General features: G+C 44.4%; 3 protein-coding genes and 2 long non-coding RNA genes across 12 annotated transcripts in view; 2 read left to right on the forward strand and 3 right to left on the reverse strand.

Annotated features, from left to right (window-relative positions):
* The window catches only part of H6PD (hexose-6-phosphate dehydrogenase/glucose 1-dehydrogenase), a 14,488-nt gene extending 10,099 nt beyond the window's left edge, over window positions 1–4,389 (forward strand). For all 5 annotated transcript variants that reach the window (XM_077250061.1, XM_077250062.1, XM_077250065.1 and 2 more), the window contains one exon: window positions 1,631–4,389. In XM_077250061.1, coding sequence (XP_077106176.1) covers window positions 1,631–2,985 — 1,355 coding nt within the window. In that variant the 3' untranslated portion in view covers window positions 2,986–4,389. The remainder of the gene's footprint in view (window positions 1–1,630) is intronic.
* A 711-nt stretch (window positions 4,390–5,100) lies between these two features.
* LOC143764470 (uncharacterized) lies at window positions 5,101–5,644 on the reverse strand. The gene is made up of 2 exons (XR_013213205.1): window positions 5,536–5,644; window positions 5,101–5,355 (listed from the first exon to the last, which is right to left on the reverse strand). It is a non-coding gene; the product is annotated as an uncharacterized LOC143764470 (long non-coding RNA).
* A 28,290-nt stretch (window positions 5,645–33,934) lies between these two features.
* On the reverse strand, window positions 33,935–38,924 carry LOC143764468 (uncharacterized). Its single transcript, XR_013213204.1, has 3 exons — window positions 38,741–38,924; window positions 34,492–34,558; window positions 33,935–34,095 (listed from the first exon to the last, which is right to left on the reverse strand). It is a non-coding gene; the product is annotated as an uncharacterized LOC143764468 (long non-coding RNA).
* A 232-nt stretch (window positions 38,925–39,156) lies between these two features.
* Window positions 39,157–53,526, forward strand: SPSB1 (splA/ryanodine receptor domain and SOCS box containing 1). Of its 3 annotated transcripts, none has more exons than XM_077250059.1 (3): window positions 39,157–39,302; window positions 44,818–45,613; window positions 51,231–53,526. In XM_077250059.1, the coding sequence occupies exons 2-3, from the start codon at window positions 44,920–44,922 to the stop codon at window positions 51,356–51,358; spliced, it is 822 nt and encodes a 273-aa protein (XP_077106174.1). In that variant the 5' UTR covers window positions 39,157–39,302; window positions 44,818–44,919; the 3' UTR covers window positions 51,359–53,526. The 3 variants fall into 3 exon arrangements, with proteins under 3 accessions (XP_077106174.1, XP_077106173.1, XP_077106175.1); XM_077250058.1 differs by having other exon boundaries at window positions 39,196–39,461; XM_077250060.1 differs by having other exon boundaries at window positions 39,196–39,352.
* A 54,890-nt stretch (window positions 53,527–108,416) lies between these two features.
* Window positions 108,417–235,081, reverse strand: LOC143768831 (tumor necrosis factor receptor superfamily member 14-like). Of its 2 annotated transcripts, none has more exons than XM_077257462.1 (8): window positions 234,928–235,081; window positions 210,860–210,941; window positions 183,802–183,930; window positions 183,375–183,521; window positions 121,963–122,053; window positions 118,618–118,778; window positions 108,755–108,804; window positions 108,417–108,639 (listed from the first exon to the last, which is right to left on the reverse strand). In XM_077257462.1, the coding sequence occupies exons 1-7, from the start codon at window positions 234,958–234,960 to the stop codon at window positions 108,767–108,769; spliced, it is 681 nt and encodes a 226-aa protein (XP_077113577.1). In that variant the 5' UTR covers window positions 234,961–235,081; the 3' UTR covers window positions 108,417–108,639; window positions 108,755–108,766. The 2 variants fall into 2 exon arrangements, with proteins under 2 accessions (XP_077113577.1, XP_077113576.1); XM_077257461.1 differs by lacking the exon at window positions 234,928–235,081 and adding an exon at window positions 225,280–225,472.
* Between the last annotated feature and the right edge of the window lie 42,424 nt (window positions 235,082–277,505).

The raw sequence follows: 277,505 nt of genomic DNA on the forward strand, positions 1-277,505 counted from the left end.
TCAAGAACAAAAAATGTGTTAGTAATGTTTACTTATTTTAACCAAGCATAGGGGGAAAATTATGGAATCACTCAATTCTAAGGAAAAAATGATGGAATCATGAAAAACAAACAACAAAACACTCCACAACATCCCTAGTATTTTGTTGCACCACCTCTGGCTTTTATAACAGCTTGCAGTCTCTGAAACATGGACTTAATGAGTGTCACACAGAACTCTTCATCAATCTGGCTCCAACTTTCTCTGATTGCTGTTGCCAGATCAGCTTTGCAGGTTGGAGCCTTGTCATGGACCATTTTCTTCAACTTCCACCAAAGATTTTCAATTGGATTAAGATCCGGACTATTTGCAGGCCATGACATAGACCTTACGTGTCTTTTTTCAAGGAATATTTTCATAATGCATCCTGCCATAGAGCAAAAACTATCATCTTGAAAAATGATTTCATCATCCCCAAACATCCTTTCAATTTATGGGATAAGAATAGTGTCCAAAATATCAACATAAACTTGTGCATTTATTCAAGATGTAATGACAGCCATCTCCCCCAGTGTCTTTACTTGACATGCAGCCCCGTATCATCAATGACTGTGGCAATTTGCATGTTCTCTTCAGGCAGTCATCTTTATAAATCTCATTGGAACGGCACCAAACAAAAGTTCCAGCATCATCATCTTGCCCAATGCAGATTCGCGATTCATCACTGAATATGACTTTCATCCAGTCATCCACAGTCCACGATTGCTTTCCCTTAGCCCATTGTAACCTTGTTTTTTTCTGTTTAGGTGTTAATGATGGCTTTCGTTTAGCTTCTGTATGTAAATCCCAATTCCATTAGGCGGTTTCTTACAGTTCGGTCACAGGCGTTGACTCCAGTTTCCACCCATTCGTTCCTCATTTGTTTTTTTGTGCATTTCCTGTTTTGGAGACATATTGCTTTAAGTTTCTGGTCTTGACACTTTGATGTCTTCCTTGGTCTACCAGTATGTTTGCCTTTAACAACATTCCCATGTTGTTTGTATTTGGTCCAGATTTTAGACACAGCTGACTGTGAACAACCAACGTCTTTTGCAACATTGTGGGATAATTTACCCTCTTTTAAGAGTTTGATAATCCTCTCCTTCGTTTCAATTGACATCTCTCGTGTTGGAGCCATGATTCATGTCAGTCCACTTGGTGCAACAGCTCTCCCAAGGTGTGATCACTCCTTTTTAGATGCAGACTAACAAGCAGATCTAATTTGATGCAGGTGTTATTTTTGGGATGAAAATTTACAGGGTGATTCCATAATTTTTTCCTCAGAATTGAGTGATTCCATACTTTTTCCCCTATGCTTGGTTAAAAAAGTAACCATTACTGACTACCACATTTTTTGTTCTTGATTTCTTTTAGTGTTTCTTAAAGCCAGAAAGTTGCCATTTGAAATGACTTTAGTTTTGTGCCATGTCTGTGATCTGCTTTTTTTCTACAAAATTAAACAACTGAATGAACATCCTCCAAGGCCGGTGATTCCATAATTTTTGCCAGGGGTTGTAGCCTACAACAGACTTGTCTTGAGGGCGGACAGGTTTTTTTCTCACAGTCCTCGTGCGTCACATTTGTGTTTTGACTCTTCATTTCCATTTTGAAGGTGTCCTTATTTATATTGACAATGCTCGATGGGAAGGAGTGCCGTTTCTCCTGGTATCTGGCAAGGACTTGGATGAGAGGACATCTTACGTCAGAGTGGTCTTTAAAGATAATTCTTTTTGTGTCCAAAAAGAATCAACGGAAGAAACTGTAGAAAGTTCATGTCAACCCAAACAGATAATCTTCCATATTGGAAATGGGGCTCTCAATTTTCCAGCTGTTCTAGTCTCACGGGGTCTCTTCAAGCCAAATCTTCCCCTAAGCCAATGGAAGGAAGCATCGGAACTCCCAAACATCTCATTTTTTGGCCAGCTTATTTCCGATTATTATGTGTATTGTCCAACTCAAGAAAAAGATGCTTATACCGTGCTGATATCCAATATCTACCGTGGAAGAAAGGGCTCCTTCGTCACCACTAAGAACCTGCTAGCCTCCTGGAAGTTCTGGACTCGACTTCTGGAAACTGTGGACAACGAGACACCTAGGATCTACCCAGGAGGAGCCGAAACTGGGACTTTACTTGACTTTCTAATAGAACAGAGGGGTCTACGTTTTGTTATCAATGAGGATGTAAAGGTTATGGGTATGGACCAAAACACAAATGCATTTGCTTCTGCCCAGTCCATCTTCCTAGGAAACGCCATGGTGTCTAATTGGGCAGAGCCACTCATACAGAAATTGGCACAAGACATCCAAACAGCCGCTGAAAAGGCCGTCAAGAGCAAAGGAGCTTTCCACTTGGCCCTTTCTGGAGGTTCCAGTCCTGTTGCTTTGTTTCAAAGGTTGTCTAAGCACCATTACGGCTTCCCCTGGAAAAATACTCACTTGTGGATGGTTGATGAGAGGTGCGTGCCCTTCACGGACATAGACTCTAATTTTGGAAATCTTGAGAGGCATCTCCTACAGCACGTGAGGGTCCCCTATGTGAATATACACCCTATGCCAGTTCAGAGGAACCAGAGACTTTGTGCCGAGGAGGACAAGACCACCGAGGAGTATGCACAAGAAATATCTGCTCTCGTCAGCAATTCCAGCTTCGACCTGGTACTTTTGGGCTTGGGTAATGACGGACACACAGCCTCTATCTTCCCTCGCTCTGATGATGGCATCACAGGTGATAAACTTGTGGTGTTCTCAGAAAGTCCACTAAAGCCTACAAACCGGATGAGCCTTAGCCTCCCACTCATTAATAAAGCCAAGAAAGTAGCCGTCCTTGTACTGGGTAAAGGGAAGCATGATATTATAACCCTGATCAGCAGAGCAGAGAGGAAACCCAAGAAATGGCCAATATTTGGCGTAAATCCAGCTTTTGGCCAGTTAGTTTGGTATATTGATTATGATGCTATGTTTAGATGAAATACCTTGATGATCTGATCACCAAGTGCCTTATACATGGTCTCGGTCACAAGTCAGGGGGCTTCCCTTCTGGTACTTGATGAATCCACACCTGCCTTTTAATTCCCCATTCACACGAGTGAGCATTGAAGCTTTTACAGGCTTCTTTAATATACTTTTACATGACAGACGTATCCCTGGAATTAATGTGATTTTTTTTTTCCCCCTACCTTTAGTGGAGTTATGTAGCTTTTGAAAAATATAACATAGCACTGCTTTAGAATATCACCTCTATGAGAAAATGGCCCCTTTATCTGGATCACAAATCCATTGGGAAATATTCAGTTCCACCATATGTTCTGCATACGTTCCATCTTCTTTGAGAAGACCTATGTGACTTCTTATAAATGTCATTTTCGTTGGCCATCTCCAAGAGGTTTTATTACATGCCATTCCGTCCATCTCTAATATTTATGCCACGTGCTGATATGTTTAGTGTTTTGAAGATGAGATGTTTTTGCACGGTTTAACCCCCTTCCTGCTACCCACCATAAATATTGGGCACACAGGTAAGGAGCAGGCTCAGGAGCTGAGCCCGCACCGTACACGGCAGGTACCAGCTGTATTAGGCCACCCGTTTCTAAAAGCTCCGATTGCTACTGTTTGGCCACTGAAATATTACAGCATTTAAGTAGCATCATCCGGTGTGGGCAAGTGTTCTGTTTCCCATTCTTTTCCCCCCCTGACGTAATCACAGATTGCCTCCTTCACCTTTTCTTTGTACTCCTATGAAGCCATTTTTTTTTATACAAGCAGGTGCAAGTCCCATAGGCCACATTCACACATTCAGTATTTGGTCCGATTTTTGCTTAAAAAAATTGTAAAATACTGGAGTGGAGCAATCAGAGGAAAAGTATAATAGAAACACGTGAATCGCTTAAATTCTGACCAAATACTGTACTTGTGAACGTGGCCTTAGGGAGACAAAAAAAAAAGAGAATAATGAAAGATAAAAAACCTTAAAAAGTTGAAAATATCCCTCCACGCTATTTTTGAAACGCAAAAATAAGGCAATTAAAAAATTAAACATACTTGGTATCCCCACCGAAGTATCAAATTAATTAACCCGTATGGTAAAAAAAATTAAAATTGCAGCGCTAGATTTGCATTTTTGTTTTCTTGAAGCTGCACCTTTCCTAAAAATGCAATAAAAAAAAGCGATGAACATATCTTAAGTACTCTAAAATGGTAACACTCGCAGATCTCCATAAACGGAAAAATAAAAAAGTTACGACTCTGAAAAGTGGTCAAACAATTGTAGATTTTTCAAAAGAGATCATTAAATAGGGGAGAATGTATAAGAGGTTTCATATTGGGAATTTATTAAAAAGTTTGATGCAGAAGTAGAATTTCCTGTAATTTATTGATGTATGTTCACTTTTTATGTTTGGAAGTTTTTTCTCGAGCACAAAAATATCCGAACATTTTGTCTTCACCTGCAGAATTGATGAGCAAAAAAACCCCCAAAATTAAGTAATTGGTCCCCCAAAAAATGCGACCCAATTCTAAACTGAAAAAACGTAATTAATTATATGTCATTGTGGCTGTATTCAAGTATATGGGGATATGTTCTCCAAGGATGTCTCAAGATCTGCAAGAAAAACCCAAGGGGGGTGATTCAGGTAAGAGACTGCAAAGACCCTAATCTAGCAACTAAAAATGGAGATAAAGAGCATCTGCAGTGAAGAAACAAACCTTGTGCTGCAGTAGTATGCATTTTTATTACACTGGGGCCAGAGAAACAATAGTTACTACTTTGGGAAAAGCTGCAGATTATTTTCTTCTTTGCATTCTTTTCCAGCGACTGATGTGACCTATGCAGCCGACCTCCCACTAATGAAAATTTGCTACAGATCTGTGATAAAACAGATTTATCTTACATTTTACTGTTCTTTGCCACTAAATGGCCCGCACATGTGTTTCTATGAATGTTAATTTGAAATGGACCACTGAATGTTTCTGAATGACTACTGACTATCTCTGATATTATGTAAACTGCCAATGGTACAATTAACTTAAAGGGAATGCGTCATTAGATAATAATCTAGTATTCAAATCAAGTTTTTATGTTAAGTATTTCTTTTTTTATTCTATTTAATATTCTATCTAAAATATAGAAAAATAATTGTCAGTTTTCACAATGGCCACTAAGTCTAATATTTAGATTTATACTTCCTGTTTGGTAAAGAATACTTTTCAGCTGTCTCATTATTATCACAGACTGGATTATAATGAGTCAACACTCCTACATACAGTACATAATGCAGGATCCATAATTGACAATAGGAAACATCACAGCTCACCTCCTCCTCCTGTACAATGACTGATAACCTCTATAAAGAGTAGATAACACAATATCCACCATTCACAATAGGTGATGTCACAGCTCACCTCCTCCTCCTGTACAATGACCGATAACTCCTCTATATACAATAGATAACACAGGATCCACCATTCACAGTGGGGGATGTCACAGCTCACCTCCTCCTCCTGTACAAAGACTGATAACACCTCTATATACAGTAGATAACACAGGATCCACCATTCACAATAGGTGATGTCACAGCTCACCTCCTCCTCCTCCTGTACAATGGCTGATAACACAGGATCCACCATTCACAATAGGTTATATCACCTCCTCCTCCTGTACAACATGCTCAGATTGGAAGTTCAGCAGCTGGTATACAAAAAGACAGAACCTGAGCTGCTCTACTGCTGCTAATGTCCATGTACCCGACAGGAAGTAGGAGTCATAATATTAGACCCAGTGCCAAGTGTGCAAATTGCAAGATTTTTTTTTTAATTATTTTAACTGTGATATGAAAAAAACATTGTGAAAATAAAAAATACATTTGAATATTTAAACTGTTTAAAGTATAGTTGTTGTTTTTTTTTGTTTTTACAATTTCACATTTTGTTGCTGTCAGGAAGGAATTCTAACAAAAAGCTTGATTTGGCAATGATGCATAAATAAGCCACGACTTCATAGTTTTTCCATCACAAACGTTTACTGAATTGTATTTGGCTTTGTGGGTTTTTTTTATTATTAAATAAGTAAAAATGTTTTACAGGAAAAAAATGTGACACACCATTTCTAATGTTTGTGTATTTTTCAAAAATAAATTGGATTTTTTTTCCTCAGCTTAAACTTGTGAATTGAATCTGTATTTTTTAAGAATGTAATTATATAACTGTTGTTTTTCAGGTTTGTGACCGCACTTTGGGTGGGGATAAACCTTCCCAGAGCCTGCGCTGCTGTGACGCTAAAATCTGATGCCTGTGATCCTCTTTGGGGGACATTTATTTTTCTACTTAAATGCATTTATTTGGGGCTAAAAATAATTTTTGCAATTGGGCTTTATTAACATATTTTAACCTTTTGGGGGATATTATAGCCTCTTTGTTTCCTCGCACCTTGAATGGATCTGTGCAAGGGCTCACAACAAAGACAGACAAGAGTTACAAACTCTCCCATCAAACAATCATAGTCTCACTGGTGGATTCTCGGATAACTCATTCTGCAGCCAGCAATAGACAATGTAATACAGAGGCTATAAGAGAAAATGGTGGAAACCTTTATTTATTTATTTTTTAGCCTCAAATGCTTGCATTTAAATAAGACCAAAAAAAAAATTGTCCCAAAAGGCAGATATCCCATTTAATCCCTTAAGCAAGGCTTCTTAAAGGGTTGCACTTTGCTGTTTGCATAACTCGTCAGTCACCTTTAAGGAAGTTGCGGAAACAGCATAGCGTAGTCCATTATGCCATTTTCATAATATTAGTCTTTTACATTACTATCTTAGCCATTTCATACTTTAATATCCCTTTAAGATGAATGTTGACATGGCAATACCAGATGATTAAAGGGTTTGTCTGGCCTTAGGCTTCAATTCTGCTGCCTTTGAAGAATCATCACAGCGTGCTGTGTTAGGATTCTGATTTCTGCAGTCACATAGAGTGATTACATACTTGTAGTTTAAGACCAGACAACCCCTTTATATCCCCCTTATGGAAACCATTTTCAATTAAATTACATTTAAAGCAATGGTTACAGTTTAAGTAATTTCATAAATCAATAGCGCACATGAATATATGAAGCTTTATAACCTCTCTTATCAGAGAACTCTCCTTTCTCCTCCTGAATTGATCTTTCATGCTCAGTTCATGAGTAAAATCTGTATTCACTGAATACAGATTTCCCCATTATTGAGATGGGATCTTGTGAGCACCAACTGTCATCACCTCCGGAGAGTGGAGGGGCGGAGCTAGCGGAATGCTCAGACTTCCCTCCGCCATTCTTCTGAAAGAATCGGAATGCTGTAGCTCCGCCCATATTCAGTTGAGAAGAACCTGAGCTGCAGTTCTCTGTTAAGGCCGCTAAGCAGTGTATGGAGCTGAAAACAGCTGATCATTGGGGGAGTCAGGGAGCGGACCACCAATGTTCTGATATCCATGACCTATCTTAAGGACAGGCTATCAATATATTTTTGGTCAACAAATGCAAAACTCCTACACATACCTCCCTACCTAATCTACATGTGGCTTTATAGGAATACAGTAATAAGTTGAATTAATCTAAAATGGAAGCCTTGTCATTTAAAGGGTTTTCCCAACTTCATAAATGGTTAAAATTGAAAAAGAGCTTGTAATTTATCTCTTATCAGGAGGCCGGAGAGCCTATTTGTGTTGAGACAAAGTCTTTAATTAAAAATTCCCTCTGACGAGTTAGAAATACATAAATCAAATTTCTCACACCAGTGGAAGACTTTACCCTTAATGGGAATCTGTCAGTAGGATCAACCTTCCTAAGCGGTCTATGTGGCTATGTAGGTCATAGGAAGCTGAATAAAATGATACCTTGATGTCTTATTCCAAAGAAATCCACATTTTTCTAAATATGTAAATGAGCTGTTAAGATCTCTGGGCCGGACATAGATCTCCCCGAGAATCTACATCCAGAGATTACTTTATAAGAAAAATGTCGTCACCAGTGACACGGAGAGCGGACTGTCAGTCATTACATGTCATACAACATTAATCCTCCCTAAACTTCTGTACCTCTCTTTGGATCTTACCATTCCCAATTATGGGAGACCCCAGAGCCCTACAGGCATCTCATATGCATTTTATATTGGTCAACAAATGGCACAAAATCCCAAAATTAGCCCTATTGGCAAAGTAGAATCACTGGGGGGTTCATTTAATACTATTGGAGCTACTCAGTCCTTTCTGCATGTGCCAAATGGACAGATATAGAAAAGGTCTTGTTGACTCCTGTAACTTTGCCCGTTGGTTTGAATTCTTCTGGGTCTTATGTCCTTCATTAGGGATGTCTGGAGGAGAGGTCCCAAAAAGTGACCACTCTCCTCACCAAATTCTCCATTTTTCTCCTTCCTCTACCATTCCTCCTCCTCTGACATTCTCACGTTGACAATGTATAAGATCTGCCATCAAGAAAACCTATTTAAATAATGAAAAAATGATTGCTCCCAGAGCAAGACCCCCCAAATGAATGGCAGAATTGCTATTTTTCTTTTTATTGCTACATTCAAATTACAATAACCATTTTTTTTAACATAGGAAAAAAGATTAAGTGCAGAAAAAATCCACCAATATATACCCAATATATTACATTTTATATTTCCTATTGACGCTCCTAAGAGGTTTTATATAGTTAGAAATACATAACTGCTTCCTAATATGTGGACTGTGAATATCCCAGCTCTATGAACAATTCATCTTAGATTATCACTTACACTTGCTAACCACAAGGTGGTGCCGCTATTCCAGGTTGCAATGTATTCATGTGATTCTTTGTAACACTTTTTCAGTAATATTTTACAAGTATACACTTGGTTCAGTAGTTATTTTTCCATTAAAAATACTCCGTGTCCTATCTGGGTTAATTGAAACATTTTTTGATTAAAAAAAAAAGGATTCCTTTATCAGGCAGAACTAAGAATACAGTAGCTGTAGGCGAGAACTAGAGGTCAGGTCCCGAACCTGGGGTGGTCCAAATGCCCCTCTGCCATGCACAGTCAAACCAGTAATGTAAATGGCACGAGAGATAGAGGTCCCTGTTGAGGTGGTTTGATATTTTTATTTTTTTTTGTATGTGTCATGTTGCTGCAGTGCAGTATAGCGCAACCTCCGCCAGGGGGAGCTTGAGAGGGAAGTGAGACTGCACACACAGAGCAGTAGTACAGACGCCACCAAGTGGCGAGAGAGTGGTCAAACAAGCCGAGTCAAAAAAACAGTCAGAAGCAGAAGTACCAAAAGTAGCAGCAGTATACGTGGTCAGGAACAAGCCAGGAGGTTCAGCAACAGTCAGAAGCGGATAAGACAAAGACAGAAGGCAGAAGAGAGTCCGAATATGAGCCAAGTCCAGGAACCAGAGAATCAAACCAACAAACAGGGAAACACTGGCAAAAGGGCAGACAGAGGGAGTCAACAGACGCGGGGCAAGTCAGGGATCACAGCAGGACAAATCAAGAGCTACCAGAGTCAGGTTCACATGCCGAAGGCAGAACTATAGCTGACACCGCCAGCAGGATGCATCGGAGCTAAATAGCAAACCGGAACCCAGAATGAGGCAGAGCAAAGTTAACCCTTGACATGATCCGCCCAAAACTTTTTTTTTTTTGTATTTGTGCTTTTATTTGTATGAAATTTGTGCAACGTTCATCAAATTTTGTGCACCATTTTGATAAAATTGGCATAACTCCACCAGCTGAAAAAATAATTACTTGGAAAAGTGACTTAAATAAAACCTTTGGTAAAGACCATAAAAATTAAAAATTAACGCTAAATAAAAAAGGACCATATGGCGGATTTAAAAAGAAAAAAAAAACAGGATTACTCACGGGTGGTAGAGAGAATAAAATAAGGGCAAAAATTGGACACTTTTGACCTGGTAGTGGGGCTTCTTTAAAAAAAATTTAACAGATGAAACAAAGCATATGTGCGAAAAAAAAAGCCTAAAAGAATAAGAAGTGCTGAGGACACTACATGGGACATAGTGCAGTGATTGAGACATGTTTGGATTTAGGCTGCTTTTCTTGGTGGGGTTTAGTTAGCTCCGTATATAATATTTCATCAGAAGGATTACAAATTCAGTTTGACTAATCTGATTTTAGATGATGAAATAAACATGTAGTTATAATGTGCAGTGATGGATGCAAAATCTACAGATTTCCCTGCAAATAATGGAACAGTAGACCTAGCGTAGCAAAATCGGCTGCCAGTTCCCAAATCCTCTGCTGGCTGAGAAGTGACAGTAAGACAAAGTTGTCTATATACAAATGAGCGCAGCGTAATAACATCGGCGCAGGCTGGAAACGTTCCCGTGATGGCATTAAAGGAACCACTGCTGCTTCCACCACACTGCGGCTCTAGGCTGAGGTTTAGCAGGTGTTGTAGCAGAGCTACCATTATTGTCCTGCAAGGATTTGGCTAAACCTTGTGAAATTCCAAATGTTTTATTGAGGTGTGACCGATGAGCAGAAACAGGGTGGAGGCATGATCTATTAATACTGGGAACCTCTGCTTTGGAAACACCTAAATGACGTAATAGAATGGTGTAACTATCGATTCCCTAGGATAATGTGATTATCAAAACAATGGAGACATCCAATAATCGCTGCAAGGTTGTGGGAAAGTGAAGACACATTTACATAACTACCGAAATTCTTTCTGATATTATTTTTAATGCTGTTTTCATGCATATTATTTGTGCAGTGTAAAAGAAAAATCGCAGATTGCTGGAAACCATCAGCAAGCTGTTTGTATCTATCCTTACCAAGCCATTTCAATGCAAAATAGTAACTGCTTGTGGATCTGATTAACTTACGGTAGTAATCTTTTAAAATCTTACCAAATGCAAATATTAGATATATAGTTATTTGGTTACAAATATTAATATTTCTTGATTGATCCAAGCTGTTAATAGGATGAATAGAGAACCATAATAATAACTAATGATCCTGTGTCTCATGCTGAGTAGGAACTATAATGTTTATGTAACAGTTTGTTACACATATCTATATATATAATTGTCTAAGGGTCACTTCCGTCTTTCTGTCTGTCCATCTGTCTTTCTGTCTGTCTGACTGTCACGTATATTCATTGGTCGCGGCCTCTGTCTGTCATGGAAATCCAAGTCGCTGATTGGTCACGGCAAAACGGCCACGACCAATCAGCGACGGGCACAGTCCGGCAGCAATGTGGCCGCTCCTTCCTCCCCGCAGTCAGTGCCCGCTCCATAATCCCCTCCAGTCAGCGCTCACACAGGGTTAATGGCAGCGGTAACGGGCCGCGGGTTACGCACTCCGTTACCGCTGCTATTAACCCTGTGTGACCAACTTTTTACTATTGATGCTGCCTATGCGGCATCAATAGTTAAAAGATCTAATGTTAAAAATAATAAAAAAAAATAAAAAATCGTTATATACTCACCGTCCGTCGGCCCCTTGGATCCAGAACCGGCCTTTCCCGCTCCTCGCGACGCTCCGGTGACCGCTCCATGCATTGCGGTCTCACGAGATGATAACGTAGCGGTCTCGCGAGACCGCTACGTCATCATCTCGCGAGACCGCAATGCACTCTTGGGACCGGAGTGCGCGAGGAGCGTCGGTAACCGCTTCGCCTGGATCCGGGGCCAACGGAAGGTGAGTATATAACTATTTTTTATTTTAATTCTTTTTTTTAACAGGGATATAATGCCCACATTGCTATATACTGCGTGGGCTGTGCAATATACTACGTGGGCTCTGCAATATACTACGTGGGCTGTGCGATATAATACGTGGGTTGTGCAATATACTACGTGGGCTGGGCAATATAATACGTGGGCTGTGCAATATAATACGTGGGCTGTGCAATATAATACGTGGGCTGTGCAATGTACTACATGGGCTGTGCAATGTACTGCGTGGGCTTTGCAATGTACTGCGTGGGCTGTGCTATATACTACGTGGGTTGTGCAATGTACTACGTGGGCTGTGCTATATACTACGTGGGTTGTGCAATGTACTGCGTGGGCTGTGCAATGTACTACGTGGGCTGTGCAATGTACTACATGGGCTGTGCAATATACTGCGTGGGCTGTGCAATATACTGCGTGGGCTATGCTATATACTACGTGGGCTATGCTATATACTACGTGGGCTGTGCAATATACTACATGGGCTGTTATACACTACGTGGGCTGTGTTATACACTACGTGGGCTGTGTTATACACTACGTGGGCTGTGTTATACGCTACGTGGGCTGTGTTATACGCTACGTGGGCTGTGTTATACGCTACGTGGGCTGTGTTATACGCTACGTGGGCTGTGTTATACGCTACGTGGGCTGTGTTATACGCTACGTGGGCTGTTATATGCTAGGTGGGCTGTTATATACTACGTGGCTGTGCTATATACTATGTGACTGTGCTATTTACTATGTGGGCTGTTATGCATGTTATACATGGCCGGCCGCGAACAATCAGCGACAGGCGCAGTCCGATTACTGTGTATTCAATGTATTATTCTAAAATCTTCATAAATAAACTACATACATATTCTAGAATACCCGAGGCGTTAGAATCGGGTTAACATCTAGTCATAATATAAACACACACATTCATCAGTGTATTACACACTGCAGGTTACACATACTGCATGTTACACATGCACACCTCAGTATATAACACACACACATTCGTCAGTATATTACACACACACATCAATGTATAATGCACACCCTTTCATCAGTATATTACACACTCGTCACGCAACAGACACTGCAGGTTACACACACTACATGTTACACATGCACACAGTATATAACACATGCACACATCAGTATATTATACACACACAGTCAATGTATAATGCACACCCTTTCATCAGTATATTACACACACGTCACGCTACAAACATGCTGCAGGTTACACACACACACAATACACGTGTACACATCAGTATATAACACACACATTCATCAGTATATTACACGGACACCATGCTACAGACACACTGCATGGTACACACACACGGCTTGTTACACATACAGATATCACTATATAAAACTGATTTAAATAGTATATAAAACTAAAGCAGCATAAAGTTTGTTGTCCATTTTAAACCTTACAACTCCAAAACGAAAACAGCTTTTCTCCTGTACAAGTGAATAATATAATCAGTCCTTTCTTCAGGCACAATGAAACCACGTAAATGTAGCAGCCTCACCAATGTCAGTATTCCAGGAAGTATCAGCCCAAAAAGTATTAAATGCATTCATAACTGAAACACTACTGTTCAGCTCCAGCACAACTCCACTCTGCTTGGCTAAACCAGCTGCTGTTATTAGTCTTGTACACCCAGAGCTAGATTAAGGGAGCGACCTTTCCCACCCAGGCTCTTTGGTTGCTCCTAAATCCAGGACCCAAAATCCAATCAAGTTAAAACCCTCTCAGTAACCTAGTGTTACTGGTACAGATTTTACATTACTGAAGCCAACCACCCTGGTTGCACATATCTGCGATCTAGGACGTTACCTCCTGCTTTCTTCTGTGTAGTGCTCTCACAATCTTTTGCAATCAGTTGACTTCATAGGAAAATGTAATTTCACTATATACTGCAAGGTATAGGTTGGTATTGCAGTTTATAGAACAAGCAACAAAACAATCTCATGTTCAAGTCCCAGAGAGGAACTAATAAATAAAGTAAAAATGAAGAAACAAATGTTTTAAAATTAAAAAATATATATCAAAGTTAAAATATAAAGAAATTAAATAAACAGATTCAGTATTGTGTCTGTAAAAGTCGACTCTATCAAAATAGAAAAATATTTAAATGTGATGTTAAATGCCTCGAGAAAAAAAATCTAAATTGCCTTTTTAAGGTATCTGCATCTCCCCCCAAGAAGGAAGATCAAAGTTTTGTATATACCCCAATATAGTATCAATTAAAAAGCCCACTCAATGTGCAAAAACAAGGTCTGAAAAAGGTCCATCAATGGAAAAATTAAAAAGAAAAAATTACATGTCTCAAAAAACGGTGATTAAAAATGTATTTTTACAAAGTTTTGAGTTTTTAAACACTAAAATATAAAAATAAAACCTTTATAAATTTGGTATTACCATATTCAGAACGACATGGAGAATCATAGAGCTAGTTACCTTTTTGCTATGACATGAATGCTGTAAAAACAAAATACTAAAAAAAAATGATCAAATTGCATTTTTATCCCACACTTGGAAGGTAAATACTCGTCCTGTCCCCAAAAGCCTTCATATGGCTATGTCAGCAGACCATTTTTAACAATTTATGGCTCTTGGACTAAGGAAGGGGGCAAGCTCAACAAAAAAAAAGCTAAAATGAAAAATCCCCGGGAGGGGTCACATAGTGGACATCGATGGCATCACCAAAGTGAAGGCAATTTACATAGACGATGAAAGTAACAACTTAATTTATTATAATCAATGTTTAGACCGTTTATATGATTGTAATAAAAATTAAAAAATTAGCAGCAACATTGCAAAGGTGCCTAACAGTCTCCCACGTTCCTCACAGCTTTCTACATGTACCGTAAATACTGAATCAAATTATTGCTAATATTTACAGCATGTTCTAATGTTATCCCGGTCGTAAAATAAAACTCATCCCCAATGGCTACAATGCATTTACCAGCAAGTTGTATTTTAGGGATTTTCCTTCTTCATGGGAAGGAGTTATGCAAATGCTGGTAATACTGAGTCACCCGCCATATGTTTTGACCTGTATATAGCCAGAAAAATAAAAATGATATAATTTAAGAGTAGATATAGGATCAAAATGATCCCCAATGTATAATACTAAAATATTCTATTTTAAATACAAAGAAAAATTTAAATGTTTTTAGAAATTACTAATTTTGTTACTTTTGTTTATTTAAGAAATTAAACGAATACATTTTTTTAATGGCATCAATTTCGAGCCATGGTGTGTCTTGATGGATGAATGCTCTGTAGGAAGATCGATCTTGTGAAAACCTAAATAGGTCCACCAGAGTCTTCTCCGCCATTATCTTGATAGTGTCAATCCATTGGGTTGCTGGTTTTCCTCTTTGCCTCGTTCCTTCTATTTTCTGACCATGATGTCCTTCTCCAGTGATCACTCTCTTTGATGTGTCCAAAGTAGACAAGTCACAGCTTGGTGATCCTTACTTCGAGTGACATGTTTGTCTTGATTAATTCCAAAATTGCATTGTTTGGTCTTCTTGTCATCCATGGTATTGGTAACCTTCTTCTCCAGCACATTTCTAAGGCACCGATTATTCTTCTGTCTTGTTTCTTTATCGTCCAGGTTTTGCATCTGTATGTTACCATAGAAAAGACCAAACTATGTACGAGCCGTGCCTTCACAATCAGTGAAAAGTTCCTAGAATTGTTGACCTTGTCCAGTGACTTCATTGTTGATTTGCCTATATAGATATTCTCCTATTGACTTCCGGTGTCATTGCGGTATCTTGAGTCATCATCGATCCGAGTAGGCTGAAGTCCTTTACAACTTCTAGTTCATAACCACCACAAAAAGAGATGATACTGAGGTCGAAAAGTATAATAAATATAAACAATTTTATTATTAAAATCTTCAGACACAGGTGAAAGAAGTGAGATGTAGAACCACAAGTTGTAAAAATGCTATACAGAAAAGGGGGCACGTACCCAGAACATCCAATACTAGACATACACAGGCTATAGTCTGTAACATGTGTGTCACAAAGTGGACAAATTAAATCTAAGATCTAGAGAGACATAGTGAAATTATGTAAACAACCGTAACTTAATGAGTGGCAAAATCCACCATCATCGCTCCTATGGCTCAATACGCCCTGGAGTATCTAATAGATAAAACGGCATAACACCAAAATTATTTACCCGTCAAAAAGTGCAGTCTAGATGTCCAGGGGATGCGCCTCCGCCCCAACGCACGTTTCGGAAAACCAACTTCGTCACGGAAAAAGTGTTTATATTTTGATACTTTTCAACCTCAGTATCATCTCTATTTGTGGTTGTTATAAACATACTGATGATAGGTCAGGTAGTCCTATGTGCATATGGGTACTTGATATTAAATTGTTAGTGTGTACCATGCAGAAACATCATATAAGTTGCTATTTAAGTTGTAAAGCGCTGCGGAATATGTTGGCGCTATATAAATAAAAATGATTATTATTATTTAACTTCTAGTTCATCGCGGTCCATCTCCAATGTGTTCCGCCCATACCTGACAATAGTCAATATATTTGTTTCTTTGCGTTGAGTAGCAGTTCGAGATTCCCATCTTGACACAGTAATAAGTCCTTCATTCCATCTACGCTTGTTGATATCAATCTTGTATCGTCTGCGTATTTAGGATTGTTAATTATTCATCCATCAATTTTGATTCCTTCTTTTTCGGCAAGTTCAGCCTCCCTAGAAATAGCTTCTGTATATAAAATGAAGAGAAATGGTGACTGGTTGCACCCTTGTTTGATGCCTCGCTCTACTTTGCACCATGCCGTGTCGGCATGTTCCGTTCGGTCTGTTGCTTCTTGGTCGATGTAAAGACTCATTATGAGGCTGATCAGATGGTTCGGCACACAAATATCCTTCATGATATTCCAAAGTTTCTGGTGACCAACACAATCGAAGGCTATGCTGTAGTCAATAAAGGAAAATTAGATCTCCTTGTTGTATTATGAGGCCTTTTCCATTATCCACCTAATGTTAGCAATTAACTAGTAATAAGAGAATTGATTAGAATTTACAGGTGTATTATAATGTTTTGCCCTTTTTAGGGTAGTGGCAAGTTCATTGAAATGGAATGTACAAGTTTAATAAATTTGGTGCCAATCTTGCTAATGGGAGAAATTCTTACCATTTGTCAATACTCAGGATTTTTTTTTTTTGCATTTTCCTGGAATAAGCAGTCTTGAATGCAGGGGTTAAACTCTGGCTGATCTGCTCTATTTTGAATAAAGATCTACTAAATGGTTGGAGGGGAGAGGCTCCTACTTCAGCCAGTTACTAATAGGCATAGTGAGGAAGAGGAGAGGCCGGCAGAGCTGACATGAGACACAGAGATTTCTTTATACTTAAATTTTTTTTGTAGTACGAGACAAAAAATGAACAAATTAAAGATGAAAAGGTGGGATTTTTTTTGCATTTTTGATGTTTAATGTTTCCAAAGCAAATACAGATCACTCATGTATTCATTATAAAAAAAAAAAAGTGACCGGACGTGACTCCACAATGTTTCTGTGTCTATGATGCATAATATATGAGTATATTTCTGCACACAGCGCACATTTTCTCCATAACCAGAAACATCATTTTCAGAGTAAAAATACATGTTTGCTTTCCTGAGTACTGTGGTCTCCAAACTACCTCTGGTTTACTGCTTTGAAGTCAGGATTAAAATGGAAATCCATAGTGAGTTTGACATTGTAGAAGATAAATTTAGATATAAAGGGAGGGGGACAGCATGATTTTATACATATATGGAAGTAGTGGGGTGGCTGTATTGGCACTTATTAAAAGAAATAAGCTACCATTGTTTCATAAATGTAGTGTGTCAGACTTGAGAAATCTATATATGCAAATCAGGCTGGTAATGCAAAATGGGCGTGTGCACTTTTTCCAAGTGTATTAAAACTCCCCCAGTGCACTTACGGGCTGATTTGCATATAAGAAATTAGATAGAATGTAACAAGAATCTAGACTAAAAACAATGAGTAAATACCCTGCAATAAGTAAATAAATAGTATAGTACATATAAATAACATAAAGTACGTAGTTAACACTATTTTGGTTAAAAGAAAAGGGTAAAGGTCATCCCACCGCGACAAGGCTTACTCTAGTGTTGAGGGAGCATGCTCGGGTGGCAACCGACTATCTTCGGCGTGCTCAAAAATATGTTCGAGTCTCCGCAGCTGTATGTTTCGCAGCTGTTTGTCAGCTACAGTGCATGCGGGGATTGCCTGTTTGGTAGACATGCAGCCGCGGGGACTCAAACATAGTATTTATGCAGATACTCGGTTTGCACCCGAGCATGCTCAGATAACACCTTATCCTAGCACGTTCACTCATCACTGGTGTACTTCAATCAGGATAGTCCTTAACTCTACATACATAAGATGCACAGCCCTAAAGTGGGGGGCACGCCCCTGTTTGTACAAGGGAATAAAGCAAAACCAAAAAAGTGAGCTGGTAGGACTAATAGATGAGAGTCCTGAATTGGGGATCTCCCTCTATTAACGCTATATATACAGTATGATATATATATATATATATATATATATATATATATATATATATATATATATATATATATATATATATACGCACGCTGTGTTCAAATTATTATGCACAAAGAGTTTAGGAGTGATAAGGTTAGAATTTTTTTCAACTCATTGATGGTGATGTGTGTCGGGGCTCTTTATATCACCGAAAGCAATTGCAGATACCTGTGCACATTAGTTTGGCAGGTGTGTCCAAATAAAGGCAAGACTACTTAAGAAGGCTGTTCCACATTATTAAGCAGCCTACATTTTTTGCCAAAATGGGAAAGAAAAAGGATGTGTCAGCTGCTGAGAAGCAACAAATTGTGGAGTATTTAGGTCAAGGCATGACTACAATCAACATTGCTAAGACACTTCATCGTGATCATCGCACAATCAAGAAGTATGTAGCTGATTCCCAGCACACACGTGTGCGTGCTGATAAGGAAAAATTGAGGACTCTTTCCAACAGGCAATTGCGTAAGGTTAAAAGAGCAGCTGCAAAAATGCCTTGTCATAGCAGTAGACAAGTTTTTGAAGCTGCTGGTGCCTCCAACATCCCCAGAACAACAAGATGCAGGGTCCTTCAGAGGTGCGTAAGCCATCCTGTCGACCACCTCTATCCACTGCACACAAGCAGAAACGGCTCCAGTGGGCCAAACGATACATGAAGACTGACTTCCAAACTGTTTTGTTCACCGATGAGTGCCGTGCAACGCTCGATGGTCCAGATGGATGGAGTGGAGGATGGCTGGTTGATGGACACCCCATGAAAACACAGCTAAGGCGCCAACAAGGAGGAGGTGGAGTAATGTTTTGGGCTGGAATCATGGGGAGAGAGATTGTCGGCCCCTTTATGATCCCTGAAGCGGTAAAGATGAACTCCATAATCTATGTGGAGTTTCTAAAACAACACTTCCTGCCATGGTTCAAGAGGAAGAACCGTGGTTTCCACAGCAAGATCATTTTCATGCATAATAATGCACCGTCTCATGCTGCAAAAAACACATCTGCATCTCTGGCTGCTATGGGCATAAAAGAGGACAAACTTATGGTGTGGCCACCATCTTCCCCTGACCTCAACCCCATTGAGAACCTCTGGAGCATCATCAAAAGCAGTGTCTATGATGGCGGGAGGCAGTTCACATCTAAGCAACAGCTCTGGGAGGGTATTCTGTCCACATGCAAAACAACTGAAGCAGAAACCATCCAAAAACTGACAAATTCAATGGACGAGAGAGTTCAGAAGCTTATTTTGAACAAGAGGTCCTATGTGAAAATGTAACATCACCTAGAATAAAGTTTTCACTTGAAAACTGTTTGATTTCATTTTGTAATAAGCTGATAATGCTTATAACTTCACAATTGACCATTTTTTTGTTCAAAATAAAAAAAAAAAAGGTTAAACTCTGCTGTGCATAATAATTTGGAACATGCATTTTGAGTGTTGTTTTTTTTAAAAAGGATACTGTTTTCATAGGCAGTTTGTTCCAAAACATTGCAATTACACTAGAATAGTAGATGACTGGAAAATAACAGTGACTGCAATTCAGATAGGTAATTTAGAGAAAATAGGAGGAAATATTATTTGCATAATAATTTGGAACACAGTGTATATTATAGGCTGCTGATACCATTTGCCATATTTTATGTGTGCAATTTTGTTTATGTTTGCGTTCAAGGATTGAATTACTAAGCAAATTCATCCAAATTTGACAGGAGTGATAACGCTGCACTCAGCATTATTCTTGCCATTAAAATGACTGACACCAGAATGAAATACCAAAAGTTCCCCACTTTAGGTTACTAAAACCCTTCATGCACTGGTAGTATTTATCACGTGACAGCCTGTATATAGCAGTATTAGTTAAATGTATAGTATGTGCACATTGTCTCTTCAGAGGGGAAGAGGACTAGAACTCTAGTGCCACCTATTGGAAGTAGCAATCCTAACAGTCAATGTCGACCCTTTAACGAGCCTTGTCACATGACCAAGGATAAAAGCCAAACCAGAATCTCAATTTGCAGAAACTGTTTTGGGGTACTGCCCCTCGTCAGTGCATAGTCCTCTTCCTCTCTGAAGAGACAATTTGCATATTTCCCAGAGGAGCATTGCGGCTTTAAGTCTCCTCACCTCGACATGCTTATGTCACTCTCCGCAAGGAGAAACGATACTTCTTGGATCCTAGTATGTGCACATTTATGGTTCCAAAACTGAACATTAACCATATTTATATTGGTAGACATCTGGCGCTCAGAATGAATTTCTCTAGTGACCCCAGTGTACCCCAACCTGACACTGTAATAGAAATAGTGAAAAAAACACTGTCTTGTTATAATAGTACCTGCTAAGAAGAGGGATATGAGCATAGGGGTCTGTGCAACTTGAGTAATGATCATGGATGGGTATGGCAGAAAAGTGTCAGAACGCACAGAACATCGCAGCTTAGTCCAATCAGAGTGGCCATGATGATGATCTACATATAATATATTATATATGTGTGTATATATATATATATATATATATATATATATATATATATATATATATATATATATATATATATATATATATATATATATATATATATAGTTAGCACAGCAGCCTTGCAGTGCTGGGGTCCTGGGTTCTAATCCCACCTTGGACAACATCTGCAAAGAGTTTGTATGTTCTCTCCGTGTTTGCGTGGGTTTCCTCCGGGTACTCCGGTTTCCTCCCACATTCCAAAGACATACTAGTAGGGAATTTAGATTGTGAGCCCCATCGGGGACAGCGATGATAATGTGTGCAAACTGTAAAGCGCTGCGTAATATGTTAGCGCTATATAAAAATAAAGATTATTATTAGATTATATATATATATATATATATATATATATATATATATATATATATATATATATATATATATATATATATATATATATATATACACACTCACTGGCCACTTTATTAGGTACACCTGTCCAACTTCTTGTTAACACTTAATTTCTAATCAGCCAATCACATGGCGGCAACTCAGTGCATTTAGGCATGTAGACATGGTCAAGACAATCTCCTGCAGTTCAAACCGAGCATCAGTATGGGGAAGAAAGGTGATTTGAGTGCCTTTGAACGTGGCATGGTTGTTGGTGCCAGAAGGGCTGGTCTGAGTATTTCAGAAACTGCTGATCTACTGGGATTTTCACGCACAACCATCTCTAGGGTTTACAGAGAATGGTCCGAAAAAGAAAAAAAATCCAGTGAGCGGCAGTTCTGTGGGCGGAAATGCCTTGTTGATGCCAGAGGTCAGAGGAGAATGGGCAGACTGGTTCGAGCTGATAGAAAGGCAACAGTGACTCAAATCGCCACCCGTTACAACCAAGGTAGGCCTAAGAGCATCTCTGAACGCACAGTGCGTCGAACTTTGAGGCAGATGGGCTACAGCAGCAGAAGACCACACCGGGTACCACTCCTTTCAGCTAAGAACAGGAAACTGAGGCTACAATTTGTACAAGCTCATCGAAATTGGACAGTAGAAGATTGGAAAAACGTTGCTTGGTCTGATGAGTCTCGATTTCTGCTGCGACATTCGGATGGTAGGGTCAGAATTTGGCGTAAACAACATGAAAGCATGGATCCATCCTGCCTTGTATGGAGCATCTTTGGGATGTGCAGCCGACAAATCTGCGGCAACTGTGTGATGCCATCATGTCAATATGGACCAAAATCTCTGAGGAATGCTTCCAGCACCTTGTTGAATCTATGCCACGAAGAATTGAGGCAGTTCTGAAGGCAAAAGGGGGTCCAACCCGTTACTAGCATGGTGTACCTAATAAAGTGGCCGGTGAGTGTATATATATATTATGATATAAAAAGTCTACACACCCCTGATAAAATGCCAGGTGATCATGTAGTAAACGAAATCATACCAAAAAGAATAATTTCAGAACTTTTTCCATTGATCATTTGAGGGGTGTGCAGGAATACGATCTATGGATGCTCCATCCATCTCACAACTTTCTGGATTTAAAGGATATGCTGCTGATTTCTTACTGCCAAATGCCACTAGACGTCAAAGGTTTTGGAAATTTCACATCTCTATGGGTCAAAGCTTTATTTTGTGGCACTTGGGGGAGTCTATACAATGATCAACAAGCGATAGTAAGATTTCATCTGATGAGTTGTTTGTTTATTTTGTATTTTACGTTGAATATTGTGTATACCGGCTTCATGTTTAGATATATAAGTATAAGTATAAGCCAATATAAGTAGGTCATGACATTGTTAGATTTCTTTTTTTCCTCTGGTCAAGGGTCTGAACTTAGGGGTCCAGTTAGGTCTTAGGTCTGAATTTATTTGGGGGTCTGCTCAGTCTATAGAGTTTTGTCGCATGTTAGAATGATTCATTTTGGATAGTTATGTCATAAAACTGGGTGACACTATGAAGAAGAACTACAAGTAATAATGCTGATTGGGACCATTCCACCATACTTGGTCAGATAAGACGTGAATGTGGCTTCAGGAAAATAGAAAGAATTGCCGATTTATATAAATTATAAACCAGATGTGTCCATGGAAATGCAGATCTGCGTGTAATGTGGTTAATGGCTAAGTCTGTGTTTAGACTGAGCAAGTGACTCATCAGGATACATTTGTATCGGTGACACTACTGAACGATTCCGCAGCCTCACCGAATGGAAGAGTAGTGTGGTCCACGGCTGGTGCCCGACATGACTTATGGCAAGAAGTGATGTGTGCGGAGATTCTCATGGAGCGATCAATGACTCTAACCTGGTAAACACTTAAACTACTTTTTTTTTTGGGTGGGTATTGGGAGGCGCTAGTGTGAGGAAGGTATTGGCTGCAAAATAGAACAACAACACAAAGCTGTCGCCATAAATACTCGTAACTATAAGAATGTAAATAAAATTTGCGCTACAGATACAGAATAGAAATAGTGTATTAGAAAGTGCACAACATTATGCAAACGATGATTTTTTTTTACATTTTTTTTAATTAGATATAACTGAAGGACCCCTTTACTTTAATAACTATAATTATCAGTCTTCTTTAAAGAATATAAGACTATGGACACCTTTTGGGGATTGTTTTTTTTTTTTTACTTTTCAATTCAAATTTTTCTTAAAGGGGTTGTCAAGCTCTGGGGCAGACTGGTGAATCATGACACGTGTCACGGCTCCCTGGTATTCATGGTGCGGCGGGCGGTCACACGATCACTTGTACGTGATTTACATACTTGCTGTCATGTTCCAACTAAACTCGTTCCAACTTAATAAAAGTGAGTAAGAGAAAAAAACTGGACATTTTTACCTGCTGACAGGTCATGTTTAACTGAAAGTCCTCCAGTGAGCTTGTAATACCTGGGAGCTTGGATCTGTTTTATCTGTACTTTCCGGAATTTTTATATACTGGATTATGACAACAAAGGCAGCACTCTGTTGCACCATAGCATACAAATATGAAATATGGAAATATGAAAATTGAATTGCATCACTGCATTAGAAATATGAAAAATTGAGAAAGCTTAGCGCGTAAATTGGCCAATTCATGTGTACCTGGAAGCCAGGTTAAGGCGTTTCTCATTTCCAGGACCTAGCAATGCCTTTTTCTCTCTTATAATAGTCTTCATCTGTATGGGAACATGAATCCTCTGTTAGACTAAAATCTATCTCTCTGTGGAGGGGTAGTGGTCCTGCTGTGATTAAAAACACCTGTGGCTAAAAGGCGGAGTGCTCAGTCAGAAGGCAAATGAATACAAATTTTTTAAAAAATGACCGTCACATCCAAACATAGACTAAGTGTCAACAGGTGCTGAACCTAGAGTCACTAACTCATATACATACAAAAAAAAAAGGACTTTATTCTAAGAGAGGAAAGGTTACTCCTTAACGTGGCTTCCAGGTACACATAAATTGGCCAATTTTTGCACCAAGCTTTCTCAAATTTTCATATTTCTAATGCAGTGATGCAATTTAATTTTCATATTTGTATGCTATGGCGCTACAGAGTGCTGCCTTTTTTGTTTGTATGCATATGAGTTGGTGACTCTAGAATCAGCACCTGTTCACACTTAGTCTATGTTTGGATGTGATGGTCAGTTTTTGGAAATTTGGATTATGACAACAGGCCACACCAGAGTTGAGCTGAACTTTGATGTCATAAATCCACTTAGAGAAGCTCAGAAACAGGCAGATCAGATAAGACTTACAAACACTCTTTTAGAACAGCTCACTGACAGTTCTCAGTTAACCCATTCTGCAGCCTGCAATGTAAGGGAAGTATACAGCCTGAAAAGAAATCAAATGGTGAAAATTTCTTGATGAAACCAAATAGAAAAAAATATTTTTAGCCTTAACTATATGCATATGATGGGAATCTGTCTGCTGCCCTATCCCCCCTAAACTGCCACCATGGCTCTATTCCCCGTTATTTCTGCATTCTAACCATCTCTTTTTTATGTCTTTGAGATCTGTATGTATTCACACTATGCAAATATCTCATTTCTAGTCCGGCATTGATTACTGTGGACTAGTCCTACCTCCCATCTTGTATGCAAACGCTTCTGAGCATCGTTTACATAGTTTGCAAAAGCAATATCACTGTCTGCTGCTTGCAAATCTGTGCATGCAAAGTGCGCTGATGAAGAATACACCCGGCTTCATTGCTCATTACGATAGCGCATGCGCAGTGTTCTACCTCTAGGTTATGTAAGTGGTTGTGGATCCATAGTCCAGGGAGAGCCTGGAGGGGCGAAACTAAGCAAATACCTGGTTTTTCACTAGAGCTCCTGATGGTGTGGACAGATTTGAGCCCAGGTGGACCCCAAGTGCTACTCCAGGACAGACCCAGGAGCTGCGGCAGCTGACCCTCAAAGGGGCAGGGATGCAAGACCGGACAGAAACTGGATAGCAGGAATGGTACAGCTGGCAGACAGAACAGGTTCCGGATCAGGAACGGACAGGAATACTTCAGAAACACAGGACGCCTTCAGGGTACGGGATCACAGGTGCAGGTCAGACTGGACTAATGAGGGTAACGGTATAGGTGCTGACAAGATGGATCATGCTCAGGATTTGGTAGAGGGAGGATGGACTAAGGAACAGCGTGCAACGGGGCAGACAGGTACCAGTTCAGACAGGGCAGGCAGGATCAGATGCAGGCAGGACGAACAGTCTAAGGTTTGGACTGGGCAGGGAAGGACTGACAGGGTCAAGTTCAAACAGGGCAAGCAGGTCGGACTGGGTCAGATTCAGACAGCACAGATAAGGGACCTTACAATTTGGTAGCAGAAAATACTGAAGTTGGTAAAGTTATTGGCTGGGGATGTTTTTAGAAGCGCATGCTGGCCCTAAGAGGCAGGAAGTGTGCCTGCCCTGTGCACAACCCCAGGAGACCTGCGTGCCATGCACAGGCCCTGAGAGAACGCCAATGCTGAGGGAACAAGCAGGGGCGCTGGCGCTGTTCTAACACGCGAGATCTGCAAGCAGCCGACAATGATGTCACTCTTGGAAATTATGTAAATGGCGCATAGATGACCATGCTTACAAGATGTGCGGCACAGACAGGACATGTTTGGGGGAGTCAATGCCCCATTGGACTGGTACTGAGACATTCGCATAGTGAGGGCACAGAATAAAACTTGATTTTGAAAGTCTATAAAGATCCCAGAGATAGAAGAAAGGGGATACACAAATTAAGTGCCATCAAGGGGGCAGAGGCTGCGGTCACTGCCACCTCTCTGAAAAGAAGCATATTCGGTCACGTTGGTTTCAGGGGCTGGGCTAGTCCCTGCACACTGCTATGTGCACAATGACAGTGCGCTCTCTGTTGCTGCCTCAGATCAGCAGTAATGAGCCAGCATCAGAGTGCGTTGTCAGAATAGCCATCGTGCAGAGACAAGTGATGTCACTTCCGGGGGTGACTCTGGTCTCAGCACACCGGGTATTCTAATATCATGCTCTTTTACTGGCTCGTTAATGCTGATCTGAGCCGACAACAGAAAGTGCGCTGTTATTGTGCACATCACACGGATATTAGTTTAGGCCCTGAAATAAATGTCACTGATGACACATAGTTTCAGGGAGGGTGTAGGGGCTCTGGTATTGACCCCTGATGATGCTGTTTTAGTATCCCGGCATGCACTGGGATTCTCAAATGAAGCCTCATCAGAAAAATAATAGGAAGAAAAGAAAAGTAGTGTATTTAGGGAAGACAGGGAATCTTTAAAGTATATTAGAAAATAGATTAGATTATGACAATAAATAGATAGGGATTTAGGATGAAAATTACTTTGCACTTCGGACCACCCCTATAAGCTAAAAAAAATTGATTTAGAATAACTACTCTTTTGAAATAACATGAACGGTTTTCTCAGTATTGTGCCTCACCGTAAGAGCTTGACCTCAGTATTAAAATTTTTTTTTTTTTTTAAAATGGTGATGGTTTCTGCTATATGTCATGACCATGGGATGTGTTTTCTGTAACACTTCACATAACCAGCCATATAGGTGAGTTCACAGATGTCTTATACGTCAAGCTCATACTTCAGCGGTAAATGTGAGTCTGCTCGATTCATCCGGATGACTGTTCTTACCCATGAAATATAAGCCGAGTGTTACCCTCCCGATATTCCCCATGAGACTCTCAGCGTCGCAGTTATGGAACAGTAATGTCTCCATATCAACCCACAGGACAACAAGGAAGAAGTGGCCCCGAAACCTCCAGCGGACGACTGCGTGTATTCTGTATCTTAGTTACATCAAGAGAAGTGGAGAGGAATCTGCTAATCATCGGGGTCTGGCCTATGTCAAAAAATCTTACACTATGTGGAAAATTAATAATCTCGATTCCTGCTGCAGAGTGAAGACGTCACTTTCTCCCATTTATTGTGATAAATGTGATTTTGGAGAAAAAAAGCAAAAAATTGTACAAACTGCAGAAATAACATTTTCTGTTTTATACATTTAGGCGCCACTGCACATACATAGACACTGCACTCGGATTGTATAGGAGATGGCAAAATAAGCTAAGAAACCCCCCAATAATTTGGGAATTAGATTTATTTACAATGATAAATATTGTGATTACTTATCATATGAATTGTTACGGATGTGTCAATACCAATTATGTATGTATTTAATACCCAAATGACGACCATATAAACATAGTGGGGGAACTTGCAAAAAACACGATAGTGCACAGAAGACAAAAGAAGTACAAAACGTAAGTAAAATTTAAAAAATATTTATTAAATGTAAATTTAAAAAATAAAAATAAAAAAAAAGATATACAGAGAATTAATTGTGAGGGTATAGAACAAGGCAGAGTGAACCCTGGGCAACCAAGATCATAGATAAAACATGTGTAACAGGTAAGTACAACTGCACAAATGTAAAAATAATGATGGCAACATGTTAGCTGTATCTCAATGTAGATGCCAAGTGGCCTAAATAATTGATACACATGTATGACATGACAATAATGATTTTCCATTTTATTTCTCTCTTCTCTGATGTGATCTGAGGAGATCTCTGATGTGCCGCCGGCATCTTCTTCCGGGAGAAAATGGCAAGCGCATGCGCAGTGCGCCCGCCGAGATCTGCCCGCCGGCAACAATAGATTTTTCCTATTGTTTCATTTTGATCACTGTGATAGACCCTATCACAGTAATCAAAATAAAAAATAGTAAATAAAACCCCCCTTTATCACCCCCTTAGTTATGAAAAAATGATAAAATAAATATATTTATTTCCATTAGGGTTAGAGTTGGGCTAAAATGAGTTGGGCTAAAGTTAGGGTTAGAGCTAGGGTTGGGATTAGGGGTGTGTTAGGGTTGGAGTTAGAATTTGGGGGGCTTCCACTGTTTAGGTACATCAGGGGGTCTCCAAACGTGACATGGCGCCACCATTGATTCCAGCAAAATTTTCGTTCAAAAAGTCAAACGGTGCTCCCTCCCTTCTGAGCCCTGCCATGCACCCAAACAGTGGTTTACTCCCACATATGTGGTATCAGCGTACTCAGGAGAAATTGCACAACCAATTTTATGGTCCATTTTCTCCTGGTACCCTTGTGAAAATAAAAAAAAATGGTTCCAAAGTAAATTTTTTGTGAAAAAAAGTAAAATGTTCATTTTTTCCTTCCACATTGCTTTAGTTCTCGTGAAGCACCTGAAGCGTTAATAAGTTTCTTAAATGTGGTTTTGCGCACCTTGAGGGGTGCAGTTTTTAGGACGGTGTCACTTTTGGGTATTTTCTGTTATATAGACCCCTCAAAGTCGCTTCAAATGTGAGGTGGACCCTAAAAAAAGAATGATTTTGTACATTTTGTTGGAAAAATGAGAAATCGCTGGTCAACTCTTAACCCTTATAACTTCCTAACAAAAAAAAAAAAAATGGTGTTTCTAAAATTGTGCTGGTGTAAAGTAGACATGTGGGAAATGTTATTTATTAAGTATTTTATGTGACATTTCTCTCTGATTTAAGGGCATAAAAATTAAAAGTTTAAAAATTGCAAAATGTTTAACATTTTTTGCCATACTTCCATTTTTTTTTTTATAAATAAACGCAAGTCATATCGAAAAATTTTTACCACTATCATGAAGTACAATATGTCAAATCTCAGAATCAGCGGGATCCGTTGAAACGTTCCAGAGTTATAACCACATAAAGTGACAGAGGTCAGAATTGTAAAAATTGGCTCAGTCACTAAGGGGTTAAATAGAGCCTTTGCACAATTTAAAACATTAATAAGTCCATGCAGTTTCCGACAGCCACCTTACAGTGAGTATATCATATTTTACACATTCTATTAGCGAACACTCCCTTTTTAAGAGGAAAAATGAAACATTTTTTTTATAACATTACACTTTTTTAATTTTACAAACACTTTTTTTGTATTTAATTTTGTGCTGCTTGCATAACAGATCGCACATACAATACTCATTAATATATCTGTATCACAATGTATTACGGTATATCTGCCAATATAAAACAAACAGGAAACCTAATAAGCTGTGAAACCGCTTAGATACCGTGGCCAGCTTTGGCAACTGCATCGAAAGGTGTAAACGCCCAGGATCAGAGTTTTTCCTGATCCTGGCCATTAGAACAGGGTGTTAGCTGCAAGATATATACTGCACATTCCCATATGCGGAGGACGAACTGTCGAAAAGCCATGGAGCGCTGCTATGGGGTTCCTATTCTTTCACTCCAGACTAATCACAGTGAGAAAAAAAAATAGTATTTCTATGAACACATCCCAGCTTCACAACATTCCATAGGAGCTAAAAACGGACCCAGGACCACCGTACTAGCATTTAGTCCCTGCGATTACTTTTGTTTAACAACTTTTAATTCCATGCCTAAATCCCAACGCAAAGATAATCCGTCGTCCTGTCATCTAAACACTTTCCACAGAGTTTGTGCCCACTCCCGCTCAGAAAGTACCTGGCCGTGCCGCTACAGAGGGATTTTTTACTGTAATGGTAAATGTTTTAATATATTGTTTTTACAATTCCTTCCCCTAAGCTTTGAAATTCCAGAGGATAATGAAGTCAGACATTTCTCTTTAAATATCGACTTGTCTGGTTGTTAGCGCTGTTATTACCTCTCTTGGCAAGAGTCCTGGAAAAAAGTGATCTGTCTAGTAATATGAAGAATATATTTTTTAATAAACAGTCTAAAACGTTTGTCTTGGATCTGGGATCTGCCTGCAAATATTTTCATCACATCCTAAGAGAAATATAATAGGATCCATGCTATGAAATATTATTCAGGTTCTCCTGTAAAACTCACAGTCCAATGTACATGTATATCAGGGTGATGGCGCAGAACCGAAAGATGACCCCATTCCGTCAGCACCTATATCACTGTGTGGAACACATCTCCGATGAATAGGTAATACATGGTAGATCACAAGTGGTCCGACCCATGTGACCCCCATTGGTCCCAAAGTCTCCTGGGTGAATGTAGCATGTGTGACCACCAAGCCATTAACTGTCTATGACTCCCATACTTGCTCCCATACTCCCATACATGCTCAGTAAAGCTTGATTCACGAAGTGGATTTTGGGACCTCTGTTCTCAGAATGAGCTGGCGTCTTAACATCCAAACCCCCAGAATCCATACACCTATCATGAATATTATCGATAGGCAAGAAACGTTGTTTAAGGGACAATCCTTTTCAGGCTAGATTTACACATTGCGGATTTTATACCTGGATTTTCTGTAAGTAAAATCTGCAACATTTTATAGTACTTACATTTTTAGATGAGTTTAAAGGGTCAGGATTTTAAAGTGTCCGGAGTGGGAGGTCATGTGACCGCAAATAAGCATTTGCTTACTTCTGGCCACATTCCAACTAGACTTGCCCGGCCTCACTCAATTCACTTGCATTGAGGAAGGCCACACACGTCTAGTTGGCACGTGACCTCATGTATGCAAATTGCAAAAACGCTGTGTTTTTCACAGCAGCAACTGGAAAAAATACATGAACATGCACTAAGACCACGCGCAAATAGTTTTATTGCTGGGTTTTTGGAGTGGAAATTCAAAGTTTTTGAGATTTGAAGGACATTTTTGGAGAGTTTATGCTCCAAAAACTTCTTGAAGAACTCTGTGTGCACATAGCCTGAAAGGTTCCCATGTTATCAAGTAGGGATTTATGCCAATTGAAGTGATTTTGTACCTTGATATGGATCAATATCTATCTTGAATCCAGGAGATCCAGCTGTCTTAGGACCCCAAAATGTTCATCGTGTAGCATCTTTGCACATTCATCAAATAGGTAATGAAATAAGGTCAATGTCCTTAACCTAGAGAAGAATGCAACAATGACACAACTATTGGCAGGACACCCAGGTATGACACAGACTGGCAGATTAGTGTCATGCTATTTTGGGTGAATATTGGTAAAGCTTGTTCTAGCATCTGTGAAATCTGTGCCAGAGTGACATCTTCACGTTGCAGCCTTGCAAGTTACTTTTAACCTCTCGCCATACCTAGTAAAGCATAAATACATATTTCTTATCTGAGAAATATATTTTTCTTCACTTATGAGCCACTTCTTCTTCGTCGTCATCTTCATTATCTACTTACTTACTGATACCCATCTTGGTCAAAACAATAAGGATGGCCATCTCACTGAAGAATTCGAATACAGCTGCCTATGGAGAGGGGAAGAACAGAGTAAAAGAGAAAGATGTAGACACACACAGATCGTACTGCTGCTTTCAAATAAGCGTATATCTCCTCCTGAAAGCTGGATTCACAGCTACACTGGTCAGTACTGGAGCAACTAGTATTAAACAGGTGGGCACCACATGAGATAATGAAAGGAGTGCTCATGGCATAATGTTAAAAATATAACTTCAATAATAATGTATAATCTCATCCTTGCTGCTGATTCTTTTTAACATGTGATATGTTTTTCGGGTTGGAGACACAGACTTCCTTCCTGCTTTGCCTTTAATGACTGAGAGTTGACAAAGAAATGATTTGGCTTGTAAGAGGAAGTAATGGGTTAAAGCTTAGTCCCCCGCAAAGACCAACGTAGGGCGCAATATACCGCACCTTATTTGTGTGTATAGCATTGCTGTCCTGTCTGTATGCAATAGAGCTTACACTAACTTCAGTATCTACTAATGATAATGAAATGTCTCTGCTCATTCTGTCCTAATCTACACAGTGAATGTAAATATAATAAAAAAAGCAAAATAACACTTTTTACTAGTGAAACCTTGACATATTTTTCACAAACAACTGTAAATACGCTTTCCTGAGAAAGAAAACTGGCAGAAAAATGTTTTTCACTTAGTTTATTGACTTTCCCATAGAATGTGATTATTAAATTGTATGCCGGTGCTAAGCAAACACAGTTGCATATGACATAAAGAGGTTTAGTAAAGTGATGGACTGCGGTGGAGAACATAGACATTGGCCAGTTCCTGTCTCATATCAGGGAAACACCCTGACTCCTGGCTGGAATTTGTACATATTTTGTAATGTGTTCCTCAATATTTTTTTTGTAATGCGATTGCAACTTCAGCATTAACAAAACATATTGCGAAATGGTAATGAACTAGAATAAAGGGGAATATGGATATAAACAGCAGCCTGATCTGAGTAGGTTTATTTTAAAAAATACATTTATATACACACAATATATGGACAAAAGTATTATTTAATTGAATCCCATTGTCCCCATTGTCTAACATCTGGCCCCTCGCCCCTAGTATATAACATCGGGCCCCTGGTGTATAACATTCTGCCAATCACCCCTTTTGTATAACATCTGGCCCCTCGCCCCCGATGTACAACATCCAGCCCCTTGTCCCCGGTGTATAACATCCAGCCAATCACCCCCATTGTATAACATCCGGCCCCTCGGCCCCAGTGTACAACATCCAGCCCCTCGCCCCGGAGTATAACATCCGGACCCTCGCCCCTAGTATGTAACATCTGGCCCCTCGCCCCTGGTGTATAACATCCGGCCAATTACCCCCTTTGTATAACATCCAGCCCCTCGCCCCCAGTGTATAACATCCGGACCCTTGCACCTAATATATAACATCTGGCACCTCGCCCCTGGTGTATAACATCCGGCCAATCACCCCCTTTGTATAACATCCGGCCCCTCGCCCCCGGTGTACAACATCCGGCCAATCACCCCCTTTATATAACATTCTGCCCCTCGCCTCCGGTCTATAACACCTGGCCCCTCACCTACCAACAGGAGCGTAACAATTGCAGTTGCAGAAGTCGCATTCGGGCCCATGCGCGATGGAAGCACAATGACACCATTGCATACTTCAGTGGGATGAGTGTCCTTGGAGCATTGGACGGAGTGATGTAAATCTGCCACCACTGGCCTCTGGAGGAGACGTGTTCTGCCCAGTGACGGATCACACTTCTCGATCAGGCCTCTGAGGTTGAGTCTGGGTTTGGTAATTCCAGGAGAACATTACCCCGATTGCATTGCACCAGCTGGAAAGTTTCCAGCTTTGTGAAGAAGACCCTTTCCTGTTCCCCGTGACTGTGCCCAGTGCACAAGCTCCATACAGACACGGTTGGGGTGAATTTGGTAGAAGAACATGACCGGTCACACAGAGTCCCGACCTCAGCCCCATCCAACACCTTTGGGATGAACTAGTAGGGCGATTATCAGCTCGGCCTCTCCCCGACCTCAGGGTCTGACCTCACAAATGTACTTCTGATTGAAGGGGCAAAAATTCCAACAGACATCTCGAAAATCTACAAAGCTTTCCCAGAAGAGTGGAAGATAATTTTACTTCCTTGTGAACACCTTAGTCTAAGCTGTGAACACATTTTTCTTGCACAGAACTTCAGTCTGGGAGTCTCGAAAGTTGATTTATATCCCTCAGGCGGATTTTTTTTTTGCCCTATTTCTGGCACTTTCATACACATCTATAAATACACGCTGGAGCTTAGTGAACCTGAAATACATTAATTTTACTTACTCCTTTGGCAGAAGAACATAGAAGTTGAAAACAAGTGAAAATCTCGTATAATAGCTTATTAAATTGTAGCTGGAATAAGTGAGGAACTGATTAATGGCGGAGATGAGGAGGACGATCCCGCACTCTCTAAATCCCTCCAGTATTGTGATTGTTGGACAGAACGCACAGTGTAGACAGTCAGAGTTAATCCATATATATTTCTCATTCATCGATTATATACTAGAAAGTCCATAACTTATTAGTCTTCTTGGGTCCATTCGTCTCATTTCTGGCTACTTGTGTGCACCAACAAATTCAGCAGTGCTAGAACATACACAACAAAAGGATATTGTGAACAATAAAAATTCAATATTTAATTATTACATTAAAATAATGACAGACATACAATGAAAAAGTGTCATTAGTGCATGCTGATGAGCCCAAAAGATAATGAGTGGCACCATCTAGTGGCAGGCAGGAATACTATAAATCCATACAAATTGTGAATAATACAAATTATAATTACAGACATGGGGTAATTATGCAATTATTGTCAACAAAAAATATATTATGCCAGTCATAGGTTAGCTATAACATATATTAGACAATAATGGTGAATCTCGGAATCTGTACTAAGCACCAAATGTATTGCTAAAATATATCATACGTTCCTAGCATTGCCCTGCAATAATGTAGAGTTAACATAAAAAGGAGACCTACCAAAATCCAGGTGATGGTGCCACTTCCCCTACGCGCGTTTCGGCGGCGTGCCTTTGTTGGAGGAGTGCTGCACAGAGATGACACATTTGACACCCGGCACTCATTGGGTCTAAGAAGGTAAATTCTAATGTCCAATTTCATGCGGATGTCAATAAAATTATTAACTTGTTTTCTGAGTTTGGGAGAAAACGTCACAGAAAGAACATAAAAACATCATTGAGCTCTTGCCATTGGTCATGTTGGCCGTAAAGCATCGATGCCAACCACTGAGCCAAAATGCTGCCTATGGCATAAATGGGGCAGAAGCAAAGAGACCCTTTAAAATCAGATCACAACTTAAAGTATCATTCCAATGTTTGTTTTTTTCATTCCCCGTCCATTAGTTATCAGTAATGTAATTACAGTGCATTCAATACTTACCGATTGCTGTCTTCTGCCGTTTCTAGCGCTGCACCGCTCCGCTCCTCGACCATGTATCCACAGCTCTTCTTGCCGGCTCACACACGAACTGTGAGACAGCCATATAAATCGGACCGCAATGCGCGGACTGGCCGGTGGCTCTCCCGACCCAAGCATGACCGCTGCAAAACAATATATGAATCTGTCATGCTCGGGTCAAGAGAGCTGCCGGCCAGTCCATGTATTGCATTCCGATTTCCGTCCGATTTATACAGCCGTCTGACAGCTCCCTTCTTGTGGAGGTCTATGAGAGTCGCGTTCTAAGACTCATAGATTTACACTAAGAAACTGACCTCCGGTCCACACAGAGCTGGCTGGTAAACATGATGCAGTAGAGGCCTAGCACACCGTTGGAAACGCAAAAGTAAGCAACGGGTAAGTAAGGTATTTTAATGCATACACTGAACGTACATTACTAATAACTAAGGGAGGGGGAAATAAAAAAAATCTCTTATACCATAACTTTCAATTGCTCCGATTCTTTATTGGTTATATTGCTCCAAAATTAATTCTGTTTTTTTCAAGTATGACAGCCTTGGTAGAGTTGGGATATGCAGCAGGTCTGAGCTTCACAGCTGCTCTCTCTTCTAAATTATTTACGGGGGGAAGAAGGGTGGATAAGACCCTGATCTGGGGTCTAGGGCAATAGTCCACAGTCGGCCAGGCAGGATTCCATTGCCTCCTACTTGCAGGCATCTCCGGCTCCTTTTCCAGTCCGGTAGCCACCGAGCACTGACCTAGCCGCCGGACCAGGGTCCTTCAAGTCAATTCACTCATTTCTATCAGTGACTATTCATTCCAGAATGATCTTGCTGACACAGACTCCGCACAGCCCTCTTGTGGTTTGCTCATTAGTGCTTCATTACTTTGGGGAAAGAGACATGAAGTCATGGAATTCAAGAGGGTGGATCATGATGAGAGAAAATGGAGTGTTAAAGGAAATATTAGATTATAGTCACGCCTGGAGAGTTATTCCGTTGGGGATTTCACTTACAGCAACTTGATTTCATTGGGCACCATACAATTCTTCATTTTCCCTGTGGTGGCACTTCGGAGGATTTAAAGGGTTTGTCTGGGGATTTTACTTAGAAAAATGGCTAAAACTGAGTACACACCTTGTGTATTTGCTGCAGATTTTACCCACAGACTATGACACTATGATCAAACTCTGATCAGTGTCAGCATAGTGTGATCCAATTCACTCAGATAAGAAGATGGAGATTTATTTTTCCCATCTTCTCCATTGTTTTAGTCTGTGGAAATTGGACTGCACTCATATGTCATCCGAGTGCAGTCCGATGTTTCCCACGCACTCATTGACTTTCATGGCTGAGTCTGATCTGAGTATCAGAACAAACTTGGACATCCAGTGATTTTTGTTTTCCTTGGACCAACACTGTCTAAGGAAAATATCAGACAAGTGCACGGCCCCATAGAATAACATTGGTCCAATGCGATCCAATATTTGCTTGCATCACACTTGGACCAAAAATACGGTTGTCTGCATCTGTGCTGAATCCAACCAGTGGTCAGGCTGGCATTTGTGGCATGCGACCATGACTGAGACCACCGGAGCTGCTTGGACTGAACAGGTGAGTAATATCTAATTATTTTAGCACATTTTCTCGCCATAGCCGATTTTTTTTTTTTAAATACACTTGTTGGTGGCTATCCCCACGCATGATGGAAAGTTGCTACATCTTGTGATCATCTTAGGCTGGGTTCACATTACGTTATATGCATGCCTCGATGTTACCCCTTCCTGACTTACGGTGCTAGTGGTGTGTCGTTCATGAACGATCCAATCAGGGCCGGACTGGCCATCGGGCAATTCTGGCGAATGCCAGAAGGGCCTGTCTGGTCATGGGCTGCCTTGTCTGCTATGTTGTTAACAGAATCGGTGTTCTCAAGACACTCATACTGTTAAGAGGTGTGACAAAGCACAAACTGCCAGCAGGTCATAGGGAACATCTACTATATAATTGTCTAAGGGTCACTTCCGTCTGTCTTTCTGTCTGTCCCGGAAATCCCACGTCGCTGATTGGTCACGGCCACCAGGCCGTGACCAATCAGCGACGGGCACTGTCCGGCCAAAAATTAGTCCCTCCCTACTCCCCAGCCGTCAGTGCCCGCTCCATACTCCCCTCCAGTCAGCGCTCACACAGTGTTAATGGCAGCGTTAACGGACTGCATTATGCCGCGGTGTAACGCACTCTGTTACCGCTGCTATTAACCCTCTGTGACCAACTTTTTACTATTTATGCTGCCTATGCAGCATCAATAGTAAAAAGATCTAATGTTAAAAATAATAAAAAAAAAAAAAAGTTATATACTCACCGTCCATCGGCCCCCGGATCCAGAACAAGCCTTCGCCGCTCCTCGCGACGCTCCGGTGAGCGCTCCATGCATTGCAATCTCGTGAGATGATGATGTAGCTGTCTCGCGAGACCGCTACGTCATCATCTCGCGAGACCGCAATGCACTCTTGGGACCGGAGCGTTGCGAGGAGCATCGGTAAACGCCTCGCCTGGATCCGGGGGGACGACGGAGGGTGAGTATATCACTATTTTTTTTTTCTTTTTTTAACAGGGATATGATGCCCACATAATTATCTACTATGTGGGCTCTGCTATATACTAAGTCGGCTGTGCAATATACTGCGTGGGCTGTGCAATATACTGCGTGGCTGTGCTATATACTACGTGGGCTGTGCAAAATACTGCGTGGCTGTGCTATATACTGCGTGGCTGTGCTATATACTACATGGGCTGTGCAATATACTACGTGGGCTGTGCAATATACCACGTGACCTGTGCAATATACTACATGGCTGTGCTATATACTACGTGGGCTGTGCAATAAACTACGTCGGCTGTGCAATATACTACGTGGCTGTGTTATATACTGCGTGGCTGTGCTATATACTACGTGGGCTGTGCAATATACTACGTGGCCTGTGCAATATACTACGTGGCTGTGCAATATACTATGTGGGCTGTGCAATATACTACGTGGGCTGTGCAATACACTACGTGGCTGTGCTATATACTACGTGGGCTGTGCAATAAACTACGTCGGCTGTGCAATATACTATGTGGCTGTGCTATATACTGCGTGGCTGTGCTATATACTACGTGGGCTGTGCAATATACTATGCAGCCTGTGCAATATACTACGTGGCTGTGCAATATACTACGTGGGCTGTGCTATATACTACGTGGGCTGTGTTATATATTACGTGGGCTGTGTTATATACTACGTGGCTGTGCAATATACTACGTGGGCTGTTATACACTATGTGGGCTGTGTTATATACTGCGTGCGTGGGCTTTTATATACTACGTGGCTGTTATATGCTATGTGGCCTGTTATACACTCCGTGGGCTGTGCTATATACTACGTGGGCTGTGCAATATACTCCGTGGCTGTGCTATATACTACGTGGGCTGTTATATACTACATGGCCGGCCGTGAACAATCAGAGACAGGCGCAGTCCGGCCACGAATTGGCGCGGGATTTGAACCACGCTTCGCTAATTGGTCGCGGTTGGCCGAATCCTGTGTATTCAATGTATTATTCTAAAATCTTCATAAATAAACTACATACATATTCTAGAATACCCGATGCATTAGAATCGGGCTACCATCTAGTTAGAAATATTGGTCTTGTAGTAAATCTTGCTTTTCTAAATCCAGGGTAATAATATATCCCATCTGATGCTTGGGGACGGGGATAAATGGGCCCCTGTGATTTCAAATGCCAGGACGGAATATCAGCCCCAGTCCGTACCTGGATCCGATCCAAAGAGCCGGCTCCCTGCTGGGATTGAAAAGAGTCGGCTCTGCTGTGTGAGGGAGCCGAGTGTTTTTTCAGACATAGGACGTATAATTACGCGGCCCTGTATCACGTGGTGTGTGGCCCGGCGCTGTGACCGCTGCGCACCTGGCGGCTGTGCTGCACAGACCGCTCCTGCCTCTCACGCAGCTATCCCCGCCAAATCGGTTTGTGCTAAATTAAATTTATCAAAGATTATGCACAAACAAGACATAAAAAAAATGATTTTGGGGAGAGGAGGAGGATCTAAGCCCGGCTCAGGAGCTGCCGGGACACAAAGGGTTAGTCCACAGCTGCTCCAGCGCCAACACGTGTTCAATAACAGATGGGCGTGACGTGTGGGCGTGGTTAGCACGTTCTGGGCGGAGCCCGCACTCGTTATTAGCGCACGGGAAGCGACGTGTTGGGCAGCCTGCTGGTGTGGGGCGGAGTCTTCAGAGGAGGGCGTGGCTACTGTGGCGGTTGTTCTCGCGAGTGTGTCCGGGCTTCACTCCGCCTCCTCACTCGGCGCCTCAGGGTGAGAGGAGCTCCCGGTGCGGGGAGACGCGGCTGCAGTAGCGGCACAGGGTGAGGGAAGGAGCGAGCCCGCCGGCCTGGTCTCCGCCGCGGCTGTGTGTGGGGTGCAGCGAGGGGCCGCAGCCCCGCAGGGTTCGTGCGCTTTCTCAGGGAGCGCCCGGTGAGTGTGACGAGCATCGGCGTGAGGGTCCAGGTGGTGCCGGGGGGCGGCGGGGCCTGGTCTATGGCGTGACTTGCAGATATCCTACCAAAAGCAGGGTCTGTGCCCTGCAGGATGGATGGTGGTGGGAGAGTGGGGGGGCAGCCTGTGCCCTGCCGGATGGTGAGAGAGTGGGGGGCAGCCTGTGCCCTGCCGGATGGTGGGAGAGTGGGGGGCAGCCTGTGCCCTGCCGGATGGTGAGAGAGTGGGGGGCAGCCTGTGCCCTGCCGGATGGTGGGAGAGTGGGGGGCAGCCTGTGCCCTGCCGGATGGTGGGAGAGTGGGGGGCAGCCTGTGCCCTGCCGGATGGTGGGAGAGTGGGGGGCAGCCTGTGCCCTGCCGGATGGTGGGAGAGTGGGGGGCAGCCTGTGCCCTGCCGGATGGTGGGAGAGTGGGGGGCAGCCTGTGCCCTGCCGGATGGTGGGAGAGTGGGGGGCAGCCTGTGCCCTGCCGGATGGTGGGAGAGTGGGGGGCAGCCTGTGCCCTGCCGGATGGTGGGAGAGTGGGGGGCAGCCTGTGCCCTGCCGGGAGAGTGGGGGGCAGCCTGTGCCCTGCCGGGAGAGTGGGGGGCAGCCTGTGCCCTGCCGGGAGAGTGGGGGGCAGCCTGTGCCCTGCCGGGAGAGTGGGGGGCAGCCTGTGCCCTGCCGGGAGAGTGGGGGGCAGCCTGTGCCCTGCCGGGAGAGTGGGGGGCAGCCTGTGCCCTGCCGGGAGAGTGGGGGGCAGCCTGTGCCCTGCCGGGAGAGTGGGGGGCAGCCTGTGCCCTGCCGGGAGAGTGGGGGGCAGCCTGTGCCCTGCCGGGAGAGTGGGGGGCAGCCTGTGCCCTGCCGGGAGAGTGGGGGGCAGCCTGTGCCCTGCCGGGAGAGTGGGGGGCAGCCTGTGCCCTGCCGGGAGAGTGGGGGGCAGCCTGTGCCCTGCCGGGAGAGTGGGGGGCAGCCTGTGCCCTGCCGGGAGAGTGGGGGGCAGCCTGTGCCCTGCCGGGAGAGTGGGGGGCAGCCTGTGCCCTGCCGGGAGAGTGGGGGGCAGCCTGTGCCCTGCCGGGAGAGTGGGGGGCAGCCTGTGCCCTGCCGGGAGAGTGGGGGGCAGCGGCAGAACAAGGGACCACCCGCCTTCCTATTCTTGCAGCAAGGACCAGTCATGCCTGGGGGGGTTGCGGGGCATCTGGGATTAACTGCAGCTCAGTGAGAAACAACTTAAAAGGTTATTCCCATTTAGAAGTCATTCACCCTATGATCAGTTGGGGGCTGACTTCTGGGAGTCCCACCTTTCCTGAGGAAAGTGTTGTCCGTCTGCTGTAGAGGTGACAGTGGGGCCTGACTATTTTCCTACACAACTGTGTGGCCAGGAGTGCTGCTTAATTTTCCTGCTTCCTCAATTCCCCCCCCCCCCCCGCCTCCTCAGCCTGGTCACTACTGAGCATGTACATAAAGTGCAGCACAGATTCATCTCTGCTGAGATCCTTAGATCAGACACTTGTAGGACATTTCATAACTTTCCCAAATTCTTACAATTCTTACTACTGTACCCAATTTATTATATATGGTCTGTGCCAACACCACCAAAATAGACAGATTCTGACTCCACAGCCCTGGTTAAACCCTTTTGAACACTGGTCTGTAGTTTATTCTGCAGGCTCTCTTGTATTGTGGTAAATGGTACTAGGATATATCATTGACTAACCCATGCTGACAACACTGGTGCAACGGTCTTAAAGGACCTCTATATATCCAAAAGACGTGCCTTTCTTTCAGATGGAGGTCCTGGAGTAAATGGAGGTATCCTTATGGGGTTTGCACCCTTCAGACACTTATGGCCAATGCTGCTGACAATGTATAATTATATCTAATGGAAACTTGGATGTCTTAAATAAAGCCCCATAAACTGCTCATAAGACTAGACCACTTACATGTGCCCCAGAAAGGAATATGATGCTATTTGCACCCCTCTATAGAATCGGCCATTGCACTACATTGTCACTTACTATTGTCTGTGCTCCTTTTAAAGAGACTTTCCATGGAAACCTTCCTCTCATGAGCATTGCTTCTAATGCAGGTTGCAGGGACTATTCCACCGTCCATCTTTCTGGTGTATCCTGATTATAGAGATGTCTGTATACCATGAAACTTGGTAATGACCGGTTGGACTCAGTGATGCACGTTAGTGGTGACTTCTCGATGGTTTGTTCTGCAGTCACGTCTGTTGCTGCATGTCTTTTCCCTTTGTCCTTCCTGACGTAGGAGAAATGTGCATTTGTCCTTTCAAAATCTAAAATCTGCTTATTACTGTGGTCCCAGGAAATAGAGAAGTGAGGCGACTGCAAACCCCTTCAGAGGCAAAAAGGGTAAAAGGTTTTACACTTTATTTGCAAAGCTGGCATATTTGGAGGGATTGTCTGATCACCTAGGGTGTAGTGGGTGCCTTCAATGTAGAGGGATGACCAAGTGAATGAAACTGTGTTGTGGACAATCACAAGTGACTTTCTGGACTTCACACCGTGTCATTGCCTTAAAGGGGAAATCTATGCCTTTGCTTATTTTTCCTATGGGGCTTAGAACTTACAGGTAGTCTGTACAGGCACTGATCTGTGCTGGGTGAGAGCGATCACTAAAGTTACATCAGAGCTGTTGCTGGGGCATCACTGCTGATGGACAGCCGCCTCCCCGCAGTGCCAGCAACTGCAGGATAACTGCACAACCCCAATGTTTATATATTGTAGCATGAAAATTATGTAAATACCCAAGTTCTGGTACCACCTTCATTTGGGCAGGTGGTTAATGATTGCTGCAATCCTTTGCTATTTTACATGCCCATGTAATGCACAACTTCCCCTTGTGATGTTGGCTGATCGTTGGGGGTTTTCAGTAGCTAAGCCTGTGGCATCCAGCAGGTCAGTGGGTGACTTCTTTGATGGTTACACCAACTTTAGAAATTTTTATTTTCGCCATGAGTATGGGCTCATGTTAAAGCACCATGAGATAGATATAGAATATATATAGATAAAAAGCATATATAGATTAAAAGCACAACTCCTGTGCTACAAAAAAAAAAAAAATTATATATATATATATATATATATATATATATATAATCTCTTCTCCTACTATTGGATCCACTTGAGTCAGTCTGTGACCTGCTGAATGGCTCCAGTATTCACTGAGCGAACCAGAGGTCACAACTCAATACGAGTCTTGAGTGCCTCATTCTGGCTCTCATAGACTTGTATTGAGAGCTTTTTCTTGCCTGACAAATGTGATCACAAGATGGCGCAGCGGGATGGTAGTTGCAGCTAAAGAAGGTGAAGATGTTGAGTTTAAGACTGGGGGAAGGGACTTTAGGTTAGAAGCACCATTCCAGCGCTTTAAAACGCTATAGTAGTGCTTAGGCTATGTGTACACATTGCAGATTTGATGCATTTTATTTTTGTCGTGGTTTTTTTTTTTTTTCCCTGCATGGATTTGTGACAACCTAATGCCAGCAAAGTGAATGAGAAACATGGTGTCATGCACAGGTTGAGTATTTTTGGCTTGCTGATTTGGCACAGAAAATCTGCAGCATGTCAGTTCTCTGCATTTTTGCAGCTGTTTTTTAACAAGATGTAGAAATTTTACTCAACATGTGCACATAACCTTAAGTATTTGGTGCATAAGTTTCTGAATCTCTTGGCAGGAGGAACAGTTTAAAATATACACTTTTCTGTTGTTGCAGATTGTTTCCCCATTCTCTAGTATGGTGAAATGTACTGGAAGAATTGAGATGATGCGGATCTGCAAGTCACAGCTAAGTAAAGTGACCGTGAGACTTCAGGATTCTCATTCACCTTGCTGGCATCAGGAAACCCTTTCATGTTTGCAACAAACCGCAGAAAAAATGCAACAAATCAGTGTGGACCAAACTAATCCAGTGTTTGGTCTCCTTTTTCTTTTTTCTAACTAAAAACTGAGCTTTTCACTAACTTCCATAAGCCTGAGAAATGTGACATCACTAGGATGGGCATGTTAGTTAAAATGTGTACACTAAAAATGTCTGAATAAAGGCTTAATAGTTTAACATATAAAAGTTTATTTTGGGGGTTAGAGACTAGCGTTTCATATGCCAGCCTTGATCAGAAGCCCACTGGAATATGTTCTCATAACTGGAGATGGAATCATGTTTCTGGGATACTACAATGTTTCTTATTTAATTATTTATACAATGTTAAGTAAATATCCTTTTGCTTGCCATAAGTGAATGTGTCTACCTCTGCTTGCAATGTATCAGATCCTCACGTTTCCACTCGGTCACAAAGGAAATTTTTTTGTCCAAATCTTTAATGGGTGAGTAGGTCCATAGTTCTGTAAGGTCCTGGACACTATCGGAGTGCTGCGTCTTCTCACTGTCCAGCTTATTCTATAGGTTTCCTTTCGGAGGTATTACAGACAGGAAGTCTGCTGCGTAAATCAAATCTCATACAAGTTTATATATGGTTTTACATTTCCGGAGACGCTTGTGCTTCCACCTGTTTTCTTTGACCGAACCTTGACTACTTGTGGTTCAGCTTTCTGCTGTTGTCAGTGGTGGGAACTGAAACTCATTTCCCCTTAAATTGAGTCACAATTTTCAAGGAAGTCTGTGATGGTTGTAGCTGTCTGGGTATGGGGTGACTGCAGGATACCCTACTGAACTAGAAAGAAGCATTCCCAGTGTAAGACCTGAGCTGTCAGAACATCGCGTGGCCGCCTTCTGTGACGCTCCGTGTAATCCTGACCTTAATGAACAAATATTTAGGTCCTTGTGCAATGAGATGTATGTCGTCTGTTCTGGGATGTTGTAATACTATGGAGAGAATTAGTGAACTTTTTCTCTACTGCTGAGCACTTCTGTGCCAAGCGGACAGTCCATGACTGGCTATACAATTATGAGCCTTGCCTGACTTGACCAGCATTAAGGGGGTAGTCCAGGTGTGAAATGTCATTCCAGATCTGGAACATGCCTTCAATGGCTCATAGCCATAACCAGTCCAGTCCATGCATTGTAACTGATTTGCACTGATGTCTGGATAAGCCCTTATACATACATATTAACAGGGTGTGTCTTCCTCTTATCTGGAGTTTGTTGTTAGACTTCTATGAGTACGTGAGACTCCATCATGCACATTAGATGCATAGCCAGTGCTACTAAAATCTACATGAGCTGATTTTTCTTGTTAAAGCGGTTTCCACTTTTAGCTTTTTTTTCATGGGCTACTTGCATGTCCAAAATCACATATTTGCTCAAATAATTTCACAAGTCTTGTTTCCCTTCTGATTGTGGTCATTTATTAACTCTTCTCTCCTCTCCATCAGACCTTGCCCTTCCAGGGACTTCTACTGGCCGGTGGACGTCAGGAGGCTGGACAACTGAATGTGATTGCCTCTGGATCTATAAAATTGAACCCGCGGTGGAATATGGGTCAGAAGGTCACAGGAGGCATAAAGACGGTGGACATGAGGGACCCTGCATACAGACCCCTGAAGCAGGATCTCCAGGGTCTGGACTACAGCAAGCCTGCCCGTCTAGACCTCTTGTTGGATATGCCCTCGGTTTCCCATGAAGTACAGCTCCAGCACTCCTGGAATAATAACGATCGATCACTCAATGTTTTTGTCAAAGAGGACGACAAACTTGTTTTTCACCGGCATCCGGTGGCACAGAGCACTGATGCCATTCGTGGCAAGACTGGTTACACACGAGGCCTACACGTGTGGGAGATAACGTGGGTCATGAGGCAGCGAGGGACTCATGCTGTCGTTGGAGTGGCAACTGCGGATGCCCCTCTCCATTCTGTGGGTTACACCACACTCATAGGATGCAACGGGAAATCCTGGGGTTGGGACTTGGGTAGGAACAAACTGTATCACGACGGTAAGAATCAGCCGAGTAGAACATATCCTGCTTTCCTGGAGCCAGATGAAACGTTCATTGTGCCAGATTCTTTCCTGGTGGTACTAGATATGGACGATGGTACTCTGAGCTTCATCGTGGACGGACAGTACATGGGCACAGCCTTCAGAGGATTAAAGGGAAAGAAACTGTACCCTGTCGTCAGTGCGGTATGGGGCCACTGTGAAATCAGGATGAAATATATAAATGGACTTGACCGTAAGTAACGTTACTAATTCCAGCATCCGAGCTCGACCACGTAGACTGTTACCATTACACTGTCTCCGAAATGTAAACTCCTGTCTCCATGTAGTGTTTGCTCTGGATAATCTCTTGTAATTTGGCTCCAGCGAGGAAAGGTTACCTGTCCTTATTCTGCTGGATTCCCAGCCTGCATTCATATTTAATTTTACTGTACTAAAGCAAGGAAGTGTGCGATACATGAAGTGTGAATCTCATAATGGCTTGTGAAATCTATGAAAAAACACATGAGATGCTTGGCACAAGATTTGGCCAAAAATTGTGAGCCCATCCACCAAACGTCAAGGTAATCTCAGATCGGATGGGTACCTGACCTCTCTGCCTAGTGTGAATACTTACCTATGGCTAATAACATGGTAAAGCCTGCATTTATAGGAAGGTCAGAACCAACTGTGTTTGGATGTAATTAATTATAGCCATTATGCTATTCACACTTCATGTATCGCACATTTCCTTGCTTTAGTACGGTAAAATTGAGTGCAGCCATTGATCTATTTACTATGTCTTTTTTTGGTTATGCACCAGTTCAGACTAGATTGCTGTTCAGTCAGTTTTCTTATATTTAATATGTATTTAGTCAGTGAACTGTAGATGATCATTACTGGTGTACAAAAAAAAAAAAAAAAGCTTGCTGGGTATTTACCAGATATGTCAATGGTAGTGGTAACCACCTCAAACCCGGTGTCCTCCCAGGAAAAATAACACTTATACGCACGACTGGTGTCAGCGCTGGCTTCATTCTCCTTCTGTGACATCCCAAGGATTGAAGGATTGAGGGCATCAGCTCGACTTGTCCAGAGTGAGGCCAGAACTGATGGGTATCTGTCATGAGAGCTGGTGCTGGCACACTCCCATCGGAGGGGCGTATTGGTGATATTTACTGTGAGGAAACCTAAGGGGTTGTCTGAGGGCACAACTCATTTAAATTTCCACTAGTTCTATAGATTTTATTTTCCTTGGGAGACTACAGCCTCTAGAAGATGCGGCCACCGCCTTTCAAGGGCTTATCTACAGCATTCTATAATGCTGTAGATGAGCCCCAGATCCGACCTGCAAGTGAAGAAAAATAAGTTTCAGGGTATGTGCACACGTCAGGATTTCTTGCAGAAAATTCCCGGTTTTCTTCAGGAAATTTCTGCAAGAAATCTGCTTTTTTTTGTTTTTTTTTTTCCTTTTTTTTTTTCAGCATTTTGCAAGCGTAATTAGCTTGCAGAATGCTAAAGTTTTCCAAGCGATCTGTAGCATCGCTTGGAAAACTGACTGACAGGTTGGTCACACTTGTCGAACATACTGTTGGACAAGTGTGACCAACTTTTTACTATAGATGCTGCTTATGCAGCATCAATAGTAAAAAGATATCATGTTAAAAATTAATTTTTGGACCAATTATAAGGTGCCCAGTCCGTGGAGGAGAGTCCTCTCCTCCACCCTGGGTAACAACCGCACATAATCTGCTTACTTCCCGCATGGTGTGCACAGCCCCATGTGGAAAGTAAGCAGATCAATGCATTCCTAGGTGTGCGGAATCCCCGCAATTCCGCAAATTTAATGAACATGTTGCTTTTTTTTCGCGGAAAAAAATGCAACATTTGCACAAAAAATGCGGAATACCCTGAAAATAATGGGAGGCATATGTTAGCGTTTTTGTCGTGTTTTTATAGCAAAAAAACGCTAAAAATACTGAACGTGTGCACATGGCCTTACTATACTCACCCGAGGTGTGGTCCGGTCCAATGGGTGTCGCAGGTCCGGGTCCAGCACCTCCCATCTTTTTGTGATTCAGGCGCTGAGCCTCTGACCTTTCCCAGCGCCTGCGCACTGCAGCAGGAGGGTGGCATCGCAAGAAGATGGGAGGCGCCGACCTGCGACACCCATCGGACCGGCATTATAGAATGCTGTAGATAAGCCCTGAAAGGTGGTGGCCACATCTTTAGAGAAAGCTGAATGGGGGCACCACGGTATATGGGATACCACCAAGACCTAGAAAGAAATAAGCTTACTGACAAAGGAAAAAGACTAGGCCCTATGAGAGGGGATCACCATAATGCAGATGAGGCAGAAATGTACGAACACAACTTTATTGAGTGACACATAGAAAGACACAACATAATTAAAAACAATTAAAAAACATACTATTGCACAGTAGCCCCTAATAAGGCAAAAACCCACAAATGACTCCACAATGTAAATAAATGATTAAGTACTCAATCACTAGCCGAAACAGCCCAGATGGAATGTTACTGGACCCTATTCAAGGCACTCCCCTGGACAAAATTCAGTCAGACAAGGCCTGAATAACTAATGAGAGATTAGGCACCATGAAAAACAATATATAACACCAGACTGCCTGTGGAGAAGACCCCAGCCTGTATGGCTCAGAACGATAGTTCAAAATAAACGGTGGCCACATCTTATAATGCCCAAAACAGCTGACAGGTTTGTTTTGAGGGTATGTGCGCACGTTGCGGATTTGCTGCGGATCCCTAGCGTTTTTTGCGGTGAAGAAACGCTGCAGATCCGCAATTGATTTACAGTACAATGTAAATCAATGAGGAAAAAAAATGCTGTGCAGATTAAAAGTAGCATGTCACTACTTTTCTGTGGATCTGCAGCGTTTTTGTACCCATTCCATTATAGAAATCCGCAGGGGTAAAAAACCCAAGAAATCTGCACCAAAAATGCACAATTTGCACAAAAAGCGACAAATCCGCAGCTGCGTTTTCTGCCAGGAGATGCAGAATCCGCACCAGAAATTCCTAAGCCTAATCCGCAACGTGTGCACACACCCTAAAGGCCCCGTCACACTTAGCGACGCTGCAGCGATACAGACAACTATGCCGATCGCTGCAGCGTCGCTGGGGAGCTGTCACACAGACGGCTCTCCAGCGACCAACGATGCCGAGGTCCCCGGGTAACCAGGGTAAACATCGGGTTGCTAAGCGCAGGGCTGCATGTAAAATAACAAACGGTACATACTCACCTTCGCGTCCCCCGGCGTCTTCCTGCACTGACTGGGCGCCGGCCCTAACAGCAGAGCGGTGACGTCACCGCTGTGCTGTGGTTTCACTTTACGGCCGGCAGTCAGTCAGTGCGGGAAGCAGACGGCAAGGGATCTGACGGACACCGGAATGTGAGTATGTAGTGTGTTTGTTTTTTTACATTTACGATGGTAACCAGGGTAAACATCGGGTTACTAAGCGCGGCCCTGCGCTTAGTAACCCGATGTTTACCCTGGTTACCAGTGAAGACATCGCTGAATCCGTGTCACACACACCGATTCAGCGATGTCAGCGGGACCTCAACGACCAAAAAAAGGTCCAGGCCATTCCGACACGACCAGCGATCTCACAGCAGGGGCCTGGTCGCTGGTACGTGTCACACATAGCGAGATCGCTACTGAGGTCGCTGTTGCGTCACAAAACTTGTGACTCAGCAGCGATCTCGCTAGCGATCTCGCTAAGTGTGACGGGGCCTTAAGGGGTTGTCAAGTACTGGGCAATCCTTTTCATTCCAGTTGTAAGCTTGTTTGCCTCTATAGAGGGGAAATTCAAGCAAAGTGTGAGGCCTGGTAGACCCTCCTGGGCACAGTGCAATCTGTAGCCAGAAAAATCTATTCGTAACTTCTAAGAACTGAGCAGTTTCACAATGGAAATTTCAATACATGATTGAAAGATATTTAAAGGTGTCTGTCAGGTATTTAGGGCATATGCCGAGGATCAGTCAGGCCCCAGAGCCTCATCCGTGTGCAGAATTAGGTCGCATTCAGTGAGTGACTGGCTGCAAGGGAGGGGGCCTCTTGTATGCACAGAAAACACTATTTTACTGTAGAACTGGGTATCTGTGCGAATTCCTCACCTATCTGACATCTATATCATAGTACGCCTTTAGGCTATATCCGCAGGCTATGTGGGGAAAATGTATTCTGCCCTGCAAATTACAATATTGGGGCAGAGTAACCAACTTATCTTCTATGATGGCAATAACCATCACTATAGTGGTGACTGACATAGTTTAGACTGCCCCTGCCATGGTGCAAACAGTAAGTGGCCGCCTGGCACTGCTGGATTGCATAAACCTGCTGCAACCTCATCTAACCCCAGGATAGATGATATTTTGCTGATCAGTGGGGGTCTGACCACTTGGAACCACAGGCTAGTTAAAGGAAGGGTGCACATGTAGGCGGAGCTGAACGAAGACGTGCAACAGTGGGCGGGGCTACATGGAGGAAGTCCGCATCCCTCTGCAGCCAGGATAAACGGTAGTGTGAAACTAGCCTAACTGCGGATTCCTATTATGGAGCCAGGTGTAAACCGCTGTGGAATCCGCTCAAAGAATTGACATTCTGTGGAATAAACAACACTATGTTTCTCTTCCCTCCCCCCCCCCCCCCCCCCCCCCACACACAGCATGTGCACTGCAGATTTTGTTTTCCATAGGTTTACATGCTACTGTAAACTCATGGAAATCTGCTGCGAATCCGCAGCGGATCCGCAGCAAAATCCGCAACGTGTGCACGTACCCTCACTCCATTAATTCTCTATGGGGCTGCAGGTGGGGAAAGCCAAACATGCTGCTCCAAATCCCATAGATGAATGGACTGTCAGTTAAGCATGCACATATGGATAAAAGTTCCCCATTCTGCCCATTTGGTGCATCCCATCGATCAGATCCCACCAAACTGTTTTGACTGGAGGCCCCTTTAACTAAGCAATTGTACACCCCTGACCCAATTCTAATAGCCAAGATAAGAAACCCCCCCCCCCCCCCCCCTTATTGGTAACTGCAGCTCTAAAGTTGTATCCATCACTTTGTTTTATGCTATGGACTTTACCCTCTATAACACACAGGATGAAATGTGCAGCACTGAAGGCTACAGTGACTAATAAAATTGCAAATAATCCATTTAAAAAAAAATATATATATTTTTTTGCAGCTTGATATGTCATACGGTTTCCCATTCTGTTTTTTATGCATGTACACTTAAATCTGGTGCAATTCTAGCCTCCTAATGCTATCCTGTTGGTCTTAGGCCTGGCATGCTGAGCATGGCTGCCTCCTGCACTGAGGGTGGTGGGAGAGTGACAGAAGTGTTACTGGAGGTTCTAGGCATTTTAAGAAACCAGAGCCCGTTCCACTGAGGCAAGTGCACATCAGCAAATATTGTGTGTGTCCTTTCCTAATGAACAGGACACATGTAAGACACCTGCCGATAGTGCACAGATCTGTGCTGTCGTAATTTGATTGGCACTAATCAGAACAACCCAAAGTCTGGAGCTTGTGCATGGTTCATGTATTACATGATGGCTTCTCGTGCTGGCTGCTTACCATGGCTAGTACTGTCTGGACACCACGTGCCCGGCAACCTTCGTCTGTGAGCACTTTAAGGGGTAATCTCTGATCATACAGTCTTCATATCCTCTTGTGATACATCTATAGTAGATGGAGATCCAACATAAGTGTGTGATGGTAAAATACAGCCATGGCCTGACTGTAAACCGTATGTCGCCTCTGTGTAGAGGAAGGTGTGATGTTTGGTTACTGCCCGGCACTGACCCTTTCTTGCTTCTCTTTACAGCTGAGCCCCTTCCTCTGATGGACCTGTGTCGACGAGCCGTCCGCCTTGCACTGGGAAAAGAGAGACTAAATGAAATCCCGACTCTTCCATTGCCGGCGTCCCTTAAAGGCTACCTACTGTACCACTGAGCCCCCCGGCTGCTCACGGACTAGTCACCCAGTGCTATGCATCCCCAGACTCCACTCTCGTCCTTAATGCTTGTTGGTAGGAGGCTGGCTGTACAGTTTCCTCACGTGCATGCTCCCGGCTACAGAATACCTCCAAGCTTTATCTATCTGGGATCTTGCAACAATTTGGGGTTTTGTATGAAAGACATCTGAATGTTGCGTGTGACGTAGAGAAGTGCTTCATGTGTAATGAGTCGTGACCAATTGTGTTTTTTTTGTTTTTTTTAAATTAACTTAATGGTCTTTTGTACAAGGTGACTTCTTTTTTTTTTTTTCTCCCTCTGCCCCATGATGGGCTCTTATGATGTATGTCCTATGCATTTTAAATGTCTTGTCTTCTTACCGTTACCGTGCCTCAGAACACTACTCGGAGTATAACCTCACAGCTCCCAGGATCACTTATTCATTTACATGGCTTGTGTTGTCTGTAGCTTCAGAAATCCCCCTGTAATTTTTTTAATGAGACGTCAAAATAGCGAGACCTGTGTATTTGATGAAGACTTATAGGCCGATGCTCTACAGATTTATATCAGCACGCACCACAATAGTAATGGTGGAGATGGCAGTGCGGCACCAGTTATGTAGTCTGGACTATTAACTTGCTGCCTGATTAATGCCAATTATTTAAAAAAGTTGATCTTTTTGCCACTGGGTACTTATGTGCAATATAAAGCTGAAGCCTTAACATTTATTGCATTACACTAAGGTAAAGAGACTGTCCAGTGACAAATCTGCATTTTATACCCCCCACCAAAAAAAACACCACTCAACCCACAGGACTGATGCATCACGCATCAGACGGCAATTGATTACTTTTTTTTCTTTTTCGCATCACATTAAATTTTTTTTTTTTTTTTAATACCAGTCTCTTGCAATAGACCAAATGCTTAAGGATCATTCAGATGTCTGTGCACATCAGAGGTCTAAGGGTATGTTTCCACGGTACGTAAACGCTGCTTGTTTGACGCTGCAGCGTCAAACAAGCAGCGTCCAGATGTTCCTGCATAGTGGAGGGGATTTTATGAAATCCCGTCTCCACTATGCGTGGAAACCCGCACGCGGCGGCCCTGCGACTCCGGACATGCTGCGCGTCTTTTCAGAACACAGCATGTCCGTACACCTTGCGGGGACGCAGCGTCCCCGCAAGGCATATCACAGGGCCCTATGGCGAGGGGTGCGATGATCCCGGATGTGTACTGTACACATCCGGCACCATCGCGTCCCAGAAAGGGGGTGGGGCTTAGCGCCGAGCGGCTTCGCCGCTGTGGCGTTCCCGCCGGCAAGCCGTACCGTGGAGCCATACCCTTAGGCACGCACTGCCATGTCTCTCCCCACCCGAGCACGGCAGCTTCATGGCTTTTCTGTGAACTGTTCTCCTGTGCCATTCCATTCGGAAGTTGGAAAGAAAATAAATGATGCTATCTGCTACACCTCTGCTTTAGTTTCCCACCACGTGCCATGTAGATGAGTGAAGGCAATATATGCACAGGTACAATGGTAACGTTTTTATGTCTTTGTGTGTAAGGTATGTGAATTGTGATGAGTGCATCGGTCACACCGGGGAGGCAGCACGTTGTGCCGGATGGTCTATGCCTAATAATATTACGGCCATATCCTACGTGCGTAGAACACTGCCATGGCTGCCTCCCTGAGGGTGACGGGTGCACTATATACACTGCTGCTGTAGGGTACTAAGATTGGAGTTTTAAATAAAATAAACTAAACATGCACAACCATGCCAAGACGGTTAGGGTGACTCCTGTGCTAATGTCACCATGCTTGTGAGCAGTTTTGCTGGATCTGGACACTTGCTGCATTGCACAATTATTATTTTTTTTTTTTTTTTTTTTTTCCCCCGTGCAAGTAGTCTTCCATCTCCAAAGTGGCTTAGAGTCCCCTACTGTCTACAAATTGCCTGTACAGTTTTAATCTCTTTATAATTCTGTAGATAATTATGTAATAAAGAAATAGTTTAAGTATAAGATGCATTGTGCTCATTCACTTCATGAATGCCTGATGGGTGTTGTAGTGCCTTTCTGCAAAATTCACAACATTTGGTTCTTGTTCTGAGAATACGATGCACTTCTTGGGTTGTAGGAGCATTAAATCGTACCAATCGTCATGCGTGTAAATGTCTCCGGGTCATGCATCAGATGGGTGGCCTCTTCCAGTGTCAGACTGTGATGTCAAATGCCTCTGGTCTCCTGGCATCTTCATGGACATGGTGGTCTGCACACAGAGGGTGACTTGCAGGTGTATGCCGCCGGCCTAACTCTGAGGGGCTGTGCATAGTGTAAGATCAGTGCAATCGTCTCTGGAAAAAAAAAATTAAAATTTTTCGCTAGTAGCCATTCTCAGACACTATCTCTGCTTCCATTGAAGTGAATGGGAGCTGGACAACACTGACCTCCATACACTGATCTAGGAGGAGGGTACCAGGCATCAGATCCCTAAGTATAGGGGGTCATCAATATTGTGATCACCTACCATACAGAAAAATGGCAGCAGTATTTTCAGGGTCCCAGTAAGAAGCGCTATATGCTCAGATCCATACTTGCTTCCTTCCAGCGTGAGCTTGACATTGTCTCTAACTTCTAATTGATTCCAAAAATGGATCCGTGGCAGACGGACTATATCAAGGTAAAGAGGAAGTGTGTTTCTAGTTTTAGCACCCTTTAACCATATGTGGACTGTCTGGTACATTGCTCCCCCTTCCTCCTTTTAAAGAATGTGAACCAGGCTATAAACTGCACTGAGGCCGCCTGTTCTCTGTGGGAGACTCGCAAATAAGAGCTGGCGGAGGCCAGACACCCAAACATGGTTCAGTTCCAGCTGTAGCAAATACTTAAAATAAATGAGGTAGGAGCTTACTGTGTTTATATGCAGAGCCCTAGCAACGCTAAAATAAAGTTTCTGGGATGGGATACAGCTTTTGTAATGGCTGCGTGCATCATGTTCTCCGCTGCGGATTAGCACCGGCATCCTGCACAAGTGCTGATCCTGGGCAGAGGACCAGGCTGGGATGGCATCTGGTATAAATGGAGACTGCAGCCCGGCGGAGCGCACAGTGCTGTATACTGTCCTAAGCATCGGTACTGAATCTGGAGGGAAAAAATACAGCCTCAAACTTGTGGAACAGATCTAATCCAAATTGCCCTGACCCACATCCTGCTCACACTTAGGGTGTGTGTCCACGGTCAGTAAACGCTGCTTGTTTGACACTGCGCAGAGCTGCAGCGTCAAACACGCAGCGTCCAGATGTTCCAGCATAGTGGAGGGGATTTTTTGAAATCCCGTGTCCACTATGCGTGGAAACCCGCACGCGGCGGGCCTGCGACTCCGACATGCGCGTCTTTTCAGATCGCAGCATGTCCGTACACCTTGCGGGGACGCAGCGTCCCCGCAAGACATAACACAGGGCCCTATGGGAGGGGGGCAATCATCCCGGATGTGTACAGTTAACACATCCGGCATCATTGCGTCCCAGAAGGGGGCGGGGCTTGGCGCCGAGCAGCTTTGCCGCTCCAGCGATACCGCCGGCCATCCTGAACGTGGACACGCAGCCTTATTGTAAAACTTTTTGTACCCTGAAAGCCATCAATAACCTCCATATATGTAAAAGGGTCCTCTCCTATGGCACGTCCGTCCATAGGATATGCAATAGCCTCTGATAGATGCGTGGACACTTCACACTAAACCCCAAAAATTGGCTGGAAAAAATTGTTTGCACCTTTCCTAAATTACGGGTAAACATTGTTTCAAGCATTGGATGCTCGTTCAAACTCACCTGTGACAAGTAACAGGTGTGGGCAATGTGAAAAATCACACCTGAAAGCAGATAAAAAGGGGAGACATTGACTGAATCTTTGCATTGTGTGCTGCACTAAGCATGGAGAACGGGAAAAGGAGAAGAGAACTGTCAGAGGACTTGTGAACCAAATTTGTTGTAACCTTGAGATTGTTGATATTGTTCAAGTCCATCTCCAGAGAACTTGATGTTCATTTGTGTGCGACATAGGAAGCTAACAACCCGGGGCATTGTAACTAACCCAAATGGACTTTAGTATCTGAGAGTTTACCCCACAGTGGGGGAAGTCATTCTATATCCCTTACATGTAGCCAATGCTGGACTAGGCAGCAAAGCGATGATTTCATTATGCTACGACAGTTTTGCAGCAGAGCCTCATTTTACAACCCTTACAAGTTCAATCTCCCCTAGGAAGCTATTAAATGGCTGTTATTTAGGACGGGCCCAGAGGAGACTGATATCTGACCCATGCATAGTCCTAGTTCTCCTTCCATGTAGAGCTACAGCTGTCTGTAAGGGAAAGGATTGCCAAACTGGACAAATTGTACAGTCTAAACATCTGGCATGTTGTGTTCAACAGGAAGAAAAACATCCTTTTTTGAAATCCTCCCCCCTTGTATTTCTCAGTTGCAGGGCTTATCTATTTTGCAAGAATTCTTCATTTAGACATCTTGGCCACAAGTCTTCAGGACGTCGTCGTGGCCTGACCCTCGCTGCGTGCCAGCGTTAAAGCTGAAATGCCTGTTGGGATAAGTGTAGAATTTCTTGGATTAATCTCCGATGTGTGACTCCACCGAGAGTCCGGCTCATCAAACGCTGGAGCGAGGAGTGAGCCAGTTGTTCCAGTCTATATATCTGCCAAAGAGTTAGAACATTTAATACCGCGCTATGGTCCTGCTCACAACACGCTGCGCCGAGCAGATCTGTGCGCCGCTTATTCCCCAACAGTTGGCTTTTGTAACCGGTGACCTTCTTTGCACCCAACCTGTAATGGTGAAACATGAACGCTTTTTTTTTTTTCCCACCATTCACCCTGCGCAGAGGATTTCAGCTTCTCATATTGTGGGTGGTTTCTGGCTTCTCTGAGAGCTTAGTGTACGTTACACATGTTAATGCTTAGACTAATGTGCGGAGACTTTTAGGCTGTGCTTAGTTACAATTGTGAAATCCCTTAAATGGCCCCCCTTACCTATACGTATAGGAAGCTGACTTTTTTTTTTCTTTGCGTAAACTACATATAAATTATATCGCACCAACACATAGGCCAGTAATGGGCTGAAAGGGGTTGTCACGGCAGACATTTGTGGCTGCCGTCAGGTGCCGATATTTTTGGTAAATTTTTTTTTTTATATATATATATATATATATATTTTTTTTTAAATCTCTTAATTTTTTTACATCCAAAATAAAAAGAGACTAATATTGTTTCCCCAATATCAAACACAGGATGTATGTGTAACATCTATTTTTGTACATCCATTGACATCTAGAGGCAAGTATCCTCAAAAAAAACGGGTAAGACTTGCTCCTGCGCTTTTATTTTTTTTTTTAATGGATATACCTCGAGATCAATATAATGTATGGGCATGTTCACATATCTGCCTTTTTTTTTCTGGAATAAGTGCAAAAAAATGTACATTTTAAGTCAATGGGCTTTAGGGGGGAAAAATTAAGTGCACATGGACCCAAAAAAATGGCTATTAAGCCATTTAAGGCTATGTTCACACTTAGCAATTTTTCTGCATTTTTTTTTGTGTGTGCAGCCAAAACTTACTGCCTTCATAACGACCGTTTTGTGGCTTTTTGGCATTTTTTTTTTTTTATTGCAGCTTTATCTCCAGTACATTCTTAATGGTTACCGTAGTTTTTATTCTGCAAAAAAGGGTTTTTTACCCCACTTTCTCATTGCTTTCCAAGGGTGAAAAAAAAATGCTGTAAGTATTGACGTGCTGCAGGTTTAAAAAAAAAAAAAAGTGCTGCTCTCAAATTGTCTGGAAAATAAAAATCTCTGAAATCTCACAGCTTTTACTGGAATTGTAAAAAAAAAACCTCAGCTTATAATTTGCATTAAAAAAAAAAAAAGCTACATGAGCTCAAAATTGATCTTTACTTCTTAGGGTAAGTTCACACTAGCAAAATCTGAAAGAAACCAGGAAAAAATTTATTTATTTTTTTTGTGACGGTTTTAGCATGCTAGAGTTATGTAGTGCACGCTGACAAAGTTTAGTATAAAAAAAAAAGTCCTATTCCAAAAAATGAGGTTTTGCACAAAAAAGCGCTGCAAAAAAACACCTGCGCTTTTGGTGCGTTTTTTTTTTTTTTTTCACCAACCATTCAAGTTAATGGGTTAAAAACCGCTGAAAGAAGTGACATGCTCTACTGTGCAAAAAAATATGCAGTTCACAAATAATGGCGCAGCACAGAACTGGGAGACGAGGGTTGATCATGGGGTGCCGATTATTACAGATGGTTTTATTCTGTCTCCAAGTAATTTTTCCCTGTCCAAACACATTGAATAAAGTTGTGTCTGACTGTGGCCGCGTCCATTATACTGGGAAATCCTCTTCTTTCCTGGGAGGAGGCTCCGCACTGTGTGATCCTATTTCCACGCCATCTTTCCGTGTAATATTTGGCGCCGGCCTCGGGAGCACAGAGCGCACTATTTCTAGTATTGTTAGCTGCACCGTACATTATCCCATGGAAATGATTAGGAAAAATGGCCGGGAGCCTGCAAGCAGTTACGTGTGATCAAAGCCGAGGTCTGGGACATGATTGTTTATCTGCATAGCAATCCACACAAATGCCGGGCGCAGGGTTGTACGCGGGCCACCTATGGAGACGCAGATTCTGTACGCAGCACTCATCATCCTGGTATATGTAGTATATCGGAGCTCCTTAAAGGGGTTTTCCTGTCCCCAGGCCCAGTTAGTTAAGAAAAAAAAAAACATGCTTACTCACTCTGCACAGGTCCAGAGCTATTTGGCTGTTATTGGCTGCAGTGTTGATGTCCTGTCAAAAGCGCTGCAGCCAATCGCTGAGCTCAGCGGTTCTGTGCTGTCATCTCGGCTGGAGGCGCTGAGCTCAATGATTGGTTGCAGTGCTGTCGGTGTGACACTAGCACTGCAGACAGTAACACCAGGAGCAGTGGAAACTTAGCACTGGACCCTGGAAGGGTGAGTAAAGCTTGTTGTTTTGTTTTTTTCAACTGCTGTGTGTTTTTCATCCTTTTTTTTTTTTGTGTGTGTGTGTGCTTTTGAACAAGTTTGGTGTTAGAAAAAAATGTCTGCTTTTTGTTGATATGTGCCCCGCCGCCCTGGTGTAGCTTCTGCTCTCTCATGTAATGATTGGTTTTGTTTCGCCGCCCGAGCAGGTGGCGTCTGCCTATTTTCCACCATATATTTCGGCCTAGAGAGTCGCTGACCAATGTTCTTCAGTTTGACAATTGTTCAGAAGAATCCCCCTCCCCCACCACGGTTATTACTTTATCTTCACATCTCTAGGTCACAGCCCTCCAGACCCCGCTACACACAGAAATGGGAATTATATGAGCCACTGTAAAGCCGTCATACACATTAGAATGATTGTTCAGCTGAACGCTATCTCTCACAACGTCCCCCATTCACAGGAATGCTGGGCTCAGCCGAGCTCTGCAGTGTCCTCTAGAGTGGGTGATATCACAGCTCACCTCCTCCTCCTGTACTATGACTAATAACATCTCTATATACAGTAGATAACACATGATCCACCATTCACAATAGGTGATGTCACAGCTCACCTCCTCCTGTACAATGACTGATAACACCTCTATATACAGTATATAACACAGGATCCACCATTCACAATAGGTGATATCACAGCTCACCTCCTCCTCCTGTACAATGACTGATAACACCTCTATATACAGTAGATAACACAAGATCCACCATTCACAATAGGTGATATCACAGCTCACCTCCTCCTCCTGTACAATGACTGATAACACCTTTATATACAGTGGATAATACAGGATCCACCATTCACAATACGTGACGTCACAGCTCACCTCCTGTACAATGACAGATAACACCTCTATATACAGTGGATAACATAGTATCCACCATTCACAATAGGTGATGTCACAGCTCCCCTCCTGTACAATGACTGATAACACCTCTATATACAGTAGATAAAACAGGATCCACCATTTACAATAGGTGATATCACAGCTCACCTCCTCCTCCTGTACAATGACTGATAACACCTCTATATACAGTAGATAACACAAGATCCACCATTCACAATAGGTGATATCACAGCTCACCTCCTCCTCCTGTGCAATGACTGATAACACCTCTATATACAGTAGATAACACATGATCCACCATTCACAATAGGTGATGTCACAGCTCACCTCCTCCTCCTGTACAATGACTGATAACACAGGATCCACCATTCACAATTGGTGATGTCACAGCTAACCTCCTCCTCCTCTGCAATGACTGATAACACCTCTATATACAGTAGATAACACAGGATCCACCATTCACAATAGGTGATGTCACAGCTCACCTCCTCCTCCTGTATAATGACTGATAGCACCTCTATATACAGAGTAGATAACACAGGATCCACCATTCACAATAGGTGATGTCGCAGCTCACCTCCTCCTCCTCCTGTACAATGACTGGTAACACCTCTATATACAGAGTAGATAACACAGGATCCACCATTCACAATAGGTGATGTCACAGCTCACCTCTCCCTCCTGTACAATGACTGATAACACCTCTATATACAGTAGATAACACAGGATCCACCATTCACAATAGGTGATGTCACAGCTCACCTCCCCCTCCTGTACAATGACTGATAACACCTCTATATACAGTAGATAACACAGGATCCACCATACACAATAGGTGATATCACAGCTCACCTCCTCCTCCTCCTGTACAATGACTGGTAACACCTCTATATACAGAGTAGATAACACAGGATCCACCATTCACAATAGGTGATGTCACAGCTCACCTCCCCCTCCTGTACAATGACTGATAACACCTCTATATACAGTAGATAACACAGGATCCACCATTCACAATAGGTGATGTCACAGCTCACCTCCTCCTCCCTTCACCATGCCCTGGGCCCAGATTAGAGCATGCCCAGCATACACTTCTATACAAATAGGGTCTCAAACACTTGCTGCTAATCTCCACGTGAAGAATAAATTTAACCTAAAAACTTGATATAAATAGGTGATTTTCTGATGACAGATTCCCTTTAAGAGACACTAATACCCATTTTCTCCTGACTCGATGACATATTCCTGTTCTCCCCTGGGGCAGGCGCCGCTCGTCACGCTGATACACGTGGTCCTCGGCTAAATATAAGTGGTGGTTAGCGCGACCTGCGAGCCACGAGGAATGTTTTACAGGAAGATAGTAATTTGGAAGGCGCAGATTGCCCGTCTGGCAGAGGCAGACATGTGAGGGTTATTCATCCGGCGGCCATGACGCCGCTGATTGGAGGCAGCGCTGGCTTTCTGCACAGCACAGGTCTGATACGGCTTCCACCGCGGCTCACACACACGAGTCCCGTCTTCTTTTCTCCCTTTTTGGCTCTGAGCTAAAATAAATGTTTTGTGGTTTTGTCCCGACTGCCTGAGTGAATTTGCTGTAAAAATTTTTGTGTTTCAACATAAATTGCCAGAAATGAGATGAGTGAATCACACATGTCCCGGCTTTGTGGGGCAGTCAGCGAGGTCTGCGGCTGTCAGCGAGGTCTGCGGCTGCGCTCCTTCATCAGTGACCGACATGATGGTCTCCGTATTACCGCACGTCCTCATACACAGATGGAGAACATTTGGCACATTTCCTAGCTCGTCAGAACGGTTTGCGGTCTGTAAAGCGCGTTGTCGAACACCTGGCGCCTCCATCGTTCAGCTCCGCTGCACTGAGAGAACAGCACAGCGCCACACTGAGTAGTGGCCAATCTCGGGTACTGCGGCTCCGCTCTCAGTCACTTCAATAGGAGCTGATCTGCAGCTCTTGGCAGCGGACACTACACAGTATACAGGGCTCTGCTGTTTCGGCTCCGTACATTGTGCCCAAAGCTTCAGGGAGAGCGACTCATTTCGATAAGTGACGTCCTAATGGGCCATTTTTACTTTATTCCCAGTTGTTTATATAGCACCATCCTGTTCCATAGCGCTGTACAGGGATTGCCATGACTCCCATAGCGCTCACAAAACTAATGTCCTTAGATGTCTCATTTCCGCGTATGAGTCCATGGTTTTCACAGATGGCGCTCACACCAGTGATATTCTACTATGGGGCCATTCAGATGTCGGCGGAGACACGATCGATTTGCATCTGAGGGTCAGAAATTCAAATCACGGGGTCTCTGAAAAAAATCGGCCGCGCTCAGATGGCATCAGAGTGGGGTCAGAATAGAGAAGGTGGAGAAAGTTTTTTTTTTTTACTTTTTTACAGAATCTGACCGCTTTTCTGGTACCTGGGAAAATCGGACGCATGAATGAGCCCTAGTTTCATAGGATCCCAATCAACCCATCAGTATAAGGGCGACATACAAATTCCAAAAAACATTGATTTTACATGGGAAATAAGGCTATATGTAAACACAGAGAAACCGCTCCCAAAACGTCCAAAATTTTTCATTTTTATTTTACTTCCACCGCAAATCATATATTCCGTCCTCTGTATTTTATCACCTGTGATACTCCACATTTCAGTGCACTTTTAGGCGGTTGTTTTAGCAACACATTCACTATACTTGTACTTTTATGCATACTTGAGATCTTAACTTTTCAAGAACTTTTTTCCCCTCTGCGGGGGGGGGGGGGGGGGGGGTGTTTCTCCGCTACATAACTTCAAAAGTGGTTTAAACCCTAATGGCTTTGTAAGTAACCCCGAAGAAGTATGTGTGTCACACACTGTGCACGCCGCCACGCTTGGCCGTCCTTGCGGTATTTATTTTATTCTAACCCTCTTGTGCCGTAGACACAATGGGCGAACTGTGACTCCGACATTTCCATTAAGATGCGCTGAAACAACGTGTTTAATGAATCAAATTTAAAGACTCGCAGAAAAGTATTTTTTTTTCTCCAAAATTCCAATGTGAAAAAACAACAAAAAAATCAACTATTTTCTTCTTCCCACTTTCCCTCATCCTCCAAGTGATATTTAAAAAAATAAATAAATTAAAAAAATGGAAGATTTTGTGTGCGCTGGAAACATGTCCATGGTCGTTTGATGTGTCCTCCATAGAGATCTAGTGATAATTTACATTGTACATTTAATTGTTCCCGCAAAAGTCATTTCCAGACCACTTCACAGAGTTTACTGCTGCGATAAACCCTGGTCCAGACAAAGGCAGAAAAAAAAATCCCCATAAATCTTTATAATTTGACAGTATTTTCCTCCCTCTTCCCCTCCAACCAGATACAGCATATAACCACCAGCCATTTATTCTGCCCCTTGGTCTTACAGGGAACACATTTATCTCCAAAGGGATCCGTCACCAGACAACTGTCTGTAAATTCTAGTAAAGATAAGCTGGGGGGAAAATCTGCCCAAAGAGGGGCGCCAAGGTTGGTTATTGGGCCCCTTGGAAGATTGGCTGCACAAGGAGGTAGACACAGGTACCCTGTCCCATTAAATATTCTGTTGGGGTACAGTCTCTGCATCAGGGATCCGCCCGCTCATGGTAACAACCACACAATGGTTCAACTTTTCCTTCTCAGGACACAAAGCGCTGGAGTTCCTCTCTCCAGCCCTACTGAACACTGACTGCCTCTGGAGACCAGCAATAGACCATACCCTGGGGTGGAGATAAGGTGGACAACCTCCCACCCCTTCAACAAAATAGCTATTTAACCTCTCCCAACACTTAATATGCTGGAGGAATACAGACGTATTCCTGGCGTAAGTCACTGACGCCATTAGCCTCAGCGAAACATATCTCCCCTCCAGCACCTTGCCGGTGACTTTGTAACATACCACCCCCTCTGCCCAAAGCCTGGGGGTTTGGCACCTTCAGTCGCTAAACAGGGTAGTCTGGACAGGGCATCTGCATTACCATGTAAATTTCTGGGCCTGTGCTCCACATGAAAACTAAAGTCCTGGAGAGCTAGAAGCCACCTAGTCATCCGGGCATTCTTCCTTCTTTTCCCTCATCCATCTCAGGGGCACATGATCTGAACTTCCTGCCTAGCAGGTAGCACCTCAGAGTGTCAGTTGCCCGTTTGATGGCCAGGCACTCTTTCTCTACTATGGCACAGTTCCATCTGCTGTTGCTGTTGTTGGATCTGCTACCTCAGTTTATTTGTCTCCTGCTGTACCTGCTTCTGCTCCCCTGGAGCGGAGATAAGGTGGGCAACCTGGCTCCCACCCACTCCATGGTTGTCCACAAAAACTCCTAGTTTTGTTCCCAGTCATTTAACCATCCAAAATTAGCTGGTCCGTGAAAAAAACCTGACTGCACATGGATGTTATCTACTGTAGGTTTCCATTTTTTTAACTGTTAGAAAACAAATCCTTATTTTACTCACCCTCCTCAGTTCCACGTCGGCAGCGCTGCAGCCAATCAGTAAGCCCGTCTGCTACTCAGAGCCGCTGATCTCATGGATTGGCTGCAACGTTGTTGACGTGACGTCAGCCCTGCAGACAATACCAGACACCCGGAGTAGTGGCTTACACTCAGTTTTGGACCCAGGGAGGGCGAGTTAGGCAAAGTTTGTGCTCGGAAATAGGAGTTTTCTGAAGCCGTATATCCTTCTGATGGGCAGGAATTTTTTTTCATATGAAAAAAAAACTGATGCCACGCTGAGGGTAAAAATGGACACATGGACCAAAAATGAATAAAAAGCTCAGATCCAGCAAACTGATGAAAACTGGTCCATGTGAATGAGGCTTTAAGGTCATGGAGCTGAGAAGAATGCACTATACACAATTGCCGGAATGGTCGCAAAGACCCTTGTATATCGGCCGATCGTAAGACAATCTTGGCGTGGCTGTCATCTTCTGGCAATTAAGCAAAACGCTTATTTGTCTTCCGTTCAGATAGTTCATCACCTAAACACCATCATCTGCCAACAATATGCAAACTGCCCGAGGACCAAATGATCGCATTAAAGGGAATCCGTCAGCAGGATTTCACCCCCCAAACTATTGATATGTGCATGTAGCTCTTTCAAAAACAAGTCCAGCAATATCTTCACATGGCCAGGACGTTCCTCCAGTACTGAGAAATCAGATTTTGAGTTTATATGCAAATGAGGCTAAAGACCTAGGGTAGATCTGAAGCCTCTGTCACTCCAGCTCTATTCCCCGCCCAGTCCTGACTCCTCCTGCTTGACTGATGCTCATTTGTCTGAAGTCACACAGCGTGGAGGCTGTCAGTCAAGCAGGAGGACGATTCCTGACAATTGGGACGGATTACACATTATTGGTGCCCCCTATATATTAGTCTGCTCTTCACTTTTTGAACTCCTGCAGAGTAAGGTAATTTCGTCACCACCACCCCATTAAAATGATATTTTTAGGCTTTTGTACATCTCATGTTTTCTGTTTCCGATGGTAATGTTCTATCATTTTGTTCTGTAGCAGAATTTTGTCTCGTTCCGCTCCTTGTGAGGTCAGCCATCTAATGCGGAACACGTGCCTAATTACATCTTTAAGGATGTGTCTGCAGCCATGTTTCTTCTCATTGCTCCAACACTAGAAAGAAGCAATTTTGTCAATAATATTTCTTCTGAATTGTCCGTCTCTTTTGTGCCTCTGACTCCTTTGCAGACCCGGCGTCTCCATAATCCAATCTTTAGCAGTCTAATCCTGCAGTCATTCTCTCTCCCACGGAGAAAAGGTAAGGGAGTTTGATGACACGGCGTACATAGAAATCATGGGGGCCTCATAGCATAGTCCTATATGCCCCCCTAAAATAAATAATATTCATCGGGTTCTCAAAAGTGCATATCTCACAACTTTTCAGGCTTTACCAAGTAATTTTGCCCCTATTGAAGCCCCTTAGTGTTCTCTCGCACTAAAATGCCCCCTTTATGCCTACATAAAGTAGGATTCCAACAAATGTTCCACCCAAACACAGTAAGATACCCCCACTGTGAATTATTTTACAGTACCCTCCATACATACAGTATGATGACACTACAGTACCCCCTCACAAAGTTTGATACTCCCACAGTGACCCCAAGAGAGTATTATGTCCCCATAGTCCCCCACACACAGTATGATGGTCCCGACACAGCCCTCCACATAATATCTTGGCCCCCACTGAGCCCTCCATACAGTATGATAGTCCTCCACACAGTATGATAGTCCTCAATACGGCAAAGTGGCCCTCCATACAGTATAGTGGCCCCACAACCCTCCACACTATTTAATGGCCCATACACATTATAATGACCCCCACTAGCCCTCCACAGAGTATATAGGCCCCCCACTTAGCCCTCCAAATAACATAATGGCCCCCACAGAGTACTCAATTAAAAGAAAAATATTCACCTCTCTAAATTCCCCCGCTGCTCAGGTCTCTGCAGCATATGGTCTGAAACTCCGTACTGCTCGGCACAGCGGGCGTGACGCAATGACATCTTGCGCTGCAACATCTGATACACAGGAAGAATGATGGTGGAGGGAGCTGACGGCTCCCTGTTCCATCATTGCTTTCAACTGTATGCTGAATGCGGATGCAGCTTAAAGTGTGATACCGGGCCAGGAGACCCCCGACTCACGGGTTCAGGGCCGACGTCAGCACCCAGCGCACCCGGGCAAATGCCAGGACCCTGAGCAGGTGGAGGGCCCACTCGCCGTCGGGGACACTGGCACACTATGGGGGCCCGATGTCTGTGCCGGCGCTCGCTTGCTCTGGACCCCGGGACTTGCGATAGTTACCTCTCCCCGTTCCACCGCTGCGGCGTCTTCCGTGACATTCAGGTCAGAGTGCGTGATGACGTCAGTACTGTGCGCCCTCTTCCTGAACAGTCACAGTGCAGAGAGCCAGAAGACGCCGACGCTGAGGAGTCCAGAGCAGAGCAGTGGCCAGCGAGGAGAGGTGAGCATTTCATTTTTTATTTTTTTTTTAATCTTGTAGATCAATATATGGGGAGCATCATATGGGTCCCATTATATATGAAGCATTATATGGGGCCCATCATACACTGGAGCATCACATGTGGGGCCCATTATACACTGAAGCATTACATGGGGCCCATCATATACTGAATCATCATATGGGGCCCATTATATGAAGCATCATATGGGGCCCATCATACACTGGAGCATCCTATATGGGGCCCATTATATATGGAGCATTATATGAGCCCATTATATATAGAGCATCTTATGGGGCCCATTATATATGGAGCACTATATGGGACCTATTCTGCATGGAGCAATATATGGGGCTCATTATTCTGTATAGAGAACTATACTGTCTGGTTTCTGAGCTATTGTAGAATTTACAATAGATATCACTCATGTAATGTATGAAGTAAGTGAATTTGGCATTGTACTACATATACCTATATTTCTCTGCTGTATCTGTGAATCATGAATCGTGGTATGTGTTAAAAGGGCCCACAGACTCTTTCACCTGGGGCCCATGAAAACCTGGAGCCGGCCCTGGAGGGGTTCCATAGCGGTCGCATGGTCTGCTGCTATTGGCGGTCCGCCACCGTCAGAGGTTTGTCTGGAGCTATGAAGACATATAGATCTCCATTGGAACTTTAGACACAAAAACTTTTCCAAAATTACTTCTTCTTTTTTTAAGCCTTTAAATTGTAAGATCTGAACCTAGGAACAAATGATGCCTCCAAATCATCCCAAAATGTATGTTACCCTCTGCCCAGGGGGGAGGGAAAGTAACAATAAGGGGGGCCCAGGTAGCACATATAGGTTGCCCCACAGTGTGCGTTATCCATTTTTCCAGCTCCAGATCTCTACAGGGAGGAGAATTGCTGCTGGGTGCAGGAGGACGTCATGACTGCACCACTTGGCACAGTTGGCGGCACAGTTGGCAGCGCAGGGTATTACGAAGTACAGGAGGAAAGCACACGATTTACAGAAAACAGAAGTGGTTTCTTTACGCTGTAACCTCAAGTGGCTTGCCTGGCGAATGACTTCATAGGGAGCTGCATGCTCCAGTCTAGACACCCTTCCTCCTCAGCACTGCAGGCTCCTCTGTGATCAGCAGGGAAGACTCATAGGCAGAGATCATGAGGTCAGTCTGGGTGTTTTCTCCCATCTGCACAACCTGCACAGACGGATACAGCTGCATCCTCCTCCATATGACTCTGCAGTCACACTTTGCACCAAGGCATTTCTCAACCATTACCACAGCGAGCTGCGAATATTGTCCTCCGCAGTCTGGCAGCGGGATCATTCCAGCGGCCTGACTCCAACATTACCTTCATATCAGATTTGTTTTTCTGTTCCTGAGCTTTTGATTTGTTCCACAGGTTTATGCATACTCAGACTTCATGTAAAACCGCAAACAGGCAGCGACGTCGTCTGATGGCAGGAGTCCATTCACAAGAAACGCTTAACTCTTTACTGGCCAACGCAGACCTCGACGTGTCCATCGAGAAGTTGGGGCCTTGTGTTAGCGGAGAATTACACGAATCTGCTCTTTTATGGACAACCTTAGGGCTTGTTCACATGGGACGTTTTAGCAGCAGAATTTCAAATCAGGTTATCTACCGGTGCAGCAATTATCTGCTAAATTTTCATTGCAGTTTTTATCCTTTGCAGAGAGTTCCATCTCTAGACAATTGTGCAGCAAACTTTGCCATATCGGAACGTGATCTTAGAACAGGGCCGGACTGGCCATCTGGCAATTCTGGCAAATGTCAGAAGGGCCTGTCTGGTCATGGGCCGCATTTTCTGCTACGTTCTTAGCAGATTCGGTGTTCTCAGGATACCCATACTGTTAAGAGTTATGAAGGAGCACAAAGTCGCTGACTCCGTCACTTACCCCAGAAGGCCACCGGTATCATTAGAAATATTGGTCTTGTAGGAAACCTTCCTTTCCTCCATCCAGGGTAATATTAGTGATATATCGAATGGTGCTTGGGGATGGGATAACCCCAGTGATCAGGGTGGGTGGGATCTGGGTTCAAGCTCATCTTGTGATCACTTAGTCTTCAGTCTTGGGGTCAACGAGTCTGTCAATAGGGAAAGTCAGCCAAAGTTCATGAAGCCGAAAATCAATGTCAACTCCTTCATGGTAGAGGAGGCTGATGTGCTGAACAAAATGCAATCTATATATATAAGAGGCATCGTGATTACTCGCTAATCCCGCCCCCTGCACAGTAGCTCCGCCCCCACACATCACCACACATAATCCTGCCCCCCACATTACCTCACACAATCCCACCCCCACCACATTACCACACACAATCCCGCCCCCACCACATTACCACACACAATCCCGCCCCCACCACATTACCACACACAATCCCGCCCCCTACATTACCACACACAATCCCTCCCCCCACCACTTTACCACACACAATCCCGCCCCCCTACATTACCACACACAATCCCGCCCCCACCACATTACCACACACAATCCCGCCCCCCTACATTACCACACACAATCCCACCCCCCACCACATTACCACACACAATCCCGCCCCCCCACCACATTACCACACACAATCCCGCCCCCCCACCACATTACCACACACAATCCCGTCCCCCTACATTACCACACACAATCCCGCCCCCCACCACATTACCACACACAATCCCGCCCTCCCAACACATTACCACACATAATCCCGCCCCCACCTCATTACCACACATAATCCCGCTCCCCCACCACATTACCACATAATCCCGCCCCCACCACATCACCACACATAATCCCGCCCCCCCACCACATTACCACAGATAATCCAGCCCCCTGCACAGTAGCTCTGCCCCCACCACATCACCACACATAATCCCGCCCCCCCACCACATTGCCACACAAAATCCCCACCACCACATCACCACACACAATCCCGCCCCCCACCACATTACCACACATAATCCCGCCCCCCACCACATTACCACATATAATCCCGCCCCCCACCACATCACCACACATAATCCCGCCCCCCACCACATTACCACACATAATCCAGCCCCCTGCACAGTAGCTCCGCCCCACCACACATAATCCCGCCCCCCACCACATTACCACACAAAATCCCCCCACCACATCACCACACACAATCCCGCCCCCCACCACATTACCACACATAATCCCGCCCCCCACCACATTACCACACATAATCCCGCCCCCCACCACATTACCACACAAAATCCCCCCACCACATCACCACACACAATCCCGCCCCCCACCACATTACCACACATAATCCCGCCCCCCACCACATTACCACACATAATCCAGCCCCCTGCACAGTAGCTCCGCCCCACCACACATAATCCCGCCCCCCACCACATTACCACACAAAATCCCCCCACCACATCACCACACACAATCCCGCCCCCCACCACATTACCACACATAATCCCGCCCCCCACCACATTACCACACATAATCCCGCCCCCCACCACATTACCACACAAAATCCCCCCACCACATCACCACACACAATCCCGCCCCCCACCACATTACCACACATAGACCCGCCCCCCACCACATTACCACACATAATCCAGCCCCCTGCACAGTAGCTCCGCCCCACCACACATAATCCCGCCCCCCACCACATTACCACACATAATCCAGCCCCCTGCACAGTAGCTCCGCCCCACCACACATAATCCCGCCCCCCACCACATTACCACACAAAATCCCCCCACCACATCACCACACACAATCCCGCCCCCCACCACATTACCACACATAATCCCGCCCCCCACCACATTACCACACAAAATCCCCCCACCACATCACCACACACAATCCCGCCCCCCACCACATCACCACACATAATCCCGCCCCCCACCACATTACCACACATAATCCCGCCCCCCACCACATTACCACACATAATCCCTCCCCCCACCACATTACCACACAATCCCGCCCCCACTACATTACCACACATAATCCCGCCCCCCCCACCACATTACCACACATAATCCTGCCCCCCACCACATTACCACCCATATTCCCGCCCCCCAACACATTATCACACATAATCCCGCCCACCACCACATTACCACACATAATCCCACCCCCCCGCCACATTACCACACATAATCCCACCCCCCCACCACATTACCACACACAATCCCCCCACCACATTACCACACACAATCCCCCCACCACATTACCACACACAATCCCCCCCACCACATTACCACACATAATCCCGCCCCACACATTACCACACGAGGCTCTGTCCCCACACATTACCACACATATCCAGTTTGCTTTTGATTTTACACTGTGAATAAAATGTATTAGTATTATTCTGATTTTTAATTATTATTATTGTTATTAACTTAATTTTAAGTTAATTTACCACCTGCGTAAGCGCTATTGAATGTTGTCATTATTTACTTTAGTTTAATCACTAGCAGCGTTAGATAGCAATGAGCATGCCGAACGTTAGCTGGCTGGAAACAGCTAGTTCATTTATAAAACCGGACACACTGACCGAACACTGATGAAACTCGTATCCAAAAATGCTGATGACACCGTAATAGTATATGGACTGATCGATCGGACAATCAAGTGTTCAATGTGCGGCAAAAACAACCTGGCAAAATTATTCTCCAGATCACTACAATTAGGGTATGTTTCCACGGTCAGGAAACGCTGCTTGTTTGACGCTGCGCAGCGCTGCAGCGTCAAACAAGCAGCGTCCAGATGTTCCTGCATAGTGGAGGGGATTTTATGAAATCCCGTCTCCACTATGCGTGGAAACCCGCACGCGGCGGCCCTGCGACTCCGGACATGCTGCGCGTCTTTTCAGATCGCAGCATGCCCGTACACCTTGCGGGGACGCAGCGTCCCCGCAAGGCATATCACAGGGCGCTATGGGAGAGAGCGATCATCCCGGATGTGAAGAGTTAACACATCCGGCATGATCGCGTCCCATTAAGGGGGCGGGGCTTAGCGCCGAGCGGCTTCGCCGCTGCGGCGATACCGGCCCCCATCCGTACCGTGGAGACATACCCTTAAGGTGATGCCAAACTTATATAATACTTTTTAATATTTTTTAGTGATTCAAAAAGTTAAGAAATTTGTAAATATATATGTATATATTTTTTTATATTGTTACCATTTTCTGATAAATAATGTTTTACTTGCATGGTGAGGATTTTTTAAATAAAGCCCCCCAAAAACCCATGGCAGAATTATAGGGGTTTTTTTTCACAATTTCACCGCTCTTTGGAATTTCTGCTTCCATATTTTGATAATGTGGTAAAACGAGTTATTTCATTTGAAACTACCAGCAGTCATATAGGTGTGTTGGCAAAAAAAATTAAAAAAAATTATGGCTCATGGAAAAAGAGAATGAAGAAGTGCAAAAAATGACTCTCAGGTGTATTTTAGAAATTGTAATCAGTGACTGCAAGTGGGACCTGCTCTAGTTTTTCCTGACCTTCCCATAGGTGCTGCGAGTCATGAAGATGACTTAGGCTACGTTCACATTAGCGGCGGGCGCCGCAGCGGCGCCGCATGCGTCATGCGCCCCTATATTTAACATGGGGGCGCATGGACATGCGTCGCACTTGCGTTTTGCGCCGCATGCGTCGCTGCGGCGCCCGCGTCCGGGCGCAGAGGACGCAGCAAGTTGCATTTTTGCTGCGTCCAAAATCAATTAAAAAAAGGACGCATGCGGCGCAAAACGCAGCGTTGTGCATGCGTTTTGCTGCGTTTTTGTTTGCGTTGTGCGCTGCGGCGCCGACGCTGCGGCGCACAACGCAAATGTGAACGTAGCCTTACCCAAAGGTTAGCACTCGGGCAGCATGATGGCGCAGTGGTTAGCACTGCTGGTGTTCTGGGTTCAACTCTGACTGAGGACAATGAGATTCCTCCTCTCAGGTGTATTTTAGAAATTGTAGTCAGTGATTGCAATGGGACCTGCTCTAGTTTTTTTCTGACCTTCCCAAAGGTGCTGAGAGTCCTATTGATGATCTGGCCAGAAATAAACTCTCAGGCAGCTCAGTGGTTACCTCCATTGCCATTCTACACTTGGATCTCAGTCAGTGAGATTACTCCTCTCAGACACATCTTAGAGAATGGAATCAGAGATGAAACCTACTCTTCCTATTCATGACCTGTCGGTGGGCACTGATGGGCATATTGATGACCTAGCCATCCGGTAATGCTATGGTGGCTCAGTGGTTAGCTTGATTATCTTTCAACTCTTGCGTCCTTAGTTCAATTCTGACTGAGGTGGGAGTAATTCTACCTCTCAATTGTACTTTAGAAATTACAAATGGACCTCCTCTAGTTTTTCCTGATCTTCCCATTGGTGCTGCGAGTCATATCAGTGATTTTGCCAAAGGTTATCTTCTGAGCAGCACGGTGGCTCAGTGGAAATCACCAGTGCTTTGCAGCATGGGAGTCCAAGGTTCAGATCCCACCAGGATGATATCTGAAAGGAGTTTGCATGTGCTCAGGTGGGCTGCCACCCATGCTCCAAAGATATACAGGTGGGGGCCAGTGATGGATGATATATATATATATATATATATATATCTCTCAAGCACAGTATCTGTAGAAGGATGCAAAAATTCTTCAGTATTACAGAAAACAAGTAACAGAGGCTGGCCTCCAGCATCAGAGGCTAATGGGAGGAGATCTACAGGGGGATAAGGCCTCGCTCACGCTGGCGTATAATATGGCCGAGTGTTGTGTGATGTTTTATCGGACAGCACTCGGCACAATGTAATACTATGGGGCAGCGCAGATCTGTGATTTTTTTCTACAGACCAAAATTGGCCTGTGGAAAAATAATCTGCAGTATGCTGCGAGTAGCTGTGGAATTCGGATCACACCCACCCACTGAAATCTTTGGATGCCTGGGAAACTTCTGACTGCACTCAACCGTCATCTGAGTGCAGTCTGACATCCACGGCCTCAGACAATGGAGAAGATGGAGAAATTAAGTTCTCTGTCTTCTCAATGTGCTCATATTCTTTCATCCAAGAGTCTCAGATCACACTAAGATGACACTCAGATGAGAGTTTGAGCCGTCAGTAGCATAATTGAGCCGATTCTTTTGCATGAGAGAATCGTCACTTGTGTGACCCGAGTCTTACAATTTTTTCCTCTGGACAATCCTTTGCCGGGTACATACAACTTCCAAAGAGAACAAAAAGTGTAAAGAATGAACTCGCCGACATCACATGTAATATAACGTCACCTCACATGTGGGACGCGCTTCACACTGCAGCCCAGTGTAAGGCTACTTTCACACTAGCGTCGGGTTACCGACGCTAGCGTTCTCTGCGCCGCACAACGGGGGCAGCGGATGCATTTTTCCAGCGCATCCGCTGCCCAATTGTGAGGTGCGGGGAAGTGCGGGGAGGTGGGGGCGGAGTTCCGGCTGCGCATGCGCGGTCGAAAAAAGCGGACTGTCGGCGGCGAAAAACATTACATGTAGCTTTTTTTGTGCCGACGGTCCGCCACAACACGGCGCAACCGTCGCACGACGGTTGCGACGTGTGTCAATCCATCGCAATACGTCGCTTAATGTTAGTCTATGGGGAAAAAACGCATCCTGCAAGCACTTTTGCAGGATGCGTTTTTTCAGCCAAACGCCGCATTGCGACGGATTGCAAAAAACGCAAGTGTGAAAGTAGCCTTACATACATGAAAACTTTTTTGGAGAAAAAGCAGGTATGTCCATTTCTACAACCCCTGGCAAAAATTATGGAAGCAGCGGCCTTGGAGGATGTTCATTCAGTTGTTTAATTTTGCAGAAACAAAGCAGATCACAGACATGGCACAAAACTAAAGTCATTACAAATGGCAACTTTCTGGCTTTAAGAAACACTAAAAGAAATCAAGAACAAAAAATGTGGTAGTCAGTAATGGTTACTTTTTTTAACCAAGCATAGGGGAGATATTATGGATTCACTCACTTCTGAGGAAAAAAATATGGAATAATAAAAAACATACAAAAAAACACTCCAACATATCACTAGTATTTTGTTGCACCACCTCTGGCTTTTATAACAGCTTGCCCTCTGAGGCATGGACTTAATGAGTGTCAGACAGTACTCTTCATCATTCTGGCTCCAACCTTCTCTGATTGCTGTTGCCAGATCAGCTTTGCTGGTTGGAGCCTTGTCATGGACCATTTACTTCAACTTCCACCAAAGATTTTCAATTGGATTGAGATCCGGACTATTTGCAGGCCATGACATTGACCTTACGTGTCTTTTTTCAAGGAATGTTTGCACAGATTTTGCTCTATGGCAGGATGCATTATCATCTTGAAAGATGATTTCATCATCCCCAAACATCCTTTCAATTGATGGGATAAGAAAAGTGTCCAAAATATCAACATAAACTTGTGCATTTATTAAAGATGTAATGACAGCCATCTCCCCAGTGTCTCTACCTGACCTGCAGTCCCATATCATCAATGACTGTGGAAATTTGCATGTTCTCTTCAGGCAGTCATCTTTATAAATCTGATTGGAAAGGCACCAAACAAAAGTTCCAGCATCATCACCTTGCCCAATGCAGATTCGCGATTCATCACTGAATATGACTTTCATCCAGTCATCCACAGTCCACGATTGCTTTTCCTTAGCCCGATGTAACCTTGTTTTTTCCTGTTTAGGTGTTAATGATGGCTTTTGTTTAGCTTTTCTGTATGTAAATTCCATTTCGTTTAGGCTGTTTCTTACAGTTCGGTCACAGACGTTGACTCCAGTTTCCACCCATTCGTTCATTTGTTTTGTTGTGCATTTCCTGATTCGGAGACATATTGCTTTAAGTTTCCAGTCTTGACGCTTTGATGTCTTCCTTGATCTACCAGTATGTTTGCCTTTAACAAACTTCCCATGTTGTTTGTATTTGGCCCAGATTTTAGACACAGCTGACTGTGAAGAACCAACATCTTCTGCAACATTGCATGATAATTTACCCTCTTTTAAGAGTTTGATAATCTTCTCCTTTGTTTCAATTGACATCTCTCGTGTTGGAGCCATGATTCATGTCGGTCCACTTGGTGCAACAGCTCTCCAAGGTGTGATCACTCCTTGTTAGATGCAGACTAACGAGCAGATCTAATTTGATGCAGGCGTTATTTTTGGGTATGAAAATTGACACGGTGATTCCATAATTTTTTCCTCAGAATTGAGTAATTTTTCCCCTATGCTTGGTTAAAAAAAAGTAACCATTACTGACTACCACATTTTTTGTTCTTGATTTCTTTTAGTGTTTCTTAAAGCCAGAAAGTTGCCATTTGAAATGACTTTAGTTTTGTGCCATGTCTGTGATCTGCTTTTTTTCTACAAAATTAAAAAACTGAATGAACATCCTCCAAGGCCGGTGATTCCATAATTTTTGCCAGGGGTTGTACAAACGATATGCTTTATTTCAGATCCATAAAAAACAGTTCTGTCGGCTCATACAGACATTTCTGATGCTGCTCTGGGATTGCTGGCCGCTCTTAAGGTACCTTCACACTAAGCGACGCTGCAGCGATATCGACAACAATGCCGATCGCTGCAGCGTCGCTGTGTGGTCGCTGGAGAGCTGTCACACAGACAGCTCTCCAGCGACCAACGATGCCGGTCCCTGGGTAACCAGGGTAAACATCGGGTTACTAAGCGCAGGGCCGCACTTAGTAACCCGATGTTTACCCTGGTTACCAGTGTAAAAGTTTAAAAAAAACAAACAGTACATACTTACATTCCGGTGTCCGTAACGTCCCCCGGCGTCCGCTTCCTGCACTGACTGTGAGTGCCAGCCGTAAGGCACAGCGGTGACGTCACCGCTGTGCTCTGCTTTTACTTTACGGCCGGCACTCACAGTCAGTGCGGGAAGCAGACGCCAGGGGGACGTGTGACAGACACCGGAATGTGAGTATGTACTGTTTGTTTTTTTTTACATTTACAATGGTAACCAGGGTAAACATCGGGTTACTAAGCGCAGCCCTGCGCTTAGTAACCCGATATTTACCCTGGTTACCATTGTAAAACATTGCTGGCATCGTTGCTTTTGGTGTCAAACACGACGATACACGCCGATCTGACGACCAAATAAAGTTCTGAACTTTCAGCAACGACCAGCGATATCACAGCAGGATCCAGATCGCTGCTGCGTGTCAAACACAACGATATCGCTATCCAGGACGCTGCAACGTCACGGATCGCTGTCGTTATCGTTGCAAAGTCGTGTAGTGTGAAGGTACCTTTAGTCATAGAGATCTCTGTGATTCAGAGTGGTCAGATATGTCTGGATGAGCCGACAGAACTGTTTTTTATGGATCTGAAATAAAAGATATTGTTTTAATGAGTGGACGCACCTGCTTTTTTCTCCAAAAAAGCTCTCATGCATACCTCCCCACCCTCTCATTGTATAGAGGCAGTCCTCACTAATGCCCGGTCACATATGTGCCTCAGAGAAACCCACAATCATGGTGACAAAGTACCGTATCTCAGACTGGAAGGGAAAGGTGCCATATATTAGGGTGGGGGACTGCAAATGATATATTGAGGGTGGGAGAGAGCAAATAATGATGAATTGAGGGTGGGGGAGAGCAAATAATGATGAATTGAGGGTGGGAGAGCAAATAATGAAATGGGGGTGGAGGAGAGTAAATGATGTACTGAAGGTGAGCGACAGAAAATGATGCTGTATTGGGGGTGGGAGCAAGCCAATGATTATGAGTTGTAACTGGGGGGTGGAGAACAGCAGATGATGACTTGAGGGCGGGGTAGCATAAATGATGCTGTATTGAAAGTGTGGGAGAGCAAATGATGAATTGAGGGGGTCCTGTTACTGTGCAGGTCGCCACTATGTCACTTTTTTCTTTATCTGATGTAGTGTAGAAGTTGGGGAAAAAGTGGGGAATGTGCTCTGGAAGCGGTGCTCTAGATAAATATGTGTTATTTTTTGCAGAGACGATTCTTGGCTGGAAGAAGTGATGACGTTGTGCGCTGGATGAAGAAAAGCGAAAATGAAGGACTTCAACTAGAGACGTCACTGGTGAGTCAGTGTGTTACTTGTATACTGACACTATATGCTACGTACAGAGCTCCTCTGTATAATGTCACTAGTGATCACTGAATTACTTATACAGTTATACTATACACCGTGTACTATCTACAGAGCTCCTGTGTATAATGTCACTATTGATCACTGTATTATGTGTACACATACACTATATACAGAGCTCCTGTGTATAATGTGACTATTGATCACTGTATTACGTGTACACGGACACTATACACTATATACAGAACTACTGTGTTAATGTCACTATGATCACAGTATTACTTGTACATTGACACTATACACTGTATACTATGTACAGAGCTCGTGTGTATAATGGCAGTTATGGTGATTAGTACTGTGTTGTTGTTTTTTTTTATTATTAGTATTGTAGTATTGTGTCACTATATGGTGGTGAAACATGGTCCGGCCATGGTGTGGCGGTATTTGTTCCTTGTACATGGTTACATGGTATTATTTGGTCACTATGTGGTGGTAATATGTGGTCTGGTCATGGTGTGGCAGTATTTGTCCCTTTTATGTGGTATTGTTGGTTATTTTAAAAAATGTATGTGACACATTTCTTTAAAGAAAAATGAATAAAATATACCTAAAATAAGTGTTGGATAGTTTAAGAAATGTTTAACAGTTTAGAGTAAAGTAGGGCTCGGCCAAAAGAGTCTACCTTGCCGTAGTAGCGGCTTAATAATTATTTTGGCTAAAACAAAAGCTGCTGGCTATGTATGTGATCTGGGCACTATACAGCTCTTGCAAAAATTAAGAGACCACCACATCAAAACCCTGTCATGGGCAGCCCAATCTCTAGACCTGACCCCCATTGAAAACCTCTGGAATGTACTCAAGAGGATGATGGATAGTCACAAGCCATCAAACAAAGAACTGCTTACATTTTTTGCCCCAGAAGCAGTGTGAAAGACTGGTGGAAAGCATGCCAAGACGCATGAAAGTTGTGATTAAAAATCATGGTTATTCCACAAAATATTGATTTCTGAACTCTTCCTGAGATAAAACATTAGTGTTGACATTATTATTATACATTTTTATAGCGCCATTTATTCCATGGCACTCTATATGTGAAAAGGGGCAAATATAGACAAATACAATAAACATGAGCAAAAAACAAGGCACTAACAGGTACAGAAGGAGGGAGGACCCTGCCCACGAGGGCTCACAGTCTGCAGGGGATGGGTGAGGATACACTAGGAGAGAGTAGAGCTGCTTGTGCGGCGGTTCAGTAGGTTGAGGATCACTGCAGGCTGTAGGCTTGTCAGAAGAGGTGGGTCTTCAGGTTCTTTTTGAAGGTTTCCATGATAGGAGAGAGTCTGATGTGTTGGGGTAGAGAGTTCCAGAGTATGGGGGAAGCATGGGAGTCTTGTATGTGGTTGTAGGAAGAAGAGATAAGAGGGGAGTAGAGAAGGAGATCTTGTAAGGATCGAAGGTTGCGTATTGGTAAGTACAGGGAGACGAGGTCACAGATGTATGGAGGAGACAGGTTGTGTTTGGCTTTGTATGTCATAGTAAGGGCTTTGAACTGGAGTCTCTGGATGATCGGAAGCCAATGAAGGGCTTGGCGTAGGGGAGAGGCTGGGGAATAGCGGGGAACAGGTGGATTAGTCGGGCAGCAGAGTGTAGGACGGATTGGAGGGGTGCGAGAGTGCTAGAGGGGAGGCCAGAGAGTAGGAGGTTGCAGTAGTCGAGGCGGGAGATGATAAGGGCATGGACTAGTGTTTTTGTGGTTTCGTGGTCAAGGAATGTGCGGATCCGGGAAATATTTTTGAGCTTGAGACTGAAGGAGGAGGCAAGGGTTGGGATATGTGGATTGAAAGAGAGGGCAGAGTCGAGGATCACCCCAAGGCATCGAGCATGTGGGACTGGGGAAAGTGAGCAGCCATTGACATTGATGGATAGGTCTGGTGGAGGGGTAGAGTGAGATGGGGGAAAGATGATGAATTTTGTTTTGTCCATGTTCAGTTTTAGAAAGCGAGCAGAAAAGAAGGCCGAGATTGCAGATAGACAGTGTGGGATTTTGGTAAGGAGGTGAGGTCAGGTCCGGATAGGTAGATCTGCGTGTCATCGGTGTAGAGATGGTACTGCATACCGTGGGATTCTATGAGCAGTCCCAGGCCGAAGGTGTAGATGGAGAAGAGCAGGGGTCCTAGAACAGAGCCTTGAGGAACACCGACAAGGGGCGAGGTGAGGAGGTGGTGTGGGAGAGGGAGACACTGAATGTCCGGTCTGTTAGATATGATGAGATCCAGGATAGGGCCAAGTCTGTGATACCAAGGGATGAAAGGGTCTGTAATAATAGGGAGTGGTCCACAGTGTCGAAGGCAGAAGACAGGTCCAGGAGAAGGAGGACAGAGTAGTGTCGCTTGCTCTTGGTGGTTAGTAGGTTATTGGTCACTTTAGTTAGGGTAGTTTCAGTTGAGTGATGGGGTCGGAAGCCAGATTGTAACCGGTCAAAGAGGGAGCAGGAGGAGAGGTGGGAGTACAGTTCAAGATGGACGTGCTGTTCCAGTAGTTTTGAGGCATAAGGGAGAAGAGATAGCTGAACACAGAGGATGTGTGTGATATTGGCATGTTTGAAGGATGAGGGGAAGACAAGTTGTGAGTGAGAGGTTGAAGAGGTGCGTTAGGGTTGGGATGAAGACTGTGGCATCCCACTGACAAAATAATTGTGCAACTTTTTCAAATCTTAATAAATGCATGTACGAGACCTATAAATATAGGAAAGTCATTATCTAATCCTGTCATCCACCAAGCATGCGCTTCCCAAACAGCGCCACATGTATATACAGGCTGTGTGTGGTACTGCAGCTCACCTTTACTCAATTAATTCAGATATAACCCTAGGACCTATTTTTCTTTGCAGAAAAGCAGCCATGTTTTTCTTATCTCGCCCATCACCTTTAATCACCTACCTGACACTACGCAGAACGCAGCGCCACATACTGTATCAGCGCAATGTTCAGTATCTAGAACCCGCCGCCGGCGCGAGGTGTTCGCCTTGAAGCTACGGGCCAAGTCTCTGAAGTGTGGAATAATCTATGTCATGCATACATCTGGCTGGGGCTGGATCGCCTTGGCATGTGCGAAGTATAAATTAGGCAGGACATAACATAGGCATGAGAAAGCAGAGAACAGCAGCCAGGCAGGCCACGAGTCTCCTGTATCCAGGCAGTTGCTAAAACAAGTGCACGCACAACAGACGGAGGCTCGCTCCAGCTCTAGACGCACCAAGGCAATATCATAAATAATCTGTTATTGGGAGTGCGGCTGCCAAGATCCTCGTCTCCAGAACAGACTAGGAACGTTTTCAGGCAGGTTCGCCTTCCTGCTCGGAGAATTCCCTTTATGCACTGGGATTTCTTTTAACAAGTTCCACTGCTGCCCAGTGATTGTTATTACCATTGATCTACATAACGTCATCATGTTTGGATGGTCCGACATTTACTTCTATGGAAAAAAAAACCTCAAAACCCTTCCCCTATGATGTAAAGGTTATGTTCATCTAGTGAAAAATGTTTAAATTGCCTCCTAAATGCAAAGTTATGCAACTTTCTAAAAAGTTTTCATTAAAGGCAATCTGTCATAAGGTTTTTGCAATTCCTGTATGATGTAGGTACAGAGACCCTGATTCCAGTGATGTGTCACTTACTGAGCTGCTTTGTGTAGTTTTGATAAAATCACTATTTTCTCTGAAGATTTAGCAGTTTTCTGAATATTGAACTGTATATAACCCCGCCCACACCACTGATTGACTGCTTTCTTTGTAAACTGTGCATAAGCAAAAAAGCAGCCAATCAGTGTTGGGGGCGTGGTTAGACAACATGGCAGCAGGTTTACTAGTACTCTAGTGAATGTCTCCTACTGATAAAATAGTTATTTTATCAAAACTACAGCTAGCAGCCCAGTAAGTGACACATCACTGGAATCAGGGTCTTTGTACCTACATCATGCTGGTCTTAGATTAGGTAGCAAAAACCTGGTGACAGATTCCCTTTAAGAATTTTCTACCATCTTACTGTTGCAAAGTGTCCGTACGTCCTACTCAGTTCTAACAGCTCACACTGTTCCCATCTTCCTCCTCTCCGTGTTAGTCCAGGTTCAGACACCCAAATTTCACTGTCTGTACATGGACTACTATGTCCAGACTGACCTCAACGTACAGCCTCACTGGTATATGAGGTTATAAGTTTGGATCAGGAAACCCTTGGTCAGTCCCAGCATTACAGTCCATATACAGACTGAATTACATCAATCTGAACCTGAGCTTAGAGCTGGATGTGAATAGCTGAAGAAAGCATATAAAGTCTCAGAGAGGGCAGAGAAAACAAATTGTATCATTCTGTTCGCACAAAGCTCCTTCTGATATACAGTATATAAGAATAAGGCTATGTGCACACGTCCGGAATTGTCACGGAAATTTCCGTGGCAATTCCGCAACTGTGCCGTGGGTAAAACGCATGCGGAATTGGCATGCGTTTTCCCGCTAAACACTAGCGCTTTACAAGCATATTAGCCTGCAGAATGCTAGTGTTTTCCAAGCAATCTGTAGCATCGCTTGGAAAACTGATTGACAGGTTGGTCACACTTGTCAAGCATAGTGTTTGACAAGTGTGACCAACTTTTTACTATTGACACAGACACAGACCGCTCTCCAGCGACCAACGATGCCGAGGTCCCTGGGTAACCAGGGTAAACATCGGGTTGCTAAGCGCAGGGCCGCGCTTAGTAACCCGATGTTTACCCTGGTTACCAGTGTAAAATGTAAAAAAACAAACACTACATACTCACCTTCGCGTCCCCTGCCGTCCGCTTCCTGCACTGACTGAGTGCCGGCCCTAAGAGCAGAGCGGTGACGTCACCGCTGTGCTGTGCTTTCACTTTACGGCCAGCGCTCAGTCAGTGCAGGAAGCGGACGCCGGGGGACGCGAAGGTGAGTATGTACTGTTTGTTTTTTTACATTTTACACTGGTAACCAGGGTAAACATCGGGTTACTAAGTGCGGCCCTGCGCTTAGTAACCCGATATTTACCCTGGTTACCAGTGTAAAACATCGCTGGTATCGTTGCTTTTGCTGTCAAACACAACGATACACGCCGGTCTGACGACCAAATAAAGTTCTGAACTTTAATCAACGACCAGCGATATCACAGCAGGATCCTGATCGCTGCTGCGTGTCAAACACAACGATATCGCTATCCAGGACGCTGCAACGTCACGGATCGCTAGCGATATCGTTTAGTGTGAAGGTACCTTTAGGCCATGTTCCCACCATGAGTTTTCGGTGAGTTTTTTACGCTGCATGTTTAAAAGAAAAAAAATGCAAGTAACTTATTTTATTTAATGGCTGCAGAAATGTTGCAACGGCAAAGACTCTTTTTTTTTCTGCAGCTTCTTTCCCGCCAAGATATAGGGTTTTGCTACAGAAAAAAAAAAACGCCTAGTGTGAACTTACCCTTAAAACTAATGGAGCGCAGCTATGGAGCACAAACTGCTACCGCTAACGTGTAAGCTTTCAGAACGCACATATGTTTTTTCTGTATCTTGGACTGATGATTTGGGGTGAGAAGCCGGAATATCTCCATGAATACGCCGCTGTCCTATTCTTCGGATGGGACTTCTCTTTTATTCCCCATTCCGCAGTTTTTCACGTTTTCTTTCCGCTTATTATGTTTGTAATAAAACACTTTCTTTCGCCTGGGAAAATCTGCGCTCTATTCATCCGGATGGTTTTCTGGATCCGGCAGATTTATGGCGTATTGACGGGAAGGTATTCGGGTATTGAATGAGCTGATGACCGGTCGTGAAACCATAAGCCTGGAAGATTCCGCGGCCATTGTGCACTGCACAGACCGGCCATGGCCACCGGACGGGAACCCATCTGAGCCTGGGGGATAAAGGGACTAATTGTCTTTTGTCATTTTTACAAGGAGTATTTAATGGAGGCGAAGGTATCAGCTGTGAGGGAAATTCCACAGATACTTCTCCAGTTATGTGATATTACCCCAGAGAATTCCCAGACAAAGTCCATCTGACAGCTCCTCTGTGGTTAATGCTCCTCCACACAAGGCGCATGGAGTGGGATCTATGGAGTGCTTAGTGGGGAAGGAATTCCTGGCATCTCCCAGAGATATTGAATGCTCACCTAACAGCCGGGCTTATCAGACGTCTCCACAATGCACGGCACAGTTCTCCTGATAGACGGTGATAGCAATCTGGCGCACAGGGGCCTGGAAGGGATCCACGGGGCCATGATACACTGGATAGGGGTGTAATCCACAGCTCTAACCAGGCTACAGCAAATACCACATTAGCCACGCAATTCCACACTATATGGCTTTACGGTCGCATCCACACTATGCATCCAGCTAATTGGGATAATGCAGAATATCCGCCCCTGTAGTAAAGGATTTCGTGCTTATATAACACCATTGTACTTCTATCTTGTCCTCCCTTATACACTGTAAAATGTATACATACATGGAGTCTAATATTACCACGGTGTGCAGCGAGCTCCTCAGCTCCCCCTTGTGGTGGCTGCCGCTAGCCACAATTTTAGTCTGGCTGTCCACTACTGGTGAACCACAGCTCAATGGGGTTGTCCCATGTTTTGATAAAAATTTGCAACTCTATGTGACTATAGGGTCCAAAATTGATTAAGATTTAGCTGATTGTTAGAGGACAGCTCTTTTCAAATAAAAAAAATAATAGCCTACCATTATAAAGACATACTGTACATCACAATGTTAACGGTGTGGAAAGAGGGACACCTCCTATCAGCAGTTATAGACAGTGTATAAAGGGAACCTATGTCCTTAACTTCTTACATACAATATAAAGACTAAAAAATGTGCCCCCTCCACATCACCTACAGGAGCTTCTCTGACCTCCCATTCTGCGTCCATGGATATTAACCCCTTAATGACCGCCAATACGTCTTTTAACTGACCTGAGATATAAGAGAATAGCCTCCCCATACAGGTGACAATCCAGCATCTGTCGGTTGTGCACTATAGCTGACAACTTGCTGTATCAGCCATGACCAGTGTTTGCACCATCCAAATCTGTTTAACCCCTTAGATGCTGCTGTCAGTAGTGACCACATCATTATAAATGGTTAACAGAGTGTGGGGGCTTCCTCTTTATGCAAATTGGTGCCCTCAGATCATGATTCTGTGGTCCTGATGATTGCCTTGGCACTTCACAACCAAATAGTGGCCTTAGAGTCAGACAGCTGTAGTAATCTGTTCAGAAGTTAGAGGCATTTAGGTGGTAAAAATAGACATTTTCATTTCTGTCATGCCACTCTGCATTAATTCCTGTAAAGCACCTGAATGGTTAACAAACTAACTGACTGCCGTTTTCAATATGTCAGGGGTGCTGTTTTTAAAATGGTATCACTTTTGGGATTTTTCTAATGTATAGGACCTCTAAAGTCACTTCAAACATGGATAAGTCCTTAAAAAAAGAAATTGTGTAAATTTCCTTGAAAATATGAAAAATTGATGCTACATTTTTAAACCTCGTAAAATGCTAACAAAATAAAATAACATTTTACAAATGGTGCTGATGTAAAACCGACATGTGGGAAATGTTATTTATTAATGGTTCGCTGTGGTGTGACCATCTGGATTAAAGAGATAGTCATTCAAATTTAGAAAAGTGCAAATTTTTTAACATTTTACTAAAATTTTTGATACTTTTTATAAATAAACACAAAACATATTGACCTAGATTTACCATTATCATAAAATATAATGTGTCATGAAAAAACAGTCTCAAAATCACTAGGATTTGTTGAAGCGTTGCAGAGTTATTACCACATAAAGTGACAGTGGTCAGATTTCAAAAATTTGGCTCCGTCACTAAGTTAATATGGAGTCAGCCCCTTTGTAGAAATAACAGCTTCCACTCTTCTGGGAAGGATTTTTACAAGATTTTGGAGAAGTCTGAACACATCTTCTCCAGAGCCTAGTGGTGGCAGATTTACACCACTCCATCCGACGCTCAGCATTGTGCTTGGTGATGTAAGGCTGCAAGCAAATGCTCGGGCATGAAACTCTCAGTGTTTGTGCTGATGTTAATAACAGAGGAGGTCTGAACGCTGCAGTTATGAAGTCAGCAGAGTGTTGGTGACTTTTCTGCTCTCTCCTCCTCAGCACTCAGCCCCCCGCTCTGTAAAGTTATAGGGTCTTCACTTCAAAGTTGAGTTGCTGCGCTTCCTTCCAGTTCTCAATAATATCAACGTCCCACCTTTCAATTCAATATAAAGGGTCCTATGCAACTTACCCTCTCCCTCTCCCCAATAAATTTTAAGTCCCTGATAATGTTATTATAAATTATAAGATGGGGGATGGCTAAGCACCCACCTCCACCACCTTATTCATTTTACATCCATATATAAAGTCCTCCTCCCCCTCCACATAAGTCTATTACAAGTCCCTCTTACTCCCATTCCAATTCTCCACCTCTCCTCATTGTCTTGTCCCCTATCCCATCTTAGTTTTCCACACCACATCATCATTGTTCTCCACCACACCTCAGTGTCCTTTCCATCATCCCCATCATTGTTCTCCCCCACAAAACGTCAGTGTTCTCTCCACCACCCCATCATTGTTCTCCTTCACCACACCTCAGTATTCTCTCCACCAGCCTCAACATTGTTCTCTCTGACCACCTCCATTATCGTTCTCCCCAACACACCTCAATGTCCTCTGCCCACTCATCATTGCTCTCCCCCACCACCCAATCTTTGTTCTTCCCTACCACATCTCAGTGTCCTCTCCCCACCCTCATTATTGTTCTCCCCGACCAAACCTCAGTGTCTTCTCTCCCACTATCCCCATCATTGTTCTCCCCACTACACCTGTGTCCTCTCCCTCACCCCAATCATTGTTCTCTCCCACCTCACCTCAGTGTCCTCTCTACCACCCCATTATTGTTCTCCCCCACCACTCCACAGATTGCTCTCTGCATTAGCCGCGCTGTAAGGACCCCCCTCCACCTCCGGCCCAGTGCAGCTGCACCAGCATGTCCACTCTGGTTCATAGTCATCCATGTAGTATAATGCACTCCATAGTCATCCATGTACTGTGATGCACAGTCCATTGTCATCAATGTAATATATTGCACAGCCCATAGTCCCCATGTAGTATAATGGACAGCCTATAATCATACTCATCCATATAGTATAATGCACAGCCCTATCATCCATGCAGTGTAATGCACAAACCATTGTCATACACTACTGTTCAAAAGTTTAGGGTCACTTAGAAATTTCCTTATTTTTGAAAGAAAAGCACAGTTTTTTCCAATGAAGCTAACATTAAATGATTCAGAAATACACTCTATACATTGTTAATGTGGTAAATGACTATTCTAGCTGAAGACGTCTGGTTTGGAATGCAATATCTTCATAGGTGTATAGAGGCCCATTTCCAACAACCATCACTCCAGTGTTCTTATGGCACTTTGTGTTCGCTAACTGTGTAAGAAGGCTAATGGATGGTTAGAATACCCTTGAAAACCCTTGTGCAAGTATGTTAGCACAGCTGAAAACAGTTTGGCTGATTAGAGAACCTATAAACCTGACCTTCCTTTGAGCTAGTTGAGAATCTGGAGCGTTACATTTGTTGGTTCCATTAAACTCTCAAAATGGCCAGAAAAAAAGAACTTTCATGTGAAACTCGACAGTCTATTCTTGTTCTTAGAAATGAAGGCTATTCCATGCGAGAAATTGCCAAGAAACTGAAGATTTCCTATAACTGTGTGTACTACTCCCTTCAGAGGAGAGCACAAACAGGCTTTAACCAGAGTAGAAAGAGAAGTGGGAGGCCCCGCTGCACAACTAAGCAACAAGACAAGTACATTAGTCTGTAGTTTGAGAAATCGACGCCTCACAGGTCCTCAACTGGCAGCTTCAATAAATAGTACACGCAAAACGCCAGTGTCAACGTCTACAGTGAAGAGGCGACTCTGGGATGCTGGCCTTCAGGACAGAGTGGCAAAGAAAAAGCCATATCCGAGACTGGCTAATAAAATGAAAAGGTTAATATGGGCAAAATAACACAGACATTGGACAGAGGAAGATTGGAAAAAAGTGTTATGGACAAACGAATCCAAGTTTGAGGTGTTTGGATCACACAGAAGAACATTTATGAGGCACAGAATAACTGAAAAGATGCTGGAAGAGTGTCTGACGCCACCTGTCAAGCATGGTGGAGGTAATGTGATGGTATGGGGTTGCTTTGGTGCTGGTTAAGTGGGAGATTTGTACAAGGTAAAAGGGATATTGAATAAGGAAGGCTATCACTCCATTTTGCAACGCCATGCCATACCCTGTGGACAGCGCTTGTTTGGAGCCAATTTCATCCTACAACAGGACAATGACCCAAAGTACACCTCCAAATTATGCAAGAACTATTTAGGGAAGAAGCAGGCAGCTGGTATCTATCTGTAATGGAGTGGCCAGCGCAGGCACCAGATCTCAACCCCATTGAGGTGTTGTGGGAGCAGCTTGACCGTATAGGTACACAAAAAGTGCCCATCAAGCCAAACCAACTTGTGGGAGGGGGGATCTGGAAGCATGGGGTGAAATTTCTCCAGATTACCTCAGCAAATTAACTGCTAGAATGCCAAAGGTCTGCAATGCTGGAATTGCTGTAAAGGGAGCATTCTGAGATGAAAGCAAAGTTTGAAGGAGAAAATTATTTGAAATAAAAATCTTTTTTTCGAACCTTGTCAATGTCTGGACTAGATTTTCAATTCATTTGGCAACTCATTTGATTAATAAAAGTATGAGTTTTCATGGAGAACACAAAATTGGGTGACCCTAAACTTTTGAATGGTATTGTGCTGTAATGTAATTCACAGCCTATAGTCATCCATGTAGTATAAAACACAGCTCATAGTCAATCATATAGTATACCAGTTGAAGAGCCTGACATTGCCTGGGCATAGTAACTGTGGTTAGTCATAAAAAATTATAATGATTATCCTCTATCCCATAGTCCCATGTCCATATACCCATCATACATATCCTCCATCCCATAGTCCCATGCCCATATACACATCATACATATCCTCCATCCCATAGTCCCGTGCCCATATACCCATCATACATATCCTCCATCCCATAGTCCCGTGCCCATATACCCATCACACATACTCTATCCCATAGTCCCATGCCCATATACCCATCATACATACCCTCCATCCCATAGTCCCATGCCCATATACCTATTTTGACATCATCTTCACCATGGCAACCATTCTGACATCATCATTGCCATGGCAACTTATGACATCACCGTCACCATTGCAACCTATTATGACATCACGGCATCCATTATGACATCATCTTCGCCATGGCAACCTTTATGCTATCAGTGTCACCATGGCAACCATTATGACATCATCGTCGATACATACACACATATTTTTATATATACAGTATATATAGATGCACAGCCCATAGTCATCCATGTAGTATAATACACAGCCCATAGTCATCCATGTAGTATAATGCACAGCCCACAGTCATACAAGAAGTATAATGCACAGATCATAGTCTTACATGTAGTATAATGCAATAATAATTTTCCTATTAGCCATGCTACAAGGACCCCCCTCCACCTCCGGGCCCGATGTAGCAGCACCAGCTGCAGCAGTATGTCCACCCTGGTGCATAGTCATAGTCATCCATGTAGTGTAACGCACAGCCCATAGTCATCCATGTAGTATAATACATAGCCCATAGTCTTCCATGTAGTATAATGCACAGCCCATAGTCATCCATGTAGTAGAATTATTACACAAATTAATTTATGGACATCTATGGTTTGATTTCTTTGCCTGTGAATTGGATGAGTTGTTACTACCACCTGTGAGAGTTTTATGTCAATAGCACCTTTAGAAATGGTTCACAGTTTTTTTTATTTTCTTAACAAAGAGTATATGTTATCTGGCATTTTTAATTCACAAATAAGATAAATGGCAACCAATGGGGGGTATATAGTATATATGTACCAGCAGTGTGCTGTTATGCTGAGGAGAAGAGCCTATGATGCAGATCTGTGTATGGTAATCCCTGGCCTGGTAATGAGGATTTATTTGGGAGTTATAATTACAGCAGCAGAGATATTTTGGAACTAGATAGACTCAACAATTTTTTGGGCAATTTTTAATAAGTGTTGCATTTACAAATTTCACCATGCAGGTGTCTTTTACTAGTTTAGTTAAAATGTTTAAGTGCAAAGTGCGAGCGCTCACTATAGTCATAATGAGGATGAACCTGTACAATTATGTTCAGTCGCTCTTGACAATACGGCTTCAGTCTTTATACTCACTGCAGCGCTGCCCCCTAGTGACCACGTAAGAAGAATACACTCAACCTTGTAAATTGAAAAAATGATGTTAAATGAGCAAGAGCTGACACATGAGATAATGCGAGTACATGTCCTTGTGTTACACGGACAGACAGTAAAGCGCTGGAATACAGAACTGATCCATTGTATTAAAATGAAGCCGGCACATCCATAAGTAAACTAAACCGTGATTCTTCTTTATTAATTCCTTCATTACAAAGTTGCTTTTGTTGCTTCATCATAAATGCTTCTTACGCTTTCCAGCAATAACCCTACCCATAGTCGTACAGATGAAACCCCTCCTCAATTGCGACTCGCACCATGTGGTGTACTGTATTGAATGTACTTTTGTGCCATGTAAAATATATATCAGCTGCACCACCAGAAAATTGTAAAAAAATGTATTGCAGAGCACCCCTTTGCGGTCGGGGTTACACTTGCATGTGATGCGAGAAACTCGCACGAATCTCTCGCATCAATACCCGGCACTGCCACCGGGACCCGGGACCGCAGCCGTGCGGCTGCATAAAAATACATGCAGCTGAACGCTCCGGTCCTGAGCGGAGCGGCAGTGCTGGGTATTGATGCGAGAGACTCGCGCGTTTCTCATGTTGCACGCAAGTGTGACCCCGGCCTAATATTAACAACAAGAATGTATTGTACTTTGAAGCGGTAAAACATTTAGTAACCCTAATTTACTATTCTCTACAACTTTATCCCTGACCATTCTGATGATGTTCCTGATCTGTTCCTTTATCCCTGACCTGTCTGATGTGCTCCTGACTTGTTCATTTATCCCTGACCTGTCTGATGTGTTTCTTGGTTTTCAAGATGCTGTTTGATCCCTAATGTTTTCAAACAAATCTCTCAGGCCTTCACTGAACAACTGCAGTTATACCAAGAATACATTACTCACAGGTGGACTCAATTTACTAACTAGTAATTGATCAATTTTATTTAGGGGTGTCAGACACAAATGCAGCTCACAATTTCCAGATTTCAATTTTTAAAATAATTGTGGAAAAGTTCATTGGGTATGAATAGTTTTTCAAGGCACTGTAAAATGGTTAAATCAGCAGTGGTCACAGCTAGCTCCGGTTGCTGCAGCTGCCAGCTGTATAACACAGCTGACACCAGCTCTAAATGTGGTGGGCTCCATATATCAGTTCCCAAACGCTGACATATTTATTATTTCCCTAATGTGACAAAAAGGAATTAAAAAACAAAGAAATGTAAACAAATATTCTAATTAAAATAATTTTTCTTGACTAAAAGTGGCCAAAGGTATTAAAAAAATTATATATTCATTGGTACAGTTGAACATCTTGTGAAAGAATAATTCCCGTTAAACATTACCTTATACATACAACTAAAACACAAAGTGATTCCAACGGAAAGACGCATGGCTCTCGGGTCATCATGCAGTGAACACCTACTTTAAGTTGCCCCTTACACAGAAATGTGCGACACTGGCTATTGAACCCGTTCTACGCCCGGGTGGCGAGCATTTATATTGGTATATGGTCTCCATTCTGATATGTGCTGCTCCCATCCTGCGCCCTCACCGTTTTGTGCGCCTCCATCTTGTCATGTTCTACTCTCTTCCTGTGCCCTCATCCTGTCATGTGCTGCTCCCATTCTGCGCTCTCATTCTGTAATGTGCTGCTCCCATCCTGCACCCCCATCCCGTCAGGTGCTGCTCCCATCCTGCACCCCCATCTTGTCCTGTGCTCCCATCCTGCACCCCAATCCTGTCATGTGTTCCCATCCTGCGTTCTCATCCTGTCATGTTCCCATCCTGTCATATCCTGCGCCCCAATCCTGTCATGTGCTGCTCCGATCCTGCGCTCCCATTCTGTCATGTGCTGCACCCATCCTGCGCCCCATCCTGTCATGTGCTGCTCCGATCCTGTGCCCCCATCCTGTCATGTGCTGCTCCCATACTGTGCCCCCATTCTGTCATGTGCTGCTCCGATCCTGTGCCCCCATCCTGTCATGTGCTGCTCCCATACTGTGCCCCCATTCTGTCATGTGCCCCATATGCTGCTCCATAAAGATTGATGGCCCTATAAGATGCTCCATAGCATAATATGCCCCGTATGCTGCTCCATAAGGCCGGGGTCACACTTGAGTGTGCAATGCGAGAAACTCACGCGAGTCTCTTGCATCAATACTCGACACTGCCGCCGGCACTCGGGACCAGAGCGTGCGGCTGCATGTATGTCTATGCAGTTGAACGCTCCAGTACCGAGTGCCGGCGGCAGTGTCGAGTATTGATGCAAGAGACTCCTGCAAGTTTCTCGCATTGCACATGCTAGTGTGACCCCGGCCTAAAGGTTGATGGCCCCATAAGGTGCTCCATAGCATAATATGCCCCTTATGCTGCTGCTGCGATTAAAAAGAAAAAATGACACTTACCTTTTGTCGCTGGGCGCCGAGTGCCGGGGGCCAGTGCAGGCGGGGACACTGGCGGTGTCAGGTGCCGGAGTCGCCGCTGGCTCAGGCCCCCAGCACTTGTGATATTCACCTGTCCCCGTTCCACCGCCGGGCGCCGCTGTGTCTTCCGGCTCTCTGCTGTGACGTTCAGGTAGACGACATGCACCAACCACGTCATCGGCGCGCGCCCTCTGACCTGAACGTCACAACCAGAGGACACGGAAGATGTTGCCCGGCGGTGCAACGGGGACAGGTGAATATCGCATACTCACCCCCTCCTGGCACGTCCCTGCTTCTCCGACAGAGATCGCGGTATACGTTCAGTGCTTACACATATTGCGATCTCCTGGGATGCGTCACTCTGTGGGGCCGAGACTGCACAGGCGCTTGCGCAGTCTATAAAGACTTTGGACAGAGTGATGCTCCCAGGGTTATATTATAGATATTACTGACTGTTTTTCATGATCTCCGCTTGCAATATTAAACAGCCATTAAATATTTACTGACCCGATCGGCTGTTTTATAGTCTGTTTACCCAGCTAAACCACGCTTGAAGCAATCGTCTGATCTGTAATAGTTTACTGCCCATAGGCCAGAGCGAGTCCTGTTTACACAAGATACTGTGCTGCTGAGAACAATGCTCTGTTGGGCAGCACCATGATAGCCTTTGTGAGCGGTGGATTGAGGTCAATGATTCACCTGTAGCTGGAGGTCTGGCCTGTAGCCCAATGTGGTGCAAAGGTCTTCTGATGGCTTGTGTAGACACTTAGGGTACTGTCACACAGTGGCACTTTTGTCGCTACGACGGTACGATCCGTGACGTTCCAGCGATATCCATACGATATCGCTGTGTCTGACACGCAGCAGCGATCAGGGACCCTGCTGAGAATCGTACGTCGTAGCAGATCGTTTAGAACTTTCTTTCGTCGCTGGATCTCCCGCCGTCATCGTTGGATCGGTGTGTGTGACACCGATCCAACGATGCGTTCGCTTGTAACCAGGGTAAACATCGGGTTACTAAGCGCAGGGCCACGTTTAGTAACCCGATGTTTACCCTGGTTACCATCGTAAAAGTAAAAAAAAACAAACAGTACATACTCACATTCCGGTGTCCGTCAGGTCCCTTGCAGTCTGCTTCCCGCTCTGACTGACTGCTGGCTGGAAAGTAAGAGCAGAGCACAGCGGTGACGTCACCGCTGTGCTGTGCTTTCACTTTATGGCATGCACTCAGTCAGAGCGGGAAGCAGACTGCAAGGGACCTGACGGACACCGGAATGTGAGTATGTACTGTTTTTTTTTTTTTACTTTTACGATGGTAACCAGGGTAAACATCGGGTTACTAAGCGCGGCCCGGCGCTTAGTAACCCGATGTTTACCCTGGTTACCCGGGGCCTTCGGCATCGTTGGTCGCTGGAGAGCGGTCTGTGTGACAGCTCTCCAGCGACCACACAACGACTTACCAACGATCACGGCCAGGTCGTATCGCTGGTCGTGATCGTTGGAAAGTTGCAGAGTGTGACAGTACCCTTACTGATGCCTTATTCTACGTGACATCCAATTTCACTTTCAGCACAGAAAACATCAGTTGTGGAACCAGTGGTCCATCCATTTCTCCAAAGTGTCCGAGGAGCCATTTTTTGGCACAAGGACAAACCACGTGTTGCTCCTCGTGTTCCTGTGAGCAGCCTGTGTGACCTAAACATGCTACCATGGCCTTCAGGGTCTCTAGACTTGTCTCCCATTGAGCACATCTGGGACGTCATTGGTCGGCAACTACAAAGGGAGCTGCCCGCTCTGACTGACTGCTGGCTGGAAAGTAAGAGCAGAGCACAGCGGTGACGTCACCGCTGTGCTGTGCTTTCACTTTATGGCATGCACTCAGTCAGAGCGGGAAGCAGACTGCAAGGGACCTGACGGACACCGGAATGTGAGTATGTACTGTTTTTTTTTTTTTACTTTTACGATGGTAACCAGGGTAAACATCGGGTTACTAAGCGCGGCCCGGCGCTTAGTAACCCGATGTTTACCCTGGTTACCCGGGGCCTTCGGCATCGTTGGTCGCTGGAGAGCGGTCTGTGTGACAGCTCTCCAGCGACCACACAACGACTTACCAACGATCACGGCCAGGTCGTATCGCTGGTCGTGATCGTTGGAAAGTTGCAGAGTGTGACAGTACCCTTACTGATGCCTTATTCTACGTGACATCCAATTTCACTTTCAGCACAGAAAACATCAGTTGTGGAACCAGTGGTCCATCCATTTCTCCAAAGTGTCCGAGGAGCCATTTTTTGGCACAAGGACAAACCACGTGTTGCTCCTCGTGTTCCTGTGAGCAGCCTGTGTGACCTAAACATGCTACCATGGCCTTCAGGGTCTCTGGACTTGTCTCCCATTGAGCACATCTGGGACGTCATTGGTCGGCAACTACAAAGGGAGCTGCCAGCAGCGGATCTTGATGATTTATTGCCCAAGTGCACTCAGACAACCAATAATAACATTTCCATTTGGTGATTTCAAGAATTCCACAATATTTCCTTCTTGGTGTGGCAATTTCAATGTTGAGGAACTTATTTCCTTCTAGATGCTTAAAAATCAGCCCTGATTTTGTGATGATCACACTGGGGCATGGCTCGTTACGGGAAGGTGATCCGCTTACTGGACTTTCTGTGTAATTAGCTGTGTACCTTTGTGACTAAGAACGATCGAATATTTCACTTTACCGGAACCAATTGTGTAAAAAAAAACCCAAAACAAATCATTATCAATCTGCAGATTAATAGCGCTCTAAAGCTGTGCAGACATCAACCAGAGACTATGGCCAGCAGTGGATGCTGAAAAGCTTACTCTAAAAATCCATGATGGCTGCATAATCCTATTGGAAAATTCTCCCCTTCCCTGTGCTCAACATCTCATCACAGCTCCGGGGTTCTCTTCTCTCTCGTACCTTACGACCGGCCACAATCTTAGCAGTCATTATTGCCGTACCCCTATTTATCCTTCCTACGGAGTGTCCCCATCTGCCTGTAGCCAGAGACCCCCGCAGGACACGATCACCACAGGAATAGGACAGATTTACAGCCTTTATAAACACACAACCTAGAATCCTATTTCATGATTACAGGCGCAGAGATCATGCAGTCAACGGATACACAATACATTACAAAACAGCAGAAATTTTATTTAGATGATACATAAAAGAAATAAAAATTTAATAACTGTCTAAACAGTTTGATATCAATAAACATATTTTTACAAAACCATAAAAATGAACGATGCCATTTACCTGCTGTTCAATGGGATTTACATATTATGGCGCCACCTGGTGTTCAGCATTATATAGCAATGTGCACCTAGTGAGCGTAGCACTTGTGGTCACACATGCTCAGTCACTCTCTCCACAGCCAGGTCTCTGCATAGTCATCCTCTTGTTTATTGCAGAGTGACAATATATATTGTTTTCTGCCCCATTCGTTAGGGAATGAACATGGAGTATAAGGCCATGTTCACACTTTAACCAAAAGCACAACAAACCTCAGCATAATTTAGCAAAATGATATTAACGAAAAATATATAAATAAATCACAGCCAAATCTGCAAGGTAGGACAAAACTAAGAAGACTGGTCGCTGATAGACATAAGAAAAAGATGGGCCACAAGGACCCGAAAAAACGACCACAAAAGTCCGTATATCAAAATGTGTAAACCTTTGTTGTTCATAATACTAAAATATTAACCATATGGACACAAGACAGAGCAGATGAAGTGGGATACCACATAGTGTATACGCCTCACCGATGCGTGATCTACCACAGGCGCACAGAGCCAGGGAAAGAAAACACCCGCACTAATACAAGGAATAATATACCATGAAGGTGTTATAATTTAGCCCAATTAAATGTTAAATAGTATATGGACAGTATCAATATAAATGCCATTTATTTATCAGGAGAACAAAAAGCATAGTGCATAGGTACAGTTACCCCAAAGTCCTGCATATAGTATGGCAATAAAGCTACATGCCCCTCAAAACAAATAGGCTTTCAAATGGGTCTTACCTCAAAATAACAGTCAGGTGTTAACTTCCCCCGGGTCCGTGCGCATCGGTGAGGCGTATACACTATGTGGTATCCCACTTCATCTGCTCTGTCTTGTGTCCATATGGTTAATATTTTAGTATTATGAACAATAAAGGTTTACACATTTTGATATACAGACTTTTGTGGTCGTTTTTTCGGGTCCTTGTGGCCCATCTTTTTCTCATGTTCACACTTTGCGGTGTGCTCTGCGGGTTCTCCCGCAGCGGATTTGATAAATCTGCAGGGCAAAACCGCTGCGGTTATCCCTGCAGATTTATCGCGGTTAGTTTTGCGGTTTCCGCTGCGGGTTTACTCCTATACTATTGACGCTGCATATGCAGCAATATGCAGCATCAATAGTAATGTTAAAAATAATAAAAAATGGTTTATACTCACCCTCTGACGTCCCGATCTCCTCGGCGCTGCACCCGGCGGTCCGGTTCCAAAGATGATGTGTGAGAAGGACCTTCGTGACGTCACGGTCATGTCACCGCAGGCCCTGCTCGCACACCAACCCTGATACCGGACGGCCGCGTGCAGCGCTGAGAGGTGAGTATATCATTATTTTTTATTTTAATTCTTTTTTTTTTACACAAATATGGTTCCCAGGGCCTGGAGGAGAGTCTCCTCTCCTCCACCCCGGGTACCATCTGCACATTATCCGCTTACTTCCCGCATCGTGGGCACAGCCCCATGCGGGAAGTAAGCGGTTCAATGCATTCCTATGGGTGCAGAATCGCAGCGATTCTGCACAAAGAAGTGACATGCTGCGGAATGTAAACCGCTGCGTTTCTGCGCGGTTTTTCCCGCAGCATGTGCACAGCGGTTTGCGGTTTCCATAGGGTTTACATGTAAATGTAAACGCTATGGAAACTGCTGCAGACCCGCAGCATCAAAATTGCGGCGGATACGCGGTAAAACCCGCAAAGTGTGAACATGGCCTAACTGAGCAGACACATTTTGTACTTCTCATAAGGCAATTAGCATATTTAATTTCCAAGAGGAGCCTGCATATAGCCTATAAGTCTCCTCACTCTGACATGCCAGGTTTTGCTTGTCATTCTCCACAAGGAGAAACGTTACCCCTTACACCCAAGTCCAGAGTCTCTCACCTAGCCAAATGAGATCTCATTCTTTGCTCTGATGAGAGGCAAAACCCCCAAAACACTGTCTGCAAATTGAAATTCTGATTTGGCTTTTATCCTAAGTCATATGGCAAGACTCATTAAAGGGTCGATAGTGACAGTTAGGATCACTGCTTCCAACAGGCGGCGCTATAGAGTTCTAGTCCTGTTCCTCTCTGAAGAGACAATTTGCTTGTGTCCTTCATTAGAAAGGAACTGAAGGGGAAGAAGCCTCTGTCCAGGACCTAGACCACAAAGAACAAAAAGACAGCGCCACAATGGATGGTGAAAAAATAGGAGCTTACATTTATTCTGCCTCCTGTAGCGACGTCTCGGTCAACAGACCTTTATCATGCAAGGTGCGGTTTTGACTTTCTTTTGTTTTGACTCTGTCCAGGACCTGTCCCAGCAGTACAGATTAGTAACAGTACACATGGAAACAAAATATATGAAAAAATGTTTTTAATGCTGGAACGATTGTACATACAATTATTAAGATAAATCCTAAAAGTACGTGTAGTACTGATATGTTCTTGAAATTCTTTTTACGCTATATAATAGGCACTCACAATACACTGACAATTCCTGTTTTTCAGCTTCTGCCGTGTTCACCTTATCAGAGGCAGAATTACAATAAAAGGCAACATCTCTTTTTATAAAGATAGTCAGATCACACTGCTAACAATAGAAGATGATCACAGGTCACAGAGCATGCCCATAGGTCACAGAGCATGATCACAGATCACAGAGCATAATCACAGGTCACAGAGCATGATCACAGGTCACAGAGCATAATCACAGGTCACAGAGCATAATCACAGGTCACAGAGCATGATCACAGGTCACAGAGCATAATCACAGGTCACAGAGCATAATCACAGGTCACAGAGCATAATCACAGGTCACAGAGCATGATCACAGGTCACAGAGCATGATCACAGGTCACAGAGCATAATCACAGGTCACAGAGCATGCCCATAGGTCACAGAGCATGATCACAGATCACAGAGCATAATCACAGGTCACAGAGCATGATCACAGGTCACAGAGCATAATCACAGGTCACAGAGCATAATCACAGGTCACAGAGCATAATCACAGGTCACAGAGCATGATCACAGGTCACAGAGCATAATCACAGGTCACAGAGCATAATCACAGGTCACAGAGCATAATCACAGGTCACAGAGCATGATCACAGGTCACAGAGCATGATCACAGGTCACAGAGCATGATCACAGGTCACAGAGCATGATCACAGGTCACAGAGCATGATCACAGGTCACAGAGCATGATCACAGGTCACAGAGCATGATCACAGGTCACAGAGCATGATCACAGGTCACAGAGCATGCGCCCTGGTCATGTGATCAGTCTCAGGAGCACAACCAATCTACACAGCAGAGCTCCTGCAGTAAGTGCTGGGATCAGTATCATCACCGATCCCTGCAGTTTAACTTCTCATATGCTGCTGATAATTGTGACCGAGGCTCCGGAGGAGTTTGACAGAGGCAGAGCACTCCCTCTGTCAGCATGTGGGCACCTGTGCAGTGCGATTGCGGGGTACGGACAGGTTACTATTCAGCTGTAGCCCTGACAATGGCGTACAGATCTGATACACACTACAGCCCAACAGACACTGCCAGAGGTGGCTCTGTGATTAAACACACACCAGCCGGAAGCGCGTCACTAATCCCGCCCATAAGCACTGCTGTCACGTGATTGGGTGGCGTCGATGGGCTGTCAAGCCAGCCGGGGGTCTGCAGACGACCTCCGTGATCTCCTGTGAACGTCAGCATTCATATGGGATCGTAAATTCTGCTATACATCTGTACAGCACAGAAGATCGGACGATCACAGCTTCAAGTCTCCTGAGAGGACTATTAAACATAGAAAAAAAGTGAAAAAACGAAGTTTTTAAAAAATTTAAAAAAAAAAAAAAAAGTTCAGATCACCTCTTTTTCCCATTGAAAATAAGACAATTAAAAAAAAATATTACACATTTGGTATAGAAAAAAAAAACGTAATTGGTAAAACATTCTTTATTAGAAAATATCTAAAAAACAAAAAGGGAGAAAAAAAAGGCAAAAAAAAAAATTCCCGGCACAAAAGACCAAAAAATAAATGTGGATCATTATTTATATAACACATGCGGATTCACTTGCATTCAATAGACGGCAGCGCGAACATGCGCTAGGTCATTTTCTGGGACAGTCGAAGGATGAGCGCTAGAGCCAATTTTTTATTACTTATATATATAGGGCGCCTACCCCCGCAGCCAGGGTGGTACCTCTAGGATTATGAGGCCACACCACTTCCACATTACTGACTAGCAGCCCTTTGCACTCTTTCACTTTTTCCACCCTCGTAGGGTCATTTTTATATATTTTTTCAATGAAAGATATTTTTTATAAGGGTTATTCACGGTGAACTTTTTAACCCCTCAGTGACAGAGCCAATTTGGTACTTATTGACAGGGACAATTTTTACAATTCTGACCAGTGTCACTTGATGAGGTTAGAACTCTGGAACGCTTTAACTCTGGATCCCGCTGATACTGAGAATGTTTTTTCGTGACATATTGTACTTCATCTTAGTGGTAACATTTCTTCAATATTAGTTGCATTTATTTATGAAAAAAACGGAAATATGGCGAAAATTTTTAAAATTTAGCAATTTTCAAACTTTAAATTTTTATGCCTTTAAATCAGAGATATGTCACAAAAAATAGTTAATAAGTAACATTTCCCACAAGTCTACTTTACATCAGCACAATTTTGGAATCAAATTTTTTTTTGGTTAGGGAGTTATAAGGGTTAAAAGTTGACCAGCGATTTCTCATTTTTACAACAAAATTTACAAAACCATTTTTTTAGGGACCATCTCACAATTAAACTCACTTTGAGGGGCCTATATGGCTGAAAATACCCAAAAGTGACACCATTCTAAAAACTGCACCCCTCAAAGGTGCTCAAAACCACATTCAAGAAGTTTATTAACCCTTTACGTGCTTCATAGGAACTTAAACAATGTAGAAGGAAAAAATGAACATTTAACTTTTTTTTTTTTTTTTTACAAACATTTTAATTCAGAACCAATTTTTTTTATTTTCACAAGTGTAAAAAGAGAAAATGAACCACAACATTTGTTGTGCAATTTCTCCTGAATACGCCGATACCCCATATGTGGGGGTAGACCACTGTTTGGGCGCACCGCAGAGCTTGGAAGAGAAGGAGTTCCATTTGACTTTTTCCAATGCAGAATTGGCTGGAATTGTGATCGGACGCCATGTTGTGTTTGGAGAGCCCCTGATGTGCCTAAACAGTGGAAACCCTCCACAGGTCACACCATTTTGGAAACTAGACCCATTAAGGAACTTGTCTAGATGTGTGGTGAGCACTTTAAACCCCCAAGTGCTTCACAGAAGTTTATAACGTAGAGCCATGAAAATAAAAAATCATTTTTTTTTTCACAAAAATGATCTTTTCCACCCCCAAATTTTTACTTTCACAAGGGTAACAGAATAAATTGCATAATAAATTTTGGGTTCCAATTTCTACTGAGTACGCTGATATCCCATATGTGGGGGAACACCACTGATTGGGCGCAAGGCAGAGCTTGGAAGGGAAGGAGCGCCATTTTGGAATGCAGACCTTGATGGAGTAGTCTGCGGGCGTCATGTTGCGTTTGCAGAGCCCCTAATGTACCTAAACAGTGAAAAAATCCCCCCAAGTGACCCCCCATATTGGAAACTAGACTCCCCCAAGGAACTTATCTAGATATGTGGTGAGCACTTTGAACACCCAAGTGCTTCACAGAAGTTTATAATGCAGAGTCGTGAAAATAAAAAAAAAATTTTTCCACAAAAATGATTTTTTTAGCCAGAAATTTTTTATTTTCACAAGAGTAACAGGAGAAATTGGACCCCAAAAGTTGTTGTACAATTTGTCCGGAGTACGCTGATACCCCATATGTGGGGGTGAACCACTGTTTGAGCGCACGGCAGAGCTCAGAAGGGAGGGAGCACCATTTGACTTTTTGAACGCAAAATTGTCTGGAATAAATGGTGGAGCCATATTGCGTTTGGAGACCCCTGATGTACCTAAACAGTGGAAACCTCCCAATTCTAACTGAAACCCTGACCCCAACATACCCCTAACCCTAATCCCAACCCCATCCATAATCCTAATCACAACCCTAACCCCAACACACCCCTAACCCTAATCCCAACCCTAACCATAACCCTAACCACACTCCTAACCCTAATCCCAACCATACCCCTAACCCCAACACACCCCTAACCCTAATCCCAACCCTAACAATAACACTAATCCCAACACACTCCTAACCTTAATCCCAACCCTAACCACAAACCTAACCCTAATCCCAATACACCCCTAACCCTAATCCCAACCCTAACTTTAACCCTAATCCCAACCCTAACCCTAATCCCAAACCTAACCCTAATCCCAACCCTAACCCTAATCCAAACCAAACCCTAATCCCAACACTAACCCTAATCCCAACTCTAACCCTAACTTTAGCCCCAATCCTAGCCCTAACCCTAACTTTAGCCCCAACCCTAACCCTAACTTTAGCCCTAACCCTAACTTTAGCCCAACTGTAACCCTAACTGGAAAATGGAAATAAATACATTTTCTTTATTTTATTATTTATCCCTAACTAAGGGGGTGATAAAGGGGGGGTTTATTTACTATTTTTTTTTATTTTGATCACGGTCATAGGTTCTATCACAGTGACCCAAATAAACCAATTGGAGAAATCTTCCTCTTGTTCCTGGGTGCCGGCCGGCAGATCTCGGCGGGTCCACTGTGCCGCCATTTTCTTACCAGAGGAAGACATCAGCGGCTGTGAGGGGAAGCAGGAGGACCCAGGGACATCGGCAGACACTGGTAAGTGTCAGGGGGGGATCGGGGACCCTATTTCTCTGTCCTCTGATGTGCGATCACATCAGAGGACAGAGACATTGGATGGCACATTGGACTTTTTTTTTGCGTTCGCCGGTATACGGTTAATACCGGCGATTGCATTACAGGGGTCGGTAAAAACCGACCCAGATCATGTTCTTTGGGGCCTCGGCTACCCCCGGCAGCCGAGAACCCAAGATCTGCCGGGTGCCGGCTGGCAGGCAGGCGCAGCGCGCCCGCCATTTTCTTCCCAGAAGAAGATGGCGGCGCTCATGGGTGGAGGCACGAGGGCCAAGGAGCACCGGGAGGTACCGGGGGATCGGGAGACCCCATTTCTCTGTCCTCTTTTACCGCTTTTTTTTGCGGTCGCCGGTAAATGGTTAATACCGGCGATCGCAAAAATGGGGTCGGTAAAAACCTACCCAAATCATGTTCTCTGGGGTCTCGGGTACCCCCGGCACCTGAGACCCCAGAGAAAATCGGACTCTGGGGGGCGCTATACACTTTTTCCACAGCGCTGTGGTTTAAGTACCCTTAACTACTGCCGTTAAAAAGGCGTATCGGGGGTCGTTAAGGGGTTAATACCCTTTTCCTACATTGTTAACTTACATCAGAAACTGAAGAAAATGTAGGGACAGACAAAGTCCTCCACAGTAAATTCTCATAAAAAATAATATTATTGAAATACATAATTTTAATTAAAAACCATTAAAAATTGGAGATGCAACTTAACCACAAAGATGATGAGAAAAAAACGCAAACACTGTACATGATAATGATATGGTACATTAAGTGCAACGATACAAATTATGCAGGATATCAAGTAATAATCTGACAGATAGTTTAAGGAGAGATAGAAAAATTTGACAATATAAGTGGAGTAAAGGTGAGTACAATACCATCAATACTAGTCATAGAAATAATATGGCCGTTTCAAAAGTATGGTGTGAAGATTCGGTAAAGTGCATAGTGCGGACAAATTTCAATAAAGTATATAAAGAAGGATAAATCAATCCGGTATCTAATTACATGTCAAATCTGTCCGTTTTTCATCTGAAGGTTGAGAATGTAAAGAGAAAATTCTTATTTTAATTTTGAAACAGTGTAATAGGATCAGTGAGGTCCAAAGGCTTCAAAAGGAAAAACAGAACATAATGTGCACATCATGACCTGAAATGGTTAAATAGACCGCAGTAGCAGCAACTAGAAGTATCAAAGATAATCAAGATACAACCTGTCTAAAGTCACGTACCAGTGTACCCCTTAACGCGCGTTTCGATATTCAATCTTCCTCAGAAGGGGTGCATGACATGAAGGCTTTGGACCTCACGATCCTTGATGTAGTTATACTTATATTGCTGTATTGTACTTGTTTGATATTTATGTTATGGATGTCATTTCATACTCTGACCACTAGAGGTCGATATTGTTCTGTTACATTTCCATCTATCTTTTGGCTTTTTTCCCCCTCACCATATTCATGAATTGCCACTGTGCATTTTATTATTAGAATTTCTTTTATTTATTTAATGAGGTTGTGGATTATTTACTGTAAATAATTACATATTTATTCTTTGGCTTTGCGTGTTGGGGATTTTTCTAGCCTTTTTTCTCCCTTTTTATTGTTTTTAATATGTGTCTAATAAAGATAGTTATATTTTACAACTTTTTTCCCCATTTTTCAGTGCACTATATGGTAAAATCAATTGTCATTCAAAAGTACAAGTCATCCTGGAAAATACATCACCTATTGTGAACGGTGGATTCTGTGTTACCTACTGTATATAGAGGTGTTATCAGTCATTGTACAGGAGGAGGAGGTGAGCTGTGACATCACCTATTGTGAATGGTGGATCCTGTGTTATCTACTGTATATAGAGGTGTTATCAGTCATTGTACAGGAGGAGGTGAGCTGTGACATCACCTATTGTGAATGGTGGATCCGGTGTTATCTACTGTATATAGATGTGTTATCAGTCATTGTACAGGAGGAGAAGGTGAGCTGTGACATCACCTATTGTGAATGGTGGATCCGGTGTTATCTACTGTATATAGAGGTGTTATAAGTCATTGTACAGGAGGAGGAGGTGAGCTGTGACATCACCTATTGTGAATGGTGGATCCTGTGTTATCTACTGTATATAGAGGTGTTATCAGTCATTGTACAGGAGGAGGAGGTGAGCTGTGATATCACCTATTGTGAATGGATCCTGTTATTTACTGTATATAGAGGTGTTATAAGTCATTGTACAGGAGGAGGAGGTGAGCTGTGACATCACCTATTGTGAATGGTGGATCCTGTGTTATCTACTGTATATAGAGGTGTTATCAGTCATTGTACAGGAGGAGGAGGTGAGCTGTGACATCACCTATTGTGAATGGTGGATCCTGTGTTATCTACTGTATATAGAGGTGTTATCAGTCATTGTACAGGAGGAGGTTCACCTATTGTGAACAGTGGATCCCGTTATTTACTGTATAAGGAGGTTTTAACCAGTTATTGTAATCTTATTTATTTCTACATTTATTATCTCCTGCTGTCTTAACTTATTTGATTGATTGTTAACGATTCAAATTAGTGACAGATCTAAAAACAACTACATTTCTCTCATACCCCAAGATCAGACAAGAGAGCAGGTGGAGGAGTAGGTCTGCTCCTGTCAACCAAATTTACCTTTCAAGTTATCCCCCAAGTACCCTCACTTGTCTTCCCTTCCCTTCTTTTGAGGTCCACACTGTCAGATTCTACATCCCCTTCTCCATAAGAGTGGCGGTTGTGTATCATCCTCCAGGCCCATCCCATCAATTCCTTGATCACTTTGCCACCTGGCATCCATATTTTCTTTCCTGTGACATCCCCACCCTCATCATGGGAGACTTTAATATCCCCATGGGTTTTCCCCTCTCACCATCTGACACTCACCTTTTATCTTTAACCCTCCTCATTCAGCCTTTCACAGCTTACTAACTCTCCTACACATGAAGACAGAAATTCCCTTGACCTGGTCTTCTCCCTGCTCTGCTCAGTGTATGATTTTACCAACTCCCCTCTCCCGCTCTCTGTCTACAACCTTCTTTCATTCTCTGTCAAGAACTGTCATCCCACTCAAGACACTCCTATTTCCACACTTATAGAAATATATGTGCCATTAACACCCAGAAACGTATGAAGAATTTGCAGTTATCATTGGCCCTAATCTCCTCCCTCTCATGTCCTGACTCTGCACCGAAATATTATAATCAAACACTGCAAAGTGCCCTGGATGAAGCTGCCTCTCCTACACATAGAGCAACTCTGCACAGATGGCGACAACCATGGCACACGCTGCAAACACGTTTCCTGCAGCGATGCTCCAGGTGCGCCGAACATCTGTGGAGAAAATTCAATCTGCCCGAAGATTTCATCCATTATAAGTTTATGCTTAAAACAACTCTGCCCGTCACCTCTCCAAACAAACATACTTTAATACTCTTACCACCTCGCTATCCAACAATCCTAAACGTCTCTTTGACATTTCATCCATTATAGGTTTATGCTTAAAACAACTCTGCCCGTCACCTCTCCAAACAAACTTACTTTAATACCCTCATCACCTCACTGTCCAACAATCCTAAACATCTCTTTGACACTTTTCATTCCCTCCTCAATCCAAAAGTGCAGACCCCGACCACGGATCTCAACCCTGACGTTCTGGCTAATTATTTCAAAGAAAAAATTGACCATATCTGACAGGAAATTTTCTGCTAATACATGCACTGTCCTGCCTCCCTCACTACATCTAGCTCACTCTCGGTCTTTGAAACAGTCATGACAAACTGCATCTTCTCACCTTACTACTTGCACCAGTGACCCTATTCCCTCACAAAAAAAACAAAAAACACAACACTTCCCACCTTGCTTTAATTTCTTTGACTGCAATATCAGAACATAGATTTAGCCAGTGGTGAAATCCAAGAGGTATTAGGTATTTACGTACTGGATTAAGATATAACCTTTAATTAAATATACTAAAAACTCATTCAGAGTATTATACCAAAACGATACAACACAAAAGTGCAAGGTGCAAAGAACAGACAACACTAAAAGAACTTATAGGGTGCACATAACCCTACAGGGTAATCCTTGCATGGGATCCCTTTAGATAGAGATAAACAGCTCCTTAATTGTATTACCACACAACCCACAACCTTCGTTTTTGATATGTGGTGTGTGTATCAATTCACTGCGGAAAAAATCTTTTTGACAGTCCCAAAATGATGGTCATGCCTGGTCAGCGCATCCTCCATATAACTCCAATGGTAATAGACACCCACAACATCAACTCTCAATAACATACAGATTTTATATACAGAGCATCATATCGTAATAGTGGGTGTGACCATATACTAGGACCTTATTAACATCCATTAGGTCTAGATATTTGCCACACATAAGACCTTCTAATTAAACTATATGTCCACAAGGACTAATATATAGCAGAATTTCAGAGGTCAACAGTATCAGAAATGTCTGTCCCCAGGTGTTACCCCTTATTAATGCAGACACTCATAGTAATAGTGCACCTTTAAGATAAACCTTTTCCACCTACTCTTTGAGCTGTAAGGGGATTGACACAGCATACATGATTGGCATATTCCACAATTTGAAAAGATCTCACCTGCCTGGATACTGTCACAAACACGACCTTAGATCCAAACACCGCGGTGAACTCATTATCCCTCACTCCCGACGCGTTTCGCTATGCTTAATCAGGGGATGCTTTGGGCCAATGTGATCATGCCATCTACAGGACGCTGTTGTTGCGTGTGGATAATGTAGTGCCATCCGGCCTTATATTCGCGCCCTGCAAACAAACCTTAGCAGACTTCCGGTTTCCAGTACCAGTCTCCAGTACCTTGAATGCATACCATTGCGGTAATGGAAGAAACTGTCTGACATAAGAGCTGCCGGGAGGTAGTGCCGTCATACAGTCTCCAGGACACGACTCAAACAAGAAGAGAGAAAAAAAACAGTGGAGCCAAAAGTAAATCAATAGGGGTGGTGTAGGGCTAAGTTCATACTGGGCGTTTTTGCAGTGTTTTTTTCATTTTTTTTAATACAGATTTTAAGCCGCATTTTACAGTACCAGCAAAGTCTATGAGATTTCAGAAATCTCATGCACACAGCTTGTTTTTTTTTGTCATCAGTATTTTGTGTTTTGCATTGTTTTTGCACAATGGAGCATGTCGCTTCTTTCAACGGTTGTCCCCCATTAAAAAGAATGGGAGGTGAAAAAACGCAGGTATCAGGTCTTGTTGCGTTTTTTTTGTACCAAAACTTGATTCTATGAAATAGGACTTGATCAGCATGCACAAGAGACAAATGTGGCATGCCAAAAATACCGCAAAAAAACTTGCATAAAAAACACAGGAAAAAAACACAAGGAAAACATTCTTTTTTCTGCAGGTTCTTTCCTGCCTAAAGATCAGGTTTTAAAAAAAATGCTGAAAAAACATCTAGTGTGAACTTCCCCTTAAATCTCCAAGAAGTTTATAAAAAATTAATGCTAGAATATAATTGGTTACTATTGGCAGGATGACTTTTACTTTCCATCAGTTATCATAACTCTCTAGCTTTGGTTTATAAGGAAGTGTTTTGGTTTCATGCTCTGTGACACATGCTCTGTGGTCATGCTCTGTGACACATACTCTGTGGTCATGCACTGTGACACATGCAGACTCCGCTGTGCGTGGAGGGGTTGGAGGACTCGAGCCATCTCCTTTGGTAAATGGTGTGATCCTGCCTCCAGCTTTATGAGGAGTTACCTCCCATTGAAATCCTGCTCTCAAATAATGAGATGACATCTGACAACGTCCTCTGTGTACAGAGCACAAGCTGAAAAGTAATGGAAGTGTCCGCCTAAGGCCGGAGACACACTGGTGCGAGATACGGCCGAGTCTCGCTGGTTAAAAGCAAGCTGTGGCACCTGCACTCCGGAGTGGAGCGTGCAGCTGCATAGCAATACATGGAGCTGCACGCTCCGCTCCGGAGTGCCGGTGCCACAGCTTGCTTTTAACCAGCGAGACTCGGCCGTATCTCGCACGAGTGTGTCTCCGGCCTAAGGCTTAAAGTCATTTCACACTGGTGTTTAGAAGTTTCACGGATTGGACTTTGTGCATCTTCTTGTCGAGGATCTCTACAGCCGCCGTTGTCCTGCACGTCTGGTGTGGTAAGCCCTAAATAAATGTATAGGGCGTAGTTGTGTTATGTACAGTACAGACAGAATAGAGATCAAATAGATGAAAGATTGTTGGGACCACCAATAGCGCATCTATAATGGAAAGAAAGTCATAATTCAGGGTTATCACAGAATGACTGTACAAACAAAGCACAGGTGCTTGGTGCCCCTTTGATGGTGGAGCAGTCCAACTCCTGGAGTTACTTACACATCCTCCAGATCAAAAACGGCACTTCTTCAAAATGACTTCTATATGTCCTAAGGGGGAGAAAAAGTAGGTATTGTACTTATGTCAGAGAAAAATAGAACCCCCCTGGACAAGTGTTATTAGTGGTCATACGTGAAAGGCTATGGACATCTGTTATGGTTCTCAATGGCAAGAGAACATAGCCCAGCATACATAGGAACTAGCTCTTGGAAGGATGGAAACTTAAACTGACCATGAACTAAACCTGCCGCACAACTAACAGTAGCCGGGTAGCGTAGCCTGCGTTTTATCCCTAGACGCCCAGCGCCGGCCGGAGGACTAACTAATCCTGGCAGAGGAAAATATAGTCCTGGCTCACCTCTAGAGAAATTTCCCCGAAAGGCAGACAGAGGCCCCCACATATATTGGCGGTGATTTAAGATGAAAATGACAAACGTAGTATGAAAATAGGTTTAGCAAAATCGAGGTCCGCTTACTAGATAGCAGGAAGACAGAAAGGGTACTTTCATGGTCAGCTGAAAACCCTATCAATACACCATCCTGAAATTACTTTAAGACTCTAGTATTAACTCATAACATCAGAGTGGCAATTTCAGATCACAAGAGCTTTCCAGACACAGAAACGAAACTGCAGCTGTGAACTGGAACAAAATGCAAAAAACAAACAAGGACAAAAGTCCGACTTAGCTGGAAGTTGTCTGGTAGCAGGAACATGCACAGAAAGGCTTCTGATTACAATGTTGACCGGCATGGAAGTGACAGAGGAGCAAGGTTAAATAGCGACTCCCACATCCTGATGGGAACAGGTGAACAGAGAGGATGATGCACACAAGTTCAATTCCACCAGTGGCCACCGGGGGAGCCCAAAATCCAATTTCACAACAGTACCCCCCCCTCAAGGAGGGGGCACCGAACCCTCACCAGAACCACCAGGGCGATCAGGATGAGCCCTATGAAAGGCACGGACCAGATCGGAGGCATGAACATCAGAGGCAGTCACCCAAGAATTATCCTCCTGACCGTATCCCTTCCATTTGACCAGATACTGGAGTTTCCGTCTGGAAACACGGGAGTCCAAGATTTTTTCCACAACGTACTCCAACTCGCCCTCAACCAACACCGGAGCAGGAGGCTCAACGGAAGGCACAACCGGTACCTCATACCTGCGCAACAATGACCGATGAAAAACATTATGAATAGAAAAAGATGCAGGGAGGTCCAAACGGAAGGACACAGGGTTAAGAATCTCCAATATCTTGTACGGGCCGATGAACCGAGGCTTAAACTTAGGAGAAGAAACCCTCATAGGGACAAAACGAGAAGACAACCACACCAAGTCCCCGACACAAAGCCGAGGACCAACCCGACGCCGGCGGTTGGCAAAAAGCTGAGTCTTCTCCTGGGACAACTTCAAATTGTCCACCACCTGCCCCCAAATCTGATGCAACCTCTCCACCACAGCATCCACTCCAGGACAATCCGAAGATTCCACCTGACCAGAAGAAAATCGAGGATGAAACCCCGAATTACAGAAAAAGGGAGACACCAAGGTGGCAGAGCTGGCCCGATTATTGAGGGCAAACTCCGCTAAAGGCAAAAAAGCAACCCAATCATCCTGATCTGCAGACACAAAACACCTCAAATATGTCTCCAAAGTCTGATTCGTCCGCTCGGTCTGGCCATTAGTCTGAGGATGGAAAGCAGACGAGAAAGACAAATCTATGCCCATCCTAGCACAGAATGCCCGCCAAAATCTAGACACGAATTGGGTTCCTCTGTCAGAAACGATATTCTCCGGAATACCATGCAAACGAACCACATTTTGAAAAAACAGAGGAACCAACTCGGAAGAAGAAGGCAACTTAGGCAGGGGAACCAAATGGACCATCTTAGAGAAACGGTCACACACCACCCAGATGACAGACTTCTTCTGAGAAACAGGAAGATCCGAAATAAAATCCATCGAGATGTGCGTCCAAGGCCTCTTCGGGATAGGCAAGGGCAACAACAATCCACTAGCCCGAGAACAACAAGGCTTGGCCCGAGCACAAACGTCACAAGACTGCACAAAGCCTCGTACATCTCGTGACAGGGAAGGCCACCAGAAGGACCTTGCCACCAAATCCCTGGTACCAAAGATTCCAGGATGACCTGCCAACGCAGAAGAATGAACCTCAGAAATGACTTTACTGGTCCAATCATCAGGAACAAACAGTCTACCAGGTGGGCAACGATCAGGTCTATCCGCCTGAAAATCCTGCAAGGCCCGCCGCAGGTCTGGAGAAACGGCAGACAATATCACTCCATCCTTAAGGATACCTGTAGGTTCAGAATTACCAGGGGAGTCAGGCTCAAAACTCCTAGAAAGGGCATCCGCCTTAACATTCTTAGAACCCGGTAGGTATGACACCACAAAATTAAACCGAGAGAAAAACAACGACCAGCGCGCCTGTCTAGGATTCAGGCGTCTGGCGGACTCAAGATAAATTAAATTTTTGTGGTCGGTCAATACCACCACCTGATGTCTAGCCCCCTCAAGCCAATGACGCCACTCCTCAAAAGCCCACTTCATGGCCAAAAGCTCTCGATTCCCAATATCATAATTCCGCTCGGCGGGCGAAAATTTACGAGAAAAAAAAGCACAAGGTTTCATCACGGAGCAGTCGGAACTTCTTTGCGACAAAACCGCCCCAGCTCCGATTTCAGAAGCGTCGACCTCAACCTGAAAAGGAAGAGCAACATCAGGCTGACGCAACACAGGGGCGGAAGAAAAGCGGCGCTTAAGCTCCCGAAAGGCCTCCACAGCAGCAGGGGACCAATCAGCAACATCAGCACCCTTCTTAGTCAAATCAGTCAATGGTTTAACAACATCAGAAAAACCAGCAATAAATCGACGATAAAAGTTAGCAAAGCCCAAAAATTTCTGAAGACTCTTAAGAGAAGAGGGTTGCGTCCAATCACAAATAGCCCGAACCTTGACAGGATCCATCTCGATGGAAGAGGGGGAAAAAATGTATCCCAAGAAGGAAATCTTTTGAACCCCAAAAACGCACTTAGAACCCTTCACACACAAGGAATTAGACCGCAAAACCTGAAAAACCCTCCTGACCTGCTGGACATGAGAGTCCCAGTCATCCGAAAAAATCAGAATATCATCCAGATACACGATCATAAATTTATCCAAATAATCACGGAAAATGTCATGCATAAAGGACTGAAAGACTGAAGGGGCATTTGAAAGGCCAAAAGGCATCACCAAATACTCAAAGTGGCCCTCGGGCGTATTAAATGCGGTTTTCCACTCATCCCCCTGCTTAATTCGCACCAAATTATACGCCCCACGGAGATCTATCTTAGAGAACCACTTGGCCCCCTTTATGCGAGCAAACAAATCAGTCAGCAGTGGCAACGGATATTGATATTTAACCGTGATTTTATTCAAAAGCCGATAATCAATACACGGCCTCAAAGAGCCATCTTTCTTAGACACAAAGAAAAAACCGGCTCCTAAGGGAGATGACGAAGGACGAATATGTCCCTTTTCCAAGGACTCCTTTATATATTCTCGCATAGCAGCATGTTCAGGCACAGACAGATTAAATAAACGACCCTTAGGGTATTTACTACCCGGAATCAAATCTATGGCACAATCGCACTCCCGGTGCGGAGGTAATGAACCAAGCTTAGGTTCTTCAAAAACGTCACGATAGTCAGACAAGAATTCAGGAATCTCAGAGGGAATAGATGACGAAATGGAAACCAAAGGTACGTCCCCATGCATCCCCTTACATCCCCAGCTTAACACAGACATAGCGTTCCAGTCGAGGACTGGGTTATGAGATTGCAGCCATGGCAATCCAAGCACCAACACATCATGTAGATTATACAGCACAAGAAAGCGAATAATCTCCTGATGATCCGGATTAATTCGCATAGTTACTTGTGTCCAGTATTGTGGTTTATTACTAGCCAATGGGGTGGAGTCAATCCCCTTCAGAGGTATAGGAGTTTCAAGAGGCTCTAAATCATACCCACAGCGTTTGGCAAAGGACCAATCCATAAGACTCAAAGCGGCGCCAGAGTCGACATAGGCATCCGCGGTAATAGATGATAAAGAACAAATCAGGGTCACAGATAGAATAAACTTAGACTGAAAAGTGCCAATTGAAACTGACTTATCAAGCTTCTTAGTACGCTTAGAGCATGCTGATATAACATGAGTTGAATCACCACAATAAAAGCACAACCCATTTTTTCGTCTAAAATTCTGCCGTTCGCTTCTGGACAGAATTCTATCACATTGCATATTCTCTGGCGTCTTCTCAGTAGACACCGCCAAATGGTGCACAGGTTTGCGCTCCCGCAGACGTCTATCGATCTGGATAGCCATTGTCATGGACTCATTCAGACCCGCAGGCACAGGGAACCCCACCATAACATCCTTAACGGCATCAGAGAGACCCTCTCTGAAATTCGCCGCCAGGGCGCACTCATTCCACTGAGTAAGCACAGACCATTTACGGAATTTTTGGCAGTATATTTCAACTTCATCTTGCCCCTGAGATAGGGACATCAAGGCTTTTTCCGCCTGAAGCTCTAAATGAGGTTCCTCATAAAGCAACCCCAAGGCCAGAAAAAACGCATCCACATTGAGCAACGCAGGATCCCCTGGAGCCAATGCAAAAGCCCAATCTTGAGGGTCGCCCCGGAGCAAGGAAATCACAATCCTGACCTGCTGAGCAGGATCTCCAGCAGAGCGAGATTTCAGGGACAAAAACAACTTGCAATTATTTTTGAAATTTTGAAAGCAAGATCTATTCCCCGAGAAAAATTCAGGCAAAGGAATTCTAGGTTCAGATATAGGAACATGAACAACAAAATCTTGTAAATTTTGAACTTTCGTGGTGAGATTATTCAAACCTGCAGCTAAACTCTGAATATCCATTTTAAACAGGTGAACACAGAGCCATTCCAGGATTAGAAGGAGAGAGAGAGGGGAAGGCTGCAATATAGGCAGACTTGCAAGTGATTCAATTGAAAGCACACTCAGAACTGAAGGAAAAAAAAAAAAAAAAAATGTTTCAGCAGACTTCTTTTTTCTCTCCTTTCTCTGCCAATTAATTTAACCCTTTGTGGGCCGGTCAAACTGTTATGGTTCTCAATGGCAAGAGAACATAGCCCAGCATACATAGGAACTAGCTCTTGGAAGGATGGAAACTTAAACTGACCATGAACTAAACCTGCCGCACAACTAACAGTAGCCGGGTAGCGTAGCCTGCGTTTTATCCCTAGACGCCCAGCGCCGGCCGGAGGACTAACTAATCCTGGCAGAGGAAAATATAGTCCTGGCTCACCTCTAGAGAAATTTCCCCGAAAGGCAGACAGAGGCCCCCACATATATTGGCGGTGATTTAAGATGAAAATGACAAACGTAGTATGAAAATAGGTTTAGCAAAATCGAGGTCCGCTTACTAGATAGCAGGAAGACAGAAAGGGTACTTTCATGGTCAGCTGAAAACCCTATCAATACACCATCCTGAAATTACTTTAAGACTCTAGTATTAACTCATAACATCAGAGTGGCAATTTCAGATCACAAGAGCTTTCCAGACACAGAAACGAAACTGCAGCTGTGAACTGGAACAAAATGCAAAAAACAAACAAGGACAAAAGTCCGACTTAGCTGGAAGTTGTCTGGTAGCAGGAACATGCACAGAAAGGCTTCTGATTACAATGTTGACCGGCATGGAAGTGACAGAGGAGCAAGGTTAAATAGCGACTCCCACATCCTGATGGGAACAGGTGAACAGAGAGGATGATGCACACAAGTTCAATTCCACCAGTGGCCACCGGGGGAGCCCAAAATCCAATTTCACAACAGACATCTATGCGTATTTTATTTTAAAGTATGTACAATTCTCAAAAAAAAAAGGGAACACTTAAACAACGCAATGTAACTCCAAGTAAATCACACTTCTGTGAGATCAACCTGTCCAGTTATGAAGCAATACCGATTGTGAATTAATTTCTCCTGCTGTTGTGCAAATGGAACAGACAAAAGATAGGAAATTAGCAAGACAACCCCTATAAAGGAGTGGTTCTGCAGGGGGTGACCACAGACCATTTCTCTGTTCTCATCCTTTTTGGCTGTTTTGGTCTCTTTTGCATTTTGTCATTGCTTTCATCCCTAGAGGTACAGTAGTATGAGGCAGTGTCTACAGTACAACCCACAGAAGTTGCTCAGGTAGTGCAGCTCATCCAGGATGGCACATCAATGTGAGCTGTGGCAAGAAGGGTAGCTGTATCTGTCAGCACAGTGTACAGAGCATGGAGCAGATACCAGGAGACAGACCAGTACACCAGGAGACATGGAGGGGGTTATAGGAGGGCAACACCGTGTTTACAGACCCACATAGTACAGGGCGATTGGCATTTGCCAGAGAACACAGAGATTGGCAGATTTGACACTGGTGCCCGGTGCTCTTTACGGATGAGAGCAGGTTCACACTTAGCACATGAATCAAGAGGGAAAGAGTCTGGAGAAGCTGTGGAGAACGTTCTGCTGCCTGCAACATCCTCCAGAATGACCGGTTTGACAGTAGGTCAGTAATAGTGTGTGGAGGCATTTCTTTGGAGGGTCGCACAGCCCTCCATGTGCTCGCCAGAGGAACCCTTCACTTCCATTAGGTACTGGGATAAGATCCTCAGACCCCTTGTGAGACCATATGCAGGTGCACTGGGCCCTGGGTTCCTTCTGGCATGGAGTGCTAGACCTCATGTGGCTGGAGTGTGTCAGCAGTTCCTGTATGATGAAGGCATTGATGCTGTGGACTGGCCTGCCCGTTCCCCAGACCTGAATCTAATCGAGCACATCTGGGACATCATGTCTCATTCCATCCATCAACGCCATGTTGCACCACAGACTGTCCAGGAGTTGACTGATGCTTTATCTAGGTCTGGGAGCAGATCCCTCAGAAGGACATCCCCCACCTCATCAGGAGCATGCCCAGGCGTTGTAGGGAGGTTATTTAGGCACATGGAGGCCACACACATTACTGAGAATCTTTTCTTTGACTTGAGGCATTTCCACTGGATTGGATCAGCCTTCAATTTGATTTTCCACTTTGATTTTGATCATCATTCCAACTCCAGACCTCCATGGGATATTAATTTTGATTTACATTGATAATTTTTATGTCTTTTTGTTCTCAACGCTTTCCACTATGTAATGAATAAAAATTTGCAACTGGAATATTTCAGTGAAATCTAGGATGTGGGATTTTAGTGTTCCCTTTATTTTTTGAGCAGGGTATTATCTAATTGTCTTTCATTAAAATGTTTTAAACAGCTTGCATACAAAACAATACATTGCAAGCTTAATGATGCAGTTCAGCCTCAATCCTGAAAGCCAGGCTTCCTAACGGATTACTCTTCAGACTGCGCTGCCTTCTACTAAATGCATTACTAGTAATCTTAATATTTATTTTGGAAAATCAAACCAGGATTGAGTTTACATTTTTAGTCAGGTGAATTCAGTAGGAGCTGGAAACTACATGAAGAGGCAGGATGACTTTTGGGTTTGAACCTGAATTTGGCAGGCAGCTTGCAATATATTGATCTATATGCAAGCTGCAGAAGAAAAAAAAAAACATTCTAATTACATGAAAATTTTTTGGGGGGGTTTTAATACTTTCAAGAAGTAACTGCTAAATGGTCTAAAATGTCCCTTAACCTATGCACAATGATGAAATGTTTTCCCCATGTTGGGTAGAATAACTTTTCATATTGAAATCTGTTTAAAAGAAAAAAAAAAATTACTTGTGATTTTGATTTTCCCTATCGTGGCCCTTTCTGTAATTACAATATACTAGTGATTTTGTTCGCTTAAATTCTTGATCTAGGTTGTGTAAATGGATACAAAATTACCATGTAAGGCAGGTACGGACTGGGGTTGAAATTCAGTCCTGGCATTTGAAATCACACAGGCCCATGTTGTCCCCGTCCCCATGAACCAGATGGGATATATCACTGGATGGAGGAAAGGAAGATTTACTACAAGACCAATATGTCTAATGATACCCGTGGCCTGCTGGGGTAAGTGACGGAGTCAGCGACTTTGTGCTCCATCACAACTCTTAACAGTATGGGTGTCTTGAGAACACAGATTCTGTTAACAACGTAGCAGAGCAGACAAGGCGGTCCATGACTAGACAGGCCCTTCTGGCATTTGCCAGAATTGCCAGATGGCCAGTCCGGCCCTGATGTAAGGTATATACAGTGCTCAGCATAAATGAGTACACCCCCTTTGAAAAATAAGTTTTTAATCAAAATCTCACTGCCAAAATTTTGGTAAGATTGCGTTTCATAGAACATTTTTTAACCCATAACATAAAAGTCAGGCTAAAAATATAACTTTCATTATGAAATCTTCAGTTTTACTCAAATTAGTAAATGCGAAAATAAGTACATCCCACATCAAAAACTCCTATGTCGAGTATTTTGTATGATCTCCACGATTTTTAAGTACAGCATGAAGTGTACTAGGTATGGAATGAACAAGTTGGCGATATCTTGCAACATGTATCTTTTTCCATTTTACAAGAATGAGCACTTTTTTTTTTTTAGAGCCTGGATGCTGGATGGAGACTGATGACAACTTGTCTCTTCAGATTTCCCCATGAGTGATCACTTTCACCCTGTTCTTCTTTAGAAAAGCAACAGTGGCCTTAGTGTTTTGGATCATTATTATGGTGGAGAAGTGCAAGACTACGAAAGGCACACAGTGATGGTAGCATATTCTCTTTCAATATAGAGCAATTCATCTATGAATTCATTAAATCTTCAATGACATGTCAACCAGCAGCACTGATGTGCCCCACATAAGGACACTGCCACCATGTTTCACTGTAGGAGCCATTAATCTTTCTTTGTACTTTTCACCTTTGAGACACCATACAGTTTTGAAGCCATCAGTTCCAAAAAACATTTTTTATCTTGGTCTCATCACTCCAGAGTACAGAGTCCCAGTAGTTTTCATGTTTATCAGCATGTGCCCTGACACACTGTAGGCGGCTTTTTTCTGCATGGGCTTTAGGAGAGGCTTCTTTTGTAGACGACAGCCATTACTCTGCAGTGTACACTGTGTTGGGTCACGGAAAACACTAACCCTGGTTTGGCTTTCTACTTCTTTAGATAACTGCAGTGAACTTGCATGGCGATTTTCCCCAACTCTTCTCTTCAGAAGACACTCCTGTTTAAGTGATAACTTCTGTGGTCACCTGGACGTCTCTATGAGATGGCTGCAGTTCCATCTTTGAAAATAATTTTGCAACACTTTTGCTACAGTATTCTTAAAAGTAAGTAAATAGAAAATATTTACACAAAGGTGAAGGCTAAGATTTTTTTGTGTGACATTTCTCTTCCATGTGGTGCCATTACTGACTGCATGAAATGCTGTTAGGTAACACCTTTTTATAGTTAACTGTCTGCTGGACACCTGAGTGATGAATAATTAGACGTGTGGCGGAATTCTTCTTGATTATAATTTTGTCTAATCTTTAGCTTTGCTCCTAAGATTTTCATAGGGGTGCACTCATTTATGCTAAGCACTCCATATATAGAATGAGGCTGGGTTAGTGCTAGTGAAAAATTCCCATTTAATCTGTACATAGTCACACGCAGACAAAAACTGTTACAGAATATTAAGAAAAATAGGTTCTGAAGTGCGATCTTCCTAATCCCCGATCTCAGGCACTGCAGGTTGTTGCAGATTTCAGATGCAGAATCCACATTGTAAACCCACGAGAAATGCATCACTTGTGAACCTGGCCCTGATGTGCCGCTGACAGTGAGACTTGACTTACCTTGTTTACCAATACAAAAACATGTGACTACATATGTTATCGCTGCAAGCAGTGGGACTGCAAATGCTGGCAAAACTGCAATGTGTTGTCTCCTTTCTTTACATATGGAATCAGCTGTGGAATTTCCTTCTTTATATAGACTCTGACCCAATTCCACGCACCTGCAGAAAACACAAAATGTACAGGATTCTTGTATTATGGTGAACTCGGTCTATACTGCTTTTCATTTACAATTCAAGAACATGCACAAAATAGATCTAGGAAAAAGCAGGCGAGCCGCTCATATAGGGCGAGTCCCAGAACGGTGCACAAACAGGAAAGTTTTCACATGGGAATAAGAACAACACTGTATGTAATAAGGAAAAGCCTGAGAAGGCGGAGATGATGGTGCAGAAGTCTGCCAGGAGAATACCAGGCACCTACCACTCAGTAATCTGTCTGCTGGGTGCAGGAGGGGTACTGTTATATAGAAGGCCATGCCCATATAGTATCTGATGGATTTTTGCCAAAAGCTATCGGGAGGGCAATGACGATCCTAGTAATAAGGGTTATGGGCCCCGTACATAAAAACAGTCAACATTATCCATAGCAACAAATGACGGCTGCCATAAAACCCTTCAGAAGAAGTGTGAAGTCAACCAAAGGATGGGCAGCCATAGCAATAAAGGAGATAAATAGGTAGGAAATAGCTAGAAAAGCAATCACTTAAAGGGGTTGGTTGCTCTGTATTTAGTTTATTAAATAGGATATGATTTTATTGCTCTGAGTAATACATCCTTCCTCACAGACTGAATCTACTGCTGAGAAGAGAAGCATGAGACCAGGTCTGTCCACCTAGACCCTTCAAATTATGCCCATTTTGAATGCAGGTCCACAGGTCACGAACATCCAGTATTGACCGTCGGCCTTGTCCCTTATGCACATGGATTACGCCAGATGTTGGAATCTTGTGATGATATTAATCGTGTAGATTTTGGGATATTCAAAGTCTTTGCTCTTTTACGTTTTTAGGAACATTTTCCTGTAATTGTTCCGCAATTTGTAGATGTAGTTATTCAGACTGTTGAACCTCTGACCATCTTTGCTTCTGAGAGACTCTGCCTCTCTTTGCGTTTCCAAATGTGCCTGTGAGCGGCGCGATCGCTGTCCACTCATCCCCATCATGTGACCCCAGGCACCGCACGTCACAGCCCAGCATCACGCAGGCTTGCTGCACTTTGTTAATGTAAGCGGATAGCGCAAGTGCCGCTTACAGGCACATTTGTAGACACAAAATATTTGAACAAAGCCTTATTTACAAGGTTTAAATTGATCTGTCCACTACACACTGTAGTGGACAACCTCATTAAAAGTATTAGCTGAAACTGGTGCGGGAGTCAGGAGTGCATATACCAATCTCCGGCGCCATTTGTTTGAAGACACTGACTGCGAATCTGCATATAGGGTTTTCAATAAGATGGCACCAGATATCGCGGTATGCACATGTGCTGAATCTGGCGCCATTTTATTGAAGTATTGTACTGCAATGTCAACATAGCAGTGCACATGTGCAGGTCATAGGGATAATGGGGACGGATGGTGCATGCGCACTGCTATGTTGATATTGCACTAGAAGTCTTCAATAAAATGGCGCCGGAGTCAACGCGTGCGCATCCTGCGCCATTTTATTGAAGACACGATATATGCAAATTCATATGCACGTTGTCTTCAATAAAATGGCGCTATAGTGTCATATGCGCACTCATTGACTCTGGCGCCACACTGCGCAAGTGCCTTTGGACAGAAGGACACATCCACCGTGATATGTAAGATGTGTAGGGGGGCTCCCTAACAGATGCTACTGGAGGAAAAATGGTCGGGCATATTAATTTTAATAACCAATCCTTTTGTTCCCAGGTGGGACATAAGTAATAACCGGATGTGTTTTGTAACACTTTCAGGGCCTTTTACACAAATTGATTATCTGCCACTGTAAGCAATGATATCACAAGACACACCAGCAACAATAACAAGACACACCAGCAACAATCACAAGACACACCAGCAACAATCACAAGACAAACCAGCAACAGTCACAAGACAAACCAGCAACAGTCACAAGACAAACCAGCAACAGTCACAAGACAAACCAGCAACAATCATAAGACAAACCAGCAACAGTCACAAGACAAACCAGCAACAGTCACAAGACAAACCAGCAACAATCATAAGACAAACCAGCAACAGTCACAAGACAAACCAGCAACAATACTAAAACAAACCAGCAACAGTCACAAGACAAACCAGCAACAATACTAAAACAAACCAGCAACAGTCACAAGACAAACGAGCAACAATCATAAAACAAACCAGCAACAATCATAAAACAAACCAGCAACAATCACAAGACAAACCAGCAACAACCATAAGACAAACCAGCAACAGTCACAAGACAAACCAGCAACAATCACAAGACAAACCAGCAACAGTCACAAGACAAACCAGCAACAATCATAAAACAAACCAGCAACAATCACAAGACAAACCAGCAACAATCATAAGACAAACCAGCAACAGTCACAAGACAAACCAGCAACAATCATAAAACAAACCAGCAACAATCACAAGACAAACCAGCAACAATCATAAAACAAACCAGCAACAATCACAAGACAAACCAGCATCAATCGTAAGACAAACTAGCAACAGTCACAAGACAAACCAGCAACAGTCACAAGACAAACCAGCAACAGTCACAAGACAAACCAGCAACAGTCACAAGACAAACCAGCAACAGTCACAAGACAAACCAGCAACAGTCACAAGACAAACCAGCAACAATCATAAAACAAACCAGCAACAATCACAAGACAAACCAGCAACAGTCACAAGACAAACCAGCAACAATCATAAAACAAACCAGCAACAATCACAAGACAAACCAGCATCAATCGTAAGAAAAACTAGCAACAGTCACAAGACAAACCAGCGACACTCATAAGACAAACCTGTACAATGCTCATTCACTGGGGAATATAATTTTTTTAAAACATGTGTGAGTCATCATTACCAGTAGCCATCACCTGGAGTAATTAGGGGATTGGCTGTAGATAACATGTACTGTATATGGGGGATAATTAGTAATTATTCTCCCCCCCCTATTATTGCTCTATTTAAACAGGCCCGTAACTAAGCACCAAATGACCTTACTACAGTAGATTAGAGGTCATTACATTGGCAGACAAATGGCAGAGACAACTGATATTGTGACGCTTACAATCCTATAGTCGCCCGGCCACACGTTATTGTCTGGCCCATTATTATTTTATACTGAAAAAATAAACACTACAAACAACAACAACATACTTGATCCATGGAGAACATTGAGCTGCGTTGTTTGTATCGCTGTAATGACCCTCCGGACATTCGTCACACTCTGTATCTGCTACCGGATCCCCTATTTAACAAAAAGAAAACATTGCGTCATTAAGGATTTTACCTCCTGATCATGTTTTTACTGTAAATCTTCAAAATGTGGTGCGAATTCTCTGCAGTCTGTCTCACCGGTCTGTACAGGAGTAACGATTTCAGTCACATCATTATGTGAAGAGTTTCAACTCTCTAATATAATCTTAGATTTGAGCAATTAACAGACTTCAAAATAAAATGGTCAAAACGAAGTTTTCTTTTTTCTCTTTGCCATTAAAGGGGAAATGTAATTTGCAACTTTTTGACGTATTACAAGAGAAAACTTTTCAATAAAACAAAACACTTTGCTGTCATTATTCTATTAGAATGAGCACATCTATGGCGGTTTTACATTTGTAATCGGAGATTCTCTCCTGTAAAGTGCAGCCATATTACGTCTGATATATAAAGCAAACCTCAGTTTTAATTTTTCCCACCACCTGAATTGTACCAACTATTTTCACGACCTAATCGGAGATGAGCAAAAAGAATGAAACTAGCTGGTTAACCAGGCACAGTCATGTTACGGCTGACATGGAGAATTGAACTGGAGTCCGGTCATGCGGATTTTTGCTGATATCTAAAAGTGTTACAAAGTTATCTAAAGATCGGGAAGAGGAAAGTGTGCAGAATAATGATGTGCCGTGTTTAAAATTGTATTCCTATCTTTAAAGGGAATCTGTCATCAGTTTTTTTTTGCTATGTAATCTGATAGATTTTAGGGTCCGAGAGCCTGATTCCAGTGATGTATCCAGTGTTGGACTGGGGTGCCAAGGGCCCACCGCTAACCAACTCCAGGGCCCCACTTTTCAGCTACATGCAAATGTGACATTATCCTCGATCAGAAATTTATATAGCAATGAACTGTGTAGATTGTGCCAAGTACTGCTCGTATAAGAGGGTGGTTTCCCACTCCTGCACAGCGGCCCACCACAAGATTCTCCTGTTCTCCTGTGGACCAGTCCCAAGCCTGCTGCCCTGTGTTATTTATTGCATGGTAGCAGAGTGGGGGTTCCCAGTTTCTGGTTCCCTCGAGGAGTCGGGTGTGGAATCTACAGTATTTTAATACATGCGAAATACAATAGGAGGGGGGAGTTTAGGTTTTTAACTGGTAAAATGTTATATGGGAGTACATTTACATTTCACTACCCGACATATTTATAGCCAGGACTCATTTTGCACTTATAGGCACGTATGAATCAGCTCTTTCTGTGAACGAGTAATACACTGGTGGAAACATTTGAGCAATTCTTATGGAAAATGCAAATTCATTGAGGGGCACTGCCCTGTTCCACAACACATGCATTATAAGCCAACATATCTTCCTACAAGTGCTATTCACTGACCCCAAAGATTGTAATATATCAGTAATATTAGTAACAGAAACATGGAACTCATTTTCTTTATATTCTGAATTAATTCTATTCCAGCAGCGATACCATATACAGTGGGGCAAAAAAGTATTTAGTCAGTCAGCAATAGTGCAAGTTCCACCACTTAAAAAGATGAGAGGCGTCTGTAATTTACATCATAGGTAGACCTCAACTATGGGAGACAAACTGAGAAAAAAAAATCCAGAAAATCACATTGTCTGTTTTTTTATCATTTTATTTGCATATTATGGTGGAAAATAAGTATTTGGTCAGAAACAAACAATCAAGATTTCTGGCTCTCACAGACTTGTAACTTCTTCTTTAAGAGTCTCCTCTTTCCTCCACTCATTACCTGTAGTAATGACACCTGTTTAAACTTGTTATCAGTATAAAAAGACACCTGTGCACACCCTCAAACAGTCTGTCTCCAAACTCCACTTTGGTGCAGACCAAAGAGCTGACAAAGGACACCAGAAACAAAATTGTAGCCCTGCACCAGGCTGGGAAGACTGAATCTGCAATAGCCAACCAGCTTGGAGTGAAGAAATCAACAGTGGGAGCAATAATTAGAAAATGGAAGACATTCAAGACCACTGATAATCTCCCTCGATCTGGGGCTCCACGCAAAATCCCTCCCCGTGGGGTCAGAATGATCACAAGAACGGTGAGCAAAAATCCCAGAACCACGCGGGGGGACCTAGTGAATGAACTGCAGAGAGCTGGGACCAATGTAACAAGGCCTACCATAAGTAACACACTACGCCACCATGGACTCAGATCCTGCAGTGCCAGACGTGTCCCACTGCTTAAGCCAGTACATGTCCGGGCCCGTCTGAAGTTTGCTAGAGAGCATTTGGATGACCCAGAGGAGTTTTGGGAGAATGTCCTATGGTCTGATGAAACCAAACTGGAACTGTTTGGTAGAAACACAACTTGTCGTGTTTGGAGGAAAAAGAATACTGAGTTGCATCCATCAAACACCATACCTACTGTAAAGCATGGTGGTGCAAACATCATGCTTTGGGGCTGTTTCTCTGCAAAGGGGCCAGGACGACTGATCCGGTTACATGAAAGAATGAATGGGGCCATGTATCGTGAGATTTTGAGTGCAAACCTCCTTCCATCAGCAAGGGCATTGAAGATGAAACGTGGCTGGGTCTTTCAACATGACAATGATCCAAAGCACACCGCCAGGGCAACGAAGGAGTGGCTTCGTAAGAAGCACTTCAAGGTCCTGGAGTGGCCTATCCAGTCTCCAGATCTCAACCCTATAGAAAACCTTTGGAGGGAGTTGAAAGTCCGTGTTGCCAAGCGAAAAGCCAAAAACATCACTGCTCTAGAGGAGATCTGCATGGAGGAATGGGCCAACATACCAACAACAGTGTGTGGCAACCTTGTGAAGACTTACATACTTACTTACTTACGTTTGACCTCTGTCATTGCCAACAAAGGATATATTACAAAGTATTGAGATGAAATTTTGTTTCTGACCAAATACTTATTTTCCACCATAATATGCAAATAAAATGATAAAAAAAAACAGACAATGTGATTTTCTGGATTTTTTTTTCTCAGTTTGTCTCCCATAGTTGAGGTCTACCTATGATGTAAATTACAGACGCCTCTCATCTTTTTAAGTGGTGGAACTTGCACTATTGCTGACTGACTAAATACTTTTTTGCCCCACTGTATAGTGCCTTGCGAAAGTATTCGGCTCCCTGGAACTTTTCAACCTTTTCCCACATATCATGCTTCAAACATAAAGATACCAAATGTAAATTTTTGGTGAAGATTCAACAACAAGTGGAACACAATTGTGAAGTTGAACAAAATTTATTGGTTATTTTACAATTTTGTGGAAATTCAAAAACTGAAAAGTGGGGTGTACAATATTATTCGGCCCTTTTAACTTAATACTTTGTTGGGCCACCTTCTGCTGCGATTACAGCTGCAAGTCGCTTGGGGTATGTCTCTATCAGTTTTGTACATCGGGAGACTGAAATTCTTGCCCATTCATCCTTGGCAAACAGCTCGAGCTCAGTGAGGTTTGATGGAGATCGTTTGTGAACAGCAGTTTTCAGCTCTTTCCACAGATTCTCGATTGGATTGAGGTCTGGACTTTGACTTGGCCATTCTAACACCTGGATACGTTTATTTGTGAACCATTGCATTGTAGATTTTGCTTTATGTTTGGGATCATTGTCTTGTTGTAAGACAAATCTCTGTCCCAGTCTCCGGTCTTTTGCAGACTCCAAAAGGTTTTCTTCAAGAATGGTCCTGTATTTGGCTCTATCCATCTTCCCATCAATTTTAACCATCTTCCCTGTCCCTGCTGAAGAAAAGCGCAGGCCCAAACCATGATGCTGACACCACCATGTTTGACAGTGGGGATGGTGTGTTCAGGGTAATGAGCGGTGTTGCCTTTACGCCAAACATATAGTTTGGCATCGTTATCAAAACGTTTGATTTTGGTTTCATCTGACCAGAGCACCTTCTTCCACATGTTTGGTGTGTCTGCCAGGTGGCTTTAAACAACACTTTTTATGGATATTTTTGAGAAATGGCTTTCTTCTTGCCACTCTTCCATAAAGGCCAGATTTGTGCAGTGTACGACTGATTGTTGTCCTATGGACAGACTGTCCCACCTCAGCTGTAGATCTCTGCAGTTCACCCAGAGTGATCATGGGCCTCTTGGCTGCATCTCTGATCAGTCTTCTCCTTGTTTGAGATGAAAGTTTAGAGGGATGGCCGGGTCTTGGTAGATTTGCAGTGGTATGATACTCCTTCCATTTCAATATGATCGCTTGCACAGTGCTCCTTGGGATCTTTAAAGTTTTGGAAATCATTTTGTATCCAAATCCGGCTTTACACTTCTCCACAACAGTATAACGGACCTGCCTGTTGTGTTCCTTGGTCTTCATGATGCTCTCTGTGCTTCAAACAGAACCCTGAGACTCAGTGGCGTAACTACAAAGTGAGGGGCCCCGATGCAAACTTTCAAATGGGGCCCCCCCGCGCCAAAATATTTCCCACCGAAATTCACATTTTCCCTATTCATTTAACACACTATAGTTTTGTTGCTTTGTTGTATAGTCTTAGCTAATACTGCCCTGTAATCGCTGAGAAAAATGATTTTATAACTAACATGTCCCTATACTAATTATGATGATGTCTTTGGAAGTGCAGACTCTGGTCGTTCATGTCCTTCCTCGCTCTAATTCCAAGTGTACTCCCGGCGTTTGAAATCTGTGTGCTATTTCTTCCTGGTATGACGCTGCAGTGCGTAATTTCCGGACCTGTGCAGTGTGGGGGTGTATTGGGTGTACTGGTCGGCTCCGGAGCATACACACTGTACATTCTGACGCTGGCGAGTACACCCAATACTCCCCCACAGTGCACATGCTGGGCTCTGCCCACAGCCGTGTACCATTCTTCCAGACTCGGAAATTTACAGCCCGTACACACGCGGCTTCGCTCCGTGAACCCCGTACACACACGGCTCTGCTCTGTGCACCTTGTACACACGCGGCTCCGCTCCTTACACCCGCGGATCTGCTCCGTACACCTCATACACACGCGGATCCGCTCCGTACACCTCACACACACAGCTCCGCTCCATACACCCGCGGCTCCGCTCCGTACACACGCGGCTCCGCTTCGTACACTCCATACACACACTGCTCCGCTCCGTCCACCCCGTACACATGCGGCTCCACACACCTCGTACACAAGCGGCTCCGCTCCATACACCTCGTAAACACGCAGCACCACTCCATACACCCCATACATACACGACTCCGCTCACCTCTTTCACACTCGGCTCAGCTTTGTACACCTCGTACACATTGCTCCACTACACACATACACGGCTCCGCTCTGTACACCTTGTACACACATGGCTCTGCTACATCCACACTGTAAACCCCTCCTGATCCCACACAAACTTCCCCTCATTCAGCACCATGACAATCAGCACAGCAGAGTCCTGCATACAATTGAGACATCAGTAGGTTAAGTGTTTTTGAATATCCATATTGAATCAGGAGCCCCATATAATCCTGCATAAAGATAAATAATGGCCCCATAAGATGCTCCGTAGACACATTTGCCCAATATAGTGCTGCAGAAACGTTGATTATGGCCCCATAAGATGCTCCATACAGGCACTTGCCCCATATAATGCTGCACAGATGTTATGGCCCCATAAGATGCTCCATACAGGCACTTGCCCCATATAATGCTGCACAGATATTATGGCCCCATAAGATGCTCCATACAGACACTTGCCCCATATAATGCTGCACAAATGTTATGGCCCCATAGATGCTCCATACAGGCACTTGCCCCATATAGTGCTGCACAAACGTTATGGCCCCATAGATGCTCCATACAGGCACTTGCCCCATATAATGCTGCACAAACGTTATAGCCCCATAGATGCTCCATACAGGCACTTGCCCCATATAATGCTGCACAAACGTTATGGCCCCATAGATGCTCCATACAGGCACTTGCCCCATATAATGCTGCACAAACGTTATGGCCCCATAGATGCTCCATACAGGCACTTGCCCCATATAATGCTGCACAAACGTTATGGCCCCATAGATGCTCCATACAGGCACTTGCCCCATATAATGCTGCCCAAATGTTATGGCCCCATATAATGCTGCACAAACATTATGGCCCCACAGATGCTCCATACAGACACTTGCCCCATATAATGCTGCACAAATGTTATGGCCCCATACAGGCACTTGCCCCATATAATGCTGCACAAATGTTATGGCCCCATAGATGCTCCATACAGGCACTTGCCCCATATAATGCTGCACAAACGTTATGGCCCCATAGATGCTCCATACAGGCACTTGCCCCATATAATGCTGCACAGATGTTATGGCCCCATAAGATGCTCCATACAGACACTTGCCCCATATAATGCTGCACAAATGTTATGGCCCCATAGATGCTCCATACAGGCACTTGCCCCATATAATGCTGCACAAACGTTATGGCCCCATAGATGCTTCATACAGGCACTTGCCCCATATAATGCTGCACAAACGTTATAGCCCCATAGATGCTCCATACAGGCACTTGCCCCATATAATGCTGCACAAACGTTATGGCCCCATAGATGCTCCATACAGGCACTTGCCCCATATAATGCTGCACAAACGTTATGGCCCCATAGATGCTCCATACAGGCACTTGCCCCATATAATGCTGCACAAACGTTATGGCCCCATAGATGCTCCATACAGGCACTTGCCCCATATAATGCTGCCCAAATGTTATGGCCCCATATAATGCTGCACAAACATTATGGCCCCATAAGATGCGCCATACAGACACTTGCCCCATTATAGTGCTGCACAAACATTATGGCCCCACAGATGCTCCATACAGACACTTGCCCCATATAATGCTGCACAAATGTTATGGCCCCATACAGGCACTTGCCCCATATAATGCTGCACAAATGTTATGGCCCCATAGATGCTCCATACAGGCACTTGCCCCATATAATGCTGCACAAACGTTATGGCCCCATAGATGCTCCATACAGGCACTTGCCCCATATAATGCTGCACAAATGTTATGGCCCCATAGATGCTCCATGCAGGCACTTTCCCCATATAATGCTGCACAAACGTTATGGCCCCATAGATGCTCCATACAGGCACTTGCCCCATATAATGCTGCACAAATGTTATGGCCCCATAGATGCTCCATACAGGCACTTGCCCCATATAATGCTGCACAAACGTTATGGCCCCATAGATGCTCCATACAGGCACTTGCCCCATATAATGCTGCACAAACGTTATGGCCCCATAGATGCTCCATACAGGCACTTGCCCCATATAGTGCTGCACAAACATTATGGCCCCATAGATGCTCCATACAGACACTTGCCCCATTATAGTGCTGCACAAATGTTATGGCCCCATAGATGCTCCATGCAGGCACTTTCCCCATATAATGCTGCACAAACGTTATGGCCCCATAGATGCTCCATACAGGCACTTGCCCCATATAATGCTGCACAAATATTATGGCCCCATAGATGCTCCATACAGACACTTGCCCCATATAATGCTGCACAAACATTATGGCCCCACAAGATTCTCCATACAGACACTTGCCCCATTATAGTGCTGCACAAACATTATGGCCCCATAGATGCTCCATACAGACACTTGCCCCATATAGTGCTGCACAAATGTCATGGCCCCATAAGATGCTCTATACAGATATTTGCCCTATTTGCTGTTGCTGCGAAAAAAAAAAAAAAAATCACATACTCACCGCTCTGTCGCTCAGACCCCCGGCACTTTCAATATTCACCGCTCCTCGTTCCAGCCGCCGATCCATCTTCCGCACTGACGCTCAGGCAGAGGCGCGCACTAACTACGTCACTGCGCCCTCTGACCTCAGCATCACTGCAGAAGACGGAGCGGCGGTTGGAACGAGGACAGGTGAATATCGCGCAGCGCTGCGCTCCCCGTTATACTCACCTACTCCTGGTGCGGTGCAGTCCCTGCTTTCCCGGCGCTGCTGCTTCCTGTACTGAGTGGTCACCGTTACCGCTCATTACAGTAATGAATATGCGGTTCCACCCCTATGGGAGGTGGAGCCGCATATTCATTACTGTAATGAGCGGTACCATGTGACCGCTCAGTACAGGAAGAAGATGGAGCACTGGGCAGCCAGGGACCTGCAGGGACCGCGCCAGGAGTATGTGAGTATAACTAGACAGTTTCCGCTCCCTGGCCCTGCCCCCCCTGGATACGCCACTGGGCAGGCCCCCAAACACTCCGGGCCCGGTCGCAGCTGCGACCCCTGCGACCGCGGTTGTTACGCCCCTGCTGAGACTATCACAGAGCAGGTGCATTTATACGGAGACTTGATTACACACAGGTGGATTATATTTATCATCATTAGGCATTTAGGACAACATTGGATCATTCAGAGATCCACATTGAACTTCTGGAGTGAGTTTGCTGCACTGAGAGTAAAGGGGCCGAATAATATTGCACGCCCCACTTTTCAGTTTTTGAATTTCCACAAAAATGTAAAATAACCAATAAATTCCGTTCCACCTCACAATTGTGTTCCACTTGTTGATGATTCTTCACCAAAAATTTACATTTGGTATCTCTATGTTTGAAGCATGATATGTGGGAAAAGGTTGAAAAGTTCCAGGGGGCCGCCGAATACTTTCGCAAGGCACTGTATCTACCATCTACATACCATGTGCTTCAGATCAATGTGATAAGATAAAAATTGCATCTGCTAAGTGGATTTGGCTTATCTTTCTTATACCCCATGATTTCATCCGGAGCTTCACTTATTATTTTGAGCTGGGGACGACACAAACGTTGTAATGAGAAATCTCCAATTTTAGTGTTATTCCTTGGACTGCAATATTCACTGGTTTAAAAGAAATTCAAAACTTTCAAAATATAAAGTTTGTGTGCACTGTCGGGTAACACAAGGAATTACAGAGCCCTGACTTAGTCTGGGGCTCCACTGATACTTTTTTTTTTAGTGGGATTTTACAATTTTAACTTCCAAATGATTACTGAAGTCCAGAGGACTGCAATCAGATCCATGCAATTCAGTGAACTCGTCTGCAACTACGTGCAGCCCCAAGTAATGCTCTGATACAGTGCAAAGAGCCGTATAAAAAGTACATACAAGACAGAGTCAGCAAGATTGCATACCTCCAGCGTCAGACTGGAGCACCTTGGGCCCACCAGAAAAAAATCATTCTTGGGGCCCACTATGTAGCTACATAGAAATAAATACAAGACCACCAATTGTGTGGTAAAACACGCTAATATCAGGTTATAATATGAGGTAGTACACATCTTAATTATGTAGCAGGGGTTGGGGTAGCTCCCCCTCATAGAATATAAAGTAGCCCCCTCATAGGGTACAATGTATCCCCCTCATAGTATATAGAGTAGCCCCCCTCATAGTATATAGTGCAGCCCTCATATAGAATATAATGCAGCCCCCTCATAGCAAATAATGCAGTCCCCCATAGAATATAATGCAACCAGCCTCAGGGTACAGTGCAACCCCCTCATAAGGTATAATGCAGCCCCACAAAGAATATAATATAGCCCCCTCATAGGGTATAATGCAGCCCCCCACAGAATATAATGTAGCCCCCTCATAGGGTATAATGCAGCCCCCCACATAATAGAATGTAGCCCCCCCAGAGTATAATGCAGCCCCCTCATAAGGTATAATGCAGCCCCTTCATGGAATATAATGCAGCCCCCCCAAAATATAATGTAGCCCCCTCATAGGGTATCATGCTGCAACCTCCCCTAATAGGGTGTCATGCTGCCCCCCTCATATGGTATCATGCTGCCCCCCCCATAGGGTATCATGCTGCCCACCTGTGATGAGGAAGCAGCCGCCATCTTGAAAACGGGCATAATAACCGAGATTGGCCTAACTCCATTTTTTCCCCTATCAATCCACCTGGTCACACATCTGTAGGGACGAGCGCTCCCCCCACCTTTTCTCATGAATAAAGTTCCTTTTAGTATGGTAATGGGCTAAGCTCAGTTTAGCAGGCAGAAGGTACTTCAAAGCTCAATGAGGAAGCCACACCAGCAGGGGGCTTGGAAGTGCTTGGGGGCTCAATTAGGGCACGCATGTCAAGTGGCCACAGGATACACGGCCATTGTGGCCTCCCAGTCGAACCATCTCCAACATGGAATCATGAATTATGGACGCATCGTCCGAGGTACAGGCTCATAAAAAATATCCCCCTCGCCTTCAAGAAATTGCGCATCTGACAGTGCAACTCCCGGGTCCGTGTGAGTTCTGAAACCTGAGATATGGAGATCAGCCTCCCACAGCGACAGAATGGGTCCGGGTTTGGTCCCTGGGCGACCGGCAGAACAAACCTCGTGCGCTGGTACTGCCCGTGTGCTGATCCGATTACCCTGAGAGAAGTTATCCCATTTATTAGATATTGGGTATAAATCTTGCAGGGATGCTGAGGGGTGGAGATTGCTAGCCCACCCAGTTGCAAGGGGGTGTAATAATTATAGGGGATAACTCAGGAGACTCTTTGCGTGGAACAAGACAACTACAGGACACAGTTTTATAAGTGGTAAAGTCTATATTATAACACGGTGATTCAACAGGTGCAGAGAGAAACTCAAGTCCACAACACTTGGTGCAAATAATAAACGCAGCTTAGCAGTCTTCAGAGAAAAATGCAATCAAGCAGAAAGTCTATGAAGCACAGTTATTCTTGAGGATACTTGACACGAATAAATCCTTGTCTTAGTCCAGACACAGATTGATATGCTTATAGGCAGTTCAAATCATATCTTAGCTCAACCAGGGAGGCCTGGTTAATAGTCTCAGGTTTTTGCAGAGCAGCAACAGCTTACATGTCCAGCAAATGCAGATGGAAATAAACACGAGCAACAGATGAAGGAGGATTACTGGAAACTTGTGTATGCAGCAAGAACTCAGAGCAGAGTAGCAGGATCACCACACAGGTTCACAGGAGCAGGTGTATAGCCAGGGAGTAATCAGAGGTCAGGAGCAGGATGCAAGGCAGAATACTCTAGCACAGACTGAAGGCTGGGGTGGAGTTTTATAGCAGGAAGACACAGTGCACATGAGACCAAAGACGCCATCTTGGAAGAGGGCAGTAATGCACAAAAGGTAAAAAATGTCTTGACAGGGGGGAAGGACACGGAAGGTTTAAGAGCTGAGGACACTTGGAGAGTGACACACACAGAAGATGACTAACTGAGGAACTACGAAAGAGGGCAGGCCAGTCAGAGGGGGGCAAGCACACGCTTTCTGGGGGCTGCCCGGCAACTAAGCTGTCTACCTGTGGAGCGCAGAACCCCCCGGCTTCCACAAGCAACCTTCAACCTGGTAAATTGACCTCCAGCTTTACACCTTTAAGCCTTGTATTATTATTGTTATATTTTACTCTGACTAACTCTTGATGTACTTTGACTGTATATTTCTTGTAATTACCTAGTGTGCCCTTAAGGCAATTAAATCATAAATTAATTTTGGGCTGATCCTTTCACTCTGATTGCGAATCTTAGAATACCCAGTGTGGGTAACAGGGCAGTCTCACCGGCGGTCATTTGCTCTAGGTGCAGTTCCTTCACTGACCTGAGAGACAAAGGGGGCCCCGGAGCGCTGTGTCTGTGTAGTGACGTCACGGATTGGTGACGTGGGAGGAACCGGGTGTCCTTCACATTGGTGGCAGCGTGTGGGATCAGAGTAATAGTGTGCGTGGGACCCCTACTACTAGACACTAAAGACTACCAGCGGTAACTTTCACTGCTGGGGTCTTAAGGTCAGCCCAGCACTAGACGGTCACAGTGTAGATATAATAAGTTGTGTGCAAGGTCAGGGTTACAGCTGTGTCAGTAACCAGAGGTTCCAAAGATGGCGGATGGCACCAGGAGTGCAGTGAGGGCACAGGCCAGTGCTATGGTCTATGAAGAGGTAGTGGTGGATGGTACTGTTCAAGGCGAGGGGGAGCTCAGCCAGGACTCCTTAAGGAGCCAGCCGCCCGTCCTTAGTCCGGCAAGGGACTACCCACCACCTACCCGCCCCAGCCTGTCCACATCAGAGGCCCTTGTTGCAGCGGCACGTCTCGAGGCAGGTAATGAAGACGCCTATATGAGACTCATGGCAGCTGCAGAGAAAGCAGCGGAGGCTGAGCGTGCAGAACGCCGTGAAGCGGCAGAGCAAGAGCATGCAGAACGCCGTCAAGCAGAGGAGCGAGAGCGGGCAGAATGCCATGAGGCAGCGGAGCGGGCAGAGAAAGCTGCAGAGCGGGCAGCGGAGCAAGCAACGGCAGAGAGCTGCGGAGCGCCAGCACCGACTGGAGATGGCTCAACACGGGCTCCCGCTAGACGCCCCAGCACCACCAGAGTCCAGGGCTTCCAAAGTCTGGGCCGAGGACTTCCCTCTGCTTGAGAAGGATGGAGACCTAGATTCCTTCCTGCTGGCCTTTGAAAGGACCTGCCTTCAACACCATCTGGCCCCGGATCAGTGGGCAAGATACCTGACCCCCCGTTTGAGGGGTAAGTCCCTGGAAGTTTTGGGGGACTTACCTGCCGGGGCGGAGCAGGACTACAGCAGCATCAAGCGGGCTCTGATCCAGCACTACAACCTCACCCCGGAGTCCTACCGCAGGAAGTTCCGGAGCCTGCAGCGGGGCCCAAAGGACACCTGGACCGACCACATGCGGGCGCTGCTGAGAGCTGCAGAGCACTGGACCTCGGGTCTAGCGCTCACCACCCGCCAGGAGGTCCAGGAACTGTTCGTCACGGAGCAGTTCTTGTGGAACTGCCCAGAGGACCTCCAGCAGTTCCTCCATGACAGGAAACCGAAGGGGGCTTCTGCTACAGCCGCCCTGGCAGACGAATATGCCAACAGGGCGCCTGAGCCGAAGAAGCCTGCCAGCGGCACCTGGAGAGGGGGTAAGCCCAATCCTGCCCCTGTTTCCCCAGGCCCCAGAGTGCAAGGGGTGTACCCCCCTGCTGCCCTCTCCAGGCCAGGCACAGAACCCAGACGTCATCACTGCAACCAGCTGGGACACTTCAAGGCTCTATGTCCCCAGCGTCTTAAGGCCCCATCCCTGTCCCCGAAACCGTCCACTGTTTTATCTGTGGGAGGGGGTGGTGGGAGGTCCCTGGACAATTACCAACCCATCACTATCGGCTGCTCAGCGGTCATGGGACTGCGGGACACAGGCGCTGAACGAACCCTGGTACGTCCTGAGGTGGTGTCCCCCTCAAGACTTGGTGCCAGGGAAAACCCTTTCCGTCTCCGCGGAATTGGAGGCATGGTACTTCAAAGCTCAATGAGGAAGCCACACCAGCAGGGGGCTTGGAAGTGCTTGGGGGCTCAAATAGAGCACGCATGTTAAGTGGCCACAGGATACACGTCCATTGTGGCCTCCCAGTCGAACCGTCTCCAACATGGAATCATGAGTTATGGACACATCGTCCGAGATACAGGCTCATAAAAAATATCCCCCTCGCTTTCAAGAAATTGCGCATCTGACAGTGCAACTCCCGGGTCTGTGGGAGTTCTGAAACCTGAGATATGGAGATCAGCCTCCCACAGCAATCGAATGGGTCCGGGTTTGGTCCCTGGGCAACCGGCAAAACAAACCTCGTGCGCTGGTACCGCCCGTGTGCTGATCCGATTACCCTGAGAGAAGTTATCCCATTTATTAGATATTGGGTATAAATCTTGCAGGGATGCTGAGGGGTGGAGATTGCTAGCCCACCCAGTTGCAGGGGGGAGGGACACGGAAGGTTTAAGAGCTGAGGACTAGTGTTGAGCGATACCGTCCGATACTTGAAAGTATCGGTATCGGATAGTATCGGCCGATACCCGAAAAGTATCGGATATCGCCGATACCGATACCCATACAAGTCAATGGGACACCAAGTATCGGAAGGTATCCTGATGGTTCCCAGGGTCTGAAGGAGAGGAAACTCTCCTTCAGGCCCTGGGATCCATATTAATGTGTAAAATAAAGAATAAAAATAAAAAATATTGATATACTCACCTCTCCGACGGAGCCTGGACGTTACCGATGTAACCGGCAGCCTCCGTTCCTAAAAATGAGCGCTTGAAAGACCTTAGATGACGTCGCGGCTTGTGATTGGTCGCGTGAGCGGTCACATGACCGCCACGCGACCAATCACAAGCCGCGACGTCATCTAAGGTCTTTCAAGCGCTCATTTTTTAGGAAAGGAGGCTGCCGGTTACATCGGTAACGTCCAGGCTCCGTCGGAGAGGTGAGTATATCAATATTTTTTATTTTTATTCTTTATTTTACACATTAATATCGATCCCGATACCGATTCCCGATATCAAAAAAGTATCGGAACTCGGTATCGGAATTCCGATACCGCAAATATCCGCCGATACTTGCGGTATCGGAATGCTCAACACTACTGAGGACACTTGGAGAGTGACACACACAGAAGATGACTAACTGAGGAACTACAAAAGAGGGAAGGCCAGTCAGAGGGGGGCAAGCACACACTTTCTGGGGGCTGCCCGGCAACTAAGCTGTCTACCTGTGGAGCGCAGAGCCCCCCGGCTTCCACAAGCAACCTTCAACCTGGTAAATTGACCTCCAGCTTTATACCTTTAAGCCTTGTATTATTATTGTTATATTTTACTCTGACTAACTCTTGATATATTTTGACTGTATATTTCTTGTAATTACCTAGTGTGCCCTTAAGGCAATTAAATCATAAATTAATTTTGGGCTGATCCTTTTACTCTGATTGCGAATCTTAGAATACCCAGTGTGGGTAACAGGGCAGTCTCACCGGCGGTCATTTGCTCTAGGTGCAGTTCCCTCACTGACCTGAGAGACAAAGGGGGCGCCGGAGAGCTGTGTCTGTGTAGTGACGTCATAGATTGGTGACGTGGGAGGAACGGGGTGTCCTTCACACCACCCTCATAGGGTATCATGCTGCCCCCATAGGGTATTATGCTGCCCCCCTCATAAGGTATCATGCAGCTCCCCCATAGGATATCATGCAGCTCACCCTCCTATAGGGTATCATGCAGCTCACCACACATAGGGTATCATGCAGCTCATCCCCCCATAGGGCATCATGCAGCTCACCCTCCCCATAGGGTATCAGTCAGCTCACTCCCCCATGGGGTATCAGGCAGCTCAATCCCCCCATAGGGCATCATGCAGCTCACCCTCCCCATAGGGTATCAGGCAGCTCAATCCCCCCATAGGGCATCATGCAGCTCACCCTCCCCATAGGGTATCAGTCAGCTCACTCCCCCATGGGGTATCAGGCAGCTCAATCCCCCCATAGGGTATCCGTCAGATCACTCCCCCATAGGGTATCAGTCAGCTCACCCTCCCCATAGGGTATCAGGCAGCTCACTCCCTCCATAGGGTATCATGCAGCTCACTCCCCCATAGGGCATAATGCAGCTCACCCTTCGGTCATAGGGCATCATGCAGCTCCCCCCTGACCCCCTCCTCCCCCCCATACAACCAGGACTCACTGATATAAAAAAAAAACAAAAAAAAACAAACCACAATACTCACCCCTCCTCCTCGCTCCCACGGCAGCAGCTCTGCTCCGATGTCAGGAGCTGTGCTGCCGTCGGCCTCACACACAGGAGGTACGCGATGAAGTGACGTCATTGTGCACTCGCTGTATGTCAGCGACGAGGGGAATCATGGGAGAGGGAGCATCAGCTGACGCTCTCTCTCCCCATTAACGAGTGCTGGGGGCGGCGGTGCTGCTGGGACCCCTGGCTTACGGCCCCATAGCAGCCGTGTGAGCTGGGGGCCCTGGTCTGCAGGCTCTGATTGCAGCATCTGCGGCTAAACACTGCCCGCTACTAAAGTGAAATTAATTCACTCCTCTCCACGCCCTTGGGGAAGCGTGAATATTCATTTCACTTTAGCAGCGGGAACATGCTTAGGCTTCGGCTTTCTATTACCCGCTGCTGCTCATATGGCACCGAGGGCCCCATAGCAGCTGCGTAGTGTGCCTTTATTAGTGACACCCCACTGGCTGGGGGCCCCTGGAGCAGCGGGGGCCCTAGGTAGCTGCTGGCACTGTAGGCCAGCAGGTGTCAGGGCCTGGGCCCACCGGAGAATCCTCCGGTTCTCCGGTAGCCCAGTCCGACCCTGGATGTATCATTTGCTGGTCTGCTTGTTGTAATTTTAATACAATCACAGTTTGATCTGCTGCAGGTTAGTGACGAGCGAGCATGCTACGCAGTTATCTGATCGCGCTCGAATTCAGATACAGTAGCTGGTGTTCGAGTCAAATATTCGTGTACCTACAGCCGTTAAACATGCGGAGACTTTATCCAAACCCAAGCTCACTTGGATAACTCTATGGCCGGGGTCACACTACCGTAGAATACGGATGAGTGCTATGCGAGAAAACATCACATAGCACTCGGACCAGTGTTTATCTATGGGGCAGCTCACATCACCTTTATTTTCTCGGGCGTATTCAGCATGCGTGTAAAATCGCAGCATGCTGCGATTGTCACCGAGACTCGCCAATGCAAGCCTATGGGTGCAAGAAAAAAAAAAAAAAAATCGCACAGCACTCGGACCATGCGAGTGCTGTCTGAATTTTACGCACCAATGTCCTTTGAAAAGCAGGCAATTCATATGCGGCATACAATAAAATCACACTGACAGGTTAGAAAAGATAAAATAGGTATATACACATAGAATACATACAGTGGGTACAGAAAGTATTCAGACCCCTTTAAATTTTTCACTCGTTGTTTCATTGCACCCTTTTGGTAAATTCAAAAAAGTTCATTTTTTCTCATTAATGTACACTCTGCACCCCATCTTGACAGAAAAAAAAACAAATGTAGAAAGTTTTGCAATTTATTTTTTTTTAAAGAAAAACTGAAATATCCCATGGTCATAAGTATTCAGACCTTTTGCTCAGTATTGAGTAGAAACACCTTTTGAGCTAGCACAGCATTGAGTCTTCTTTGGAATGATGTTTTTCACACCTGGATTTGGGGATCCTCTGCCATTCTTCCTTTTAGATCCTCTCCAGTTCTGTCAGGTTGGATGGTGAACGTTGGTGGACACCCATTTTCAGGTCTCTCCAGAGATGCTCCATTGGGTTTGGGTTCATCCAGGATATCTCTGTACTTGGCCGCATTCATGTTTCCTTCAATGACAACCAGTCGTTCTGTCCCTGCAGCTGAAAAACACCCCCGTATCATGATGCTGCCACCACGTTTCACTGTTGGGATTGTAATGGGCAGTGCCTGGTTTTCTCCACACATACCGTTTAGAATTATCATCAAAAAGGTCTATCTTCATCTCATCAGACCAGAGAATCTTATTTCTCATAGTCTGGGAGTCCTTCATGTGTTTTTTTTTTTTTAGCACACTCTATGCGAGCTTTCATATGTCTTGCACTGAGAAGAGGCTTCCCGTCGGGCCACTGCCATAAAGGCCCAACTGGTGGGGGGCTGCAGCGATAGTTGACTTTGTGGAACTTTCTCCCATCTCCCTACTGCATCTCTGGAGTTCAGCCACAGTGATCTTGGGGTTCTTCTTTACCTCTGTCACCAAGGCTCTTCTCCCATGATTGCTCAGTTTGGCTGGACAGCCAGGTCTAGGAAGACTTCTGGTGGTCCCAAACGTCTTCTATTTAAGGATTATGGCGGCCACTGTGCTCTTAGGAACCTTGAGTACTGCAGAAATTATGTTGTAACCTTGGCCACAATTCTGTCACTGAGCTCCTTGGCCACTTCCTTTGACCTCATGATTCTCATTTGGTCTGACATGCACTGTGAGCTGTGAGGTCTTATATAGACAGGTGTGCGCCTTTCCTAATCAAGTCCTATCAGTTTAATTAAACACAGCAGGACTCCAATGAAGGAGTAGAACCATCTCAAGGAGGATCACAAGGAAATGGTCAGCACATGACTTAAATATGAGTGTCTGAGCAAAGGGTCTGAATACTTATTACCATGTGATATTTCAGTTTTTATTTTTTTTTAATAAATCAACTTTATTGAAAGAACAATAGAGAAATACTCGGTTTTTCTTTTTTAATAAATTTGAAAAAATTTCTACATTTCTGTTTTTTTTCCGTCAAGATGGGGTGCAGAGTGTACATTAATGAGGAAAAAAATGAAGTTTTTTGAACTTACGAAATGGATGCAATGAAATAAAGAGTGAAAAATTTAAAGGGGTCTGAATACTTTCCGTACCCACTGTAGATATATGGATGTCAGTGAAACACACATATATACATGCATTTATATTACATAGACAGAAGAAAAGCTGGTAATTCATCTGCTGTGTTCTATAAAATCACTGCAGGAGCCGACAGGATTCAAGAGATGGATTACATACAGTAAATACATATAGAATAGGTAGATATATAGAGGTCAGTGACAAATACAATAAGTACAGTGCGTGTGCAAATTCCTGTATGTATGTATTAAAATATTATTATTCAGAAAAAAATGGCGTGGACTACCGTGCAATTTTCGTAACCAGCAGAGGAAAAGCCAGCGACTGGGGGCAGATGTATATAGCCTGGGAAGGGGGTAATACCCATGGAACTTCCCAGGCTATTAATATCAGCTCACGGCTGCATAATTAGCCTTTACTGGCTATTAAAATGGAGGACCCTAAAAAAAATATGACGTAGGGTCCCCCATAGTTGTTAACCAACAAAGGCTATGCAGACAGCTGCAGGCTGATATTAATAGCCTAGAAAGGGGCTATGGATACTGGCTCCCCTAGGCTAAAAACATCAGCTCTCAGCCATCCTAGAAAAGGCGCATTTCTAAGATACGCCAATTCTGGCACTTAACCTCATTCTTCCCACTTGCCCTGTAGTGGTGGCAAGTGTGGTGATAGTTGGGGGGGGTTTGAGGTCACCTTTGTATTGTCAGGTGACATCAAGCCCAGAGGTTAGTAATGGAGAGGTGTCAATAAGACGCCCTCATTACTAACCCCATAGTAACAATGTTAGAAAACACCCAGAAAAAGTCCTTTCATTGAAAGTAATAAATAATAAAGTAATAAAAAATAAAGACACAGACTCCTTTAATATTCTTAATTAAACCATACTTACGACCTCGCCTACTCCCCCGATGCCCTCGTCATCTGCAAAAGAGGTAAAAAAAACCCCCAAGCAACAGTATTACTCACCTTTCCGCAGAGATGCTTTTAATCCATTTGCCCCATGATGGGTCCAGCACTGCTACATCTAGATGGCAGGCTACATGATGCGATCATGCAGGCTGTCATCCAGCAGACACACTGAGTACTGTGTGCTCAATGTCTCCCTGTGAACTGCTATTCCCGGTCTGAGGGCACCGTGAGCGTAAGAAACTTCTCCTGCTTGCGGTGCAGTCTGTCAGGTCCCAGGAGTTCACAGCCAGTGAACTCACTTCACATACAGTACAGACCAAAAGTTTGGACACACCTTTTCATTTAACCCCTTAGTGACAGAGCCAATTTGGTACTTAATGACCGAGCCAATTTTTACAATTCTGGCCACTGTCACTTTATGAGGTTATAACTCTGGAACGCTTTAACAGATCCTGCTGATTGTGAGATTGTTTTTTCGTGACATATTGTACTTTATGATAGTGGTAACATTTCTTTGATATTACTTGCGATTATTTATGAAAAAAATGGAAATATGGCGAAAATTTTTAAAATTTAGCAATTTTCAAACTTTGTATTTTTATTCCCTTAAAATCAGAGAGATATGTCACAAAAATAGTTAATAAATAACATTTCCCACATGTCTACTTTACATCAGCACAATTTTGTTAACAAAATTTTTTTTTGTTAGGGAGTTATAAGGGTTAAAAGTTGACCAGCAATTTCTCATTTTTACAACACCATTTTTTTTTAGGGACCACAGCACATTTCAAGTAATTTTGAGGGGTCTATATGATAGAAAATACCCAAGTGTGACACCATTCTAAAAACTGCACCCCTCAAGGTGCTCAAAACCATATTCGAGAAGTTTATTAACCCTTTACGTGCTTCACAGGAACTGAAACAATGTGTAAGGAAAAAATGAACATTTAACTTTTTTTTGCAAACATTTTACTTCAGAACCATTTTTTTTCTATTTTCACAAGTGTAAAAACAGAAATGTAACAATAAATTTTGTTGTGCAATTTCTCCTGAATACGCCAATATGTGGGGGTAAACCACTGTTTGGGCGCACCGCAGAGCTTGGAAGAGAAGGAGCGCCGTTTGACTTTTTTAATGCAGAATTGGCAGGAATGGAGATCGGACGCCATGTCGCATTTAGAGAGCCCCTGATGAGCCTAAACAGTGGAAACGCTCCACAAGTGACACCATTTTGGAAACTAGATCCCTTAAGGAACTTATCTAGATGTGTGGTGAGCACTTTAAACCCCCAGGTGCTTGACAGAAGTTTATAAAGTAGAGCCGTGAAAATAAAAAAATCCCATTTTTTTCTACAAAAATTATGTTTTCACCGCCAAATTTTTACTTTCACAAGGGTAACAGGAGAAATTGGACACTAAAATTTATTGTGCAATTTATCCTGAGTAGGCTGATACCCTATATGTGGGGGTAAACCACTGTTTGGGAGCATGGCAGAGCTCGGAAGGAAAGGAGCGCCGTTTTGGAATGCAGACTTTGATAGAATGGTCTGCGGGCGTTATGTTGCGTTTGCAGAGCCCCTGATGTACCTAAACAGTAGAAACCCCCCACAAGTGACCCCATTTTGGAAACTAGACCCCCCAAGGAACTTATCTAGATGTGTGGTGAGAACTTTGAATGCCCAAATGCTTCACAGACGTTTATAATGCAGAGTAGTGAAAATAGAAAATATTTTTTTTTTTCCACAAAAAAGATTTTTTAGCCCCCAAGTTTTTATTTTCACAAGGGTAACAAGAGAAAATGGACCCCAAAAGTGGTTTTCCAATTTGTCCTGAGTACACTGATACCCCATAGTAACAGTTAGTAAGGCCGAAAAAAGACATTTGTCCATCCAGTTCAGCCTATATTCCATCATAATAAATCCCCAGATCTACGTCCTTCTACAGAACCTAATAATTGTATGATACAAGGAGGAGCGCCGTTTGACTTTTTCAATGCAGAATTGGCAGGAATTGAGATCGGACGCCATGTCGCATTTAGAGAGCCCCTGATGAGTCTAAACAGTGGAAACGCTCCACAAGTGACCCCATTTTGGAAAGTAGACCTTCCAAGGAACTTGTATGTAAACATATAACCCAAACCCATCTCACCAAGCCAAGGGATGGGCTACACTCCAATCAACTGTTGAACATAAAGATCCATAGAGCAACTATTAAGGTGCATATTGAATCAAGAAGTGTTAGGCTTTTTTGTCCAATAAAACCTTTATAACTTTATTAATGTACAAAACTACATACAATAAAAACACAAAGTAAAACAATGCCTCATCAACTTGAAAATTTTTTTGAAAATTTTTTAAATTATTATGGCAGAAAAAGGCAGAAAAAATCCAAAAGCTAGCAGGAGCAAACGGTAATAATGAAATTTCTATAGTTAAATTTAGTCTGACCCACTAGTTCAATATAGTATGATTACATAATTGGGTGTATACAGCTAGAATTTATCATGTCCTTTAGTTGTATTTGATGTAATAAAAATATATTACAGCACCTTATCAGTACACTAATACCGGAGCTTTCAATATTATGATGTTTTAAAAGGTTTTTACAGGACAGCTACAGTTACTCAATTTGTAACATGTAAAAATATACTAACACAGTGGCTGTACTCAGCAACACAGTATTAGGTCACAGCACTACGCATAGATTTCAACAGTAGATTTCTGAAAAATAAATGCAGACAAGCCGGCCTTTAAGCCACACAATACAATGCAATCTCCATGTGCACCTGTAAGGCAGCAGCTAAATTCCTTTAGTATACATCATAACATCAACGATGTAATCATACTATATTGAACTAGTGGGTCAGACTAAATTTAACTATAGAAATTTCATTATTACCGTTTGCTCCTGCTAGCTTTTGGATTTTTTCTGCCTTTTTCTGCCATAATAATTTGAAAAAATTTTCAACAAAATTTTCAAGTTGATGAGGCATTGTTTTACTTTGTGTTTTTATTGTATGTAGTTTTGTACATTAATAAAGTTATAAAGTTTTTATTGGACAAAAAAGCCTAACACTTCTTGATTCAATATGCACCTTAATAGTTGCTCTATGGATCTTTATGTTCAACTTCCAAGGAACTTATCTAGATGTATGGTGAGAACTTTGAATGCCCAAGTGCTTCACAGAAGTTTATAATGCAGAGTCGTGAAAATAAAAAATATTTTTTTTTCCACAAAAAAGATTTTTTAGCCCCCAAGTTTTTATTTTCACAAGGGTAACAGGAGAAATTGGACCCCAAAAGTTGTTGTCCAATTTATCCCGAGTACGCTGATGCCCCATATGTGGGGGTAAACCACTGTTTGGGCGCACGGCAGAGCTCGGAAGGGAGGGAGCACCATTTGACTTTTTGAGCGCAAAATTGGCTGTGGCGTTTAGAGACCCCCTGATGTACCTAAACAGTGGAAACCCCCCAATTCTAACTCCAACCCTAACCCCAACACACTCCTAACCCTAATGCCAACCCAATCCATAATCCTAATTACAACCCTAACGATAATCACAACCCTAACCCCAAAACAACCATAACCCTAATCAGAACCCTAAATCCAACACACCCCTAACCTCAAATCTAACCCTAATCCCAATACACCCCTAATCCCAACCCTAACCTTAACCCTAATCCCAAACCTAACCCTAATCCCAATCGTAACCCTAATGCCAACCCTAATCCAAACCCTAACCCTAATCCCAACTCTAACCCCAACTTTAGCCGCAACCCTAGTCCTAACTTTAGCCCCAACCCTAGCCCTAACTTTAGCCCCAACCCTAACCCTAACTTTAGCCCCAACACTAACCCTAGCCCTATCCCTACATTTAGCCCCAACCCTAGCCCTAAATTTAGCTTCAACCCTAACCCTAAGTTTAGCCCCAACCCTAGCCCTAAATTTAGCTTCAACCCTAACCCTAAATTTAGCCCCACCCTAACCCTAAATTTAGCCCCAACCCTAGTCCTAACTTTAGCCCCAACCCCAGCCCTAACTTTAGCCCTAACCCTAACCCTAGCCTTAACTTTAGCCTCAACCCTAGCCCTAACCCTAACTTTAGCCCCAACCCTAGCCCTAAATTTAGCTTCAACCCTAACCCTAAATTTAGCCCCACCCTATCCCTAACCCTAAATTTAGCCCCAACCCTAAACCTAGCCCTAACCCTAAATTTAGCCCCAACCCTAACCCTAAATTTAGCCCCAACCCTAGCCCTAACTTTAGCCCCAACCCTAGCCCTAAATTTAGCTTCAACCCTAACTTTAGCCCCAACCCTAACCCTAAATTTAGCCCCAACCCTAACCCTAAATTTAGCCCCACCCTAACCCTAAATTTAGCCCCAACCCTAACCCTAAATTTAGCCCCAACATTAACCATAACTTTTGCCCCACCCTAACCCTAAATTTAGTCCCAACCCCAACCCTAAATTTAGCCCCAACTCATCTAGCTGCCGGCTGGAAGATCATGGCGGGCGCACTGAGCATGCGCCCGCCATTTTCTTACCGAAGGAAGAAGCCGGTGGCCAGGAGAGGACACAGGAGGACCCAGGGACACCTGTAAGTATGATAGGGTCCCCGAATCCCCCTATTTCTCTGTCCTCTGATGTGCGATCACTTCAGAGGACAGAGAATTACACATCGCTTTTTTTTTTTGCCTTACGCAGGCATGTACTATGGAGGACAGAGAACGAACTTCAATCCAATATTGCAGCCAGCATGCAGCCAGCAGGTAAGGAAAGGGTGAATCAAACACCCAAAACCCCCACCCCTTTGGCTGAAAATTGTTCCCTCCAAATTCAGGTGACAGAGTCCCTTTAATTACCGGCGATCGCAAAACAGGGGTCGGTAAAAACCGACCCCGATCATGTTCTTTGGCGTCTCGGCTACCCCCGGCAGCCGAGACCCCAAAGATCTCCCGGGTGCTGGCCGGCAGGCGCACTGCGTATGCGCCCGACATTTTTCGGCCGGAAGATGGCGGCGCCCATCGGGAGCCACGAGGAGCACCGGGGGAGACAGGTGAGCATCGGGGGCGATCGGGGACCCCATTTCTCTGTCCTCCGATGTCCGATCACATCACAGGACAGAAATGAAATGGCAAATCGCGTTTTTTTGTTTTTTGCGACCGCCGGTAAACGGTTAATTACCGGCGATTGCAACTTGGGGGTCGGTAAAAAAACACCGAATCATGTTCTCTGGGGTCTCTGCTACCCCTGGTAACCGAGACCCCAGAGAAAATCCGACTCTGGGGGGCGCTATTCTCTTTTTCCACAGCGCCGTTAATTAATGGCGCTGTGGTTTAAGTACCCTTAACTGCCGCCGTTAAAAGGCGTATCGGCGGTCGTTAAGGGGTGAATACTAAACTTTCTGTTTAGTGGCTAGTGCGAACGTGTGCTTACACATGCACATGCTGAATGCACACCAGTTCCCCGATCATACCTCTGGGTTTAGGGGGGGGGGTTTAAACATTTTTAATACTTTTAGAGAATCTTTTGCAGGAAGTGACGGCCTGAAGTCTGGAAGACATGGACGTCACCATCGCTGGGTTTCCTCCTGTGTGATGCTTTGCAGCGTTTACTACAATGACTTCAGTTGTTGCTTGTTTCTGGGTCTTTCTGCCTCCAGTTTTGCCTTAAGCATGCGAAATTCAGCTCGATGGGGCTGAGATCTGGTGATGACTTGGCCATTACAGAATATTCCACCTCTTTGATGTAAAATACTCCTGGGTTACTTTTGCAGTATATTTTGCGTAATTTTCCCAGTGACCAGTCCATTGGAAGCCATGCATTCCCGCACCATCACACCGCCTCCACTATGTGTTACAGAGGATGTGCTGTGCTTTGGATCATGAGCCGTGGCAAGCCTTTGTCGTACTTTCTTCTTCACATCATTCTGGTACAGGTTGATCTTGGTTTTGCTTTTCCAGAACTGAGCTGGCTTCTATTGGTGTTTTTCAGCAAAGTGTAATCTGGCCTTTCTATTTTTACAGCTCACTAGTGGTTTGTACCTTGTGGTGACCCCTCTGTGGTAGACTTACCCCTTTTATGGTAGACTTACGCAGGGTTGAACTGGCCTGGCAGGGAGTCTGTGAAATCCCCATTTACTTCACCTCCATTCCAAAATTTTAGGTTGTCACTGTGCTGTTCCATGTATGTTGTTATATTTTACTCTGCTGCCACCCAATGGCCTTTTTCCGTATGGCAGCTTGTTATTCATTTATTCTTGTGGCAGGTCTTTCACTTCCGGTTCAGGGGTCAAGTCTTCTCTTCCTCTGGCAGCCATTTAATTTTCAGTTTACTTGCTGTTGTGAGGCATGGCCGGTGTCGGCACCCGACGTACCCGGGCAAGCACCGGAACCCTGGTGCGACAGGGGGGCCCATTCAGGGCCGGCGTTAGGGGCAGGCAGCTGCCAGTGCCTAGGGCCCCAGCTCCCCCAGGGGCCCTCAGCTAGCGGCACATCACGCAGCCGCTATGGGGCCCCTGTGAGGCAGGGGGGCCCGCCTGCCGCCAGCGCCGACTTCCCCGCCCGCTGCATTGAACTATACCCGCGTCTGCCGGAAAAGTTCAAAGCAAATGATGGAGGAGAGAGCGTCACCTGACACTCCTTCTCCCATCATTCCTTGCTCTACCTCTGACACTGCTGTGCTATATACTACATGGCTGTTCTATATACTACGTGGGCTGTGTTATATAATATGTGGCTGTGCTATATACTATATGGGCTGTTATATGCTACGTGGGCTGTGCTATATACTACATGGCTGTTCTATATACTACGTGGGCCATGTTATATACTACATGGCTGTTCTATATACTACGTAGGCTGTGTTATATAATATGCGGCTGTGCTATATACTATATGGGCTGTTATATGCTACGTGGGCTGTGCTATATACTACGTGGGCTGTGTTATATAATATGTGGCTGTGCTATATACTATGTGGGCTATTATATGCTACGTGGGCTGTGCTATATACTACATGGCTGTGTTATATGCTATGTGGGCTGTTATATACTACATGGCTGTGTTATATGCTACGTTGGCTGTTATATACTACATGGCTGTGTTATATGCGATCATGAATCGTGGTATGTGTTAAAGGTGGAAAAACCTGGAGCCGGCCCTGGTGAGAAGACACACTTGAACCGGGCTTAGGAAGGCATCAGTCTTTCGACCTCTCTCATGCTGCTCACAATTGCAGTCATACTTGGTGCTACATCTTACTGTACCTTGTCTACACCTGCATTTCTGGAGAAAGTACTGTATTACCAGTTATACGCTGTATGTCCAGATTTCCAAATAAACAAGTCTGGATTGCACAATCCCTGGTGTGCATCATCTCTCCGGACGCTCAGCAACATTGGTCCTGTCTGCCCTATAGCGAGGAAATACTGAAGGTACGATTATTCTCTCTCACAACCCTTATTAATCAACCACACCTCCATTCGCCCCATGTGGGGACAGAACAGTCGAAAGACTGCCTTGAAGCCCGGCCAGAATCATCCTTATATCCCTTTCCATGCGCCCACGCTCTGCCTGCTCACATACTGCAGCCTTGCTCTGCTAAGAAATCTCCTGCAGCATCACCTCAGACCGCGTCGTGCATTAAGACTCTCTGTGTATCACACCACATTGCTGCAGGTTGTCGGACTGCAGAACCCCACAATTCTCTAAAAACACCTTGGGAATCTATCTTATCAGGGGGTCGCAACTAAGCTGCACCGCGACTTTCAGCCCCCAATTCAAAAGTTCAGTTTCTTAAAGAGACAGCGCACCTTAAATCAAAATGGCCGAAAAGGACCTTATGCAGTTCCCTAATGCTGAAATAGAGCAAACACAACCCGATACGGTCCATTATGAAGACCAGGAAGCAGAGCCCACTTCCGCAGGAGACCCAGATGCACGACCAGTACGCTCCCTCAAGCCAACACTAAAGGTCCTTGAGAATTACCGTTCCACAAGGGATGAGTTCAATGAAAACCTGGACAACCTTTGTGAACGAGTTGTCTCCCTCATGTCAAGCGTCCAACGCCACATAGATGATGTAGCGAGTTTACAGGACACTATAAGACAGCTAGATGTGGCCCACGGCAGATACAAGAGACTGTCCGCAAAGTACGCCGCCTTCCTCAAAGACTCTAAAATCGACTAAGCCCTATCAGAGTTAAGCAAGGCAGATTCCACAGACAGAAAGGGACACCGCCGTTGAAGACGCCAAAGATAAAGAGGAACTTGGTATCACCCATCTGCAAGAAACTAGATCCCACAGGTCAGCCTCGTCTAAACACTCTGTTCGGTCATACAAATCATCCTGCTCGAGATCTTCAGCTCTCAGCGACAGAATTCTAGAGGCCTGTTTAAACGCTGAGCGGTCCAAACTAAGATGTTCATACACAGAAAAAGCAGAAGCAGAGGCTCGAGCAAAGATTCTTCGAGCAGAAGCAGAAGTCAAGAAAGCAGAGGCAGAAGCAGAGGCAGAAGTCAAGAAAGCAGAGTCAGAAGTCAAGAAAGCAGAGGCAGAAGTAAAGAAAGCAGAGGCTCGAGAAAAGGATTCTTCAAGCAGAAGCAGAGGCACAAGCAGAAGCGAAGCAAGCAGAAGCAGAGGCTCGAGCAAAGATTCTTCAAACAGAAATGGAGGAAGAAATCGCATTAGCTGAAGTAAAAATTCTCAAGCAAGCATTGAAGCAAAACCTTGACCCAATTTGCCTGCCACCACAGGAAGAAGACGACCCAGCTGTTCGTACCAGCGACTACGTGCAGAAACAGATACCTGCAGCGCACACCTTCTCCAGCGATGTTCAACCCAACAATGCGGAAACGTCCAAGTTAGCCCAACTTATGGTGCCAGTATGGCCCACAGCCCCTACAGAGACCCAAGACCAATGCCGTGATGCACCCCTTCAGGAGCAGTCATCACCGCAAGACGACCGCAAGGCACACTCCAGCCTGCCTCCACAGTTCAAGCAGCAGTCATTAGAATCTCCAGAGGTTAAACCACAGCTCAACCCTGCAGCAACATCATTTTACCCTAGAACAATTCACCCGGGAACAATTCACCCTTCCACGCCACACAGCTTATACGCCCGTGGGGCACCACAAGCTAATACAGTAACAAGGAGTGAAGGATCGGACATGTCCGAGTTTGCCAGGTTCATGGTGAGCAGGGAGCTAATCAGCACTAGCCTCTCAAAATTCGACGACCGTGCAGAGAACTACAGAGCCTGGAAAGCAACCTTCAAGGCCGCCATTGCTGATCTCAACCTATCCACGGAGCAGGAGCTCGACCTCCTGGTAAAATGGTTGGGTCCCGAATCAATAAATCGTATTAAGAGTCTTAGGACCGTCTATGTGGGGCAAGCTGAAGCAGGTCTCGCAGCTGCCTGGCAGAGACTCGAAAGAACCTACGGCAGCGATGAAGCCTTAGAAAAGTCCCTACTCAAGAGACTGCAGAATGTTCCAAGGATCAACCTTAAAGGGAACCTGTCACCACGTTTTTGGAAGATGGGATAAAAATAGCGTTAAATAGGGGCAGAGGTGGGCGTTACATTAGTGTGTGTGTTATGCGTTTATTACCCACCTAAGTTGCCGAAATAACTTTGCAAAGTCTCCGTTTTCGCCTGTCAATCAGGCTGGTCAGGTCGCATGGGCGTTGTCTTCCCCCAGATTTGGCGTAGTTTTCCGTTGGTGGCGTAGTGGTGTGCGCATGCCCAAAGTCCGGAATCCTCTTCCAGGGGATTTAAAATAGCGCGGTGTTCGTTATTGCATTGGTGATCGGTGGGCGCGGCCATCTTCCTTTGGCCGCGCGTGCGCAGAAGCGGCGCTCTGCTGGCCGCGGCTTCAGGAAAATGGCCGCCGCGATATCCATCTGCGCACGCGCGGCATCCCGCGGCCATTTTCCTGAAGCCGCGGCCAGCAGAGCGCCGCTTCTGCGCACGCGCGGCCAAAGGAAGATGGCCGCGCCCACCGATCACCAATGCAATAACGAACACCGCGCTATTTTAAATCCCCTGGAAGAGGATTCCGGACTTTGGGCATGCGCACACCACTACGCCACCAACGGAAAACTACGCCAAATCTGGGTGAAGACACCACGCCCATGTGACCTGACCAGCCTGATTGACAGGCGAAAACGGAGACTTTGCAAAGTTATTTCGGCAACTTAGGTGGGTAATAAACGCATAACACACACACTAATGTAACGCCCACCTCTGCCCCTATTTAACGCTATTTTTATCCCATCTTCCAAAAACGTGGTGACAGGTTCCCTTTAAGGAAGCCCACAAGCTTCTGGACTTAAGTGATCTGCTTATGGAGCTGGAACTTACTAAAAGAGACCCTCGCCTGCCTGGACTGTGCTACCTGGACACTGCCCATGGGGTGAACCCAATCGTCTCAAAGCTGCCACATAGTCTGCAAGAGAAGTGGGCAGTGTGTGTCTCCAGGTATAAAAGGTCACATGACGTCACCTTTCCTCCGTTCATTCAGTTCTGCAAGTTAATTGACGAACAAGCCAAAATGAGGAATGACCCTAGCCTCGACTTCCTGGAGTCTTACACTGCTGCTCCAGCAACACCTTCATATGAAAGCGTCACACAGATGCAAGGACTCGAGGAACAGTGTAAGCGTCAGAAAGACTAACCTGCCATCACCTGCAGTACCTGCCGATAAGCAGTACACTATTCTGTCGAGGATAGGTCTTTCAATCGTGAGTGTCCCATTCACAAAAGACCACACTCACTGAACAAATGTAGAGGCTACAGGTCGAAAACTATGCAGGAGCGCAAGAATCCTCAGCGAACTTGGGGTATGTTTCAAGTGCTGTGCTTCATCAGAACACATGGCCAAAGACTGTAAATCTGCCATTAAGTGTGAAGAGTGTCACAGAGACAGAAACCCATCAGCCTTGCACCCAGCCTCAGCCACCAGCGATCCAGCAGTCGCAGTTACCTCTAGTCCCGCTACAAGCCATGGCGGGGAGCCACAGAATCACGCCAAGTCCACCACAGCAGTTTCCTGATCATGCTCAGAGGTATGTGGGGAGAATCAAAGTGCTAAATGCTGTGCCAGGATATGCCTAATCAGAGTTTATCCAGAAGGGCAACCACAGAAGGCAATTAAAATGTATGCCATCATTGACGATCAGAGCAATCGATCTCTAGCTGGACCTAAGTTATTTGAAGCCTTTAGAATCAAGGGACCAGCAATGCCCTACACTCTGAATACTTGCTCGGGACGCATAGAGACTAGCGGCAAAAGAGCACAAGGTTTCATTGCTTCTCCTGTCAATGGAGACGTAGAAATACCCCTACCTACGCTAATCGAACGTGATCAAATACCAGACCAAAGGGATGAGATCCCTACCCCGGAAGCTGCTTTCCACCAACCACACTTAAGGCACCTAGCCAGCGTTATCCTACCTTTGGACACAGATGCTGAAATCCTACTTCTGCTCGGCAGAGATAATTTAAGGATACATAAGGTCCGCCAACAATGTAATGGTCCTGACTACGCCCCCTACGCCCAGAGACTTGACTTGGGGTGGGTAGTCATAGGAAATGTATGCTTGGACCGAACAGGAGTCCATTCCTTTAAGACCTACGTACGCAGAGACGGGCGCACTACTTTCTGCAAACCATGTCCTCATCACTATGAGGTGAAGGAAAAGCTTCCAGATCCTGTACAACTGCCTCATGTTATCCCTTCTCCCTATGCAGACGACTTGGGAAGATCGGTGTTTCGTACCACTAAGGATGACAACAAAGTAGCCCCGTCTATGAAAGAGAAGGAATTTGTCAGGATAATGGACAATGAGTTACTTAAGGACGAGACCAATCACTGGGTTTTTCCCCTACCCTTCCGAGCTACCAGGGTAAGGCTCCCGAACAATCGTGAACAAGCCTTGTCCAGATTCAACTCTCTCCAGCGCACACTAAGCAATAAACCGGAGATGAAAGAACACGTCGTCACCTTTATGGGCAAAATATTCCATAACAACTATGCGGAGCCAGCGTCTCCCTTAAAGGGAACCTGTCACCCCGTTTTTTGAAGATGAGCTAAAAATAGCGTTAAATAGGGGCAGAGCTGGGCGTTACATTAGTGTCTTTGTGTGCCTTTATTACCTACCTATGCTGCCGAAATACCTTTGTAAAGTCGCCGTTTTCTGCTGTCACTCACGCTGGTCTGGTCCTATGGGCGTGGTGACAGCGCTGTTTCTCCCCCAGAATCCTGCTCATCATTACGTTGGTGGCGTAGTGGTGTGCGCATGTCCAAAGAGAATATCCACTGCCCAGGAGATGAAAAACAGCGCGATCTGCGCTATTCAGCCGTTTACCGGTGGGCGCGGCCATCTTTCCTGTGGCCGCGCGTGCGCAGATGGAGCGCTCTGCTGCCCGGGGCTTCAGGAAAATGGCCGCCGCGATCTCCATCTGCGCACGCGTGGAATCCCGCGGCCATTTTCCTGAAGCCCCGGGCAGCAGAGCGCTCCATCTGCGCACGCGCGGCCACAGGAAAGATGGCCGCGCCCACCGGTAAACGGCTGAATAGCGCAGAGCGCGCTCTTTTTCATCTCCTGGGCAGTGGATATTCTCTTTGGACATGCGCACACCACTACGCCACCAACGTAATGATGAGCAGGATTCTGGGGGAGAAACAGCGCTGTCACCACGCCCATAGGACCAGACCAGCGTGACTGACAGCAGAAAACGGCGACTTTACAAAGGTATTTCGGCAGCATAGGTAGGTAATAAAGGCACACAAAGACACTAATGTAACGCCCAGCTCTGCCCCTATTTAACACTATTTTTAGCTCACCTTCAAAAAACGGGGTGACAGGTTCCCTTTAAAGGAAAACGAGGAGTGCTGGCATTTACCCTCAATTGGAGTATATCACCCGAGGAAACCTAAGCAAATTAGCGTTGTCTTTGATTCAAGCACCAAACATCAAGGCGTATTTCTCAATGATGTCCTCCTCACAGGTCCTAATCTGACAACCTAGTAGGAGTGTAGATGAGGTTCAGGAAAAAGCCCATTGCCATCACCGCCGACATTGAACAGATGTTCCACTGTTTCATAGTCAGAGAGGACCACAGGAATTTCCTCAGGTTCCTGTGGTACAAGAACAACGACCCCAGCAAAGAGATGGTGGAGTATCGCATGCGGGTGCACGTATTCGGGAACAGCCCTTCACCCGCAGTGGCAACATATGGCATGCGGAGAACCGCACTAAAAGGAGAGTCCGAGTATGGAACAGACGCCAGAGACTTTGTAGAGAAAGACTTCTACGTAGATGATGGACTAAAATCTCTACCCACAGAAGAAGCGGCAATCGACCTACTTAAAAGGACCCAACATATGCTGTACCGAGCTAAGCTTAGACTGCACAAAATTGCTTCAAACAGCCTGGCTGTTATGAGAGCTTTTGAGTCAAGTGACCACGCACCTGGATTCAAGGACAGACATGGGACCAGACCATCCGCCTGTACAGAGAAGCTTAGGCCTGAGGTGGAACCTGTCAGCTGACACCTTCGGTTTCCAAATCAACTGTGCAGACAAACCATTCACTAAACGTGGTGTCCTGTCAGTAGTAAATAGGCTATATGACCCACTGGGATTCATAGCACCAATTACCATACAAGGTAAATCCCTTCTGAGACAGCTCTCCAAAACCGTCAAGGACTGGGATGCCCCACTACCTCCTGATAAGGAACCAAAATGGGAAACCTGGAAGCAGTCTGTGTGCCTTGGATAAAATCCATATACTGAGATGCTACGCTGGATTCTCACTTGCTGCTAGCACTAGGACGGAACTGCATGTGTTCTCGGATGCATCCACGGAGGCCACTGCAACTGTTGCCTACCTGAAGGTGACGGGATCCGACAATCAAGATCATGTTGGTTTCATTTTCGGCAAGGCTAAGTTGGCTCCCAAGCCCGACCACACTATTCCCAGGCTTGAACTCTGTGGGACCATGCTTGCAGTAGAACTTGCAGACTTTATTCAGCATGAGTTGGACACTCACATAGAGGACGTACAATACTACAGTGACAGTAAAGTTGTCTTAGGTTACATCTACAACCAAACAAGGCGCTTCTACGTGTACGTCAGTAACCGCATTGAGAGAATAAGAAGGTCTTCCAAACCTGAACAGTGGCACTATATCCCATCTGAACTTAATCCAGCCGACAATGCCACTAGACCTATGTCTATAAATTCCTTTGCTAATTCTTCTTGGCTTTCAGGTCCAAAGTTTCTGCTGGAACAGAAGGGAAGTGAATGTTTCCAGGAAGTCTTCAGCATCCAGGATCCAGATGATGATCCAGAAGTCCGTGCTGAGGTCAGTGCTCTAGCCACGAATGCTAAACCAACCTCCACCCTCGGTTGCCAGCGCTTCGAACGCTTCTCCAATTGGATGAAACTCGTCAAGACTATCACAAGGTTAGCCAACATTGCTAGATCTTATCACAACTCACATGGAGACAAAGACTGTCATGGTTGGCACGTCTAACAAAAACTACTCTCTACCGAGGACATTCCGGTAGGATAAACTATGAACAGAACACTGCACTAGTACTTTGTCCATTGGATTACAGTGGGTCAGAGATAGTTTGGCCTAGTGCGCCTTCTCTGATCCGAAGATGGGTTTTCCTTTGGATTATCTCAGGAACTGACTTAAATTAATGTCTTATCTTGTTTAAAGTTGTTGTTATTGCATTGCATGCATGTTTGTTTTCATTTTCTAGGTTGTTGGACTTTATTTTAAGGACATTAATATAGTGAAATCCCTTAGGAATTTCAGACGGGGAGTGTGCTGTTCCATGTATGTTGTTATATTTTATTCTGCTGCCACCCAATGGCCTTTTTCCGTATGGCAGCTTGTTATTCATTTATTTTTGTGGCATGTCTTTGACTTCCGGTTCAAGGGTCAAGTCTTCTCTTCCTCTGGCAGCCATTTAATTTTCAGTTTACTTGCTGTTGTGAGAGGACACACTTGAACCGGGCTTAGGAAGGCATCAGTCTTTCGACCTCTCTCTTGCTGCTCACAATTGCAGTCATACTTGGTGCTACATCTTACTGTACCTTGTCTACACCTGCATTTCTGGAGAAAGTACTGTATTACCAGTTATACGCTGTATGTCCAGATTTCCAAATAAACAAGTCTGGATTGCACAATCCCTGGTGTGCATCATCTCTCCGGACGCTCAGCAACATTGGTCCTGTCTGCCCTATAGCGAGGAAATACTGAAGGTACGATTATTCTCTCTCACAACCCTTATTAATCAACCACACCTCCATTTGCCTCATATGGGGACAGAACAGTCACAGCTAAGCATAGTACCTAAGAAAGAAGTAGGATTATTCTGTTTTATACATCACCTTTCTTATGCTAAGGATGCGTCTTTGAATGATGAGATAAATAAAAGTGAAGAAACGGTCAAATACGCATCTTTTGATCAGGCAGTATTTTTATTAACCCCTTCCCGACCCATGACGCCACGTAGGCGTCATGAAAACCCGTACCAATCCGACCCATGACGCCTATGTGGCGTCATGGAATGATCGCATCCCTGCAGATCGGGTGAAAGGGTTAACTCCTATTTTACCCGATCTGCAGGGAGAGGGGGAGTGGTACTTCAGCCCAGGGGGGGTGGCTTCACCCCCCCGTGGCTACGATCGCTCTGATTGGCTGTTGAAAGTGAAACTGCCAATCAGAGCGATTTGTAATATTTCACCTAAAAAACTGGTGAAATATTACAATCCAGCCATGGCCGATGCTGCAATATCATCGGCCATGGCTGGAAAACCTGAAGTGACCCCCCCCCACCCCACTGATCGCCCCCCCCAGTGCTCCATTATGGGGTCCGGTCCCCTCCGTCCTGTGCTCCGCTCCCCCGTCCTCCTGCCCGCTCCCCCCCTGCTCCTATGTCACCCCCCGGTGCTCCGACGCCCCCCCCGTGCCCCGATCTCCCCCCCCTTATACTTACCGAGGCTCCCGGTGTCGGTCCGTCTCCTCGCTGGGCGCCGCCATCTTCCAAAATGGCGGGCGCATGCTCAGTGCGCCCGCCAAATCTGCCGGCCGGCAGATTCATTACAAGTACATTTTGATCGCTGTGGTAGGTTCTATCACAGTGATCAAAATAAAAAAAATAAATAAACCCCCCCCTTTATCACCCCCATAGGTAGGGACAATAATAAAATAAAGAAAATATTTTTTTTTCTTTTTCCACTAGGGTTAGGGTTAGAACTAGGGTTAGAACTAGGGTTAGGGTTACGGGTAGGGTTAGGGGTAGGGTTACAGGTAGGGTTATGGCATGTGCGGATTTGGCTGCGGCTCCTCAGCGGACCCGCAGCGGATTGGCCGCGGATCCGCAGCGGATTGGCCGCTGCGAATTCGTAGCAGTTTTCCATCAGGTTTACAGTACCATGTACACCTATGGAAAACCAAATCCGCTGTGCCCATGGTGCGGAAAATTCCGTGCAGAAACGCTGCGTTGTATTTTCCCCAGCATGTCAATTCTTTGTGCGGATTCCGCAGCGTTTTACACCTGTTTCTCAATAGGAATCCGCAGGTGAAATCCGCACAAAAAAACACTGGAAATCTGCTGTAAATCCGCAGGTAAAATGCAGTGCCTTTTACCTGCAGATTTTTCAAAAATCATGCGGAAAAATCTCACACGAATCCGCAACGTGGGCACATACCCTTAGGGTTAGGGTTGGAATTAGGGCTAGGGTTGGAAATAGGGTTAAGATTAGGCTTGTGGTTAGGGTTACGGATAGGGTTAGGGGTGTGTTGGGGTTACAGTTGTGGTTAGGGTTGGGATTAGGGTTAGGGTTTGGATTAGGGTTAGGATTAGGGTTGGAATTAGGGTTACGGGTGTGTTGGGGTTAGGGTTGTGGTTAGGGGTGTGTTGGGGTTAGGGTTGTGATTAGGGTTATGGCTACAGTTGGGATTAGGATTAGGGGTGTGTTGGGGTTAGTGTTGAAGTTAGAATTGAGGGGTTTCCACTGTTTAGGCACATCAGGGATCTCCAAACGCAACATGGCGCCACCATTGATTCCAGCCAATTTTGCATTCAAAAAGTCAAATGGTGCTCCCTCCCTTCCAAGCCCCGACGTGCGCCCAAACAGTGGTTTACCCCCACATTTGGGGTACCAGCGTACTCAGGACAAACTGGGCAACAACTGTTGGGGTCCAATTTCTCCTGTTACCCTTGCAAAAATAAAAAATTACTTGCTAAGACATAATTTTTGAGGAAAGAACAATTATTTTTTATTTTCACGGATCTGCGTTATAAACTTCTGTGAAGCACTTGGGGGTTGAAAGTGCTCACCACACATCTAGATAAGTTCCTTCGGGGGTCTAGTTTCCAAAATGGGGTCACTTGTGGGGTGTTTCTACTGTTTAGGCACATCAGGGGCTCTGCAAATGCAATGTGACGCCCGCAGACCATTCCATCAAAGTCTGCATTTCAAATGTCACTACTTCCCTTCCGAGCCCTGACGTGTGCCCAAACAGTGGTTTACCCCCACATATGGGGTATCAGCATACTCACAACAAACTGGGCAACAAATATTGTGGTCCAATTTCTCCTGTTACCCTTGAGAAAATAAAAAATTGCTTGCTAAAACATCTTTTTTGAGGAAAGAAAAATGATTTTTTATTTTCACGGCTCTGCGTTGTAAACTTCTGTGAAGCACTTGGGTGTTGAACGTGCTCACCACACATCTAGATAAGTTCCTTGGGGGTCTAGTTTCCAAAATGGGGTCACTTGTGGGGGGTTTCTACTGTTTAGGCATATCAGGGGCTCTGCAAACGTAACATGATGCCCGCAGACCATTCCATCAAAGTCTGCATTCCAAAATGTCACTACTTCCCTTCCGAGCCCCGGCATGTGCCCAAACAGTGGTTTACCCCCACATATGGGGTATCAGCGTACTCAGGAGAAACTGGACAACAACTTTTGGGGTCCAATTTCTCCTGTTACCCTTGCAAAAATAAAAAATTCTGGGCTAAAAAAATATTTTTGAGGAAAGGAAACACATTTATTATTTTCACGGCTCTGCGTTATAAACTTCTGTGAAGCACTTGGGGGTTCAAAGTGCTCATCACACATCTAGATAAGTTCCCTTGGGGGTCTAGTTTCCAAAATGGAGTCACTTGTGGGGAGTTCCTACTGTTTAGGCACATCAGGGGCTCTGCAAACGCAACCTGACGCCCGCAGAGCATTCCATCAAAGTCTGCATTTCAAAACGTCACTACTTCCCTTCCGAACCCCGACGTGTGCCAAAACAGTGGTTTACTCCCACATATGGGGTATCAGCGTACTCAGGAGAAACTGGACAACAACTTTTGTGGTCCAATTTCTCCTGTTACCCTTGGGAAAATAAAAAATTGTGGGCTAAAAAATCATTTTTGAGAAAAGAAAAATTATTTTTTATTTTCACGGCTCTGCGTTATAAACTTCTGCGAAGCACTTGGGGGTTCAAAGTGCTCACCACACATCTAGATTAGTTCCTTGGGAGGTCTAGTTTCCAAAATGGGGTCACTTGTGCGGGAGCTCCAATGTTTAGGCACACAGGGGCTCTCCAAACGCGACATGGTGTCCGCTAATGATTGGAGCTAATTTTCCATTCAAAAAGCCAAATGGCGTGCCTTCGCTTCAGAGCCCTGCCGTGCGCCCAAACAGTGGTTTACCCCCACATATGGGGTATCATCGTACTCAGGACAAACTGGACAACAACATTTGGGGTCCAATTTCTCCTATTACCCTTGGGAAAATAAAAAATTCTGGGCTAAAAATCATTTTTGAGGAAAGAAAAATTATTTTTTATTTTCACGGCTCTGCGTTATAAACTTCGGTGAAGCACCTGGGGGTTATAAGTGCTCACTATGCATCTAGATAAGTTCCTTGGGGGGTCTAGTTTCCAAAATGGGGTCACTTGTAGGGGAGCTCCAATGTTTAGGCACACAGGGGCTCTCCAAACACGACATGGTGTCCGCTAACGATTGGAGCTAATTTTCCATTCAAAAAGTCAAATGGCACGCCTCCCCTTCCGAGCCTTGCCGTGCACCCAAACAGTGGTTTACCCCCACATATGAGGTATCAGCGTACTCAGGAGAAATTGCCCAACAAATTTTACAATCCATTTTATCCTGTTGCCCATGTGAAAATGAAAAAATTGAGGCTAAAAGAAATTTTGTGTGAAAAAAAAAGTACTTTTTCATTTTTACGGATCAATTTGTGAAGCACCTGAGAGTTTAAAGTGCTCACTATGCTTCTAGATAAGTTCCTTGGGGGGTCTAGTTTCCAAAATGGGGTCACTTGCGGGGGAGCTCCAATGTTTAGGCACAAAGGGGCTCTCCAAACGCGACATGGTGTCCGCTAAAGATTGGAGCCAATTTTTCATTGAAAAAGTCAAATGGCGCTCCTTCTCTTCCGAGCCCTGCCGTGCGCCCAAACAGTGGTTTACCCCCACATATGAGGTATCAGCGTACTCAGGACAAATTGGACAACAACGTTCGTGGTCCAGTTTCTCCTTTTACCCTTGGGAAAATAAAAAAAATTTCGCTAAAAGATCATTTTTGTGACTAAAAAGTTAAATGTTCATTTTTTACTTCCATGTTGCTTCTGCTGCTGTGAAACACCCGAAGGGTTAATAAACTTCTTGAATGTGGTTTTGAGCACCTTGAGGGGTGCAGTTTTTAGAATGGTGTCACTTTTGGGTATTTTCAGCCATATAGAACCCTCAAACTGACTTCAAATGTGAGGTGGTCCCTAAAAAAAATGGTTTTGTAAATTTTGTTGTAAAAACGAGAAATCACTGGTCAAATTTTAACCCTTATAACTTCCTAGCAAAAAAAAAAATTGTTTCCAAAATTGTGCTGATGTAAAGTAGACATGTGGGAAATGTTATTTATTAACTATTTTGTGTCACATAACTCTCTGGTTTAACAGAATAAAAATTCAAAATGTGAAAATTGCGAAATTTTCAAAATTTTCGCCAAATTTCTGTTTTTTTCACAAATAAACTCAGAAATTATCGACCTAAATTTACCACTAACATGAAGCCCAATATGTCACGAAAAAACAATCTCAGAATCGCTAGGATCCGTTGAAGCGTTCCTGAGTTATTACCTCATAAAGGGACACTGGTCAGAATTGCAAAAAACGGCAAGGTCATTAAGGCCAAAATAGGCTGGGTCATGAAGGGGTTAAAGTCATTTGGGGAAGGTGCTTTGATGGCTAAGACACGCTCAGACGTTTTTTAGATAATGTGAAGGGTTTCAATTTATTGGGTTTTTAGTTTGAAGGTTTTTTTTACCTTGATAGAAGTTTGCCTGTGGGTTTTTCATTATACAGTTTTTATTTTGAGGCCTTTTCTTCATTTTTACAATTGGTTTACAGTATGAAATTAGGGAGGGGGGTCTTTCATTGCTTTGATGATTTTGTCTGTAGGAAATAATGGTTCTGATGTTTGCATGAATTTATTATTGAAATGTCAGTAGTTATGTGAATGGTTTGCAGTTCCACTAGCTGAGGGAAGACCTGTCCCTTCTTGTTAAGACAAACAAAAAAATCAAAAACCTGTCCCTTCTTGTTGGTGCTTAGAATTTTACTTATTACTTTTGATTCTTTGGTAATGGAATGCAGAGTGCCATTGGCAAAAGCAACCAATTGAACTCATATTAAACAAGGAAGAGACGACATTAACCCCTTCACCACGAAGCCTGTTTTCACCTTTCTGACCAGGCCAATTGTTACAATTCTGACCAGTGTAACGTTATGAGCTTATAACTCTGGAACACTTCAATGGATGCAACTGATTCTGAGATTGTTTTTCTCGTGACATATTGTACTTCATGATAGTGGTAAAATTTATTTGATAGGACTTGCGTTTATTTGTGAAAAAAAAAAACAAACGGAAATTTGGCAAACAGTTTGAAAGTTTCTCGATTTTCAAACTTTTAATCATTATGCCCTTAAATGATGTGTTTCAGGCAGCCCCCAAATCTAAGAAGCATCATTGTCAGAAGCTCCCTGTCCTCTCCAACAGCTGCAGGTACCTTTCCTTGCAACCAGAAAAAATGTAAAACCTGTCCATTTATAATGACCAAGGACAAGATAAAGATCCCCAATTCACATCAGGACTTTAAGATCCCAGGTACTTTCAGCTGTGTCATTTCTAATGTGGTGTACTTAATTATTTGTACTAAATGCCCAACTGGGGGTCTGTATGTGGGGGAGACAGGGCAGAAACTGAGAACAAGAATGAACTCTCATCGCCTTACAATAAGAGAAAAAAGAATGGATCTACCTGTGGCAATACATTTGTCTCCCGGATCATAACATTATCGACATGAAATTAGTTGTATTAAATGCTTCAAATCTCAAAGAGACAGAAGAGTATGGGAGTATAAACTGATGACGACCTTTGACACTCTTAGTGCAGGAGTGAATGTGTCACATGGATTTATGTCTTTTTACGTCAACTAAGGAACTTGCCCCTCAGACCATGTGGGGTTATCACAACAGAACCAAACCCCAATCAGAGGACAATAAAACACTCCTTATCTAAGAACTTGTCCAATATTTATGGACATAACTGCTTATCACTCATGGTAATTCTGCTTCATGTCACCTGTCTTATCCATGTTTTTTTCTTTTCTGTGATGTGTTGTGCATAAATATGTGATTCTCCAGAATTTCTTTTAGTCTATGCCTGATAAAGAGGCCTGAGTAGTCTCGAAAGCTTGCAATTTGTTACTATCTTTTCAGTTAGGCATTAAAAGGTATCAACTACTGAGGACTCAAGTCTAAATATTTTTCTATCCACTGGCTAACACGGTACCAAGATATTTCCTGCCCTTAAATCAGAAAGTCATATAGCACAAAATAGTTAATAAATAACATTTTCCACATTTCTACTTTACATCAGCACATTTTTTTTTTAGTTAGGAAGTTATAAGGGTTAAACGTTGAGCAACGATTTCTCATTTTTACAACCAAATTAGCAAAACCATTTTTAGGGACCACCTCACACTTGAAGTGACTTTGATTGGGTCAATATAACATAAAATAGCCAAAAAGGATGCTATTCTAAAAACTGCACCTTTAAAGGTACTCAAAAGCACATTCAAGAAGTTTATTAACCCTTCAGGTGCTTCACAGGAATTTTTGGAATGTGAAGGAAAAAATAAACATTTATGGTACTTTTCTTTCACAAAAGTTTTCCTTTAGACTTTTTTTTTTTTTTTTTTTTTACTTTCGCAAGGATAACAGGAGAAAATGGACCATACAGTTTGTTGTGCAATTTATCCTGAGCACGCTGATACCCAATATGTGGGGGAAATCTACTTTTTTGGCGCACGTCAGGGCTCAAAAGGGAAGGAGCACCATTTCACTTTTTGAATGTAAAATATGCTGGAATAATTAGCGGACGCCATGTCATGTTTGGAGAGCCCCTGATGTGCCTAAACAGTGGAAACACCCAACAAGTGACACCATTTTGGAAACTATACCCTTCACAGAAATTATCTAGATATGTATAGAGCACCTTGAACCTACAGGTGCTTCACAAAAGTGTATAAACGTAGAACCATCAAAATTAAAAAAATAAACAAAAAGATATTTTCCCCAGAAAATGTAGTATTTTTGTAGAAGAGAGTACCAGGCTGCAAGTGCCACCAGAGTGCTGAGCAGGTGCGTACCATGGCTGGAGCGAGGATTCAGTACGGCTGCGTTAGAGACACACCCATATCAGCAAGTGTGCGCACACCGGACAGAGCGTCACAGTACGGACGTCCAGGTATCGGCTGTCACACAGAGACGTGCGCCTGGCACAGCATTGCAGTGCGGACATTCAGGTGACTGCTGCCACCCAGAGAGACAGGTGCCGAGTGAAATCTTGTGAAGAGCTTCACTCTTCTGCTCCGCAGTTAAATGGACTAGTGGCTCAGCGGGCAAAACCGGACACCGCCCGATGCTGCCAGAAGCGAGACTGTTATGACCTGGTGGTAACGGAGCAGTACTGAAATGACCTGGTGGTTACGGAGCAGCACTGATATGACCTGGTGGGTATGGAGCAGCACTGATATGACCTGGTGGGTACGGAGCAGCACCAATATGACCTGGTGTGTACGGAGCAGCACTGATATGACCTGGTGGGTAAAATAGATCATGGACTAGCTCTGAGGAGGTGGTAGCTTTATTGACCGCAAACCCTAATCCTAACACAAACACTAGAAATAGCCGTGGGACGTTCCTGTCACTCCCTAGACGCCTCTTCACAGCCTAAGAACTAACTACCCCTAAAGATGGAAATAGAACACTGTCTCGCCTCAGAGAAATTCCCCAAAGGAAAGATAGCCCCCCACATATATTGACTGTGAGTGGAGAGGGAAATGACAAACGCAGGGATGAAAACAGATTTTAGCAAAGGAGGCCAACTCTGGCTAGATAGACAAAAATAGGAAAGGGAACTGTGCGGTCAGTATACAGAACCTAAAAAATCCACGCAGAGATTACAAAAATAACCTCCACACCGACTCACAGTGTGGAGGGGCAACTCTGCTACCCCAGAGCTTCCAGCTAGCCTGAATGTTTCATAATGACAAGCTGGACAAAAAGAGACAAACTTTAAACTGAAAGTAAGTACAAGAACTAGCAAGAACTTATCTTATGCTGGCATGGACAGGCCATCAGAGAAATCCAAGGAGAAGACTGAGTCTAACCTAGAGGAACATTGACAGCTGGCATGAATTACAGGCCAGAGCCCTGTTAAATACCAAGGCCAAGGGAGCCGATTAGTGAAGTCAGCTGCCAGGCCAAACTCCAGGAGCAGCAGTTCCACTCAAACCCACCAGAGGGAGCCCAAGGGCAGAACTCCCAAAAGTATCATTCACAACCACAGGAGGGAGCCCAAGAACGGAATTCACAACAGTACCCCCCCTTGAGCAGGGGTCATCGAACCCTCACTAGAGCACCCAGGCCGATCAGGACGAGCCAGATGAAAAGCACGAACCAAATCGGCCGCATGGACATCGGAGGCAAAAACCCAAGAATTATCCTCCTGGCCATAACCCTTCCACTTGACCAGATACTGAAGTTTCCGCCTCGAAAGACGAGAATCCAAAATCTTCTCCACCACATATTCCAACTCCCCGTCAACCAACACAGGAGCAGGAGGGTCAACGGAGGGAACCATGGGTACCACATATCTCCGCAACAAAGACCTATGGAACACATTATGAATGGAAAAAGAAGCAGGAAGGGCCAAACGAAAAGATACTGGATTAATAATTTCCAAAATCTTATAAGGACCAATAAAACGAGGCTTGAACTTAGGGGAAGAAACCTTCATAGGAACATGACGAGAAGACAACCAGACCAAATCCCCAACACGAAGCCGGGGACCAACGCACCGACGGCGGTTAGCAAAACGTTGAGCCCTTTCCTGAGACAACGTTAAATTGTCCACCACTTGAGTCCAAATCCGCTGCAACCTGTCCACCACAGAATCCACACCAGGACAGTCCGAAGGCTCAACCTGCCCTGAAGAAAAACGAGGATGAAAACCGAAGTTACAGAAAAAAGGCGAAACCAAGGTAGCCGAACTGGCCCGATTATTAAGGGCAAACTCGGCCAACGGCAAGAAGGCCACCCAATCATCCTGATCCGCAGACACAAAGCATCTCAAATAGGTTTCCAAGGTCTGATTGGTTCGCTCAGTTTGGCCATTTGTCTGAGGATGAAATGCCGAAGAAAAAAAGACAACTCAATGCCCATTCTAGCACAAAAGGACCGCCAAAACCTAGACACAAACTGGGAACCTCTATCAGACACAATATTCTCCGGAATGCCATGCAAACGAACCACATGCTGAAAAAATAATGGAACCAAATCAGAGGAGGAAGGCAACTTAGGCAAAGGTACCAAATGGACCATCTTAGAAAACCGGTCACAAACCACCCAGATGACAGACATCTTCTGAGAGACAGGAAGATCGGAAATAAAATCCATGGAAATATGCGTCCAGGGCCTCTCAGGAACCGGCAAGGGCAAAAGCAACCCACTAGCACGGGAACAGCAGGGCTTGGCCCAGGCACAGGTCCCACAGGACTGCACAAAAGAACGCACATCCCGCGACAAGGAAGGCCACCAAAAGGACCTGGCAACCAAATCTCTGGTACCAAAAATCCCCGGATGACCAGCCAATACAGAACAATGAATCTCAGAAATTACCTTACTAGTCCATCTATCAGGAACAAACAGTTTCCCCACAGGACAGCGGTCAGGTCTATCAGCCTGAAACTCCTAAAGCACGCCGCAAATCAGGGGAGATGGCAGAAAGAATCACCCCCTCCTTGAGAATACCAGCCGGCTCAAGGACTCCCGGAGAATCAGGCAGAAAACTCCTAGAAAGGGCATCCGCCTTCACATTCTTAGATCCCGGAAGATACGAGACCACAAAATCAAAACGGGAGAAAAACAAAGACCATCGAGCCTGTCTAGGATTCAACCGCTTGGCAGACTCGAGGTAAATCAAATTCTTATGATCGGTCAAGACCACAACGCGATACTTAGCTCCCTCAAGCCAATGACGCCACTCCTCAAATGCCCACTTCATAGCCAACAACTCTCGATTGCCGACATCATAATTACGCTCAGCAGGCGAAAACTTTCTGGAGAAGAAAGGACACGGTTTCATCAAAGAGCCATCAGAACTTCTCTGAGACAAAACAGCTCCTGCCCCAATCTCAGAAGCGTCAACCTCAACCTGAAAAGGGAGAGAAACATCTGGCTGACGCAACACAGGGGCAGAAGTAAAACGACGCTTAAGCTCCTGAAAGGCCTCCACAGCCGCAGAGGACCAATTCACCACATCAGCACCTTTCTTGGTCAAATCGGTCAGAGGTTTAACCACAGTAGAAAAATTAGCAATGAAGCGGCGATAAAAATTAGCAAAGCCCAAAAATTTCTGAAGACTCTTCACAGATGTAGGTTGAGTCCAATCATGAATGGCCTGGACCTTAACAGGGTCCATTTCAATAGCCGAGGGTGAAAAAATGAAACCCAAAAAAGAAACCTTCTGAACTCCAAAAAGGCACTTAGACCCCTTCACAAACAGTGCATTAGCACGAAGAATCTGAAATATCATCCTGACCTGCTTCACATGAGCGTCCCAATCATCGGAGAAAACCAAGATATCATCCAAATATACAATCATAAATTTATCCAGATACTCCCGGAAAATATCATGCATAAAGGACTGAAACACAGATGGAGCATTAGAGAGCCATAAAGGCATCACCAGATATTCAAAATGGCCTTCGGGCGTATTAAATGCTGTTTTCCATTCATCACCCTGTTTAATACGAACAAGATTATACGCCCCTCGAAGATCGATCTTGGTAAACCAGCTAGCCCCTTTAATCTGAGCAAACAAATCTGAAAGTAAAGGTAAAGGGTACTGGAATTTAACCGTGATCTTATTGAGAAGGCGATAATCTATACAGGGCCATCCTTCTTGGCCACAAAAAAGAACCCCGCTCCCAACGGTGACGAAGACGGGCGAATATCCCCCTTCTCTAAGGACTCCTTTACATAACTCCGCATAGCGGCATGCTCTGGCACAGACAGATTGAAAAGTCGACCCTTAGGGAACTTACAGCCAGGAATCAAATTAATAGCACAATCACAGTCCCTATGAGGAGGCAAGGAACTAGACTTAGGCTCATCAAATATATCCTGGAAATCCGACAAAAACTCAGGAACTTCAGAAGAAGGGGATGTGTCCAGTACTGAGGTTTATTCTTGGCCAATGGCGTAGCATCAATCCCCCTCAAGGGAATAGGACTCTGCAAAGGCTCCAAGGAAAAACCACAGCGCCTGGCAAAGTCTAAGTCCATTAAGTTCAGGGCAGCGCCAGAATCCACAAATGCCATTACAGAAAAGGACGACAATGAGCAAATCAGAGTAACAGACAAGAGAAATTTAGGTTGTATAGTACTAATGGCAACAGACCTAGCGACCTTCTTAGTACGCTTAGGACAATCAGAAATAGCATGAGCAGAATCACCACAGTAACAACACAGCCCATTCTGATGTCTGAATTCCTGCCGTTCTGCTCTAGTCAAAGTCCTATCACACTGCATAGGCTCAGGACTCTGCCCAGAGGACACCGCCATATGGTGCACCACCTTACGCTCACGCAGGCGCCAATCAATCTGAATGGCCAGAGACATTGATTCGTTCAAACCAGCCGGTGTGGGGAACCCCACCATAACATCCTTAAGGGCTTCAGAAAGACCCTTTCTGAAAATAGCTGCCAGGGCATCCTCATTCCATTTTGTAAGCACAGACCACTTTCTAAATTTCTGGCAGTAAATTTCTGCTGCTTCCTGGCCCTGACACAGAGCCAGCAAGATTTTTTCTGCCTGATCCACAGAATTAGGTTCATCATAAAGCAGTCCGAGTGCTTGAAAAAATGCATCTACATTGAGCAATGCAGGATTCCCTGGCTCAAGGGAGAATGCCCAGTCTTGCGGGTCTCCACGGAGCAGAGAAATAACAATCTTCACCTGCTGAACGGAGTCACCAGAGGAACGGGGTCTCAGAGCAAAAAACAATCTGCAATTATTTTTGAAGTTCAAGAATTTAGATCTATCCCCAGAAAATAAATCAGGAATAGGAATTCTAGGCTCAGAAACCGGAGTCTGGACAACATAATCTTGGATACTCTGTACCCTTGCAGCGAGATGATCAACACGCGAGGACAAACCCTGAACCTCCATATCAGTACCCAAATACTGAACCACCCAAAGATTAAGGGGAAAAAAAAAGACAAAACAAGCTACAAACAAACAAAAAAAAAAAATTACTCAGAACTTTCTTTTCCCTCTTTAGATAAGTATTTAACACATTGTGGGCCAGCTGTACTGTTATGACCTGGTGGTAACGGAGCAGTACTGAAATGACCTGGTGGTTACGGAGCAGCACTGATATGACCTGGTGGGTATGGAGCAGCACTGATATGACCTGGTGGGTATGGAGCAGCACCAATATGACCTGGTGGGTACGGAGCAGCACTGATATGACCTGGTGGGTAAAAATAGATCATGGACTACCTCTGAGGAGGTGGTAGCTTTACTGACCGCAAACCCTAATCCTAACACAAACACTAGAAATAGCCGTGGGACGTTCCGGTCACTCCCTAGACGCCTCTTCACAGCCTAAGAACTAACTACCCCTAAAGATGGAAATAGAACACTGTCTCGCCTCAGAGAAATTCCCCAAAGGAAAGATAGCCCCCCACATACAGTGGGGCAAAAAAGTATTTAGTCATTCAGCAATAGTGCAAGTTCCACCACTTAAAAAGATGAGAGGCGTCTGTAATTTACATCATAGGTAGACCTCAACTATGGGAGACAAACTGAGAAAAAAAAATCCAGAAAATCACATTGTCTGTTTTTTTATCATTTTATTTGCATATTATGGTGGAAAATAAGTATTTGGTCAGAAACAAAATTTCATCTCAATACTTTGTAATATATCCTTTGTTGGCAATGACAGAGGTCAAACGTTTTCTGTAAGTCTTCACAAGGTTGCCACACACTGTTGTTGGTATGTTGGCCCATTCCTCCATGCAGATCTCCTCTAGAGCAGTGATGTTTTTGGCTTTTCGCTTGGCAACACGGACTTTCAACTCCCTCCAAAGGTTTTCTATAGGGTGGAGATCTGGAGACTGGCTAGGCCACTCCAGGACCTTGAAATGCTTCTTACGAAGCCACTCCTTTGTTGCCCTGGCGGTGTGCTTTGGATCATTGTCATGTTGAAAGACCCAGCCACGTTTCATCTTCAATGCCCTTGCTGATGGAAGGAGGTTTGCACTCAAAATCTCACGATACATGGCCCCATTAATTCTTTCATGTACCCGGATCAGTCGTCCTGGCCCCTTTGCAGAGAAACAGCCCCAAAGCATGATGTTTCCACCACCAAGCTTTACAGTAGGTATGGTGTTTAATGGATGCAACTCAGTATTCTTTTTCCTCCAAACACGACAAGTTGTGTTTCTACCAAACTTTTCCAGTTTGGTTTCATCAGACCATAGGACATTCTCCCAAAACTCCTCTGGATCATCCAAATGCTCTCTAGCAAACTTCAGACGGGCCCGGACATGTACTGGCTTAAGCAGTGGGACACGTCTGGCACTGCAGGATCTGAGTCCATGGTGGCTTAGTGTGTTACTTATGGTAGGCCTTGTTACATTGGTCCCAGCTCTCTGCAGTTCATTCACTAGGTCCCCCCGCGTGGTTCTGGGATTTTTGCTCACCGTTCTTGTGATCATTCTGACCCCACGGGGTGGGATTTTGCGTGGAGCCCCAGATCGAGGGAGATTATCAGTGGTCTTGAATGTCTTCCATTTTCTAATTATTGCTCCCACTGTTGATTTCTTCACTCCAAGCTGGTTGGCTATTGCAGATTCAGTCTTCCCAGCCTGGTGCAGGGCTACAATTTTGTTTCTGGTGTCCTTTGACAGCTCTTTGGTCTTCACCATAGTGGAGTTTGGAGTCAGACTGTTTGAGGGTGTGCACAGGTGTCTTTTTATACTGATAACAAGTTTAAACAGGTGCCATTACTACAGGTAATGAGTGGAGGAAAGAGGAGACTCTTAAAGAAGAAGTTACAGGTCTGTGAGAGCCAGAAATCTGGATTGTTTGTTTCTGACCAAATACTTATTTTCCACCATAATATGCAAATAAAATGATAAAAAAACAGACAATGTGATTTTCTGGATTTTTTTGTCTCAGTTTGTCTCCCATAGTTGAGGTCTACATATGATGTAAATTACAGACGCCTCTCATCTTTTTAAGTGGTGGAACTTGCACTATTGCTGACTGACTAAATACTTTTTTGCCCCACTGTATATTGACTGTGAGTGGAGAGGGAAATGACAAACGCAGGGATGAAAACAGATTTTAGCAAAGGAGGCCAACTCTGGCTAGATAGACAAAAATAGGAAAGGGAACTGTGCGGTCAGTATACAGAACCTAAAAAATCCACGCAGAGATTACAAAAATAACCTCCACACCGACTCACAGTGTGGAGGGGCAACTCTGCTACCCCAGAGCTTCCAGCTAGCCTGAATGTTTCATAATGACAAGCTGGACAAAAAGAGACAAACTTTAAACTGAAAGTAAGTACAAGAACTAGCAAGAACTTATCTTATGCTGGCATGGACAGGCCATCAGAGAAATCCAAGGAGAAGACTGAGTCTAACCTAGAGGAACATTGACAGCTGGCATGAATTACAGGCCAGAGCCCTGTTAAATACCAAGGCCAAGGGAGCCGATTAGTGAAGTCAGCTGCCAGGCCAAACTCCAGGAGCAGCAGTTCCACTCAAACCCACCAGAGGGAGCCCAAGGGCAGAACTCCCAAAAGTATCATTCACAACCACAGGAGGGAGCCCAAGAACGGAATTCACAACACGAGACAGTGTGTTGGGCGGGAAAGCCTGAAGACAATACACCGGCCTCCGCCAGCTCCCATCACCTGTTAGACCTCCGGAGAGTGACAGACAGCGGAGCCACAATAAGTTGAACCTGATAACAAAAGACTGTCTAGTTAAACGACCGTTATACAGTTTATTTTGCATCCCTTTTCCCCTTTTTTGTGTCACTGCATCCAAGCACCTGTGTGTTACATTTTCACAAGGGTAACAGGAGAAAATGGACCCCAAAATTTGTTGTGCAACTTCTCCTGAGTTTACAGATACCCCATATATCGTCAAAAACTACTTTTGAGGCACAGTGCAAAGCTCAGAAGGGAAGAAACGCCATATTATAGTGCAGATTTTGTTGCACTTGTTTGAGGGTGCCATGTTACATTGGCAGAGCTCCTGAGGTGCTAACACAGCAGAACTCCCCATAATTGACCTTATTTTACAAACAAAACCTCTCAATCAATTCATTCAGGGGTGCAGTGATTATATTGACACCACAGGTGTGTCACAGAATTTTATACCATTGGGCAGTTAAGAAAAAATAATTTACATTTTTACCACCAAGACTGTGTGTTCCCCCAAGTTTTACATTTTCATACTGGGAAATGGGTAAAAATGGCACCAGAATGTGTCCCACAATTTCTACTGAATGTAGAAATACCCCATATGTGGCTGTACAGTACTACTTAACGCTACGGAGTGCTATTTGCCTACTGGAGTGCAGCGGTTCCTAAACTAGTGCGGATTCCATATGAAGAACCCCTAAGTGATCGAAAAGCAGAATCCCCCCTCAAGCGACCTCATTTTAGAAATGATAACCCTTTGGGAATTTAACCACAGATGTAGTGACGATTTTGACTCTATGGGTGTTTTCCAGAAACAAGCAGCAGTGGATGGTGCTGAGTGAAAATTGCAAACCGCCGTTGCAGTCACCAGTACATTATGCCCAGCCAGGGCTGGTTTTAGGCAAAGTGGGGCCCTAGGCAAAAGTTTAAAATGGGGCTCCAAATGCTAACATATTGCACATCACACAGAAGCATTTCTGTTGTATTTACGAGCGCTGAGTTCAGGCCGCTAAACGAGTGTGATCGACAATACTGAAGTCGTTCGACGCTTGTTTCCGGCCTCTTTACACCACCTGAGAAATAATGATGGGAACAGAACAATCACTATTAGATCAATCTGTCCTCATACAGTATCATGTTATCAGCAGCACATCTACAGTTTACGTTGGGCGATGTGCTGCTGAGAACAAGGATTTTTGTTTCGGCATAAACAATCCAATCTCTCAATGAATATGTAGCATTTTGCTTGTTTAGTATAATACACCCTATAGTCCTCCGTATATTATAATGTGCCACATAGTTCTGCATATAGTATAATACACTCCCCATAGTCCTCCATATAGTATAATGCACTCCCTATAGTCCTCCATATATTATAATGTGCCACATAGTCCTCCATATAGTATAACTAGATGGTGGCCCGATTAACGCATCGGGTATTATAGAATATGTATATAGTTTATTTATGAAGTTTTCAAAATAATGCAATTTATACACAGGATTCGGCAGGGCCACGGGCAAAAGAGTCTCAGTGAGCCCCCCTCTTTAACACATACCACAATTCATGATGCACAGACACAGCAGACAAATATAGCACAGCCAAGTAGCATATAACACAGCCCACGTAGCATATAGCACACGCTACGTAGCATATAGCACAGGCCACGTAGTATATAACACAGCCCACATAGCATATAGCACAGCCAACATAGCATATAGCACAGCCACGTAGCACATAACACAGCCCAAGTAGTATAAAGCACAGCCACGTAGTATATAGTACAGCCACATAGTACAGCCCACATAAATTAGAGCGTCAGTAAATAACTGCACATTACGACTCAATATATCATGGCTAACTAGGAGAAACAAGAGTCAAATGAACTAAACAAAAAAGGTACCATAAAACTGTATTTATTAGAAAATATGTAAAACACTAAAAGACATCATATGTATTGTATCACAAAAGTGAAATGGTGACTAAATCAAAGTGCGCCAAAAGTTCCAGATACATAGGACAGTACTCTCATATCCTAATTATTGCGGTAACTGCAGTTTATATCACATGTGTGACAGCCATTGCTTAGTATGTGTGCTCACATGTGTGAAATAGTGGCAACACATCCTCCACTATACAGCACACTATACATTGCCATGCCGCATTTACCGTATCACATCCAAAGACATAACCATATTAAAGTGCAGGGATTAATTTACCCATAGATGTCAGTGGAGGTCTGTCCTAGTCCTGGATACGTGCCCCGACGCGCGTTTCGCGTTGGTATGTGACCGCTTCCTCAGGGGGTGTGGCTAATAAGGCATCCTAGCCCATCTTATATAGTGACTAAATTAAGTCATGTGACAATATTATTAATTACCGGTGCGCTAGTGTGAGCCGCAGGAAGACGCCGCCGCCGTATCCAAGCCCTACCCCATGTGACTAGATCCCCGTCACGTGAGCGGGTCGGCGCCACGCCCACAACACGCAACAAGGAATCGTCAGCAGGAGATGGGCGCAGAGCGGCAAGCAACATGCGCCTGCGCATAAGGTGGCAAGTGCTTTGTGCAAACGTAAGTATATCTAAAATAAAAGTAAACAATTACATACATAACAAGTGCTGGGTAACTGCGCATGCGTATAACACCAGTATATTGCATGAAATTATCAAAACCTGGTGTCCCACCGGACAGCATCCACATACTCCGGAGAATGACAAAGGGAGCGCGCAGTTACACAGCAAAAGTGAGTGAAAATAAAAAATAATAACATACCATAAATATGATGTAATACCACTTTAACAAACAACATCAAAACACTAAAACATGCTGAAGATATGAATAGAAAGACTTTACTGGAGGACCATACATTAAAGAATATATATAAGTTCCATAACCCATATATAAATATATCATAGTTAAGATCATTGGGACAGGTCCATACGTTGATGTTTTCCAGACAGGGGAATTTTTATACTTCATAGTCTCATATTAGTCCACCCCAATGTTCAGATGTTCATCTCGTCTCAAGACCTTAGTTGTGGTTATCCATATTCTGTTCTTACTCCGTCCATTCCCAGTCTCAAGAGTCTCATAGGCATAATCAAAAGCATGAACGCACTAAAAAATATATGGACAAAAATACCAAATTAAAAACTGACAGGCAGATGGCAAAGAAAACAGGATAGGCAATTCCTGGACTCAAATTTTTAAAGGAAGGAAGAAAATCCATGTGTCTCATTAAGGCCATTAGGTGTAAGGGTACCAAGGGTGGTGATCCAGCGACACTCACGTTGTGCCAAAATGCGTTTGATATCATCACCCCTGATACCACATTGAATATGATCAATCCCACGTGCCATAAATGATTTGGGATTACAGTCATGATACTGCTTATAGTGGCGTGGTATGGTCTTCAGTTTTAATGGGTCCATTACCCCTTTTGCCGCCACTATATCACGTACGTGTTCTCGCACCCGTGTGCCAAGTCGGCGTGATGTTAGTCCGATATAGACCTTCGGACATCCACATACAGCATAGTATATGACCTGTGTGGTGTTACACGTAATGTGATGGTTGATAGTGAAAATCCTTTCACTATCCACAGATTCAAAAGTGGTAATACGGCTAATATTGGGACACGATATACAACCACCGCACGGAAAACAGCCCCTAGGTGGCCCACTGGATCCAAAATTAAATCCCACACGTTTAGGAACATAGTGGCTGGACACTAGTAAGTCCCTCAAATTTTTACTCCTCCTAGCAGTCATGGAGGGGTATTCATGCAGATATTTGGAGAGTAAAGGATCACTCTTGAGGATCCCCCAATGTTTCTGGAGGCAACTCCTCATCGTATTCCACTCTCCATTAAAAGTAGAGATAAACCTTACAGTGTCCTGTTGTTCACACTTTTTCTTATTAAGGTTACCTTTGGAGCACAATAGTTCGTCACGTGAAGTGGATTTGGCTCTCAGGTACCCCTTTCTAATGTTCCTGTTGCGGTATCCCCTATTTTGAAATCTAACCTTGAGATCCGCCGCCTGGATCTCAAATTTGGTATCAGAAGAGCAGATCCGCTTCACTCTGAGATGCTGGCCAACTGGGATGGCTGAGATGGTACTATAAGGGTGACCCGAGTCCGCATGTAACAGGGAGTTGCCCGAGGTGGACTTCCTGAACACATCAGTTTGTAAATTACGTTGACCATCAACCTCAATTTTGATGTCCAGGAAGTCCACATCGGTCTTACTCATCTGATAAGTTAATTTGATGTTAAGTGAATTACTATTCAATTGTTTCATGAATTCATGTAGCGTGTCCTCGGGCCCCTGCCATATCATGAACAGGTCATCGATATAGCGCAGCCAGCACTGCACATGGTCCGCGGCCTGCGGCCCCCCCTCCCCAAAAATTCCCCTCTCCCAGTACCCCAATGGGTACTGTTCATGATATGGCAGGGGCCCGAGGACACGCTATATGAATTCATGAAACAATTGAATAGTAATTCACTTAACATCAAATTAACTTATCAGATGAGTAAGACCGATGTGGACTTCCTGGACATCAAAATTGAGGTTGATGGTCAACGTAATTTACAAACTGATGTGTTCAGGAAGTCCACCTCGGTCAACTCCCTGTTACATGCGGACTCGGGTCACCCTTATAGTACCATCTCAGCCATCCCAGTTGGCCAGCATCTCAGAGTGAAGCGGATCTGCTCTTCTGATACCAAATTTGAGATCCAGGCGGCGGATCTCAAGGTTAGATTTCAAAATAGGGGATACAGCAACAGGAACATTAGAAAGGGGTACCTGAGAGCCAAATCCACTTCACGTGACGAACTATTGTGCTCCAAAGGTAACCTTAATAAGAAAAAGTGTGAACAACAGGACACTGTAAGGTTTATCTCTACTTTTAATGGAGAGTGGAATACGATGAGGAGTTGCCTCCAGAAACATTGGGGGATCCTCAAGAGTGATCCTTTACTCTCCAAATATCTGCATGAATACCCCTCCATGACTGCTAGGAGGAGTAAAAATTTGAGGGACTTACTAGTGTCCAGCCACTATGTTCCTAAACGTGTGGGATTTAATTTTGGATCCAGTGGGCCACCTAGGGGCTGTTTTCCGTGCGGTGGTTGTATATCGTGTCCCAATATTAGCCGTATTACCACTTTTGAATCTGTGGATAGTGAAAGGATTTTCACTATCAACCATCACATTACGTGTAACACCACACAGGTCATATACTATGCTGTATGTGGATGTCCGAAGGTCTATATCGGACTAACATCACGCCGACTTGGCACACGGGTGCGAGAACACGTACGTGATATAGTGGCGGCAAAAGGGGTAATGGACCCATTAAAACTGAAGACCATACCACGCCACTATAAGCAGTATCATGACTGTAATCCCAAATCATTTATGGCACGTGGGATTGATCATATTCAATGTGGTATCAGGGGTGATGATATCAAACGCATTTTGGCACAACGTGAGTGTCGCTGGATCACCACCCTTGGTACCCTTACACCTAATGGCCTTAATGAGACACATGGATTTTCTTCCTTCCTTTAAAAATTTGAGTCCAGGAATTGCCTATCCTGTTTTCTTTGCCATCTGCCTGTCAGTTTTTAATTTGGTATTTTTGTCCATATATTTTTTAGTGCGTTCATGCTTTTGATTATGCCTATGAGACTCTTGAGACTGGGAATGGACGGAGTAAGAACAGAATATGGATAACCACAACTAAGGTCTTGAGACGAGATGAACATCTGAACATTGGGGTGGACTAATATGAGACTATGAAGTATAAAAATTCCCCTGTCTGGAAAACATCAACGTATGGACCTGTCCCAATGATCTTAACTATGATATATTTATATATGGGTTATGGAACTTATATATATTCTTTAATGTATGGTCCTCCAGTAAAGTCTTTCTATTCATATCTTCAGCATGTTTTAGTGTTTTGATGTTGTTTGTTAAAGTGGTATTACATCATATTTATGGTATGTTATTATTTTTTATTTTCACTCACTTTTGCTGTGTAACTGCGCGCTCCCTTTGTCATTCTCCGGAGTATGTGGATGCTGTCCGGTGGGACACCAGGTTTTGATAATTTCATGCAATATACTGGTGTTATACGCATGCGCAGTTACCCAGCACTTGTTATGTATGTAATTGTTTACTTTTATTTTAGATATACTTACGTTTGCACAAAGCACTTGCCACCTTATGCGCAGGCGCATGTTGCTTGCCGCTCTGCGCCCATCTCCTGCTGACGATTCCTTGTTGCGTGTTGTGGGCGTGGCGCCGACCCGCTCACGTGACGGGGATCTAGTCACATGGGGTAGGGCTTGGATACGGCGGCGGCGTCTTCCTGCGGCTCACACTAGCGCACCGGTAATTAATAATATTGTCACATGACTTAATTTAGTCACTATATAAGATGGGCTAGGATGCCTTATTAGCCACACCCCCTGAGGAAGCGGTCACATACCAACGCGAAACGCGCGTCGGGGCACGTATCCAGGACTAGGACGGACCTCCACTGACATCTATGGGTAAATTAATCCCTGCACTTTAATATGGTTATGTCTTTGGATGTGATACAGTAAATGCGGCATGGCAATGTATAGTGTGCTGTATAGTGGAGGATGTGTTGCCACTATTTCACACATGTGAGCACACATACTAAGCAATGGCTGTCACACATGTGATATAAACTGCAGTTACCGCAATAATTAGGATATGAGAGTACTGTCCTATGTATCTGGAACTTTTGGCGCACTTTGATTTAGTCACCATTTCACTTTTGTGATACAATACATATGATGTCTTTTAGTGTTTTACATATTTTCTAATAAATACAGTTTTATGGTACCTTTTTTGTTTAGTTCATTTGACTCTTGTTTCTCCTAGTTAGCCATAGTACAGCCCACGTTGTATATAGCACAGCCCAACTAGTATATAGCACAGCATATGCAGTGTATAATACAGCCCATGTAGTACAGTAGCGGCCAAAAGTATTCACACCCCTGCAATTCTGTCAGGTAATACTCAGTTTCTTCCTGAAAATGATTGCAAACTCAAATTCTTTGGTATTATCTTCATTTAATTTGTCTTAAATGAAAAAACACAAAAGAGAATGAAGCAAAAAAGCAAAACATTGATCATTTCACACAAAACTCCAAAAATGGGCCAGACAAAAGTATTGGCACCCTCAGCCTAATACTTGGTTGCACAACCTTTAGCCAAAATAACTGCGACCAACCTCTTCCGGTAACCATCAATGAGTTTCTTACAATGCTCTGCTGGAATTTTAGACCATTCTTCTTTGGCAAACTGCTCCAGGTCCCTGATATTTGAAGGGTGCCTTCTCCAAACTGCCATTTTTAGATCTCTCCATAGGTGTTCTATGGGATTCAGGTCTGGACTCATTGCTGGCCACCTTAGAAGTCTCCAGTGCTTTCTCTCAAACCATTTTTAGTGCTTTTTGAAGTGTGTTTTGGGTCATTGTCCTGCTGGAAGACCCATGACCTCTGAGGGAGACCCAGCTTTCTCACACTGGGCCCTACATTAGGCTGCAAAATTTGTTCGTAGTCTTCAGACTTCATAATGCCAAGCACACGGTCAAACAGTCCAGTGCCAGAGGCAGCAAAGCAACCCCAAAACATAAGTGAACCTCCGCCATGATTGACTGTAGGGACCGTGTTCTTTTCTTTGAATGCCTTTTTTTCTCCTGTAAACTCTGTGTTGATGCCTTTGCCCAAAAAGCTCTACTTTTGTCTCATCTGACCAGAGAACATTCTTCCAAAACGTTTTAGGCTTTTTCAGGTAAGTTTTGGCAAACTCCAGCCTGGCTTTTTTATGTCTCGGGGTAAGAAGTGGGGTCTTCCTGGGTCTCCTACCATACAGTCCCTTTTCATTCAGACGCCGACGGATAGTATTGGTTGACACTGTTGTACCCTCGGACTGCAGGGCAGCTTGAAAATGTTTGGATGTTAGTTGAGGTTCTTTATCCAACATCCGCACAATCTTGCGTTGAAATCTCTTGTCAATTTTTCTTTTCCGTCCACATCTAGGGAGGTTAGCCACAGTGCCATGGGCTTTAAACTTCTTGATGACTCTGCGCACGGTAGACACAGGAACATTCAGGTCTTTGGAGATGGACTTGTAGCCTTGAGATTGCTCATGCTTCCTCACAATTTGGTTTCTCAAGTCCTCAGATAGTTCTTTGGTCTTCTTTCTTTTCTCCATGCTCAATGTGGTACACACAAAGACACAGGACAGAGGTTGAGTCAACTTTAATCCATGTCAACTGGCTGCAAGTGTGAGTTAGTTATTGCCAACATCTGTTAGGTGCCACATGTAAGTTACAGGTGCTGTTAATTACACAAATTAAGAGTAGCATCACATGATTTTTCGAACAGTGCCAATACTTTTGTCCACCCCTTTTTTATGTTTGGTGTGGAATTATATCCAATTTGGCTTTAGGACAATTCTTTTTGTGTTTTTTCATTTAAGACAAATTAAATGAAGATAATAATACCAAAGAATTTGTGTTTGCAATCATTTTCAGGAAGAAACTGAGTATTATCTGACAGAATTGCAGGGGTGTGAATACAGCCACATAATATATTATACACCTACATAGTATATAGCACAGCCCACGTAGTATATAGCACAGAGACGTAGTATATAACAGCCCACACAGTATATAACACAGCCCACGTAGTATATACAGTCATGGCCAAAAGTATTCACACCCCTGCAATTCTGTCAGATAATACTCAGTTTCTTATTGAAAATGATTGCAAACACAAATTCTTTGTTATTCTTATCTTCATTAAATTTGTCTTAAATGAAAAAACACAAAAAGAATTGTCCTAAAGCCAAATTGGATATAATTCCACACCAAACATAAAAAAGGGGGTGGACAAAAGTATTAGCACTGTTCGAAAAATCATGTGATGCTTCTCGAATTTGTGTAATTAACAGCACCTGTAACTTACTTGTGGCACCTAACAGGTGTTGACAATAACTAAATCACACTTGCAGCCAGTTGACATGGATTAAAGTTGACTCAGCCTCAGTCCTGTGTCCTTGTGTGTACCACATTGAGCATGGAGAAAAGAAAGAAGACCAAAGAACTGTCTGAGGACTTGAGAAAACAAAATGAGCAATCTCAAGGCTACAAGTCCATCTCCAAAGACCTGAATGTTCCTGTGTCTACCGTGCGCAGTGTCATCAAGAAGTTTAAAGCCCATGGCACTGTGGCTAACCTCACTAGATGTGGACGGAAAAGAAAAATTGACTAGAGATTTCAACGCAAGATTGTGCGGATGTTGGATAAAGAACCTCGACTAACATCCAAACAAGTTCAAGCTGCCCTGCAGTCCGAGGGCACAACAGTGTCAACCCGTACTATCCATCGGCGTCTGAATGAAAAGGGACTGTATGGTAGGAGACCCAAGAAGACCCCACTTCTTACCCCGAGACATAAAAAAGCCAGGCTGGAGTTTGCCACAACTTACCTGAAAAAGCCTAAAACGTTTTGGAAGAATGTTCTCTGGTCAGAAGAGACAAAAGTAGAGCTTTTTGGGCAAAGGCATCAACATAGAGTTTACAGGAGAAAAAAAGAGGCATTCAAAGAAAAGAACACGGTCCCTACAGTCAAACATGGCGGAGGTTCCCTGATGTTTTGGGGTTGCTTTGCTGCCTCTGGCTCTGGACTGCTTGACCGTGTGCATGGCATTATGAAGTCTGAAGACTACCAACAAATTTTGCAGCATAATGTAGGGCCCAGTGTGAGAAAGCTGCATCTCCTTCAGAGGTAATGGGCCTTCCAGCAGGACAATGACCCAAAACACACTTCAAAAAGCACTAGAAAATGGTTTGAGAGAAAGCACTGGAGACTTCTAAGGTGGCCAGCAATGAGTCCAGACCCGAATCCCATAGAACACCTATGGAGAGATCTAAAAATGGCAGTTTGGAGAAGGCACCCTTCAAATATCAGGGACCTGGAGCAGATTGCCAAAGAAGAATGGTCTAAAATTCCAGCAGAGCATTGTAAGAAACTCATTGATGGTTACCGGAAGCGGTTGGTCGCAGTTATTTTGGCTAAAGGTTGTGCAACCAAGTCTTAGGCTGAGGGTGCCAATACTTTTGTCTGTCCCATTTTTGGAGTTTTGTGTGAAATGATCAATGTTTTGCTTTTTACTTCATTCTCTTTTGTGTTTTTTCATTTAAGACAAATTAAATGAAGATAATAATACCAAAGAATTTGTGTTTGCAATCATTTTCAGGAAGAAACTGAGTATTATCTGACAGAATCGCAGGGGTGTGAATACTTTTGGCCATGACTGTAGCAATGTGGGCACCATATCCCTGTAAAAAAAATAATTAAAATACAAAATAGTTATATACTCACCTTCCGGCGGCCCCCGATTCCAGGTCAGGCGTTTAGAGATGTTCCTCGCGACGCTCCGGTCCCAAGAATGCATTGCGGTCTCGTGAGATGATGACCGCTACGTCCTCCATATAGTATAATACACTCCCTATAGCCCTTCATATAGTATAATACTCAGTCCTCCATATAATAAAATAGACTCCTCACAGTCTTCCATATATTAAAATACACTCCTCAGTCCTCCATATAGTATAACACACTCCTCCGTCCTCCATATAGTAGAACACACTCCTCCGTCCTCCATATAGTATAATACACTCCTCAGTCCTCCATATAGTATAATACACTCCTCATAGCCCTCCATATATTACAATACACTCAGTCCTCCATATAGTATAATACACTCCTCGTAGTGCTCCATATAGTATATGACCCCTTTAGACTTATCTTTGGGGTCATCTGAAGGCGATTGTCTATGCTGTGAAGATACAAGATGTGCAGCATCTGAAACAACGGATACTGGAAGAATGTGCTAGCATTTCTTCTGCGGTGTTGCTATCAGTGTGTCAAGAGTGGGAGAAGAGGGTTGCATTGACAATCCAACACAATGGGCAGCACTTTGAACACATTCTATAAGTGGTCATAAACTTGTATATAACTCATGAAAGAATAAAGTTACGTTAAAGCCAAGCACACCATTGTTTTTCTTGTGGAATTCTCAATAATTTTGATGTGTCACATGACCCTCGTTCCATTGGAAAAAATAAAGTTGAATCCAAAATGGCCGACTCCAAAATGGCCTCCATGGTCACCACCCAACTTGAAAAGTTTGCCTCCTCCCATATACTAATGTGCCACATAAAGGAAGTTGATATCACAAACCATTCCCATTTTATTTAGGTGTATCCATATAAATGGCCCACCCGGTACATTCTTTGTTTCCATATTCCTCATTGTTGTGAGAGTGGAGCAACAGAACATGGCGACTGCTGGATCCATCTCATCACAGATGTCTGATGGACCAAATTAACTTCAATGGGGTTGATTTTGTTTGCTTTGTGTCTGCCATTTTATGGGACACAATAGCAAAGCATGTCATATTATTATTTGCAGTATATGCGACTATGACACCTCCAACACCGACGTCCCCATAGCCTTGTGTGCGGGTTCCCTGCCCTATAGCTGGACAGCACTATATACACTTCTTGCCGCAGTCACACATAGTAATGTCCTTACCAGGCTTCTTTACATATTCACCGGGCTGACATTCTGTGTAGTCTATACATATGTTGCATTCTTGGCTCACACAAAAGTGACCGTCTGAGCATTCGCAAACCGTGTGAGAAGATTCTGTACAGTTCTGCTTTACTACGAGATCGGCCCCTGAAAAAGAAAACAGGACAATCAGGACGAAGATGTATATAACTCACAATTACAGCTCATATTAGCAGGGTAGGTAATAACTAGCTGATCGTATGGGGGGTCCCACCGCTCAGACCCCCACTGATCCCGAGTATGGAGCTCTGAAGTGACCCATTTTAAAAGGGGCAATGGCGGCACCGCTCCAAGTTTTTACGTCTGGCCACACTTAGGCTGGACTTCGGAGCACCATCACAGTGGTAACAAACTTTTCTACAATTCCAGCTACTTTTATTGCACTCACCACTGTCACATTGTTCACATTTGAAACACTCCACGAGGCCATTCGGATGATCCGTATGCGGGGGAACCATACAGATTTCGCAAATTGTGCGGCTCAACTCTTCAGTACATGAAGCTTTCACAAAGAATCCTGAGAGAAGAAAAAAAAAAAAAAAACACAAAGTAACAACCTGCAAACACCAGAGGGCAATTTATATACAAAGCAGTCTGGAGAAAGCCATGAGTAACTGTGAACATTAGGCTACTTTCACACATGCGTTTTGTGCTGTCCGTCGTGGTGCAGCAAAATGACACGAAAACGTCACGAAAATAGGGAAAACCGTGTGCGACGGATTCAGTGTAATGACGGATGAGAGAGAGAGACTTTTTTCCGGATCTGAAAATCCTTCCGGGCATGCCCAGAGGGGAAAAACGGGATCCGTCGCTGGACTCCAGTGTGTGACAGTCAGTGATGGACCCTGCGTCCATAGACTTCCATTATATCCATCGACAGACAGCACAGGATGCGTCGCTGAACGATTTTCTGACGTGCAGAAAAAATGTTCCTATGAATGCTTTCTTCGCACGACGGACCGCTATTTTCCGACGGATCCAGTGCACGACGGATGAAACGGATGGCCATTCGTCACAATCTGTCGCTAATACAAGTCTATGGGAAAATGCAGGATCCTGCATTCTCAAAAAACGACGGATTGTGACGGATTAAAAAAAACGCAAGTGTGAAAGTAGCCTAATAAGGAGTTACAATGTTGCACAAGTGCAGTTTGTTTGAAGTCCAGAGCTGCATTCACACTGCGGCTGCTACTGGAAACAGTCAACAGGTTTGTTTCTAGATATGGCACACACTCCCTTTTTGAAACGTCAGGAAGCTTCTTTTCCACAAGCGAAAGTTCAACCCCACGAGGCAGAGTCAAAACGCAAACACCCAAATTCAGGCCATAAAGTGACGGAACATAAATATTTTGTAACGAATATTGGGTGAACGTTCCATATCACACAGAACGATGTCCGGTCGAGAATCTATTTATTAAGCCAACAAGCAGCTGTAGCATCCAATAAACCTCACTTTGTAACAATTTTTTTATACTGGCTGTCATTTCGAATTATATAAATTTCCTCCAATACCTGACAAAGTTCATTTACAATAAATCACCACTCCAGCAGTTTTTTTCAGTGCTGAAGTGGTGCTTCTGATCTAAGGTCCTTGACTGTTGTCTTCTACTTACCTGGGCATACCAGCTATCGTTTGCCATCCCTGCTTTTTGGCTTAACAAATGACTAAAGACTACTATGTCCAATAAACGTTGTGAAAGGTAAGTAGTCACATACCTTTAAGAGCCTACGGAGCATTGGCCTTTTCACCTAGAAAGGATTTTCTTTTCTTACATCATTTACCACAAAGTGTTCAATGTTAAAATTAAGCGCTAAAGCTTGCAGTATTATTAATGCAGCTCTGGAAAATTATTTTATTATTACACTGTGTGCAGAATTATTAGGCAAGTTGAATTTTAGAGGATTATTTTTATTATTGATCAACAACTATGTTCTTAATCAACCCAAAAGACTCATAAATATCAAAGCTTAATATTTTTTGAAGTTGGAGTGTTTTTTTTTTTTTAGATCTTAGAAGGATATCTGTTTGTGCAGGTAACTATTACTGTGCAGAATTATTAGGCAACTTAATAAAAACCAAACATATTCCCATCTCACTTGTTTATTTTCACCAGGTAAACCAATATAGCTGCACAAAATTTAGAAATAAACACTTCTGACATGCAAAAACAAAACCCCCAAAAATGAGTGACCAATATAGCCACCTTTTTTTATGATGACACTCAGCAGCCTTCCATCCATAGATTCTGTCAGTTGCTTGATCTGTTTACGATTAACATCACGTGCAGCAGCCACCACAGCCTCCCAGACACTGTTCCGAGAGGTGTACTGTTTTCCCTCCCTGTAGATCTCACATTTTATGAGGGACCACAGGTTCTCTATGGGGTTCAGATCAGGTGAACAAGGGGGCCATGTCATTATTTTTTCTTCTTTGAGACCTTTACTGGCCAGCCACGCAGTGGAGTAGTTGGAGGCATGTGATAGAGCATGGTCCTGCATGAAAATCATGTTTTTCTTGAACAATACCGACTTCTTCCCGTACCACTGCTTGAAGAAGTCTTCCAGAAACTGGCAGTAGGTCTGGGAGTTGAGCTTCATTCCATCCTCAACCTGAAAAGGTCCCACAAACTCATCTTTGATGATACCAGCCCATACCAGTACCCCCACCTCCACCTTGCTGGCATCTGAGTTGGAGTGGAGCTCTCTGCCCTTTACTGATCCAGCCTCTGGCCCATCCATCTGTCCCATCAAGAGTCACTCTCATTTCATCAGTCCATAAAACCTTTGAAAAGTCAGTCTTAAGATATTTCTTAGCCCAGTCTTGACGTTTTATCTTATGTTTCTTGTTCAAAGGTGGTCGTTTTTCAGCCTTCCTTACCTTGGCCATGTCCCTGAGAATCGCACACCTTGTGCTTTTTTGTTACTCCAGTAACGTTGCAGCTCTGAAATATGGCAAAACTGGTGGCAAATGGCATCTTGGCAGCTTCATGCTCGATTTTCAATTCATGGGCAGTTATTTTGCGCCTTTTTTGACCAACACGCTTCTGGCGATCCCTGTTGGCTATTTGCCATGAAACACTTGATTGTTCGGTGATCATGCTTCAAAAGTTTGGTAATTTCAAGACTGCTGCATCCTTCTGCAAGTTATCTCACAATTTTGGACTTTCCAGAGCCCGTCAAATCTCTCTTCTGACCCATTTTGCCAAAGTAAAGGAAGTTGCCTAATAATTAAGCACACCTTATATAGGGTTTTGATGTCATTAGTCAACACCCCTCCTCATTACAGAGATGCACATCACCTGATTTATTTAATTGGTAGTTGGCTCTCAAGCCTCAACAGCTTGGAGTAGGACAACATGTATAAAAGTATCATGTGATCAAAATATAACTTGTCTAATAATTCTGCACACAGTGTATTATATATTTTTATAGCACCATTTATTCCATGGCACTTTACATGTGAAAAGGGGGCAAATATAGACAAATACATTAAACATGAGCAAAAAACAAGGCACACAGGTACATAAGGAGGGAGAACCCTGCCTGCGAGAGCTCACGGTCTGCAGGGGATGGGTGAGGATACACTAGGAGAGTGTAGAGCTGGTTGTGAGGCGGTTCGGTAGGTTGAGGATCACTGCAGGTTGTAGGCTTGTCAGAAGAGGTGAGAGTCTTCAGGTTCTTTTTGAAGGTTTCTATGACAGGTGAGAGTCTGATGTGTTGTGGTAGAGAGTTCCAGAGTATGGGGGAAGCACGGGAGAAGTCTTGGATGCGGTTGTGGGAAGAAGAGATAATAGGGGAGTAGAGAAGAAGATCTTGAGAGGATCGGAGGTTGCGTGTAGGTAAGTACCGGGATACAATGTCACAGATGTATTGAGGAGACAGGTTGTGGATGGCTTTGTATGTCGTTGTAAGGGTTTTGAACTGGAGTCTCTGGGCGATAGGAAGCCAGTGAAGGGCTTGGCATAGGGGAGAGGCTGGGGAATAGCGGGGAGACAGGTAGATTCGTCGGGCTGCAGAGTGTAGGATGGATTGGAGTGGAGTGGTGCCAGAGGGGAGGCCAGAGAGTAGGAGGTTGCAGTAGTCAAGACGGTAGATGATAAGGGCATCCACTAGTGTTTTTGTGGTGTCACGGTCAAGGAATGCGCGGATCCGGGAAATATTTTTGAGTTTGAGACAGCAGGAGAAGGCAAGGGCTTGGATATGTGGCTGGAAAGAGAGGGCAGAGTCGAGGATCACCCCGAGGCACCGGGCGTGTGGGACTGGGGATAGTGAGCAGTCATTGACATTGATGGATAGGTCTCGTGGAGGGGCAGAGTGAGAGGGGGGAAAGATGATGAATTCTGTTTTGTCCATGTTCAGTTTTAGAAAGTGAGCAGAAAAGAAGGCCGAGATAGACAGACAGTATGGGACTTTGGTAAGTAAGGAGGTGAGGTCAGATCCGGATAAGTAGATCTGCGTGTCATCGACGTAGAGATGGTACTGCAAACCGTGGGATTCTATGAACTGTCCCAGGCCGAAGGTGTAGATGGAGAAGAGTAGGGGTCCTAGAACAGAGCCTTTAGGAACACCGACAGACAAGGGGCGAAGTGAGGAGGGAGGGAGACACTGAGTGTTCAGTCTGTCAGATATGATGATATCCAGGATAGGGCCAAGTCGGTACTGCCAAGAGATGAGAAAATCTGTAGCAGGAGGGAGTGGTCCATAGTGTCAAAGGCAGAAGACAGGTCCAGGAGAAGGAGGACAGAGTAGTGTTGCTTGCTCTTGGCGGTTAGTAGGTCATTGGTGACTTTAGTTAGGGCAGTTTCAGTTGAGTGATGGGGTTGGAAGCCAGATTGTAACCGGTCAAAGAAGCAGCAGGAGGAGAGGTAGGAGGACTGTTCAAGATGGATGTGTTGTTCCAGTAAATTGGAGGCATAAGGGAGAAGAGATATCAGGCGATAGCTAGACACAGAGGATGGGTCGAGGGAGGGCTTTTTGAGGATGGATGTGATCTTGGCATTTTGAAGGATGAGGGGAAGACACCTGTTGTAAGTGAGAGGTTGAAGAGGTGCGTTGGGTTGGGATGAAGATCGTGGAAAGGTTAGGAATTAGGTGGGACGGTAGCAGGTCAAGCGTGCAAGTGGTGAGGTGTGATCTTGACAGGAGCGTGGAGAGCTGATCTTCTGTCATGGTGGAGAAGCTGGTTTTAGAGGAACAGGATTGAGCAGTTAAGAGGGGCATGCGGGCCAAAGTTTTCTCTGATCGTATCGATCTTCTGTTTAAAGAACTGTTTAAATAACTCATAATAAATAAATGCAATGCATTTAGAAGACTAAATACCTTTACATGAAGATTAAACATTGAATAAACATTCAATAATTATACATATTCAATCTGCACAAAAAGGGTCAGATCTACTGAACTTGCCAGCATAAATGTCCCATATTCTTAAAATTTACTCTGCATACACAATTTGTACATGAGATTATATGAATATAGAACCTAGATTACTGTTGTGTCCTCCTCACCTTCCAGCAGCCTGTAATCTCTCTTCCCCTGCCTAAAAGCAGAGGGAAAAGTATTTCCCAAATATTCATCTGCAGTAATGCAGTAAATAAAGAGCAGGAGGGAGATGAAGCTGCAGTTTCTCTGTGTGTGACATTGTATACTGCACAGAAAAACAGACGTGACCTGCAATTAATTCGTTTTCAGAAAAAGTTGGGCGAAACGCGTGTCAGGGTAGAGGGAGACAACTCAAAGATACAGGTGCATCTCACAAAATTAGAATATTATCAAAAAGTTAATTTATTTCAGTCTTTCAATACAAAAAGTGAAACTCGTATATTATATAGAGTCATTACAAACCGTGATTTATTTCACGTGTTTATTTATATTAATGTTGATGATTATGGCCAACAGAGAATGAAAACCCAAAAGTCATTATCTCAGTAGAATACTTTATAACACCAGATTGAATAATGATTTTAAAATCCGAAATATTGGCCTACTGAAATGTATGTTCAGTAAATGCACTCAATACTTGGTCAGGGCTCTTTTTGTATCAATTACTGCATCAATGTGGCGTGGCATGGAGGCGATCAGCCTGTGGCACTGCTGAGGGGTTATGGAAGCCCAGGTTGCTTTGATAGCAGCCTTCAGCTTGTCTGCATTGTTGGGTCTGGTGTCTCATCTGCCTCTTGACAATACTCCATAGATTCTCTAAGTGGTTAAGGTCAAGTGAGTTTGCTGCCAATCAAGCACAGTGATACTGTTGTTTTTACACCAGGTATTGGTACTTTTGGCATTGTGGACAGGTGCCAAGTCCTGCTGGAGAATGAAATTTCCATCTCCAAAAAGCTTGTCGGCAGAGGGAAGCATGAAGTGCTCTAAAATCTCCTGGTAGATGGCTGCGCTGACTTTGGTCTTGATAAAACACAGTGGACCTACACCAGCAGATGACATGGCTCCCCAAACCACCACTGATTGTGGAAACTTCACACTATATATGATATTCTAATTTTGTGAGCTGCACCTGTACTTCTCTTTACTGCAGACCATATTGTCAGGTAAAAGCCTTTCCATAATGGCACGATTGTATGTACTAAATTAGATGTTATGTTACAGATGACACCAATGTGTAGCAGTGTGTAAGAGTCAGCAACAGTATATAAGAGAATGAGTCGTACCAAGCACTTTGTTACATACAGGTAACTGTTTATATCCCGCTATGTAGCCATCTTAGTACATGTAAAACGCTGGGACATTATCAGAATCTGTAACCTTGTAATAAGGATTATGATTTTTTACTTTTTGAGTAAGCTACATATTTGATGCTAATTATTTGTCTTCCACACACTGCATTTGTGCGTATGATTTTTGGGTAGAATTTGCATATGATGTGCAAGAGACAAGCATTTTTTCTATTAATAGCACTGAATGAGGCATCATTAAAAGGATTCCTTACAAACATGATAGCTCCACTGTGCGCTTTCGCTTGGAGGTTGTATTGTTCTTTCTTTTTTTTTTTTTTTTTTTTTTACAAATATAAATAATGCGTCCTACGACAAAAAAAGTGAGATGGAGGTCATAATGCCATTCTTTTTGATGCTCTGATAAGTTTGCGCCCCTATAATCAATTTTTTCCTCTGCTTAGATAATACTATAGTTCAAGTTCCTAAAAATTCAGCACCTTTTTTCTTATTTTAATATTGTTTTTTACAGTGGTGAAAATAGGTATGATATTTGATACACTGCCAATTTTGTAAGTTTTCCCACCTATAAAGAATGGGGAGTTCTGTAATTGTTATAATTGGAACACTTCAACTGTAAGAGGCAGAGTCTAAAAACAAAAAAAATTCCAGAAAATCACATTGTATGATTTTTACATAATTAATTTACATTTTATTGCATGAAATAAGTATTTGATACAATAGAAAAACAGAACTTAATATTTGGTACAGAAACCTTTGTTTGTAATTACAGAGGTCAGATGTTTCTTGTAGTTCTTGACCAAGTTTGCACACACTACAGCAGGGATTTTGGCTCACTCCCCCATACAGATCTTCTCTGGATCTTTCCGATTTCAGGGCTGTCATTGGGCAGCATTGAGTTTCAGCTCCCTCCAAAGATTTTCTATTGGGTTCAGGTCAGGAGACTGGCTAGGTCACTCCTAACCCTTGAAATGTTCCTTACAGAGTCACTCCTTAGTTGCCCTGGCTTTGTGTTTCAGGTCATTGTCATGCAGGAAGACTCAGCCACGACCAATCTTCAATGTACTTACTGAAAAGGAGGTTGTTGGCCAAAATCTCGTAATACATGACCCCATTCATTCTCCCTTCAAAATGATGCAGTCGTCCTGTCCTCTATTCAGAAAAGCACCCCCAAAGGATGATGTTTCCCCCACCATGCTTCACAGTTGAGATGGTGTTCTTGGGGTTGTACTCATCCTTCTTCTTCCTCCAAACACGATGAGTGGAGTTGATACCAAAAAGTTCAATTTTGGTCTCATCTGACCACATGACCTTCTCCCATGCCTCCTCTAGATTATCCAGATGGTCATTGGCAAACTTCAAATGGGCCTGGACAAGTGCTGGCGTAAGAAGAGACCTTGCGTGCCCTGCAGGGTTTATATCCATGACGGTGTAGTATGTTACTAACGGTAATGTTTGAGACTGTGGTTCTGGTCATTGACCAGGTCCTCCTGTGTAGTTCTGGACTGATTACTGACGCTTCACAGAATCATCCTTACCCACGAGGTGAGATCCTGCATGGAGCCCCAGACAAAGGAAGATTGACAGTCATCTCGTGTTTCTTCCATTTTCAAATAACTGTGCTAACAGTTGTTGCCTTATCATCAAGTTGCTTGCCTATTGTCCCATCCCAGCCTTGTGCAGGTCTACAATTTTGTCCCTAGTGTCGTAAGACAGATCTTTGGTCTTGGCCATGGTGGACAGTTTGAAGCGTGACTGAGTGTGTGAATAGGTGTCTTTTATACATGTAACAAGTTTAAACCGGTGTAATTAACCACTCAACCCCCGAGCCTGGTTTCATCTTCATGACCATGCCAATTTTTCCAATTCTGACCAGTGTCACTTATGTGGTAATAACTCTGGAAAGTAAGTTTCAACGAATCCCACTGATTCTGAGATTATTTATTGTACGTCATGATAGTTGTAAAAAGTATTCGATTATTTGTGTTTGTGGAAAAAAAAAAATGGAAATTTGGCAAAAATGTTGAAAATTTCAAACTTCAAATTTTATGCCCTTAAATCAGAGAGTTATGTCACATAAAATAGTTAATAGATAGAAATAGATAAATAACATTTCCCACATGTCTACTTTACAAATTGTGCTAATTTTGGAGACGATTTTTTTTTGTTAGGAAGTTATAAGAGTTAAAAGTTGACCAGCGATTTCTCATTTTTCCAACAGAATTTACAAAACCATTTTTTAGGGACCACCTCACATTTGACGTGACCTTGAGAGGCCAATATGATAGAAAATACAGAAACATGACACCATTCTAAAATCTGCACCGCTCAAGGTGCTCAAAACCACATTCAAGAAGTTAATTAACGCAAACCTGTCAGCAGGATTGTGCACAGTAACCTACAGACACTGTCAGGTTGGAGCCATTAAACTGTTTAAAATGATTCCTTGGTTGATCAAATCAGTCTTGTGGTTCTTGTGTAATCGGTGTTAGAAGTTTCTAGTTAATAAGATGTCCGTGCTCTCGGGTGGGACTGTAGGCAGAGTCTTATCTTCCTGCTCTAAGAGAAACCAATGCCCCAAACCACAAACATGTTCCTAATCATAGAGACAGACTGGTCGTGCTTCGGGGCCTGTGGGCAGGCCTTTCCTTGGTTTATCTGGCTTCACACAATAAAAACTATTTTATAGCAAAAATAATTAGTGTCTGGGAGTGAGTGGTGAAGGTGCACGCACTCAGAGAAGTCTGCGAAGAAACTCTCAATTGGTCTGTAAGCAGAAATTTAACATACTGCTCTCCAAACCAACAAGTGGGAAAATTTCAACAATGATTTTGCATTGCAAAAGGAAAAAAAAAAAGGCAGAATCAGTTCAGGGATTTTACAAGGTATTTTTCTCAGTTTTTGGAGTAGGTGACAAGTTCTCTTGAAGTGTAATGTCAGATGAAACCCTAAAACGCCTCTTTCCTCATTCCAGGATGCATGCTGATGCCCATAAGCCCCTGGGTACTGAATGTGACAGAAGCTACATCCATAGATGCCTAAATCTAAATCACGTCCTATTCTTTGCTTCATGCCGCGGCTCCGGCGCAGGCGTACTTTGTGTGCCCTGTTGAGGGCTGAGCAAAGTAAACAGTACGCAGGTGCCGGGCCTCTCTGACCTTTCCCAGCGCCTGCGCACTGCAGTACTTTGCTCTGCCCTCAACAGGGCAGACAAAGTACGCCTGCGCAGGAACCGCGGCATGAAGCAAAGAATAGGACGCGATCGTATGAAGATGGGAGGAGCTGGACCGCGACGCCCATCGGACCGGACCGCACCGGGATCGCCCCCGGGTGAGTATAATCTAACTTGTTTTTCTTACCTTCCAGGTTACATCGGGGGCTTATCTAGAGCATTACAGAATGCTGTAGATAAGCCCCTGATGCCGGAGGCTGCAGCTTATAGGCGAATTTTGGATTGACAGATTCCCTTTAAGACAAAAAAGGATATCAGTGTGTCCGAATGTGTCTGCAGTTTGAGAAGCTCACAGGATTTCTTCGTCCTGGCTAGTAGACCTTGTAATTAACCTCTCCCACTTTTTCCACCACCTCGTATGGGCCTTGGCACTTGGCCAGGAACTTGCACTCAACTGTGGGGATAATCAGCAGTACATGGTACCCAGGCTAGAACTGCCTGAGCCTCGCTGATTGGTTATACACCCTTGACTGTGCCTTCATGATAAGCATCACTTTTGCCATTCTCTCCTGCATCTGGGTGACGTGCTCTATGATACTCTAGTGGGGCGGGACATCGGCTTCCCAGGTTTCTTTGGCGATATCCAGGAGCCCTCGCGGATGTCAAGTATAAAGGAGCTCGAACGGAGAGAAACCAGTGGAGGCTTGAGGAACTTCCCTGACAGAGAAAAGCAGTAACTGAAACAGATCTCCCAGTCTTGACCTTCCTTCTCAATTACTTTCTTGAGCATAGCCTTTAAGGTATTATTGAAGCGCTCCACTAGGCCGTCTGTCTGTGGATGGTAGACGAAGGTTCATAGCTGGGCAATCTGGAGAACCCTACACAGCTCCTTCATCACTTTGCAAATAAAGGGTGTCACTTAGTCAGTCAAGATCTCCTTTGGATGACCGATCCTAGAGAAAAATATGCACAAGCTCTCAGGCTATACACTTGGCGGATGAGAGCCTTAGTGGAACTGCTTCTGGGTACCGGTTCGCTTAGCTCATGACCACTGGGATGTATTTATGCCCCCATGCAGACTTATCTAAGAGACGTAATAGGTCCATGGAAATTCTCTCAAAGGGGAACTATCACAGATAATGGGACTAGGGGACTTTGGAAGTGAGAAGATGGAGTGGTTATCTGGCAGGTGGTATAAGACCTACAATAATTTAGGATTTCACGGTAACATCCGAGCCAATACCGCGGAATCTTGTGCTCTATGAGCAATTACCTGCTCCCGTGTCTATCCTCCCGCTGGCTACAGTGGCTGTCTTCCTCCTAGTCCTCTTCTGTGGCGCCCTGCTGTAACGTTTGCAGCATGGTGAGATTACTTCGTTGTGCTGCTGTAAGGAGGTAAAACACAAGAAGAGTCTGGGGGCGGTTACCTTCTCGACTCTGTGCTTGGAACCATTGACTGGCAGAGCTGGCGCTGGAACCCGAGGAGGACTATCCACGGACGGGGGTGTACTCCTGGGTTCAAGAACATCGTCATCGGCTGCGGACAATTCAACGTCTAATGCAGAACCGGCTGCAAGAATTGGAGCATCCCCAGGTAGCTCCTCAAAAGGGGACAGCCTACGGCCTGGAGACCGAGACTTAGTGAGGGAAAAGCGCCCACACAACAAACTAGAGTACCGGTGGGAGAAAAGGGCGTACAGAGTGAAGCGGCGGCTCGGCAACGGGGGTCCCGTTTACGAGGTCTAGCCCGAAACGGAAGAGGGGACTCCCAGCCGCACACTGCACAGGAATATGTTGCGTCCATGTTTGTCTCGAGATCCTGAATCAGTCCAATTAGTTCCAGCGCCCCCACCGGCTGCGCCAGTGATAAATGTAGATGTGGAAGACGAGGAAAACTCCCAATCTCTCCCAGGGAACCCAGGAACAGGGCTGGTGCCTGAAACTACCAACGTATTGGAGGAAGCCTCGACTCCTCCCACAGCAGTTGACACCACCGCCCCTGCTGGTTTGAGACGCTCTGAACGTTCAACGGCTGGTGTACCCCCTGTTCGCTACAATCAGGACGAATTCATCTGGCAGCAGATTGTGCAAGGACTGGAAGATTGCCAACAGGAACTCCTGAAGATCTCGCCCGTGGAATGGCAAGCAGAAAGAGGGGGGGAATGTAAGGAGGTAAAACACAAGAAGAGTCTGGGGGCGGTTACCTCTGTGCCTGGAACCATTGAGCTGTGCTGCAGGTTCCCCAAGGGGCAGACTTAGAGACTGGGACAGGAAGGAAGCAGACAGGGAGCGGGAAAGGCACGCGCGCAGGGGACAGAGCAACGTGAGCAGCGGTCAGAGCAGGGTGCAGCTGCGCTCCGGGAGAGAGAGAGCTCCCTGTCTGAGGACAAATACAGGGAGACTGCCCAGAAAGACTGCATCTTGTGAGTACATGAAAGCAGACTCTGCTGTGACTGGAGAGGGGCGCTTTGAGACCCGTGTAGAGACATTGGCCCGTGCAGAGACTTCGACCCCCTGGTCCCCGCAGTATCAGTACAGAGACTGATTCCTGGTACAGTGACTTAACAGTGCAGAGCCCCTGATTCCTGGCTGTGCTGTCAAAGCTAAAGACTCAGAGCCTGTGCATACCACATTAACTCCCGAAACCCCAGGCAGCAGGCTCCTAGAGACTACTCAGCCCACGGACAACAGAGGGACGACAAGTGCCACTGTTTCTCAGCGCCTACGTTGGAGAAGACGACCCTTCAAGCAAGTCCTCATCAGACTGATAAGTGTTCTTTTCTCAAGAAATCTTGCTTACTTGGGTTACTGTCATGATCTCCATGGCCAGAGAACTAGCATAAGCCTCAATAGGAACAAGCTCTTGGAAGATGTAACTATACTGACCATGAACTAAACCTACCGCATCATCTAGAAGTAGCCAGGTAGCATGTCCTACTTTTTATCCCTATATGCCCAGCGCCGGCCGGAGAACTAAATAATGCTAGCAGAGGGAAATATAAGACCTGACTCACCTCTAGAGAAATGCCCAAAAAAGGAGACAGAGGCCCCCCACATATATTGGCGGTGATATGAGATGAAACAACAAACGCAGCAGGAAAATAGTTTTAGCAAATTTGAGGTCCGCTTTCTAGATAGCAGAAGACAGAAAGCATACTTTCATGGTCAGTAGAAAACCCTAACAAAACACATCCAGAAATTACTTTAGGACTCTGGCATTAACTCATAATACCAGAGTGGCAATTCCTGATCAACAAGAGCTTTCCAGACACAGTAACGAAACTGCAGCTGTGAACTGGAACCAAAATACAAAAACAAAACATGGACGAATGTCCAACTTATCTAGTAGATGTCTGGGAGCAGGAACAAGCACAGAGAGGCTTCTGATAACATTGTTGACCGGCAAGCATCTAACAGAGAAGCCAGGTTATATAGCGACACCCAGATCTAATCAGAACAGGTGAACAGGGAAGATGATGTCACAAGTTCAATTCCACCAGTAGCCACCGGGGGAGCCCAGAATCCAAATTCACAACAGTACCCCCCCCTCAAGGAGGGGGCACCGAACCCTCACCAGAACCACCAGGGCGATCAGGATGGGCCCTATGAAAGGCACGAACCAGATCAGAGGCATGAACATCAGATGCAGTGACCCAAGAATTATCCTCCTGGCCGTATCCCTTCCACTTGACCAGATACTGGAGTCTCCGTCTGGAAACACGGGAGTCTAGGATTTTTTCCACAACGTACTCCAACTCACCCTCAACCAACACCGGAGCAGGAGGCTCAACGGAAGGCACAACCGGTGCCTCATACCTGCGCAATAACGACCGATGAAAAACGTTATGAATAGAAAAGGATGCAGGGAGGTCCAAACGGAAGGAAACAGGGTTAAGAATCTCCAATATTTTATACGGACCGATGAACCGAGGCTTAAGCTTAGGAGATGAGACCCTCATAGGGACAAAACGAGAAGACAACCACACCAAATCTCCAACACAAAGCCGAGGACCAACACGACGGTGACGGTTGGCAAAAAGCTGAGTCTTCTCTTGGGACAACTTTAAATTGTCCATCACCTGCCCCCAGATATGATGCAATCTCTCCACCACCGCATCCACTCCAGGACAATCCGAGGATTCCATCTGACCGGAGGAAAATCGAGGGTGGAACCCCGAATTACAGAAAAACGGGGACACCAAAGTGGCAGAGCTGGCCCGATTATTGAGGGCGAACTCCGCCAATGGCAAAAAAGCAACCCAATCATCCTGGTCAGCAGACACAAAACACCTCAGATATGTCTCCAGGGTCTGATTAGTCCGCTCGGTCTGGCCATTAGTCTGAGGGTGAAAAGCAGACGAAAAAGACAAATCTATGCCCATCCTAGCACAGAATGCCCGCCAAAATCTAGACACAAATTGGGTTCCTCTGTCAGAAACGATATTCTCAGGAATACCATGCAAACGAACAACATTTTGAAAAAACAGGGGCACCAACTCGGAAGAAGAAGGCAATTTGGGCAGGGGAACCAAATGGACCATCTTAGAAAAACGGTCACACACCACCCAGATGACAGACATCTTCTGAGAAACAGGCAGATCTGAAATAAAATCCATCGAGATGTGTGTCCAAGGCCTCTTAGGAATAGGCAAGGGCAACAATAATCCACTAGCCCGAGAACAACAAGGCTTGGCCCGAGCACAAACGTCACAAGACTGCACAAAGCCTCGCACATCTCGTGACAGGGAAGGCCACCAGAAGGATCTTGCCACCAAATCCCTGGTACCAAAAATTCCAGGATGACCTGCCAATGCAGAAGAATGTACCTCAGAGATGACTCTACTAGTCCAATCATCAGGAACAAACAACCTATCAGGCGGACAACGATCCGGTCTATCCGCCTGAAACTCCTGCAAGGCCCGCCGCAGGTCTGGAGAAACGGCTGACAAGATAACTCCCTCCTTAAGAATACCTGTGGGGTCAGAGTTGCCGGGTGAATCAGGCTCAAAACTCCTAGAAAGGGCATCCGCCTTAACATTCTTAGAACCCGGTAGGTACGATACCACAAAATTAAACCGAGAGAAAAATAATGACCAGCGCGCCTGTCTAGGATTCAGGCGCCTGGCGGTCTCAAGATAGATCAAATTTTTGTGGTCAGTCAATACCACCACCTGATGTCTGGCCCCCTCGAGCCAATGGCGCCACTCCTCAAACGCCCACTTCATGGCCAAAAGCTCCCGATTCCCAACATCATAATTCCGCTCAGCGGGCGAAAATTTACGGGAAAAGAAGGCACAAGGCCTCATCACGGCGCAGTCAGAACTTTTCTGCGACAACACTGCCCCAGCCCCGATCTCAGAAGCGTCGACCTCAACCTGAAAAGGAAGAGTCACATCAGGCTGACGCAACACAGGGGCAGAAGAAAAACGGCGCTTAAGCTCCTGAAAGGCCTCCACAGCATCAGGGGACCAATTAGCAACATCAGCACCCTGTCTAGTCAAATCGGTCAATGGCTTAACGACATCCGAAAAACCAGAAATAAATCGACGATAAAAGTTGGCAAAGCCCAAAAATTTCTGAAGACTTTTAAGAGAAGAGGGCTGCGTCCAATCACAAATAGCCTGAACCTTGACAGGATCCATCTCAATGGAAGAGGGAGAAAAAATATATCCCAAAAAGGAAATTCTCTGAACCCCAAAAACGCACTTAGAACCCTTGACACACAGAGAATTAGACCGCAAAACCTGAAAAACCCTCTTAACTTGCCGGACATGAGAGTCCCAATCATCCGAAAAAATCAGAATATCATCCAGATACACTATCATAAATTTATCCAAAAAATCGCGGAAAATATCATGCATAAAGGACTGGAAGACTGAAGGGGCATTAGAAAGACCAAAAGGCATCACCAAATACTCAAAGTGGCCCTCGGGCGTATTAAATGCGGTTTTCCACTCATCCCCCTGCCTGATCCGCACCAAATTATACGCCCCACGGAGATCAATCTTAGAGAACCACTTGGCCCCCTTTATGCGAGCAAACAAATCAGTCAGCAACGGCAATGGGTATTGATATTTAACCGTGATTTTATTCAAAAGCCGATAATCAATACATGGTCTCAAAGAGCCGTCTTTTTTTGACACAAAGAAAAAACCGGCTCCTAAGGGAGATGACGATGGACGAATATGTCCCTTTTCCAAGGACTCCTTTATATATTCTCGCATAGCAGTATGTTCAGGCACAGACAGATTAAATAAACGACCCTTTGGGTATTTACTACCCGGAATTAAATCTATAGCACAATCGCACTCACGGTGCGGAGGTAGTGAACCCAGCTTGGGTTCTTCAAAGACGTCACGATAATCAGACAGGAACTCAGGGATTTCAGAGGGAATAGATGATGAAATGGACACCAAAGGTACGTCCCCATGAGTCCCCTTACATCCCCAGCTCAACACAGACATAGCTCTCCAGTCAAGGACTGGGTTGTGAGACTGCAGCCATGGCAATCCCAGCACCAAATCATCATGTAGATTATACAGCACCAGAAAACGAATAGTCTCCTGGTGATCCGGATTAATACACATAGTCACTTGTGTCCAGTATTGTGGTTTATTATTAGCCAATGGGGTGGAGTCAATCCCCTTCAGAGGAATAAGAGTCTCCAAAGGCTCTAAATCATACCCACAACGATTGGCAAAGGACCAATCCATAAGACTCAAAGCGGCGCCAGAGTCGATATAGGCGTCCGTAGTAATAGATGACAAAGAGCAAATCAGGGTCACAGACAAAATAAATTTAGACTGTAAAGTGCCAATGGGAACGGATTTATCAAGCTTTTTAGTACGCTTAAAGCATGCTGATATAACATGAGTAGAATCCCCACAATAGAAACACAACCCATTTTTCCGTCTAAAATTCTGCCGCTCGCTTCTGGACAGAATTCTATCACACTGCATGTTTTCTGGCGTCTTCTCAGTGGACACCGCCAGATGGTGCACTGGTTTGCGCTCCCGCAGACGCCTATCGATCTGAATGGCCATTGTCATGGACTCATTCAGACTTGCAGGCACAGGGAACCCCACCATAACATCCTTAATGGCATCAGAAAGACCCTCTCTGAAAGTAGCCGCCAAGGCACACTCATTCCACTGAGTAAGCACAGACCATTTACGGAATTTTTGGCAGTAAATTTCAGCTTCATCTTGCCCCTGCGATAGGGACATCAAAGTTTTTTCTGCCTGAAGTTCCAAATGAGGTTCCTCATACAGCAAGCCCAAGGCCAGAAAAAACGCATCCACATTGCGCAACGCAGGATCCCCTGGTGCCAATGCAAAAGCCCAATCTTGAGGGTCGCCGCGGAGCAAGGAAATCACAATCCCAACCTGCTGTGCAGGGTCTCCAGCAGAACGAGATTTCAGGGACAAAAATAACTTACAATTATTTCTAAAATTCTGAAAGCTAGATCTATTCCCTGAGAAGAATTCCGGCAAAGGAATTCTCGGCTCTGATACCGGAGCATGAACAACAAAATCCTGCAAACTTTGCACTTTCGTGGCGAGATTATTCAAACCTGCAGTTACACTCTGTAGATCCATTATAGACAGGTGAACATAGAGCCATTCAAAGATTAGAAGGAGAGAGAAAAAAAAGAAAGACTGCAGCATAGACAGACTGGCAAGTGATCCAATTAAGAGCACACTAACTACTAGAGAAAAAAAAAAAAAAAAAAAAATTTTCAGCAGACTTCTTATTTCTCTCCTTTCTCAGCCAAGGATTTTAACCCTTTAGTGGGCCGGTCAAACTGTCATGATCTCCATGGCCAGAGAACTAGCATAAGCCTCAATAGGAACAAGCTCTTGGAAGATGTAACTATACTGACCATGAACTAAACCTACCGCATCATCTAGAAGTAGCCAGGTAGCATGTCCTACTTTTTATCCCTATATGCCCAGCGCCGGCCGGAGAACTAAATAATGCTAGCAGAGGGAAATATAAGACCTGACTCACCTCTAGAGAAATGCCCAAAAAAGGAGACAGAGGCCCCCCACATATATTGGCGGTGATATGAGATGAAACAACAAACGCAGCAGGAAAATAGTTTTAGCAAATTTGAGGTCCGCTTTCTAGATAGCAGAAGACAGAAAGCATACTTTCATGGTCAGTAGAAAACCCTAACAAAACACATCCAGAAATTACTTTAGGACTCTGGCATTAACTCATAATACCAGAGTGGCAATTCCTGATCAACAAGAGCTTTCCAGACACAGTAACGAAACTGCAGCTGTGAACTGGAACCAAAATACAAAAACAAAACATGGACGAATGTCCAACTTATCTAGTAGATGTCTGGGAGCAGGAACAAGCACAGAGAGGCTTCTGATAACATTGTTGACCGGCAAGCATCTAACAGAGAAGCCAGGTTATATAGCGACACCCAGATCTAATCAGAACAGGTGAACAGGGAAGATGATGTCACAAGTTCAATTCCACCAGTAGCCACCGGGGGAGCCCAGAATCCAAATTCACAACAGGTTACATTGTTTCACTCCCATATTTTTGCACGGTTTTATTGCTAGTTATTTTCCATTGCTTCCTCCATGCGAGGAGAACCTGATTCCTGTTATTAAACCCCTCAACGGTTGGTCTGTCTATTCCGTGGTGACATACTCAGTACCTGCATACTATTACACTGCAGGTACGTCAGCAGCATTTGGATGCATCTAAGAGCAAGAAGCTGATTGTTGCTCTACTAACATGGAAGTGTCAACACTAGTACTTCCCGTGTCAATCAGATCCCTGAGTTCATGGTTTATTTGTATTCGTGTCTTAAAGACGCAACTACAAATGAATGGCGTTGCATGCTCCCTCCTCCGAAAAGACAGTGGATTTATCACATTGTCTAATGAAGGCGGAGGTTTACAAAAAAAGAAAAAAAAAAAAAAGAAAAAAGAAATAAAAAACACACACCTCCCTCTTTTGTGCCACCCCCTGCAACCCGCCGTTCTAGGCACCGGAGCCCTGGAGCCTAATGGCAAATATGGGCCTGGCCATTACACATCGGTCTATGGTGTTTCCGAAATGTTTGCAGATAGGCTACTTTCACACATCAGCTTTTTTGCATCAGGTACAATCCGGAGAATTTTTTCAAAAAACGGATCCTTTTTTCCTGCCGGATCCGTTTTTTTCTCATTGAGTTGTATTAGCACTGGATAGCGCCTGATGTCCTAACGTTTCATCTGTTTTTTCTGTCCGGCGGAAAACCGCAGAACGACTGATCTGGCCAAAAACGTATGAAACGTAAGGTGATATGAATCTGATGACCGGATCCGTTTTTTCACAAAAATCATTTTTCCATTCTGGAATATCTCTTCTCTCTCTCTCCCCGAGTTAAAAATAAAAACAGATCCAGCAGAAAAACGGATATGTCGCATCAAAAAACTAATGTGTGAAAGTAGCCTTAGTTGCCAAAACAGTTAACCCCTTAGTGACAGAGCCAATTTGGTACTTAATGACCGAGCCAATTTTTACAATTCTGACCACTGTCACTTTGAGGTTATAACTCTGGAACGCTTTAACAGATCCTGCTGATTCTGAGATTGCTTTTTCGTGACATATTGTACTTCGTGTTAGTGGTAACATTTCTTCGATATTACTTGCGATTATTTATGAAAAAACGGAAATATGTTGAACATTTTTAACATTTTGCAATTTTCAAACTTTGTATTTTTATGCCCTTAAATCAGAGAGATATGTCACAAAAAATAGTTAATAAATAACATTTCCCACATGTCTACTTTACATCAGCACAATTTTGGAAACAATTTTTTTTTTTGTTAGGGAGTTAAGGGTTAAAAGTTGACCAGCAATTTCTCATTTTTACAACACCATTTTTTTTTTTTTTAGGGACCACATCACATTTGAAGTCATTTTGAGGGGTCTAAATGATAGAAAATAGCCAAGTGTGACACCATTCTAAAAACTGCACCCCTCCAGGGGCTCAAAACCACATTCAAGAACTTTATTAACCCTTTAAGTGCTTCACAGGAACTGAAACAATATGGAAGGAAAAAAAATGAACATTTAACTTTTTTTTGCAAACGTTTTACTTCAGAACCATTTTTTTTTTATTTTCACAAGTGTAAAAACAGAAATTTAACCATAAATTTTGTTGTGCAATTTCTCCTGAATACGCCGATACCCCATATGTGGGGTAAACCACTGTTTGGGCGCACCACAGAGCTTGGAAGAGAAGGAGCGCCGTTTGACTTTTTCAATGCAGAACTGGCTGGAATTGAGATCGGATGCCATGTCACGTTTAGAGAGCCCCTGATGTGCCTAAACAGTGGAAACCCCCCACAAGTGACCCCATTTTGGAAACTAGACCCCTTAAGGAACTTATCTAGATGTGTGGTGAGCACTTTGAGCCCCCAAGTGCTTCACAAAAGTTTATAACGTAGAACCGTGAAAATAAAAAAAATAAAAAAATCGCATTTGTTTACACACAAATGACCTTTTCGACCACAAGTTTTTATTTTCACAAAGCTAAAAGGAGAAATTGGACCCAAAAGTTGTTGTGCAATTTATTCCGAGTACGCTGATGCCCCACATGTGGGGGTAAACCACTGTTTGGGCGCACGGCATAGCTCAGAAGGGAGGGAGCACTGTTGTGAATTCCGTTCTCGGGCTCCCTCCTGTGGTCATGAGTGGTACTGTGTGAGTTTGTTCTTGGGCTCCCTCTGGTGGCCTTTAGCGATATGGCTGGTCTTGGCTGGGCTCAGCTGTTTCATCTCCTGCTAGGCTGGGCCTATTTAACTCACCTGGACCTTTACTTGTCGCCTGCTGTCGGTGTATTCAGTCATGATCCTGTGCTCTCCTGAATATTCCTTGTGACCAGTCTCCTGCTATGAGAAGCTAAGTTTGCTTTTCCAGTTTCTCATTATTTCCTTGAAAACGTTTCTCATTATATTATGAGTTCAGCCCAGCTTGCTTTTATGTGATTTTTTGCTTGCTGGTTAGTTCTGGGGTGCAGAGTGCGCCCCTCACATCGTGAGTCGATGTGGGGGTTCTTGTATTCTCTGCGTGGTTTACTTTTGATAGGTGTCTGTGCAGTCAGTACAAAAACTATCTATTTTCTGCCTATCTAGTATTAGCGGGCCTCATTTGCTAAATCTGTTTCATCTCTACGTTTGTGTTTTCCCCTTGACTCATCGTTATTATTTGTGGGGTGCTATCTAAAACTTTGGGGTACATTTCTCTGAGGCAAGTGAGGTCTTTGCTTTCTCTCTAGGGGTAGTCAGTTTCTCAGGCTGTGACGAGACGTCTAGGATTTCAGGTAACGTTCCACAGCTGCCATTAGTGTGTTTGGATAGGATCAGGATTGCGGTCACTATAGCTTCCACATCCCCAGAACTTGTCCTATATACTCAGGGTATATTTGTCTGGTCAGTTTGAGATCCTACCACCAGGATCATAACAGTACAGCAGGCCCAAAAGTGTTAATGCAGCTAAAGAGGGAGAAGAGAAATTTTAAGGTCTTTTTTTTTTTTTTTTTCCCTCTGCACTGTGTTTTGCCTCTCTCCTCCCCTTAATCTCTGGGTGGTTCTGTATGCAGCTACTAATATGGACATTCAGAGTCTGTCTTCTAGTGTGGATCATCTCACTGCAAGGGTACAGGGCATTCAGGATTATGTAGTCCGCAGTCCTATGTCTGAGCCTAAAATACCTATTCCTGAGCTGTTCTCCGGAGATAGATCTAGGTTTTTGAACTTTAAGAATAATTGTAAGTTATTCCTTTCTCTGAGACCTCGCTCATCTGGCGACTCTGTTCAGCAAGTCAAAATTGTTATTTCTTTGTTGCGGGGTGACCCTCAAGATTGGGCATTCTCTTTGGCGCCAGGAGATCCGGCACTGCTAAATGTTGATGCGTTTTTTCTGGCGCTTGGAGTGCTTTATGAGGAACCAAATCTGGTAGACCAAGCAGAGAAGGTTTTGCTGGCTCTCTCTCTCAGGGTCGGGATGAAGCAGAGGTTTATTGTCAGAAATTTAGGAAGTGGTCAGTGCTCACTCAGTGGAATGAGTGCGCCCTGGCGGCGATTTTCAGAAAGGGTCTTTCTGAAGCCCTTAAAGATGTTATGGTGGGGTTCCCCACGCCGGCGGGTCTGAATGAGTCAATGTCTTTGGCCATTCAGATTGATCGGCGTTTGCGGGAGCGCAAACCTGTGCACCCTTATCTTGGAGCCTTTACAATTCCCTATTCCGCTAAAGGGAATGGATGCTACACCATTGGCCAAGAATAAACCTCAGTCCTGGACTCAATTGACCATGTGCATGGCTCCTGTACATCAGGAGGTAATTCGCTTTCTGGTGCTACATAATTTGCATGATGTTGTCGTGTTCGGTCTGCCATGGCTGCAGGCTCATAATCCAGTCCTGGATTGGAAAGCAATGTCTGTGTCAAGTTGGGGTTGCCAGGGGATTCATGGCGATGCTCCTTTGGTGTCAATTGCTTCTTCTACTCCTTCTGAAGTCCCTGAATTTTTGTCGGACTACCAGGATGTATTTGATGAGCCCAAATCCAGTGCCCTACCTCCTCATAGGGATTGTGATTGTGCCATAAATCTGATTCCTGGTAGTAAGTTCCCTAAGGGACGACTTTTTAATTTGTCTGTAGCAGAACATACCGCTATGCGGAGTTATATAAAGGAGTCCTTGGAGAAGGGACATATTCGCCCGTCCTCGTCCCCTTTGGGTGCGGGGTTCTTTTTTGTGGCCAAGAAGGATGGTTCTCTGAGACCCTGTATAGATTATCGCCTTCTAAATAACATCACGGTCAAATTTCAGTATCCCTTGCCACTGTTGTCCGATCTGTTTGCCCGGATTAGGGGGGCCAGTTGGTTCACCAAGATAGATCTTCGTGGAGCGTATAATCTTGTGCGTATAAAGCAGGGCGATGAATGGAAAACAGCATTTAATACACCCGAAGGCCATTTTGAGTACTTGGTGATGCCTTTTGGGCTTTCTAATGCCCCCTCTGTGTTTCAGTCCTTCATGCACGATATCTTCTGAGAGTACCTGGATAGATTTATGATTGTGTACCTGGATGATATTTTGGTCTTTTCGGATGATTGGGAGTCTCATGTGAAGCAGGTCAGGATGGTATTTCAGGTCCTGCGTGCCAATGCCTTGTTTGTGAAGGGCTCTAAATGTCTCTTCGGAGTCCAGAAGGTTTCCTTTTTGGGCTTTATTTTTTCTCCTTCTACTATCGAGATGGATCCAGTCAAGGTCCAGGCTATTCATGACTGGACTCAACCTACATCTGTGAAGAGTCTTCAGAAGTTCTTGGGTTTTGCTAATTTTTACCGTCGCTTCATCACCAATTTTTCTAGTGTGGTGAAGCCTTTGACGGATTTGACCAAGAAGGGTTCTGATTTGACGAATTGGTCTCCTGCGGCCGTGGAGGCCTTTCAGGAGTTGAAACGTCAGTTTTCTTCGGCTCCTGTCTTGCGCCGGCCCGATGTCTCTCTTCCCTTTCAGGTCGAGGTTTATGCTTCAGAGATTGGAGCAGGGGCTGTTTTGTCGCAGAGAAGCTCTGATGGCTCCGTGATGAGACCATGTGCTTTCTTTTCAAGAAAGTTTTCGCCTGCCGAGCGGAATTATGATGTTGGTAATCGAGAGTTGTTGGCAATGAAGTGGGCATTTGAGGAGTGGCGACATTGGCTTGAGGGAGCCAAGCATCGTGTGGTGGTCTTGACGGATCACAAGAATTTGACTTATCTCGAGTCTGCCAAACGGTTGAATCCGAGACAGGCTCGATGGTCGCTGTTTTTCTCTCGTTTCAATTTCGTGGTTTCATATCTTCCGGGTTCGAAAAACGTGAAGGCTGATGCCCTTTCTAGGAGTTTTGTACCTGACTCCCCGGAAGTTTCTGAACCGACTGGTATTCTCAAAGAGGGGGTGATTTTGTCTGCTATCTCTCCTGATCTGCGACGGGTGTTGCAGGAGTTTCAGGCCAATAGACCTGACCGTTGTCCACCGGAGAGACTGTTTGTCCCAGACAGATGGACCAGTAGAGTTATTTCCGAGGTTCATTCTTCAGTGTTGGCGGGTCATTCTGGGATTTTTGGTACCAGAGATTTGGTGGCTAAGTCCTTTTGGTGGCCTTCCTTGTCGCGGGATGTGCGTTCCTTTGTGCAGTCCTGTGGGATTTGTGCTCGGGCCAAGCCTTCGTGTTCTCGTGCCAGTGGATTGCTTTTGCCTTTGCCTGTCCCGAAGAGGCCTTGGACGCATATTTCCATGGATTTTATTTCGGATCTTCCTGTCTCTCAGAAGATGTCTGTCATCTGGGTGGTTTGTAATCGTTTTTCCAAAATGGTCCATTTGGTACCGTTGCCTAAGTTGCCTTCCTCCTCCGATTTGGTGCCATTGTTTTTTCAGAATGTGGTTCGTTTACATGGTATTCCGGAGAACATTGTGTCCGACAGAGGATCCCAGTTTGTGTCCAGATTTTGGCGATCCTTTTGTGCTAAGATGGGCATTGAATTGTCTTTTTCGTCAGCCTTCCATCCTCAGACGAATGGTCAAACCGAACGAACTAATCAGACCTTGGAAACTTATTTGAGATGTTTTGTTTCTGCTGACCAGGATGATTGGGTGACCTTTTTGCCATTGGCTGAGTTCGCCCTCAATAATCGGGCTAGTTCTGCTACTTTGGTTTCACCTTTCTTTTGCAATTCTGGTTTTCATCCTCGTTTCTCCTTGGGTCAGGTTGAGTCTTCTGACTGTCCTGGGGTGGATTCTGTGGTGGATAGGTTGCGGCAGATTTGGAACCATGTGGTGGACAATTTAACTTTGTCCCAAGAGAAGGCTCAGCGCTTTGCTAACCGCCGTCGCTGTGTGGGTCCCCGACTTCGTGTGGGGGATTTGGTATGGTTGTCTTCTCGTTATGTCCCGATGAAGGTTTCCTCTCCTAAGTTCAAGCCTCGTTTCATCGGTCCTTATAAGATTTTGGAAATCCTCAACCCTGTGTCTTTTCGTTTGGACCTCCAAACATCGTTTGCCATTCATAATGTGTTCCATAGGTCATTGTTGCGGAGATATGTGGTGCCTGTGGTCCCTTCTGTTGATCCTCCTGCTCCGGTCTTGGTCGAGGGGGAGTTGGAATATGTGGCGGAGAAGATCTTGGATTCTCGTATTTCGAGACGGAGGCTTCAGTACTTAGTGAAATGGAAGGGTTATGGTCAGGAGGATAATTCCTGGGTTGTCGCCTCCGATGTCCATGCGGCCGATTTGGTTCGTGCCTTTCATTTGGCTCATCCTGATCGGCCTGGGAGCTCTGTTGAGGGTTCGGTGACCCCTCCTCAAGGGGGGGGTACTGTTGTGAATTCCGTTCTCGGGCTCCCTCCTGTGGTCATGAGTGGTACTGTGTGAGTTTGTTCTTGGGCTCCCTCTGGTGGCCTTTAGCGATATGGCTGGTCTTGGCTGGGCTCAGCTGTTTCATCTCCTGCTAGGCTGGGCCTATTTAACTCACCTGGACCTTTACTTGTCGCCTGCTGTCGGTGTATTCAGTCCTGATCCTGTGCTCTCCTGAATATTCCTTGTGACCAGTCTCCTGCTATGAGAAGCTAAGTTTGCTTTTCCAGTTTCTCATTATTTCCTTGAAAACGTTTCTCATTATATTATGAGTTCAGCCCAGCTTGCTTTTATGTGATTTTTTGCTTGCTGGTTAGTTCTGGGGTGCAGAGTGCGCCCCTCACATCGTGAGTCGGTGTGGGGGTTCTTGTATTCTCTGCGTGGTTTACTTTTGATAGGTGTCTGTGCAGTCAGTACAAAAACCTATCTATTTTCTGCCTATCTAGTATTAGCGGGCCTCATTTGCTAAATCTGTTTCATCTCTACGTTTGTGTTTTCCCCTTGACTCACCGTTATTATTTGTGGGGGGCTATCTAAAACTTTGGGGTACATTTCTCTGAGGCAAGTGAGGTCTTTGCTTTCTCTCTAGGGGTAGTCAGTTTCTCAGGCTGTGACGAGACGTCTAGGTTTTCAGGTAACGTTCCACAGCTGCCTTTAGTGTGTTTGGATAGGATCAGGATTGCGGTCAGTATAGCTTCCACATCCCCAGAACTTGTCCTATATACTCAGGGTATATTTGTCTGGTCAGTTTGAGATCCTACCACCAGGATCATAACAGAGCACCATTTGACTTTTTGAGCGCAAAATTGGCTGTCGTGTTTGGAGACCCCCTGATGTAACTAAACAGTGGAAACCCCCCAATTCTAACTCCAACCCTAACCCCAACACACCTCTAACCTCAACCCGATCCCTAATCCTAATCACAACCCTAACGATAATCACAACCCTAACCCCAAAACAACCCTAATCAAAACCCTAAATCCAACACACCCCTAATCCTAATCTCAACCCTAACCTCAAACCTAACCCTAATCCCAATACACCCCTAACCCTAATCCCAACCCTAACCTTAACCCTAATCCCAAACCTAACCCTAATCCCAAACCTAACCCTAATGCCAACCCTAATCTAAACCCTAACCCTAACTTTAGCCGCAACCCTAGCCCTAACTTTAGCCCCAACCCTAATCCTAACTTTAGCCCCAACCCTAATCCTAACTTTAGCCCCAACCCTAACCCTAAATTTAGCCCCAACCCTAACCCTAAATTTAGCCCAACCCTAACCCTAAATTTAGCCCCAACTCCTCTAGCTGACGGCCGGCAGATCATGGCGGGCGCACTGAGCATGCGCCCACCATTTTCTTACCGGATGAAGAAGCCGGCGGGCAGGAGGGGACGCAGGAGGACCTAGGGACACCGGTAAGTATAACAGGGTCCCCCGAATCCCCCTATTTCTCTGTCCTCTGATGTGCGATCACATCAGAGGACAGAGAATTACACAGTTTTTTGTTTTTTTTTTGCGGTCACCGGTAAACAGTTAATTACCGACGATCGCAAAACAGGGGTTGGTAAAAACCGACCCCGATCATGTTCTTTGGGGTCTCGGCTACCCCCGGCAGCCGAGACCCCAAAGATCTTCCGGGTGCCGGCCGGTGGGCGCATTGCACCCGCCATTTTTTGGCCGGAACAAGATGGCGGCGCCCATCGGGAGCCACGAGGAGCACCGGGGAGACAGGTGAGTATCGGGGGGCGATCGGGGACCCCATTTCTCTGTCCTCTGATGTGCGATCACATCAGAGGACAGAGAAATTAAATGGGAAATCGCGTTTTGTTTTTTTTGCCACCGCCGGTAAACAGTTAATTACCAGCGATCTCAACCCGGGGGTCGGTAAAAACCCCCCGAATCATGTTCTCTGGTGTCTCGGCTACCCCCAGTAACTGAGACCCCAGAGAAAATCCGACTCTGGGGGGCGCTATTCACTTTTTCCACAGCGCCGTTAATTAACGGAGCTGTGGTTTAAGTACCCTTAACTACCGCCTTTAAAAGGCGTATCAGCGGTCGTTAAGGGGTTAAAGCTACAAAACATAGAATATTTACAGTCACATTTTGTAAACTGAACATCATGTAAAAATACAGAATAGAAGAAAATCATTGGAAATCTCAGAACCACCCACCTTTATCACACATCGGGCAGCAGGTGTTATTGATCTTATATTCCTTCGGAAGGCAAGCAGTAATAATATTCACCATGAATATCTGCCAAGATATAAAAAAAAAAGAAAAAAGGTAAATTATGTAATTAGGAGACAGTAAACTATTATATTACCAGGAATGGGCTGCATCTCGTACAGGAGACATCACAGCTGAGCTCCACCATGTGGTCCGATCCACTGGTATATTACGCTGCCCCCTTTCCATCCTAAGGCTATGTTCACAAGTTGCGTTATTTCAGTGTTTTTTTTTTAATTCAAATTTTCCGCTGCATTTTGCAATACCAGCAAATTCTATGAGATTTCAGAAATCTCACGCATACAGCTTGTTTTTTTTTGTCCAATATCTTGGTTTTTGAAACATGCAGCATGTCACTTCTTTCAGCGCTTTTTCACCCCTTCCTTGCGGTGCAAAAACACAGATTTTTTTTTCTGCACTAAATTTTATAACCATGCAAGAGGCAAATATACCCTGACAAAAAACGCATCAAAAACTAAGGAAAACCTGCTTTTTTGAAGCAAGTTTCTTAGTGCCAAGAGAGCAAGTTTTGCCTTAGGGAAAAAATAAAAAGGCAGCAAAAACTCAACGTGCGAACATGGCCTAAAAGGTGCACTGTCAACACACAGGGAAGCTTCTGACAGCTGCTAACCTCTTCCTAAAAGTGGACTCCAGACACCGTTTCTTCCTAGTGTAGGATACATTTTATGGGATAATCTTGTCACAATCGCTTATGATCAGCCTTGGTCAAGGGAGCTCCACTCCAGCCCTGCGAATGAGGGGTCTGGCTGACAGCTGTTGATATGAGTAAGCCCAGCCCTTTTACAGGGAGATGGCAGCCCTACCTATAGTTTTTGGAGCAGAAATTCTCCAAATCCTCCTTCAAATCTCAAAGGGCCTCAAAAGCTTTGTGTTTCCATTCAGTTTCTGCTTCAAATACTCAACAAAAAGATTCCATGTACATACAGCCTTAAAGGGGTTGTCCGGTGTTGTGGTGAATGAACGCAGTCACTATGAATCTGTCAGGATTCTCCCATGTTGCCGAGAGCAGGCAGCCACGTAACTGCAAGTATATGATTTGCGTACTTCCAGCCACAGTCCGACTAGACGTGCTTGACCTCACTCTATTCATTTGTATTGAGCAAGGCAATGCAAGTCTAGTCGGCACATGACTGTACATATGCAAATTACATAGTTGCGATCATGTAACCACCGGCTCACACCGTTAACACTGCAGAATCCTGAGTGTGCACGCTGTAAAGATGCAGAAGTCTGCAATAACAGAATGACTGCAGACTTTCATCACAAAACCTGACGACCCCTTTGAACCCCATTACCCCCCAAGACTGTTTGCACCTTCCTGACCAGTAACAAAGCAAGGTAATGTCTGTATATAGAGTGTAACTCCTACAGATGTTCCCACTACTAATTAGATATAACAAAGCAAAAAAAGTGGAAAATTAAAACATAACTTTTAATGCAAAAAAGTAAATAAAAACTAGTCACCCAAGTGAACACATAATACGGGGCCGAGTCACCACCATATATAATGGACTTGAAAAAGATGACAGGCCCTAAACAGGATTAAAAGTTTCCGACAATAAATGCGGAATCAATCTGGAATAAGGTTAACAAGGAAGCTGTACACCGTATATATAGCACAGCAACCGACCCTATACAAACAGACGCATATAGAAACAATAAGCAGTATTGAGCATATTCAAAAAGACATGCATATTGTAACTGTTAAACAAAAGGAACGGTCTCACCAATTCCATAAGGCAGGCATCGGAGCACCGGGTGTTCTTTCGTCAAGTAAACATCCGGTTAATGAAGTGATGACAGTCCCTATGTCAATCCCTATGGGGCTGCAATAAGCTATCCCCCAAGCTCCTGCCCTTACAAGGGCAGTCCACATCTACCCCTGTAAACATATGCCCTGCACTCTCCCTGTGTTGTCCCGTCGCGTTTCTTCCAAGCTCAAGTCATCAGGGGAATTGCTTGTGTAAGGAGGTTTAAGTGCTAGTAACAAAGGGACAAAAAGTCCTGCCACCCTCTATGCTGTCCTATTGACTTTTTTGCATTAAAAGTTATGTTTTAATTTTCCACTTTTTTTGCTTTGTTATACCTTCCTGACCAGGCCAAATTTTACAATTCTGACCACGGTTACTTTATGGGGTAATAACTCTGACATTTTTCAATGGATCCCACCGATACTGATATTCTTTTCTCATGACATATTGCACTTTGTGCTAGTGGTAAAATTTCTTTGATAGGACTTGCGTTTATTTGTCATAAACACACTGGCTCGCTGGGATTAGAGCAGCTGCAACTTTGGGGCTTCCAGGGACGACTACCCCCAGCAATGGCAATTACCGAGAGAAAGTAACGACAAGCTTAGGAAGCTGACAGCCCATTGATGTACGAGGTAAGGTGACTTTATTGTCCCAACCTGGCTTCTCTAAATGTCTTTGAGGGTTCAGTGATGGTCAGTGAAGCAGTTCCATATTTCTTCAGTTGGAGCCATGATGCAATGGCTACTGTAAAGTAAAGTCTCTCTAAACACACAGAGTCTCTCTAAACACAGGCAAATCCTCCTTTTTATAGTTCACAACCCTCATTCAGGCATTCCTATACAGGCTTGGGGAAAGGAGGTACTCACTGCTGGAGTATTCAAACAACATGCACAGATTGTCCTTTACATTTACAGAGCACCAATGGGTCATCAACATATTAAACATTGTTCAACTATCCTGTGCCTTTGTTTCCCAAGGATAGTGGAACAATACTATGACTGCAATACAAGGACAGATACAATAGCTAATCAGCAGCCATTCAACAAATGGCAGCCATTGAACATTAATTCAATTGACAATAAGAGTCAACATTCATTCTCACATGAACTGTAGCTCATGTCCCTGGGTCTCCTGAAATAATACATCAGGATAATTAAGAATAAATGCTGTGTCATGACATGAACATTTAACTTTTTGTCACAAAAAGGTTACTTTAGACCCAATTTTTTGTTATTTTCACAAGGGTAGGATAAAAAAAATGGCCCCCAAAGTTTGTTGTGCAATTTCTCCTGAGAATGCCGATATCCCATATGTGGGTGAAAACCACTGTTTGGGCGCACAACATGGCTCGGAAGAGAAGGAGCGCCATTTGACTTTTTGAATGTAAAATTTGCTAGAATAAGCGGACGCAATGTTGCATTTGGAGAGCCCCTGATGTGCTTAAACAGTGGAAACCCCCAGCAATTGACCCCATAAATCAATAAATGGTGTAATGAGAAAAAAAAATTAAAAAAAAAATAAAAAAAAAATCGAAAAGCCAGAATTGCGTTTTTTTGAGCCACTGGAATATTGTAGGCTTGCGAGCAGGGCCCTCGCTCCTCTTGGTATCTGTTTTGAACTGTGATTATTGTTATGCTGTAATGTCTATTGTCTGTACAAATCCCCTCTATAATTGTAAAGTGCTGCGGAATATGTTGGCGCTATATAAATAAAATTATTATTATTATTATTATTATTAATATTGCAATAACAGGCGATCAAAACATCCTATCTACCCCAAAATAATAAAAAAAATGCCAGCTTGGCGTGCAAGAAATAAGCCCTCACCAGCCCCAGATCACGAAAAACAGACATGCTACAGGTCTTGGAAAACCTACTATATAATTGTCTAAGGGTCACTTCCGTTTGTCTTTCTGTCTGTTACGGATATTCATTGGTCGCGGCCTCTGTCTGTCATGGAATCCAAGTCGCCGATTGGTCGTGGGCGTTTTGCCACGACCAATCAGCAAAGCGCACAATCCAGAAGAAAATGGCCACTCCTTATTCCCCGCACTCAGTGCCCGGCGCCTGCATACACCCCTCCAGTCACCGCTCACACAGGGTTAATGCCGGCGGTAACGGACCGCGTTATGCCTGGGGTAACGCACTCCGTTACCGTCGCTATTAACCCTGTGTGACCAAGTTTTTACTATTGACGCAGCCTATGCAGCGTCAATAGTAAAAACATCTAATGTTAAAAATAATAAAAAAAATAAAAAATCATTAGATACTCACCTTCCGCCGTCTTTCCCGCTCCTCGCGATGCTTCGGCCGGTCCATGGAAGCGGCACGTTCCGGTGGCAAGGATGGTCTGGGAGAAGGACCTGCCATGACGTCACGGTCATGTGACCGCAACACGGTCATGTGACCGCGATGTCATCACAAGGCCTGCGCGAAAAGGACCTGCCATTACGTCACGGTCACGTGACCGCGACGTCATCACACCCTGGGCCTGGAAGCTGCCGTCTGCACCCCACACAGGCGACAGAACTACAACGCGCCTGTGGAAGGTGAGTATATGTTTATTTTTTATTTTTTTAACCTGTGACATACGTGGCTGGGCAATATACTACGTGGCTGGGCAATATACTACGTGGACATACATATTCTAGAATACCCGATGAGTTAGAATCGGGCCACCATCTACTGGTGATATAAGCAACCTTTTTTTCTTCTTACAAACTTCTGAATTTTTTTTCATCACTTAAATAAAAAACAACCTATACATGTTTGGCATCTGTGCACTGATACTGACCTGGAGAATCATAATGACAGGTCAGTTTTAGTATTTAGTGAACATGGTAAATAAATACATTAAAAAAAAAAAATTGTGCAATAGCACTTTTTTTAAAGGAAAAATTAAAAAGTTATGGCTCAGGGAAGAAGGGGAGCAAAAAACGAAAGGGAAAAGCAGAAAGATCTAAAGGTGGTAAGGGGTTGTTCACTAAATGGACAACCCCTTTAAGGGAACCTGCTACATCCACAAATGCTATTTACCGTACCTGCAGATATAGGGGTAATTTGCAGGGAAAAAGCATTTAACCCCTTCACCCCCAAGGGTGGTTTGCACGTTAATGACCGGGCCAATTTTTACAATTCTGACCACTGTCCTTTTATGAGGTTATAACTCTGGAACGCTTCAACGGATCTTGGCGATTCTGACACTGTTTTCTCGTGACATATTGTACTTCATGATAGTGGTAACATTTCTTCTATATAATTTGCGTTTATTTGTGAAAAAAACAAATATTTGGCGAAAATTTTGAAAATTTTGCAATTTTCCAACTTTGAATTTTTATGCCCTTAAATCACAGACATATGTCACGCAAAATACTTAATAAGTAACATTTCCCACATGTCTACTTTACATCAGCACAATTTTGGAACCAAAATTTTTTTTTGTGACAGAGTTATAAGGGTTAAAAGTTGACCAGCAATTTCTCATTTTTACAACACCATTTTTTTTTAGGGACCACATCTCATTTGAAGTCATTTTGAGGGGTCTATATGATAGAAAATACCCAAGTGTGACACCATTCTAAAAACTGCACCCCTCAAGGTACTCAAAACCACTTTCAAGAAGTTTTTTAACCCTTCAGGTGTTTCACAGGAATTTTTGGAATGTTTAAATAAAAATGAACATTTAACTTTTTTTCACAAAAAAATTATTTCAGCTCCAATTTGTTTTATTTTACCAAGGGTAACAGGAGAAAATAGACCCCAAAATTTGTTGTACAATTTGTCCTGAGTACGCTGATACCCCATATGTGGGGGTAAACCATTGTTTGGGCGCAGGGCAGAGCTCGGAAGGGAAGGAGCGCTGTTTGACTTTTCAATGCAAAATTGACTGGAATTGAGATGGGACGCCATGTTGCATTTGGAGAGCCCCTGATGTGCCTAAACATTGAAACCCCCCACAAGTGACACCATTTTGGAAAGTAGACCCCTTAAGGAACTTATCTAGATGTGTGTTGAGCACTTTGACCCAACAAGTGCTTCACAGAAGTTTATAATGCAGAGCCGTAAAAATTAAAAATCATATTTTTTCACAAAAATGATCTTTTCAACCCCAATTTTTTATTTTCCCAAGGGTAAGAGAAGAAATTGGACCCCAAAAATTGTTGTGCAATTTGTCCTGAGTACGACAATACCCCATATGTGGGGGTAAACCACTGTTTGGGCGCATAGCAGAGCTCGGAAGGGAAGGAGTGCTATTTTACTTTTCAATGCAAAATTGACTGGAATTAAGATGGGATGCCATGTTGCGTTTGGAGAGCCCCTGATGTGCCTAAACATTAAAACCCCCACAAGTGACACCATTTTGGAAAGTAGACCCCCTAAGGAACTTATCTAGATGTGTTTTGAGAGCTTTGAACCCCCAAGTGTTTCACTACAGTTTATAACGCAGAGCCATGAAAATAAAAATTCCTTTTTTTTTTTTTTTTCACAAAAATGATTTTTTAGCCCCCAGTTTTGTATTTTCACAAGGGTATCAGGATAAATTGGACCCCAAAAGTTGTTGTCCAATTTGTCCTGAGTACGCTGATACCCCATATGTGGGGGGGAACCACTGTTTGGGCGCATGACAGAACTCGGAAGGGAAGGAGCGCCATTTGGAATGCAGACTTAAATGGATTGGTCTGCAGGTGTCACGTTGCATTTGCAGAGCCCCTGATGTACCCAAACAGTACAAACCCCCCACAAGTGACCCCATATTGGAAACTAGACCCCCCAAGGAACTTATCTAGATGTGTTGTGAGAACTTTGAACCCCCAAGTGTTTCACTACAGTTTACAACGCAGAGCCGTGAAAATAAAAAATCTTTTTTTTCCCACAAAACTTATTTTTTAGCCCCCAGTTTTGTATTTTCCCAAGGGTAGCAGGAGAAATTGGACCCCAAAAGATGATGTCCAATTTGTCCTGAGTACGCTGATACCCCATATGTTGGGGTAAACCCCTGTTTGGGCACACGGGAGAGCTCTGAAGGGAAGGAGCACTGTTTTCCTTTTTCAACGCAAAATTGGCTGGAATTCAGATCGGATGCCATGTCCCGTTTGGAGAGCCCCTGATGTGCCTAAACAGTGGAAACCCCCCAATTATAACTGAAAACCTAATCCAAACACACCCCTTACCCTAATCCCAACAGTAACCCTAACCACTCCTCTAACCCAGACACACCCAACCCTATTCCCAACCATAAATGTAATCCAAACCCTAACCCTATCTTTAGCCCCAACCCTAACTGTAGCTCCAACCCTAGCCCCAACCCTAGCCCTAATCCTAGCCCTAACAATAACCCTAGCCCTATCACTAGCCCTAACCCTAGCCGTAACACTAGCCCTAACCCTAGCCCTAACCCTAGCCCTAACCCTAGCCCCAATCCTAACCCTAGCCCCAACCCTAGCCCTAACCCTAACCCTTGCCCTAACCCTAACTCTAGTCCTAACTCTAGCCCTAACCCTAACCCTAATGGGAAAATGGAAATAAATACATTTTTTTTATTTTTTTATTTTCCCTAACTAAGGGGGTGATGAAGGGGGGTTTGATTTACTTTTATAGCGGGTTATTTAGCGGATTTTTATGATTGGCAGCCGTCACACACTGAAAGACGCTTTTCATTGCAAAAAATATTTTTTGCGTTACCACATTTTGAGAGCTGTAATTTTTCCATATTTGAGTCCACAGAGTCATGTGAGATCTTGTTTTTTGCGGGACGAGTTGATGTTTTTATTGCTAACATTTTCGGACACGTGACAATTTTTGATCGCTTTTTATTCCGATTTTTGTGAGGCAGAGTGATCAAAAACCAGCTATTCATGAAATTTCTTTTGGGGGAGGCGTTTATACCGTTCCGCATTTGGTAAAATTGATAAAGCCGTTTTAGTCGTCGGGTCAGTACGATTACAGCGATATCTCATTTATATCATTTTTTTTATGTTTTGGCGCTTTTATACGATAAAAACTATTTTATAGAAAAAATAATTATTTTGGTATCGCTTTATTCTCAGGACTATAACTTTTTTATTTTTTTGCTGATGATGCTGTATGTCGGCTCGTTTTTTGCGGGACAAGATGACGTTTTCAGCGGTACCATGGTTATTTATATCAGTCTTTTTGATCGCATGTTATTCCACTTTTTGTTCGGCGGTATGATAATAAAGCGTTGTTTTTTGCCTCGTTTTTTTTTTTTTTTTCTTACGGTGTTTACTGAAGGGGTTAACTAGTGGGGCAGTTTTATAGGTTGGGTCGTTACGGACGCGGCAATACTAAATATGTGTCCTTTTATTTTTTTTTTATTTTATTTAGCTAAAGAAATGTATTTATGGGAATAATTTTTTATTTTTTTTTCTTTATTTAGGATATTTTTTTTATTTATTTTTTTACACACATGTGGGGAATTTTTTTTTTAGTTTTTTACTTTGTCCCAGGGGGGGACATTACAGATCATTGATCTGACAGTGTGCACAGCACTCTGTCAGATCGACGATCTGCTGTGCAGGGCTGCAGGCTTACCAAGTGTCTGCTCTGAGCAGACACTCTGTAAGCCACCTCCCTCCCTGCAGGACCCGGATGCCGCGGCCATCTTGGATCCGGGACCTGCGGCGAGGAGGGAGGTAGGAGACCCTCGGAGCAACGCGATCACATCGCGTTGCTCCGGGGGTCTCAGGGAAGCCCGCAGGGAGCCCCCTCCCTGCGCGATGCTTCCCTATACCGCCGGTACACCGCAATCATGTTTGATCGCGGTGTGCCGGGGGTTAATGTGCCGGGGGCGGTCCGTGACCGCTCCTGGCACATAGTGCCGGATGTCAGCTGCGATATGCAGCTGACACCCGGCCGCGATCGGCCGCGCTCCCCCCGTGAGCGCGGCCGATCGCGTATGACGTACTATCCCGTCGGTGGTCATACGGGCCCACCCCACCTCAACGGGATAGTACGTCTAATGTCAGAAAGGGGTTAAAGTCCTGAATCCTGTGTTCGGCTTACTGGAGCAGCGACTACAGGGAGAAAATGAAATTACGGTATATCTTCCCTGCAGCCGCTTGCATTATGTCATAGAGGACGGTGCAGGGAGCGATTACAGTCACCACTCACTAAGAGCGCGTCTGTAATCATTCCCCAGGACATTGATTTTCTCCATGTCATTCAAGTCTACTGGGAAAGTTCAAATATAAAACGTTTATTTTCCGCAGGAAGGATTTACATGTGGCAGATATGAATTAGGCTACTTTCACACATCAGGTTTTCGCCGTCAGGCTGAATCCGGCTACTTTTGGAAAAAACGGATCCGTTGCAAATTGTGAAAAACTGATGAGAGAGGAGAGGGGAGAGAGAGGGAGAGAGAGGGGGAGAGAGGGATAGGGAGAGCGCTCCAGAATGGGAAATGATGCTATGGAGCATGCTCAATTGATAAAAATGGAATCTGTTGCCGGACGTCGCCGAAGTCGATGTCTGTTTTTTCGACGGACAAAAAAAGTTTCTATGTCCGTTTTCTCTGGCCACCGGAAAACAAATTTTCGACGGATCCGGCGAAAAACCAATGAACCGTTAAGCCATCCGTCACAATCCGGCGCTAATACAAGTCTATCAGTAAAAAATGGATCCGGCGGCGACTTTTGTCAGATCTGTTTTTTTCAAAATTCGCCAGATTAAGTCTGACGGCAAAAACCTGATGTGTGAAAGTAGCCTTACGCACCGCAGCTCAGTGTCTGCAGTGTCAAATAAACACACGTGGATAGGAGATTTCTATAAATCCCATCCACTTTGCTGTAAAACTTAATACGATGCTTTTTGTATGCAGCCTTAAAAAGGCACCAAATACTCATCGTGGGAAATTCACCTCACATGCCGCTGTCAATCATGACTGCAACATCTAAGGCCGGTTTCACACGTCAGTGGCTCCGGTACGTGAGGTGACAGTTTCCTCACGTACCGGAGACACTGACACACGTAGACCCATAAAAATCAATGCATCTGTTCAGATGTCATTGATTTTTTGCGGACCGTGTCTCCGTGTGCCAAACACGGAGACATGTCAGTGTTCGTGGGAGCGCACGTATTACACGGACCCAATAGAGTCAATGGGTCCGTGTAAAACACGGACCTCACACGGACGTTCTCCGTCTGGGGTCCGTGTGCGTGCAGGAGACAGCGCTACAGTAAGCGCTGTCCCCCCCACATGGTGCTGAAGCCGCGATTCATATGTTCCCTGCAGCAGCGTTTGCTGCAGAGAAAATATGAATAGTGTTTAAAATAAAGATCTATGTGTCCGCCGCCCTCCCACCCCCTGTGCGCCCCCCCCGCTGTCCTGAAAATACTCACCCGCTCCCTCGTTGGCTGTCACTCCTTCCTCTCTGCCCCGCGCCTCCTACTGTATGCAGTCACGTGGGGCCGCTCATTTACAATCATGAATAGTCGGCTCCGCCCCATGGGAGGTGGAGCCACATATTCATGACTGTAAATGATCGGCCCCACGTGACCGCATACACTAGAAGCCGCGGCCAGACCAGGAAGCAGCGAGGGAGGAGGGTAAGTATTTTCAGAACAGCGGGGGGGCGCACAGGGGGTGGGAGGGCGGCGGACACATAGATCTTTATTTTAAACACTGTTATTCATATTTTCTCTGCAGCAAACGCTGCTGCAGGGAACATATGAATCGCGGCTTCAGCACGATGCAGGGTACCACACACGTGGATACAACACACTCCGTGTGGTACCCACTTGCCATACGGGCGGCACACGTGTGCCGCACGTATGGCCTACGTGAGTTCCCAGGCACACGGACACGGATAACTCCGGTACCGATTTATTCCGGTACCGGAATTATCTCGACGTGTGGGACAGCCCTAAGATGTTAGTAACAGGATAACTGGGGGAGGGCGCTTCCCCGGCAATTGCTAAACTTCATAAGAAATTGGTAATTATATAACAGACTTAAATAATATTGAATCCCCTAGAGGAACTAATTAAAACATAAAAAAAAAACTCGTTACTTGCCACATCACTGCGATCCCCAGGAGTGGCAATGTGCGCTGACCACTGCCGAGGCAACTGCACATCTGCAGGGGAGCGGCCCGGACACCCAACAGCGTCCATGCTGCGAGGAAAGCCCTTAGGGTCCCTTTCCACTTGCGAGATAAAAAACGGTCCGTAATCTGGACCGAAAAAACGGATGGAACGTATGCGATTTTCATGCGAGTGTCATGCGAGTACAATGCGATTTTTAATCGCATCATCCGTTTTTTATAATCGCATCATCCGTATGACATCCGTATTACTGTCCGATTTGTACGTACCGGTGTCCTTTGAAAAGCCGGCAATTCAGCGCGGTGTACAGTAAAATCACACTGACAGGTTAGAATAGAGTTGATATATACACATAGAATAGGTATATATACATATATATATGTCAGTGAGACACCTATATATCTAGATTTATATTTAATGCAGCGCTAGATAGCTTAAAAGCCGCTAATTCAATTGCCGGCTTTTAATTTCTCCTTCACAAACCCGACATGATATGAGACATGGTTTACATACAGTAAACCATCTCATATCCCCTTTTTTTTTTGCATATTCCACACTACTAATGTTAGTAGTGTGTACGTGCAAAATTTGGGTGCTGTAGCTATTAAATTTAAGGGTTAACTCGCGGAAAAAATTGGCGTGGGCTCCCGCGCAATTTTCTCCGCCAGAGCGGTAAAGCCAGTGACTGAGGGCAGATATTAATAGCCAGGAGAGGGTCCATGGTTATTGGCCCCCCCGTGGCTACAAACATCTGCCCCCAGCCACCCCAGAAAAGGCACATCTGGAAGATGCGCCTATTCTGGCACTTGGCCACTCTCTTCCCACTCCCTGTAGCGGTGGGATATGGGGTAATGAAGGGTTAATGCCACCTTGCTATTGGAAGGTGACATTAAGCCAGATTAATAATGGAGAGGCGTCAATTATGTCACCTTTCCATTATTAATCCAATTGTAGGAAAGGGTTAAAAAACACACACACACACACATGATTTAAAAGTATTTTAATGAAAAAAACACAGCGGTTGTTGTAATAATTTATTGTACTCTCAGTCCATCAGGAACACCCTCGCTTGGAAAAATAATAAACGCACAAGATACATACCTTCTGGTGAACCGTCTCGTCCCACGAGGTAATCCATCTGAAGGGGTTAACTAATATTACAGGCAGGAGCCCTGCAAATGCAGCGGTGCTCCGTGCCTGTAATCCCCGGCGAATGAATGAAATGTAGGTCAATGACCTACATTTCCTTCAGTCGCGGTGATGCGCCCCCTGGTGGATGTCCTCATATGACCTGTAGCGTGGGAAAAAGTTCCCAGGCTGCAGTTCATGAGAACATCCAGCAGGGGCGCATCACCGCAACTGAATGTAAGTACAGATCCTGCTTTCCTTTCAGCACCCGGGGATTACAGGCAGAGCGAGTGGATTATCGCAGCTCTGCCTGTAATATTAGTTAACCCCTTCAGATGGATTACTTCGTGGGACCTGATCTGACAGCAGAAGGTATGTATCTTGTGCGTTTATTATTTTTCCAAGCGAGGGTGTTCCTGATGGACTGAGAGTACAATAAATTATTACAACAACCGCTGTGTTTTTTTCATTAAAATACTTTTAAATCATGTGTGTGTGTGTGTGTGTTTTTTAACCCTTTCCTACAATTGGATTAATAATGGATAGGTGACATAATTGACGCCTCTCCATTATTAATCTGGCTTAATGTCACCTTCCAATAGCAAGGTGGCATTAACCCTTCATTACCCCATATCCCACCGCTACAGGGAGTGGGAAGAGAGTGGCCAAGTGCCAGAATAGGCGCATCTTCCAGATGTGCCTTTTCTGGGGTGGCTGGGGGCAGATGTTTTTAGCCACGGGGGGGCCAATAACCATGGACCCTCTCCTGGCTATTAATATCTGCCCTCAGTCACTGGCTTTACCATTCTGGCGGAGAAAATTGCGCGGGAGCCCACGCCAATTTTTTCCGCCATTTAACCCTTTATTTCAGCAGCTACAGCGCTGAAATTTTGCACATACACACTACTAACATTAGTAGTGTGGAATATGCAAAAAAAAAGGGGATATGAGATGGTTTACTGTATGTAATCATGTCTCATATCCTGTCGGGTTTGTGCAGGAGAAATGAGAAGCCGGCAATTGAATTAGCGGCTTTAATGCTATCTAGTGCTGCATTAAATATAAATATACATATATAGGTGTCTCACTGACATATATATATGTATATAGACACATTCTATGTGTATATATCTAGTCTATTCTAACCTGTCAGTGTGATTTTACTGTACACCGCGCTGAATTACCGGCTTTTCAAAGGACACCGGTGCGTAAAAATCGGACAGAACTCGCATGGTGCGAGTGCTGTGCGATTTTTTTCTCGCACCCATTGACTTGCATTGGCGAGTCTCGTCCGAGAATCGCAGCAATACGCAGCATGCTGCGATTTTTTTCTCAGCCGATCCAGATTTTTCTCAGTCCGATTTCGGCTGAGAAAAAAATCGCAAATCAAAAGACACCTATTAACTAACATTGGTCCGAGTGCAATCCGATTTTTTATCGGATTGCACGCGTCCGTTTTCCTCGCAAGTGGAAAGGGACCCTTAGGCTGCAGGTCACATCACCCATGGACATCGCACAGCACCAACACCAAGTAACAAGATTTAAAAAAAATTTAAACTCCTCATCTTCCACACTGACATGATGTGACAGTGGGCTTCACGTGCAAGTCAAGTCAGTAAATTTTGCCTAAAAGCAACGGATCAATGTCTATTAAATTTCAGATGTACAGGCCATGCTAAAAAAAAGTTATGGCTTTCACAATATGTCAATTTATTTTTCACAATTTTGTTTTAGCAGTTAAAAAAATTAGATATTTGGCATCGTTCCCCTGTACTGACTCATAGAACATTACCGAGTCATTTGTCAGTTGTAAACAACCCCCTAAAAAACGCAATTACTTTTTTCCCCTCTCTTAATTCTACACACATGGCATTTCGGTAATTATATGGTTAAGTGCATAAGGAAAAAAAATGTAAAAAAAAGTATTAAAAAAAAAAAGGAAAAAACATTTGTAAAAAAAATAAATAAAATAAGACAGGGACAGCAGCTATTATGCCGTTCAATTCTTTTTTTTTTTTTTTTAAAGAAAAAAAAAATAGCAGTTAAAAAAAAAGATACATTTGGTCTACTTCCTCTGTGCTGTAGAATAGTATCAAAGTCATTTGTCAGTTGTAAAAAAAAAAGATGAAAAAAACAATCATCAAATCAGGCAATAATGGAAATAGTTATTAAAAGATGCAACGAAACAAAATACATCTCCAGAAAATAATAATTTAAAAAAAACAAAACTGCGTATGGAAAACATTGAAAGTGAAAGTGAAAGCAGCTGCGACGTCCGCAACGGGCATTAATGTGGGGCAACAGAGGCAAATGACACATTGCATGTATAGAGGCTTTGTGCCCGCACACCCTCCGGCTAGGGAATGCGCGGTATTCAGGGGCGGCTGCACCCAGCTCACCAGGTGTAGTGCCACCAGGAAGTCGCCGCCCATGTCGTCCGTGCTGTGACCGTATTCGGGATGTCACGATATCCGTCATTGCGGTTTTGGAATCTTCCACCGTCCCCGACAATCCATGACAGGAGACACAGAAAGTGCCAAAGTTCCGATCACACTCCCGACTGCCAGACTTCACTAGGGAGGAGTCACATGACTGTCACCGGAGGGGAGGGGCACGTTACAGGGTGGAGGTGGGGCAGGGGCACGTTACAGGGTGGGGCAGGGGCACGTTACAGGGTGGGGCAGGGGCACGTTACAGGGTGGGGCAGGGGCAGGGGCACGTTACAGGGTGGGGCAGGGGCACGTTACAGGGTGGGGGTGGGGCAGGGGCACGTTACAGGGTGGGGGTGGGGCAGGGGCACGTTACAGGGTGGGGGTGGGGCAGGGGCACGTTACAGGGTGGGGATGGGGCAGGGGCACGTTACAGGGTGGGGGTGGGGCAGGGGCACGTTACAGGGTGGGGGTGGGGCAGGGGCACGTTACAGGGTGGGGGTGGGGCAGGGGCACGTTACAGGGTGGGGATGGGGCAGGGGCACGTTACAGGGTGGGGCAGGGGCAGGGGCACGTTACAGGGTGGGGCAGGGGCAGGGGCACGTTACAGGGTGGGGCAGGAGCATGTTCCCACCCTCACCCGTGATTGATACCCACCCGGTGCATGTTCCCACCCCTGCCCGTCACCTCTGCACATATATATATATAATGTACACTCAGCTCTGCTACATCTATTCTTCCCTCACACAGATCTTCATACTTTTCACCTACACAAATCTGCTCCTTATACCAAATATTTAAGGTATGCCTCATCCGCCGGCTCAAAGAGAGAACCTTGTAGAGCTTTTAAGAAATAACTAACATTAACCCCTTAAGCCCCAAGGATGGTTTGTACGTTAATGACCGGGCCAATTTTTACAATTCTGACCACTGTCCCTTTATGAGGTTATAACTCTGGAACGCTTCAACGGATCCCGGTGATTCTGACATTTTTCGTGACATATTGTACTTCATGATAGTGGTAAAATTTCTTCAATATAACTTGCGTTTACTTGTGGAAAAAAATGGAAATTTGGCGAAAATTTAGCAATTTTCCAACTTTGAATTTTTATGCCCTTAAATCACAGAGATATGTGACACAAAATACTTAATAAGTAACATTTCCCACATGTCTACTTTACATCAGCACAATTTTGTAACCAAAATTTTTTTTGTTAGGGAGTTATAAGGGTTAAAAGTTGACCAGCAATTTCTCATTTTTAAGCCGGCGTCACACTCAGCGTAAGACAATACAGTCCGTTTTTTACGGCCGTAATACGGAGAAATGTTCCCAAAATAGTGGTCCGTATGTCATCCGTAGGCAGGGTGTGTCAGCGTATTTTGCGCATGGCATCCTCCGTATGTAATCCGTATGGCATCCGTACTGCGAGATTTTCTCGCAGGCTTGCAAAACCGACATCTAATGGATTTATGTGCTCAAATGTTTGGGAAAACATATATACAGTATATATATATATATATATATGTCATGGAGACACATATATATTCTGTATTTATATTTACTTCAGCGCGAGATATCTGAAAAGCCGGTAATTCAATTGCCGGCTTTTCATTTCTCCTGCACAAACCCGACAGGATATGAGACATGGTTTACATACAGTAAACCATCTCATATCCCCTTTTTTTTTTGCATATTCCACACTACTAATGTTAGTAATGTGTATGTGCAAAATTTGGGCGCTGTAAAATAAAGGGTTAAATCGCGGAAAAAATTGGCGTGGGCTCCCGCGCAATTTTCTCCGCCAGAGCGCCAGTGACTGAGGGCAGATATTAATAGCCTAGAGAGGGTCCATGGTTATTGGCCCCCCCTGGCTACAAACATCTGCCCCCAGCCACCCCAGAAAAGGCACATCTAGAAGATGCGCCTATTCTGGCACTTGGCCACTCTCTTCCCACTCCCGTGTAGCAGTGGGATATGGGGTAATGAAGGGTTAATGCCACCTTGCTATTGTAAGGTGACATTAAGCCAGATTAATAATGGAGAGGCGTCATTTATGTCACCTATCCATTATTAATCCAATTGTCTGAAAGGGTTAAAAAACACACACACATTATTAAAAATTATTTTAATGAAAAACACACAGGTTGTTTTAATATTTTATTGCTCTCTCAATCCAGCTGCAGACCCTCGCTTGGCAAAATAATAAACCCACAATATACATACCCTCTGATGACCTGTCACGTCTCATGAGGTAATCCATCTGAAGGGGTTAAAATATTTTACAAGCAGGAGCCCTGCTAATGCAGCTGTGCTCCTGCTTGTAAGCCCCGGCGAATGAAGGAAATTTAGGTCAATGACCTATAGTTACCTTCAGTCGCGGTGAGGCGCCCCCTGGTGGATGTTCTCATATGACCTGGAGCCTGGGAAAAAGTTCCCAGGCTGCAGTTCATGAGGACATCCAGCAGAGGGCGCCTCACCGCGACTGAAGGTAACTATAGCGCCGGGGCTTACAAGCACGAGCACAGCTGCATTAGCAGGGCTCCTGCTTGTAAAATATTTTAACCCCTTCAGATGGATTACCTCATGGGACGTGACGGTTCATCAGAGGGTATGTATATTGTGGGTTTATTATTTTGCCAAGCGAGGGTCTGCAAATGGATTGAGAGAGCAATAAAATATTAAAACAACCTGTGTGTTTATTTCATTAAAATAATTTTTAATAATGTGTGTGTGTGTTTTTTAACCCTTTCAGACAATTGGATTAATAATGGATAGGTGACATAATTGACGCCTCTCCATTATTAATCTGGCTTAATGTCACCTTACAATAGCAAGGTGGCATTAACCCTTCATTACCCCATATCCCACCGCTACAGGGAGTGGGAAGAGAGAGGCCAAGTGTCATAATTGGCGCATCTTCCAGATGTGCCTTTTCTGGGGTGGCTGGGGGCAGATGTTTGTAGCCAAGGGGGAGCCAATAACCATGGACCCTCTCCTGGCTATTAATATCTGCCCTCAGTCACTGGCTTTACCGCTCTGGCGGAGAAAATTATTTTAGCAGCTACAGCGCTGAAATTTTGCACATACACACTACCAACATTAGTAGTGTGGAATATGCAAAAAAAAAGGGGATATGAGATGGTTTACTGTATGTAAACCATGTCTCATATCATGTCGGGTTTGGGAAGGAGAAATGAAAAGCTGGCAATTGAATTACCGGCTTTTCACTAACACCACTGCGTATTTCTCGCAAGTCACACTGCTGGTCCGTGTGGAATCCGTATTTTTCTCGCCCCCATAGACTTTCATTGGCGTTTTTTTGCGCAATACGCTGACAAACGCAGCATGCTGCGATTTTGTACGGCCGTAGAAAGCCGTATAATACTGAAACGTAATATACGGCTGATAGGAGCAGCCCCATTGAGAATAATTGTGCCGTTTGGCGAGTTTTACGGACGTATTTTCTGCGCTCTTACGTCCGTAAAACTCGCTAGTGTGACGCAGGCCTTACAACACCAATATTTTTTAGGGACCACATCACATTTGAAGTCATTTTGAGGGGTCTATATGATAGAAAATAACCAAGTGTGACACCATTCTAAAAACTGCACCCCTCAAGGTGCTCAAAACCACATTCAAGAAGTTTATTAACCCTTCAGATGTTTTACAGGAATTTTTGGAATGTTTAAAAAAAAATGAACATTTAACTTTCTTTCACAAAAAATTTACTTCAGCTCCAATTTGTTTTATTTAACCAAAGGTAACAGGGGAAAATGGACCCCAAAAGTTGTTGTACAATTTGTCCTGAGTACCCCAATACCCCATATGTGGGGGTAAACCACTGTTTGAGTGCATGGCAGAGCTCGGAAGGGAAGGAGCGCCATTTGACTTTTCAATGCAAAATTGACTGGAATTGAGATGGGACGTCATGTTGCGTTTGGAGAGCCCCTGATGTGCGTAAACATTGAAACCCCCCACAAGTGACACCATTTTGGAAAGTAGACCCCCTAAGGAACTTATCTAGATGTGTGGTGAGCACTTTAACCCACCAAGTGCTTCACAGAAGTTTATAATACAGAGCTGTCAAAATAAAAAATCATTTTTTTTTCACAAATATGATCTTTTCGCCCCCAATGTTTTATTTTCCCAAGGGTAAGAGAAGAAATTGGACCCCAAAAGTTGTTGTGCCATTTGTTCTGAGTACGCCGATACCCCATATGTGGGGGTAAACCACTGTTTGGGCGCATGGCAGAGCTTGGAAGGGAAGGAGCGCTGTTTGACTTTTCAATGCAAAATTGACTGGAATTGAGATGGGATGCCATGTTGCGTTTGGAGAGCCCCTGATGTGCCTAAACATTGAAACCCCCCACAAGTGACACCATTTTGGAAAATAGACCCCCTAAGGAACTTTTCTAGATGGGTGGTGAGCACTTTGACCCACCAAGTGCTTCACAGAAGTTTATAATGGAGAGCGGTCAAAATAAAAAATGATATATTTTCACAAATATGATCCTTTCGCCCCCAATTTTTTTTCCCAAGGGTAAGAGAAGAAACTGGACCCCACATGTTGTTGTGCCATTTGTCCTGAGTACGCTGATACCCCATATGTGGGGGTAAACCACTGTTTGGGTGCATGGCAGAGCTCGGAAGGGAAGGAGCACCATTTGACTTTTCAATGCAAAATTGACTGGAATTGAGATGGGACACCATGTCACGTTTGGAGAGCCCCTGATGTGCCTAAACATTGAAACCCCCCACAAGTGACACCATTTTGGAAAGTAGACACCCTAAGGAACTTATCTAGATGTGTTTTGACAGCTTTGAACCCCCGAGTGTTTCAATTATTTTTTAGCCCCGTTTTGTATTTTTCCAAGGGTAACAGGAGAAATTGGACCCCAAAAGTTGTTATCCAATTTGTACTGAGTACGTTGATACCCCATATGTGGGGGGAACCACCGTTTGGGCGCATGGAAGAGCTCGGAAGGGAAGGAGCGCCATTTGGAATGCAGACTTAGATGGATTGGTCTGCAGGCGTCACATTGCATTTGCAGAGCCCCTGATGCACCTAAACAGTAGAAACCCCTCACAAGTGACACCATTTTGGAAACTAGACCCCCCAAGGAACTTATCTAGATGTGTTTTGAGAACTTTGAACCCCCAAGTGTTTCACTAAAGTTTATAACGCAGAGCCGTGAAAATAAAAAATAATTTTTTCCACAAAAATTATTTTTTAGCCCCGTTTTGTATTTTTCCAAGGGTAACAGGAGAAATTGGACCCCAAAAGTTTTTATCCAATTTGTCCTGAGTACGCTGATACCCCATATGTGGGGGGAACCACCGTTTGGGTGCATGGCAGAGCTCGGAAGGTAAGGAGCACTATTTGGAATGCAGACTTAGATGGATTGGTCTGCAGGCGTCACGTTGCATTTGCAGAGCCCCTGATGCACCTAAACAGTAGAAATCCCCCACAAGTGACCCCATATTGGAAACTAGACCCCCCAAGGAACTTATCTAGATGTGTTGTGAGAACTTTGAGCCCCCAAGTGTTTCACTACAGTTTATAACGCAGTCGTGAAAATAAAAAAAAAAATTTCCCACAAAAATTTTTTTTAGACCCCCCAAATTTTTATTTTCTCAAGGGTAATAAGAGAAATTGGACCCCAATAGTTGTTGTCAAATTTGTCCTGAGTATGCTGTTACCCCATATGTTGGGGTAAACCCCTGTTTTGGCGCATGGGAGAGCTCGGAAGGGAAGGAGCACTGTTTTACTTTTTCAACGCAGCATTGGCTGGAATTGAGATCGGACGCCATGTCGCGTTTGGAGAGCTCTGATGTGCCTAAACAGTGGAAACCCCCCAATTCTAACTGAAACCCTATCCCAAACACACCCCTAACCCTAATCCCAACCATAACCCTAACCACACCCCTAACCCTGACACACCCCTAACCCTAATCCCAACCGTAAATGTAATCCAAACCCTAACCCTAACTTTAGCCCCAACCCTAACTTTAGCCCCAACCCTAACCCTAACTTTGTAACAACTCTGCTGGCATCACGGCATGGCCTCGCATCTCTCACACTATCTTACCCACTGCTCCAGGTCATGATGTGGTTTCTGTTTCTTGCCAGCTCCATGTTCTGTGTCTCTGCTCTCTGCCTGCTTTATGGTTCTGTGTATAGAGGGGCGGCGCCTGAACTCTCTGGTTCTTATAGGAATCAGGTGCATCTGTCCAATCTGTTCCTGACCAATTGTCAAGAGGCCTCCAGTATATAGTGCAGCTCCACCCAGTGTTCTGGGCCTGTGCAATGTGTTAGCTCAGTTAGTGTCTTGCTTCTGAGTTTGCCTGGCCTTGCTCTGAGTTACTCCCTTTCTGGAGGATTTTCTGTGTTATTTCCTTGGTCTTGTTGTCCGCCCACCAGGAGGCAGTATATCCTGGTCCCAGTGTCTTTGTCCTTGTGTCTTGTTCCATTGCCTTGTCTGTACTTAGTCTTACCTCGGTCTCCTAGTCTTTGGCTTCCTTCCCTGTTGTCTTTCTTTGTATTCTCAGTCTGCTTACACTCCGCACTCTTGCAGCTCTGCCTGCTCTGAACCTTTGTGACTTTACCTCTGCTCCTCACTTCTGCGTTTCTGCTCCTTTCTACTCAGCTTATCTTCTGCTGTTGCAGTTATCCCTTACTGCAGCTTCTCTCCACATTCTTTGTGGCTCTGCTCAGCTTTGCTGCAGAGACCCCTCCCGCAGCTTCTCTCCACATTCTTTGTGGCTCCGCTCTGCCTTGCTGCAGAGACCCCTCCCGCAGCTCCTCTCCGCTCCTTGCGGTTCTACCTGGCTCCGCTCCTTGCGGTTCTACCTGGCTCCGCTCCTTGCGGTTCTGCCTGGCTCCGCTCCTTGCGGTTCTACCTGGCTCTGCTCTTTGCGGTTCTACTTCTCCTGCCTGTCTGCACTTGGCTCCGCCTCCAGCTCTTGGCTCCGCCTCCTGCATTTCTGTTCTTGGCTCTAGCTCCTGTGCTTTCGCTCTGCATCCGCTCTTGCGGTCTTTATCTACTTATTCCTAGGTCCTCGTGTCTGAACAGGTTCTTACCCGTTCTACATACCTGCCTGCAGACCGGTCCCTACCGGTTCTTCCAGTGTACCAGTCTTGTCCACCAGTCCTGCCAGAGAGCCAGCCGTGCCCGCCTGCCTACCAGAGAGCCAGCCGTGCCCGCCTGCCTACCAGAGAGCCAGCCGTGCCCGCCTGCCTGACAGTGTTCCTGTTGTACCCGTCTGCCTGCCTATGTGCCAGCCGTGCCCGCTTGCTTGTCTATGTTCCGTTCCCCGGTGGGATCAGCAGCCACAACCAGACTCCACCCTGGAGTGGTACCTGGTAGCTCCCTATTGCACAAGTCTGACCTCACCATCAGAGGCTCCAGCGAACACCTAGGAAGCTACTTAGTTACGCCCCTTCCTGGGAAGTTTGGTCTGTGGTCCAGTGAGGCCACTCCCCTGCACGTCCGCGCCAACCAGTCTGGGCGCGAGCATGACAACTTTAGCCCCAACCCTAACCCTAACTTTAGCCCCAACCCTAACTTTAGCCCCAGCCCTAACTGTAGCCCTAACCCTAACTGTAGCCCTAACCCTAGCCCCAACCCTAACCCTAGCACCACCCCTAACCCTAACTTCAACCCTAGCCCCAACCCTAGCCCTAACGGGAAAATGAAAATAAATACATTTTTTTAATTTTTCCCTAACTAAGGGGGTGATGAAGGGGGGTTTGATTTACTTTTGTAGCGGGTTTTTTAGCGGATTTTTATGATTGACAGCTGACACACACTAAAAGACGCTTTTTATTGCAAAAAATATTTTTATTTATATTTAAACTTTTTATATTTTTGTATTTTTTAAATATTTTTAAAAACATTTTTTTTTACTGTTTGTATGCTTCAATAGTCTCCATGGGAGAATAGAAGCTAGAGTTGTCTGATTGCCTCTGCTACACAGAGGCGATGATCAGATTGCCTGTATGTTGCAGAAATGCTCACTTGCTATGAGCGCCGACCATCAGGCTGTGCTCATAGCAATCTGACTATGACATCCATAAAGGTCTGCTGGAGACCTCTGGTTGTCATGCTGACCCATCAGTGAGCCGCGATCATGTGAGGGGGTCACCGATGGGTGGGTTTAGTGACGTGATTCCGGTAAGTGCGAGTTAAATGCCGCTATCAGAGAATGACAAAGGCATTTAACTAGCTAACCGCCGTGGGTGGATCGGCGACTACACCTGCGGCTGTTGCGGGCACATGTCAGCTGTATATATCAGGTGTCACATGCCCGGAAAGGTGTGGGCTCAGCACCGGAGCCTGCACCAAATAGGGGGATTCTGACATCGGCATAGTATTACGCACGATGTCGGAAAGAGGTTAACTGAAATTCCTTAATGGGAACCTGTCACCCCCAAAATTGAAGGTGAGCTAAGCCCACCAGCATCAGGGGCTTATCTACAGCATTCTGTAATGCTGTAGATAAGCCCCAGATGTATCTGAATGATGAGAAAAAGAGGTTAGATTATACTCACCTGGGGGGCGGTCCGATTCGATGGGCGCTGCGGTCCGGGGGCCTCCCATCTTCTTACGATAACGTCCTCTTCTTGTCTTCCTGCCGCGGCTCCAGCGCAGGCGTACTTTGTGTGCCTAGTTGAGGGCAAAGCAAAGTACTGCAGTGTGCAGGCGCTGGGCCTCTCTGACCTTTCCGGAGAGGACAGACAAAGTACGCGTGCGCCGGAGGCGCAGCGTGAAGACAAGAAGAGGACGTCATCGTAAGAAGATGGGAGGCACCGGACCGTGACCGTGACCGCAGCGGGACCGCCCCTGGGTGAGTATAATCTAACCTCTTTTTCTCATCTTTCAGGATACATCGGGGGCTTATCTACAGCATTACAGAATGCTGTAGATAAGCCCCTGATTCCGATGGGCTTAGCTCATCTTCGATTTTGGGGGTGACAGGTTCCATTTAAAAACAAGCAAGGAAATGTTATATCTCTCAGACAGAACCAGCTGCGATCCCCTGCTGTCCTGTCTGTCCCCTGAAATAGTGCCCAATAAACAGTGCAGCTGATCCCACAAAAACAAAAGCCAACAGACAATATTGACAAAATGAAAAAAAAAAAAAAAAAAAAAAACAAAAAGACACGGTCCACAGCTTTCTTATTATGCCATTCAATTTTTTTGGGGGGGGAAGTTTTTTTTTTTTAGTAGTTAAAAAAAAATGATACATTTGGTCTAATTCCTCTGCACTGAGTCGTAGAATATTATCAAGTCATTTGTCAGTTGTAAAAAAAAATAAAATGATGATTCTTTTAGGGTTAAAAGAAAAAGAAATCATAAAATCAGGCAATGGTGGAAATAGTTATTAAAAATGCAACGAAAAAGAAAACATCTCCAGAAAAGAATTAATAATAGCAAAAAAAAAGTGCGTGTAGGAAACCTTGAAAGTGAAAGCAGCTGTGACGTCCGTAACGGACATCACTCAGGTGCTGCAGAGACAGGTGACACATTGCATGTATTACATGTATGTGCCCGCGCACCGCCCGGGTATAACACTAGGAGTGTGCGGTATTCAGGAGCGGCTGCACAGCAGCTCACCAGGTGTAGTGGCACCAGGAAGTCGCCGTCCATGTCGTCCGTGCTGTGACTGTATTCGGGATGTCACAATATTCGTCATTGCGGTTTTGGACTCTTCCACCGTCCCCGACAATCCATGACAGGAGACACAGAAAGGGCCAAAGTTCCGATCACACTCGCGACTGCCAGACATCACTAGGGAGTAGTCACATGACTGTCACGGGAGGGGAGGGGCACGTTACAGGGTGGGGCGAGTTCATGTTCCCACTCTCACCCGTGATTGATACCCACCCGGTGCATGTTCCCACTCGTGATTGAGTCACCTCCGCACATATAATGTACACTCAGCTCTGCTATATCTAGTTTTCCCTCACACAGAGATCTTTATACTTCACACCTGCACAAATCTACTCCTTATACCACTGAGGCCAGACAGAGCAAGTACGGAAACCACAGCCGCTATCAGAAGTTGCCCCATTTGGTTTTGAGGGTAGAAAAAAAAAAAACAGTTTTCATCTATGTCTGAAAAATAGTCCAGTTTCCCACAGTACAGATGACCAGGAGTGGGAGAGTGGGGCGACCGCGCAGACGGAGCCTGCCCCGCACCCTGTAGATAATGGCTGACAGGGTGTAGACAGGTGACAGTATGGTGCGCAATGCTCAGACTGGCCAGTAGGTGTCCCGTCCAGAAGGAGATTACGCTCCTCATAATTCCTTGTCAAATAATGGACATGCTGCGGCTCGTAAACCCACAATGTGGGTGAATTGACGCATCATGGGGCAGCACAGTGGCGCAGTGGTTAGCACTGCAGCCTTGCAGCACTGGAGTCCCACTAAGGACAACATCTGCAAAGAGTTTGTATGTCCTCTCCGTGTTTGCGTGGGTTTCCTCCAGGTTCTCTGGTTTCCTCCCACACTCCAAAGACATACTGATAGGGAATCTAGATTGTGAGCCCCATTGGGGACAGCGATGATAATGTGTGCAAAAACTGTAAAGCGCTGCGGAATATGTTAGCGCTATATAAAAATAAAGATTATTATTTATTTATTATTATCATCAAATAGAAGCACCGTGGGTATGGGATTTATAGGAATCCCATCCACTGTACTTGTAAGGCTAGGTTCACATTGCGTTTAGTACAATCCGTCTAACAGATCCGTTAAACAGATGTACTGAAAGGAGCCAAATTTGATGTAAATTTGGCTTCACGTTAACGCACGTGACTGCGTTATGTCATTTTGATGTCCGTTCGTGAAGCATCAGTTTGTCTGCCTTCAGGCACTGTCAATAAAGTTGTTCTCTCTTTTTTTTTTTGCTCTTTTGTCAGTATTGGGGGTGTATGGAAAACATTCTCCATTTTGCAAGCATTGAGTGAACTTCTGCTAGCAAGATGTTTGTGTCTGAGCTTGTTAGATTTCGCTTGATGCAGTTGCGACTTCGGCAGAGAAGGCGTATTTCCAAAAGGAGATATTGGATCCATGAAGTGAATTTTTTACGGAATACTTATGGTGCCTTTCACACCCTGTATGTTCAGCTTCGGGATCATCCCTTTAAATTTCAACGTTATCTTCGGATGTCCATCGAAACCTTTGATGTTCTGCTCTCACATGTGAAGGATGAGATACATCATCAGCGCAGCACTTTCCGTGATAGTATTTGTGCGGAGCAACGTTTAGTGGTGATTTTGAAGTAATTATCCTTTTTTTTAACATTGTTCTATTGACAAAGACAGGATGTAATTTATCGTGGTGCATGTCTTTTAATTACAGTTAGGTCCATATATATTTGGACAGAGACAACATTTTTCTCATTTTGGTTATGGACATTACCACAATAAATTGTAAACAAAACAATTCAGATGCAGTTGAAGTTCAGACTTTCAGCTTTCATTTGAGGGTATCCATATTAAAATTGGATGAAGAGTTTAGGAGTTTCAGCTCCTTAACCTGTGCCACCCTGTTTTTTAAAGGGACCAAAAGTAATTGGACAATTGACTCCAAGGCTATTTCATGGACAGGTGTGGGCAATCCCTTCATTATGTCATTCTCAACTAAGCAGATAAAAGGCCTGGAGTTGATTTGAGGTGTGGTGCTTGCATTTGGAATGTTTTCCTATGAAGTAAACATGCGGTCAAAAGTGCTCTCCATGAAGGTGAAACAAGCCATTCTTAAGCTGTGAAAACAGAGAAAAAACCCATCCGAGAAATTGCTACAATATTAGGAGTGGCAAAATCTACAGTTTGGTACATCCTGAGAAAGAAAGAAAGAAAGCACTGGTGATCTCATCAATGCAAAAAGACCTGGGCGCCCACGGAAGACAACAGTAGTGGATGATCACAGAATAATCTCCATGGTGAAGAGAAACCCCTTCACAACAGCCAACCAAGTGACCAACACTCTCCCGGAGGTCGGCGTATCAATATCCAAATCTATCATAAAGAGAAGACTGCATGAAAGTAAATACAGAGGGTTCACTGCACGGTGCACGCCACTCATAAGTGTCAAGAATAAAAAGGCTAGACTGGACTTTGCTAAAAAACATCTAAAAAAGCCAGCACAGTTCAGGAAGAACATTCTTTGGACAGATGAAACCATGATCAACCTCTACCAGAATGATGGAAAGAGAAAAGTATGGCGAAGGCGTGGTACAGCTCATGATCCAAAGCATACCACATCATCTGTAAAACACGGCGGAGGCAGTGTGATGGCTTGGGCATGCATGGCTGCCAGTGGCACTGGGTCACTAGTGTTTATTGATGATGTGACACAGGACAGAAGCAACCGAATGAATTCTGAGGTATTCAGAGACATACTGTGTGCTCAGATCCAGCCAAATGCAGCCAAACTGATTGGTCGTCGTTTCATACTACAGATGGACAATGACCCAAAACATAAAGCCAAAGCAACCCAGGAGTTTATTAAAGCAAAGAAGTGGAATATTCTTGAATGGCCAAGTCAGTCACCTGATCTCACCCCAATTGAGCAGCATTTCACTTGTTAAAGACTAAACTTCAGACAGAAAGGCCCACAAACAAACAGCAACTGAAAACCACCGCAGTGAAGGCCTGGCTGAGCATCAAAAAGGAGGAAACACAGCGTCTGGTGATGTCCATGAGTTCAAGACTTCAGGCAGTCATTGCCAACAAAGGGTTTTCAACCAAGTACTAGAAATGAACATTTTATTTAAAATTATTGAATCTGTCCAATTACTTTTGGTCCCTTTAAAAACAGGGTGGCACATGTTAAGGAGCTGAAACTCCTAAACCCTTCATCCAATTTTAATGTGGATACCCTCAAATTAAAGCTGAAAGTCTGAACTTCAACTGCATCTGAATTGTTTTGTTTAAAATTCATTGTGGTAATGTCTATAACCAAAATGAGAAAAATGTTGTCTCTGTCCAAATATATATGGACCTAACTGTATATACACTTTGCCAATTGTCCTATTCCATTTTAACTTGCCTTTATTTTAGTTGTCCTTAAAAATCTTAACAATATGTCCATAGGGCTATTTTTTTTTTTTTTTTGGATTGTCGACAGATATCTGGCTACTGGAGAAACTTTTGCATCACGGCATTTTCAATTTCGACTAGGGAAATCAACCATTTGCCAACTAGTTTGTGAAACTTGTGATGACATTTGGAACAATTTACAACCACTTGTGCTACCAACCCCGACAACAGAAATGTGGCTATCAATTTCCCAAAATTTTGAGGATGTAGCTAATACATCTACATAACTTTGAATGACGGCATGTCCATGATTCTTGGTCTCGAGGATGTGTGTTCCTGAGGGGCCAAAAATTCCTCGAATATGTCATTAAATCTTTGCCTAAACATTAAATTTCTGTGCGGCGGGATCTTTTGGGCTACAGGCACATACGACAACAACAGGAGCTTCCACTCATAGGCTGCATATACTGATTCACGGGATTGCAATTCCGTAATTTCCTGCTTTAGATCTCTGTGTTCACTGCGACACAGATCCTCTAACCGTTGGAGTCCATCGACAATTATGGCATCGACTTCATCTTTGGCAGATGATCCTTTGCATCCGCGGTGTGCTTGCAAACGGGCACTGACAACAGGAGCCACAGTACTACTGTCCATTGATCGTGGCTCGCTCAGGCCAGACATATCTTCAGCGCCTGTCTGCTGGCTTGTTTCCTGTCGAAATTGCTCCAGTTCCTCTGCCTCTCGAGGTGCAGCGGTACTGCATATCGTTCTATACAAAAAATATATATTATTTCGGAGATTTTAATTAAATACTTGGTCCTCTCTTACACTGTAAACTTTTTACTTACAAGAGCTGGGACAACTTTTTCTGTAGAAACAAAAATTGCTCATAATGAACATACGGGGTGACACGTTTGCCACCAGATCCACTGGGGGTGTTTTGGCTGCTGCGGAAGTCCCGTACAAATCTATCTCTAATGGATCTCCACCGGGTATAGACAGCATCGGCTTCAAAGAAAAAAAAATTATTTGAGAGCTTACAATCCTTACATTTTAGCAATTTAAGTTCAGCAATAATTACCAATTTGTTTCTTAGAGGATGCGGACTTATCCAAATACCGGGGGGTCCAACGGGCATATTATTTTCTCCCACAACTTAACGCCCGCAGACAATTCTATCAAAGTCTGCATTCCAAAATGGCGCTCCTTCCCTTCCGAGCTCTGCCGTGCGCCCAAACAGTGGTTTACCCCCACATATGGGGTACCAGCATACTCAGGACAAATTGGACAACAACTTTTGGGGTCCAATTTCTCTTGTTACCCTTGTGAAAATAAAAATTTGGGGGCTAAAAAAATCTTTTTTGTGGGAAAAAAAATATTTTTTATTTTCACTACTCTGCATTATAAACTTCTGTGAAGCACTTGGGCATTCAAAGTTCTCACCACATATCTAGATAAGTTCCTTGGGGGGTCTATTTTCCAAAATGGGGTCACTTGTTGGGGGTTTCTACTGTTTAGGTACATTAGGGGTCTGCAAACGCAACATAACGCCCGCAGACAATTCTATCAAAGTCTGCATTCCAAAATGGCGCTCCTTCCCTTCCGAGCTCTGCCGTGCGCCCAAACAGTGGTTTACACCCACATATGGGGTACCAGCATACTCAGGACAAATTGGACAACAACTTTTGGGGTCCAATTTCTCTTGTTACCCTTGTGAAAATAAAAATTTGGGGGCTAAAAAAATCTTTTTTGTGGGAAAAAAAATATTTTTTATTTTCACTACTCTGCATTATAAACTTCTGTGAAGCACTTGGGCATTCAAAGTTCTCACCACATATCTAGATAAGTTCCTTGGGGGGTCTATTTTCCAAAATGGGGTCACTTGTTGGGGGTTTCTACTGTTTAGGTACATTAGGGGTCTGCAAAGGCAACATAACGCCCGCAGACAATTCTATCAAAGTCTGCATTCCAAAATGGCACTCCTTCCCTTCCGAGCTCTGCCGTGCGCCCAAACAGTGGTTTACCCCCACATATGGGGTACCAGCATACTCAGGACAAATTGGACAACAACTTTTGGGGTCCAATTTCTCTTGTTACCCTTGTGAAAATAAAAACTTGGGGGCTAAAAAATCTTTATTGTTAAAAAATATATATTTTTTATTTTCACGACTCTGCATTATAAACTTCTGTGATGCACTTGGGCATTCAAAGTTCTCACTACACATCTAGATAAGTTCCATGGGGGGTCTAGTTTCCAAAATGGGGTCACTTTTGGGGGGTTTCTGCTGTTTAGGCACATCAGGGGCCAGGGCCGGACTGGGACTAAAATTCAGCCCTGGCATTTGAAGTTACACAGGCCCACTTGTCACATGGTGACTGTATAATATCTTTGTACACTTGTAGGCAGGGCCGGTTTTAGGCAAAGTGGGGCCCTAGGCAAAGTTTAAAATGGGTCCCCAAATGCTAACATATTGCACATCACACAGAAGCCTTTCTGTTGTATTTACGTGCGCTGAGTTCAGGCCGCTAAACGAGTTTGATCGACAATACTGAAGTTGTTCAACGCTTGTTTCCCGGCCTCTTTCCACCAGCTGAGGAATAATGATGAGACAGAACGATCACTAATAGATCACCATACAGTATCATGTTTTCAGCAGCACATCTACAGTTTACACTGGCAATGTGCTGCTGACAACAAGGCTTTTTGTTCCAGCAAAAACAATCCGAATATGCAGCATTTTACTTGTTTAGTAAAATACACCCCATAGTCCTCCATATATTATAATGTGCTCCATAGTCCTCCATATAGTATAATACACTCCCTATAGTCCTCCATATATTAAAATACACTGCTCAGTCCTCCACATAGTATAATACACTCCTCATAGTCCTCCATATAGCATAATACAATCCTCATAGTCCTCCATATAGCATAATACAATCCTCATAGTGCTCCATATAGTATAATGCACCGCCACAGTCATCCATGTAGTACAATTCACTTCTCATAGTATAATGCACCCCATAGTTCTTCATATAGTATAACGTATTCCCCATAGTCCTCGATACAGTATAATGCAGCCCACATATAGTATAATGCAGCCCACATATAGTATAATGCAGCCACCCCAGAGTATAATGCAGCCACCCCAGAGTATAATGCAGCCACCCCAGAGTATAATGCAGCCACCCCAGAGTATAATGCAGCCACCCCACAGAGTATAATGCAGCCACCCCAGAGTATGTAACCCCCATAGAATATAATACAGCCCACCTCCCCATAATATATAATGTAGCCCCCCATAGAATATAATGCAGCCCCCCATAGTATATAACGCAGCCTCCCCCATAGAATATAATATACCCCCACAATAGTATATAACACAGCCACATAGTACATAACATGGCCTCCCCCATAGAATATAATATACTCCCCATAGTATATAGCAAAGCCCGCATATTATATAGCACAAACCGCATAGTATACAGCACAGCCTGCATACTATAGCACAGCTCGCGTAGTAGATAACACAGCCCACACAGCAGTATTCAGCACAGACCACACAGTAGTATACAGCACAGACCACACAGTAGTATACAGCACAGCCCACGTAGAAGTATACAGCACAGTCCACACAGTAGTATACAGCACAGCCCACAGAGTAATATATACAGCACAGCCCACAAAGTAATATATACAGCACAGCCCACAAAGTAATATATACAGCACAGCCCACAGAGAACTATATACAGCACAGCCCACAGAGAACTATATACAGCACAGCCCACAGAGAACTATATAAAGCACAGCCCAGAGTACTATATACAGCACAGCCCAGAGTACTATATAAAGCACAGCCCAGAGAGTACTATATACAGCACAGCCCAGAGAGTACTATATACAGCACAGCCCAGAGAGTACTATATACAGCACAGCCCACAGAGTACTATATACAGCACAGCCCACAGAGTACTATACACAGCACAGCCCACAGAGTACTATACACGGCACAGCCCACAGAGTACTATATACAGCACAGCCCACAGAGTACTATATACAGCACAGCCCACAGAGTACTATATACAGCACAGCCCACAGAGAACTATATACAGCACACAGTAGTATACAGCACAGAGCACAGCCCACAGAGAACTATATACAGCACAGAGCACAGCCCACAGAGAACTATATACAGCCCACAGTAGCATACAGCACAGAGCACAGCCCACAGATAACTATATACAGCCCACAGTAGTATACAGCACAGAGCACAGCCCACAGAGAACTATATACAGCCCACAGTAGTATACAGCACAGAGCACAGCCCACAGAGAACTATATACAGCACAGAGCACAGCCCACAGAGAACTATATACAGCCCACAGTAGCATACAGCACAGAGCACAGCCCACAGATAACTATATACAGCCCACAGTAGTATACAGCACAGCCCACAGAGAACTATATACAGCACAGAGCACAGCCCACAGAGAACTATATACAGCCCACAGTAGCATACAGCACAGAGCACAGCCCACAGATAACTATATACAGCCCACAGTAGTATACAGCACAGAGCACAGCCCACAGAGAGCTATATACAGCCCACAGTAGTATACAGCACAGAGCACAGCCCACAGAGAACTATATACAGCCCACAGCAGTATACAGCACAGAGCACAGCCCACAGAGAGCTATATACAGCCCACAGCAGTATACAGCACAGAGCACAGCCCACAGAGAACTATATACAGCCCACAGCAGTATACAGCACAGAGCACAGCCCACAGAGAACTATATATAGCACAGAGCACACAGTAGTATACAGCACAGAGCACAGCCCACAGAGAGCTATATATAGCCCACAGCAGTATACAGCACAGAGCACAGCCCACAGAGAACTATATACAGCCCACAGTAGTATACAGCACAGAGCACAGCCCACAGAGAACTATATACAGCCCACAGCAGTATACAGCACAGAGCACAGCCCACAGAGAACTATATACAGCCCACAGCAGTATACAGCACAGAGCACAGCCCACAGAGAACTATATACAGCCCACAGTAGTATACAGCACAGAGCACAGCCCACAGAGAGCTATATACAGCCCACAGTAGTATACAGCATGAGCACAGCCCACAGATAACTATATACAGCCCACAGTAGTATACAGCACAGAGCACAGCCCACAGAGAACTATATACAGCACAGAGCACAGCCCACAGAGAACTATATACAGCCCACAGTAGCATACAGCACAGAGCACAGCCCACAGATAACTATATACAGCCCACAGTAGTATACAGCACAGAGCACAGCCCACAGAGAGCTATATACAGCCCACAGTAGTATACAGCACAGAGCACAGCCCACAGAGAACTATATACAGCCCACAGCAGTATACAGCACAGAGCACAGCCCACAGAGAACTATATACAGCCCACAGCAGTATACAGCACAGAGCACAGCCCACAGAGAACTATATATAGCACAGAGCACACAGTAGTATACAGCACAGAGCACAGCCCACAGAGAGCTATATACAGCCCACAGCAGTATACAGCACAGAGCACAGCCCACAGAGAACTATATACAGCCCACAGCAGTATACAGCACAGAGCACAGCCCACAGAGAACTATATACAGCCCACAGCAGTATACAGCACAGAGCACAGCCCACAGAGAACTATATACAGCCCACAGCAGTATACAACACAGAGCACAGCCCACAGAGAACTATATACAGCCCACAGCAGTATACAGCACAGAGCACAGCCCACAGAGAACTATATACAGCCCACAGCAGTATACAGCACAGAGCACAGCCCACAGAGAACTATATACAGCCCACAGAGAACTATATACAGCCCACAGCAGTATACAGCACAGAGCACAGCCCACAGAGAACTATATACAGCCCACAGCAGTATACAGCACAGAGCACAGCCCACAGAGAACTATATACAGCCCACAGAGAACTATATACAGCCCACAGCAGTATACAGCACAGAGCACAGCCCACAGAGGACTATATACAGCTCACAGTAGTATACAGCACAGAGCACAGCCCACAGAGAACTATATACAGCCCACAGTAGTATACAGCACAGAGCACAGCCCACAGAGAACTATATACAGCCCACAGTAGTATACAGCACAGAGCACAGCCCACAGAGAACTATATACAGCCCACAGTAGTATACAGCACAGAGCACAGCCCACAGAGAACTATATACAGCCCACAGTAGTATACAGCACAGAGCACAGCCCACAGAGAGCTATATACAGCCCACAGCAGTATACAGCACAGAGCACAGCCCACAGAGAACTATATACAGCCCACAGCAGTATACAGCACAGAGCACAGCCCACAGAGAACTATATACAGCCCACAGTAGTATACAGCACAGAGCACAGCCCACAGAGAGCTATATACAGCCCACAGCAGTATACAGCACAGAGTACAGCCCACAGAGAACTATATACAGCCCACAGCAGTATACAGCACAGAGCACAGCCCACAGAGAACTATATACAGCCCACAGCAGTATACAGCACAGAGCACAGCCCACAGAGAACTATATACAGCCCACAGCAGTATACAACACAGAGCACAGCCCACAGAGAACTATATACAGCCCACAGCAGTATACAGCACAGAGCACAGCCCACAGAGAAATATATACAGCCCACAGCAGTATACAGCACAGAGCATAGCCCACAGAGAACTATATACAGCCCACAGAGAACTATATACAGCCCACAGCAGTATACAGCACAGAGCACAGCCCACAGAGAACTATATACAGCCCACAGCAGTATACAGCACAGAGCACAGCCCACAGAGAACTATATACAGCCCACAGAGAACTATATACAGCCCACAGCAGTATACAGCACAGAGCACAGCCCACAGAGGACTATATACAGCCCACAGTAGTATACAGCACAGAGCACAGCCCACAGAGAACTATATACAGCCCACAGTAGTATACAGCACAGAGCACAGCCCACAGAGAACTATATACAGCCCACAGTAGTATACAGCACAGAGCACAGCCCACAGAGAGCTATATACAGCCCACAGCAGTATACAGCACAGAGCACAGCCCACAGAGAACTATATACAGCCCACAGCAGTATACAGCACAGAGCACAGCCCACAGAGAACTATATACAGCCCACAGCAGTATACAGCACAGAGCACAGCCCACAGAGAACTATATACAGCCCACAGCAGTATACAGCACAGAGCACAGCCCACAGAGAACTATATACAGCCCACAGAGAACTATATACAGCCCACAGCAGTATACAGCACAGAGCACAGCCCACAGAGAACTATATACAGCCCACAGAGAACTATATACAGCCCACAGCAGTATACAGCACAGAGCACAGCCCACAGAGAACTATATACAGCCCACAGCAGTATACAGCACAGAGCACAGCCCACAGAGAACTATATACAGCCCACAGCAGTATACAGCACAGAGCACAGCCCACAGAGAACTATATACAGCCCACAGCAGTATACAGCACAGAGCACAGCCCACAGAGAACTATATACAGCCCACATCTCTTCCCTTCCTCCCCTCACCTCCTCCGAGAATGGCCCCACAGTCCAGAAAAAAAAAAAAACTCTCCTCACCTCTCCTCGTGCCCAGTGTTGCTTCCTGGTTCCTGCTCCTGTCTCAGCAGCTGCAGTCTGCCCGGGACACAGCAGGTGCGCGATCATATGACATCATCGCGCACCCGCAGTGTCAGAGGCAGAGCGGGGAATGATGGGAGAGGAGCGTCTGTAGACGCTCTCTCCTCCATCATTGCATTCAACTGTACCGGCGTCTATACGCCGGTATAGTTGAATGCGACGGCGGGGGCGGCGGATTGAGCGGCCCACCACTGGCACCGGCCCTTCTGGCATTTGCCAGAAGTGCCCTATGGCCAGTCCGGCCCTGTCAGGGGCTCTCCAAACGCGACATGGCGTCCGATCTCAATTCCAGTCAATTTTGCATTGAAAAGTCAAATGGCGCTCCTTTGCTTCCGAGCTCAGCCATGCGCCCAAACAGTGGTTTACCCCCACATATGGGGTGTCGGCGTACTCAAGACAAATTGTACAAGAGCTTCTGGGGTCCATTTTCTCCTGTTACCCTTGGTAAAATAAAAATTTGGAGGCAAAAAGATCATTTTTGTTGAAAAAATGCGATTTTTTTATTTTCACGGCTCTACGTTATAAACTTCTGTGAAGCACCTGGGGGTTTAAAGTGCTCACCACACATCTAGATAAGTTCCTTAAGGGGTCTGGTTTCCAAAATGGTGTCATATGTGGGGGGTCTCTACTGTTTAGGCACATCAGCGGCTCTCCAAACGTGACATGGCGTCCGATCTCAATTCCAGCCAATTCTACATTGAAAAAGTAAAACGACACTCCTTCTCTTCCAAGCTCTGCGGTGCGCCCAAACAGTGGTTTACCCCCATATATGGGGTATCGACGTACTCAGGAGAAATTGCACAACAACTTTTGTGGTCTAATTTCTCCTGTTACCCTTGTGAAAATAAAAATTTGGGGGCAAAAAGATCATTTTTGTAGAAAAAATGAGATTTTTTATTTTCACGGCTCTACGTTATAAACTTCTGTGAAGCACTTGGGGGTTCAAAGTGCTCACCACACATCTAGATAAGTTCCTTAAGGGGTCTAGTTTCCAAAATGGTATTACTTGTGGGGGGTTTCCACTGTTTAGGCACATCAGGGACTCTCCAAACGCGACATGGCATCCGATCTCAATTCCAGCCAATTCTGCATTGAAAAAGTCAAACGGTGCTCCTTCACTTCCAAGCTCTGCGGTGCGCCCAAACAGTAGTTTACCTCCACATATGGGGTATCGACGTACTTAGGAGAAATTGAACAACAACTTTTGTGGTCTAATTTCTCCTGTTACCCTTGTGAAAATAAGAATTTGTGGGCGAAAAAATCATTTTTGTCAAAACAAATGCGATTTTTTATTTTCACGGCTCTACGTTATAAACTTCTGTGAAACACTTGGGGGTTCAAAGTGCTCACCACACATCTAGATAAGTTCCTTGGGGGGTCTAGTTTCCAAAATGGTGTCACTTGTGGGGGGTTTCCACTGTTTAGGCACATTAGGGGCTCTCCAAACGCGACATGGCGTCCGATCTCAATTCCAGCCAATTCTGCATTGAAACAGTCAAACGGTGCTCCTTCACTTCCAAGCTCTGCGGTGCGCCCAAACAGTGGTTTACCTCCACATATGGGGTATCGGCGTACTCAGGAAAAATTGCACAACAAAATTTGTGGTTAAATTTCTGTTTTTACACTTGTGAAAATTAAAAAAAATGGTTCTGAAGTAAAATGTTTGCAAAAAAAAGTAAAATGTTCATTTTTTTCTTCCACATTGTTTTAGTTCCTGTGAAGTACGTAAAGGGTTAATAAACTTCTTGAATGTGGTTTTGAGCAGCTTGAGGGGTGCAGTTTTTAGAATGGTGTCACACTTGGTTATTTTCTATCATATAGACCCCTCAAAATCACTTCAAAGGTGATGTGGTCCCTAAAAAAAACATGGTGTTGTAAAAATGAGAAATTGCTGGTAAACTTTTAACCCTTATAACTCCCTAACAAAAAAAAAAAATTGTTTCCAAAATTGTGCTGATGTAAAGTAGACATGTGAGAAATGTTATTTATTAACTATTTTTTGTGACATATCTCTCTGATTTAAGGGCATAAAAATACAAAGTTTGAAAATTGCAAAATTTTAAAAATTTTCACCATATTTCCATTTTTTTCATAAATAATCGCAAGTAATATCGAATAAATGTTACCACTAACTTGAAGTACAACATGTCACGAAAAAACAATCTCAGAATCAGCGGGATCCGATAAAGCGTTCCAGAGTTATAACCTCATAAAGTGACACTGGTCAGAATTGTAAAAATTGGCTCGGTCATTAAGTACCAAATTGGCTCTGTCACTAAGGGGTTAAACCAGGGTTTTAAATGTTGTTATATATGTTTCTTGTGTTATGTTTGTTTTTTATGTTTAATGATTTATTATTAAAAAAAATAACAAACTAGTTTTTTTTTGTTCAAAAGGTATATTTTGTGTGATACCACTTCTAGGTGAGGTGAATACAGAAGGCGAGGCTGATTTTTTTTTTTTTGCCTTTTTCAACAACCTACAGTGTAGTAAAAAAAAAAAATTACAATTCTTGTATCATAGTAACATAGTAACATAGTTAGTAAGGCCGAAAAAAGACATTTGTCCATCCAGTTCAGCCTATATTCCCATATTCCATCATAATAAATCCCCAGATCTACATCCTTCTACAGAACCTAATAATTGTATGATACAATATTGTTCTGCTCCAGGAAGACATCCAGGCCTCTCTTGAACCCCTCGACTGAGTTCGCCATCACCACCTCCTCAGGCAAGCAATTCCAGATTCTCACTGCCCTAACAGTAAAGAATCCTCTTCTATGTTGGTGGAAAAACCTTCTCTCCTCCAGACGCAAAGAATGCCCCCTTGTGCCCGTCACCTTCCTTGGTATAAACAGATCCTCAGCGAGATATTTGTATTGTCCCCTTATATACTTATACATGGTTATTAGATCGCCCCTCAGTCGTCTTTTTTCTAGACTAAATAATCCTAATTTCGCTAATCTATCTGGGTATTGTAGTTCTCCCATCCCCTTTATTAACTTTGTTGCCCTCCTTTGTACTCTCTCTAGTTCCATTATATCCTTCCTGAGCACCGGTGCCCAAAACTGGACACAGTACTCCATGTGCGGTCTAACTAGGGATTTGTACAGAGGCAGTATAATGCTCTCATCATGTGTATCCAGACCTCTTTTAATGCACCCCATGTTCCTGTTTGCCTTGGCAGCTGCTGCCTGGCACTGGCTGCTCCAGGTAAGTTTATCATTAACTAGGATCCCCAAGTCCTTCTCCCTGTCAGATTTACCCAGTGGTTTCCCGTTCAGTGTGTAATGGTGATATTGATTCCTTCTTCCCATGTGTATAACCTTACATTTATCATTGTTAAACCTCATCTGCCACCTTTCAGCCCAAGTTTCCAACTTATCCAGATCCATCTGTAGCAGAATACTATCTTCTCTTGTATTAACTGCTTTACATAGTTTTGTATCATCTGCAAATATCAATATTTTACTGTGTAAACCTTCTACCAGATCATTAATGAATATGTTGAAGAGAACAGGTCCCAATACCGACCCCTGCGGTACCCCACTGGGCACAGCAACCCAGTTAGAGACTATATCATTTATAACCACCCTCTGCTTTCTATCACTAAGCCAGTTACTAACCCATTTACACACATTTTCCCCCAGACCAAGCATTCTCATTTTGTGTACCAACCTCTTGTGCGGCACGGTATCAAACACTTTGGAAAAATCGAGATATACCACGTCCAATGACTCACCGTGGTCTAGCCTATAGCTTACCTCTTCATAAAAACTGATTAGATTGGTTTGACAGGAGCGATTTCTCATAAACCCATGCTGATATGGAGTTAAACAGTTATTCTCATTGAGATAATCCAGAATAACATCCTTCAGAAACCCTTCAAATATTTTACCAACAGTAGAGGTTAGACTTACTGGCCTATAATTTCCAGGTTCACTTTTAGAGCCCTTTTTGAATATTGGCACCACATTTGCTATGCGCCAGTCCTGCGGAACAGACCCCGTCGCTATAGAGTCCCTAAAAATAGGAAATAATGGTTTATCTATTACATTACTTAGTTCTCTTAGTACTCGTGGGTGTATGCCATCTGGACCCGGAGATTTATCTATTTTAATCTTATTTAGCCGGTTTCGCACCTCTTCTTGGGTTAGATTGGTGACCCTTAATATAGGGTTTTCATTGTTTCTTGGGATTTCACCTAGCATTTCATTTTCCACCGTGAATACCGTGGAGAAGAAGGTGTTTAATATGTTAGCCTTTTCCTCGTCATCTACAACCATTCTTTCCTCACTATTTTTTAAGGTGCCTACATTTTCAGTTTTTATTCTTTTACTATTGATATAGTTGAAGAACAGTTTGGGATTAGTTTTACTCTCCTTAGCAATGTGCTTCTCTGTTTCCTTTTTGGCAGCTTTAATTAGTTTTTTAGATAAAGTATTTTTCTCCCTATAGTTTTTTAGAGCTTCAATGGTGCCATCCTGCTTTAGTAGTGCAAATGCTTTCTTTTTACTGTTAATTGCCTGTCTTACTTCTTTGTTTAGCCACATTGGGTTTTTCCTATTTCTAGTCCTTTTATTCCCACAAGGTATAAACCGCTTACAGTGCCTATTTAGGATGTTCTTAAACATTTTCCATTTATTATCTGTATTCTTATTTCTGAGGATATTGTCCAAGTCTACCAGATTAAGGGCATCTCTAAGCTGGTCAAACTTTGCCTTCCTAAAGTTCAGTGTTTTTGTGACTCCCTGACAAGTCCCCCTAGTGAAAGACAGGTGAAACTGTACAATATTGTGGTCGCTATTTCCTAGATGCCCGACCACCTGCAGATTTGTTATTCTGTCAGGTCTATTAGATAGTATTAGGTCTAAAAGTGCTGCTCCTCTGGTTGGATTCTGCACCAATTGTGAAAGATAATTTTTCTTGGTTATTAGCAGAAACCTGTTGCCTTTATGGGTTTCACAGGTTTCTGTTTCCCAGTTAATATCCGGGTAGTTAAAGTCCCCCATAACCAGGACCTCATTATGGGTTGCAGCTTCATCTATCTGCTTTAGAAGTAGACTTTCCATGATTTCTGTTATATTTGGGGGTTTGTAACAGACCCCGATGAGAATTTTGTTACCATTTTTCCCTCCATGAATTTTGACCCATATGGACTCGACATCCTCATTCCCTTCGCTAATATCCTCCCTTAAAGTGGACTTTAGACAAGACTTTACATAGAGACAAACCCCTCCTCCTCTCCGATTTTTACGATCCTTTCTAAACAGACTGTAACCCTGTAAGTTAACTGCCCAGTCATAAATATCAATAAATTTATGTGTAAAAAACCCCCATAATTTGTGACATGTACCTTCTTGGACACTTTGGACACTTTTTTGGGGGTGGCCTGGCAGGTTCGGGATCAGAAGATTCCTATTTGCAATAAAAACATAATTACACATGATTACCTCAATACACTTGAGTGACACACATTTATTGTGGTTTTTTAAATCGAAAGCCTACCGATTGTGACGAGAAGACTGCAGACACACTGCTGCTGCTCAATCCCTCACTATCCAACACCTGTGTACAAACAAAACAATGCATTTAGTACACATACATCCGATGGCCACTACACACTCAAATGATGTACTGTATACAGAAAAATAGAATACATAGAGTTGTACTTACATTGCCTCTGATCGCTCACAAGATACACACACTGTGTTGCTGGCGTTTTCAGATTGTGTTTGCAGAGTCTATGCTCCAAAATGGCTGAAATCATATTTCCTGTCACATGACCACATGGACTAGCCTCATTAACGCAATCCAACGCATGGTTTCATTTGGACATTTTGCTTGATTTGCATCTGGCTCCGTTAGCAATAGACCTCAATGGCAGAATTAACGCTTCCGTTACCCTTGCGTTAGCTTGACCGGACCTACAAACGCGTAGGGAAGTTTACATGGCAGTGGGTAGAACTTATTAGTCTGACATGGGGACTGCCCTTGTCAGGGCGGGAGCACTACAGGGGCACGTCCGGGGTAGGATAGAAACTCTCCCCCCCCCTTTAATCTATACAGATGCTCCCGTGAAGGAAACTACAGATTCGGTGAGATAAAACCAATTTTTTTTTACTGAGCACTGGTTTACTTGAGCACTTTTTGCACTTTATCACTGTTGTGTCTTGTTGAGAATTATCCATCAGTTTTTTAGATATTTATTATTAAAAGTTATGTTTTATTATAGTGAAGGTGTTTCTCTTGGCTATTCTGGACATTTATATTCAGAGGACATATAGGGGTGTTGAGAAATAATACGTCCTTTTTGTTTGCTTATTTCTACTAGTTCTTCTTGACTGTTATGGCTGGTTTCTTGTCAGCGGGACCTGACACAGGTTTATGGCTCACAGAAGCCAAGGATATATTTTCTGATAAAACTTTTGCTCAAAAGAAATATACTCCAACATATACAACAGCATTTAAAGACCTTAATAAACTGTATAAGGAACATACTAGCTCTTGGTGGGAGATCCAGAGCTTAGGAACATGCATTAAGAATAGCATAGTCCCCAGGGGACTGCATATTACTCTGTTACCGGCTCCATGGTGTCGAAACCCTCAACTTCTAAGCAGTTGGGAAAAAGAGGCAACTAATTCAGGTTTATGAATTTATTGGTAAATGAGGAAAAAAATAACTTGAAAAATTGAATATTAAATTGAAGGAACAGATTGAGGTAGTTAATAAATTCAAGGGGGAAAGTGACTTTAGTGTAAAAGAAACTCAACTGCAAAATTCTATTGAGAAATTTCAATACAAATTAAAAGAAAGAAAGCATAAGCAATACCTTAGGGATCTCAAGGATTTTAAAGATAATAAGATTTACCAGGTCCTAGGAGACCGCCTAGAGAGAGGAGAAAGGGAGACAGACCTTTCTTCAGCAGAAACTGATCTCTCAGATGCAGAAACTAGGCAGAGGGCTACAAGTGGACGACAAAGGCGTAGGAGCAGAGGTTACACAGGTCTGCAAAAAATTTTTTTTCAAAAGTTGTTTTGGTTATTCCACGTAATCTTTATGTTTTTAAGTGCGTTGAATCTGAAAATGACCTCCGTTTTGTCATAGGACATCATGTTTTCTGACAATTTAAGTAACTATGTTAAATAAGACAATACCTCAAAATAAATGAAAATAGACTCTTAAAATTATTTTTTTTATTACAAATGTTTAATGAAAATCATTTTTTAACTGCAACGAGCTCACTAACACACACTAAAATCGATTCTTCTTCCCTGTGAGGCTTCTCTTGGTACATTTACGCTTGTGAGTAGCATCTGGAATGTCTCTCTGAAGCGTCCAACAGCAGTCTGCCATCATTGTAATGCTCCATCTTCCCTGGTATCTTCTTTCCATCTCTTTAATGTCCTGTTGGAATCGTTCACCTTGCTCTTCACTCACAGCTCCCAAATTTTCAGGAAAGTTGTCAAGGTGGGAATGGAGGAAATGCACTTTCAAACTCATCAGGCAACCTAAAGCTTGAAATGCTTTCAGCATTCGTCCGACGATTTTTTTGTAGTCAGGGTCTTTGTTATTGCCTAAAAATTTCTCTACGACCTCTTTAAATGCAAACCACCCTTCTTTTTGAGGATGTGTCATGGTATTGATAAACTCTTGATCAGCTATAAGCCTTCTAATGTCTGGTCCGACGAACACACCTTCCTTCAACTTGAATATGACGAGCAAACACGAACTGAGATGAAAAAGTGTGAACAGGCGAGAACCAAGATAAACAATTGAATCAAGCCCGGGCATGTCAGACCCGGCTCATTCAGCTTGCAACATGTTGATGCTGGTTTCATTAGCTCACTCTGAAAGTTCTTTTCTTTGAAAGTTATATTTTTTTGGCATTGTATATCTTCAATGCATTGATGAGAATTATTTAATAGGAATTTTGACTTTCAAAACCCTAAGATAAAAAAAATACCAAAAACTGAGAAAAATATAATAAATTTGAAGAGAATTTTGCATTTTGTGGCAAATCCTGACGTCCAGGATTTTTTTCAATATTTTTTCCGTTTTCAGCACACCAAAATACATGGAAATTAGATGAAAATAATCAAACAGCTTTTTAGTTGCAGACCTGTGTTATTCAAGGGGAGGTAGTTTTCACTCATCTACCCGATCTGGTTTTTTAGACAGCACCTACTCCCTAAGAAGCAGGAACCCCTTCAACAGGGACTAGAATTGCAAGTAGTAAATCTTTCAGACAGAGTCATTAGTGAACCAGAAATGGTGGTACTTAGTAAGGGGCTATCATTCATTCCTACAGTGGATTTTTCTACTTTTGATTGTATTAAGGACATCAATTTATTTGTTAGAAAACTGAGGTGGCACAAATTTTTTCAACAACAAAATAAAAAAACCTGTGCTGGTTTGGATATCTCACCAGATATACTCCAAGATGTACAACTACAGGCCAATTTGGACCAGTCACCATCTTTCTTAACAGGGCAGGATCCTTTTTCAGCCCCGAAGAAGGCCAGCACTAAGATGCCACCACAGGGTGGGGACATTTCTGCCATAGACATGTTCCTCAACTTGACAACTGATGAGATTAAACGGAAAGAGGGGACACATACTAGATACAATTTATCAAAGGTCCAGATTGAAGCACTCCGTAATTTGGAGATGGACACATCTACGCGTATAGTCGTGAAACCCTCTGATAAGGGGGGGAACATAGTTATGATGAATGTAGATGGATTTAGAGATATGTGCCTTTCTCTTTTAAATGTTTCAACAAATCCAATAGAGGAAACAAGAAATGAACTAAAAACCATCCTTGATGGAGCAAAAAGAGACAAATTGATTAGCCAGGAGGAATACACCTATCTTTTTTCTAAACATCCGGTAGTAGCAACTTTTTATGCACTTCCCAAGATACACAAGCGGTTTCACCCCCTTAAGGGTAGACCAATTGTATCAGGCATCGGAAGCACTGAGCACTGGTTTACATGAGCACTTTTTGCACTTTATCACTGTTGTGTCTTGTTGAGAATTATCCATCAGTTGTTTAGATATTTATTATTGAAAGTTATGTTTTATTATAGTGAAGGTGTTTCTCTTGGCTGCATTATACTATACAGGCCTATGGGGGGTGCATTACACTATACATTCAAGCAAATAAGGTAGCACACTGTAGCGCTGAAATATGCAAACATGAAACATGAAAATTTTTAACTGCATTACTGCACTAGAAATATGAAAAATGAGAGCGTTTAGCGCATAAAAAAGGCCAATTTTATGTGTACCTGGTAGCCACTTTACGGCATCTCTCTTATACCAGGTCCTACGATTTCCTTCCTCACTGAGAATAAACGTCTCCATCTGAATGGGTGCCTATGAAAACCTCTTGTGAGACTACCATTCTCTCTCTCTGTGGAGGGGTAATGGACCTGCTGTAATTAAAGCACCAGTGACTAGGAGGCGGAGTGCTCGGTCAGAAAGCTAAATAATACATTTGAAAAAACTGACCGTCACATCCATACATAGACTAAGTGTGAACAGGTGCTAAACCTAGAGTCGCCAACTACTATACATTCAAGCAAATAAGGTAGCACACTGTAGCGCTGAAACATGCAAACATGAAAATTTTTAACTGCATTACTGCACTAGAAATATGAAAAAATGCGCTAAACGCTCTCATTTTTCATATTTCTAGGGCAGTAATGCAGTTAAAAATTTTCATGTTTCATGTTTGCATGTTTCAGCGCTACAGTGTACTACCTTATTTGCTTGAATGTAGGAGTTGGCGACTCTAGGTTTAGCACCTGTTCACACAGTCTATGTATGGATGTGACGGTCAGTTTTTTCAAATGTATTATTTAGCTTTCTGACCGAGCACTCCGCCTCCTAGTCACTGGTGTTTTAATTACAGCAGGTCCATTACCCCTCCACAGAGAGAGAGAATGGTAGTCTCACAAGAGGTTTTCATAGGCACCCATTCAGATGGAGACGTTTATTCTCAGTGAGGAAGGAAATAGTAGGACCTGGTATAAGAGAGATGCCATAAAGTGGCTACCAGGTACACATAAAATTGGCCTTTTTTATGCGCTAAACGCTCTAATTTTTCATATTTCTAGTGCAGTAATGCAGTTAAAAATTTTCATGTTTCATGTTTGCATGTTTCAGCGCTATAGTGTGCTACCTTATTTGCTTGAATGTATAGGAGTTGGCGACTCTAGGTTTAGCACCTGTTCACACTTAGTCTATGTATGGATGTGACGGTCAGTTTTTTCAAATGTATTATTTAGCTTTCTGACCGAGCACTCCGCCTCCTAGTCACTGGTGTTTTAATTACAGCAGGTCCATTACCCCTCCACAGAGAGGGAGAATGGTAGTCTCACAAGAGGTTTTCATAGGCACCCATTCAGATGGAGACGTTTATTCTCAGTGAGGAAGGAAATCGTAGGACCTGGTATAAGAGAGATGCCGTAAAGTGGCTACCAGGTACACATAAAATTGGCCTTTTTTTATGCGCTAAACGCTCTCATTTTTCATATTTCTAGTGCAGTAATGCAGTTAAAAATTTTAATGTTTCATGTTTGCATGTTTCAGCGCTACAGTGTGCTACCTTATTTGCTTGAATGTATAGGAGTTGGCGACTCTAGGTTTAGCACCTGTTCACACTTAGTCTATGTATGGATGTGATGGTCAGTTTTTTCAAATGCATTACACTATACAGGCCTATGGGGAATGTATTATACTATACAGGTCTATGGGGGGTACATTATACAGGCTGGGCCATTTATATGGATACACCTAAATAAAATAGGAATGGTTGGTGATATTAACTTCCCGTTTGTGGCACATTAATATATGGGAGGGGGAAAACTTTTCAAGATGTGTGGTGACCATGGCGGCCATTTTGAAGTTGGCCATTTTGGATCCAACTTTATTTTTTCAATGGGAAGAGGGTCATGTGGCACATAATAATAATAATAATAATAATAATAATTTTATTTATATAGCGCCAACATATTCCGCAGCGCTTTACAACTTATAGAGGGGACTTATACAGACAACAGACATTACAGCATAACAGAAATCACAGTTCCAAACAGATACCAGGAGGAATGAGGGCCCTGCTGCTCGCAAGCTTACAATCTATGAGGAAAAGGGGAGACACAAGAGGTGGATGGTAACAATTGCTTTAGTTATTTGGACCAGCCATAGTGTAAGGCTCGGGTGTTCATGTAAAGCTGCATGAACCAGTTAACTGCCTAAGTATGTAACAGTACAGACACAGAGGCTATTAACTGCATAAAGTGTATGAGAACATGATGGAGGAACGTGATTATGTTGTTGTTTTTTATTAATAGGCCACACAGGGATAATTAGGTTAATGCGTTGAGGCGGTAGGCCAATCTGAACAAATGAGTTTTTAGTGCACGCTTAAAACTGTGGGGATTTGGGATTAATTGTATTAACCTAGGTAGTGCATTCCAAAGAATCGGCGCCGCACGTGTAAAGTCTTGGAGACGGGACATCAAACTTATTGAGAATTTCACAAGAAAAACAATGGTGTGCTTGGTTTTAACTTAGCTTTATTATTTCATGCTGCCCATTGTGTTGGATTGTCAATGCAACCATCTTCTCCCACTCTTGACACACTGATAGCAACACCGCAGAAGAAATGCTAGCACAGGCTTCCAGAATCCGTTGTTTCAGATGCAGCACATCTCGTATCGTAAGGCAATTGTCTATGCTGTGAAGATACAAGATGTGCAGCATCTGAAACAACAGATACTGGAAGCTTGTGCTAGCATTTCTTCTGTATTGTGGTATCAGGTGCAGTAATAGGGTCACATAGGGCAGCAGCAGCTCAGTATTGGGGTATCAGGTGCAGTAATAGGGACACATACGGCAGCAGCAGCTCAGTATTGGGGTATCAGGTGCAGTAATAAGGATACATACGGCAGCAGCGGCTCAGTATTGGGGTATCAGGGGCTGTAATAAGGACATATGGCAGCAGCAGCTCAGTATTGGGGTATCAGGAGCAGTAATAGGGACACATACAGCAGTAGAGGCTCAGTATTGGGGTATCAGGTGCAGTAATAGGGTCACATATGGCAGCAGCGGCTCAGTGTTGGGGTATCAGCAGGATGAGGAGTTTGTGCAGGTTGGATATAGATGGTGACGTGCTGAAAATATGAGAAGTGAAATATGTCTTTGTTGTATTCTCTGCAGACGAGTCCTGGGTGGAAGAAGTTGTCATGTCGGTCTGGGCCAGATGGGAAAAATGAACGATTCCTGTTATGATCCTAGTGGCAAGGATAGCAGGTAGGACTAGCTAAGTAACTGAACAGACTACTAGCTCTGGGGAAGTGGTAACTAGATTGACCGCAACCTGAACCTATCCGCAAACAACTATAGGCAGCCGTGGAACGTTACCTAAAAATCCTAGACGTCTCATCACGGCCTGAGAAACTGACTATTCCTGGAAGGAAAGTAAGTCCTCACTTGCCTCAGTGGAATGACCCCAAAGATATAGAATAGCCCCCCACAAATATTAACGGTGAGTTAAGGGGAAAGCACAAACGCAGAGATGAAATCAGATTTAGCAAATGAGGCCCGCTAATACTAGATAGCAGAAAATAGGAAGGAAACTGTGCGGTCAATAAAAAACCCTATTCAAAATATCCACGCAGAGATTGCTCGAGCCCCCGCACCAACTAACGGTGCGGGGGAAGCAACTCCGTACCCCAGAGCTTACCAGCAAAAAGAAATCACATGTTAGCAAGCTGGAATAGACTCATCATACACAGAAATCATATTGCAGGCAGAAGAGCAAAAAATATTCAAACAGAACTTAGCTTATCCTGAAGAGGCAGAAAACGAGATAATCAGGAGTAATCAGAATAGCACTGAATACATTGACAGCCGGCAACAAGTGGAAGTGAAGCAGAGCTAAATAGGAGCCTCCCTGGTGAATAACGAGGCAGCTAATCCAGCAGACCCGCAGGATAATAAACCAAACCACCAGGGGGAGCCAAAAAACCAAAGTTTCACAATACCATCTGTGACCACAAGAGGGAGCCTGAAAACGGAGTTCACAACAGTACCCCCCCCCCTTGAGGAGGGGTCACCGAACCCTCATCAAAACCCCCAGGGCGATCAGGGTGAGCCACATGGAAGGCACGAACCAAATCGGCCGCATGAACATCAGAGGCGACAACCCAGGAATTATCCTCCTGACCATAGCCTTTCCACTTAACCAAATACTGAAGCCTCCGTCTAGAAGCCTCCGTCTAGAAATACGAGAATCCAAGATCTTCTCCACCACGTATTCCAATTCTCCCTCAACCAGCACAGGGGCAGGAGGCTCAACCGAAGGAACCACAGGCACCACATACCTCCGCAACAACGACCGATGGAACACATTATGAATAGCAAACGATGCCGGGAGGTCCAAACGAAATGACACAGGGTTAAGGACTTCCAAAATCTTATAAGGACCGATAAACCGAGGCTTAAACTTAGGAGAGGAGACCTTCATAGGAACAAAGCGAGAAGACAACCACACCAAATCCCCAACGCGAAGTCGGGGACCCACACAGCGACGGCGGTTGGCAAAGCGCTGAGCCTTCTCTTGTGACAGCTTCAAATTGTCCACCACATGATTCCAAATCTGATGCAACCTATCCACCACAACATCCACTTCAGGACAGTCAGAAGACTCCACCTGACCTGAGGAAAAACGAGGATGAAACCCTGAATTACAAAAAAAAAGGCGAAACCAAAGTAGCAGAACTAGCCTGATTATTAAGGGCAAACTCGGCCAATGGCAAAAAAGTCACCCAGTCGTCCTGATCAGCAGAAACAAAACATCTTAAATAGGTTTCCAAAGTCTGATTAGTGCGCTCGGTTTGGCCATTCGTCTGAGGATGGAAGGCCGACGAAAAAGACAAATTAATGCCCATCTTAGCACAAAAGGTCCGCCAAAATCTAGACACAAACTGGGATCCTCTGTCAGACACAATATTTTCAGGGATCCCGTGCAAATGAAACACATTTTGAAAAAACAGAGGAACCAACTCGGAGGAGGAAGGCAACTTAGGCAAGGGCACCAAATGGACCATTTTAGAAAAACGATCACACACCACCCAAATGACCGACATTCTCTGAGAGACAGGGAGATCTGAAATAAAATCCATGGAAATGTGCGTCCAAGGCCTCTTCGGGACAGGCAAAGGCAACAACAAGCCACTGGCACGAGAACAGCAAGGCTTAGCCCGAGCACAAATTCCACAAGACTGCACAAAGGAACGCACATCCCGCGACAAGGAAGGCCACCAGAAGGACCTAGCCACCAAATCTCTGGTACCAAAAATCCCAGGATGGCCTGCCAACACCGAAGAATGAACCTCGGAAATAACTCTGCTGGTCCATCTATCCGGGACAAACAGTCTCTCCGGTGGACAACGGTCAGGTCTATCTGCCTGAAACTCCTGCAGCACTCGTCGCAAATCTGGGGAGATGGCAGACAAAATCACCCCTTCTCTGAGCATACCAGCTGGCTCTGAATCACCAGGAGAGTCAGGCACAAAACTCCTAGAAAGAGCATCAGCCTTCACATTCTTCGAACCAGGCAGGTATGAGACCACGAAATCAAAACGAGAGAAAAACAACGACCAACGAGCCTGTCTAGGATTCAGCCGCTTGGCCGACTCGAGATAAATCAAATTCTTGTGATCAGTCAAGACCACCACACGATGCTTAGCTCCCTCGAGCCAATGTCGCCACTCCTCAAATGCCCACTTCATAGCCAACAACTCCCGATTACCAACATCATAATTCCGCTCGGCAGGCGAAAACTTTCTTGAAAAGAAAGCACATGGCTTCATCACAGAGCCATCAGAGCTTCTCTGCGACAAAACAGCCCCCGCTCCAATCTCAGAAGCATCAACCTCGACCTGGAAAGGAAGGGAGACGTCTGGCTGACATAGGACCGGAGCCGAAGAAAACCGGCGCTTCAGCTCCCGAAAGGCCTCCACAGCCGCAGGAGACCAATTAGTAACATCAGAACCCTTCTTGGTCAAATCCGTCAATGGCTTAACAACACCAGAAAAATTAGCGATGAAGCGACGGTAAAAATTAGCAAAACCCAAGAACTTCTGAAGACTCTTAACAGATGTAGGCTGAGACCAGTCATGAATAGCCTGAACCTTGACTGGGTCCATCTCAATAGCAGAAGGAGAAAAAATGAAACCCAAAAAATAGACCTTCTGGACTCCAAAAAGACATTTTGAGCCCTTCACAAATAAAGCATTGGCACGCAGGACTTGAAACACCATCCTGACCTGCTTAACATGGGACTCCTAATCATCCGAAAAAAACAGAATATCATCCAGATACACAATCATAAATTTATCCAGATATTCGCGGAAGATGTCGTGCATAAAGGACTGAAAGACAGAAGGAGCGTTAGAAAGTCCAAAATGCATCACCAAGTACTCAAAATGGCCTTCGGGCGTATTAAATGCAGTTTTCCATTCATCACCCTGCTTAATACGCACAAGGTTATACGCACCACGAAGATCTATCTTGGTGAACCAACTAGACCCCCTAATGCGAGCAAACAGATCAGATAACAATGGCAAAGGATACTGAAATTTGACCGTGATTTTGTTTAGAAGGCGATAATCAATACAAGGTCTCAAGGAACCATCCTTCTTAGCCACAAAAAGAACCCCGCACCAAGAGGGGAGGAGGAGGGGCGAATAAGTCCTTTCTCCAAAGACTCCTTTATATAACTCCGCATAGCAGCATGCTCCGGCACTGACAAATTGAAAAGTCGTCCCTTAGGAAACTTACTACCAGGAATCAAATTTATAGCACAATCACAATCCCTATGAGGAGGTAGAGAACTGAGTTTGGGCTCATCAAATACATCCTGGTAATCTGACAAAAACGCAGGGACCTCAGAAGGAGTGGATGAAGCAATTGACACCACAGGAGCGTCGCCAGGAATTCCCTGACAACCCCAACTTGACACAGACATTGCTTTCCAATCCAGGACTGGATTATGAGTCTGCAGCCATGGCAGACCCAACTCTACAACATCATGCAAATTATGTAGCACAAGAAAGTGAATCACCTCCTGATGTACAGGAGTCATGCACATGGTCACTTGTGTCCAGTACTGAGGTTTATTCGTAGCCAATGGTGTAGCATCAATTCCCCTCAGTGGAATAGGGAATTTTAAAGGCTCCAAAACAAAACCACAGCGCCTGGCAAATGACAAATCCATCAGACTCAGGGCAGCACCTGAATCCACAAAAGCCATAACCGGGTAAGATGACAGGGAACAAATCAGGGTAACAGACAAAATAAACTTAGGCTGTAAAGTACCGATGGTGACAGATTTATCAATCTTTTTGGTGCGCTTAGAGCATGCTGAGATAACATGAGCTGAGTCACCACAGTAAAAGCACAACCCATTTTGCCGTCTATAATTTTGCCGTTCACTTCTGGTCAGAATTCTATCACATTGCATAGACTCAGGTGTCTGTTCAGAAGACACCGCCAAATGGTGCGCAGGTTTGCGCTCCCACAAACGCCGATCAATCTGAATGGCCAGAGTCATTGACTCATTCAGACCTGCAGGCGTAGGGACATTCTTAATGGCTTCAGAAAGACCTTTTCTGAAATTTGCAGCCAGGGCACACTCATTCCATTGAGTAAGCACCGACCATTTCCAAAATTTCTGGCAGTACACCTCTGCATCATCTTGCCCCTGAGAGAGGGCCAAAAACGCTTTTTCAGCCTGGTTCTCAAGATTAGGTTCCTCATAGAGCAATCCAAGGGCCAGAAAAAACGCATCCACACTGAGCAATGCAGGATCCCCTGGAGCCAATGCGAAAGCCCAATCTTGAGGATCGCCACGCAAGAAAGAAATAATAATCTTAACTTGCTGAACAGAATCCCCAGAGGAACGAGGTTTCAAAGAAAGAAACAACTTGCAATTGTTCTTAAAATTCAGGAACCTAGATCTATCTCCAGAAAACAACTCCGGAATAGGTATTCTAGGCTCTGACATAGGACTGTGCACAATAAAATCCTGAATACTTTGTACCCTTGCAGTAAGATGATCTACACTGGAGGCTAAACTCTGGATATCCATATCAGCAGCTGAACTCAGAGCCACACCAAGATTAAGAGGAGGAGAGAAGCCAGACACACAGCAGCTAGACACACGGCAGCAAAAAAAAACGTTCACCGGCTACCTTTAGTGTGTTTGGTTAGGATCAGGTTTTGGGGTCAGTCCAGTTACCACCTCCCTAGAGCTTGTTCCATGTTCAGTAACTTAGCTAGTCCTATCTGTGATCCTCAGCCACTAAGGATCATAACAGTACAGCAGGCCAAAAAAGTGTTTAATCCATCGCAGAAGTGGGATAAGAGAAGTTTTGAGTACAATTTTTTTTTTTTACTCTCCCTTTGCTGCAGTCTGTCCAGCTTCTCTCATCCCCTTAATCTCTGGGTGGCTTTGAGTTCAGCTGCAGACATGGATATTCAGAGTCTGACTTCTAGTGTGGATCATCTTGCTGCAAGGGTGCAAAGCATTCAGGATTTTGTTGTTCGCAGTCCTATGTCTGAGCCAAAAGTATCTATTCCTGAGTTGTTTTCTGGAGATAGATCTAGGTTTCGGAATTTTAAGAATAATTGTAAATTATTTCTTTCTTTGAGACCTCGTTCCTCTGGTGATTCCGCTCAGCAAGTTAGAATTGTTATCTCGCTGTTACGTGGCGACCCTCAAGATTGGGCTTTCTCCCTGGCGCCAGGAGATCCTGCATTGCTGAATGTGGATGCGTTTTTTTCTGGCGCTTGGTTTGCTTTATGAGGAGCATAATCTTGAGAACCAGGCAGAAAAGGCCCTGCTGGCTCTCTCTCAGGGCCAGGATGAAGCTGAGGTGTATTGTCAAAAATTTCGGAAATGGTCGGTGCTTACTCAATGGAATGAGTGTGCCCTGGCTGCAAATTTCAGAGAAGGTCTTTCTGAAGCCATTAAGAATGTTATGGTGGGGTTCCCCACGCCTGCAAGTCTGAATGACTCAATGGCTTTGGCCATTCAGATTGATCGGCGTTTGCGGGAGCGCAAATCTGCGCACCATCTGGTGGTGTTTTCTGAACAGAGACCTGAGTCTATGCAATGTGACCGAATTCTGACCAGATTTGAGCGGCAAAATCATAGACGTCAAAATGGGTTGTGCTTTTACTGTGGTGATTCAACTCATGTTATCTCAGCATGCTCTAAGCGCTTAAAAAAAAATCGCTAAAACTGTCACCGTTGGTACTATACAGCCTAAATTCATTTTGTCTGTTACTTTAATTTGTTCTCTGTCATCCTACTCGGTTATGGCTTTTGTGGATTCAGGTGCTGCCCTGAACCTGATGGATTTGTCTTTTGCCAGGCGCTGTGGTTTTGTCCTGGAGCCTTTAGAATTCCCTATTCCACTGAGGGGAATTGATGCTACACCATTGGCTGAGAATAAGCCTCAGTACTCAGTATTGGACTCAAGTGACCATGTGCATGACTCCTGTACATCAGGAGGTGATTCGCTTTCTTGTGCTGCATAATTTGCATGATGTTGTCATTTTGGGTCTGCCATGGTTGCAGGCCCATAATCCAGTACTGGATTGGAAAGCTATGTCTGTTTCAAGTTGGGGTTGCCAGGGGATTCATGGCGATGCTCCTTTGGTGTCAATTGCTTCTTCCACTCCTTCGGAGGTCCCTGAGTTTTTGTCGGACTACCAGGATGTATTTGATGAGCCCAGATCCGGTGCCCTACCTCCTCATAGGGATTGTGATTGTGCTATAAATTTGATTCCTGGTAGTAAGTTCCCCAAGGGACGACTTTTTAATTTGTCTGTACCAGAACATGCCGCGATGCGGAGCTATATAAAGGAGTCTTTAGAGAAGGGACATATTCGCCCGTCCTCCTCCCCTCTTGGTGCAGGATTCTTTTTTGTGGCCAAGAAGGATGGTTCTCTGAGACCTTGTATAGATTATCGTCTTCTAAATAAAATCACGGTCAAATTTCAGTATCCTTTGCCATTGTTGTCTGATCTGTTTGCTCGGATTAAGGGGTCCAGTTGGTTCACCAAGATAGATCTTCGTGGTGCGTATAACCTTGTGCGTATTAAGCAGGGGGATGAATGGAAAACAGCATTTAATACGCCCGAAGGCCATTTTGAGTACTTGGTGATGTCTTTTGGACTCTCTAATGCTCCTTCTGTGTTCCAGTCCTTCATGCATGACATCTTCCGAGAATATCTGGATAAATTTATGATTGTGTATCTGGATGACATTTTGGTCTTTTCTGAGGACTGGGAGTCCCATGTGAAGCAGGTCAGGATGGTATTTCAGGTCCTACGTGCTAATGCCTTATTTGTGAAGGGCTCAAAATGTCTCTTCGGAGTACAGAAGGTTTCCTTTTTGGGTTTTATTTTTTCTCCTTCTACTATTGAGATGGACCCAGTCAAGGTCCAGGCTATTCATGACTGGACTCAGCCTACATCTGTTAAGAGTCTTCAGAAGTTCTTGGGTTTTGCTAATTTTTACCGTCGCTTCATTGCTAATTTTTCTGGCGTGGTTAAACCCTTGACGGATTTGACCAAGAAGGGTTCTGATGTGACTAATTGGTCTCCTGCTGCCGTGGAGGCGTTTCGGGAGCTGAAGCGCCGGTTTTCTTCGGCTCCAGTTTTGTGTCAGCCTGATGTCTCTCTTCCTTTTCAGGTCGAGGTTGATGCTTCTGAGATTGGAGCAGGGGCTGTTTTGTCGCAGAGAAGCTCTGATTGCTCTGTGATGAAGCCTTGTGCTTTCTTTTCGAGAAAGTTTTCGCCTGCCGAGCGGAATTATGATGTTGGTAATCGGGAGTTGTTGGCTATGAAGTGGGCATTTGAGGAGTGGCGACATTGGCTCGAGGGAGCTAAGCATCGTGTGGTGGTCTTGACTGATCACAAAAGTCTGATTTATCTCGAGTCTGCCAAGCGGCTGAATCCTAGACAGGCTCGTTGGTCGTTGTTTTTCTCCCGTTTCGATTTCTTGGTCTCGTACCTGCCTGGTTCGAAGAACGTGAAGGCTGATGCGCTTTCTAGGAGTTTTGTGCCTGACTCTCCGGGAGTTTCAGAGCCAGCTGGTATCCTCAGAGAGGGAGTGATTTTGTCTGCCATTTCCCCAGATTTGCGACGAGTGCTGCAGAAATTTCAGGCGGATAGACCTGACCGTTGCCCACCAGAGAGACTGTTTGTTCCAGATAGATGGACCAGCAAAGTTATTTCCGAGGTTCATTCTTCGGTGTTGGCAGGCCATCCTGGGATTTTTGGTACCAGAGATTTGGTGGCTAAGTCCTTTTGGTGGCCTTCCTTGTCGCGGGATGTGCGTTCCTTTGTGCAGTCCTGTGGGATTTGTGCTCGGGCTAAGCCTTGCTGTTCTCGTGCCAGCAGTTTGCTTTTGCCTTTGCCTGTCCCGAAGAGGCCTTGGACGCACATTTCCATGGATTTTATTTCGGATCTTCCAGTCTCTCAGAGAATGTCTGTCATCTGGGTGGTGTGTGATCATTTTCCAAAATGGTCCATTTGGTGCCCTTGCCTAAGTTGCCTTCCTCCTCCGATTTGGTTCCTCTATTTTTTCAGAATGTGGTCCGCTTGCACGGCATCCCTGAAAATATTGTGTCTGACAGAGGATCCCAGTTCGTGTCCAGATTTTGGCGGATCGTTTGTGCTAAGATGGGCATTGATTTGTCTTTTTCGTCGGCCTTCCATCCTCAGACGAATGGCCAAACCGAGCGCACTAATCAGACCTTGGAAACTTATTTAAGATGTTTTGTTTCTGCTGATCAGGATGATTGGGTGACTTTTTTGCCATTGGCCGAGTTTGCTCTTAATAATCGGGCTAGTTCTGCTACTTTGGTTTCGCCTTTTTTCTGCAATTCTGGTTTTCATCCTCGTTTTTCCTCGGGTCAGGTTGAGCATTCTGACTGTCCTGGGGTGGATTCTGTGGTGGATAGGTTGCAGCAGATTTGGAACCATGTGGTGGACAATTTGAAGTTGTCACAGGAGAAGGCTCAGCGCTTTGCCAACCGCCGTCGCGGTGTGGGTCCCCGACTTCATGTTGGGGATTTGGTATGGCTGTCTTCTCGGTATGTTCCTATAAAGGTCTCCTCTCCTAAATTCAAGCCTCGCTTCATCGGTCCTTATAAGATTTTGGAAATCCTTAACCCGGTGTCATTTCGTCTGGACCTCCCAGCGTCGTTCCTTCTGTTGAGCCCCCTGCCCCGGTGCTGGTTGAGGGCGAATTGGAGTACGTGGTGGAGAAGATCTTGGATTCTCGTATTTCTAGACGGAGGCTTCAGTATTTGGTTAAGTGGAAGGGCTATGGTCAGGAGGATAATTCCTGGGTTGTCGCCTCTGATGTTCATGCGGCCGATTTGGTTCATGCCTTCCATGTGGCTCATCCTGATCGCCCTGGGGGTTTTGATGAGGGTTCGGTGACCCCTCCTCAATGGGGGGGTACTGTTGTGAACTCTGTTTTTGGGCTCCCTCTTGTGGTCACAAGTGGTACTGTGTGCAGGGCCGTTTCTTCAACAGGGCGGGCAGGGCGGCCACACGGGGCGCCGTGGGGCCGGGGGGCGCAGGAGAGGCCTCGGGCCCCGGTGGTCCCCTGCCCGCTGCTGCTGCTGTTTAAGGGCTGTCAGGGGCGCGGATGCCGCGCTCAGTGCTGAGCGCGGGCGCGCCCTGCCCGAACTCAGCTGCAAATCTGACAGCTGAGCGGTCAGATCATCGCCTCGCGTCGCCGCGCCCCCCCCCCCGCACCGCACATAATGGTTGCGGCCACCTCGGCGCCGCCACTCACCTCCGCTCGGCCACTCCCACACTGATAGTATTATTTTCGGTGGGGGGGGGGGGGGGGGGGGGAGAAATTTCCTACTCTCGCCCTGTGTCATTTTTGGGCTAGAAACTGCCCTGACTGTGTGAGTGCTGTCTTTGGGCTCCCTCTGGTGGCTCTTTGTGTCATTCTGCAGGTCTGAGGCTGGATCAGCTGTCTCATTATCTGTTAGCTGGTTTCCTATTTAGCTCACCTGGACTATCAGTTGTTGCCTGCTGTCGATGTATTCAGTGCTATTTTGATCTTTCCTGAATTCCTTCGTTATCAGTCTCGCCAAGAGAAGCTAAGTTTCTGTTTGGTTATTTTTTTGCTCATCAGTGTTCACTAAAAACTCATTTGTTCAGATTGGCCTACCGCCTCAACGCATTAACCTAATTATCCCTGTGTGGCCTATTAATAAAAAACAACAACATAATCACGTTCCTCCATCATGTTCTCATACACTTTATGCAGTTAATAGCCTCTGTGTCTGTACTGTTACATACTTAGGCAGTTAACTGGTTCATGCAGCTTTACATGAACACCCGAGACTTACACTATGGCTGGTCCAAATAACTAAAGCAATTGTTACCATCCACCTCTTGTGTCTCCCCTTTTCCTCATAGATTGTAAGCTTGCGAGCAGCAGGGCCCTCATTCCTCCTGGTATCTGTTTTGAACTGTGATTTCTGTTATGCTGTAATGTCTGTTGTCTGTATAAGTCCCCTCTATAAGTTGTAAAGCGCTGCGGAATATGTTGGCGCTATATAAATAAAATTATTATTATTATTATTATTATTAATATGTTTTTTGGTTATTTATTTGTCCTTGTCCAGCTTGCTAATATGTGATTTCCTTGCTTGCTGGTAGCTCTAGGGGGCTGAGTTTCTCCCCTCACACCGTTAGTTGGTGTGGGGGTTCTTGAACTCTCAGCGTGGATATTTTTGTATAGGGTTCTTTACTGACCGCACAGTTCCCTGCCTGTCTTCTGCTATCTAGTATTAGTGGGCCTCATTTGCTGAATCTGTTTTCATTTCTACGTTTTGTATTTTCCCCTTACCTCACCGTTATTATTTGTTGGGGGCTTCCTATATCTTTGGGGTCATTTCTCTGAGGCAAGTGAGGTCTTACTTTCTCTATAGGGGTAGCAAGTTTCTCAGGCTGCGTCGAGACGTCCAGGAATTTAGGCACGTTCACCGGCTACCTTTAGTGTGTTTGGTTAGGATCAGGTTTTGTGGTCAGTCCAGTTACCACCTCCCTAGAGCTTGTTCCATGTTCAGTAACTTAGCTAGTCCTATCTGTGATCCTCAGCCACTAAGGATCATAACAGGCTGGTATCTACCACTGACCATATGGTGGTAATATCTATGTTGGTCTTTATATAGAAATTATCTTCAGTAACAGCGGGGTCATCTGCTGAGGTTCTCCTCCAGTATTAGGGCTCGTCACCCAGTTGTACTGAAGGTTACCTGGTTAGGAGCCAGGGGCGGATTATCAGAGGGTCAATATGGGCGGTAGCCCAGGGCCCAGTGGCTTGGGGGGGCCCTGGGCCACCGCAGATTGACCCTCTGATAATCCGCCAGAGTGTGACTGAATGCCCGGCCCGCCGGCATTTATGTGCCCCGCCCCCCGGACCCGGTGGGCAGAGAGAGGGGGCCCGCATCGGGCCCCTTCTCATCTGCTCACCGGGCCCCTTCCGGCACTGCGGTGCTTTCCTATTGAACAACAGCCGCCAGCCAGCCAATTGGAGGCTGGCAGCTGAAGTCGGCCGCAGCGCACACGTCACTGGCGTCTGATGTCATTGTCAGTCGCCGACGAGTGTGCGCTGCTGGAGGGAGCTCGCCGCGTGGAGCGCTGGTAAGGTGAGGAGACTGTTTGTTTTTTTTTGGGTTTTTTTTATAAGTTAACGGTGGACTGTGGACACATTGGGGGCAATGCTGTAGACACTGGGGCAGATAGCTGTAGACACTGGGGCAGATAGCTGTAGACACTGGGGCAGATTGCTGTAGACACTGGGGCAATGCTGGAGACACTGGGGCAGATTGCTGGACACACTGGGGGTAATGCTGGAGACACTGGGGCAGATTGCTGGAGACACTGGGGCAATGCTCGAGACACTGGGGCAGATTGCTGGACACACTGGGGGCAATGCTGGAGACACTGGGGCAGATAGCTGGAGACACTGGGGCAGATTGCTGGAGACACTGGGGCAATGCTGGAGACACTGGGGCAATGCTCTAGACACTGGGGCAGATAGCTGGAGACACTGGGGCAGATTGCTGGAGACACTGGGGCAATGCTGGAGACACTGGGGCAATGCTCTAGACACTGGGGCAGATTGCTGTAGACACTGGGGCAGATTGCTGTAGACACTGGGGCAGATTGCTGTAGACACTGGGGCAATGCTGGAGACACTGGGGCAGATTGCTGGAGACACTGGGGCAATGCTCGAGACACTGGGGCAGATTGCTGGACACACTGGGGGCAATGCTGGAGACACTGGGGCAGATAGCTGGAGACACTGGGGCAGAAAGCTGGAGACACTGGGGCAATGCTGGAGACACTGGGGCAGATTGCTGTAGACACTGGGGCAGAATGCTGTAGACACTGGGGCAGATTGCTGTAGACACTGGGGCAATGCTGGAGACACTGGGGCAGATTGCTGGACACACTTGGGGCAATGGTGGAGACACTGGGGCAGATTGCTGGAGACACTGGGGCAGATTGCTGGAGACACTGGGGCAATGCTGGAGACACTGGGGCAATGCTGGAGACATGGGCAGATTGCTGGACACACTGGGGCAGATTTCTGGACACACTGGGGCAATGCTGGAGGACACACTGGGGCAGATTGCTGGACACACTGGATTGCTGGAGACACTGAGGCAATGCTGGAGACACTGGGGCAGATTGCTGGACATACTGGGTCAGATTGCTGGACACACTGGGGTAATATGCTGGAGACACTGGGGCAGATTGCTGGACACACTGGGGGCAATGCTGGACAATTGGACATACTGGGGCAGATTGCTGGACACACTGGTGGTAATATGCTGGACACACTGGGGCAATATGCTGGACATACTGGGGCAGATTGCTGGACACACTGGGGGCAATATGCTGGAGTCAGACACGGGGCAGATTGCTGGAGACACTGTCTGGGGGCAATGCTGGACACTGGGGCAGATTGCTGGATACTGGGGCAATATGCTGGACATACTGGGGCAGATTGCTGGACACACTGGGGGTAATATGCTGGACACACTGGGGCAGTTTGCTGGACACACTGTGGGCAGGACTGGAGGCATGGGCAGAATGTAGACACGGGGCAGAATGAAAGACATGGGGCAGGATTGGATCATGGGGCAGGATGGATACGATGGAGACAGATGGGGCAGGATGGGGAGATCACATGGGATAGAATGGATACTCATGAGGGCAGGATGGGAGAACATATGTCTGGAGCCAGGAATGAGACACACGGGGCCAGGGTGTGGGAATATTATTACCATAGGGGCTAATTAAGGGACATTATTACTGCAGTGATGTATTTATTTTATTTTTTGAGTATACTGTTTTAAATGGGGGGGCGGTCCTGTTACTGTGCAGAGTGACACTATATCGCCTTTTTTTCTCCATGTGATGTCATGTAGAAGTTGTGAAAAATTAAGTAATGTGTTCTGCAAGCAGAGCTCGAGATAACTGTGTTATTTCTTGCAGAAACGAGTCCTGGCTGGAAGAAATGATGGCGGTCTGTGCTGGATGAAAGATGAAGGACTTCACCTAGAGATGTCACTGGTGAGTCAGTGTTACCTATACACTGACACTATACATTGTATACTATATACAGAGGTCCTGTGTACAATGTCACCAGTGATCACTGTATTACCTATACATTACATACAGCGCTCTTGTGTATAATACCACCAGTGATCTCTGTATTACCTCTACACAGACACTGCATACTAAGTACAGATCTCCTGTGAATACTGGCACTTATGGTGATAGTATTGTGTTGTTTTTTTTTTTAATTACTGATCAGTATTGTAGTATTCAGTCACTATGTGGTGGTAATATGTGGTCTGGAAATGGTGTTGTGGTATTTGTCCCTTGAATGTGCTATTTGGTCACCAAGTGGTGGTAATATGTGGTCTTAACATGGTGCGGTGGTATTTGTTCCTTGTATGTGATATTATTCGATCACTGTGGTTGTAATTTGTGGTCTGGTCATGGCGCGGTGGTATTTGTTCCTTGTATGTGATATTATTGGTCAAAATATACCTAAATTGTATTGCAGATTTTAACAAATATTTAATAGGTTACAGTAGAGTAGGGCCCGGCCATTTTTCTGGAATAATCTGGTTCGGGTATCACATGACCCCCGTCACATGACCCCCGTCACATGACCGGGGGGGGGCCACAGTGTCTGAACAGCCCGGGGCCCTGGCTACCCTTAATCCACTCAGAAGCTTCGCCGCCCCGAACAAAAACCATAGCTACGCCTCTGCTTTGGACCACTGATTTCACACTGCGATGCCCCACATCTAATACAGGTCACTCCAGCCTGGACCAAAGGAGTTCTGGGCATCAGAACTGGCATCAAAGACATACTGATAGGGGCTCACAATCTACATTCCCTATCAGGGACAGCGAGGATAATGAGTGAAAACTGTAAAGAGCTGCGGAATATGTTAGCGCTATATAAAAATAAAAATTATTAAAGTGGACAGACAGTGGATTGTAATAAATTGAATAAATAATTTGTGTTTTTAACCCCTTAGTGACAGAGCCAATTTGGTACTCAATGACCGGTCCAATTTTTACAATTCTGACCACTGTCACGTTATGAGGTTATAAGTCTGGAACACTTTAACGGATCCTGGTGATTCTGAGACTTTTTTCGTGACACATTGTACTTCATGTTAGTGGTAAAATTTTGTCAATATGAATTGCGTTGATTTGTGTAAAAAATTGGAAATTTAGCAAAAATTTAGAAAATTTTGCAATTTTCAAACATTGAATTTTTATGCTCTTAAATCACACAGATATGTCACACAAAATAGTTAATAAGTAACATTTCCCACATGTCTACTTTACATCAACACAATTTGTGAAACATAATCTTTTTTTTGTTAGGAAGTCAGAAGGGTTAAAAGTTGACCAGCAATTTCTCATTTTTCCAACAACATTTGCAAAACCAGTTTTTAGGGGCCATCTCACATTTGAAGTGAGTTAAGGGGTCAATATAACAGAAAATACCCTAAAGTGACAACTAGGGTTGAGCGACTTTTGCTTTTTTAGGATCGAGTTGGGTTTTGTGAAACCCGACCTTCTCGAAAGTCGGATCCCGTGAAATTGGCCGATTCTACTGTAAAGTCGGGTTCCGGACCGCAACACGAAACCCAATGCAATTTTTACTTAAAAAAATCTCTCTCTCTCTCTCCGCATAAACCAAGCCGGAACCTATGTCATCACGCTGCCCACACTCCTTAATTGGGTGAAAAAATGGCGGGGAAGGCGTCATACAAAACGCGACTTTGGCGCCAAGATCGCCGACCACGTGGCCGATCCCACGCTGGAGTCGGGTCGGGTTTCACGAAACCCGACTTTGCCAAAAGTCGGCGACTTTTGAAAAAGAACGATCCGTTTCGCTCAACCCTAGTGACAACATTCTGAAAACTCCACCCAACAAGGTGCACAAAACCACATTCAAGAAGTTTATTAACCCTTCAGGTGCTTCACAAGAGCGAAAGCAATGTGAAAGGAAAAAATGAACACTATTTTTTTTCACAAAAAATGTACTTTGGAACCAAACTTTTTTTTCAAATTTCGGATGTTTTACAAAGCTGGATAAGTTTGGTAGCGCCATAATCATACAAAGGCAATGTTCACACGTTAAGTATTTGGTCAATATTTTACATCTGTAGGTGTAAGCAGGGTTGGACTGGCTCACCGCAAAATCCTTCGGTGGGCCACGGGGCTTTGGCGAGTCACTTGAAATGTATCGCCCCTTCGCAATATGCCGCCGACCTGGCAAAGGGAGACAGCACTCGTCACAGGCGGTGTATAAAAAGTGACGTCGCTGGAGTATGACGTTATTGTCATGCCCCGCCTGTGACAGGCGCACTCACATCAGCTGCCGGCCTCTGCTAGGTTGGTGGCCATTTTAACATGAGCGTGCTGAATCTGTAGAGCAGGACGCTGCACAGCGCCGGGATCACAGGCAGGTAAGAGGAATATATATATTTTTTTCCTTCTGTGGATGCGGCATAGTGCCGGGGCAAGGACAAGGGACCAGGATGGATATTGATGGGGGGGGGCCTGGATGGATATATTGGGGGTTAGGATGCATATATGGGGAGTTAAGATGGATATATGGGGGAGTCAGGATGGATATCTGAGGGGGCCAGGACAGGGGACCAGGATGGATATATGGGGGAGCCAGGATTAATATATGAGGGACTGTGACAAGGGACCAGGATGGATATATGGGGTCTGGATGGATATATGGGGTAGCCAGGACAAGGGACAAGGATGGACATATGGGGGGAAGCAATGCTGTCCTATAAGGTACAAATATTATATAATATAGGCTGTTTGTCCAAACAAAATGCACATACAACTGATGAAAATTGCAATCAAAGGGTACCTGCTGCTGGATGTTATGAGATATTAGCAGAAAGGAGAAAACTAACACCGAATATAAGGAACAATCTTAAATATATCAAATGTGAAATACATGGGGTGTAGAAATAAATGGTGTAAATAAAACCTCCTAGTATATCCTGGACTATGGCCCTAGGATCAGTGCATATTGAAAGAGAGGTATCCTTAGAACAGTGGATAAATAAATTGAAGGGTAAATCGGTACAGTACCTATGTATGGAGCTGGAGCACAGAGTGTGGATCAATGGTGCTTCCCCCCCTCACCCCGACATACGTTTCGCCGTTGCTTCTTCCGGGGGTGGTCCTACAGTCCAAATCTGGAGGTGCTTAAGGGAAGCTGCACGGAAATTACAACCTTTACTACAAAAAGATGCCCGATTACAATCCATATTTCCATACCCCCCAAATGTAAGAAGCATCATTGTCAGAAGCTCCCTGTCCTCTCCAACAGCTGCAGGAACCTCTCCTTGCAACCAGAAAAAATGTAAAACCTGTCCATTTATAATGACCACGGACAAGATAAAGATCCCCAACTCACATCAAGACTACAAGTCATCCATGTATATAATGGACAGCCCATAGTCCTCCATGTAGTATAATGCACAGCCCATAATCATCCATTTAGTATAATGCACAGCCCATAGTCCTCCATGTAGTATAATGCACAGCCCATAGTCTTCCATATAGTATAATGCACAGCCCATAGTCCTCTGTGTAGTATAATGCACAGCTCAGTCATCCATGTAGCATAATGCACAGCCCAGTCATACATGTGGTATAATGTACAGCCAATAGTCCTCCGTATTACTATAATACACAGCCCATAGTCATCCATATAGCATAATGTACCACATACCCCTGCATATAATGCACAGCCCATAGTCATCCATGTCATATAATGCACAGCCTATAATTCTCCATGTAATATTATTATTATTTATATAGCACCATTAATTCCAAGGCGCTGTACATGAGAATGGGGTTATGTACAGAGTTATAGATATCGTTTACAGTAAACAAATTTACAATGACAGACTGGTACAGAGGGCAGAGGACTCTGTCCTTGCGGACTTACATTCTACGGGATAATGGGGAAGAGACAGAATGTCATGGGTGCGGCAGCTCGGGTGGTGGTGAGGAAGCAGAATGGTTATTGCAGGCTGTAGGCTTTCCTGAAGAGATGTGTTTTCAGATTCTAGCTGAAGGATCTGAGGGTGGTGGATAATCGGAGGTGTTGAGGCATGGATTTCCAGAGGATGGGGGATATTCGGGAGAAATCTTGGAGGCGGTTGTGTGAGGAACGAATAAGTGTGGAGGAGAGTAGGAGGTCTTGGGAGGATCGAAGATTACGTGAGGGAAGATATTGGTAATATTGGTAATATAGTGCACAGCCCATAGTCATCCATGTAGTATAATGCACAGCCCATAGTCATCTCTGTAGTATAATGCACAGCTCATAGTCATCCAAGTAGTATGCCCATAGTCATCCATGTAGTATAATGCAAAGCCCATAGTCATCCATGTAGTATAATGCACATCCCATAGTCATCCATATAGTATAATGCACAGCCCAGTCATCCATGTATATAATGCACAGCCCATAGTCATCCATGTAGTATAATGCACAGCCCATAGTCATCCATGAAGTATAATGCAAAGCCCATAGTCATCCATAAAGTATAATGCAAAGCCCATAGTCATCCATGTAGTATAATGCACAGCCAATGGTCATCCAGGTAGTATAATGCACAGCCCATAGTCATCCATGTAGTATAATACACAGCTCATAGTCATACATGTAGTATAATGCACAGCCCATAGTCATCCGTGTAGTATAATGCACAGCCCATAGTCGTCTGTGTAGTATAATGCATAGCCAATAGTCATCCATGTAGTAAAATGCACAGCTTATAGTCATCCAAGCAGTATAATTATTACACATAAATTAATCAGACCATAGATGTTCATTAAGTGCCTGTTTGTATTGGATTGCTTGTTACTGGCGTCTGGTGAGAATTTCATGTCAATAGCACATTTAGAAATGGTTCACTGGCTTTTGATGTTCATTGCAAAGAATATGGATCGCCCCCATGGGGCCGTGGGGTACTCGGTACCGGGTCCTGCGGTTCACAGGGGGATGTCACGGTGGCTGACCTGGTCCGTGGCCCTGGGACGTCCGTGTAAAAGGGAAAGGTCTTTAAAGGGATAAAGTTTGTGTTCGTGACGCCACCTGTGGTATTCGGTCAGGGTGACCGACGCTGCTTTAAGGGGTCCGCTGGGGTAATGTTATGGCAGCTAGATGGTATACCTTCCCACAGGTGAAGTATGTCCCCAGGGCTTCCCGGTGTGTAGATGGTGGTATGGTGAGAGGCGCAGAGAAGAACGAAGACACAAGGTTGCAGTCTCTTTACCTTTACTGAAGATTTCAGCATCCACAGTCCAGGGCACCAGATCACAGGGCAGGTAGAGTCCGGCCGGTTTGGAGGCACGTCCAGAGTCCCCTTGTCCAGGTGGAAGTCAGTAGCCTTCCCTTGTGCTGCAGTGGTGTAGTCCCTTACTGCCTATGGCTTCACATAAGGCTCTCACAGATGTAATGTCTCTCTCTCTCTGTCCCCCAAATAAGATAGGACAAACCCGTATGACTGGTGGCTTGAGGCTGTTTATAGGGACTCTAGCACACCCCGGCCTCCGAAGGTTGCCACCGTGCCTCCTGGGCATAGGGCGGACAGGTAACTTGCAATTAGCTGTCCTGCTGGTCTCTGGAGCAAAGCATAAAGGTCCTTACTCCCTCGGTGTTCCAGCTACCAGGATTCTGCGCCTCAGAAGGAGGCAGCCTGTGTAGGGCTGGTCC

The sequence above is a fragment of the Ranitomeya variabilis genome, chromosome 4 (assembly GCF_051348905.1).
Source record: "Ranitomeya variabilis isolate aRanVar5 chromosome 4, aRanVar5.hap1, whole genome shotgun sequence".
In the NCBI taxonomy this organism is placed as follows: Eukaryota; Metazoa; Chordata; class Amphibia; order Anura; family Dendrobatidae; genus Ranitomeya; species Ranitomeya variabilis.

Excerpts from the sequence above, each read along its gene's own strand:
- SPSB1 (XM_077250059.1), top strand. The coding sequence starts at position 44,920 with ATGGGTCAGAAGGTCACAGGAGGCATAAAGACGGTGGACATGAGGGAC. Across the intron at positions 45,614-51,230 it reads ATATATAAATGGACTTGACC|CTGAGCCCCTTCCTCTGATG; the intron begins GTAAGTAACGTT and ends TTCTCTTTACAG.
- LOC143768831 (XM_077257462.1), bottom strand. The coding sequence starts at position 234,960 with ATGGACGGCGACTTCCTGGTGCCACTACACCTG. Across the intron at positions 183,522-183,801 it reads ATGTGAACAATGTGACAGTG|GGGCCGATCTCGTAGTAAAG; the intron begins GTGAGTGCAATA and ends TTTCTTTTTCAG. Across the intron at positions 108,805-118,617 it reads TTTTTGTATTGGTAAACAAG|GACATATAGAAGTCATTTTG; the intron begins GTAAGTCAAGTC and ends TCTCCCCCTTAG.